This window comes from Syngnathus typhle, linkage group LG12 (assembly GCF_033458585.1).
Source record: "Syngnathus typhle isolate RoL2023-S1 ecotype Sweden linkage group LG12, RoL_Styp_1.0, whole genome shotgun sequence".
In the NCBI taxonomy this organism is placed as follows: Eukaryota; Metazoa; Chordata; class Actinopteri; order Syngnathiformes; family Syngnathidae; genus Syngnathus; species Syngnathus typhle.
This window is the reverse complement of record NC_083749.1, coordinates 12,712,552-12,989,348: the sequence shown is the minus strand read 5'-3', so window position 1 is coordinate 12,989,348 and position 276,797 is coordinate 12,712,552. Positions and strand designations below refer to the sequence as shown.

Genomic DNA, 276,797 nt, shown 5'->3' with positions numbered 1-276,797 from the left:
GAATGATCCCTAAGATTCACATACATTGTTGGTAGTGGTTATGTTATCTTTAAATTTGATTTGTTGAGCTTCTCGCCGTTGTACTGCGTGTGACTCAAAGAAAGAGTGTGTTGGTGTAAGGATCGGACAGTACAGCCATGTGCAGAGCGACCAGACTTTATTGTGAAAGGGAAGGGGATCGATGGAGGCTGTATTCGCTGAGCGTGGGTGGCTGGATGACAGGACTCTTCTTTTCTTTCTCTTCTCTTCTTTCTTTTTCTCTCTGCTCTGATGCAGACACGGACATGCAGAGGCGTAGCCAGGAATTCTTCCAGTAGGGGCGCGCGCCCACAGGAAAAAAAATCGAACATCACCCACGCCGTTCGCTGATCGCTAAAACAACATCCGGGTCCGGGAGGCAAACGGTGAATGGATAACATCGCGCACATAGAATAGCGCAAGCACATTCGCGCAAGACCGAAAGAAAAAAATGGCATGAAAATGAAGATTCGAAAAAGTTCGGTTTTTTTTTCAACCGGGGCGCAGGGAGTCCTAACCCTGGCGCCGCCCCGGCTCGCCCCGGCTTGGCTACGCCTCTGCGGACATGACAAGACAAGCTGACAACTGGAGTTGCGCTGGTCACGCTAATATAGACTTCCTGATGAGCCAGCCAGGTGTTGTGCTAGATTTGGTTCTCCTGTGAGATTTTGTTCCCGCTGCCGCGGGAGCGCGCACGCCTTATTTGGAAAGCGAAAAACCGATGTCGTACGGCGTCGTACGGCGTCAGCACTATGTTGTTTTCAACAAAAACATGAAGAACTCACGTTTGCGTCAGTCAATTTTAATTTTTATAAAGGATTATTCTCATTTGATGTCTTTAAATTCATCCGCGTTCTGCCATTGGAGCGGGGTGCACTCGAACACCAGTCGTACAGACGGAACACTCATTCACTTCACCAAAAAGCAACAATATAATTACCTGAGCTCTTTGCGTAAACCTCGATGCAAAGAAACTCCTCTTTTTGGGTACCGTTACATCCTACAAGGAGTATATATTACAAAAGAGACTTTCGACTTAATTGTGATCATCATTCATCATCATTACTCAGGTATTTTCAAAGCAAATTAATATTGTTGCATTTATTAATTTGCTTTAAAATGACAGCGCAATATAATTAAAAGCTGACACTATAGCAATGTCAAACATGTTCATTTAAGAAAAAGCCACACACGTTTTATGATCAAATCTTTCATAACGAGAATGATTGGAGGGAATTGATTTGAATGAATAATTGAGAAGAAATTTCAGTTCCGAAGGCTCCTTTTGTCCCAAGCAAAGTGACAGGTGGTGGGGAGGGGAGATAAAAATTGTAACAGGAACTCTATAAAAAATGTCAAGCCCTGAGAATTTGTGCCCCCCTCCCATTTTGAGAACAGTGAGTCCTGGACATCGACTGGCTTTTTTTCAATCTTCCTGGGGGTCTGTTCAGGTTGTGTGGCAAATTTGAACAGAATCCCTCATTCCTAAGACAAATTACAGGGGGGAACACATCTTGACGGCGGCCCCGTGAGGATATGTCCCCCCCCCCCCCCCTTATTTTGAGAACGGTGAGTGCTGGACTCCAGCTGATTTTTTTCTGTCTTCCTGGGGGTCAATTCAGGTACTGTGGCAAATTTGAACAGAATCCCTTATTCCTCGGCCAAATTACAGGGGGCCGTGAGGATGTGTCCCCCTCCCTTATTTTGAGAACGGTGAGTGCTGGAGTCCAGCTGTTTTTTTCCTGTCTTCCTGGGGGTCAGTTCAGCTAGTGTGGCAAATTTGAATAGGTTCCCTTATTCCTAGGCCAAATAACAGGGGGGGAACACATCCTCACAGCTGCCCCGTGAGGATATGTTCCCCCCCCCCCTTATTTTGAGAACGGTGAGTGCTGGAGTCCAGCTGGTTTTTTTCTGTCTTCCTGGGCATCAGTTCAGGTTGTGTGGCAAATTTGAACAGAATCCCTTATTCCTAGGCCAAATTACAGGGGGGGGAAAACATCCTCACGGCTGCCCCGTGAGGATATGTTCCCCCTCCTTATTTTGAGAACGGTGAGTGCTGGACTCCAGCTGTTCTTTTCTCTGATGATTTGTGCACTATTACTGCACTTTATCAATTTCTTTGGCCTTATTTTGGTCAAACAACTTTGTTTCTTAATGACATAACATACATCGAAAGTTATAACTTTAAACTTTATTGAGAAATATATGCACACCTGCATAGTAGAGGCCACTGTGGGCTGTTTCTTAGTTTTCCACTAAAGCATTGTTGTTACTTGGGCTTATACAGTAACCTGTGGTGCTGCGTCTGTCTGTGACGTCAGCTGCCCACTCTGCTCACTATAGGCCAGTGCTTCTCAATTATTTTCTGTGATGCCCCCCCCAGGGAGAAAAAAACGTTTCGCGCCCCCCCATGTTACTAACATTAAAGAAAACGAAAAAAATAATAAAAAGAAGGATCAACATACAATATAGAATAACTTTATTAATAACATTGTTTTTTTAGTCCGTAACAGAACAGATTCAAAGTGCATCACTTTTCCTTAAAATAAAAAATAAACTATAATTATTCAAACTATAAACATTCTTGACCAACTGCCATTTCATGCTGAAAAAATACAATAAAATAATCATAAACATACATAATATTAAATTAAATAACAGCAATAAATAATATTCAATTCAAAGTAATTAGCAACATTAACTCAGGAGCACAATATATAAAGCATTTTAACCTACAAAACAAAAATGAATAAAACAATTTGTGCTCAAAATGATGCAGCATGACGGAGACCATATGCACAGCTGCAGGTTGCAGCAGCTCTCCTGCAATGTTTTTTTTTTTTTTCTTGCACTGAGCAATATATTACGCAGCTTTGTATGATACTTACAGTGCTTGCTGATTGACTGAAGTAGCATTCACAAAATGGGATGATTGTTGGCAATATTCAGCCCGTTTTCGCTGAAAAACCTCAAGCATCTTATCAGCATGATTGGGGTGCAATGACTTCATAAGTGCCGCCTTAATTTATTTGACTTCATACTGTCCGCTGCCAACATTGTAAGGCACAGTAAACACACCGGTCTTTCCTCATCTCCCATCGTAGTCATAGTAAAGTGGAGCTTCGTCATATTTCCTTGTCTTCGCTTTCGTGTGAGTCTCAATTCTCTTATCTTCGTCTCTCTCCGCCGTTCTTTTCAACCCTGGTAAATATTTTTCCATGGTGTCCTACTGCACCTTTTATCGCCTGCTCTGTGCTGTGTGTGCGTATGTTCTGTGCGCTCTACACTGCAGATCGACTACCGTAATCTCCGGACTATAAATCGCGTTTTTTTTCATGGGTTTGGGTGGGGGAGGGCGACTTATACTCAGGAGCGACTTATGTATGTTTTTTTTCACACATTTTTACTTGATCATTAACACATCACTTACTTACAAGTTCTTCTTATCGTGGCTACAAGGCAGTTAGTTACAGGCTTGGCTAGATGTGGTCCATTTCTGTAGGACCGTCAATGCTGGTCGTGAGGAGGTTCCTCGTTTCCAAGGTCGACCTTTTCCAGGCATGATGTTGTTTTCTGTTCTGTAGCTTTGTGGCTTGTAGCTTGCAGTTTTCGGCGTAGCTTGTAGCTGTGTTGTAGCTTGTAACTTTGGCTTGTAGTGGTGAACGGATTAGTAGCATCTAGTCGATCTAGTTGATCTCGTCAATACTCCCGGGGCCACGACATGGACGCTCCTTTCCATCCATCCATCCATCTTCTTCCGCTTATCCGGGGTCGGGTCGCGGGGGCAGCAGCTTCAGGAGGGACTCCCAGACTTCCCTCTCCCCAGCCACTTCATCTAGCTCATCCCGGGGGATCCCAAGGCGTTCCCAGGCCAGCTGAGAGACATAGTCTCTCCAGCGCGTCCTGGGTCGTCCCCGGGGTCTCCTACCGGTGGGACATGCCCGGAACACCTCCCCAGGGAGGCGTCCAGGAGGCATCCTGATGATATGCCCGAGCCACCTCATCTGGCTCCTCTCTACGTGGAGGAGCAGCGGCTCTACTCCGAGTCTCTCCCGGATGACCGAACTTCTCACCCTATCTCTAAGGGAGAGCCCGGACATCCTGCGGAGAAAACTCATTTCGGCCGCTTGTATCCGGGATCTCGTTCTTTCGGTCACGACCCATAGCTCGTGACCATAGGTGAGGGTAGGAGCGTAAATCGACCGGTAAATTGAGAGCTTTGCCTTTTGGCTCAGCTCTCTCTTTACCACGACGGACCGGTACAAAGTCCGCATTACTGCCGACGCTGCACCGATCCGCCTGTCGATCTCGCGCTCCATCCTCCCCTCACTCGTGAACAAGACCCCAAGATACTTAAACTCCTCCACTTGGGGCAGGATCTCATCCCCGATCCGGAGAGGGCATTCCACCCTTTTCCGATCGAGGACCATGGACTCGGATTTGGAGGTGCTGACCCTCATCCCGACCGCTTCACACTCGGCTGCGAACCGCTCCAGTGAGAGCTGGAGATCACGGCCTGAAGAAGCCAACAGCACCACGTCGTCTGCAAAAAGCAGAGACGCGATGCTGAGGTCCCCAAACCGGACACCCTCAACGCCTCGGCTGCGCCTAGAAATTCTGTCCATAAAAACTATGAACAGAATCGGTGACAAAGGGCAGCCTTGGCGGAGTCCAACCCTCACTGAGAACGAATCCGACTTACTGCCGGAAATGCGGACCAAACTCTGGCATCGATGATACAGGGACCGAACCGCCCTTATCAGTTGGCTCGGTACCCCGTACTCCCGAAGCACCCCCCAGAGAACCTCCCGAGGGACACGGTCGAACGCCTTCTCCAAGTCCACAAAACACATGTGGACTGGTTGGGCGAACTCCCATGCACCCTCGAGGATCCTGCTGAGGGTGAAGAGCTGGTCCACTGTTCCACGGCCAGGACGAAAGCCACACTGTTCCTCCTGAATCCGAGGTTCGACCTCCCGACGGACCCTCCTCTCCAGCACCCCTGAATAGACCTTCCCAGGGAGGCTGAGGAGTGTAATTCCCCTGTAATTGGAACACACCCTCCGGTCCCCCTTCTTAAAGAGGGGAACCACCACCCCAGTCTGCCAATCCAGAGGCACTGTCCCCGATGTCCACGCGATGCTGTAGAGACGTGTCAGCCATGACAGCCCCACAACATCCAGAGCCCTTAAGAAATCCGGGCGGATCTCATCCACCCCCGGGGCCTTGCCACCGAGGAGTTTTTTAACTACCTCAGTGACTTCAACCCCAGAGATTGGAGAGTCCGCCTCAGAGTCCCCAGGCCCTGCCTCCACAATGGAAGGCGTGTCGGTGGAATTGAGGAGGTCTTCGAAGTATTCTCCCCACCGACACACGACGTCCCTAGTCGAGGTCAGCAGCACGCCATCTCCACTGTAAACAGTGTTGACGTTGCACTGCTTCCCCCTCCTGAGACGCCGGATGGTGGACCAGAATTTCCTCGAAGCCGTCCGGAAGTCATTCTCCATGGCCTCGCCAAACTCCTCCCACGCCCGGGTTTTTGCCTCAGCAACCGCCGAAGCCGCGTTCCGCTTGGCCATCCGGTACCTGTCAGCTGCCTCGGGAGTCCCGCAGGCCAAAACGGCCCGATAGGACTCCTTCTTCAGCTTGACGGCATCCCTTACCGCCGGTGTCCACCAGCGGGTTCGGGGATTGCCGCCACGACAGGCACCAATGACCTTACGGCCGCAGCTCCGGTCGGCCGCCTCAACAATGGAGGCGCGGAACAAGGTCCACTCGGACTCAATGTCCCCCGCCTCCCCCGGGACCTGGGAAAAGTTCTGCCGGAGGTGGGAGTTGAAGCTCTTCCTGACAGGGGATTCCGCCAGACGTTCCCAGCAGACCCTCACAGAACGTTTGGGTCTGCCAGGTCGGACCGGCATCTTCCCCCACCATCGGAGCCAACCCACCACCAGGTGGTGATCAGTTGACAGCTCCGCCCCTCTCTTCGCCCGAGTGTCCAAAACATGCGGCCGCAAATCCGATGACACGACTACAAAGTCGATCATCGAACTGCGGCCTAGGGTGTCCTGGTGCCAAGTGCACACATGGACACCCTTATGTTTGAACATGGTGTTCATTATAGAAAATCCGTGTCGAGCACAGAATTCCAATAATAGAACACCGCTCGGGTTCAGATCGGGGGGGCCGTTCCTCCCAATCACGCCCTTCCAGGTCTCACTGTCATTGCCCACGTGAGCATTGAAGTCACCCAGTAGAACGATGGAGTCCCCAGAAGGAGCGCTCTCCAGCACCTCCTCCAGGGACTCCAAAAAGGGTGGGTACTCTGAACTGCCGTTTGGTGCATAGACACAAACAACAGTCAGGACCCGTCCCCCCACCCGAAGGCGGAGGGAGGCTACCCTCTCGTTCACCGGGGTGAACCCCAATGTGCAGGCGCCCAGCCGGGGGGCAATAAGTATACCCACACCTGCTCGACGCCTCTCACCGTGGGCAACTCCAGAGTGGAAGAGAGTCCAGCCCCTCTCGAGAGGGCTTGAACCGGAACCCAAACTGTGCGTGGAGGCAAGTCCGACTATATCTAGTCGGAACTTTTCTGCCTCGCACACCAGCTCGGGCTCCTTTCCAGCCAGAGAGGTGACATTCCATGTCCCAAGAGCCAGCTTCTGCAGCCGGGGATCAGACCGCCAAGGTCCCTGCCTTTGGCCGCCGCCCAGCTCGCACTGCACCCGACCCCTTTGGCCCCTCCCACAGGTGGTGAGCCCATGGGAAGGGGGACCCACATTTCCTTTTCGGGCTTTGCCCGGCCGGGCCCCATGGGCGCAGGCCCGGCCACCAGACGCTCGCCTTCGAGCCCCGCCTCCAGGCCTGGCTCCAGAGGGGGGCCCCGGTGACCCGCGTCCGGGCGAGGGAAATCTGTTTCCATATCTCTTCTTCATCATAAGGGGCTTTTTGAGCCGTGCTTTGTCTGGCCCCTCACCTAGGACCCGTTTGCCATGGGTGACCCTACCAGGAGCATGAAGCCCCAGACAACATGGCTCCTAGGATCATAGGGGCACGCAAACCCCTCCACCACGACAAGGTGACGACTCATGGACGCTCCTTTCATGACCCCTATTTACAAGTATAGTTGACCACTTCACATGTTATTTTTAATATAGTTGATCACTTCACATGCTTTGATATCTTTATCTTGAACATATCAAAACATGAAAAATAAAGAGAAGAAAACAAATAAATTAACACTTTAAAGCGCCATATCCTCTGGACATGTCCTCTGTCACCAGGATGACATAAAGGACGAGAAATTTGATCGATGGATTTAATGATTTGGAGTGACACAAATGGTTTGATAATATTGTTGTTTATGTGATAGTTATTTAAAATATAGTTTATATATCGTTGTATGGGCTTGTGGAATAATTTGAACTGCGGCGCGGCACACGGCATTGTTGACAAAGGACGATCGATGGATTTAATGAATTGGAGTGACACAGATGGTTTTATAAATGTGTTATTTATGTAATAGTTTTTTTTCAATAACTGAATGTTACGTCAGGCCCGTTCTCAGCTCCTCGTTTGTGTTTGTCACGTTAGCATACCGTATCGTTAAGCCTGTTGTTGCTCGTTCATGTCTGTTCTTGGTGTTGGATTTTGTCGAATAAATTGCCCCCCAAAATGCGACTTATACTCCGGAGCAACTTTTATATGTTTTTTTCACATTTTTGGGCATTTTATGGCTGGTGCGACTTATACTCCGGAGCGACTTATAGTCCGAAAATTACGGTACTCTTTGCGCACACTCTTCCACTCCCACCTACTACCAGTGGATGTCTAATTACCCTTTACTCTAGTACAGCCAAAAGAAAAGCATGTTCCCTGGTGTCACACGCGCCTCCCTTGGTATGAATGAATGAATGAATCTTTATTTCGAAAAGGATTTAAAGAATAAAAACAATAAAAAAAACAACAACAAAAAACAAACAACAAACAATATATATCACTGTTCGAAAAGGAGTAGGAAGAAGCCTAGGCTTATCATATGCTACCCCAGAGGTCACCAACACGGTGCCCGCGGGCACCAGGTCGCCCGTGAGGACCGCATGAGTCGCCCGCAGGACTGTTCTAAAATTAGCTCAAATAGCGGCACTTGTCAGTGAGCTGCATCTATTTATTTTACAGTCAAACCTCGGTTTTCAAACGTCCCGGTTCTCGAACAAATCGGGATTCGAACAAGAAATTCAAGATTTATTTGCTTCGGTAGTCGAACAAAATTCGGAGGTTGAACCTCGCGAGATGAGCCGGGAGGACCGGAGAAAACCCGACCGCGCGGCCCGGATGCCGACTGACTCCGTTGTTATTGTATTTTCATTACTTTGAGGATTGTATTACCTTTTTTCTATGTATAATGCGCAAAATTTAACTAATTTATTGTCCTAAAATCTGTGGTGCGCATTATACATTTTCAACAAATACATCAAATCATGGTACAACAATCTTTTAAGAAAATCTTGTAACGGATGGAGTGTGGAAAGGAGCAGGGCGACCAAGTGCAGCTTGGACCAGGGTTTATTGGAGGAACTCAAAACACAGACTTGGTAAACTAACATAACTCTCTAACAAAACCAACAACAGGACTGACCGACAAAGACGTGGAACAAAAAGACAGGGTGACATTACCAAAGACCGGAACAGAAACCTGTGTTATTGTCAAATATTGTTTGTTTTTTAATCTCCATCGCGGACTGGACGTCATACGGAGGCAGTATCACTGCGCATGCGCGCTATGGATCCGATGCGAATAGTCCTCTTCTTGACTGACAATGAATGTGATAGTTTAATACAATCAACAAATAACAAAATGCGTAGGTAATATTTTATTTCACAACACTTTGCCTTATTCCTTTTGTCTCTGCTGTTCACTTCAAACACGCTCCATACGAACGCAATGCTCTCGTATCAGACGCTTGCTCGATCACCTGCTCGTTTGCTGTCACAATGTACCCTACACAAATCTGAAACATTTGTTGCGGCTCCGAGTCACGATGAGGGGCAAGTTTTGGTTTTCAAGGGTGTTTCTATTCCTCTTCAACTTCTCTCCCATACAGAGCCGCCTTTTTCACATGTCCGCACGTCACTTTCTTCTTTTCATTTCAAACGAACTGATCGCGGTGGTGCCTTTACGGGCAGTTGGAGAAATCAATGCCAACAAAAAAAATACATCCAGCCAAGTTAAGACCATACCAAAGACTATAAAAATGGGACCCATTGCCTCCCTGCTTGGCACTCAGCATTAAGGGTTGGAATTGGGGGGTTAGATCACCAAAGACCAGCTCAGTGGCCTTGTGGTTAGAGTGTCCGCCCTGAGACTGGAAGGTTGTGGGTTCAAACCGCGGCCGGGTCATACCAAAGACTGTAAAGATGGGACCCATTGCCTCCCTGCTTGGCACTCAGCATTAAGGGTTGGAATTGGGGGTTAGAAGGAGTGGAGCTCTTTACAAGCCCTAGGCTTCGTCTCCCTCCTTGCACAGTTATACAGTTGATATAATAATATGTGCTAAACAATAAACTAAACTAAACTAAATGATTCCCGAGCGCGGCGCCGCTGCTGCTCACTGCCCCCCTCTCCCGCAGGGGATGGATCAAAATCACACGGGGATGGGTCAAATGCAGAGGACAAATTTCACCACACCCAAGATGCGTGTGTGACGATCATTGGGACTTAAAAATAAATAAATAAATAAATAAATGAATAAAAAAGAAATTTGGGTGCGTATTATACATGGGTACAGGCTTTTTTCCAGCATCGACATGCCATTTTTAGGGTGCGTATTATACATGGGGGCGCATTATACATGGAAAAAAACGGTAATCCCCTAATCATGCTTCCAAAGAAAGCAAGTGGGAGCAGTAAAGCCATCCTAAAACACAAAGACGCTCCTAAAGCAATGCGACAGTGAGCGCCCGGTTACGTGATCGGACCAAATTAAGCGCCCTGTGCACTGAGATCCACTTAAATTTTGGAAAGTACATCAAGACTTTAAAAATATTTTCTAAATTTCAGCTCTGTCACAATAATGCGACCAGCGTGGTACAGTTGCACGGTCGGCGACGCGCTACGGTTGCGCGTTCGGCGGTGCGCTCTAATATTACTCCTAAAAATCTTATCTCATAAACTTGTTCAATATTGACATTATCTATTGTTACTTGAACCTGTGTTTCTAGTTTACGGTTTCCAAATACCATCAGTTTGGTTTTGTCTACATTCAATGATAATTTATTAATGTCAAACCATATTTTTAGTTTGGACAATTCAATTGTAATGGTCTTCAATAGTATCTTTAAGTTATTACCAGAACAGATGTTGGTGTCGTCCGCAAAAATAATACGTTTAAAGATAGTTGACGCCTTACAAATATCATTTATGTACAGAATAAATAATATCGAGCCCAACACTGACCCCTGTGGGACTCCACAGGTAATATCTAGGCATGATGATACAGTACCCATCTTAACAAACTGTTGTCTGTTAGTAATGCTACTTTTTAACCAGCTCAATACTACACCTCTCATCCCATATCTTCCCATTTTATACAATAATATGTTATGGTCAATGGTATCAAAAGCTTTTTCGAATCAATAAATCATCTTACCGCATATTCCTTATTGTCAGGACAGTTAGTTATTTCTTCTGTCAAATCCATTAGTGCCATAGTTGTTGATCTATTTGTTCTAAATCCATATTGGCTGTCAGTTAACAAGTTGTGTATCTCAGTGAAGCTATCCAGTCTCACAATGAAAAGCTTCTCCAAGATTTTAGAGAATTGACAAATGTAATAGAGAAACAGGGTTATCTCCTGTTTTATACAGTGGGATAACCTTAGCCATTTTCATTTTGCTTTGGAAGGTACTTGTTTTAAAGGACAAATTACAGATGTATGTCAGAGGATTTACCACTCCATCAACAACTTCCTTAATTAAGGCCATATCAACATCATTCCCGTCTGTAGATGTTTTATTTTTGGATGATTTTATAATATCTAAAACTTCTTTCTCATCAACTGCTCTCAAGAACATTGAACTTGGATTAATTTCAATACCATCTCCTACTGCTCTTGCCTGCTCTATCGACGGGTCACTGATACCTTCAGCCAATTTCGGTCCTACATTCATGAAAAATGCATTCAGATCATTTACCGCATCTTCCATATTGTTTATGGTCTTGTCATTATCCATGAAACGTTCAGAATACTTTGTGTTAGCAGCTCCTTTCCGGATAATACTGTTTAAAACCTTCCATATCGCTTTACTTTTATTTATATTTTTTCTATTAACTTGCTGGAGTAATCCTTCTTGCACCTCCTCATAATTTGCGTCATCTTATTTTTATACCTTTTGTACTTAATTTCTGTCTCTATGGTTCTATGCTTTATAAATTATCGATACATAGAATGTATATAAATACATACATACGTACGTACGTACGTACGTACATACATACATACGTACGTACGTACATACATACGTACGTACGTACGTACATACATACATACGTACATACATACATACGTACGTACGTACGTACGTACGTACGTACGTACGTACATACGTACATACGTACATACGTACATACGTACATACGTACATACATACATACATACATACATACATACATACATACATACATACATACACACCATTCAACACCATTGTGCCACAACGTCTCATCGGCAAACTTGACAAGCTGGGCCTCAGTACCTATCTCTGCAACTGGCTACTGGACTTCCTCTGTCAGAGGCCACAGGTGGTACGTGATGGCGACAAGATCTCCGCCAGCATCACGCTGAGCACAGGGGCCCCCCAAGGCTGCGTGCTCAGTCCGCTACTCTTCACCCTCCTGACGCATGACTGCATTGCGACCCACAGCGGCAACCGCATAGTGAAGTTTGCTGACGACACGACTCTGGTGGGTCTCATCACCAAGGGAGACGAGACTCAGTACAGGCTGGAGGTTGACCTTCTGACCACGTGGTGCAGGGACAACAACCTCCTGCTGAACGTCGACAAGACCAAGGAGGTTGTTGTTGACTTCCGGAAGGGTCACACCCAACACCTGCCGCTGACCATCGACGGTGCTGTGGTGGAGAGAGTGAGCAGCGCCAGGTTCCTGGGGGTGCACATCAGTGAGGATCTCTCCTGGTCCACCAACACCGCATCACTGGCGAAGAAGGCCCGGCGCCGCCTGTACTTCCTGCGGAAACTCAGGCGAGCGAGCGCTCCTCCGGCCGTCATGACCACATTTTACCGTGGCACCATTGAGAGCGTCCTCTCCAGCTGTATTGCTGTTTGGGGTGGCGGCTGCACTGACTACAACTTGAAGGCCATGCAGCGCATAGTGAACACGGCTGGTAAGATTATTGGTGCTTCACTCCCCTCCTTGGAAGACATTTACATCTCCCATCTCACCCGCAAGGCGACCACGATTGTGAGTGATGTGAGTCACCCCGCTCACTCTTTGTTTGAGCTTCTGCCCTCTGGGAAGAGGTATAGGAGCCTGCGCTCCCGCACCACCAGACTCAACAACAGCTTCATACTCCCGGCTGTTAGGATCGTGAACTCTCTTCCCCTTTCTGCGTAGCGTCCTGTACTTTTGCGCTACGCTTACTGTCTGCTATATGCACACTGGCTCCGTTTTGCTCCTCTTATTTATTGTGTTATCTATTTATTATTTATTCATCATTCTTATTATTTATTGTTTGTGCCTTCTTGTTTTTATATTGTGTCGTTTACTTGTATGTCTATCGTGTAATATGTCTCGTCACCGTGGGATAGAGAAAACATAATTTCGGTTTCTTTGTGTGTCTTGACATGTGAAGAGATTGACAATAAAGCTGACTTTGACTTTGACTTGACATACATACATACATAAAATCTGCACCCTTCTCGGAGTTAATCCAAGTCTCAGAAATAGCTACAATATTGAACTGCTTCTTAAAATGGTGTAAGTACTCCTTAATATGTTGAAAATTGGCATAAAGGCTTCTGCTATTAAAATGGATAACAGTCCTTGATTTACATTGATTTGGGCATTAAATTGGTCTTCTGTTTAATAACCACAATTGCTGTTTACATTCTTAAAGAAGTTACTATCAGGGTCAATGTTATATTCAAATCCATGCATGTTATGTTCTGTGAGTTCAACTATATCAGAAGAGTCTAATGCCATTTCAGTCTACAGGTCCATAATAGACAGCATTGTTACCTTGTGTAGTTGTCTGATCGTCACTGATACTTGTTCAATTCTTCTATACTTCTGACGACCATCCCTCTGGATTCCTCTGGCGTTCCATTCAGCTTTATATAGGCTTTGCAGTTTGCTGTTGTTAATTTTTATTCTGGTATCATGCAATGTTTATCTCACTAGTAAGCCTAAGTGTGACCGGGTCATGTTCGGGTCAGGTTCGTGTGGGATTGTTTGGGGCTTGGTCCAGGGAGGTAGACTCATTGGCGCCAGACACATCTGGTTTCCATTAACAACTGCTAAAATACGCACCGTGTAGAGTTAGGGAGGCGGACTGCGGGGTCATAGGTCAGCCAACAGCCCCATGTGCTGGCTCCCGCGTAATGCGAAGCACAAGAGTATAAGTTTTAGGGCGAGAGAAGACAAAGGAACTCGACATCTTGGCTAGGGCGCGAGACAATTCTCTCTGACATCGGTTGAATAAAATCTTTCCCCAATCAGCCATGTGTGACTGAAGTTTTCCTTCCCCAAGCCAGCCACTTTTTCATCGTTTTGTTTGGAAGACCAGCTGACCATCGAAGAGAATTCACCACAATTTTTGGCGTCACGAACAGTTCTTTTGGCCTTCGGGGAGCCCTCGCCCGCCTGGGTGCGAGCATCGAGCGTCCGGCCGGCAGGCCTCAGTTTGAGGTGAGAAGCTTTCACTCACAGTGTAGCGATGTGTTCGTGCCTGGTGTGTGTGTGTGTGTGTGTGTGCGAGGATTGAGTGGCTCCTAAGCGGGACAGTTAATGGGCCTAAAAAATGAGAATGTCCAATAAAAATAGAAAAAAGGAAAAAAAGGCAAATAAAAATGGAAAAATAGCATAAAACTTAATGAGGAAAGTGCACAACAGTGTGAGTGACATGTCTGGTGTGAATGATGAATGAGAAAGAAAAATGCCCCGAGAGAGAGGCCACGTGTAACAGGACAGGATATCTGGGACATCGCTGATCGGCTATCACGAGAGATTAATAATAGAAAGTCCCATAAAACCTGGACTTTATTTTGGCGACAGATCCGATGGAGGATGGAAATTTTAGCTGTGTGATTGAGGCAAAAACACAGGTATGATTGAACACTGTTTGCGACAAGAGACGTGCACCACCAAGCCACCGGAGGCACAATTCCCGGGGTCGTGCTGGGACGTTGAGATCACACCCAATGTGGTCGTTGAGATGTTCGGTGGTGGCATTTGTCTCTATAAAGGTCGCACGAAAAAGGGAGGCTTGCTGCAGACCGCGATTGGCAGAGCGGAGGAGTGCGCAGCCTTGGCATCCGTAGCTGTGTGAACGAATGTGGGAGAATTACTGGCTGGGTCTGGGACCAGGGTGCCGAAGAGAATGATGCGCGCAGACCACGTTATTTGAGCACTGATCAGATTAGGAGTTTGTGCGGGTTGCGCGGTTCCCCCGGCTGACTGCTGGCGCGTTAGCCTCTTAGAGAGATACTCTTCGGGCAACTTACCGGGGTGAACTGGTGCGCTGCGGTCGTACCCAAAGTCGACACGGTTCGATTCCGATTGTCGAGGCGCACTGTAATAGCACACACGCCTGTCAAAGTCTGATCAAATTTACGGCTTGCAGCAGACCACAATTGGCAGAGCGGAGGAGTGCGCAGCCGATAGAAATTGGAAAACGTGGACAAAGAGGCCTCAGGGGCTTTAATTTTGGTATACCATGTAAGAAATGTAATTTGTGTGCACACTGAAGTTAAAAATCTGCAGTATAAGGGGAAATGCAAAGCGCTCTTAGGGGAAACAGCGACAAGAAGTGCAAAGGGCATGTTTGTAAGTGCACCTGCGCACGGTAAGAAGCCACAGAATGACCAAACCGTATGGGAGCAGTTAGTAAGAAGCTACATGAGAGATGGATTCGAATCCCTTTGTCTGTGTTCTATGTTCGTGCGTAATGTCTGTAAAGTTTCTGTCAGTTGTCGTCGTTTGTTTGAGCTGTGTGCGCGCTTGGTGTTGGGCGTGCGCGCGCGTGGATGCGTGTGTGCATGTGCAGTTGTGTGCGCGCTCGGTGTGTGTCCGTTTAAGTGCACACGCATGGGAGGAGGAAGACGGCATGAATCAGAGAATGTCCAAGAAAGGAGGGGGCCCGGTGTGCTCCGAGGCGCGGAATGGCGCTATACTGGCAGGGGTGGGGGCCGGCGAGACGCACGGGCCTGGCCAGACCATGGCGTCAACATTGATACGCTGAACCCCCCTTGTCCGGGGGCCCTGTGCCGAGGAGCCCGCAAAGGCGGGGCTGGGTCCCCTCCTGAGAGGTCAATGTCGATGAGAACTGAGACAAGACGAGGGGAGATCAAATGTTGAGGAGCAAAGGGTGCATGACCAACATCGAACGTGCATGATTGAAACTGAAACATCATTGGCACTAATGTTTAACAGTTTGCAAATAGGCGAGAGAGCAGCGTGCTTGCAATACTCACTAAAATACTAATCAAAGTCAGCTTTATTGTCAATCCCTTCATATGTCAAGACACACAAAGAAACCGAAATTCCGTTTCCTCTATCCCACGGTGACGAGACATAGTACACGATAGACATACAAGTAGACAACACAAAATAAAAACAAGAAGGCACAAACAATAAATAATAAATAATGAATAATAAATAAATAAATAATATAATATGAGTGATGAATAAATAATAAACAAATAACCCAATAAATAAGAGGTGTGCATACAGCCAACAGTAAGCATAGTTCGGAATCCTAACAGCCTGGAGTATGAAGCTGTTGGTGAGTCTGGTGGTGCGGGAGCGCAGGCTCCTGTACCTCTTTCCAGAGGGCAGAAGATCAAACAAAGAGTGAGCGGGGTGACTCACATCACTCACAATCGTGGTCGCCTTGCGGGTGAGATGGGAGGTGTAAATGTCCTTCAAGGAGGGGAGTGAAGCACCAATAATCTTACCAGCCGTGTTCACTATGCGCTGCAGGGCCTTCAAGTTGTAGTCAGTGCAGCTGCCACCCCAAACAGCAATACAGCTGGAGAGGACGCTCTCAATGGTGCCGTGGTAAAATGTAGTCATGACGGCCGGAGGAGCGCTCGCTCGTCTGAGTTTCCGCAGGAAGTACAGGCGGCGCTGGGCTTTCTTCGCCAGTGATGCGGTGTTGGTGGACCAGGAGAGATCCTCACTGATGTGCACCCCCAGGAACCTGGCGCTGCTCACTCTCTCCACCACAGCACCGTCGATGGTCAGCGGCAGGTGCTGGGTGTGACCCTTCCGGAAGTCAACAACAATCTCCTTGGTCTTGTCGACGTTCAGCAGGAGATTGTTGTCCCTGCACCACGTCAACCAAGTCTCAGTGAACACGAGCACACAGCAGTCACGCACTGTCCGGTTTGTAGATCTCAGCATGCGATTGTAATCCATTTTGTTGTCCAGCGATCGAACGTTCGCCAGAAGAATGGAAGGCACGGCGAGCTGGGTTGGCCGCCAGCCTGGCCCGGACGCACCCACGCTTGCCCCTCTTCAGCGTCCTCGCACACCGCTTTCGACGCTTCCCAACCGGGGGAGGAATAGCAGACGAGTCCGGCGACGCTTCAGGACGTAGCAGTCCGAGCTCCTTTAATGTCCCCGCATCAAAGTCCAGAACTCGACAAAACTCGCTTTCGCCAATGTCGAGCAGAACCTGCCTGCCGTACTTGTAGCACGACTCAGTACGACGAGACGAACACATAAAACTGCCGGACAAACACTCATTAGACGAACAAAACACCGTTCGGGCGGGACAGAGAGAGGTCGCTGCGCATGCACGCGCCGTCATCTTGGCCATTGTATGTGTACCTGTGGGTCTTAGGAAAACAGTTGGGATGTGGCAGCACTAATTTACGGCAGGACGCCACAAATGTGGCCCGAGACAGATGGAAAGAGGGAGTGAGAGAAGAAAGGGGGGGCTAACTCGTAAATAATGAGGAGATATTGGGAGTAATCTGTTGGTCCTTTCTTTAAGACCCTTTAAATCATTTCCTGGAGTAGATAGGTTAGCAACACGAGAGATTTAGAGGTTGAACAGAAAGACAGTTAAAGGAAAACAGTTTTGATTTTAACTGCAGGCTAACAGGAGCATGAGAAAGGAGAGCTGAGAAGGTGCGATCCAATTTGATCGGGGAGATTGGAAATTCACAGCACCATATTCTAAGTCGCATTTTTGAGCAAGCATGACACAGGTAATGCAGTTTGAGAGATAAAGACATAGATCAGGGCTAGATGTGGAACGCAGACCTCTGAGTTAATTTTGAATAATGTTACTGAAGACATAATGTACTGTCCCATTAAATTGGAACTATAGACAAAACGTAGCTCGACAATAGGATGAGTTGCAGATATAAAGACGAGATCGCTGTTACTAGGAGAATTTGACATTTGGTAAGCAAACGTTACTAGTGAATGGATGGCAGCAGCTACATTTGGAGATAGTCTTACAAGTTTGATGTCCCAGTCTGTCACTCTCAGTGCCAGGATCCCTGAAACTCGATCCCGAGACTCCGCCTGCAGCCGTGGACGACTACAAAACGGTGCCTGGCTTTGAGGCACTTTTGACCTTTCTCAAGGACAAAGAAAGACTGTTGTGCTTGGAGGGGGCAAGTACACTCCGGAGGAAAGACGACATCCTCCGGGACAAGAAAAGACAGTGAGAAGCGGAGGAACTCACAATGTTGAAAATGGACTCATTTGAACAATGGACTAATTCGAGAGTGATGGATGGGTTGGCTCTGAAGCAACAACAAAAGAATACCAACTTGGGAGTGTGAGGTTCTGCAAAAGAAGTGTCCGACGGCCAAATCGCACTCCTTGCTGTGGGGTTGCTAAACTTGGTGGAGCTTGGGTCAAAGTGGACAGGAGCTTCATTGTGCACTGAGTTTGACAGAACTGAGGAGATTTGTTAAAAAATTGAATCATGCGTAGAGCTACAGAGAGAAGCATCATGGTCAGAGATTGGACAGATTTGGATAAAACAAATAGACTAAAACAGTGAGAAACAAGAGCGAGATCTGATATTTTGGCTCGTCAGGCATAAGATGTAGAAATTGAGTTAGATGCATTTTAGAATAGGACATTTGGACTAAAGTGGATTCAGTCAAGAGGAAGCTAGGACGCTCAATGTCTAACCCTGTCCCTAACCCTACTCAAGACGATAGAGGTTTGTTGCACCATAGTGGAGGTTGGGTGGTCAGAAAGTTGGATACTTAAATTTTTGACTTTCACACAATCATGCATAGGAGTCGCAAAAGGCCACAGGTAACAAGATAATGATTGAGATAGGGCTCAATTTCAACTGCACCGACATGGCAAAGTAGAAGCAAGAGAGCTGAGTAAGGGATTATATGCTAAACAGTCCGCTATAGAGTTACCAATAGGAGATTCTATCAAAAGAAGTACTAAGAGGTGGAGGTGAAGATAACAGGAGGACGTAGATATTCGGAGGTTTGATAAGGGCAAACTCCATTGTCGAAGAAAGGATTAGAGCAAGTAGGAACGGGGGTATTTTGGCATTTTAACAGGGATTGACAGCAAGGGAGATTGAGGATAAAAGATCTGGACAGCAATGACGTAAATTACATTAAAAACTGCTCAATCGAGGGAGAGGGCTTGGCGCTCCCTGTGTGGAGGTGCAGCTTTGCAGAAGGGGGTCAGACCGCGCGAGTGAGTGAATGAAAGGAGTGGAAATAGGCGACGACTTAAGGAAGCAGGGAGAGGTGCTGGATGGTGTGACAGGCAGGATTTTTAGGAAGAAAAAAAAAAAGGGGGGAGTGAGACTCGCCAAGAGGGGCAATAAAGAGAAGCAGACTGAGAAACATATTTGAGCAAGACAACAGGAAAAAGGGGGAGAGCCGAATGATGACGTAAAAAGCCAGAGGGAATAGTCTGACCCATCTTTATTGAATTTAATTAGGATGAGTAATAGAGATCGAGTTTGTAGGAGCAATATGAGGGTATGGAGGCTCCCTCAAAACGCGCGTCCCACAGTTAGTCCCTCAGATGGACATATATGACAATTTGCGATGAATCTGATGGGCGAGTTTATGGAAAATTTAATTGGAGATTTTACAATAGGTCATGTTGACGAGTATGTCAGAATGTGAAGAGTTACTATTAGGAGTCAATGTTTGCCTGCACACTAACATACTAACTTTGCTTGGTTTGGAGGGAGAGTTGAGTGATAGAGACGGATGAGTGTGTCTGTGAGTGTGTGGATGGGCGAATGCGCGTGTGATCGTCTATGACGGTGTGTGCGCAGTATGATTGGCCAGAGAGGTCTGAAGTTGGGGCGATGTGTTTGCAATTGAGGATAAAATCCCTCTCACCTGAAGGGGTGGTACAGATCGGAGGGACTGGAACTGGTAAGTGATGAGTTCTGACCGGAACCATGGTTCAATGATCAATCAGGGGCACCATCGACAACAAAACGGTTCGATGGAGAAGGCCCATTTATGTGACATGGTCAGACAAGACAGAACTAGTAGCGAACATTAAGACTTTGGACGATTTGACGTGTGACGACTTTGAGCTCACCCAACGGGGTGACGGACTAGGGGGACGGTGACCAAATGTTTGACGCTTGAGCTTGCTTGCGACATGAGCGAGCTCTGCTTTGTTTTTCTGTGTGACTTGATTTCTTTGCAGCAGCAACGGCCACCAGCCAAGGAGCGGATTGCGCGTTGCTTGCGTAACTTGTTTTCGGTCTTGCAGGTTGTCGATTGCGTTCGTGGAAAGTTTGTGTTGAATTTACAAGAATATGTTAACCCTTGCCCTTTTGGTTTTTATGATGAACTTATCGATGACATGGTTTTCAGGACATGATCCGCGGGCGCCAGGATTCATTTTATTTCATTTTGATACTTGATGTCTGTTTTTGTGTGTACAAATGTCCGCTGTCAGCAGGGCTATAAGCTCACTGACAGGAGTGCGATGATTTTTGTTTGTGTTGCCGAGTGTGTGGTGGACAGTCAAGTTTCAGGGACTTGGGGTGACGGTTCCGGGGCCCAGATGGGAGCTAGAGGTTCCGCATAGGCCTGGCTACAATGAGTGTGGTGATGAGGGGGGACACCTTGCAGGTTCCTTTTGATACGTAATGACACATTGGGTGAATGTGTAAAAAGGGGGAGTGATAAAACAGAAATGGGTGAGTTGGTTGCAATTTGTAATTGTGATATACAAAGTTTTTTTTCCAAATTCACTTGTTTTTAAGCTTTAACAGGACACGCCAGAATTCAACTAGCAGTGATGGAAGGAGCAGAAGAAGCATCTTGAAAGAAAGGGAGTTAACGGGAAACAGCAACCTGGAAGGGATGCGAAGCGTGGTAACAATTTAGTGACAATAAGGTTTAAGGTTTTTCAATGTCAAAGCACGAAGGACAAATCATACAGTGATTAGGGAATGGACAGTGGCACGATACACAACAAAAGTTTGAAAGGTCGTTGAATGTCGGAGGAAGACGGGGCCAGAAACAAGGAATGGGGACATTTCTGAACGCGTGACTGCATTAGAGCTGCTATTACAGGGCAAATGTTTAATTACCGTTTTTTTCCATGTGTAATGCGCAAAATTTAACTAATTTATTGTCCTAAAATCTGGGGTGCGCATTGTACATGGGTACAATTTTTTATTTAAAAAAATAAATAAATTATTTTTTATTTTTTTTGTAAGAGAATCATGGTACAACAATTTTTGAAGAAAATCTTGTCACGGATGGAGTGTGGAAAGGTACAGGGCGACCAAGTGCAGCTTGGACCAGGGTTCATTGGAGGAACTCAAAACACAGACTTGGTAAACTAACATAACTCTCTAACAAAACCAACAACAGGACTGATCGACAAAGACGTGGAACAAAAAGACAGCGTGACATTACCAAAGACAGGAACAGAAACCTGTGTTATTGTCAAATATTGTTTGTTTTTTAATCTCCATCGCGGACTGGACGTCATACGGAGGCAGTATCACTGCGCATGCACGCTATGGATCCGATGCGAATAGTCCTCTTCTTGACTGACAATCAATGTGATAGTTTAATACAATCAGCAAATAACAAAATGCGTATTACAGGTAATATTTTATTTCACAACACTTTGCCTTGTTCCTTTTCTCTCTGCTGTTCACTTCAAACACGCTCCATACGAACGCAATCCTCTCGTATCAGACGCTTGCTCGATCACCTGCTCGTTTGCTGTCACAATGTACCCTACACAAATCTGAAACATTTGTTGCGGCTCCGAGGGGCAAGTTTTGGTTTCCAAGGGTGTTTCTATTCCTCTTCAACTTCTCTCCCATACAGAGCCGCCTTTTTCACATGTCCGCACATCACTTTCCTCTTTTCATTTTAAACGAACTGATCGCGGCGGTGCCTTTACGGGCAGTCGGAGAAATCAACGCCAACACAAAAAAATACATCCACCCTGGTTAAGACCATACCAAATACTATAAAAATGGGACCCATTGCCTCCCTGCTTGGCACTCAGCATTAAGGGTTGGAATTGGGGGTTAGAAGGAGTGGAGCTCTTTACAAGCCCTAGGCCTCGTCTCCCTCCTTGCACAGTTATTGATATAATAATATGTGCTAAACAATAAACTAACTAACTAAAGAAACACGGACTTCAGCAGATCCGCCGCGCTGTGCTTTGTGGAAACGTGGCTTAGTGAACGAACCCCCCACCACGCCGTCGAGCTAGCCGGGTTCAGGCTAACGCGAGCAGATCGCAGCGCGGAGCTCTCCGGAAAATCAAAGGGAGGTGGTCTCTGTTTCTACATTAATGAACGTTGGTGTACTGATGTCACGGTGTTGAAAGAGTTTTGCAGCCCTCTCCTAGAAACACTTTTCATAAACTGCCGGCCGTTCTATTCACCACGGGAGTTCTCCTCGATCGTCATGGCGGCTGTTTACATCCCACCACACGCACGTGCGAGTGAAGCCACGCAGATGCTGGCTGACCAGGTAACAGACATGGAGAAACTTCTACTAAACTCACTAATCATTGTTCTGGGTGATCTTAACAGGGCGAACCTCGCACACGAACTCCCCAGATACAGACAGCACGTAACGTATCCCACCACAGGGGCACAGACTCTGGACCACTGCTACACCGTGATCAAGGATGCATACCACTCTGCGGCTCGTGCAGCTTTAGGACTCTCAGACCACTGTCTAGTTCATCTGATCCCGGCCTACAGGCAGAAACTAAAAACTTCTAAGCCTGTGGTGAGGACTGTGAGGAAGTGGACAGTGGAGTCAAGGCAGGACCTCCAAGCCTGCTTTGACTGCACCGATTGGGGAGCTTTCGAAGCTGCAACTTCAGACTTACATGAACTCACTGACACTGTCACATCATACAGCAGTTTTTGTGAGGATCTGTGTGTGCAGACTAAGACCTTCTGCACGTACAACGACAAACCTTGGTTTACACCAAACCTCAGGAGGCTGCGCAAAGTCAAGGAGGAGGCCTACAGGAGCGGCGACCGCGACCTGTTCAGGCAGACCAGAAACACACTGAACCGAGAGGTCAAGAAACCCAGGAGGTGTTACGGGGAGAACCTGAAGAGACACCTCTCTGACAATCCTGATCCCTCAACGGTGTGGAAAGGTCTGCAGAGCATCACGGGCTACAAGAAACGAACCCCCCGTCCTGTGGAGAGCCCAAGGCTTGCTAACCAGCTAAACAAGTTCTACTGCAGGTTTGATCGGTCCTCCCACACAACGGGACTTCCTGCAGCACAATCTACATACTCACCTCTCCCCGCAACTGCTCTGTCCACACCTCTATCATCGTTGTCACCCACTCTCTCTCTTGCAGAGGCCGCGACCGCACTCCAGGTACGCGAGGAGGAAGTGCGCCAGATGTTCCGGAGACAAAAGACCAGGAAGGCACCGGGCCCAGACGGCGTGTCACCTTCCTGCTTGAAAGTCTGCGCTGAGCAGCTGGTGCCCACCTTTGCACGGATCTTCAACCGTTCTCTGGAGCTGTGTAAGGTGCCCTTGTGCTTCAAGAGCTCCACCATCGTTCCAGTGGCCAAGAAGCCCGCCATCACAGGTCTGAATGACTATAGACCCGTCGCACTGACATCTGTGGTCATGAAATCTTTTGAGAGGTTAGTGCTGAAGGAGGTCACGGGCCCCCTCCTTGACCCCCTCCAGTTTGCCTACCGGTCAGTGGATGATGCGGTCAACATGGGACTGCACTACATCCTGCACCACCTGGACTCCCCAGGAACGTACGCCATGATCCTGTTCGTGGACTTCAGCTCGGCGTTCAACACCATCGCTCCTGACATCCTCCAACAGAAGCTCATCCAGCTTGCGGTGCCTGCCTCCACCTGTCAGTGGATCACCAGCTTCCTGACCAACAGGAGACAGCGTGTGAGGCTGGGGGGCATCACATCTGACACCCGAACCACATATACTGGAGCCCCTCAGGGGTGCGTCCTCTCCCCACTGCTCTTCTCTCTCTACACCAATGATTTCTCCTCAGGTGACTCTTCTGTGAAGCTCCTGAAGTATGCAGACGACACCACTCTCATCGGACTGATCCAGGACGGTGACGAGACTGCGTACAGACAGGAGGTGGAGCGGCTGGTCCATTGGTGCAACCAAAACCATCTGGAGCTGAACCCGCTCAAGACCGTGGAGATGACAGTGGATTTCAGGCGAGACCCTTCACCCCTTTTACCCCTCACTATCCGCAGTAATACTATTCTCTCCACAGACACCTTCAAGATCCTAGGAACCACAATCTCTCGGGACCTGAAATGGACCGGCCACATAGACTCTGTCCGGAAGAAGGCCCAGCAGAGGCTGTACTTCCTGAGACAGCTCAAGAAGTTCAACCTGCCGCGAGAGCTTCTGAAGACCGAACATCTCAACGACCACATTGGGTGTGATCTCAACGTCCCAGCACGACCCCGGGAATTGTGCCTCCGGTGGCTTGGTGGTGCACGTCTCTTGTCGCACACAGTGTTCAATCGTACCTGTGTTTTCGCCTCAATCACACAGCTAAAATTTCCATCCTCCATCGGATCTGTTGCCACAATAAAGTCCACGTTTTATGGGACTTTCTATTATTATTCTCTCGTGACAGCCGATCAGTAATGTCTAAGACATCCTGTCTTGTTTTACGTGCCCTCTCTCGGGGCATTTTCTTTCTCATTCATCATTCACACCAGACATGTCACTCATACCGTTGTGCACATTCCCCACTAAGTCTTATGCTATTTTTTCCATTTTTATTTGCCTTTTTTTCCTTTTTTCTATTTTTATTGGACATTCTCATTTTTTTATTGGGGCTACTCCCCCTTCCAAAATCCACATCTCGGCCCATTAACTTTCCCGCTTAGGAGCCACTCCATCCCCCCCCCCCCTCCACCCCAGGTACGAGCACATTGCAACACTGTGAGTGAAAGCTTCTCACCTCAAACTCAGCCTGCCGGCCGAACGCTCGATACTCGCACCCAGGCGGGCGAGGGCTCCCCGAAGGACAAGAGAACTGTTCGTGACGCCAAAAATTGTGGTGAATTCTCTTCGATGGTCAGCTGGTCTTCCAAACAAAATGGTGAAAAAGTGGCTGGCTTGGGGAAGGAAAACTTCAGTCACACATGGCTGATTGGGGAAAGATTTTATTCAACCGATGTCAGAGAGAAGTGTCTCGCGCCCTAGCCAAGGTGTCGAGTCCCTTTGTCTACTCTCGCCCTAAACCTTATACTCTTGCGCTTCCCTCCACGCGGGAGCGCGCACATGGGGCTGTTGGCTGACCTATGACCCCGCAGCCTGCCTCCCTATCTCTACATGGTGTGTATCTTAGCAGTTGTTAATGGGAGCCAGATGTGTCTGGTGCCAATGAGTCTACCTTCCTGGACCAAGCCCCAAACAATCCCACACGAACCTGACCCGAACATGACCCAGTCACACTTGGGCTTACTAGTGAGATATACATTGCATGATACCAGAATAAAAATACACAACAGACGCTTCCTAGTGTAGATAGGTTAGCAACACGAGAGATTTAGAGGTTCAAAAGAAAGACAACAACATTATTGATTTGGACAATTGCGCTAACAAGAGCTTGTCAATTAGCGGAAGATAAGGAAGTCACTGTATACACAGACAGTCAGTATGCGTTTTCTACTCTGTTCTATTTTGCGAAACAATGGGAGCTCAGAGGGATGACAACATCGACCGGTAAGCCGGTTACCCATGCCTCCTTGTTAAAAGACTTGTTGCAGGCCATTAATTTACCTGCTAAACTAGCTGTGTGTAAATGTGCTGCTCACACCACAGGCACAGATGAAGCCTCAAATGGAAACAGATTAGCAGACAGAATTGCTAAAGAAGCAGCAGCAGGGAAACATGGCCATGAATTTTTTTTAATAGATTCAGAGGACACGCAACTCATAGATAAGACTATACTGACAGATATGCAGGGCAATGCTCCAATGGTGGAAAAACGAATGTGGACGACAAAAGGTGCAATAGTGGATACAGATAATATCCACCGCATCAATGACAAACCTGTTTTACCAAAATCACTTTTTAAGGCAGCAGCAATTGCGACACATGGGCCTTGCCATGTGTCGACAGGAGGGATGAAGTCCATCATACATCAACAATTCACCTTTGGTTTAGATGCTTACTTTAAAAATGTTTGTAAAGCATGTCCTGTTTGTGTGAAACATAATCCACAAGGAAATATGAGACCGAAGAGAGGCTCATTTCCAAAACCGTCTTACTCGTTTCAAATCATGCACATAGATTTTATTGAGCTCACACAAAGTGGACCTCACAAATACTGCTTAGTGATGATTGATGCATTTTCCAAATGGGTGGAAATAGTTCCATCTAAACGAGCAGATGCCTTTACAGTGGCAAAAGCCATCTGCAAAGCCATCATACCGACTCATGGCATCCCCCAAACCATTTACAGTGACAATGGTCCACACTTTGTGAACCAAGTTGTACAGAACATGGCTGTACACCTTGGGATAACATTAAAAAACACTGCTTTTGGCATCCTGCGAGCGCTGGCCTGGTTGAACGAGCAAACTCCACTATCAAAAGCAGGTTGAAAAAATGCATGGAAACAACAGGCAGATCTTGGCCAGAGTGCCTAGACTTAGTGAAGCTCTATATGAGAATTACTCCCACTTCAGAAGGGCTAACACCTTTTGAAATCATCCATGGGAGACCATATCCAGGAGACTGGGTCTACATCAAGGTCGTTAAAAGAAAGAACTGGGTCAGCCCACGGTGGGAGGGACCATTCCAAGTCTTGCTGACTACCCCCACCGCAGTAAAGATCGCTGAACGTTCCAGCTGGATTCACCTCAGCCACTGTAAGTTGCAGAGAGTGCTGGACCCCTAATTCGGAGTGTTGGGGAAGACTAACTTCAAAGGGGTCCTATCGTTTAGGGTAGGTTGGTGAAGAAAACAAGGATCCCCACTCCGCTAGGCGAGGGGATGTCCCGGTGCCTCTGCCATCATAGTAGCAACGGGGCTCCATATGCCAGATGGATCTTCTGCTGCGTTGTGGTTGGAGCATGCTATGGTCTATGGACTCATTTGAACAGACCAAGTGACAATGTTGACCGTGGAAAACGATGGTCACACGATGAAAACTTTGAGGACTAGTCATGGGACCCCAAGAACCCATACAAAACCAACACGTGGTACCGGTACGTCAAGTTCACTGTGAGAGCCCACACACAGGAGGGGTGTTATGTGTGTTCAAAACTCCCCCCTTCCTCCACGCAAGTTCACTTGGAGGCCAGAGCAATGAATGTCACTGAAGCAAAATGTATGGCATCCATGGGAGGAGTTGGATATCAACACCGTGCTGTCAAAGTGAGTGATGACGACCCTTCCCGCCCTGGACTTGCGGAAGGTACCTGTGATCAGCTTTTCTGGACAAATCTCAATGTGACTGTTAAAGGACGAACATTGCCGCAGGTGGCCTACACAGAGCGGCGACCAGGAGTGAACTATACGAGTTACATCCAAGGAAGTAATACACACAAATGCATTGACAGTGACTGCTCTCCAGGAGGAAACTGAATGGGAGCTTTGGACATCGCTGCTGAGTGTCAGGATAGAAGAGCCATTTCATTTGGGGAGGGCTCTCCGACTAACATGTCTGCACCATCGAACGGAACATACTTCATACAGAATGGCTGGTGGCTTTGTGGTCACAAGGTTTACCCGATGCTGCCCGCCAACTGGACAAGAGTGTGTGCGCCAGTGTGGGTGACAGACCACACCTACAGGATACGACATCGTCAGCTGACGACAGCACACAACTCTTCTGGACGTCAACGCAGGGCGGTTGCAACCTTTGACCCTCATGACCCTGTCTGGGGTGCGAATGTTCCAGACGACCATAAAGTATGGTCCGTTGGAGACAAAGTTGTTCATGCGTATTTTCCCTGGGTCAGAGTTGGAAAACATTCACTCTTCATCGAGACACTGAACTATCCTTTTCAATCCTTTGCGAATCTGTCACTACAAGTCAACGATGGACAAAATAGAGAGATTCAGGCTATTAGGCTGATGGTCTTGCAAAACAGGATGGTTCTGGACTTGTTGACGGCAGCACAAGGTGGTGTGTGCCACATCATTGGGACTTCCTGTTGCACATACATTCCGGGAGAAAATGACACACACATCTGCGATGCCATAGCTTCACTGAAGAACTTACAGCAGGCCATGTCGAATGACAAAGTTCCACAACAGTGGGGTTTCTTTTCATGGCTATTCTCTGGCAACTGGCGACAACTGCAGTTGAAAATTGTGTCTCCTGTGCTTGTTGTGCTGGTGTTGTTGTGCTTGTTTACGACCTGTGTTATCCCATGTTTGAAGTCTGCTGTGACGAGGGTTGTCTCTTCTACCGTAGCGCAAGTACATATACAACTTCTTAGTCGTGACGGATGTGATGACCATAATGAAACGCAGATTGCAAAAGTGCTGTTATACTGTGCGTGTTTTACAGAAACTTGATGATTTGACCATCGAAAATGCTTCGCAAGTGATGGATACAATGATGTACTGTTTCTGTGTTTCTCTTTTTCTTTTTTTGTTGATAGCATTCTGGTCGCCTAAGGACCGTGTGAGACTTTTCCTGCATATTAAAATCGGCCAGCAGGTTTTTAGATCACACAATAAGTTTGAACTGGAGTATTGAGGAAAATTCTCATCTTCACTGGAAATTGTTGCTATCATTGTTTGTTGTTTTTGTCATGTTTCACCCTACACGTTCCTCAACCCGTCCGCTGTCATCTCTGGTTTTTATTGATCTTTTTTATTATTGTTTTTCTTATTTTTACTCTTCTTCTTTGTATTTTCTTACATATGTTTGATTGATCGGGTTGACAATCATATGATAAAACAGGAGGGATATGTCAGGGTTTTCCAAACTATCTTGATCGTATGATTATGTTGAAATGTATGTAACCAGTAATAAATAACCTAGCTAGATTAGTTTTATGCTTATGTTGGTGTGTAACCAGTAATAAATAACCTAGCTTGTCCCATCCTACACAACGTCGTAAAACATTCCCTTGCTATGTTTTCACTAGAGGTCAAGGGCTTTCTCTTCTGTATCCAGTCCACGCTCACCCCCACCCTGTTTCTCTTAATAAAAAGGCTCTTGTGGGAGGGCAGATTCAGACGTCATTCGATCATTGCTGTACGCACAGTGACAAATGGACTCTCCGCCTGCAGGTGCCCGAAAAGACTTAATTGTCTCCCATGTGGTTCTTGCAAAATAAGTTGGAGTGAGCTCCACTCTAACAACAATAAGGTTTAAGGTTTTCAATGACAAAGCACAAAGGACAAATCATACAGTGATTAGGGAATAGACAGTGGCACAATACACAACGAAAGTTTGGAAGGTCATTGAATGTCGGAGGGAGATGGGGCCAGAATGAAGGAATGGGGAAATTTCTGAACGTGTGACTGCATTAAAGCTGCTATTACAGGGCAAATGTTTAATTATACATTTTAGGACGAGTAGTTTGCATAACGAATAAGGAAAGGATTTGAGTGGTTGTACCATTTTGGAAAGATTACATGAGCGTTGTTTCAGAATGATGACTGATTTGAACAGTGAGGTGGCTTGAACATAAGGCACATAAATGTACAGATCTAGGGAACTACAGTGTTGTGAGGGGTACCGGTTTGAGAACGCTACGCATCTTTAAACTGAAGAAGGAATTTGGGGGTGAAAAATAGTATTTGGACAGGAAAAAGAGCGGTTGAAGTGACATGACTGACGAGACTTCAGAAAGATGACAGTGTGATTGAGACAGTGACATCTGTGGCAGGAAAGGCTACCAGGAACAGGTAGAATTTACATTGTGACTGGGGGGATCTAGCAAAGCTGTCGGCACGACGAGAAATGAGGGGAATGATTTATAAGTGCTGGAGTGTTTGCTTGTTTGTTTGTTTGTTTGTTTGCTAGCTCAGTGGCCTAGTGGTAGAGTGTCCGCCCTGAGACTGGAAGGTTGTGGGTTCAAACCCCGGCCGGGTCATACCAAAGACTATAAAAATGGGACCCATTGCCTCCCTGCTTGGCACTCAGCATTAAGGGTTGGAATTGGTGGGTTAGATCACCAACTGATTCCCGAGCGCGGCACCGCTGCTGCTCACTGCTCCCCTCTCCCCCAGGGCATGGATTAAAATCACACGGGGATGGGTTAAATGCAGAGGACAAATTTCACCACACCCAGATGTGTGTGTGACGATCATTGGGACTTTAACTTTAACTTTTGTTTCAGGGACCGCGTGGGCCTCTGGAAAAGAGGGGTAGGTGTCGGGAGCCCTCGGGCGTTCTGATGAGATTTCGATGAGACGATTGACACAGGTTTTTCCTCATTGCCCCATCATCGCCAAAGAATTATTCGAGGGGGCCGGTAACACTGGAGCTATTGGGTTCTGTTGCCCCGCCAGCGGTGGCCGACGGGGCTGGAGGGACGTCCGGCCTGGGCTGCTGCCTTTGCCATTATGACTCCACGTGTTTGCACTGTTAACATCACTTGATACAGACAGTAGCTTTAGCTTGTCGTAGGTCGCCTGGCTGCTGACCGGGGGCTTTTCCTCTCCAAATTGAGGGCGTTGTTGATATATTACTGAAGGGGTGTGTGCGGGCGGCGTCAATCGGTTAATGGGGTCGGGGGATTCAATCTTGGTCAAATGTGGTTCCTGAGAGGCCTCAGATTGCTGTCAGGGAGGAATTCGGTATTAAATTAGGTTGAGCTTTCCTAGTTAATGTAACCTTAAGTAGCATGCCCTGAGCATGATTTAGGGTGAGACAAATAGGTCCAAATTGTAGATGAAAACCATAAAATGGTTGGGGGAAGGTTTTTAGATGTACCGATGTCATTTCTTGTCGGGTTGTTGCCGGGGCACTTGTTGTGCCCCGTCAGGGGGGAATGTTGTGAATTTTTATTCTGGTATCATGCAACCATTAACGTTTGTGTCAGCTCTTCTCTTCAGAAAACAATTAGTCAGGGAGAAAAAAACGAGGTACAACTTAAGTCCAAGCTCGAAATTGATTGGTAATGAAATGGACAAACTTTGCAGGACAAAACAACAGCTCTTACTGAAAAACCTCGAAGACTCACCTGATACCAGCCTTCCTATGTGTCTTTTTTTGATTTTATTTTTAGAAGCAACAGGCTCAAACCCATAGGCCACTTTACTTACGCTACACACTTCTTCTTCTTGTTGATTTCTTTTTACGGTGGCGCACAAATTGATTGATTGATTGATTGATTGATTGATTGATTGATTGATTATGTAACTCCCTCTCGTATATAAAAGACAGCTTCGAGTTCTTTTTGTTACTGATCCGTTTATATTGACTTGGCAGACTTATGCAGACCTTGACAGACCTTGACAGACCATGACAGACCGTGAGAACTGTGTAAACAAAAACAAACATATTCAATACTACAACAATGCAGCAAACAAGTGGTTATATTAGCTGTAAGCTACATTGCTACGAATAAACAAGGTATATAAATCAAATGCAACTTCAGCAATGAAACACAAAAACGTCACCCTCATTACCTTATTAGCTGCATATACAGGCGTGAGAGGTGGTTAATAAGGCTTAAGAAACTTATAACTATAACTTGGGTAGTCAACAGCTTAGAGAAACTGGCCTTTTCTAGCGGAGATCTTGCTGGTGGTTCGTCACTGAGACGGGTCCGAGTGAAACGGAACAGAAAAATGTTCCGCCTCATTGATCACCATTAATAGGCATGAACAAAAATACTTTAGGCTGAAATACTGCCTCAGATGCATTTACACTCCCACCAAAAACATATCAACTGTACTGAATATGATTTTATAATTACTACAAATCAACAACTTCGTCTTGGCTTCTTCCAGAATGGTCACCTCATTCTGCACCTGGAGTAAATGACAGAAAGAGGAGAGAAAGAGGAAAAAACTTGAACTTTAGCTTGCTTCTACCAGTGTCACCGTCTTATGGATGGGTCTTTCCAGGTGGACAGGTTTGGAGAAGCGCTTTCCCTTCGCATCAAGGGTGGAGTCATTGATGAGCAACTTGACCTTTCGTACCCTCCCATCCTTTCCTGGGTACACTTCAGTGACCCTTGCCATTTTCCACTGGTTACGCGGTGTAGTATCCTGTTGCAGGAGTACAACATCATCCACCCTTGCATTCCTGCGACTTTTGGTCCACTTCTGTCTCTGCTGGAGGCTCAGGAGGTATTCCTTCTTCCATCTTGTCCAGAAGTGGTTGGCTAGTAGTTGAACTCGACGCCATCTCTTGCAGAGGTACAGATTGACCTTGCCCTTGACTGGTGTCTCCTTGTGACTCTGGAGTAGCGGTATTTCTTGCGAGAAAGCTGCTTCCCGAACCATCTTGATTATGGTCAGCTCAGCTTCTCTCCTTTCCTCCAAACTGGTGGCTTCACAGGACCTTGGCTGGAGACCTTTAACTTCCTTCACATGGCGTTTGAGTCTGGCGATAGCTTTCGCCATTCTGGACCAAACAGAGAACTTGTGCAATCAATTCAGCACCGACCTGACTTCTTTCGCCTGGGTGTCGAGAACCTGGACTTTCTTAAGTTATGGGTCGTCGCTTGCAATCTCTCCCACCTTGACTTCTCCACTTGGTAACTCCTTCTGCCAAAGACGATCTGGGCCTGTGAACCAGTTGGAGGATAGTAGCTGCTCTGCTGCGAGACCTCTTGAGGCGTGGTCGGCTGGATTGTCTTCTTCTGGGACCATTTCTGCATCACCACGGCTAATGGTCTCATCCATGAAGGTCTTGTGGTCTTCGTAATATTGATGATTTCTTTTCATTTTCCTTTCAAGGCACTTCAGGCGTTGAATAGCACAGATCTTGTTATCGGGTAAGTTAAGCCTTTCCCTTTTGAATGGCAGCGGCATTTCATAATGTCTGTCGCTCTTTAACTTGACGCCAGTTTCCATTTCTGATAGGAATTTTAAATCCTCTTGAGAAAGGGAACTGGCCTCTGATGACCTTTCAATGAAATCAGACTCCAGCATCTTCATGACATCTGCAGGTAAGATAACCTTTTTTATCTGTGTTCTATAGACATAGTGAACTTCACTTGTGAGGTCTGATGAGGACGGTAGCCCTGGCATCACTTGCTTCGCTATCACTTGGTGACTCATTCCAATTGCATCTCCATAGTTGATATGGGGGTTACCATATCCCACCACACTCCAGCCCAAGTCTGTTCTCTGTGCAAACGGCTGATGCTCTTCCCCAGGCACCACTTGTCTTGGTATAAGGGCCTGAGCACAGTTGTAGCCGATTAACAGGCCGACATCACAGCTTTGCAGAGGAGCAATCTCATCAGCGATGTGTTCAAGATGAGGCCATGCCTTTGCCGTCTCTGGTGTGGGAATATGGTCTCTGTTTGCAGGAATAAACTCTCTTGAGTACGTCACTGGCAGAGGAATAAGCTTGCCCGAATAAAATCCTCGTACTTGTAGACCAGTCAGTTTCTGGCAGGACATGACTATGTTTCTCGAAGCCAGTGTTGAGAGCTTTAACTGAACTGGTGCACTCTTTGTGTTGAGAGCCTTTACTGCCTCCTCAAGGACAAAGGTTGTGTCACTTTGTGTGTCAAGGAGTGCATACACAAGGACTTCACGATTTGGCTTACTAACAGATGACAGCCACACTGGAATTATTGTGGAAGTATGCGTGTTCACGGTATTCTGTACAACTCTATTTGTTGTTGCCTCATTTGATGGTGTTTCTGCCTCCTCTTGTGGCTGTGCATTTTCCTTCTCTTTGGGCTTGTCACTGTACCTTGATCCACAAGGCTTTGTTGACATTCTTTCTTCCTTGGTGCGATCATCATGAAGGCAAGTTGGATGTCCTTTCTCACAAGTATCACATGTGTTTCTTTCACCACAGTCCTTGGAGCGATGACCAGACTTCAGACAGCCGAAGCACAACTTTCTTTCTTGAACAAACTTGACTCGTTCTAAGATTGTCTTCTGCATGAACCTCCGGCACCTTTGAAGACTGTGTCCGACCTTGTCACAGAAGATACAGTTTGTGGGGACGGCTTGCCCATCTGAGCTGGTTGCAAAGACCTTTGCTCCAGGACCTCTGATCTTTGAGCCCTTCTCCAAAACTCTTTCCGTTGGTTTCAGAGCATGGAGAGATGTAATAGGACTGCATGCAATTTTGGCTTCACACGTGAGGAACTTTACAAATTGACTGAAGCTGGGGAACATGTGAGGTTCTTCTTCTATTTTAATGACCTTTCTGTTCCATCTTGAGGTCAACCAATCTGGTAGTTTGGAGAGTATTTTCTGGTTCTCGTTGCAGTCATTTAGTACTTCAAGACCTCTGATTTGAGACATGGGAGACTCACAGCTGCGCAGGAAGTCAGCAAGTTCTTGAAGCTCCACACTGCCTTTGGAATTTATCTTGGGCCACGAGTCGATCTTGTCTCTGAAAGCCTTGGCGATTAGGAATGGATTGCCATATCGTTCTTCTAGCATTTGCCATGCTGCATAATAGGCGGACTAAGAGCCCAGCAAGAAGTACCGTTTTTTTCCGTGTATAGTGCGCCCCCATGTATAGTACGCACCCCTAAAAATGGCATGCTGATGCTGGAAAAAAGCTTGTACCCATGTATAATACGCACCCAATTTTTATGAATTTTCTTTTTTTTTTTTTTTTTTTTTTTTTTTTTTTAAGTCCCAATGATCGTCACACGCAGGGAGGCAATGGGTCCCATTTTTATAGTCTTTGGTATGGTCTTAACTAGGCTGGATGTAATTTTTTTTGTTGGCGTTGATTTCTCCGACTGCCCGTAAACGCACCACCGCGCTCCGTGCGCATGGAGCGTGTTTGAAGTGAACAGCAGAGAAGAAAGGAACAAGGCAAAGTGTTGTGAAATAAAATATTACCTGTAATATGGATTTAGGTAGAGAACTGAACTCTCGCTCTTTATATAGCTGACGTGTCTTGCTCATCCGTTCTGCGCATCTGTAATGGCGGCCTCCGTATGATATCCGGTTTGCGTGTGTGCGAGAGCGAGAGAGAGCGAGAGAGAGAGCGCGCGAGAGAACGCTCAACCGTAGCGCGCCGCCGACCGCCCAACTGCACCGGGCTGGTCGATTATTGTGACAGAGCCGTCGCTGAAATTTAGAAGATATTTTTAAAGTCCTGATGTACTTTCTAAAATTTAAGTGGACCTCAGTGCGCACTGCGCAGGGAGCTTAATTTGGTGCGGTCGCGCAACCGCAGCGCGCCGGGCGCTCACTGTCGCATTGCTTAAAGAGCGCCTTTGTGTTTTAGGATGAACAGCAGAGACCAAAGGAACAAGGCAAAGTGTTGTGAAATAAAATATTACCTGTAATACGCATTTTGTTATTTGCTGATTGAAACTGCTAATTAAACTGTGAATTGAAACTAATAGGAAGAAAACAACTCTCGCTCTTTATATAGCTGACGTGTCTTGCGCATCCGTTCTGTGCATTTTATTTCACAACACTTTGCCTTTCTTCTCTGCTGTTCACTTCAAACACGCTCCATGCGACCGCAATGCTCTCGTATCAGACGCTTGCTCGATCACCTGCTCGTTTGCTGTCCCGTGCGCGCACGAAGCGCGGTGGTGCGTTTACGGGCAGTCGGAGAAATCAACGCCAACAAAAAAAATTACATCCAGCCTAGTTAAGAACATACCAAAGACTATAAAAATGGGACCCATTGCCTCCCTGCGTGTGTGACGATCATTGGGACTTTAAAAAAAAAAAAAAAAAAAAAAATTAAAAAAAAAATTTTTTTTTTTTTTTTTTTGTACCCATGTATAATGCGCACCCCAGATTTTAGGACAATAAATTAGTTAAATTTTGCGCACTATACACGGAAAAAAACGGTAACTTTCTATGGACCTTTTGGCAGCTCCCCCCACGTACTTGCGAAGATAATATATTTTCTCTTCTGCAGGGATATTCTTTCTGGCAACGAGCGTCTGAAAGGACACCTTCCAGTCATTGAACCTCAGTGGGTCACCATTGAACACTGTGGGTTCAGGTAGAGCAGTGCTTCTCAATTATTTTCTGTTACGCCCCCCCCCCAGCAAGAAGAAAACTATTCGCGCCCCCCCTCCCCACCGTGACTATCCTAACTTGTCTTGTAAGTCGTAAAATGTTGCACTGTCGCAAACGTGACAGAAGTAACAATGAGAGCGCCACTGCCCCCTGCTGTAGTAAACGCGCAATTACACTTTATTCTAGTACTGCCAAAAAAAAAGCCTGTTCCCCAGGGTCACACGCGCCCCCCCAGGAATAGCACCGCGCCCCCCAAGGGGGGCGCGCCCCACTATTTGAGAAGCACTGAGGTAGAGGAATGCGACTCGCACTGATGGATTCTGCAAGTGCTCTGACAAGAGCTGACGTGCTGTCCTCAACTCTGTCCTTTTGCCTTGTTGGAGAACATTGTAATTCTAGTATTGGTGGAGAACGGTTCTGTGGCGAACTAGTTCGAGACTTAATTTCTCTCTTTACAGAGACACGACGATGTAGAAGTTCATTTATTTCTTCATCTGAGCAGTTGCCCTTAGACACGTGACCTGATCCTTCACTCTGGTCGTATACTTGTTGCCGTGCCTTAGCAGCGTTTAGCTTCAGTCGCTCTAGTTCTCGGCGTTTGGCGTCTACCACTCTTTGTCTCTCTAAATTTTCAGCCTCTTGTTTGGCTTTTAACTCAGCAGGTTCAGCTTCCAGTTTCTGAAGCTCCTCAATACGACGTTCTTGTCCCAGCATGACCTCTAAGGCAGCTTCGTTAGCGGCAACCTCAGCAGCTGCACTTTTCCTGCTTGCAGAGGAGGATTTGGTGTTGTGAGAGGTAGTGCTTGTCTCATGTGAGGCTACGGACAGCCTGTCATCGAGTATTTGTTTTTCAGGCCTTTGACCTTTAGCCCTTTCGTCTAGAAGGTCCATCGCTTCCTTGACAATCGTCCCTGTCACTACTTCACAGGTGTCAGCTCTACGACGTGTTTCATTGTCAGGAACATCAATGCGTCTCCACTCATAATACACATCATTCAGCCTCTTAGATGCATTGCATACTTGAGTGATATATTCATTCAGGTGCTCATCTGAGTACCTTCTAGTGTCTCCACGAAGCGCTTGTTTGGCCACTTTGGTTGCATCCTTCCACTTGTCACAGCACACACTGAAACGATGTGCAACTCTTCCTAATTGGTCATCGTGCAGTTCTTGACCCTTTTCTGTCCTGTTGCGGACTCTTTGGCCTAGTCGGGGCTCTTCTGAGGTAGTCGGGTTGCTGACCAATGTGCCATCAGTCACTTGTGGCTGCGAGTCTGCGCCCTGCACACTTTAATGCTTTCTGCCACTCTCAGACATCTTACTTGGTTTATGTTGCTCACTGCTGTCTTCTGAAGCAGTAAGTTCTCACTGTAACTCCCTCTCGTATATAAAAGACAGCTTCGAGTTCCTTTTGTTACTGGTCCGTTTATCTTGACTTGGCAGACTTATACAGACCTTGACAGACCTTGACAGACCATGACAGACCGTGAGAACTGTGTAAACAAAAACAAACATATTCAATACTACAACAATGCAGCAAACAAGTGGTTATATTAGCTGTAAGCTACAATGCTACGAATAAACAAGGTATATAAATCAAATGCAACTTCAGCAATGAAACACAAAACGTCACCCTCATTACCTTATTAGCTGCATATACAGGCGTGAGAGGTGGTTAATAAGGCTTAGGAAACTTATAACTATAACTTGGGTAGTCAACAGCTTAGAGAAACTGGCCCTTTATAGCGGAGATCTTGCTGGTGGTCCGTCACTAAGACGGGTCCGAGTGAAACGAAACAGAAAAATGTTCCGCCTCATTGATCACCATTAATAGGCATGAACAAAAATACTTTAGGCTGAAATACTGCCTCAGATGCAGTTACAGATTGATTGATTGATTGATTGATTGATTGATTGATTGATTGATTGAACTTTATTCATCCCACAGCGGGGAAATTCACTCGTCACAGCAGCGCATATGAATGCAAGAATAATACGAGTGCATGAATAAAACAAGTGCCAGAATTACAAATTAGGGTAAATAACAGACAAGGACAAACAAGTGCTGCTACTAGAGACAAAACACGTTCATTTTATCAGGTTTATGCACGTGTCTGCCCCTAGCGTTTCGAACGAAGCAATACAACATTGCAATCCCATCCAATTACAGACCTGCGTGAAGCTGGCCCCCCACCCCACGCAAAATTTAAGGAAAATAGTCTGTTTCGTTTGTGCTTTCAACATCTGCAATGAGAAAATTGGATTTTTGTCACCTAATGCCAAATCATTTTTCTCTTGCTTTGCCTTGCGCAGGGTGGCCAAATTTGGCAGGTGGCTTGGCTCAGAGTCTCCGAAGTCCATCAGTTTATTTGCCTGTGACGCTCGCCATACAAGTGGTTCCATCCTGCCCTCACAAAGTTCCTTGGCTTCCTGCACACGCATCTGTCCAGATAGAAACCGCTTTGAGCTACCAGTGAGTAGGGAGTCATCACTGTTCTTAATGAAACAGTATTAGTATCAATATTATTGGGCTGTTAATTTCTGGCTCTCCGCCACAATTTATGTTGAGAAGGCCATGACACACTTTGCAGTATCCTCTGATTTTGATATAATTATTTGAGACCAATGGATAGACCTTGGCTCTTCTAAAAACAAATGTGCAAGGAATTTTGACTATTTTCCAGATTTGTTCATTTGTGATGTGGGTCCAGGTGCCAGGCTTCAAAATTGTATATTCTCTTTTTTGGGTTCGACAGTTCTTATCTTTGTATTCAGCCTTTTCCGGAATAAATTCCATCCACTTGTCAAAAGGAATATGAAGCTGAAATGACCGTTCAGGGCCTGATTCCGAGCTTGCTTCACTGCTAGTTCCAGGATCAGTTTCATCATGACTGATTCCCAGAGCTGACCAGATATTGTGTCCGTTTGTTTTTACAAAGGTGTACAGAGCCAGATCTGTCCACACAGTAGCGCTTGGAGTGGCTATGATACAATTTTCAAGTATGGCCTCTCAAATCTTCGGAGATAGTTGTGCATTTGTCGGTTGAAAATGTTGCACATCTTTGGTTTTCGCCACCCTGTTGCGATAAGTCTTACCGGCCTGCAGAGGTCACTTTGCATGGTAATTAGTTGGATAATAAAAAAGGTGGTAGAATTGAGGAGTTATCAGGATGTCAAGTGAAAATTTGTTAGAATAAAATACATGACGGGGGGTTAATGAAGATGCATGATTTTAATAATGAAAAATTGCAATGGCACAAACAAATGGTTAATTAACAAGCCATGGAGCAAGGATTTGACGTCTCTAGAAAATAAATGAGTATTAAATGAATGACAAATTGAATGATTCACTGAACGCCAACTAATTTTTTTGCGGCACAAACAATTGGTACCATTTTGGGTCCATTTGGAGTTAAATGGGGGCTGAGTGACGTCATCGCTATAAATTAAATGTATAATATCTACGAAACCGTAGCAGCACAAACAAAACTTTTTGCTCCACAAACCAGCACAAACGAAGCACAAACGAACAGTACCATTTTGGGTCCATTTGGGGTAAAATGGGGGGCTGGGTGACGTCGTTGCTATAAAATAAATGTGTAATATCTACGGAACCGAAGCAGCACAAACGAAGGTTTTTGCGGCACAAACCAGCACTAACGAAGCACAAACGAACGGTACCATTTTGGGCTCATTTTGAGCAGATAGGGGGCTGGGTGAACTCTGGATGACCTATAAAATCTTTATACAGACCACGTTATTTGAGCACTGATCAGATTAGGAGTTTGTGCGGGTTGCGCGGTTCCCCCGGCTGACTGCTGGCGCGTTAGCCTCTTAGAGAGATACTCTTCGGGCAACTTACCGGGGTGAACTGGTGCGCTGCGGTCGTACCCAAAGTCAACACGGTTCGATTCCGATTGTCGAGGCGCACTGTAATAGCACACACTCCTGTCAAAGTCTGATCAAATTTACGGCTTGCAGCAGACCGCAATTGGAAGAGCGGAGGAGTGCACAGCCGATAGAAATTGGAAAACGTGGAAAAAGAGGCCTCAGGGGGTTTAATATTGGTATACCATGTAAGAATAGTAATTTGTGTGCACACTGAAGTTAAAAATCTGCAGTATAAGGGGAAATGCAAAGCGCTCTTAGGGGAAACAAGGACAAGAAGTGCAAAGGGCATGTTTGTAAGTGCACCTGCGCACGGTAAGAAGCCACAGAATGACCAAACCGCACGGAAGCGGTTAGTAAGAAGCTACATGAGAGATGGATTTGAATCCCTTTGTCTGTGTTCTATGTTTGTGCGTAATGTCTGAATAGTTTCTGTCAGTTGTTGTCGTTCGTCTGAGCTGTGTGCACGCTTGGTGTGTATGAGCTAACCCTAACCCTAACCCTGCCGGTGAGGAGCAAATTGTCCGAAGTTGTGGGGCTGGGGAGCATGGCCACTAATGTGTTCACCGATCACATTGCGCATCAAGTTGAATGGTTCAGGAAGAAAGAGCTGGCTCAAAGGGAACAGGATCAGGAGGTGGTGAGAAGATTGAACCAGGTGCAACTCGCGGACAGTAAAAAGGAGAAAAAGCAGATGGTCATGGGACAAACCCCGCCCCAACAGATCTTATTGCAGCCCCCGCAGCCCGCTGGCCAACCACCGCAGGTGGCCATGGCAGTGCCCGTCAGTCTAGCACCCCAATGGGGGCACAACCAAATGCAGTCCTGGGGCACCAGGGAGTGTGGATGCAGGGGAAAGGCAGGAAAGTCGAAACCTGCAGAGGTCTGACGCGTGCTATAACTGTGGCCAAGTAGGACACTGGGCCTGCTACTGCAGCATGCCCACCAGAGGAGGTTTTGGAGGGGAGTTCAGCCACCATCCCCCAAAACCCCAGGGCCCGGTGAACCCTTTCGGGGGCCCGGAACCTGGATTCTAGAGATGCCCGGTGGGCCCAGAGAGGGGATGTCAGCTGGTAGTGTCAGGTCCGGAACGAGAGCCAACAATAACAGTGAAAGTAAACAATCAACCGTTGACGGCAATGGTTGACAGCGGAGCGGCTTTCACTTGCGTCCGGCCTGAAGACGCTATTCATCTCCCCATGTCCGGTCATTTCGTACGGACAATAGGGTTCGAGGGTATAGAACAGCTGATCCCTTCCACGAGACCAGTCAAGCTCTGCTGGAAAGATCAAACGATAAAGATACCAGTTTTGGTATCGGACCGTACCCCCATTGCCCTCCTAGGAAGAGACGCCCTGTGCAGATTGAACTGCACTATAAAGTGTTCTCCTGATGGTTGTGCGGTCGAGGTCTCACACGACACATGCCATAAGGTGCTGATGTAGTCAAAACTCAGAGAAAGTACGCCTACAGTGTTCTGGATCGGTGACATCAGCAATGACCTGTTGAAGCCTTTCAGGAAATGGGAAAGGTTCATTCATGCCAACACCTCCAAAGCAAGGGTCCCCGAATATCCGTATCACTGCACGCTCCAATACTCCAAAGACTCAACACAGTCCCAAGCGGAACAGTGGTTGCGGCGACAACCCCGCGAAGTGCAACTAAACGGAACCTGCATCATCCTGGGCCCACAGGGAGTGGCCATGAAGATGCACAATGACGGATACCTCAACAAGGAATTCAGAGTCAAGGACAGCGTCCCCCACGTGACCTTGATAGTGTCGGAGGACTGTGGGCAGCAAAATGTGGGAGAGATGATGGTGGAGGCGGAGACACTCCAATTTGTCCCACTAAAGGAGAATGATGCTCTGTGGGTGAGTTATGATAGACGATTTATGAAGATCATGATTTCAGCACAAGGATACGGGCGACCTCAAACGGTGCAGCTGTCGCACGAATCCGTCCTCAGTGTGGCAGCGGACCGTCTGCAAGAGGAGATGCTACAACAGGTGCCTGATTATGTGTGGTCACGCCATAGTACGGACATTGGACTTGTACAGTCAGCACAACCAGTGAGAGTGGATCTTCGACCTGGCTGCAAGCCTCCGTGGAAAACACAGTACCCACTGAAGGAGGAAGCAGTATGGGGGATTGAGACACAGATTGACGGACTGCTTGTGGCAAACGTGTTGACAATTACCCAAACGCCTCTTAGCAACACGCCAATATTGCCGTTGAAAAAGCCAGACAATTCCCACCGGCTGGTACATGATCTTCGGGCGGTGAACGAGGTGGTGGTTGATAGAGTAGCCGATGTACCAGACCCACACACCTTGCTGACACAAATTCCGCCTGACACGGAATGCTTCACGGTGGTGGACTTGTGTGGCGCTTTTTTCAGCGTCCCACTCAGCTGCGAATCGCAAGGACTTTTTGGTTTTACATTCAAGGGTCAGTTCTATCGGTACTAGAGACTTCCGATGGGCTATAAACATAGTGTTTGTGTTCAACAAAGTGCTAAGAGATGATCTTGAAGGGTTGAAACGGCAGGTGCAGAGCACCGTCATTCAATATGTGGATGACATTATTGTCTGTGCATCAGACGTAGAGACGTGTCACAAAGATTCAATCAAATTGTTGCAAATTCTCGCGGAGAAGGGCCACAAGGTGTCACAGAAAAAACTCCAATACTGCAAATTGCAGGTTGACTATTTGGGCCAGAAAATATCGCGCGGATTGAGACATATTTCTGATGGCCATTTGGAGGCTATAAGAACAGCCCCGAAGGCCAGAACTATCAGACAGATGTTGACGTTTCTGGGCATCGCGGGTTATTCGGCCTCCTGGGTGGAGGAATACGCTAAAACAGTGGGGCTTCTGAGAGCCATGATCAAAGACACAGGCAATAATGAACTCCACGCAGTGCTATGTTGGACACAGGATGGCCACATAGCATTCAAAACGATCAAAGCGAGATTGCAGGAGGCTCCGGCTTTGGCTTTACCGGATTATTCAAAGAATTTTGTGTTATTCACGTCCACCTCGGCGGGGGGTAGGTTTGCATGTGCAGTCCTCTGCCAGCCTACAGGGACCGGGTCCGGACCCCAACCTGTAGCCTACTACTCAACATCTTATTCCGAGGTGGAGATGGGACTGCCACCTTGTTATCGAACGATGGTGGGAGTCTATTTGATGTATGATAAAGCCTCCTCCGTCACGATGGGCTATCCTGTGACCATTCTCACTCATCATAGTCTTCAGACTCTTTTGAATCATGGGAAGTACACCTTGACAGAGTCTCGACTCAGAGACTATTACAGGCTCTTGGAGCAAGAGGATTTCACTCTGGCAAGGTGTACTACAGTAAACCCAGCTGACTTTTTGCCAACTTCAGAGGACGGTGAGCCCCATGATTGCGTACACGAGGCGGAAAGGTTTTCCAGATTGCGGTCAGATTTACAAGCCATCCCCCTGGGGGAGGCGGATTTAGAACTCTGGACGGAAGGCTCTTGTTATCGAGTCGGGGAGACTTTGTGCGCGGGCTATGCGGTTATCCAAGCACACGGAGCAGAATTTGTGACAATTAAGGCCGAAGTTATACCGCAGCCGGTGTTAGGGTGTTGCTCACTCTAACTTATTTTGCAAGAACCACACTGGAGTCAAGTTAGTCATTTTAGGCACCTGCAGGCGGAGAGTTCACTCGTCGCTGTGCTCACAGCGATGGTCGAATGAAGTCTGACTCAGGCCTCGTCAGGCGCTTATTTATTGAGAGAAACAAAGTGGGGTTGGAAGTGGGGGTTTGGGAACACACAGGTTGGGGTGAAGACGGTCCCCTGCTGATCAAAGCATAGCAGGGGACCTTTTACGACGTTCTGTAAACAAAGCAACTTTGATTGCTTCCTCTGCAGCTAGTCAATAAGTTGAAATGATCTTAGCACTTTGGTAAACTAATTTTGTCTAGACAGGACAAACTAGTTAAATTATTACAGGTTATATTCCAACATAATCATACGATGAAGATATTCTGCAAACCCTAACATATCCCTCCTGTTTTATCATATGATTATGTCAACCTCGATCAATCAAACGCAAGTAAGAAAATACAATGAAAGCAATAACTTCCAGTGAAGATGAGGCTTTTCCTCAATACTCCAGTCCAAAGTATGTGCAACTCAAAAAACCTGCGGCCAGATTATGTGCAGGAAAAGAGTTACACGGTCCCTCTGCCTTAGGCGACCAGACTGTTATCAATCAAGATAAAAATTGCTCGTGATTGTTCAGCCGTTGGGGGCTTGGCACGCCCACTGGTGGAGGGTGAGCACGATTCTCACCCCCTTCGCAGATCTGCTCCGTCCGGGGAGAATTTGGGAATGTCTGCTGCGTGGTAGTTGTCTTCAGTGGCTCAGGGTGGACTACCTGGCCACCAAGGGGGAAGAGGATTATTCTGCCTCTGTATGTACCGGGGCGGGGACTGTCGATGGCTGGTCTGGTTCCTTGCAGGAACCCTTCACTGGGGCGCACTGGGACAGATGATACCACGATCCTCCTTTGCCGGCCAGCCGGACGGCATGTGAGATGCGCTCCACCAATTTATAGGGTCCAGTCGACGCAGGCTCCGTCCCCCTCCTTCTTGGGAACGTTGGGGTGATCTGGACCTGGATCCGCCACCGAAAGGACAGCAGCACGTCCGGAAAACAGCAAAAAACAGCACCTTTTCTGCAACCTTTGCATTAGTCATTTGAGATGTTTCTTCTGCTCCTCTCATCACTGTTTTGGTTGCCCTGGTTACAGAGGCGTTGCTACACCAAAGGGAGGGAAGATTGTGTCTGTAGCAACGTTGATTAGCTAAGGAATGTAGTGTGGTGCGAACTAGCACTTCATTGTCGGCCCGTGACCCCCGCAGAGTTTGTCCATCTGTTCTCCTCCAGTTGTTGGCCGAGTTGTCGGCGAGTGAGATCAGATAACTTCAATTGCCGCTTTCCTGTGGAACAATGCAACTAGACCTTGGCTAGACTTTATCTACCTAGCAAATTAACACTCAATAACAATAAGTAACTTGTCCTAAACACTAAAACAAATGTTAAATAAATGTAAGGTAACTGGTATGCAGTTCCTTAAACAAACATTGAGTAAATATAGGATAACTTGTACGCAACTACTTCAAAGTGTGTTTAACACTTAACAAAGAAAAACAGTTCTGGTCAACAACAATCTATGAACCAAACCTACAGTTCACTAAAAGGAATGGAGTTTCATTCAACCAAACAAGAACATTTCGCCTATGCAAATAAGCTCTGCTCATTGTTAGTGAAGGCCTCTCACAGAAACAAAAACACACAGATAACATAAGGACAGGAAGGACACATATGGCTGACAGGGATCAAAAGACTTCCTTGTCACTAAAGAGACTCCCCTGTCACTAAAGAGAAAGAACGTAGATAAAAGGAAAGCCATAAACTCGTAAAGACAAGGCCTACAGGTCTGGCAGGCCAAGGCTTCACTTAAATTATTCCAACATTTCCCTCCTGCTTATCACGCATTTGCTAAATTTTTACATTATCAAAAACAACCACTTCACTTGATTTTCAGTTGTCTGATCACAAGTATGCGCACAAATATTTCCACCAAAGAGGATAAATGTTGCGACATCATTATTCGGAAACACACAGATCTGGGAAAAAGTCTGTAAACTCAAGTGCAAAAACTGCATCACCATCATCGTTATCAACATGCTGTCGTTCAGACATTAGGCATACCCGGGCCATCTCGTCGTCCATGGGCGAGATTGCTGTAGTGATAAGACGATTAAACAGAGCACGGAGACATGGAATACAACAACCTCCACACAAGGTGAGTATAGCAGTTATTTAGGACACAAGGGCTTTATACTTCCCAAAAGCAGTCATCCACTTGTTGTGCCCTTTCATCCTCGTGTTGAGGGATTGCAAGTTTGCAATCATCTTCGTCAGGCTCCCATCAGGGGCGGTGTCCTTCTGGATGAAGGTGCAGCATTGTTCCCTGAACATTGCGCAGACCCTTCCTTTCCCAGACAACAACATAACAAGAGCATTGCGGTTCTGGATTGACATTAGGGAAGGCATGGCTAGCTGTTCGTGCACTGCCTCAAGTCCCACTTGTGTCCGTTTGCCCAATTTCTGCATGTTGCAATGGATGTAACCTATCCTATCAACGTTCTTGTTCATCGTCCACCAGCAGCAAATGGAGGACTCCCATCCCGCTTCAATTTGGTCAATTAATTCTTATTAATCAGGAACTCCTCTGGGGACTCTAATTGCATCAATTTCAGTCAGATCATCGTCGCCTCTCAAATTTAAAGACATTATGTTTTTGTTTTTTCCAGCTTTTTCTCAGATCTTGGCATGTCGGTACATATATAATTTTGGTTGACTACAGTCTCTAAAAGCAATGGTTTCTTTTCTTTTTCTTCCATTCAACGGATATTATATAGGACACTTTGTCAAACATTTTCACAATCAGTAAACAAACTATCCACATCCATTTTCGAGATATTGATTCCATTCTTTAACATCTACAGCAGTTGTTGACAAACTATTATTTCTTTACATAACGTTTTTGCCACTGTTAAGGCATTCAGTGTTTATTTTGAAGCCAATTCAATCAATTTTGAGAATGCATCTATTATGACCAGGCATTATAACCCTGTGGATTGTGTTAAGCACATGTTAAACAAGCTCTAAAAAATTTTTCATAAACGTTTTGAATATGAATCAAATTCATATGTTGTATAAAGCTGACTGAACTGCCCTTCCATCCCCCTGTTGAGCCAGGTGGCAACGGCACGTGACAACACCATGGCTCAATACAGCTGCCCATTTGTATCGTGTCCTTTCCTTTCTCAACGCAACAACCCAATCCACCAAACGAATAAAAAAATAAATAAAAAAAATAAACAAAATAACTGCTGGTAAAATAATATAATGGTTAACGGTTGTAGTTCCATAACTTTAACTAACTCAATCGCTCTCTTATTCTCAAATTTTAAATTTAGCTTTGAAATGTCGTTACTTCATAATTGTTCATCAGCCAATTCCAGAAAGCAAGTTCTTTCCATCTCTCAAATTTTGTCTAACCAAGGCTAGGCATTAAAGGAGCGTGGACCAGTTTCTGCCCATAAACAAATTGCTCGCTTTTTTATTTTTCCTTCCTATCTTAACAAAATCGGTTTTGTTTTGCGGTGAAAATCAGATAGACTACAGATAAATAAATTCTTTAGTGCACCTATATTAGCGAATTTCATTCTTTTAACACATAACACAACACACAGACAACACAAAAACAGCAGAGACACAGCTCACAAACAATACCAACAAACAACGCTGCGCAGACGTCATCCTCTATTTTGACGTGTTGGTTATACTTTTTCTTTTTTCTTTCCTCAGTGCCTTTTATCCTTCGTGCAACTATTGTCACACCTTCCCTAGGCATCACCCTGCTTCAATATCACTTGCCACCACGCACTCAGCACACCCCTGGAGTGGGTACGACCCTACTCCGCGCGCAGCCACAGCAAGGGAAGCAAGAGGGGGGGCCCGGCATTTTCATACTGATTTATCCCAGCCTGGCCAGTACTGGGACAATCAATGCCGCCGACCCCCACTCGCGCCAACCCAGCAAACAGCTACCCGCAGAGTCCAGAGCCCCACACCTACATCAGTCTCCCCCACAATCAAATTACAATATCAATCACCACAGGAGCCGGCTCCTACACCCTTTTCACACCACAATACCACACTCCCCCCTCCACAGTCCAGTCTAAGCGGAGACAATGGAAGGCAGGAAGGCACAGGTGAGACACCGAAGGAGCAAGCTCCAGCAGTCCTCCCACTAACCAATTACAACATACAACAAAAGCACAAATCACTTATGTCTGTTTGGGAGGATCACAACAGCCAAACATTACAAATGACAAACCACAAGACACAGGTCTGGGAACCACATCAACGACCGCCAAACGCAAATGCCGGGTCAAGGACCGTTCTTCGTCTGTTCTTTGCAACTCTTGTCAAAAGCAACCTTTATTTTTCTTTCGTTTGTATTTGCTCGGGTTTTTTATTTCCCTTCCTAGCATCTAACTTACTCAAAATAATTCTTCCTTCAAAGTCGCTCAACTACTTGCCCATAGCAGTCTCCAACAACTTCAACCATTCAACCTGTATTTTCCCTTCAGTCGGGCATTCAGTCATCAATGCTCATTTGCATCTCACACACAGTCTCCAAAAAGGAGTCTTTCCATCACATTGGTCCCAATTCATCCAAGCACTCCACACAACATTCACATACCATTTTCAATTCAAGGTTCCTGATAGAACAATCCGCTAATCCCAAAAAAAACTCAATACAATAAAAACGGCTGGCAAATTAATTAAATTAAGTTTTTTCTTTGTTTTCAAATGTAAAGAACTCAATCTCCCAGATTCAGCTTGCATGTAGAAGATCGTATAATCTTACAACACAACCAATCAATAATTTCTATTAAATGTAGCATACAATGTCTCTGTATTAGCATGAGCGGTCAAAAAGGGGGGGGGGGAGCTTGACATATTGAAAATTTGGCTTTTCCTCTGCCTCTTCCTCCACCCTTTGATTGGTATTGTTTTGCACGACGACACGTTCTCGCCAAGTGGCCCCGTTTCCCACAGTTCCAACAGTCCAAATTTGAGCTGGAGTTTGAATTGAATGGCGGCCTGCGGCCTTGTTGGTCTCTAACTCTTCCTCTGCCCTTTTGGGAGCTTGGGAAGAAGATCGTCGTATCTTCATCTAGATCATTACCATCATCTAAATGAAATACATCAGAACATTTGCCTTTCTCAATCGTCACAACGCAAGCAGTGCCTGCTTCCACCAAATGTCTCCTCACCCAGTTGCCGATTTCAGGGCGGAAATTAGTAAGGAGCGCATTTCTAAGATGTTGCTGATAAGCACTCTTAGCTGTATCATCAAATGGGGTGCCACTATGCACCCAGAATTCTTTTCCCAATCTTAATTGAATGGTGGTCTCATCACTTTTTATCTTTCCATTTTTTGTCTCCTGATTCTGTTCTCTTCTCTCTTGCGAAGCTTTCAACCACATTCTAGCACAATTCAACTCTCTCTCTTTCCTTTTCTTTTTCTGTCCCTTTGTCATCCTATCTACACTCTCCTCCAAAACATCAACCACTATCTTCCACACTTCAACTTTCAACTTCCCTTCTACACCATACTTTTTCTTCCACTTCGGCATGTATTGCATACAATTAAGACATTTACTCGTCATGAACTTCTCATCTTCTTCAAGAGCTGGAGATCTACCGTTCTTATTTCCCATCTTAATTTGGTATTTTTGGTTTATACAATTTTTTTATTTCTTTTTTTTTTTTTTTTTTTCTTTGAGGATCCTCAATGCAGGTTTAAATTGACCTTCCACCAAATTCTCTTTGCAGTCAATCTATCCTACCAGTCGCACTCTCAACCACACAAACACCAACGCTTTTTATTTCCAAGTCTATCCAAGATGGGTGTAAAACCCTCCAACACAGCTTGGAAGAACGGACAAAAAAAAGAATCTACGCCCTTCTTCAATTAAGAAAAAGAAGCTCTGTTCCTTTTCTTAGCCCGTTCCTTCCTCTGGGACTTGAACCCAAGCCGTCTCCCGTGCTTTTTATTTCTAGGCCTATCCAAGATGGGTGTAAAACCCTCCAACACAGCTTGGAAGAACGGACAAAAAAAAGAATCTACGCCCTTTTTCAATTAAGAAAAAGAAGCTCTGTTCTTTTTCTTAGCCCGTTCCTTCCGCTGGGACTTGAACCCAAGCTGTTCTTTGGCCGGAAAAACGTACAAAGAAAAATCTACACTCTTCTTTGATTACCAAAAAAGAAGCTCCGTGTTTCTTAGCACGTTCCTTCCACTGGGACTCTAACCCAAGCCAGATCCCTCAGCTTGGAAAAACAGACAAAGAAGAATCTACGCACTTCTTCGATGAACGAAAAAGAAGCTCTGCTTTTCTTAGCCTGTTTCTTCCTCTGGGACTTGAACCCAAGCTGTCTCCCGTGCACCTTTTACGCGTTTCACAACCACACAATTTTTTTTTTTTTAACTTACCTGACCCCTGGTCCGTTGCATTGCGGGAACCCGTCAATCCACCACTGGCAGACGAAGGCAGACCTAAGATGCTGGCCCAGCGAAGAAATTCTCTTCCCAGGACTTTCTTTTCCAGGTCCCCCTAAAGGGCGCTGGCTTGTCGACAATGCAGCACGTCCTCCTCCGTCAGCCAGATGGCGGGTATGAGGGATCCCGGGTTTCGGCACCAAAATGTTAGGGTGTTGCTCACTCTAACTTATTTTGCAAGAACCACACTGGAGTCAAGTTAGTCATTTTAGGCACCTGCAGGCGGAGAGTTCACTCGTCGCTGTGCTCACAGCGATGGTCGAATGAAGTCTGACTCAGGCCTCGTCAGGCGCTTATTTATTGAGAGAAACAAAGTGGGGTTGGAAGTGGGGGTTTGGGAACACACAGGTTGGGGTGAAGACGGTCCCCTGCTGATCAAAGCATAGCAGGGGACCTTTTACGACGTTCTGTAAACAAAGCAACTTTGATTGCTTCCTCTGCAGCTAGTCAATAAGTTGAAATGATCTTAGCACTTTGGTAAACTAATTTTGTCTAGACAGGACAAACTAGTTAAATTATTACAGGTTATATTCCAACATAATCATACGATGAAGATATTCTGCAAACCCTAACAGCCGGCTTCAGCGCAACTTGCTGAATTGGTGGGGTTAACGGAGGCGTGCTTGCTCGCGGAGGGAAAAAGAGTCACAATCTACACAGACTCAGCATACGCGCATAGTTCGGAGCGGTGTGGAGGAATCGGGGGTTTAGAAAGACCAATGGTTCTCCCATACAACATCATGCTCAGATATTGAAGCTGCTAGATGCGATGATGAGGCCTAGCGAGATAGCCATCGCAAAATGTGCTGCCCACAAGTCAGATGCGTCCAGGGTCACACAAGGTAACAGACTGGCAGATGAAGCAGCCAGGGCTATAACAAAGGGTGATCGAACCGGAAAAACCTTGTTGGTCACGCACGAGGTTGACCTTGAGGACAAGGTCACGCTCCGTGACGTGGCCCTGCTGCAAGAGGCAGTTAATCTGATGGACAAACATTTGTGGGTGTCAAGGGGGGCGTGCCAAGACTCAGACGGGGTGTGGAGAAATCACGAGGGTTTGGTGGTGGCCTCGCCAGATTTGTTAGGCCTGCTAATACAAGAGGCACATGGGCTAGCCCAGGGGTGGGCAAACTTTTTGGCTCGCGGGCCACATTGGGTTCTAAAATTTGACTGGGGGGCCGGGCCAGGAGCATTTGGATGGAGTGTTTGGGCCGGATATACTAAAGCATTACATGTAGTGTATGCAAACCTCATAGCACAGTAAGAACACTACAACCCAATTTATTAACTATCTTTCAAATATTAAAATAGCCCTTATCAGTTAATAAGTTTGTCTCAAGCAATATGCAAGACATAGCGTTTACATACTATTTTGCATGATACTGGGAGGAGAAAATGTAAATAGATTAAAATAGCATACGCACTGTGATTTATCAAGATTGCATCTGTTTTTAATAAGTTTCAATCGAAGGTGCAAAGTTAAATAAATCAACATTTATTATCACTTTCAACATTCAAAACATATTATTACACAACGATATACTCAAGCTCAATAAAATCTACTTGTGTTAAACTCCGCAAAATCAAACTCTGCAAACTCGTTTTTCATAACACAGCAGAAAAACTCACCAATTTCAGTGGGAACAGTGCTGTTGGTCTCCATTTTTTGCCAGTGCATCAAAGTCTGGAGTTAGTTTTGTTGTGGCAATTCTCAGGACAGATCTGAGGTGTTGGTCTGTTAACTTGGATCTGTGATGAGCTTTGTTGATTTTCATGACGCTAAACGTCTGCTCACACACGTAGGTCGAGCCAAACAACACCAGCATCTTCTGTGCAGTCTTTCGAAGGTTTGGAAACATGGTCTCGTTAAGTGAAGCATAAAAGTCATCCAGTTTAAGAGACTTGAACTTCTCCTTTGAGACGGAGTCAGACTGAAGATCGATCAGTTCCAATTGCAGCTCCTGCGGTGCTGATTCGGGGTCTTGTGACAGGGGACAGGACACCAGTTGAAGTGACTTGTCAATTTTTTCAAAATCACAGAACCGACGGCAAAATTCTCTGTGCAGGTCGTCCAGTGATTTGCAGTATTTCTTCGCATTGCGGGCGGCCTCTTTCTGCACGGCTAGTGTGGGGAAATGTGCGAAAGATTTGTTTGACATTTGCCTGGAGAATAACCCCAGCTTGGATTTGAAGGCTCTCACATTTGTGTACATGTCGTGCACAAACTGATCTTTCCCCTGTAGCTTCACGTTCAGCTCATTCATGTGTGAAAATATGTCCACAGCAAATGCAAAGTCACAAAGCCAGTTTGTGTCGCTCAGCTCGGGGAATTCGTCGGGTTTTCCCATTAACAACAAAAATGAGTGAATCTCCTCTTTGAGCTCCCAGATTCGTTGAAACACTTTCCCCAAACTTAACCAGCGGACGCGAGAGTGGTAAAGTAGGTCCTGGTGATCCGCATCAGTTTCTTCCAGGAACGTAATGAACTGACGATGATTAAGTCCCCTTGCTCGTATAAAGTTAACAAGTTTTACAACTGGATCCACGACGTGATTAAGCTGCAATACAGACTTACACAGAGACTCCTGATGAATGATGCAGTGAAGAAAAATAACATCCTGGTCAGGGTTTTCTTCTTTCACTTTATCCTGGATTCTTTTCAGCAGCCCGACGTTTTTTCCAGTTAAATTTGGCGATCCATCCGTAGTGACATTAGCAAGTTTACTCCAAGGTAGCTTCATTCTCTCGATGACAGCTGACACCTGTTCATATAAGTCCTCTCCTCGCGTTTTCCCTTTCAGTGATTCCATGCTCAAAAGCTCCTCCGTTATCTCAAAACTGTCGTTAATCCCTCGTATAAAAATTAGGAGCTGAGCAGTGTCTTTTATGTCGTTACTATCATCCAGTGCTAGTGAATATAACTTAAAGGACTCTGCCTTTTTGTTTAACTCGCTCACTATATCTGCGTCAATCAGTTCCACGCGGCGAGTCACTGTCCTGCGTGCTAAACTGATTTTTTCAAACTTGGCTTTGCTTTCCGGACACAAGAGACCTGCTGTCTCTACCATGCACTCTTTCAAAAACTCGCCTTCGGAGAAAGGCTTGCTAGCCTTTGCTAATTTGAATGCCAGCAAATAACTAGCCTTGGTACTTGACTCTTGAATTGTAGTTTTCCTGTGAAAAAAGTTCTGTTGACTATGTAAATTAGCTGCCAACCTTTGAGCAGTAGCCGCCCGTTCTTGTGTTGACTGCTTGCTAGCATAGTTTGTATGCTTCGTGGCAAAGTGACGGCTGATATTGTACTCTTTGAAAACCGCAACAGCTTCTCGGCATATCAGACATACAGCCGTTGATCGGACTTCGGTGAAGAAGTATTTTGTTGTCCACTCCTTATTAAAAACTCGGCATTCACTGTCCACTTTCCTTCTCTTTGGTCCACTCATTTTCACAGAAGGGCTCAAATGGTGACATGAAACGAAGTGAAAATTAAAGTGAAATAAAGAGAAACACGCGACACTCCAACAACGGTCAATGTGTTTTAAGTGCGCCATCTTTTGGGGAACGTGGGTATTGCAGGGAAAGGGGAAAATTAAGGAGGTTTTTACTATAATTTGGACAAGTTCGGCGGGCCGGATTAAAAAGCCCAACGGGCCGTATGTGGCCCGCGGGCCGTAGTTTGCCCACCCCTGGGCTAGCCCATGTGTCAAGGGGGGAGGTGAAGCGGAAAATAACCGCAGAATATGGTTTTTGGGCGCCATATTTGCTCGAACAAATCGATCATGTCATCGGGAAATGTGTAATCTGCTTAAAAAACAACGTGAGGCGAGGGGTAGCTAACCCCACGGGTTACATCCCGACTCCAAACGGCCCCATGAGGGAACTGGTGGTGGATTTTGTCGACATGATCCAATCGGTCGAGGGGAAAAGATACATGTTAGTGGTCGTAGACCGGTTTTCCAGATGGCCGGAGCGTGTCCAACTAAACGAAAATATGCTCAGTCTGTTGCCAAGTTTCTGTGCCGCAAAGTCATCAGCCGATGGGGGCTTCCGGATAGGATTTCGTCGGACAACGGGAAAGAGTTTGTGGATAAAACGGTCAAACTAATTCTTAAAAAATTGGGAATTAAACAGCGGCTAGAGGCCGTATATCACCCACAAAGCCAAGGCATTTGTGAGAAAATGAACGGCGTTCTAAAAAACAGAATTTCCAAAATTTGCCAACATACGGGCTTGAATTGGATAGGTGCCTTGCCATTGGCACTAATGGTATGCAGGTCAAGTGCACTTCGCGACTTGCACTCCTCACAAATTGGTGACCGGGAGACGCATGCCGTCGCCGTGTCTGCGCACCAGTGGCAAAGGCCCAAGCCTGTCAGTTTTGGAGGACGAAATGAGGGCCTATGTCAAACACCTAACCACAATACATGGGAATATTTCCACCTATGTTGTCGACAGGCAAAAACAAGAAGTGCAAGAGAGACTCGAAGCGAACACCAAAGACGCAGTTCAGCCAGGGGACAAAGTGTACGTGAAAGTGTTTCGCCGAAAGTGGTTCAACGAAAGACAGCAGGGGCCATATGATGCGGTGCAAGTCAAAGGCTCACCAACGTGGTACCACCTGACACACTGTGTCAAGGTGCCCAAGAACGAAGAACCCCGAGGAGTGAGTCGCTACTGCGACAACCCAGAACGACTACCAGAACGAGGATCGCCAGAGGACCAACATCGAGAGGTTGAAAGGCACGACCAAGATGTGGATGCTGTTGGGCCTGCCGCTCCTGTGCCTGACGGAGTCAGGGTCAACGCAACCAATGCCCGGGAAGGCCAACAGTTCGACCGCATCGATCTTGGCGACGCACCCACCTCAGCCGGGAGCGACGCCCCACAGTGCGGTGCGACCGAGTCAATTGCGGGCGGACGGGGCCCCCTCGGTGGACAAGGTCGTCCGGCGGAACAAAGCAGCAGACGTCCAGTCCGCTGCAGAGTCCGACCGAAACGTTACGTGGAGCAGTGTTGAAGGGGTGGTGGGAGGCGCCATCACCCTGCCGTGCAGGTGCCCCAAGGAGAAGGGGTCTTAGTGCACACGCACTGCCCAATGGGAGGACAATGCGGGTAGCGTACTTGCAATGGCGGGCCGAACATTTGCGGATGATGTACTGTTTCTGAATACATATAAACGGTTCGAGGTATTGGGGGATTGCGCGTCGTACATAACCAAAATTGGCGGCACTGATTTCGGACAGTATAAATGCACCTGTTTTAAACGGAGAGGGGAAAAGGTGAGCCGCTCGGATGAGCAGGGGAAGGCAATACGCATTAATTTCGTGAAGTTGGCGGAGAAAAAGACAGGTGCTAAAAGGCACCCAGAAAGCTCGATCGCTGGGCTTGCCGAGAAGGGGTTAGCGGTCGCGACCAAGAACGACACCGCGCCCCTGTTAACAAATGACAGTACCGTTGTAACCCAGTCGGGCGTCTCGGGCGCCATTGGGACGACGGTGGAGGCCGAGAGGCCGATGCCTGACGTGGCGAAGCCAACCGACCCAGCGTTCACAGAGTTGGATTGGTCCCCGACGGAGGGGCGAGATAACTTCCGTAGTGTGGCGCGACGAGCGGCTGCATGGAGGGCTTATGGGTTCGAGGCCTCGGCATTACCAGGGGTCGACGAATGGGCGAGAAAAAATATGTGGTACTAACTGACGGCGCATTCAATTAAGTCCTCCAAGGCGGTGAGTGGGCCATGTCTAGTCCGGGTCAAGACGCCTAGTACACTACAGGCGGTTTTTCAGACCGTCCCTGTGCCAGTGTCCGACAACTGTCAGCTCCGGTTGCTGCTTTGGTTGGTGTATGAGCAATTGTGGAAAGCGCCCGAGACCGATGCTCAGGTTAGGAAGGTTTTCAAGTCCACGGGAGAGTGTGAGTGGATAAGTGAACGCCCGTATTTAGATTTGCTCGCCGTGCATGATGATATCCGGGTGGCAGTGCCAGAGTCAATAGAGGTGCCATCGGTAGGGGTGCCCACTTGTTTTTGTTCTAATGTGACGCACAGGGGACTTTGATGGCTCGTTTGTGTATACCTCACTATGCGACCTTGTTGTTTTGCCATATTATTTACTTTATGTTACCTCGTTTGCTTACCCCGTGGCATGTTTACCATACGACATTGCATTTTGAACGATTTGTGTTTGAGGGTCATGGTTCTGTTTGTTGCTGTGTTTGGGGCTCATCCTACGCTTTGTGAAATGTGGTGTGTGCCGGAGCTCCCTTCACCTGGCTCTCGCCAGGTGAGAGGCGTCTCCGGGGGTGTAGAATGGGCCTCCCTCTTTTTCCTCGTCATTAGATTGGTGAGGTTTTTTCGACGGCGGTCCGGCAACTTTTTGGGGCTTCTAACGGGCCACAGCAAACTTTTCCTCTCCAAATTGATGGCGTTGGTGATATACGCCCGAAGGGGGGTGGGCGGACGGCGTCAATCAGTTAATGGGGTTGGGGGGATTCAATCTTGGTCAAATGTGGTTCCTGAGAGGCCTCAGATTGCTGTCAGGGAGGAATTTGATATTAAATTAGGTTTAGCTTTCCTAGTTAATGTAACCTTAAGTAGCATCCCTTGAGCATGGTTTAGGATGAGACAAATAGGTCCAAATTGTAGACGAAAACCATAAAATGGTTGGGGGAAGGTTTTTGGATGTACCGATGTCATTTCTTGTCGAGTTGTTGCCGGGGGTTGTGCCCCGTCAGGAGGGAATGTTGTGAATTTTATTCTGGTATCATGCAATGTTCATCTCACTAGTAAGCCCAAGTGTGACCGGGTCATGTTCGGGTCAGGTTCGTGTGGGATTGTTTGGGGCTTGGTCCAGGAAGGTAGGCTCATTGGCGCCAGACACATCTGGTTTCCATTAACAACTGCTAAGATACGCACCGTGTAGAGTTAGGGAGGCGGACTGCGGGGTCATAGGTCAGCCAACAGCCCCATCTGCGCGCTCCCACGTGGAGCGAAGCGCAAGAGTATAAGTTTTAGGGCGAGAGTAGACAAAGGGACTCGACATCTTGGCTAGGGCGCGAGACACTTCTCTCTGACATATCGTATCAGAAATAACCACACTTTACAGGGATCATTGGTTGTTTAAAACAAAACAATACAAATTATGTACATTATTTATACAATTTATAGCTGGTTTAGGGTTTAATATTTGATATTTGATGGTGGGGACAAGCGGTATAGAAAATGGATGGATGGATTTAATTTGGTCTTAGGTTACAGAAATAACCACACTTCACACGGATCAATGGTTGTTTCGTCATGTCGCGTCCCCAGTTTTGCTGTGTGTAGATTGCCATGGTTTCTGTTCGCGTCGCCCCTCCCTTCCTGTGTGCCCATGATTAGTGTAATCATGCTCACCTGCCTCTTGTTGCCTGTGTTGTATTTAAGCTCTGTTTGTGTACCACTCGCTGTCGGAGCATTGTGCATGCTGTTGCTGCTGTCATGCCATGCCCTTGCCATGCCCTTGCCATGCCCTTGCCATGCCCTTGCCATGCCCTTGCCATGCCCTTGCCATGCCCTTGCCATGCCACGCCCTTGCCACGCCACTCTGTCTGTTTTGTCTCACGTCGCTGTTCGGTTCCTGTTATTGATTTTGGCAGTAAGTTATGTTAGTTGCCGAGTATGTCTTTTGAGTTTGCTGCAATAAACCCTGGTCCAAGCTGCACTTGGTCGCCTCGCTCCATCTCCACCATCCGTCCGTGACAGAATGCTCCGACCACTACAGCGACCAGCGATTGAACCACCTTCCACCACCGGCTCCCACTGCGACGTCCGATCCACGTCGTCCGTCGTCCGAGCATGTTCCAGGGCCATGGCTTGCAGTCTCCATCGGATCTTGCTCCAGCGACGCCGGACTCGCGGTCGCCATCGGAGTTCCTCCCGGCGCCATTGGCTGCGAGAGTCATCGGACTTCGCTGCCGCCATCGTGGCCGCCATCGGAGTGCCTCCCGGCGTCATCAGACTCGCGGTCGCCATCGGAGTGCTTCTGGCGACAGCAGCTTCGCGCCCGCGTTTGTTCTCCACTGCGGCGACGCCGGACCCGCGGCTGCCATCGGAGTCCTCCCGGCGCCATCGGCTGCGAGAGTCATCGGACTTCGCTGCCGCAACGCCGGACCCGCGGCCGCCATCGGAGTGCCTCCCGGCGTCATCAGACTCGCGGTCGCCATCGGGCTCCACCCCAGCGTCGCAGGCCCCTTTGACGTCGCCCGACTTCAAGCCAGCTGCACCGGACCCGTGATCGTCCCACTGCTGCGGCGCGTAGTGGCTCTTGCTGCTGCCACACTCCGCCTTACGAATGCCGCTGATCGCGGTCCGGACTTTCGAGTGCCGCTGATTGCGGTGAGGACTTTTTTGCTGCCCGAGTGCGGGTTTTGCGAGAGTTGCCGCCCGAGTGCGGTTCGGTTCCCTTCGTCGCCGCCCGAGTGCGGTTCGGTTCCCCTAGTTGCCACCCGAGCGCGGTTCTGTCCCCGAGTTGCCGCTGTTTGCGGTTCTGTTTCCCCGAGTTGCTGCCTGTTGCGCGTCAGGCCCCCAGTGTGTGCCGCGAGTGTGGCCCTGGGCCCCTGACCGCCGCTGCGTGCAGTTCTGTTCCCCAAGTTGCTGCTGACTGTGTGGCCCTGGGCCCCTGGACGCCGCAGAGTGCGGTTCTGTGCCCCAAGTTGACGCCCGAGTGCGGTTCTGTGCCCCAATTCTCCGCCCGAGTGCGGTTCTGTGCCCCAAGTCGCCGCCGTTTGCGGTTCCGTTTCCCCGAGTTGCTGCCGATTGCACGTCAGGCCCCCAGTGTGTGCCGCGAGTGTGGCCATGGGCCCCTGACCGCCGCTGCGTGCAGTTCTGTTGCCCCCCGAGTGCGGTTCTGTGCCCCAAGTCGCCGCCCGAGTGCGGTTCTGTGCCCCAAGTCGCCGTCGTGCCCGGTCCAGGCTATTTTAGACCAGTACGGTCGCCGTGGGTTGCCATGGTTTCTGTTCGCGTCGCCCCTCCCTTCCTGTGTCCCCATGATTAGTGTAATCATGCTCACCTGCCTCTTGTTGCCTGTGTTGTATTTAAGTTCTGTTTGTGTACCACTCGCTGTCGGAGCATTGTGCATGCTGTTGCTGCTGTCATGCCACGCCACTCTGTCCGTTTTGTCTCACGTCGCTGTTCGGTTCCTGTTATTGATTTTGGCAGTAAGTTATGTTAGTTGCCGAGTGTCTTTTGAGTTTACTGCAATAAACCCTGGTCCAAGCTGCACTTGGTCGCCTCGCTCCATCTCCACCATCTGCCCGTGACATGTTTAAAAAAGCAATACAACTTCTGTAGATTATTTATACAATTTACAGCTGGTTTAGGGTTTAAAATTTCGTATTTGATGGATTTAATTTTTGTTCGTCTACAGGACTGTCTCAGAAAATTTGAATATTGTGATAAAATTCTTTATTTTCTGTCATGCATTTAAAAAAACAAATGTCATACATTCTGGATTCATTACAAATTACCGTTTTTTTCCGTGAATAATGCGCCCCCATGTATAATACGCACCCTAAAAATGGCATGTTGATGCTGGAAAAAAGCCTGTACCCATGTATAATACGCACCCAGATTTTGACTCCTACTTAAGTCCGTGAACGTAAAATTATTTCAGAAAAAAGATCATCTTTGGGAACAACCGAATGTTCTGCCGGTCAGTATCACTGCGCATGCGCTAGCATACTCAATAGCGAAGAAATGTTTCGGATTTGTGTAGGGTACATTGTGACACCAAACGAGCAGGTGATCTAGCAAGCGTCTGATACGAGAGCATTGTGTTCGTATGGAGTGTGTTTGAAGTGAACAGCAGAGAAGAAAGCACATCTGTAATGGCAGCCTCCGTATGATATCCGGATTTAAAAAAAAAAGAAATAATAATAATTTGAGAATTTTTTTTTTTTACCCATGTATAATGCACACCCCAGATTTTAGGACAATAAATTAGCTAAATTTTGCGCATTATACATGGAAAAAAACGGTAACTGAAATATTGCAAGCCTTTTATTATTTTAATATTGCTGATTATGGCATACAACTTAAGAAAACTCAAATATCCTATCTCAAAATATTAAAATATTTTCTCAGACCAATTAAAAAAATATATTTAAAACAGCAAAACAAAATCAAACATTTGAAAATGTCCATTAATGCACTCAGTACTTGGTTGGGAATCCTATTGCACGGATTACTGCAACCAATGCGGCGCGGCATGGAGGCAATCAGCCTGTGGCATTGCTGAGGTGTTATGGATGCCCAGGATGCTTCAATAGCGGCCTTGAGCTCATTTGCATTGTTGGGTCTGGTGTCTTTCAGCTTCTTCTTCACAATACCCTACAAATTCTCTAATGGGGTTCAGGTAAGTGGAATTGGCAGGCCAATCGATGACAGTAATGCCATTGTCAGTACACCATTTACTGGTGGTTTTGGCACTGTGGGCAGGTGCCAGATCATGCTGGAAAACGAATTCATCATCTCCATAGAGCTTTTGAGCAGACGGAAGCATGTAATGCTCTAAAATCGGCATTTACTCTGGACTTGATGAAACACAATGGACCAACACCAGCAGCTGACATGGCTCCCCAAACCATCGCTGACTGTGGGAACTTCATACTGGATTTCAAGCAACTTGGATTTTGCTCCTCTCCAGCCTTTCTCCAGACTCAGGCGCCTTGACTTCCAAATGAAATACAAAACTTGCTTTTGTCTGAAAAGAGAACTTTGGACCACTCTGCAACTGTCCAGTGCTTCTTTTCCATAGCCCAAGTCAGACGCTTCTTCCGTTGTCTTGAGTTCAGAAGTATGGGAATACGGCTATTGTAGGCCATTTCCCGGGCACGTCTGTGAACAGTGGCTTTCTATACCTGGACTCCAGCTTCAGTCTTCTCTGCGGTCATCTCTCTTGGTTGTGCAGCATTTCCTGCCACATTTCCCCCTTCCAACAGACTTTTGGTGGATGTGCTTTGAAACTGCACTCTGTGAACAGCTTGCTCTTTGAGAAATTTCTTTTTGTCTTACCCTCCTGATGGAGAGTGTCAATGAGGGTGCTCTGGACAGCAGTCAGACCAGCAGTCTTCCTCATACTTGTGATTTAGTTTACCGAACCAAGCTGATTGTTTCTCAAGGCCCTTGCAGGTGTTTCGAGTTAATTAGACCATTCAAGTGATTAGTTGAATACCCTATTAGTATACTTTCTCATGATATTCTAATATTTTGTGATAGGATATTTGAGTTTTCTTAAATTGTATGCCATAATGAGCAATATTAAAATAATAAAAGGCTTGCAATATTTCAGTAGATTTGTAATGAATCTAGAATGTATGATGTTGGATTTTGTCCACAATTTAGGGAGCGAGCTATCTGCGCCTCACGGCAAAAGCCATTGCCAATCACCTGTTATCCAATTTACTCACTGCGTGCTCGTTTGATTTCTTCAGATTTAGGAAAATGCTAAGACACTGAAGCAGAAATTAGACTTACACAGGTTGGTTGAGTTCAATCACAATTTTTGTTAAGAAAGCTCTGTTTTTAGGAAAGTACAATACAGCGCTGGGCCTTTCGTGCGACCATGCTCAAGGGCAGAAAGTCTCCATTCAGAAAAGGCAACATTCATGGTTCTTTGGTCAGCTTATATTCAGTTGCACATGCCACTGAGGGCCAAGTTTGATGGGTGATGAGTCAGGCGGTGTGGCAAGTTCGCAGGAGATTTTGATTCCATAGGACTGGGTGCTGGTTCGGTGAGAGCTGGTTACGTGGGGGTGGGTGCTGAATATGGACGATTCGGTGTGTGTGGGGGCTGTTGTCTTCTATCCCTTCTTTCGGCCTTGGCGATCATCTTTGGCCGGGTTCTTGGCTGTCTCCCTCTGGCACCTGCTGGTTTTATCTCCAAGTGACCTTCCTGTAAACATTCTGCTCCATTCTTGCACATACATTGTCGCACCTAATCCATTCATCATTCTTTCAATTTTGTCATTATGTACGAAATCATGTGAGCTTTTGGCTGCGACATCAACCATCTATTAATGTTCCCTGACTATGCAAGGTTTGTTCTCACCACTTACCATGTTTTTGTTTGTTTGTTCTTTTGATACTCCATGTCTTTGCTTACGTCATTATATTCTTCGTTTAATCATGCTTCCAACCATATCTTTTCTTTGTTAGGCAAAATATTAACCTCTGTGCAGAACGTTCAGTAGTAATCGAAAAGCTGGCGTCTAGCATTAGGCATCATATGACGTTTAATCAAAACACAAGATATAATCAAGTACTGAACATTCTAGACCAGTGGTCCCCAACCACCGGGCCGCGGACCGGTACCGGTCCGTGGGTCACTTGGTACCGGGCCGCCAAGCCGCACAGAAAAAAAATTAAAATTATCGACGATCAATTAATTCAGGTCAAGACACTCATCCCGGTCACGTGACATGTTTCCCCAGTCGAGCCCGCAAAGCTAATATGTGGCGACAGGCTAACTAACCAGTAGGGGTGTAACGATTCATCGATACACATCGATTAATCAATATAATGCTCGACGATTTATTGGCATCGATTCTAAACGTAAACATTGATTTATATCGCCGTGCTCGACCTTGGACATTAGACGCAACTTTATTTTGAAATCCAGTTCATTGTTGCTTGCTTCCTCTTTCTGGGAGCAGTGCGTGCGTGTTGTGTTGTGAGCAGAGCAGGCACGTGAAAGGGGAGTCGACAACTAGTACGCGGCTCCTGGGCTGGTGCTATGGCTAGTGTCCAAAAAGACGAGGAAATTTGCTCCCCTTTAGGCTTCAAGTCATTCGTTTGGAAGCACTTTGGATTCCAAAGAAAAGATAGCTCAACGGACAAGACACGTGCAGTTTGTAAATCCTGCCCTGCGGTGATCAAATATTCAGGGTCCACAAATCTCGCCACACATTTAAAGAAAAAACACGACGTCAAAGTTCAGTGTTAAAATAAGCACTTTGTATACTACAATACTCTTGTAATTTCCTAAATAAAGAGTTTGCAGTACCTTGTTGATTTTGCGTATGAATTGTTATAAATCAGGATATTGTTCTATATTTTTTATTTAAAAGACATATATCGATCGTAGAGCACTATATCGTGATGTATCGTGAATGAATCACAGCAGGCTTTAAGATATCGGCAAATATAGTATCGTGTTTCTTTTTATCGATATGATATTGTATCGTGACAAACCCCGCGATTTACACCCCTACTAACCAGGCAATGAAGGATTCAAAACTGCTTCAACACATGGAGACCAAGCATCCTGCAATAAAAGACAAACCTTAATCACTTCGGGTGTCATTGTCTCCGATTACTTCTAGATGGGACCGGCTTGTTTCTGAGAAACAAACTCAGTGCTCCCACTAATTCAACGTAATGGTGAGTTTTATTTTTGTCATTTGTACTTGTTTTTATGTCAGTTGTATCATTTTATTTCATCATATTTATATATTTATTATAAATGTATTATTTATTTATTTACTTATTTATTTATTTATATAAATGTATTATTTATTTTTATAAATGCCGGTCTGCGAAAATATTTCTGACATGTAACCGGTGCGTGGCAAAAAAAAGGTTGGGGACCACTGTTCTAGACGACCCTGGCCGTGTCCATGATTTAGAAAAAACATCAGGCATGCATTACACAGTTCCTTAAGGGTCATTAAGTTAATTCGGCAATATATAAAAAACATTTGTTATTTCAAAGTGCTCAGAAATATATTTCAGATCATAAAGTTATAAAAACCTTTGTCATTACCATCCATCCATCCATCCATCCATCCATCCATCCATCCATCCATCTTCTTCCGCTTATCCGGGGTCGGGTCGCGGGGGAAGCAGCTTCAGGCGGGACTCCCAGACTTCCCTCTCCCCAGCCACTTCATCTAGCTCATCCCGGGGGATCCCAATGCGTTCCAAGGCCAGCTGAGAGACATAGTCTCTCCAGTGCATCCTGGGTCGTCCCCGGGGTCTCCTACCGGTGGGACATGCCCGGAACACGTCCCCAGGGAGGCGTCCAGGAGGCATCCTGATGAGATGCCCGAGCCACCTCATCTGGCTCCTCTCAACGTGGAGGAGTAGCGACTCTACTCCGAGTCTCTCCCGGATGACCGAACTACTCACCCTATCTCTAAGGGAGAGCCCGGACATTCTGCGGAGAAAACTCTTTTTGGCCGCTTGTATCCAGGATCTCGTTCTTTCGGTCACGACCCATAGCTCGGGACCATAGGGGAGGGTAGGAGCATAAATCGACCGGTAAATTGAGAGCTTTGCCTTTTGGCTCATCTCTCTCTTTACCACGACGGACCGGTACAGAGTCCGCATTACTGCCGACGCTGCACCGACCCGCCTGTCGATCTTGCGCTCCATCCTCCCCTCACTCGTGAACAAGACCCCAAGATACCTAAACTCCTCCACTTGGGGCAGGATCTCATCTCCGATCTGGAGAGGGCATTCCACCCTTTTCCGATCGAGGACCATGGACTCGGATTTGGAGGTGCTGACCTTCCTCCCGACCGCTTCACACTCGGCTGCGAACCGCTCCAGTGAGAGCTGGAGATCACGGCCTGAAGAAGCCAACAGCACCACGTCGTCTGCAAAAAGCAGAGGCGCGATGCTGAGGTCCCCAAACCGGACACCCTCAACGCCTCGGCTGCGCCTAGAAATTCTGTCCATAAAAATTATGAACAGAATCGGTGACAAAGGGTAGCCTTGGTGGAGTCTAACCCTCACTGGGAACGAATCCGACTTACTGCCGGAAATGCGGACCAAACTCTGGCATCGGTGATACAGGGACCGAACGGCCCTTATCAATTGACTCGGTACCCCGTACTCCCGAAGCACCCCCCACAGAACCTCCCGAGGGACACGGTCGAACGCCTTCTCCAAGTCCACAAAACACATGTGGACTGGTTGGACGAACTCCCATGCACCCTCGAGGATCCTACTGAGGGTGAAGAGCTGGTCCACTGTTCCACGGCCAGGACAAGAGCCACACTGTTCCTCCTGAATCCGAGGTTTGACCTCCCGACGGACCCTCCTCTCCAGCACCCCTGAATAGACCTTACCAGGGAGGCTGAGGAGTGTAATTCCCCTGTAATTGGAACACACCCTCCGGTCTCCCTTCTTAACCACCACCCCAGTCTGCCAATCCAGAAGCACTGTCCCCGATGTCCACGCAAGAATTTAGATGTCTATTTTAGGTCCATATATATAGACCTAATTTAGACGTCTATTTTAGGTCTATAAAATAAGCTAAAATTGACATTTATATCAGGTTACAGAAATAACCAATTCATATGTACGGATCAATATCCTTGTTAAACACAAATCCAAACAACTTCTGTACATTATTTATACAACTCACACCTGGTTCAGTCTTTAAAATTTCGAAATATGATCATATTTGATGTTTTTAATTTAGACGTCTATTTTAGATCTATACCGAGACCAATTTTAGACGTCTAAATTAGGTCTATACATGGACCAGACGTCTAATAGACACCTATGGCTGACAGGGAAAGATATCAATGAATCACACATTACATGCATAGGGCTATGCACATTTTCCGCCAAAATTCGTGCGTACGCACGTTAGTTAACAATGGCGAATGAAACTGCGACAGCGAAGAAAGGGCTATATTTGCATGCTCTCTATCAAACAAAACATGGTACGGGTATCTTCGTGCCTCCCCCCCCCCCACACACACACGCACGGACTCTCCCCGGTTAGTGTTTCTGTATGTTTTGTCTTGAATGAAGGTCTTTAAAATAATTCTGACATCCACTCCAATTCAGAAGGTAGCAGTAATCCACTAAAAGTTGTTTGCCAACAAAGAAGAAAAAGACGACGGAGAAGAAAAAGACGACGACGAAGAAGAAGACGACGGTGAAGAAGAAGGTGAATAAAACGACGACGAAGAAGATAATCCTAATATCCGCAACCCCTGTGGGGAGTCCGCTTCCTCGTGCTCGTCGGGACCAATGGCTTTCGCCATGCTAGCCCCGTGGTGACCATCTGCACGTGCCCCGGCTGGGTGGCCAGGACGCTGCTCACACGTTTGCCTGCTTTGTGATGTTTTTACCGATTCACGACCACGGTCCATTGGGTGCCGTTGAACTGGACTGCCTTTACACCTGTCGATGGACCCCGTGGAGGCGATTTTGTGTGTTTTGGGGTGTTCTCTTGTATTGGGGGTGCTGGTTGGCCGCTGTTACTTTTTTTCCTTTGTCTTTTAGCTTTGATGGCTTTTATCTTGAGCATTTTCTGACTTTCTTTGTGGCGCCGTTATGTGGCAGCCTTATGAGAGTTATTGAGTGACGCTCATGCCATCCGTGTGTCTTTTGTATTATTAAGATTAAGATGGCGGCGCCCCAGGCAGCTGCTACGGCTCTCGACGTTCCTTTCCTTTGTTGAGAGCCGTATGCGACGAAATTTCGTTTTGTGTGCGCCAAGTGCTTACAAAATGACAAAGTCTGTCTGTCTAATTAAAATAAAGAGTTGTTGACCCACATGTTTGGAGCCGACCATTCAATGTAAACCTACGTGACTGGAAAGTACCGGATGCGTAGATTCTGTCCCCCCACACACGCGCGCACTGTTCATGTTTCTGTATGTTTTGTCTTGAATGAAGGTCTTTAAATAAATTCTGACATCCACTCCAATTCAGAAGGTAGCAGTAATCCACTAAAAGTTGTTTGCCAACAAAGAAGAAAAAGACGACGAAGAAGAAAAAGACGACGAAGAAGAAGACGACGAAGTAAACGACGACGAAGAAGATAATCATAATAAAAATAAAGAGTCGTCGACCCACATGTTTGGAGACGGCCATTCAATGTAAAACTACGTGACTGGAAAGTACCCGATGCGTAGATTCCGTTCAGAATGGCCTACCACACTTTTCAACAGGAGTATTTACAGATTCCGCTTGTGACGAGGGCATATACTACAGCATGTGTCCTTACAACCGCAGCAGTGGTAAGATAAATACTCCTGACTGTTGGCTTGTCAGAGGTTACAGAGGAAAGATTACATTCACTTCGCTTTATTCGCACTTCATTCCTATAACAGCTATTATCTATAGTATAACTTTTCTGCGTTATCATTCACATATTGTAGGCTAACGCGTGTATAAGAAACGCCACGCACCCTTTGAAGCACAAAACTTGCACCACTTAATGCAAAATATGAATACGAATTTAATTGCACACCCTTTTTCATCTCTACAAATAATTTCTGTTTGCATTCTTGCCTTATTGAGCAATAACATGTAAAAAAAAATTACAGATTTTTTGTAATGTATGATTTCTTTCTTTCTTACTAACTTACTGACTTACAGTGCCTTGCGAAAGTATTCGCCCCCCTTGAACTTTTCAACACTTCGCTACATTTCAGGCTTCAAACATAAAGATATAAAATTTAAATTTTTTGTCAAGAATCAACAAGTGGGACACAATCGTGAAGTGGAACGAAATGTATTGGATAATTTAAACTTTTTTAACAAATAAAAAACTGAAAAGTGGGGCTTGCAATATTATTCGGCCCCCTTGCGCTAATACTTTGTAGCGCCACCTTTTGCTGCAGTTACAGCTGCATGTCGCTTGGGGTATGTCTCTATCAGTTTTGCACATCGAGAGACTGGAATTCTTGCCCATTCTTCCTTGCAAAACAGCTCAAGCTCAGTGAGGTTGGATGGAGAGCGTTTGTGAACAGCAATCTTCAGCTCTTACCACAGATTCTCGATTGGAATCAGGTCTGGACTTTGACTTGGCCATTCTAACACCTGGATACATCTAGTTGTGAACCATTCCATTGTAGATTTGGCTTTATGTTTTGGATCATTGTCCTGTTGGAAGATAAATCTCCGTCCCAGTCTCGGGTCTTTTGCAGACTCCAACAGGTTTCCTTCCAGAATTCAAGATTCAAGAGTTTTTTATTCGCCATGTTTGAGCGTGCCAAACAAGGAATTTGACTTCGATAGAAACACACCCTCTGTTCAACATTTAGGTGACTAACAACATTCAGGACATGTGAATAATGGTAAAAACAGTGTAGACAAATTCAAAAAGGTGTGAGGAGCAGGATGTTATTGCACAGTAATGTCTCTGAGACTCTATGAGTGGTGTGAGTTCATCAGAGCAACAGCCTGGGGGAAGAAGCTGTCTCTGTCTGCTGGTTTTGGCGTACCGAGCTCTATAACGCCGTCCGGAGGGGAGTAGTTCAAACAGACTGCAACCCGGGTGAGAAGGGTCTGTAGAGATGTTCCTTGCCCGATTCCTGGTCCTGGACAGGTACAAGTCTTTGATAGATGGGAGGTTGATTCCAATGATCTTTTCTGCAGTTCTGATTGTCCGTTGTAGTCTGTGCTTGTCTTGTTTGGAGGCCGATCCAAACCAGACAGTGATGGAGGTGCAGAGGACAGACTGGATGATGGCAGTGTAGAAGGTCTTCAGAAGCTCTCGCGGCAGGTTGAACTTCTTGAGCTGTCTCAGGAAGTACAGCCTCTGCTGGGCCTTCTTCCGGACAGAGTCTATGTGGCCGGTCCATTTCAGGTCCCGAGAGATTGTGGTTCCCAGGAACTTGAAGGTGTCTGTGGAAAGAATAGTATTACTGCGGATAGTGAGGGGTAAAAGTGGTGAAGGGTCTCGCCTGAAATCCACTGTCATCTCCACGGTCTTGAGCGGGTTCAGCTCCAGATGGTTTTGACTGCACCAGTGGACCAGCCGCTCCACCTCCTGTCTGTACGCAGTCTCATCACCGTCCTGGATCAGTCCGATGAGAGTGGTGTCGTCTGCATACTTCAGGAGCTTCACAGGAGAGTCACCTGAGGAGAAATCATTGGTGTAGAGGGAGAAGAGCAGTGGGGAGAGGACGCACCCCTGAGGGGCTCCAGTGTTGGTGGTCCGGGTGTCAGATGTGATGCCTCACACGCTGTCTCCTGTTGGTCAGGAAGCTGGTGATCCACTGACAGGTGGAGGCAGGCACCGCAAGCTGGATGAGCTTCTGTTGGAGGATGTCAGGGGCGATGGTGTTGAACGCCGAGCTGAAGTCCACGAACAGGATCCTGGCGTACGTTCCTGGGGTGTCCAGGTGGTGCAGGATGTAGTGCAGTCCCATGTTGACCGCATCATCCACTGACCTGTTTGCCCGGTAGGCAAACTGGAGGGGGTCAAGCAGGGGGCCCGTGACCTCCTTCAGGTGGTTCAGCACTAACCTCTCGAACGATTTCATGACCACAGATGTCAGTGCGACGGGTCTATAGTCATTCAGACCTGTGATGACGGGCTTCTTGGCTACTGGAACGATGGTGGAGCTCTTGAAGCACGAGGGCACCTCACACAGCTCCAGAGAACGGTTGAAGATCCGTGCAAAGGTGGGCGCCAGCTGCTCAGCGCAGACTTTCAAGCAGGCAGGTGACACGCCGTCTGGGCCCGGTGCCTTCCTGGTCTTTTGTCTCCGGAACATCTGGCGCACTTCCTCCTCGTGGACCTGGAGTGCGGGCGCGGCCTCTGCAAGAGAGTGAGTGGGTGACAACGATGATAGAGGTGTGGACAGAGCAGTTGTGGGGAGAGGTGAGTATGTAGATTGTGTTGCAGGAGGTCCCGTTGTGTGGGAGGACCGATCAAACCTGCAGTAGAACTTGTTTAGCTGGTTAGCAAGTCTTGGGCTCTCTACAGGACGGGTGGTTCGTTTCTTGTAGCCCGTGATGCTCTGCAGACCTTTCCACACCGTTGAGGGATCAGGATTGGCAGAGAGGTGTCTCTTCAGGTTCTCCCCGTAACACCTCCTGGCTTTCCTGACCTCTCGGTTCAGCGTGTTTCTGGTCTGCCTGAACAGCTCGCGGTCGCCGCTCCTGTAGGCCTCCTCCTTGACTTTGCGCAGCCTCCTGAGGTTCGGTGTAATCCAAGGTTTGTCGTTGTTGTACGTGCAGAAGGTCTTAGTCTGCACACACAGATCCTCACAAAAACTGATGTATGATGTGACAGTGTCAGTGAGTTCATGCAAGTCTGAAGTTGCAGCTTCGAAAGCTCCCCAATCGGTGCAGTCAAAGCAGGCTTGGAGGTCCTGCCTTGACTCCACTGTCCACTTCCTCACAGTCCTCACCACAGGCTTAGAAGTTTTTAGTTTCTGCCTGTAGGCCGGGATCAGATGAACTAGACAGTGGTCCGATAGTCCTAAAGCTGCACGAGCCGCAGAGTGGTATGCATCCTTGATCACGGTGTAGCAGTGGTCCAGAGTCTGCCCCTCTGGTGGGACACGTTACGTGCTGTCTGTATCTGGGGAGTTCGTGTGCGAGGTTCACCCTGTTAAGATCACCTAGAACAATGATTAGTGAGTTTGGTAGAAGTTTCTCCATGTCTGTTACCTGGTCAGCCAGCATCTGCGTGGCTTCACTCGCACGTGCGTGTGGTGGAATGTAAACAGCCGCCATGACGATCGAGGAGAACTCCCGTGGTGAATAGAACGGCTGGCAGTTTATGAAAAGTGTTTCTAGGAGAGGGCTGCAAAACTCTTTCAACACCGTGACATCAGTACACCAACGTTCATTAATGTAGAAACAGACACCACCTCCCTTTGATTTTCCGGAGAGCTCCGCGCTGCGATCTGCTCGCATTAGCTTGAACCCGGCTAGCTCCACGGCGTGGTGGGGGGTTCGTTTGCTAAGCCACGTTTCCACAAAGCACAGCGCGGCGGATCTGCTGAAGTCCGTGTTCCTTGAAGTGAGGAGCAGCAGTTCATCCATCTTGTTCGCCAGTGAGCGGACATTCGCCAGATGAATTGACGGTAGGGCAGAACGGAACCCTTTCTGCCTCAGCCTTATGAGTGCGCCGGCTCGCTTACCGCGCCGCCGTCGTCGCGCTAGCTTGTACGCTAGCTTGTACAGCACCGCCGCTCCGGCTAGAATCTCCGACAAACAGTCTGAATCGGAGAGAACAGGAGAGAAAGTACCAGAAGAAGTCTGTCCGATGTTTAACAGAGCTTCTCTGGTAAAAGTGATCCGGGATGGACAGCAGAGGACACAGAAAACACACAAAATAAGACAAATAAACAGAGAGCGACTCACCGTGGCTGCCATCCGCGGCGCCATCATATGACGTGCGTGGTCCTGTATTTGGCTCCATCCATCTTTCCATCAATTTTAGCCATCTTCCCTGTCCTTGCTGAAGAAAAGCAGGCCCAAACCATGATGCTGCCACCACCATGTTTGACAGTGGGGATGGTATGTTCAGGGTGATGAGCTGTGTTGCTTTTACGCCAAACATATCGTTTTGCATTGTGGCCAAAAAGTTTGATTTTGGTTTCATCTGACCAGAGCATCTTCTTCCACATGTTTGGTGTCTCCCAGGTGGCTTGTGGCAAACTTTAAACGAGACTTTTTATGGATATCTTTGAGAAATGGCTTTCTTCTTGCCACTCTTCCATAAAGGCCAGATTTGTGCAGTGCACGACTGATTGTTGTCCTATGGACAGTAGGGGTGTAACGATTCGATACACATCGATTAATCAATATAGTGCTCTACGATTTGTTGGCATCGATGCTAAACGTAAACATCGATCTATATCGTCCGTTTTTGACCTTGGACATTAGACGCGACTTTATTTTGAAATCCAGTTCATTGTTGCTTGCTTCCTCTTTCCGGGAGCAGTGCGCGACGTGTTGTGTTGTGAGCAGAGCAGCCACGTGAAAAGGGAGCCGACAACTACGCGGCTCCTGGGCTGGTGCTATGGCTAGTGTCCAAGAAGACGAGGAAATTCGCTCCCCTTTGGGCTTCAAGTCATTTGTTTGGAAGCACTTTGTAATTTCCTAAATAAAGAGTTTGCAGTACTTTGTTGATTTTGCGTATGAATTGTTATAAATCAGGATATTGTTCTATATCGATCGTAGAGCACTATATCGTGATGTATCGTGAATGAATCACAGCAGGGTTTAAGATATCGGCAAATATCGTATTGTGGTTCTTTGTATTGATATGATATCGTGACAAAACCTGTGATTTACACCCCTAATGGACAGACTCTCCCACCTCAGCTGTAGTTATCTGCAGTTCATCCAGAGTGATCATGGGCCTCTTGGCTGCATCTCTGACCAGTCTTCTCCTTGTTTGAGAGGAAAGTTTGGAGGGACGGCCGGGTTTTGGTAGATTTGCAGTGGTCTGATACTCCTTCTATTTCAATATAATTGATTGCACAGTGCTCCTTGAGATGTTTAAAGCCTGGGAAATCTTTTTGCATCCAAATGCGGCTTCACAACAGTATCTCGGACCTGCCTGGTGTGTTCCTTTGTCTTCATGGTTCTCTCTGCGCTTTAAACTGAACCTTGAGACTATCAAAGAGCAGGTGCATTTATACGGAGACTTGATTACACACAGGAGCATTCTATTTATCATCATCAGTCATTTAGGACAACATTGGATCATTCAAAGATCCTCACTGAACTTCTAGAGTGAGTTTGCTGCACTGAAAGTAAAGGGGCCGAATAATATTGCACGCCCCACTTTTCAGTTTTTTATTTGTTAAATAAGTTTAAATTATTCAAGATTCAAGAGTTTTTATTTGCCATGTTTGAGCGTGCCAAACAAGGAATTTAACTTCGGTAAAAACACACCCTCTGTTCAACATTTAGGTGACTAACAACATTCAGGACATGTGAATAATGGCAAAAACAGTGTAGACAAATTCAAAAAGGTGTGAAGAGCAGGATGTTATTGCACAGTAATGTCTCTGAGACTCTATGAGTGGTGTGAGTTCATCAGAGCAACAGCCTGGGGGAAGAAGCTGTCTCTGTGTCTGCTGGTTTTTGCGTACCGAGCTCTATAACGCCGTCCGGAGGGGAGTAGTTCAAACAGACTGCAACCTGGTTAAGAAGGGTCTGTAGAAATGTTCCTTGCCCGATTCCTGGTCCTGGACAGGTACAAGTCTTGGATAGATGGGAGGTTGATTCCAATGATCTTTTCTGCAGTTCTGATTGTCCGTTGTAGTCTGTGCTTGTCTTGTTTGGAGGCCGATCCAAACCAGACAGTGATGGAGGTGCAGAGGACAGACTGGATGATGCCAGTGTAGAAGGTCTTCAGAAGCTCTCGCGGCAGGTTGAACTTCTTGAGCTGTCTCAGGAAGTACAGCCTCTGCTGGGCCTTCTTCCGGACAGAGTCTATGTGGCCGGTCCATTTCAGGTCCCGAGAGATTGTGGTTCCCAGGAACTTGAAGGTGCCTGTGGAGAGAATAGTATTACTGCGGATAGTGAGGGGTAAAAGTGGTGAAGGGTCTCTCCTGAAATCCACTGTCATCTCCACGGTCTTGAGCGGGTTCAGCTCCAGATGGTTTTGACTGCACCAGTGGACCAGCCGCTCCACTTCCTGTCTGTACGCAGTCTCATCACCGTCCTGGATCAGTCCGATGAGAGTGGTGTCGTCTGCATACTTCAGGAGCGTCACAGGAGAGTCACCTGAGGAGAAATCATTGGTGTAGAGAGAGAAGAGTGGGGAGATGACGCAGCCCTGAGGGGCTCCAGTGTTGGTGGTCCGGGTGTCAGATGTGATGCCTCCCAGCCTCACACGCTGTCTCCTGTTGGTCAAGAAGCTGGTGATCCACTGACAGGTGGAGGCAGGCACCGCAAGCTGGATGAGCTTCTGTTGGAGGATTTCAGGGGCGATGGTGTTGAACGCCGAGCTGAAGTCCACGAACAGGATCCTGGCGTATGTTCCTGGGGTGTCCAGGTGGTGCAGGATGTAGTGCAGTCCCATGTTGACCGCATCATCCACTGACCTGTTTGCCCGGTAGGCAAACTGGAGGGGGTCAAGCAGGGGGCCCGTGACCTCCTTCAGGTGGTTCAGTACTAACCTCTCGAACGATTTCATGACCACAGATGTCAGTGTGACGGGTCTATAGTCATTCAAACCTGTGATGGCGTGCTTCTTGGCCACTGGAACAATGGTGGAGCTCTTGAAGCACGAGGGCACCTCACACAGCTCCAGAGAACGGTTGAAGATCCGTGCAAAGGTGGGCGCCAGCTGCTCAGCGCAGACTTTCAAGCAGGAAGGTGACACGCCGTCTGGGCCCGGTGCCTTCCTGGTCTTTTGTCTCCGGAACATCTGGCGCACTTCCTCCTCGCGTACCTGGAGTGCGGGCGCGGCCTCTGCAAGAGAGTGAGTTGGTGACAACGATGATAGAGGTGTGGAGAGAGCAGTTGTGGGGAGAGGTGAGTATGTAGATTGTGCTGCAGGAGGTCCCGTTGTGGGGGAGGACCGATCAAACCTGCAGTAGAACTTGTTTATCCAATCAATTTCGTTCCACTTCACGATTGTGTCCCACTTGTTGTTGATTCTTGAAAAAAAAATTACAATTTTATATCTTTATGTATGAAGCCTGAAATGTGGCGAAATGTTGAAAGGTTCAAGTGGGCCAAATACTTTCGCAAGGCACTGTATCTTATCAGAACATTAAATAAAACATGTTTCAAACATGTAAATACTATATTAATACGTAGTATAAATCTGTAAATTAGATGTCCCGGGGAAGGTTTTGTGCATTCTTTGTCAAAATGTGATAAGATATGGAGGTCGCAGCGCTTCGAACATTAAGGAGCACATAAAAAAAAAAACACACAAAAGTACGTTTTTACTTTTACAAGCATGTGGGTAAAATGATGTTACATGTAAGCTAATGTTAGGCTATTGTCATGATAGATAGATAGATAGATAGATAGATAGATAGGGGTGTAAATCGCGTGTTTTGTCACGATACGATATCATATCGATACCAAGAACCATGATATGATATTTGCCGATATCTTAAAGCCTGCTGTGATTCATTCACGATACATCACGATATAGTGCTCTACGATCGATATAGAACAATATCCTGATTTATAACAATTCATATTTAAAATCAACAAGGTACTGCAAACACTTTATTTTGGAAATTACAAAGTGCTTCCAAACGAATGACTTGAAGCCCAAAGGGGGGTGAATTTCCTCGTCTTCTTGGACACTAGCCATAGCACCAGCCCAGGAGCCGCGTAGTTGTCGGCTCCCCTTTCGCGTGCCTGCTCTGCTCACAACACAACACGCCGCGCACTGCTCCCGGAAAGAGGAAGCAAGCAACAATGAACTGGATTTCAAAATAAAGTCGCGTCTAATGTTCGAGGTCAAAAACGGACGATATAGATTGATGTTTACGTTTAGCATTGATGCCAACCAGGGCTGTGGACTCTGTTCGAACTCGGGGACTCGGACTCTGTCGGACTCTGTCATTTTTGCCGGACTCGGTGCTGATTTTGACCGAGTCCACCGAGTCCGACAATAAAAAAAAGAGGCAAGACGCAGCCAGAGAGTGTCAGGTTACAGTCAGCGCGGTAGGAGTTGGAAGAAGCAGTAAAAACTCCACCAAACTCGTCGTAATGACCCGTGATATATGTTATATCCTTACTATTTTCCAGGTTCTTAGATAGCAAGAATAGGTCGGACAACGACGTGAATGATAACTGCTTTATTCCTTACTCACAGTGCGTTCACAGGGCGTACCACAACAACACAGAATGCCCATCCCACTTCCGAGGTTTTTCTACTACGGAATTTGAGTTAGCCCAAAATACACAACATCTCTTCCCCTCTTACAATGAACGTGCTATATGCATGAACAACATAGTCTTATGCACCTATAACTTGACATCTTCAAGATCTATCAATAACTACCATTAAACAATTTTCATATATGGTCCAGACAATTATGACAATAATATTCCCATGAAACCTTAACTTTGGGTGAGGGTGGACTACCTCGAATTATACCGAATTATAGCGAAAAAACGATGTCGTACGGCGTCGTACGGCGTCAGCACTATGTTGTTTTCAATAAAAACATGAAGAGCTCACGTTTGCGTCAGTCAATTTTAATTTCTATAAAGGATTATTCTCAATTGATGTCTTTAAATTCATCCGCGTTCTGCCATTGAAGCGGGGTGCATTCAAAGACCAGTCGTTCAGACGGAAACGTTTTGTGATCAAATCTTTCATAACGAGAATGATTTGAGTGAATTGATTTGAATGAATAATTGAGAAGAAATTTCAGTTCTGAAGGCTCCTTTTGTCCCAATCAAAGTGACAGTTGGTGGGGAGGGGGGATAAAAATTGTAAAATCAATTCACTCAAATCATTCTCGTTATGAAAGATTTGATCACAAAACGTGTGGCTTTTTCTTAAATGAACACGTTTGACATTGCTATCGTGTCAGCTTTTAATTATATTGCGCTGTCATGTTAAAGCAAATTAATAAATGCAACAATATTAATTTGCTTTGAAAATCCATCCATCCATCCATCCATCCATCCATCCATCCATCCATCCATCCATCTTCTTCCGCTTATCCGGGGTCGGGTTGCGGGGGCAGCAGCTTCAGGAGGGACTCCCAGACTTCCCTCTCCCCAGCCACTTCATCTAGCTCATCCCGGGGGATCCCAAGGCGTTCCCAGGCCAGCTGAGAGACATAGTCTCTCCAGCGCGTCCTGGGTCATCCCCGGGGTCTCCTACCGGTGGGAAATGCCAGGAACACCTCCCCAGGGAGGCGTCCAGGAGGCATCCTGATGAGATGTCCGAGCCACCTCATCTGGCTCCTCTCAACGTGGAGGAGCAGCGACTCTACTACGAGTCTTTCCCGGATGACCGAACTTCTCACCCTATCTCTAAGGGAGAGCCCGGACATCCTGCGGAAAAAACTAATTTCGGCCGCTTGTATCCGGGATCTCGTTCTTTCGGTCACGACCCATAGCTCGTGACCATAGGTGAGGGTAGGAGCGTAAATCGACCGGTAAATTGAGAGCTTTGCCTTTTGGATCAGCTCTCTCTTTACCACGACGGACCGGTACAAAGTCCGCATTACTGCCGACGCTGCACCGATCCGCCTGTCGATCTCGCGCTCCATCCTCCCCTCACTCGTGAACAAGACCCCAAGATACCTAAACTCCTCCACTTGGGGCAGGATCTCATCCGCGATCCGGAGAGGGCATTCCACCCTTTTCCGATCGAGGACCATGGACTCGGATTTGGAGGTGCTGACCCTCATCCCGACCGCTTCACACTCGGCTGCGAACCGCTCCAGTGAGAGCTGGAGATCACGGCCTGAAGAAGCCAACAGCACCACGTCGTCTGCAAATACCTGCTTTGAAAATACCTGAGTAATAAAATAAAATGGATGGATGGATGAATGATGATCACAATTAAGTATAAAGTCTCCATTGTAATATATACTCCTTGTAGCCTGTACCCAAAAAGAGGAGTTTCTTTGCATCGAGGTTTATGCAAAGAGCTCACGTAATTATATTGTTGCGTTTTGGTGAAGTGAATGAGTGTTCCGTCTGTACGACTGGTCTTTGAATGCACCCCGCTTCAATGGCAGAACGCGGATGAATTTAAAGACATCAAATGAGAATATTTTATAAAAATTTAAATTGACTGACGCAAACGTGAGTTCTTCATGTTTTTATTGAAAACAACATAGTGCTGACGCCGTACGACATGGGTTTTTCGCTTTCCAAATAAGGGGTCGTCACTTATTATTTGTGTTTAGATAAATGTCTGAGCTATAATAGTGTAATTAATGATTAAAACTTGAAAGTATCTGTTTATTGCATTCGTTTATATGTTTAATAAAGACAAAGCCATTACAAAACTGTTGTAATTATTTAGATTTTGATCTAAATTAGCCTTGAATAAAGACTAAGCAGTCACATGAACTAACAGAAAAAATGGACAGCCGGACTCGGACTCATGGTCAAGAGGCCGGACTCAGACTCGGTGCAAAAATCCGACCAAGTCCACAGCCCTGATGCCAACAAATCGTAGAGCATTATATCGATTAATCGATGTGTATCGATGAATCGTTACACCCCTGATAGATAGATGTTGCAAAAATTTACCGTATTTTCTAGAGATGCACCGATCCGATATCTGGATCGGATATCGGCCCCGATATCAACAAAATAGATGGATCGGGTATCGGAAAATACAGCCGATCTGTGAGCCGATACTTTCCTTAATCTATTGGGACGCGGGCTACGTCATACGTCAGCAGCACGTGTGCCGCATGCCACGAGAGTTTTCTAAACAAACGCAAACATGGAGCGAACGTTCGCTTCTCTTCCCCGGGTTGCTAAGCGGACGTCAAACCCTGCGCGTTCGCTTCTCTTCGGGTTGCTAATGGGACGTCAAAGGCTGCGCGTTCGCTTCTCTCCCGAATGGGGGGGGGGGGGGGTTTGGAGGCTAATCGGATGTCAAACGCTGCGTGTTCGCTTCTCTTCCGGGGGGGTGTTAATGGGACGTCAAACGCTTTGTGTGGCGGGCTCCATCTAGTGTGGAAACTGAGAAGCTGAGCTCAAGCTTCTTGTGCGGGCCATATTCAATTATGTTTTCAGAATTTGCTGCGGGCCAATAAAAACTGGACCGTTAGTTTGGACACCCCTAATTTAGAGCAAAGAACGGTGTAGTCTGCCTGATGCCATTGCCTTTGGTCTTTTCTGTTCCACATGTAGAGTTATGTAGCTTGTTAAGTCAACCATAATATCGGATCGGTATCGGGTATCGACCGATACGCAAAGCCACGGCATCGGTATCGGTATCGGAACTGAAAAAGTCGGATCGGTGCATCTCTAGTATTTTCCGTCCTATAAGGCGCACCTAAAAACCTAAATTTTTATCAAAAGTCGACAGTTATAGTCCGGTGCGCCTTATATATGGATCAATTGATGAATTTGTTGATCCATACTGGTTGTACACAGTGCTCTGCCAAAATGTTTTAGTACGTTTTAGTACGACTAGTAAATTACAAGATCGCATCGCTTCCCAACATTACGGTAACTGTAGTCAGGGGGCGTCACCAAATAGCTGTTGTACCCGCGAGGCTATTTCATTTCAAAATAGGCAGCTCCGTTAATGTTTCGAGTAAATCTACGGATCGATATGGAAGGGAAACATAGATAAGTAGTACCAATGCGTTAGATCAAACTTTAGTCAGTTCTGATCATTTTATCGGAGCTTGTTTGAGAAACGCGATTGTTTACACTTTGCTGAGGCTCATGGGAGATTGCGAGCTGAGGCTCATAGAAAATTGCGGATGGCTAATGCTATAACGATAGCTGCTATACGCGCGAGGCTATTTCATGTCAAAATAGGCTGCTCTGTTAATGTTTCGAGTAAATCTACGGATCGATATGGAAGGGAAACATAGGTAAGTAGTACCAATGCGTTAGATCGATTTTTAGTCAGTTCCAATCATTTTATAGGAGATCGTTTGAGAAATGCGATTGTTTACAGAGGGCTCGTTGGTTTATTGGCTAGTGGGTGCATACCGCAACCCTAGTCAACCTCAGTTTGTAGCAGTAAAGCTTTTATTTTATGCGCCTTATAGTCCGGTGCGCCTTATATATGGACAAAGTTTCAAAATGGGCCTTTCATTGAAGGTGCGCCTTATAACCCGGTGCGCCTAATAGGGCGCAAAATACGGTAAGTCTTCATCAAAAGGAAAAACTCCAGAATTGATTGTGCCATTATGATGTATTATATTCACCTTGGTAGCCCACCAAGCAGGAATATTTTTTTAACAGAACTGTTGAAATTGAGCGATTAAATGAATGGTTTTGGGGTTGCTATACCGCCAAAATCCAGGAGTTTCCAGGGAGCCTTTCCCCCTGAGCCCCCTCTGGGTCGTTGCCCCTAGGCCCCTGCGGCCCCTAATGGGGGCCTGTGGGCCCTGTGGCCTTCAATATGGGCCTTTGGCCGGGGGCCACTTGCCCCCATTAGGGGCCGCAGGGGCCTAGGGCCTGTGGCCCCTGGATTCCTGCGGCAAGTGAGGGGGGGGGGCACTTCGGCCCCCCACAGTGGGGCATTCGGCCCTCAGACCCCGGCTACTTTTCGCTGTTTTTTTCCATTTGCCGTTCTCATCTCTGGTCTTACATTGGGGGTCTAAACATTATATCCATGCATTTGTGCGCAGTGGTAAGTTAAAGGTTGCTGGTATCAACTGAGTATGTTGCTGTGATCTTGTGCGTCTTTGACACAAAGTGAGTACCGTTTTTTTCCGTGTATAGTGCGCAAAATGTAACGAATTTATTGTCCTAAAATCTGGGGTGCGCATTATACATGGGTACAAAAAATTTTAAATTTTTTTTTTTTTTAACTTTTTTTTTTTTTTTTTTTTTTTAGAAAACAAAACCAACAACAGGACTGACCGACAAAGTCGTGGAACAAAAAGACAGGGTGACATTACCAAAGACAGGAACAGAAAGCAAACAGACATCATGACAGTAACACATGCAATGATCCGACGGTGAGCGAGGGGCAGACAGGACTTAAATACAAAACACGTTACATCGATTGAGGTGACACAGGAAGAGAGGGGCGACGCGAACAGAAACTATGGCAGCCTAGACACATAGCAAAACTGGGGACGAGACGTGACAAATGTCCCTCGAAATGAAACTTGAAATCACCAAGTTTTGGTTTCCAAGGGTGTTTTTATTCCTCTTCAACGTCTCTCCCATACAGAGCCGCCTTTTTCACGTCCGCACGCCTCTTTCCCGTGCGCGCACGGAGCGCGGTGGTGCGTTTATGGGCAGTCGGAGAAATCAACGCCAACAAAAAAAATTACATCCAGCCTAGTTAAGACCATACCAAAGACTATAAAAATGGGACCCATTGCCTCCCTGCGTGTGTGACGATCATTGGGACTTAAAAAAAAAAAAAAAAATAATAATAATAATTCATAAAAAAAAATTCTTAAAAATTGGGTGCGTATTATACATGGGTACAGGCTTTTTTCCAGCATCAGCATGCCATTTTTAGGGTGCGTATTATACATGGGGGCGCACTATACACGAAAAAAAACGGTATATACATTTCATTGTTGCTACTGTCCACTGTTGTGCCGTTTGTCCGATCCCATTTTCCTCCGGCGTGCTCCTCTGAGGTTGCCTCACATAGTACGAGCAGTCATAGTACACATGACTACAGCCGTTACGGAGCGGCACGGCGACTAACGGTCGCCAGCAAATTTATTTTATTGTCTCGATGATTTATGTTTGGTGTGTTGCCGATAGTATTTCATTTATGGTTATTTAGTATAGCAGAACCGTTAGGCGCAGTTAGTTATGTAATGTGTGCCGTCTCCTGGTGTTGTGTGACGTCAGAAGTTGAGCGTCGACCTACGTGCTGTATTTCTGTCTGTTGCAGAACCACACACACCACACCACACCACACTACACACACACACACACACACACACACACGCCCCACACACCCTTCACACGCTTCATACAATAATCACACACATACAAGAATCACATTCACACACCCAAAGACTTACCTATGTACACTACACGCACCTGCTCTCACATCCTTACGACCAAACTGTGCCTATACCCTTTTGCCAGTTTGCCTATATGCCCCTATGAGCTACAGTGCCTGTTACCTTTTTGCCAATATTTCAGTAAAGCAATCAAAACTTAACCACGTCTTCCCTCCTGTGTTCTGACCGACACTCGGGGGGAAAAAGCATAACCATCCGAGCCAACCCCCTATACCATGGGTCCCCAAACTTTTTCCTGTGAGGGCCACATAACGTTTCCCTTCTCTGATGGGGGGCCGGTGTCAGTTTGTAACAGAAAAAGTGTGACGATCGTAGGGGAGCTTAAAAATTTTAGTGTTTTCCAGAAAGCCACACATAACCAAATAACGGTTATTTAATAACCCTTTCCAGGTTCTTTACAGAAAAAAAGTCAGGAAACAAATAATAACACTATTAATGAAATAAATAATAACTAAATAACCCTCTCTGAGTTCTTCACAGAAAAAACAGGAAATAAATAATAACTAAATAACTCTCTCTGGGTTCTTCATAGAAAAAAAAGCCATGGAACATTAACTTTCTGTTGTGCCATGCACAATCTTAACAGATAAAAGTTCAGCTCAGTTATCAGAGCAGAATCACTCTGACACATATGAGCAGTCTCTTAAAGTTATTGTGTTCCTTCCTTATAATCCTTTTGTAGGTTCCAGTAGGCTTGTAGACACCGCTGTCTTTTTTGTTAAAGTTTGCTAGTGCGTCATAGTCTGGAGTAAAATTTGTTGGGGCAATTCTTAGGCGAGATCCGAGGTGTTGGTCCGTTTTCCTCGATCTGTGACGGGTTGATGTTGACGTTCATGTAGCTGAACGTCACGTCGCGTACGTCGAGCCAAATTGGCCACTCTCTTTTAAACGCTCGGCACTGTGTCCACCTTGCTTTTCCTTGGGCGACTCATTTTAATTGAAGGATTCCAGGGGAAGGTTTGTGGGTGGCTTTAGAGCAAAACTGCATCTGAAAGCTCAGCGCGTGAATTACAAGAATGCTGTCGTCACAGCCCACGCTCTAAATTCGTGACTGATACAAATAGAGCGCGAGTGCGCCATGTCCGTACTACTGAGTATGTACACGCACTTGTGAGTGTGCACCGAGCTTTCTGACACGGCTTCCGGTAGTAAATGCGCAGGCGAGCGCTTCCCCATCTACTGGAGAAACGCAGTCATTGCAGGCAAAATGACAAAAAAAAAGTTTAATAATACAATTTGTTCAGGGTTGGCGGGGCGGATTAAACGGTCCCGGGGGCCGTATCAGGCCCGCGGGCCGTAGTTTGGTGACCACTGCCCTATACAGTCCTCAGGCTCCCCAACAATAGTGGTAGCAGTTTGCATTATTTTATTGCAATGTTTTTCCTTATTCAGATTTGCTTCAAGACCACAGTTATACCGTTTTTTCCATGTATAATGCGCGAAATTTAACTAATTTATTGTCCTAAAATCTGGGGTGCGCATTATACATGGGTACAAAAAAACAAAAAAAAACGTTTAAATTTTTTTTTTTAAAATCCGGATATGATACGGAGGCCGCCATTACAGATGCGCTTTCTTCTCTGCTGTTCACGTCAAACACACTCCATACAAACACAATGCTCTCGTATCAGACGCTTGCTCGATCATCTGCTCGTTTGCTGTCACAATGTACCCTACACAAATCCGAAACATTTCTTCGCTATCGAGTTTGCTAGCGCATGCGCAGTGATACTGACCGGCAGAATAACATCCGGTTGTTCCCAAAGATCTTTTTTCTGAAATAATTTTACGTTAACCGACTTAAGTAGGTTGGGTGCGTATTATACATGGGTACAGGCTTTTTTCCAGCATCAACATGCCATTTTTAGGGTGCGTATTATACATGGGGGCGCATTATACATGGAAAAAAACGGTAGTTAGACTTCACTTTATTGGTTAATGCAGTTATTGAAATGTTGTTGTTTTATCACAGTAGATTGGTTTATTTACATTTCAAAAACCAGAAGCCATTCATTTACAAATGTGATTGCACTTAAGTTTACATATTTAAATGTTCATATATTGAAATGTGATAGACAGGTTTTGCATGATTTGAATGAGGCAAAAAACATGCTTTTTCTTTCGAATATATTGTTATAATCATTTGTTTCAGATATATGAATTTTCTGTATAAAAAAAATTATTTGGTGTTCAAAAAGTTTTTTTTTTCAAACTTGAGTCTTGAAAAAGAGTGGGTCGTCCTATAATCAGGGTCGTCTTATATTCGGGCCAATACGGTATGATAAAAATGAGAGGGTGACACTACTTCTTGGTCTTGGAACCAATTATCCGCGATAAATGAGGGATTACTGTAAATGCTTCCACTGTCATCGGCTGCTGGGTTTTAATGACTCTGTGTCGTTATTCAAAATTGAGTTTAATGCTGAATAACAAACTACCATCTCTCCCGCGCATGTATTTTGTGATGTTGCACACAAAGAATACGTCACAGCAAGTAAACAAATTTGGTTTGTCAGTTTAAATGTTTGTGCCAACCCACAGACTGCCAGACTTGTGACATGTAGGCTGTGTGTTACTGACTCTGAGTGTTTGTAGTTATTCAAAACTGAGTTTAATGCTGAGTAACAAACTACCATCTTTCTTGCGCACATATTTTGTAAATGCTTCCAGTGACGTCAGCTGCTGGGGTTTTAATGACTCTTTGTAGTTATTCAAAATTGAGTTTAATGCTAAGTAACAAACTACCATCTCTTTCGCGCGTGTTTTTTGTGATTTTGCACAAAAAGGATACGTCACACTAAGTAAACAAATTTGATTTGTCAGTTCAAATGTTTGTGCCAAGCAGTGGACTGCCAGGTTTGTGACATGTCAACTAGATTCCATATTAACCGATTCCAGCTGTCGCCGTCAGGGAAAAGTCAGTCCAGTCGTGCAGATTCATGGCGAGTTCGATCGGTGACTGATCATCATTGGCCGATATTTATGAAAAGGGCCATGATCAGTATATTTCATCAAAACCCTCCATAGTCAATCATTACGGCCAACTGTGTGCTTACAACAGATGTCAATCATGCATAAAGTCGACTTCTTAATTAACTTTGAGCCAAAGTGCACATCAAAATGGACTTTCACTAACAATGCCCAATACACTACGGTTATATACGATGTCAGTATTTCATACACGTATTTAAGTTACGGTTTGTTGGGGGAAAGAAAACACCGATATAAATGTTAACATATGCAAAATCAATTTTTTTTACCTTTTATATACATTTTAATGTGCACTTCGAGTCTCCAGGATTGAAGAAAAATTTAATCTAATCCCTTCAAGTGCTTCAAAGATACTTTTGCAATCTGTCTGGGGGATATTATTTAATCTGTTCAATTTTATCTATTCCCCATCATCGTATTTTCCGGACAATAAGTCGCAGTTTTTTTAGTTTGGTCGGTGATGCGATTTATATGCTCAGGAGCGACTTATATGTGAAATTAACTACCGTAATTTTCGGACTATAAATCACGTTTTTTTTCCATAGATTTGGTGGGGGGTGATTTACGTGTTTTTTCAAAAATCCCCCCCCCCTCCAAAAAAAAGGGGAACCGCGATATAGCAAGGGATTGCTGTAATTTGAATTTCAAGTAACGTCAGCAGCACGACGCGGCGTGGCGCGGCGGTTGTTTACATAAAGGACAAAGGTTGATCACGGGATGACGAAGGGCCCCACATACTACCGGCATCATTAGCGGCTTTGTTTCTAAGTGACACGGCGGATGAAGAGTTTGAAGGATTTAAGGATTTGGAGTGACACAGAAGGTTTGAAAAACTATTATGGCTTTTACCTACGCCCGGTCCTACTCTACCGAGCTCTCTTTTCGTGGATGGAAGTCGAGGGCCGGCGCTCGGCCGGGTGGCTGTCCGGGGACGGTGGATGGGTCTCGGTCATGGCTTTTACGCACGCCCGGTCCTATTCTATGGAGCTCTCTTCCACTTCCGTGGCTGGAAGTCCACGCCGCCACACGCCTGCAAGTTTGTTTTGTTAAAGAGCCGTTTACCAAACCCACGTCTTTCCTTGAACTTTGTTAACGCTACAATATAGGTATATACTAGATCTGTGCAATAACGACGAGGCTGACGTCAGGGCGCACGCGCGGCGTTGTTGACAAAGGACGAGGAATTTGATCGATGGATTTAATGATTTAGAGTGCACAGATGGTTTGATAATACTATTCCTTATATAATAGTTATTTGATATCTAATTTATATATCGTTATATGGGCCTGTGGAATATTTTGAAGTGGAAGCGCCGTCAGCGGCGCGCACGCATTGTTGACAAGGGACGATCGATGGATTTAATGAATTGGAGTGACACAGATGGTTTTATTAACGTGTTATTTATGTAATAGTTTTTTTAATAACTCTGAATGTTACGTCAGGGCCGTTCTCAGCTCTTCGTTTGTGTTTGTCACGTTAGCATACCTATCGTTTAGCCTGTTGTTGCTCGTTCTTGGAGTTGGATTTTGTCGAATAAATTGACCCCCCAAAATGCGACTTATACTCCGGAGCGACTTATATATGTGTTTTTTTCACTTTTTTGGGCATTTTATGGCTGATGCGACTTGTACTCCGGAACGACTCATAAAATTACGGTAATTATTACTTGATCATGAACACATCACTTACTTACTAGTATTATTATCACTTCAGATGTTATTTTCAGACTAACCGTATAAGAGCGCTCTTGGCCTGTGGAATAGTTAGAACTGGAACTGACGATGAATCTGAATGGAGTTGTTTAATAGTAACACAGAAGAAGAAAATTTCCATGGATTTAATAATTTGGAGTGACACGGAAGGTTCAATAAACTCGTTATTTATTATATAGTCATTTGAAATACAGTTTATATATAATTATATAGGCCTGTGGAATAATTGGAACTGCAACTGACGATGAGTCTGATGTCAGCGCCGCAGCCACTGACTTCCGGAGTCAGCTGAGTTATTTATACACTTATAAACTATTAAATTCATGGAAATCTTCGTCCCTTGTGTCACTACACAGATGTCAAATCGTGCACTTATCTAATGTAAGTGACCGGCTCTCCATTTAAAGCAATGGTTCCCAAACTTTTGCAGGCTGGCGCCCCCTTGGCTCCCCAGTGAATTCCTAGCGCCCCCCCCACACACACACACACAGACACATATGGAAACAAACACCTCTTTCTTGATATTTGGTATGCTGCAATTTGAAAAGAGAAAGGTTAAACACAAATGTGTATTTCACAAATAAAACCCAATTTTAGCCCACTGACTTGTCCTGCGTTCAAGCTTCTGACTTCGGACTGCCGCCCCCCTACCGCCCCCTCTCTTCCTCACCGCCCCCCCAGATCTTTCCACCGCCCCCAGGGGGGCGGTACCGCCCACTTTAGGAACCACTGGTTTAAAGGGTAAAATTCTGTACTTTAGCCCCGCTGCTGTAACGCAGCCTTTAAGGCGAGACGAGAATTTATTTAAGCCGGTACAGAAAGACGATTCGTTCTGAGTCTAACCGCTGTTCAAGTATTCAATCTATTGTTAGATTAATTCCGTCATTTCCGGACGCCAGTCCCTTTAAAAGCAAAAAGTTGAGTAATTACTTGGTCGAGACCCGGGATCAAATTGATCGCGGCCATTTCAGCGCCTCTCTTTCCTATAAGATTTGGGGCTCTTGTTAACCGCTCGGAATAGATTTAGCTATCTTTGTTAAGACCGCGGGGACTCGTTTATTTCCACTAGCGTGCACCCACGTTAGCTGATCTTAAGATAACTATTTGGAACCAGATCTGAGACTCCCTGATGTCAAGGATTAAAGCTGTCTTCACTTTAAAAAGAACTGAACGGTTTACAGTATGACTATGATAGAGAAACAAAAGAGATTTAAAGCATTAAAGATGAAAATACCGTTTTTTTCCGTGTATAGTGCGCAAAATTTAACAAATTTATTGTCCTAAAATCTGGGGTGCGCATTATACATGGGTACAAATTTTTTTATTTATTTTATTTTTTATTTTTTTATTTTTATTTTTTTTTAGAAAACAAAACCAACAACAGGACTGACCGACAAAGTCGTGGAACAAAAAGACAGGGTGACATTACCAAAGACAGGAACAGAAAGCAAACAGACATCATGACAGTAACACATGCAATGATCCGACGGTGAGCGAGGGGCAGACAGGACTTAAATACAAAACACGTTACATCGATTGAGGTGACACAGGAAGAGAGGGGCGACGCGAACAGAAACTATGGCAACCTAGACACATAGCAAAACTGGGGACGAGACATGACAAATGTCCCTCGAAATGAAACTTGAAATCACCAAGTTTTGGTTTCCAAGGGTGTTTTTATTCCTCTTCAACGTCTCTCCCATACAGAGCCGCCTTTTTCATGTCCGCACGCCTCTTTCCCGTGCGCGCACGGAGCGCGGTGGTGCGTTTATAGGCAGTCGGAGAAATCAACGCCAACAAAAAAAAATTACATCCAGCGGGACTTTAAAAAAAAAAAAAAAAAAATCATAAAAAAAAATTCATAAAAATTGGGTGCGTATTATACATGGGTACAGGCTTTTTTCCAGCATCAGCATGCCATTTTTAGGGTGCGTATTACACATGGGGGCGCACTATACACGGAAAAAAACGGTAATCATTAATCGAAATTAAATGAGTATAAAGTAGAAATTTAATGAATAAGCAAGAAAAAGAATTACAAGTCTCAATTGTTCGAACAACCAACAATAATTCCACTCACCAATCTCAATAGAGCAAAAATTATTCGGTCTTGAAGTTCTCTTGATTGAAAATTCAGAAATATAGTAAAAAAAGGGTAAGAGGCTGGAGGTGATCAATTCTCCCTGTTACCAAAAATCCGAATTCCGTTTAAAAGAACAGGCTGGCCTAAAGAAGGGAGATGACGACGCCCTAAAAATGGCTCCTCTCTCCTGCACCGAGGTCTGCATCTCCTAGCCCAGTCAGAGACTAAGAGCCACATTTTTTACCGTGTCATCGCAAAGAGCCACATCATACACATGAGCACACATGAACACCCCCCACGCCCACACACACACAAACACACACACTTACACACACCCCTCTGCTCAGCCAAATTTATTGTGTGACATTATTATGTCACACACCAACATGATAATGACAAATTGACTCCTACAGTACTAAAACCACAGACCAAAGACCACATTTTCAACACGGAACATTGTGTGCATTGTCTCACACAGACAGACTCTCAGTTCAACAAATTCCCCAAACAAAAACATAAGTTTTTTTCACTTACTATGTGTGGCAGGACAAACCATTCGTTTTAGTTTGTCGTTTTCAGGAGACAAGATTTCAATAACTTTTTAGCCCGTGCAATGTTCCAAGTCAGTTGAAATAATGCAAGTGTGACAGTCTCTGAGTGCTTCGTAATTTTTTTGAAAAACTGTACCTACTTTTCTGCCTGACTGTGTCCAAACTTGTGCTTGCGAAATTCAGTCCCTTTTGCAAAGTCCTTATCGATAATGGGATGAAGTGAGCTGAAGTGGCGCTGACCATTTGAAGCTTTTAAATGCGCTAATGACGTCCGACATATCAGGCACAATGGCTTGCCATAGCGTTCAAGAATAAACAACTTTAACTCTGTTAAAAACGTCCTGTGTTCATCGTCATATATTTGTTTAGCTGTGCATTTTTTCCTTGCCATTTTGGCCGGGTAGACCACCCCTGGGTTAGCTAGCGTCTTGTCAGCTTTTCTGGACCTAATGGGCCCTTGTAGTCAGAGTCGCCATTCATTAAAAAGCCAGCAAAACTAATCACTCTGCCCTGTGTTCGTCATTTATTCGTTTAGCTGTGCATTTTTTCCTTGCCAGTTTGAGAGCGAAATTGACACTCCTCAAATGGGTTTGTCCCTCCTCTTTTGCAGGATTTCACTTCACGCGCATGCTCGTTTGACCAAAATACCATATTGAACTCAAGCGAAGCAAATACACACGAAAAATAGACACAAATGTTGATATGAACGTAAAAGAGCCGCATAAACCAGCCAAAGAGCCGCATGCGGTCTTTAACCCTAAAATCTGACTAAGTCCAATTCGAAGCCTCTAGAAATTCATTTTAACGGACCTTGGGTTAATCTCAGAAAGAATGTAATTGTGTTGCCTTTAAGGCTGTAATCTCATCAATAAATAATTTCATATGGTTGCAATGTTGTAAAAATGTTCTAATAAGTTAAGTAATCATTTCAATCTTGTGATAATAGATAATTCATAGTTTAAGTTGAAAAATATTGTTGTGAAGCGCTACTTCCGGTTTCGCCGCGCTACTTCCGCTTTCGCTGAGCCGTCTCCAGGATGTTATCAAGTAGCCATGTTGTGGAATGCGGTCAGACTTACATCTGTTGCCATCTGCTGTGATTCATTAACGAGGCAATGCCGTAAGTCGTGTGTCGTTTTAATCTTAATGTTTACGCTGATATTTTGCTATTATTTTGTTAATTTTATTGGATGAGCGCACTTTATTTTCATGTTCTCATCAGCCATCTGCTGACACTATGTAACGTCTGTTGCAGTTTTCCCCGCTCAGTAAAGAAAATACAAGCTAGTACAGTCTCCTGGGTTCTTTGCTGGTGGTTTAACAACGCGTTTCCTCAAGACGCTATAGTGAAAAGGCAGCATCTGATGTGTCACCGTGGTCAAAATGGCAGCAAGAAATAGATCTGCGACAAGTCAAACCGGCAGCACATGCTCATCCGTAGGAAGCGCTGCTCGTGCCCGAGCTAAAGCAGAAGCAGCAAAGGTGAGAGCGTCGTTTGCAAGTAAAGAAGCAGAGCTAAAAGTGGAAAAAGCTGAAAGTGAACTACAAAAAAATGAAAATTGACACAGCGCTAGAAGTGTTAGCATGGCAAAGAGAAGCTCATGCTGCAGAAACAGAGGCTGAAGTGCTAGAAGATGCAGAGGCAATACAAGATGAACATGAGAGCAGAAATTCTTTATTGGACAGAGTAAAAAGAGAAAGAACAAATTACTATGTGCAATCACAAAGCGAAATTCGACCTCCAATCGTACAAGTATCAGCTACACCAACGCAACACAAGGCCTCAGATAACTCATTAGTAACATGAAATCCATCTGAGGAAGATGTTTTTGAGCCACCACCTGTCAGCATTAGGCCAAAGTTCACGTTCAAGAAGACAGCTTTGCCAATTCAAACCAAACTTGGGACAAAACCAAAAGTAGAACAAACAGAGAACGCTCTTAGTCCACACGCATCCCCATTCATGCCTCATTACAATAATGCAGCGAGCTTACCTCACCCAGCTGACCCGTTTGCCCAATATATGGCACGTCGAGACCTAATCACATCTGGCCTCTATCAATATGACGATAGGCCAGAGAACTTCAGAACATGGTACTCTTCATTCAGTGGTTCTATAGCTGAAGTCCACCTGACACCGACTCAAGAGTTAGATCTCATGACCAAATGGCTGGGAAAGGAATCTAGTAGTCAGGTGAAGCGCATACGCTCAGTACACATCAACAACCCCAGTGCAGCCCTACAGAGAGCATGGGAGAGGCTTTGAGAGTGTTATGCAGCCCTCGAAGTGATCGAAAAGTCACTCTTCCAGCGATTGGATAGCTTTCCAAGATTAACAACAAAGGACTATGTCAAACTGCGCGAACTAGGGGATCTCCTCCAAGAGATTCAAGGAGCCAAGGAAGACGGCTATCTTACTGGTTTGTTGCATCTGGACACTTCACGAGGAATAGGTCCAATAGTCGACAAGCTCCCGTACCCACTCCAAGATAGGTGGATGACTCATGGTTCTAACTACAAACTTTTGTATGTTTATCTGCAAAGAGGCAAAGAAACGCAATGACCCAAGTTTCACCCAACAAAATAGTCAAACGTACATTAAACAAGAAAGATCCAACCCTAAGAGCTTTAACTCACCCAGACCTATCGCTGTGCACAAAACAAACCACCTCCAGAAGTTCTCGGATGACTCCGCCATCGTTGGTCTCATTAACAACGGAGACGAGACGGAGTACCGAGAACTGAATCACAGATTCGGGGACTGGTGCCGGCGGAACCGCCTCCAAATTAACTCTGGGAAAACGAAGGAGCTGGTGGTGGACTTCCGCCGGCGCAAAGTCCCCCCCTCGCCGGTGAACATCCAGGGAACGGACATAGAGATTGTGGACTCTTACAAGTTCCTGGGTGTTCACCTGAACAATAAACTGGACTGGACTGTTAACACTCAGGCCCTATACAAGAAGGGCCAAAGCAGACTCCACCTGCTGCGCAGACTGAGGTCCTTCGGAGTGAGGGACGGCCTCCTGAGGACCTTCTATGACTCTGTGGTGGCGTCCGCCATTTTTTATGGGGTGGTCTGCTGGAGCAGCGGCATCACTGCAGCGGAGAGGAAGAGGCTGGACAAGGTGGTGAAGAAAGCCGGCGCTGTCCTGGGCTGCAGTCTGGACCGGGTGGAGGTGGTGGGGGAGAGGAGGATGGTGGCTAAGCTGTCCTCCATCATGGACAATGTCTTCCACCCCCTTCATGAGACTGTCAGAGCCCTGGAGAGCTCCATCAGCGACCGGCTTCGTCACCCACGATGCACCACCGAGAGGCATCGCAGGTCCTTCCTCCCTGCTGCCATCAGACTGTACAACCAGGCCGACCATCGTAGCTAACGGACAAAATAACATGCAATAACGTGCAATAACCATATGTGCAATCACACTATGTGCAATATCTGTCTACCTCACACTCTTTTACCTGCTTTCTTTGCACTTTTTTTGCACTATTTTTTTATCTAATATTTTTTTATCTCCACTGTATATTGCCAGTATTTTGTATACACTGTCCATATTTTTTTTAATTATATATACCTTCTACTTCTTAAAATCTTTACCCCCTTCCCCGCATGCGTGTGTGTGTGTGTATATGTTAAGTGTACTGCTGCTAACACAGGAGTTTCCCCATTGAGGGAATAATAAAGGATTATCTTATCTTATCTTATCTCTTATCTTAAACATTACAACTACAAATAACGACACAAACAACAACTGCCCACTGCACAGTAAGCCACATCCACTAAAGAAATGCAGGACATTCAGGTACAAATCATTGGAGGAAAGAAAGGCCTTCCTCAAAGAGAGAGGAATATGTTTTAAATGCTGCTCTTCAGACACTCATCTCGCTAAGGACTGTAAATCTACAGTAAAGTGCACTGAATGTGACAGCACACGCCACGACACCGTCATGCATCCAAGCCCTCCACCTCAAAACAAGGCTCCTTCACCTGCTCAAGAGGACGGCGGGGAGGGGGAAAATCAACCCGACAATGTCGACGTAACATCAAGCTGTACTGAGGTGTGTGCCCAAGGTCATTGGGGTCGCTCATGTTCGAAAATATGTCTCGCCAGGGTGTATCCAAAGGGTAAAAAAGACAGTGCAGTTAAAGCTTATGTAATCCTGGATGACCAGAGCCATCGTTCCTTAGCTAGGCCTGAGTTCTTTGAACTTTTTAATATTAAAACTAAGCCTTTCTGCTACAACTTAAGAACATGCTCCGGCCTTGTTGAAACACAGGGCAAGATGGCTGAAGGTTTCCTGATCGAGTTGCTTGATGAATCAGTCATCATCCCATTACCTCCTCTTATTGAATGTCCAGACATTCCCAACAATAGGAGTGAAATCCCAACTCCAAGCGCTGTGCTGCACCAGCCTCATCTTCGTCTCATAGCCAAATGCATTCCTGAGTTAGATCCTCAGGCTGAAATTCTCCTGTTGCTAGGTCGAGACATCTTACGTGCACACAAGGTTAGAGAACAAGTCAATGGGCCTCATCATTCTCCGTTTGCCCAACGCCTAGATTTAGGGTGGGTCGTAGTTGGAGAGGTGTGCCGGGGTAAAGTTCATAAACACACAGTCAACACGTTCAAGACGATGATTCTCGAAAATGGCCGTCCAACAGTTTTCGGACTCTGTGACAACTTTCTGCAACTCACAGCGATGCCACGCACTAAAAGACAGGATAAGGCACCTGAACAAACTCTCGGAAAAACAGTATTCAATCGCACAGAAAACGACAACAAACCAGCTCCATCTATCGAGGACATTCTCTTCTTGGAGATTATGGACAAAGGAATGTATAGAGATGACAAGAATAATTGGGTAGCACCCCTTCCCTTCAAAGAACCTCGCCAACAGATGCCAAACAACAGGGAGCTTGCAGTCAGTCGGTTTTCGTCTCTCAAAAGAAACTTACAGAGAAAACCTCAAATGCAAGAGCAATACGTCGAGTTCATGCAAGGCATTTTCTCCAATGGTCATGCTGAAGTGGCCCCTCCACTGAAACAAGGTGAAGAGTGCTGGTATCTTCCAACTTTCGGGGTTTATCACCCACAAAAGCCCAATAAGATCAGAGTTGTTTTTGATTCCAGTGCCCAGTATTCCGGCGTCTCCCTCAACAGCGTCCTTCTCTCCGGGCCTGATTTGAACAACAGTTTGCTTGGGGTCCTCCTACGATTTTGGAAAGAGGCAGTTGCCATTATGGCAGACATACAGCAAATGTTTCATTGTTTCCTGGTGCGTGATGACCACCGGAACTATCTCCGTTTTCTGTGGCATAAGGACAATGATATAAATAAGGTCATCGAATGAAGGTCCATGTATTTGGAAACTCGCCATCACCTGCAGTAGCCGTTTATGGATTGCGCAAAGCCATCCAGGATGGGGCAAAGGACTATGGCGCTGACACAGTCGAGTTTGTGGAAAGGCATTTTTACGTTGACGATGGCTTGATCTCTGTGCCTTCTCCAGCTGAAGCAATTGACTTGCTCCAAAGAACAAAAGCTGCTCTTGCTGAGTCCAATCTGCGTCTGCACAAGTTTGTCTCTAATTCTCGAGCAGTCACAGAAGCCTTTTGTCCTGACGATTGTGCAACAATCATTAAAGGCCTAGATCTGGAAGGTGAAGAAACTCAGTCACAACGAAGCCTAGGTCTCATTTGGGAAATAATGACAGACACTCTCACCTTCTCAGTGGCCACTGCAATTAAACCATTCACTCGCCGAGGTGTTTTGTCCTCGGTTAATAGCATCTTTGATCCTCTGGGTCTGTTGGCACCTGTCACTATCCAAGGAAGAGCGCTACTCTGTGAACTATCATCAGAGTGTTCAGAATGGGATGCACCTCTTCCGGAGAACAAGCAAAACAAATGGGAAAGTTGGAGAGATTCCCTAAAAGATCTTAAAGAGCTTCACGTCCCAAGAACCTACACATCAACTTCTCTCAGGCAAGCAGAACGCAACGAACTGTATTTATTTTCAGATGCTTCAACCAAAGCAATTGGTGCTGTAGCCTACCTGAAAGCAGTCCAACAAGATGACAAGGTTGAGGTAGGATTCATTATGGGCAAGGCAAGACTTGCTCCTCAATCAGAACCCACTATACCAAGGCTTGAACTGTGCGCCGCCGTCTTGGCAGTCAAGATGGCCGATCTAATTCAGGAGGAGTTAGACCAACAGCTGAATGCAGTTCATTTTTACACAGACAGTAAAGTAGTTCTCGGCTATATCTGCAACGAGTCAAAAAGATTCTACACATACGTCCACAACAGAGTGCAGCGTATTCGTCAGTCCTCCAAGCCAGAACAGTGGCATTATGTGCGCACAGAGGAAAACCCCGCAGATCATGCTTCACGATCACTCACACCATCTCAACTGGCAAAAACAATATGGTTCACCGGACCATCATTCATCTATCGTTCATCTGCAGAAACAAACCAAGCAAGTGGGAAGTTTGAGTTAATTGATCCAGAAAAAGATTGCGAATTAAGGCCACAAGTTAAAACACTGGCGACTAACCTTCAAGTCCTCACATGTAAAAGCTTCCAACGCTTCTCTACCTTCAAGTCATTGGTCAGAGCAATAGCTTTCCTCATTCACATCGCAAAATCATTCAATGGCAGTAATCCAAACAGAGAATGCAAAGGATGCCACAAATGTCACTTACCTCAAACACTGGACGAAATGACTCGCGCTAAACACATCATTCTCAAGGAGACACAACGAGCAACGTTTGGAAAAGAACTGTTGGCTCTTCAAGCTGGAAAACCAATTCCCACACAAAGCCCTCTACAAAAACTCAGCCCAATCCTGGGTAATGGCCTTGTAGTTGTCGGAGGCCGAATCAAGCACTCTGATTTTGAGAACTTTGAAAAGAACCCAATAATCATTCCCAAAAACTCTCACATTTCTCTCCTACTCGCTCGTCACCACCATGAGCAAGTAAAACACCAGGGTCGCCATCTGACAGAAGGCGCAATAAGGGCTGCTGGGCTTTGGCTTATGGTGGCAAAAGACTTGTCAACTCTGTGATCCACAAATGCATTATTTGCCGCAAACTACGTGGAAAACAGGAAGAACAACGCATGGCAGATCTGCCATCTGAATGCCTTAAAATGTGTCCTCCTTTTACTTATGTGGGCCTTGATGTTTTCGGGCCATGGACAATAACTACCAGGCGTACTAGAGGTGGACAAGTCCAAAACAAGCGCTGGGCCATCATGTTTAGCTGCATGAGTTCGAGAGCTGTACATATTGAGGTGATCGAATCCCTGGACACATCCAGCTGTGTAAACGCCCTGAGACGCTTCTTTGCTCTGAGGGGTCCCACCAAAAGTCTTTTATCTGATCGAGGTACAAACTTCAGTGGGGCATCCAAGGAGCTAGGAATGGACAGTACAGTACAACAGTATCTAAGTGACCAAGGGTGCATCTGGGAATTCAATCCACCTCATGCCTCCCACATGGGAGGCGCCTGGGAGCGCATGATTGGTGTGGCTCGAAGAATTCTGGACTCCATGCTGCTTCAAAACAAGGTAGAACTAACTCACGAAGTGTTGTGCACTCTCATGGCGGAAGTTACAGCCATCATAAATGCAAGGCCACTTCTCCCAGTTTCTTCGGATCCAGACAATCCATTCATTCTGTCTCCGTCAATGCTCCTCACACAGAGAACACCACCTCCTGGAGAATTCTAGGAGAAGGACTTGTACACTAAGCAATGGAGGCAAGTTCAGGCTCTTGCCAACCAGTTTTGTACGCGTTGGAGGAGAGAGTACCTGCCCTTACTACAAAGGAGACAAAAATGGACTCAATCTAGAAGAAATCTGCAAGTCGGTGACCTTGTTTTGCTCAAAGACAAGCAGGTCACACGCAACAGCTGGCCTATGGCCCGGGTCACTGCAACATTCCATGAAAAGGACAATCGTGTAAGAAGGGTCGAAGTTAAGGTCAGTGACCAAGGCAACATTAAGACGTTTATGCGACCAGTGACGGAAATCATCCTCCTCCTCCCCAAGGACTGATTCTTTCAAGGTTTAGTTAAGCTTATAGTGCCCCCTACGGGCCAGGCGTGGAGTGTGTTGCCTTTAAGGCTGTAATTTCATCAATAAATAATTTCATATGGTAACAATGTTGTAAAAATGTTCTAATAAGTTAAGTAATCATTTCGATCTTGTAATAATAGATAATTCATAGTTTAAGTTGAAAAATATTGTTGTGAAGCGCTACTTCCGGTTTCGCCGCGCTACTTCCGGTTTCGCTGAGCCGTCTCCAGGATGTTATCAAGTAGCCATGTTGTGGAATGCGGTCAGACTTACATCTGTTGCCATTTGCTGTGATTCATTAACGAGGCAATGCCGTAAGTCGTGTGTCGTTTTAATCTTAATGTTTACGCTGATATTTTGCTATTATTTTGTTAATTTTATTGGATGAGCGCACTTTATTTTCATGCTCTCATCAGCCATTTGCTGACACTATGTAACGTCTGTGTCAGTTTTCCCCGCTCAGTAAAGAAAATTACAAGCTAGTACAGTCTCCTGGGTTCTTTGCTGGTGGTTTAACTACACGTTTCCTCAAGACGCTATAGTAATCTATCTTTGTCTAATCGTTCTCGACCCACGGGCCTGCAGGGGCAAACCCCTGACGGGGAGAGCCCACCGGGCGAGAGAGAGCGCCGCTCTTTGTCAGAACGAACCTTTTATACCAGTTCAGCCCATGGGTCCTATGCTAGCTTGGTCACGTACCAGTTTTTTCCCATGATGTCATCTATTGTCCTCAGATGACCCAAATGCTTCTAGAATAGACTGCACCTGCATCTCGGCCGATCTCAACCGGATTCAACCCGATGACGTGACCATGTTCTCAGGGATGTAACAATTTTCTCAGGGATGCTTCATCCTGTTTCCGACTTCCAAATTTTCCGATGCTCAATTTAGCATGCGATATCCGTCAACTTGTGTCAGCGTGACATTTGCAATCGGCCCTCTCTCTTACTTGTGTTCCATCAATCAGCACTACCCCTTCCCTCGTCCCTCTCAATACATTCATGTGTAAATGGCACATCAATGTTACATACATGTTTGATATTGATTAAACATTGTGACAATAATAACACATACTTTCACAATAGTCAATTTAACACATAATCATAACTATGATTGTGGATTGTCTTGGTTAGCAGATTAATACACTCAAGCAGCTTCAAAACGTATTTTGACAAGCTGGTGACTTCTAGGTCAAGCTCAAGCGTGGGATCGCAGTCTTCCACCAACAGTATCTGTCAAGCCCTTGTGCTTACTCAAATCTTAATACAGGGCTAACCAACCTTCCTCAAACTGAGAGCTACTTCCTGGGTACTGATTAAGGCAAAGGGCTACCAGTTTGACCCACACTTCTGAAATAGCCAATTTGCTAAATTTGGCTTTCACTGTGTGTTATTATTGTCATTGCCAGTTCACATGTAAGTGTGATTTTAACAAGAATAGCAAAAATACAGTCAAACCTTGGTTTTTGACCGCAATCCATTCCAGAAGGTGGTTTGAGAAGCAAATCGGTCGAATTCCAAATCTATTTTGCCCATTACAAATAATGGAAACATTTTTAATCCGTTTCAAGATAAAAAAATAAATACTTTGTCGGATCGCGCAACTGCAGCGGACCGCTGAACACGCAACCGTAGCGCATCGCCCACCGCGCAACTGCACCGCGCTGGTGGCATTATTGTGACAGGGCCGTAGCTGAAATTTAGAAAATATTTTTAAAGTCCTGATGTACTTTCCAAGATTTAAGTGGACCTACTAAGTGCGCAGGGAGCTTAATTTTGTCCGATCGCGCAACTGCAGCGCACCACCGAACGCGCTACTGTTGTAGCGCGTCGCCGACCGTGCAACTGCACCGCGCTGGTCGCATTATTGTGACACAGCCGTCGCTGAAATTTAGAAAATATTTTTAATGTCCTGATGTACTTTCCAAAATTTAAGTGGACCTCAGTGCGCAGGGAGCTTAATTTGGTCCAATCGCACAACCGCAGCGCGCTGGGCGCTCACTGTTGCATTTCTTTAAGAGCGTATTTGTGTTTTGGATGGCTTTACTGCAGAGGGGTTAAACTCTGGTAGGCCAAATTTGGCCCGCAGTGTAATTATATTTTCAAATGAATATTAGAGCTGGCCCGCCGGTATTATAGGGCGGCAGCGCTGTAACACCGCATTCATTGCGTGTACTACAAATCCCATAATGCTCTGCTGTTGCTTTGGCGCTTTTTGCACTTTTAAGTTATATAAGCCTTGCTTGTTCAATATTCATTGTAAAATCAAAACTTCTTTGATTCCATATTAAAAGGTTCGTTTGTTCAACCTTGGCCCGCGGCTTTGTTCAATTTAAAATTTTGGCCCACTGTGAATTTGAGTTTGACACCCCTGTTTTACTGCTTCCCGTTGCTTATTTTGGAGGCATGATTAGGGGTTAATACAAGCCTCAAAGTAACGAAAATACAATAACAACGGAGTCAGTCGGTATCCAGGTCGCACGGTCGGGTTTTCACGGGTCCTCCCGGCTCATCTCGCACGGTTTGACCTACGAATTTTGTTCGACAACCGAAGCAAAAAACTCTTGAATTTTTTGTTCCAATTCCGATTTGTTTGAGAACCAGGACGCTCGAAAACCGATGTTTGACTGTAAAATAAATAGATGCAGCTCACTGACCAGTGCTGCTATTTGAGCTAAACTCTAGTTTTAGAACAGTCCTGTGGGCGACTCATGCGGTCCTCACGGACAACCTGATGCCCGTGGGCATCGTGTTGGTGACCCCTGTCTTAATACATTCATGTGTAAATGAAACATCAGTGCTATGATGCTGCTCAAGTTGCTACTAACTATATAATATGGCAAAGCAGAATAAAATAAACTATATTGCAGCTTACTCTAACTGTGATTATCATGTCTCATTCTCATCACCTAACGATGAGTATGGGCTTCTCTAAGTTAAGTTAAAGTTAAAGTACCAATGATCGTCACACACACACATCTGGGTGTGGTGAAATTTGTCCTCTGCATTTAACCCATCCCCGTGTGATTTTGATCCATCCCTTGGGGGAGAGGGGAGCAGTGAGCAGCAGCGGTGCCGCGCTCGGGAATCATTTGGCGATCTAACCCCCCAATTCCAACCCTTAATGCTGAGTGCCAAGCAGGGAGGCAATGGGTCCCATTCTTATAGTCTTTGGTATGACCCGGCCGGGGTTCGAAACCACAACCTTCCAGTCTCAGGGCGGACACTCTACCACTAGGCCAGGGGTGGGCAAACCTTTTGACTCGCGGGCCGAACTGGGTTCTAAATTTGGACCGGAGGGCCGAACCAAGCAGATGGACGTAGTGTTTGTGTGGAGTAATATAAGTGACCTGTAAAGGTCATTGCATAAAAGTAAAGCATGGATATTCCAAACAAGTTTTTTGAAAACAAATGCATTTATTAACAGCATTAAAAAAAAAAAATGTCACTAAAAAACTGCTATCAGTGATTCTCATAAAATACGACACTGTTATTATGAATAACAGTCTCTATCACTTCAGTGCCTGCAGGTCAAATTAATGAAAGATGTTTATCTTATGAGATCACATCAAACGGCAAACATTCTGACCAAATATATCATCTTGAAGAATCGGTGAAAGCATACATCCAAATGAGGTAATCGAAACGGCAACACGGTGAGGGGTATCTGACAATCAGAGCAGAGTTTTAACTCACAAACACCTGGTAACAGAGGTGAGGAAACGGGAAACACTTCCTTCAAGTAAGCCTTAAGAACTTTACAGGTTAAGTAAGATTAGTCGCAAACAGGTGGTGCATCAATGTCCTTGAGCATCCTGCATTGTTTGAAAATGAGAATGGTCGCTAGTTTCAATCCCTGCTATGTGTACAAATCATATTCAAAATGCATTTTTTTACAACAAACTTGAGAGCCTCCCCTTCATTTTCAGTGGGAACAGTGTTGTTGGTCTCCCTTTTTTGTGAGTGCGTCATAGTCTGGAGTAAAATTTGTTGTGGCAATTCTTAGGAGAGATCCGAGGTGTTGGTCCGTTTACCTCGATCTGTGACGGGTTGATGTTCATGTGGCTGAACGTCACGTCGCGTACGTCGAGCCAAATTGGCCACTCTTTTTTTAAACACTCGGCACTGTGTCCACCTTGCTTTTCCTTGGGCGACTCATTTTAATAGAAGGATTCCAGGGGAAGGTTTGTGGGTGGCTTTAGCGTAAAACTGTATCTGAAAGCTCAGCGCGCGAATTACAAGAATGCTGTCGTCACAGCCCACGCTCTAAATTCGGGACTGATACAAATAGAGCGCGAGTGCGCCATGTCCTTACTACTGAGTACGTACATGCACTTGTGAGTGTGCACCAAGCCGGCGAAACGCAGTCATTGCAGGCAAAATGACCAAAAAAAAAAGTTTAATAATACAATTTATTCAGGGTTGGCGGGCCGGATTAAACGGTCCCGTGGGCCGGATGTGGCCCGCGGGCCGTAGTTTGCCCACCCCTGCACTAGGCCATTGAGCTAGTTAGCAAATTAAAATACTCAAACGGTTTCAAAGTATATTATAGCAAAACAAAATAATATAAAATATTATTCAATATTTAATATAATATTTTATAACATAATCCAAAATTGTGTGTTGCTGTGTTTCAGAACAAGTCTTCATCTACTCGATGAATTTTTAAACTATTAATTTACTATGTTAGGTCAATTTGACTTTGGCACCATCTTCTGGTGAAATTTGGAACGTGAATGGAGGTTGACTGGCTCAACCAACAAACTCCCCTTTGCCAGTTTAACAATAGTTAATTTTGAAGAACTAACTTTTAAGTAACCCTTACTCAGGCCCCCTCCTTCAGGTCTTCCATGTCAAGCTTTGTCACCATCTTCTGGTGAAATTTGGAATTTCATCTGAGCTAATTCGTCTGGGCCAAATCCAATACACATTCATGCACCATCTTGTACCATCCTATCCTCCATGTAACTTGACACAGAAGACGAAGATTTCCATGAATTTAATCATTTGGAGTGACACTGATGGTTTGATAAACTTGTTATTTATGTTATAGTTATTTGAAATATAGTTTATATAGTTATATAGGCCTGTGGAATAATTGGAACCGCAACTGATGATGACTGATGTCAACGCCGCATGTACTTCCGGAGTCAGAAGCGGCGTTGTTTACACAGAGGACGAATACGTCAATGGATTTAATGATTTGGACTGACACGGACGGTTCGATACATTTGTTATTTGTTCTAGTTATTTGTTATATAGGCCTGTGGAATAATTGGAACCACAACTGACGATGACGTCAGCGTTCAGGAATCAGCAGCGGCGTTTACACAGAGGACAGAGGTTTCGATAGATTTCGGGAGTTGGAGTAACACAGATGGTTTGATAAACTTATTTATGTTATAGGTATTTGATGCTACATCAGGCACGTTCTCACTTCCTCGTTTGTGTTTATGTAACGTTAGCATAACGTATCATTTAGCCTGTTGTTGCCTGTTCTTGGTGTTGTCCATCCATCCATCCATCCATCCATCCATCTTCTGTACCGCTTTGTCGCCACTGGGGTCGCTGGCGTGCTGGAGCCTATCTCAGCCGTTATCGGGCAGTAGGCGGGGGACACCCTGAACTGGTTGCCAGCCAATCCCAGGCCACACAGAGACAAACAACCATCCGCACACACTCATACCTAAGGGCAATTTAGAGTGCTCATGCTACCAAGCATGTTTTTCGGACGTAGGAGGAAACCAGAGTGCCCGGAGAAAACCCACGCGGGCACGGGGAGAACATGCAAAATCCACACAGGGAGGGCCGGAAGTGGAATCGAAGCCACCGAACAGTGACTTGTACTCCGGAGTGACTTATAGTCTGGAAAATACGGTACGTATTTTGAACAATTACGTCACAGTCTTTGGAGCGAGACTGCTAAACAAGGTAATGAGTGTGGCCAAACGGCTTCGCATACAGTGCCTTGCGAAAGTATTTGGCCCCCTTGAACCTTTCAACATTTTGCGACATTTCAGGCTTCAAACATAAAGATATAAAAGTTTAATTTTTTGTCAAGAATCAACAACAAGTGGGACACAATCGTGAAGTGGAACAAATTTGATTGGATAATTTAAAAATTTTTAACAAATAAAAAACTGAAAAGTGGGGCGTGCAATATTATTCGTCCCCTTTACTTTCAGTGCAGCAAACTCACTCCAGAAGTTCAGTGAGGAAAAAGATTTCCCAAGCTTTAAACATCTCAAGGAGCACTGTATTATGTTATATTGAAAATGGAAGGAGTATCAGACCATTTGTTCTCATTTGCATTGAAAGAGACCGCACTAACAACTTACTCTCAGATGATTCTTAGAACAGGGGTAAAAGAGAGACCTGTGTTTAGGGCAGTGCTTCTCAAATAGTGGGGTGCGCCCCCCTTGGGGGGCGCCGTGCTATACCTGGGGGGGCGTGTGTGACCCTGGGGAACAGGCTTTTTTTTTTGCAGTACTAGAATAAAGTGTAATTGCGCATCTTCCCAGCAGGGGGCAGTGGCGCTCTCATTGTTACTTCTGTGACGTTTGAGACAGTGCAACATTTTACGACTTACAAGACAAGTTAGGATAGTCACGGTGGGGAGGGGGGGGCGCGAATAGTTTTCTTCTTGCTAAGGGGGGGCGTAACAAAAAATAATTGAGAAGCACTGGTTTAGGGACAGAATTGATAACACTAAGACGGTTTGGTCATGGACCCCAATTTTTTTCGGCACATTTTAAATGGATGATATTGCAGAAATTTTAGTGTGAAAAGACAAGAGGCAGTTTCTACTTTTGTCTACGCAACGCTGTGTTGTTTACTCCTTTTCTCCTTCCATGTTCCTCAATAACGTGGCGCTTCAAAACTCCCGTCAACCCATTGTCCATCTCAAAGAGACCGTAGCAATAACTTAAAGGTTGTACATTATAGCACAATGGAACCAACCCACCGGAAGTAAGCAGGGGCAGGTAAAGACTTCTTATAATTTTTAATATTTATATCGTATTAATTCTCACCCAGAACAATGACATCATTCCCCAAATGCAAACACGTGTATCTTATTACTTGTTTCAAAGTCAAAAGTCAAAGTCAGCTTTATTGTCAATCTCTTCACATGTCAAGACACACAAAGAAACCGAAATTACGTTTTCTCTATCCCACGATGACGAGACATATTACACGATAGACATACAAGTAAACGACACAATATAAAAACAAGAAGGCACAAACAATAAATAATAAGAGTGAAGAATAAATAATAAATAAACAGATAACACAATAAATAAGAGGAGCAAAACGGAGCCAGTGTGCATACAGCAGACAGTAAGCACAGCGCAAAAGTACAGGACGCTGCGCAGAAAGGGGAAGCGAGTTCAGGATCCTAACAGCCGGGAGTATGAAGCTGTTGTTGAGTCTGGTGGTGCGGGAGCGCAGGCTCCTATACCTCCTCCCAGAGGGCAGAAGATCAAACAAAGAGTGAGCGGAGTGACTCACATCACACACAACCGTGGTCGCCTTGTGGGTGAGATGGGAGATGTAAATGTCTTTCAAGGAGGGGAGTGAAGCACCAATAATCTTACCAGCCGTGTTCACTATGCGCTGCAGGGCCTTCAAGTTGTAGTCAGTGCAGCCGCCACCCCAAACAGCAATACAGCTGGAGAGGACGCTCTCAATGGTGCCACGGTAAAACGTAGTCATGACGGCCGGAGTGTTGGTGGACCAGGAGAGATCCTCACTGATGTGCACCCCCAGGAACCTGGTGCTTCTCACTCTCTCCACCACAGCACCGTCGACGGTCAGCGGCAGGTGTTGGGTGTGACCCTTCCGGAAGTCAACAACAATCTCCTTGGTCTTGTCGACGTTCAGCAGGAGGTTGTTGTCCCTGCACCACGTGGTCAGAAGGTCAACCTCCAGCCTGTATTGAGTCTCGTCTCCCTCGGTGATGAGACCCACCAGAGTCGTGTCGTCAGCAAACTTCACTATGCGGTTGTCGCTGTGGGTTGCAGTGCAGTCATGCGTCAGGAGGGTGAAGAGTAGCGGACTGAGCACGCAGCCTTGGGGGGCCCCTGTGCTCAGTGTGATGCTGGCGGAGATTTTGTCGCCAACACGTACCACCTGTGGCAATTTCCCGATACACTAGTATGCATTGTTCTGAATTATTTTCCCCCTTTCCAGGACTTTCTAAATAACGTGCTTTCCGGGATAACGTGATTCCCAAAATCTGCACCCCAAAGTCCGCGTAAAATCAAGGTTTACCTGTATTTAATTGCCTATCCTTAACTGATGAAGGCGTGAGAGATCAAGTCTGAAGTTCATTGATGTCATGTTTTTTTTTTCTTCCAGCAACTGGAGATCATCACACCTTTTCAACTATACTTCAATCCAGATTTGATCCTAAGGAATTACCAAGTGAGTAAGCAAACTTGAGTGTCAATCTTGGTTTAATATCAGGAAACATAAAATGTGGAACTTGCCTCAAATGTTAGTTACTGTCTTTCCGCAGCTAATAAAATGTTGGGTCAGTGTTGTCACAATGCCAAAATTTTTACTTACTTCGATACTATAACTGCATACCTCAATACCGGTACCAAAACAATACCATGGCAAAAACATACTACATCTGTAAAAATCAACGAAATAGTGGCTGACAGCTAAGCATCTTAAAATGTATTTTTTTTGCATTAAAAAAAAATACAATAAAAATGCTCATTTGAATCTTTCACCCCTCCGTGAGTCGTCACCTTACCGTAGTGGAGGGGTTTGCGTGTCCCAATGATCCTAGGAGCCATGTTGTCTGGGGCTTCATGCCCTTGGTAGGGTCACCCATGGTAAAAGGGTCCTAGGTGAGGGACCAGTCAAAGCACGGCTCAAAAAGCCTCTGATGATGAAAAAGATATATGGACTCAGATTTCCCTCGCCCGGACATGGATCACCGGGGCCCCCCTCTGGAGACAGGCCTGGAGGTGGGGCTCGAAGGAGAGCGTCTGGTCGCCGAAAAGGAAACGTTAAAGTTAAAGTCCCAATGATCATCACACACACATATGGGTGTGGTGAAATTTGTCCTCTGCATTTAACCCATCCCCATGTGATTTTGATCCATCCGCCGGGGGAGAGGGGAGCAGTGACCAGCAGCGGTGCCGCACTTGGGAACCATTTGGTGATCTAACCCCCCAATTCCAACCCTTAATGCCGAGTGCCAAGCAGGGAGGTAATGGGTCCCATTTTTAGTCTTTGGTATGACCTGGCCGGGGTTTGAACCCACAACCTTCCAGTCTCAGGGCGGACACTCTACCACTAGGCCACTGAGCTGGTAGTGGGTCCCCCTTTCCATTGGCTCACCACCTGTGGGGTGCATTGTGAGCTGGGCAGCGGCCAAAGGCAGGGACCTTGGCGGTCTGATCCCCGGCTGCAGAAGCTGCCTCTTGGGACATGGAAAGTCACCTTTCTGTTTGGAAAGGAGCCCGAGCTGGTGTGCGAGGCAGAAAGGTTCCTGTGAGTGTCAGTTTCAGTTCAATTTGAATTTCAAAGGTTAGATGTTGTATAGTTCTTGTCACACGCTTATCTTAAAACACTGTATACAGCTGTTGCACATACCCTTTTGAAGGTGGAGGTAGAATGTCCAAAATGGAGCCATGCAGGCCAAGGGAGAGAGGCAATGGCAGGCGGGCAAAGGTGGTAGGCCAAGCAAGGAAAGGGGGGAGGGGGAATGCCAGGCAGGCAAACAGGTGGCACACAGGTACCACCAAATTGTTTGTAATCCAACTAAGGTTTCAACATAAAGGGTTCTAAGAAGTAAACTAAAGTTTGTTTTCTAAATTTCAAGTTCCAAAAATTACAAGCTTGGAGCAGACTAGAAGTAGCTTGAAACGGCCTTTTAGCGGGAAAAAACTACGTCACTACAATCTTCCTTCTTTGTCTAACTGAGACTGACTACCAAGTGGGAGCAGCCTATTTCCCTGATCAGGTGACCAAAGGCTTTGTCAAATAAAAGTCCATGGCCCAAGGCCAGCGAATCTTAAACAAAAATAAGAATTTAAGCTAAGGAAACTAAATTGGCTCCAACATATCCGGCCCCTTATAGCTACCACGTGTGGCTATAACAAAAAATTCACAATTTTCAAAAAATAAACAATGTTAATTTCTTAATTCTAATTTTAAGTTTTACTTCCAATTATACTACAAATTTGTGCAAGTATCAGTGTATGAATGTGGTGCAAATGTAAGTCAAGTCAAAGTCTGCTTTATTGTCAATCCCTTCATATGTCAAGACACACAAAGAAACCGAAATTCCGTTTCCTCTATCCCACGGTGACGAGACATAGTACACGATAGACATACAAGGAGACGACACAAAATAAAAACAAGAAGGCACAAACAATAAATAGTAAATAATAAGCACATGCGCAGTCTTTGTTCAATGTTGGTTGTTGGCTTTTACCAACAGGTAGATCTTGCTGATGGGCCGTAAGAGCTGGTTGGTTCTAGTTTGCAATCTCACAGAACGAACAAGGCCCTTGGAATCTGCTATGGCTTCGATTACTCTTCCAGTCGCCCATGAGCCTCGCGGTGCTGTAGGATCAGCTATCACAACAATTTCCCCCACACCAAAGTTGGGCCTGATGCGGGACCATTTGGATCGTTCTTGCATGAGTGGAACATACTGTGTTTGCTGCCACCGCCTTCAGGCATACAAGTCTTCCTGTTTGAATGTTCCTGGTGGAAGCACGGGCTGGACCTTTAGCTGCAGTAGGTGATTAGGGTCACTGGAAACGGTTGTCAAAGGACCGCTGTTCAGGATGGATTCAACCACATCACTGAGCAAGGCTGCTCTCTCGGACAAGAAAATTTGATCACATTACCCCAATACTAGCCAACTTACATTGGCTCCCGGTCCATTTAAGATGTGACTTCAAGGTTCTTCTATTAACCTATAAATCGCTGCATGGCTTAGCGCCTTCATATCTCGTCGACCTAGTTGTTCCTTATGTTCCGTCTCGTAACCTTCGTTCGCAAAACGCTACCCTTTTAGCGACACCGAGGGCCAAGAAAATGTCTGCAGGCTCTATAGCATTTTCTATTCGGGCTCCAGAGCTTTGGAATGCCCTACCAATGGATATTAGAACTGCTACCTCAGTAGAAACATTTAAGACACGTTTAAAGACACATTTCTATGACATGGCCTTTAACTAACCTGTAGTGGCCGATTCGGCTGGAGTTTGTTTTCTCTCCCTCTCCACCCCCTCCCTCCCCCCTCCCCGGCCGGGGAGGTGGTTAGGTGGCACCCATGCTGACAGCGGCTATCTGGATTCTCGTGGGCCAATTCAGGATGGGGGAACTGCAGCTCAACCTCCTCGAAGACACTGCCAGGACAATTGAGGGCTCCTTCGGCAGCCCTCTGCTATGACATGGACATCCACTTTTTACTTAATTGATTTTCATGTTGTATCATTTGTGCCCTCTCTGCATCCATTTCAACCTAGTGATCCTGAAAGGGGGATCCTTCCATCTGTGGTCCCTTCTCAAGGTTTCTCATTTTCCCCTGCTAGGGGTTTTTAAGTTTTTCCTTGCCCTTTTGGGAGCTTAAGATCAGGGGATGCTTTGAGAATAATTGTCAATTTCTGTCTATGTGAAGCCCTTTGAGACTGCTTGTGATTTAGGGCTATACAAATAAACTTGACTTGACTTGACTTGACTTGTTACTAAACCTTCATCATCCAAAGACTGCTGGTTTGTGATGGAGGATAATATCCTTTTCACCATTCTTATTATCCGCTCCCAGATGCCTCCATGGTGTGCACCGGCTGGAGGATTGAACGTCCACTTGACACGTTTCTGGATAAGACTACGCTCAATTTGATCCATGTTCCTTCGTTTCAGTGCTTCCCCTAGCTCCTTTTCAGCAGAGATGAAATTAGTTCCATTGTCCGACCTTAATTCTTTCACTTGGCCTCTTCTGGCTATGAAGCGCCTAAACGCATTCACGCAAGAGTCTGTATCCATTGAGTGTGCTACTTCCAAATGGACTGCTCTAGTAGTCAGGCAAGTAAATCGCACGCCATAATGTTTTTCCATGCCACGCCCTCTTCTCACCTCTATTGGTCCAAAGTAATCCACTCCAACATGTGAGAATGGAGGGAGGTCAGGATTCAAATGATCAATTGGCAGATCGGCCATCTTTTGTCCACCTGCACGTGCAAAGTTCCGCCTGACACAATTGTTCACAATTTCCCATGCAAGAGAATTTGCACAAGGAATCCAATATTTTTGCCTTAAACTTGCCAAGATGTGATTTCTGCCACAATGGCCAACTTGCTGATGAATGTGTTGAAGCAGAAGCTCTGAAACGTGATGCCTTTTAGGCAAGATAGCTGGATGTTTCGGTACCTCTGGCATAGCCATCCTGCTCAGGCGACCACCAACCCTCAATAAGCCATGGTCAAGGACTGGGTCCAGTCTGAAGATGGAGCTTTTCCAGTTGACATTCCTTCCGTTGTGCAAGCATGCCATCTCCTGTGGAAATCCTTGATTTTGGCAGACCTTCACAATGGCTTCTTCTGCCTCTTCCAGGTCTTGAACAGAGAGTGTCTTAGGGCCAGCCATGTCTGCCTTTAAGGCCCCCTTTCTTTTGAGAACACATTGTGTGAGCAAACTCTTCAGCTTCAGGAACCAGGCAACGGCTCTTGATTGATTGATTGATTGATTGAATATTTATTGATCCCCAGGGGTGGGGAAATTCAGGCCCCAGCAGTATTCATACCACAGAGTGGGTATACAAAAGACACACAGATGGCATGAGCGCAACTCAATAGGCTCTCATAAGGCTGCCACACAACGGCGCCACAAAGAAAGCCAGAAAGTGCTCAAGATAAAAGCCATCAAAGCAAAACAAAGCTAAAAGACAAAGGAAAAAAAATAACTGTGGCCAACCAGCACCCCTCAATACAAGAGAACACCCCAAAACACACAAAATAGCCTCCACGGGGTCCATAGACAGGTGTAACGGCAGTCCAGTTCAACGGCGCCCAATGGACCGTGGTCGTGAATCGGTGAAAAACATCACAAAGCAGGCAACTCTTCTGAGTTTATTCCAAATGGAGAAGTAATTCAGCAACACACTAGTTGGATCATGGTGACTAGCTAACGTGGCATGTACTTGAACTTCTCTTCTCAACTCTGAGTCATCTGGAGGAATAGCAAGGTCGACAGGTACGTTGGGCCAGTGCTAGGTTAAGTCTTTCAAGAATTTGGGACCATTGATCCAGTTGTTGCTTTTCAGAAAGTCTGCAGTGTTTAATCCGCGTGACGCATAGTCTGCTGGGTTCAATTTTCCAGGAATATGTTTCCACTGTGATACATCAGACCTACTTCTGAATGCATTTACATGATTCGCAACGAACGTGTGAAATCGTCTATTGTCATTCTTTATATATTTCAACACAGTCGTACTGTCTGTCCAAAACACGGATGGTTCCAGGTCCATTTTTAATTCATCTACAAGCATCCGTTCTACACGAACTGCTAGCACTGCAGCAGTCAGCTCCAGATGTGGGGTTGTCATAAATTTTCACGGTGCCACTCTTGATTTCCCCATCACAAACTTCACATGTACCTGCTCCTTACTGCTGACCAACCTCAGATACGTCGCCATATCCTACTTCACTTGCATCGCAAAAGTGGTGCAATTCTGCATGTTCAACTTTTCCAAAGTTCTTTGGTTTGAAACTGCGGGTAATGTTGAAGGCTGTGAGAGTCCTAAGGCTATGCAGCCAACGTTTCCAGGATTGTGCACGAGTGTTCGGTATGTCTTCGTCCCAGGTAAGGTTCAGCCCGCAAAGTTCCTGCAGCAGATGTTTTGCTGGAGAAGTCACTGGGGCAAGAAATCCTAGCGGGTCATAGATTGAACTAACCGTGGACAGGATGCCTCGCCTGGTGCATGGTTGTCCAGGTCTAGGTCCAAGTCCTTCACTCCCTTAGCCATTTCGCATTCAGTAATGTGGACCAGGATGTTTCGGCTGTTACTGGACCACTTGGTGAGATTGAAACCTAGTGCTGCGCACAGAGCTTTCAACTCCTTGCACAGTTGAATGGCATCGGTCTCTGTATCCACGGACTTCAGCAAATCATCAACATAAAAGTTGTTGAGGACTGTGTTCACTGCTTCAGCTGAAAAGCTGCCTTTGTTATCCTCCGCTGTCCTCTTTAAGGCATAACTGGCACAACTGGCTGATGATGTTGCTCCGAAGATATGCACTGTCATCCTGTATTCCATGAGAGGCTGAGACGTGTTTCCATCCTCCCACCACAACAAGCGCAAAAGGTCAACATGCTCTGGTGGTATCTTCACCTGATAATACATCTTCTCTACATCTGCCAGTATGCCACATTCCCATGACAGAAACGTAGCAGGACACCAATTAAGGAGTTTGTAAGATTTGGGCCCTTCAAGAGTTCATTGTTGAGAGATGTTCCTTGGTAAGATGCGGACCAATCAAAAACCACTCGCAAGTTTCCTTTTTTGGGATGACGTACTCTATGTACCAGCCTTTGCCATTCTGTATTGACTCTTCCTGTTTGGGTACGAGTTCAGCATGTCCACATTTCAACATGGTGTTCATGAACAATGCGTATTCTTCCCTAAAAATAGTGTTCCTTCCAAACTTGCGCTTCAAAGGCTCAGCCCGGTGCTCTGCCATCATACGGTTGTTGGGTATTCTGGGATGTCCTTTAGATGGCAACGGCAATTGATAGTGTCCATCTTGTACTTTGAGGTGTTCATTATGTTTAGAAATCTCAGATCCTCTTTCTTCCTTTTCATATGCACTCTCTGGAATGTCTAAGTTGAGTTGCTGCACCAGAAGGGCACGTACAATTTCCACAGAAACCCGATTGGTGTAAACATATGGCTTGCCTTGCTTACTCGGACTTGTGTGCTCATCATGGAGGAGACCACTGACAACCCAGCCCAGCAGGGCTTTGGTTGCAAAAGGCCCATTGCCGTTGCTATTAATCACCCTCCATGGCTTCATGTGTTTGGGCACATTTGTTCCAATCAAGAGATTGATGTCAGCATCAATGGTAGGCAGAAATACATCCTTCAAGTGTGGCCATTTCTTCAAATCCTTCTGCTTTGGTATGTGGTCTTTGCTGACTGGAATTTCTTTCTGTATGTAAACATTGGGCAATCCATAGAAAAATTTCCCTTCCAGACTGCTTACTTCTAAGCCGCTGACGACGATGCTATCGGTGGGTTTTTCTTGGCCCATAGTTCGCAAAAGGATCCTGTGATTTCTTCCTCTTGCATTTAGTCGTCGTCGGTGACTCTCAGTGCAAAATGTGGCAGAGCTGCCTGGATCAAGCAATGCATACGTCTGGACAACATGGTTGGACTTACTCAGCTTCACTTGAACGGGTACAATGGCTAATGTGCAGTGATCGTCACTAGATCCAATGCTTCCATTTTCCAGTGAGACCAATCCACTATTTATTGCCATTTCAGATCCACTGGGGTTCCCCTTGTGGTCTGTGATTCCATCAGCTTTCCTTTGAATATGCAGTATGACTGGATGCCTTTTAGAACACACAGAACAAGGCGCCGTTTACAATCTTTGCTCAACTGGCCCTTTACCAAACAGCCAAAACAGACACCTTTTCTCTTCAGTATTTCAACACGTTCTTCATGTGTCTTAGAGAGCAACTCTTTACATGAAGTCAATGAGTGTGTTTCATTACAAATTGCACAACTGCTTGTAACAGGAGACTTGTTATTAGCAGATTGTTGCTTGGGGACATCATTTTTGGCAGAGGCGGAAGTATTTGCCACAGCAGTTACAAAACTACCTTTGCTTTTAAATGGAAGCTTGGGATCTGATGTGGGTTTAGGTTGCAAGAACTTCTTTGTGGAAAGTGGCTGTTGGATGTCACCAAAAAGAGGATCTTGCATGATCCTGGCATGTCTTTCAATAAAGATAGCCAGGTCAAAAAATGTAGCCTTGGTTTGTCTCTGCTCCATGATGTCAAATGCTCTTGACTGCCATCTTTCCCTCAACTTAATAGGAAGCTTTGAGAAAGAAGCCTCAGGTTAGAGGGTAGACTAAGCTCCTCCATATCTTACAGACTTCGAGACAGGTTGCGGCATGCTCGAAGGAAGAGTGCATAACTGTACAATGCCTTTCCGTCTTCTGCCTTAATGGTGCTCCAGTTCATGGCTTTCTCCGTGTACGCATTAGTGAGCTTTATCTTGTCACCATAATGGTACTTCAGCAATCGTTTAGCCTCTGCATACCCATTACCAGCACTCATATGCAAACAGCTTCTCACCAGTTCTTTTGATTGGCCAGAAGTGTTTTGCTCCAGGTAATACAGGCGGTCTTGATTACTTATGGCCTTATTTTCAATTCCATGCACAAATGCTTGGATAAAAGGCCTAAAGTTCAAAGGTTCCCCATCAAAAACAGATATATCCTTAGTGGGAAGCAACGATAACCGCTGTTGCTGCATAAAGAGGTTTGCAATGTCACTTAAACCGCTATTTGTAATTGGCTGTGCAGAGTGTGAGGTTAGATTAGCTGCTGCAGTCATGAGGGCAGGGGTGGCTACGACCACAGTGGGAGCAGAGGTAGCTGCTACTATATTGGGAGTGGAAGCAGCAGCTGTAGGAATGGAAGGGGCTGCTACACCGGCTGTTATGGAGGTGGCAGCTGTAGTCTGAGGTTGCTTAGAAGGTAATTGGTAGGGGAATTAGGTTTGTCTTTGTGCTGAAAGCATGTGCTGTCTTGGGGACAGTATGTATATTTGCATATTCAATTGAAATCTCCGGTTCTATATAAGTTTATTTTACATTTTTTCCATGTGCCTCCAGGTAAGAAGTCATGCTATCCATGGGTTCTGATGGACAAACAGAGCCTCCTTTTATTTCTATTTGTTTTTCATAATTCTCCAAAACTTTCACTTTAGCGTTTGACGCAGCAATGTCAATTTCAATGGCGCTCTGTTCTATTTCACCTTGCAGTTGCATCCTTTGCAGCTCAAGAGCGTGATTTTTCTTAAGCCCAGCAGCACGTTCCAGAAGAGCTGCCTTTTCTGCTTCAACCTTTACACGAGCTGATGCCAGTGATGAGGCCCCTGATTTAGAAGAACTCTCTGACTTTCTGGATGTATTAGAAGCACTGTCCATAGGGGTGATAACAGGTAATGTCTGAGACAGACTGCCTTTGAATGTCTGTGCACTTTCAAGAAAATAAGACTTCTTTTTTGGTTCATACCATTGGACATGATCGTCTTGCCTTTCATAACCAGCCAACATGTCTTGCACCAACACATGAGCTTTGTCAAATTCATCCAGTGCATTAATAAGATCTTTAATGCCTTTGTCCATATCAGCAAGGCTGGCATTATCCATAAACTGCTTTAACTCATTTTGTTTTCTTGTGCAAAAACTCAGTTTTCCCTTTCGGGTTGCAATGTGCTGCCTCAACAGCTGTTCAGCCATGATTTGACCATTAACATCATCTGTGTGAGAATCAGCAACTTCAACTTCAGGTGACTCAGACCGAGACATCTTCAAACAACTTCGAAAATAGTGATGATAACACCGGAAATTCCATTTCAATGCAAGGATGTGTTCCAAAATCCAGTATATTCAAGTGTGTGGCTACACACAATTCAAATAAATCCACATTCCACTGTCAAACAAATCCTATTTCAAGTTGAGTTTCCATGTTTTAAGCACTTCATGATAGTTTTTTACTTAATGTGAGTGTCAGTGTCAGTTCAATTTAAATCTCAAAGGTTAGATCAGGGGTGGGCAAACTACGGCCCGCGGGCCACATACGGCCCGTTGGGCTTTTTAATCCGGCCCGCCGAACTTGTCCAAATTATAGTAAAAACCTCCTTAATTTTCCCCTTTCCCTGCAATACCCACGTTCCCCAAAAGATGGCGCACTTAAAACACATTGACCGTTGTTGGAGTGTCGCGTGTTTCTCTTTATTTCACTTTAATTTTCACTTCGTTTCATGTCACCATTTGAGCCCTTCTGTGAAAATGAGTGGACCAAAGAGAAGGAAAGTGGACAGTGAATGCCGAGTTTTTAATAAGGAGTGGACAACAAAATACTTCTTCACCGAAGTCCGATCAACGGCTGTATGTCTGATATGCCGAGAAGCTGTTGCGGTTTTCAAAGAGTACAATATCAGCCGTCACTTTGCCACGAAGCATACAAACTATGCTAGCAAGCAGTCAACACAAGAACGGGCGGCTACTGCTCAAAGGTTGGCAGCTAATTTACATAGTCAACAGAACTTTTTTCACAGGAAAACTACAATTCAAGAGTCAAGTACCAAGGCTAGTTATTTGCTGGCATTCAAATTAGCAAAGGCTAGCAAGCCTTTCTCCGAAGGCGAGTTTTTGAAAGAGTGCATGGTAGAGACAGCAGGTCTCTTGTGTCCGGAAAGCAAAGCCAAGTTTGAAAAAATCAGTTTAGCACGCAGGACAGTGACTCGCCGCGTGGAACTGATTGACGCAGATATAGTGAGCGAGTTAAACAAAAAGGCAGAGTCCTTTAAGTTATATTCACTAGCACTGGATGATAGTAACGACATAAAAGACACTGCTCAGCTCCTAATTTTTATACGAGGGATTAACGACAGTTTTGAGATAACGGAGGAGCTTTTGAGCATGGAATCACTGAAAGGGAAAACGCGAGGAGAGGACTTATATGAACAGGTGTCAGCTGTCATCGAGAGAATGAAGCTACCTTGGAGTAAACTTGCTAATGTCACTACGGATGGATCGCCAAATTTAACTGGAAAAAACGTCGGGCTGCTGAAAAGAATCCAGGATAAAGTGAAAGAAGAAAACCCTGACCAGGATGTTATTTTTCTTCACTGCATCATTCATCAGGAGTCTCTGTGTAAGTCTGTATTGCAGCTTAATCACGTCGTGGATCCAGTTGTAAAACTTGTTAACTTTATACGAGCAAGGGGACTTAATCATCGTCAGTTCATTACGTTCCTGGAAGAAACTGATGCGGATCACCAGGACCTACTTTACCACTCTCGCGTCCGCTGGTTAAGTTTGGGGAAAGTGTTTCAACGAATCTGGGAGCTCAAAGAGGAGATTCACTCATTTTTGTTGTTAATGGGAAAACCCGACGAATTCCCCGAGCTGAGCGACACAAACTGGCTTTGTGACTTTGCATTTGCTGTGGACATATTTTCACACATGAATGAGCTGAACGTGAAGCTACAGGGGAAAGATCAGTTTGTGCACGACATGTACACAAATGTGAGAGCCTTCAAATCCAAGCTGGGGTTATTCTCCAGGCAAATGTCAAACAAATCTTTCGCACATTTCCCCACACTAGCCGTGCAGAAAGAGGCCGCCCGCAATGCGAAGAAATACTGCAAATCACTGGACGACCTGCACAGAGAATTTTGCCGTCGGTTCTGTGATTTTGAAAAAATTGACAAGTCACTTCAACTGGTGTCCTGTCCCCTGTCACAAGACCCCGAATCAGCACCGCAGGAGCTGCAATTGGAACTGATCGATCTTCAGTCTGACTCCGTCTCAAAGGAGAAGTTCAAGTCTCTTAAACTGGATGACTTTTATGCTTCACTTAACGAGACCATGTTTCCAAACCTTCGAAAGACTGCACAGAAGATGCTGGTGTTGTTTGGCTCGACCTACGTGTGTGAGCAGACGTTTAGCGTCATGAAAATCAACAAAGCTCATCACAGATCCAAGTTAACAGACCAACACCTCAGATCTGTCCTGAGAATTGCCACAACAAAACTAACTCCAGACTTTGATGCACTGGCAAAAAATGGAGACCAACAGCACTGTTCCCACTGAAATTGGTGAGTTTTTCTGCTGTGTTATGAAAAACGAGTTTGCAGAGTTTGATTTTGCGGAGTTTAACACAAGTAGATTTTATTGAGCTTGAGTATATCGTTGTGTAATAATATGTTTTGAATGTTGAAAGTGATAATAAATGTTGATTTATTTAACTTTGCACCTTCGATTGAAACTTATTAAAAACAGATGCAATCTTGATAAATCACAGTGCGTATGCTATTTTAATCTATTTACATTTTCTCCTCCCAGTATCATGCAAAATAGTATGTAAACGCTATGTCTTGCATATTGCTTGAGACAAACTTATTAACTGATAAGGGCTATTTTAATATTTGAAAGATAGTTAATAAATTGGGTTGTAGTGTTCTTACTGTGCTATGAGGTTTGCATACACTACATGTAATGCTTTAGTATATCCGGCCCAAACACTCCATCCAAATGCTCCTGGCCCGGCCCCCCAGTCAAATTTTAGAACCCAATGTGGCCCGCGAGCCAAAAAGTTTGCCCACCCCTGGGTTAGATGTTGTATAGTTCTTGTCAAACGCTTATCTTAAAACACTGTATAGCTGTTGCTCATACCCTTTTGAAGGTGGAGGTAGAATCTCCAAAATGGAGGCATGCAGGCCGCGGGAGAGAGGCAATGGCAGGCAGGCAAAGGCGGTAGGCCAAGCAAGGAAAGGGAGGAGGGGGAATGGCAGGCAGGCAAACAGGTGGCACACAGGTACAAATCCAAATTGTTTGTAATCCAACTAAGGTTTAAACATAAAGGGTTCCAAGAAGTAAACTAAAGTTTGTTTTCTAAATTCCAAGTTTCAAGTTCCAAAAATTACAAGCTTGGAGCAGACTAGAAGTAGCTTGAAACAACTTTTTAGCGGTAAAAAACTATGTTACTACTATCTTCCTTCTTTGTCTAACTGAGACTGACAACCAAGTGGGAGCAGCCTATTTCCCTGATCAGCTGACTGATCAGGTGACCAAAGGCTTTGTCAAATAAAAGTCCATGGCCCAAGGCCAGCGAATCTTAAACAAAAATAAGAATTTAAGCTAAGGAAACTAAATTGGCTCCAACAGTTCCGACTAGACATAGTCGGACTTGCCTCCACACACAGTTTGGGTTCTGGTACAAGCCGTCTCGAGAGGGCCTGGACTCTCTTTCACGTTGTAGTTGCCCACAGTGAGAGGCGTCGAGCAGGTGTGGGTATACTTATTGCCCCCCAGCTGGGCGCCTGCACATTGGGGTTCGCCCCAATGAACAAGAGGGTAGCCTCCCTCCGCCTTTGGGTGGCGGCACGGGTCCTGACTGTTGTTTGTGTCTATGCACCAAACAGCAGCTCAGAGTACCCACCCTTTTTGGAGTCCCATTTAAGAAGTGCTGGAGAGCGCTCCTTCTGGGGACTCCATTCTACTGGGTGACTTCAATGCTCACGTAGGCAATGACAGTGAGACCTGGAAGCGCGTGATTGAGAGGAACTGCCCCCCCTGATCTGAACCCGAGCGGTGTTCTATTGGAATTCTGTGCTCGACATGGATTGTCAATAATGAACATCATGTTCAAGCATAAGGGTGTCCATGTGTGCACTTGGCACCAGGACACCCTAGGCCGCAGTTTGATGATCGACTTTGTAGTCGTGTCATCGGATTTGTGGCCGCATGTTTTGGACACTCGGGTGAAGAGAGGGGCGGAGCTGTCAACCGATCACCACCTGGTGGTGGGTTGGCTCTGATGGTGGGGGAAGATGCCGGTCCGACCTAGCAGGCCCAAACGTACTGTGAGGGTCTGCTGGGAACGTCTGGCAGAATCCCCTGTCAGGAAGATCTTCAACTCCCACCAGAGCTTTCCCCACATCCTGGAGGAGGTGGCGGACATTGAGTCCGAGTGGAACATGTTCCGCGCCTCCCTTGTTGAGGCAGCCGACCGGAGCTGTGGCCGTAAGGTCCTTGGTGCCTGTCGTGGCGGCAATCCCCGAACCCGGTGATAGACACCGGTGGTAAGTGTTTTTGTTCCTTCATTGCTGCACTTTATATATTTATCTTATTTATCTTATCTTATTTCATATTTATATAGAAATGTCACTTTTTATCCAGCCGAAATGTCATTCCTTTGTTGAGAGCCGTATGCAACGTAATTTCGTTTTGTGTGCACTGAGTGTTTACAAAATGACAATAAAGTCTGTCTAAGGGATGCCGTCAAGCTGAAGAAGGAGTCTTATCAGGCCGTTTTGGCCTGAGGGGCTTTGGAGGCTGCTAACAGGTACCGGATGGTCAAGCAGAACGCGGCTTCGGCGGTTGCTGACGCAAAAACCCAGGCATTGGAGGAGTTTGGCGAGGCCATGGAGAGTGACTTCTGGAGGCTTTGAGAAAATTCTGGTCCACCATCTGGCGTCTCAGGAGGGGGAAGCAGTGCACCGTCAACACTGTTTACAGTGGAGATGGCATGCTGCTGACCTCAACTCGGGATGTCATAAGTCAGTGGGGAGAATACTTCGAAGACCTTCTCAATTCCACTTACACGCCTTCCATTGTGGAAGGCCCCAGGGGTGGATGAGATCCGCCCGGAGTTCTTAAAGGCTCTGGATGTTGTGGGGCTGTCATGGCTGACACGCCTCTACAACATTGCGTGGACATCGGGGACAGTGCCTCTGGATTGGCAGACTGGGGTGGTGGTTCCCCTCTTTAAGAAGGGGAACCGGAAGGTGTGTTCCATTTACAGGGGAATCACACTCCTCAGCCTCCCTGGTAAGGTCTATTCAGAGGTGCTGGAGGGGAGGGTCCGTCGGGAGGTTGAACCTTGGATTCAGTGTGACTTTCGTCCTGGCCGTGGAACAGTGGACCAGCTCTACACTCTCGGCAGGATCCTCGAGGCGGCATGGGAGTTCGTTCAACCAGTCCACATGTGTTTTGTGGACTTGGAGAAGGCGTTCGACCGTGTTCCTCGGGAGGTTCTGTGGAGGGTGCTTCGGGAGTACGGGGTGCCGAGCCAACTGATAAGGGGGGTTCGGTCCCTGTATCACCGATTCCAAAGTTTGGTCCGCGTTTCCGGCAGTAAGTCAGAATCGTTCCCAGTGAGGGTTGGACTCCGCCAAGGCTGCCCTTTGTCACCGATTCTGCTCATAATTATTATGGACAGAATTTCTAGGCGCAGTCGAGGCATTGAGGGTGTCCGGTTTGGGGACCTCAGCATAGCGTCTCTGCTTTTTGCAGACGTCGTGGTGCTGTTGACTTCTTCAAGCCGTGATCTCCAGCTCTCACTGGAGCAGTTCGCAGCCGAGTGTGAAACAGTCGGGATGAGGGTCAGCACCTCCAAATTAGAGTCCATGGTCCTCGGTCGGAAAAGTGTGGAATGCCCTCTCCGGATTGGGGATGAGATCCTGCCCCAAGTGGAGGAGCAAGTATCTTGGGGTCTTGTTCACGAGTGAGGGCAGGATGGAGCGTGAGATCGACAGGCGGATCGGTGCAGCGTCTGCAGTAATGCGGACTCTGTACCGGTCCGTCGTGGTGAAGAGAGAGCTGAGCCAAAAGCCAAAGCTCTCAATTTACCGGTCGATTTACGCTCCTACCCTCACCTATGGTCACGATCTATGGGTCGTGACCGAAAGAACGAGATCCCTGATACAAGCGGCCAAAATGAGTTTCCTCTGCAGGGTGTCCGGGCTCTCCCTTAGAGATAAGGTGAGAAGCTCGGTCATCCGGGAGAGACTCTGAGTAGAGGCACTGCTCCTCCACGTTGAGAGGAGCCAGATGAGGGGGCTCATATCAATTCATATCATCAAGGACAAACGATTATTTGGTGTTTACATTCTGAGACGTACATGCGCAACTCGCCCCTGCGTGTGGTGGAGATCCAGGCCATATTTAACAGGCAGTGTTGTGCCTGAACGTGTTCATTGAACAAAAGTTCATATTTTGTACCCGGGCTGTGGACTCTGACTCGGACTCGGGGACTCGGACTCGGTCGGACTCGGTCATTTTTGCCGGACTCGGTGCTGATTTTGACCAAGTCCACCGAGTCCGAAAATACGTTCCATTTTATTTTCATCATGCTGCTGAGAATACTGTCCACAGCCTTGCTTGCTTGTTATGAAGACAAATTTAGTTGTTGCGTGCGCGCCCGCGCCTGCCAGCCTGCGTGCACGTACAAGACCCACAATGCCCCGCGCGCAGCCAAGCTGGAAGAACCAGCCGCGGTTCTCCCCTGCCGCGGGAGAGCGCACACCTTATTTGGAAAGCGAAAAACCAATGTCGTGCGGCGTCAGCACTATGTTGTTTTCAATAAAAACATGAAGAACTCATGTTTGCGTCAGTCAATTTAAATTTTTATAAAGGATTATTCTCATTTGATGTCTTTCAATTTATACGCGTTCTGCCATTGAAGCGGGGTGCATTCAAAGACCATAGTGCTGACGCTGTACGACATCGGTTTTTCGCTTTCCAAATAAGGCGTGCGCGCTACCGCGGCAGGGGGAACAAGATTAGAGTGGTTAGAGTGTCCGCCCTGAGACTGGAAGGTTGTGGGTTCAAACCCCGGCCGGGTCATACCAAAGACTGTAAAAATGGGACCCATTGCCTCCCTGCTTGGTACTCAGCATTAAGGGTTGGAATTGGGGGTTAGAAGGAGTGGAGCTCTTTACAAGCCCTAGGCTTCGTCTCCCTCCTTGCACAGTTATTGATATAAGAATATGTGCTAAACAATAAACTAAAACTAAACTAAAGATCTCACGGGGGAACCAAATCAAGCACAACACCGGGAGCAGCGAGAGAACAATGTTTTGCCTCTAGATTTGGGGGGGAAACGGAGCGTAAGTTATGATCAATGCGGCCACGTTGAGTTGCACTTAGGCTAATGTTTACATTATGTACCAATGTCAAGGACGATTATGTCACCCAGCTTATATCATTGATGTGTTTTGATAGTTGTGGGGTCGTCACTAATTTTTTGTTTAGATAAATGTCTGAGCTATAATGGTGTAATTAATGATTAAAACTTGAAAGTATCTGTTTATTGTATTCGTTTATATGTTTAATAAAGACCAAGCCATCACAACATCACTGTTGTAATTATTTAGATTTTGATCTAAATTAGCCTTGATTAAAGACTAAGCAGTCACATGAATTAACAGAAAAAATGGACAGCCGGACTCGGACTCGGACTCCTGGTCAAGAGGCCGGACTCGGACTCGGTGCAAAAATCCGACCGAGTCCACAGCCCTGTTTTGTACGAACGTGAACTGAACAACACGTCCAACTCGAAGCAAATTGATTGGCGGAGGAAAAGAACTAGAAACTTTTCATCTTTCCAAAGTGTCTGTCGCTATGAGGCAGCCATTAAAGCTATTCACTGCCTCACGAAATGCCTCCAGTGATGCTTGTGAAGGTCTCACCAAATCTTGGATCAACAGCGTCATGTCGTCCTTTAGTGAAATAAGTTTTTTATCCAGTTCAGCAACAAGTGAACTCATGGAGAGAGCATCCGGGGAGACTACTGAAGAGACATTAGCTTCGGAAATACTCGTAGCCATTTTAGCTTGTTTGCTATCATTCAAAGCTATACTGGCCTGAATGTCCGGACAAGTCGATGTGGCGTTTACTTTGGCCTTGGAACCCTTAGAAATAGGGTGAGAAGCTTGATCAACCAGGAGAGAACTCAAAAACGAACAGCTGCTTGTGCATGTTAAAGTCAGTCAGCTTTATTGGCAATCTCTCCACATGTCACAACACACAAAGAGACCGAAATTACGTTTTCTCTATCGCACGGTGACGAGACATATTACACGATAGACATACAAGTAAGCGACACAATATAAAAACAAGAAGGCAAAAATTCAAACAATAAATAGTAAGAGTGATGAATAAATAATAACAAGCATAGCGCAAAAGTACAGGACGCTACGCAGAACGGGGAAGCGAGTTCAGGATCCTAACAGCCTGGGGTATGAAGCTGTTGTTGAGTCTGGTGGTGCGGGAGCGCAGGCTCCTGTACCTCTTCCCAGAGGGGAGAAGATCGAACAAAGAGTGAGCAGGGTGACTCACATCACTCACAATCGCGGTCGCCTTGCGGGTGAGATGGGAGATGTAAATGTCTTTCAAGGAAGGGAGTGAAGCACCAATGATCTTACCAGCCGTCTTCACTATGCGCTGCAGGGCCTTCAAGTTGTAGTCAGTGCAGCTGCCACCCCAAACAGCAATACAGCTGGAGAGGACGCTCTCAATGGTGCCACGGTAAAACGTAGTCATGACGGCCGGAGGAGCGCTCGCCTGAGTTTCCGCAGGAAGTACAGGGCCTTCTTTGCCAGTGATGCGGTGTTGGTGGACCAGGAGAGATCCTCACTGATGTGCACCCCCAGGAACCTGGCGCTCCCCACTCTCTCCACCACAGCATCGTCGATGGTCAGCGGCAGGTGTTGGGTGTGACCCTTCCGGAAGTCAACAACAATCTCCTTGGTCTTGTCGACGTTCAGCAGGAGGTTGTTGTCCCTGCACCACGTGGCCAGAAGGTCAACCTCCAGCCTGTACTGAGTCTTGTCTCCCTTGGCGATGAGACCCACCAGAGTCGTGTCGTCAGCAAACTTCACTACGCGGTTGTCGCTGTAGGTTGCAGCGCAGTCATCCGTCAGGAGGGTGAAGAGCAGCGGACTGAGCACGCAGCCTTGGGGGGCCCCCATGCTCAGCGTGATGCTGGCGGAGATTTTGTCGCCCACACATACCACCTGTGGCCTCTGACAGAGGAAGTCCAGTAGCCAGTTGCAGAGGTAGGTACTGAGGCCCAGCTTGTCAAGTTTGCTGATGAGACGTTGTGGCACAATGGTGTTGAAGGCAGAACTGAAGTCCACAAACAGCAATCTCACATACGAGTCCCTCCTCTCCAGGTGGGTGAGGGCCGAGTGGAGGGCAGAGCAGATGGCATCCTCAGAGGACCGCTTGGCTCGGTACGCAAACTGGAAGGGGTCAATGGTGGGGGGGAGAACGGAATAGATGTGCTCCATGACAAGCCGCTCAAAGCACTTCATGATGATGGGCGTAAGTGCCACGGGGCGGTAGTCATTGAAGCAGGACGGAGCAGGTTTCTTCGGCACAGGTACGATGGTGGCAGCTTTGAAACACAACGGGACGATGGCCTGCTGCAGGGAAGTGTTAAAGATGTCTGTGAAGACATCCGTCAGCTCACCAGCGCAGTCCTTCAGCGCTCGACCCGGGATGTTGTCAGGGCCCGCCGCCTTACGGATGTTGATAGCGGCAAGCGCCCTCCTCACGCTGTTGGCGGAGAGGCACAGGGGCAGCTCGTGTGAAGGGGGAGTGGCCTTCAGCGGGCAAGTGCTGTTCTGACCGTCGAAGCGAGCAAAGAAGCGGTCAAGGTCATTGAGCAGACGGACGTCCCCTTCACAGCTCTGCGGTGCGGGCTTGTAGTCCGTGATGGTCTGAATGCCCTGCCAAAGGCTCCGTGCGTCCCTGCTGTCCTTGAAGTGGGCGGTCATTTTGCAAGAGAACGCCCTCTTTGCTTCCTTGATGCCCCGGGACAGGTCGGCCCTCGCAGTCCTCAAGCCAGCCTCATCCCCCGCTCTAAAGGCTTTGTCCCTGGCCCTCAGCAGCCTGAAGACAGCCCCCGTCAGCCATGGCTTCCGGTTAGCCCGAGTGACGATGGACTTTGAGTGAGTCACATTATCAATGCACTTCCTGATGTAGAAGGAAACAGAGTCAGTATACTCCTCAATGTCTGTCCGATCGTCGCAAGTGGCAGCCCTCCTAAACATGTCCCAGTCAGTAGAGCCAAAGCAGTCACGAAGCGCATCAGAGGAGCCAGATGAGGTGGCTCGGCTATCTGACTAAGATGGTGTGGTGTTACGGGCAGGAGCTCCTGGGGACAACCCCAGACGAGTGAGAGAGGCTATCTTCTGGCTGGCTTGGGAACTTCTTGGGATCCCCCAGGGTGAGCTGAAGAAGAGGAGGCTGGGGAAAGGTCTGGCAGCACCGAACACGGTCAGCAGCAGGCAGGCAGTGAGCTACTTCACTGTGTGGCCAGCTGGGCGACGCGGCTGGGAGGTCCTCCTGGCTGCTTCACCAGCAGTGGCTGGCTAACGCGGTTGGTTGGTGGTGAGTTCTGAGCTGTCTGGCTGCGACACAGAGCCCCATGTTTGGCTGGAAAGAATCTGAAATCGTTCTGCTAATCTTGTCCTTTTAGATGTCGGAAGCCAATCCTGCCCTTGAAGGCATAGGGCAGGGGTGGACAAACTTTTTGGCTTGCGGGCCGTATTGGGTTCTAAATTTTGACCGGGGGGCCGATCCAGGAGCAGATGGATGTAGTGTTTGTGTGAAGTAATATAAATGACATGTAAGGGTCATTACATAAAAGATTTTTACTTTTAGTAGATACTAAAGCATGGATATTAAAAAACAGCTTTTTGAAAACAAATGCATTTATTAACAGCATTAAAAAATATTTCACTAAAAAACTACTATCAGTGATTCTTATTAAATACGACACTGTTATGATGAATAACATTTTCCATCACTTCAGCGCCTACAGGTCAGATTTATGAAATATGTTTATCTAATGAGGCGAAATCACATCCAACGGCAAACATTCTGACTTGAAGAATCAGTGAAAGAATACATCTAAATAAAGTAATAAAGAAATCAATAGTATTGTTGGTTTCCCTTTTTTGCTAGTGCCTCATAGTCTGGAGTAAAATTTGTTGTGGTAATTCTTAGGATAGAGCCGAGGTGTCGGTCCGTTAACCTAGATCTGTGACGGGCTTTGTTGACGTTCATGTGGCTGAACGTCTTCTCACACACGTAGGTCGAGCCAAATTGTCCACTCTTTTTTAACATTCGGCACTCAGTGTGCACCTTTCTTTTCTTCGGGCCACTCATTTTAATGGAAAGATTCCAGGGGAAGGTTTGTGGGTGGCATTAGCGTAAAACTGCATCTGAAAACTCAGCGCGCGAATTACGAGAATATTGACGTCACAGCCGACACTCGACATTCGGCACTGATAGATGAAATTACTACGTACTACTGAGTACTACTTTCATCACAGCAACATCTTCATTACAAATCAAACAGATAAACTTTCTGTTGATTTCTTTGAAGAAATACAGTTTTTTTTCCATGTAAAATATGCAAAATTTAACTAATTTATTGTCCTAAAATCTGGGGTGCGCATTATACATGGGTACTAGGGGTGTAAATCGCGAGTTTTGTCACGATACGATATCATATCGATACAAAGAACTACGATATGATATTTGCCGATATCTTAAAGCCTGCTGCGATTCATTCACGATATATCACGATATAGTGCTCTACGATCGATTTTTTTTTTTTTAAATAAAAAATATAGAACAATCTCCTGATTTATAACAATTCATACGCAAACTCAACAAGGTACTGCAAACTCTTTATTTAGGAAATTACAAGAATATTGTAGTATACAAAGTGCTTATTTTAACACTGAACTTTGATGTCGTGTTTTTTCTTTAAATGTGCGGCGAGATTTGTGCTCCCGGAATATTTGATCACCGCATGGCAGGATTTACAAACTGCACGTGTCTTGTCCATTGAGCCATCTTTTCTTTGGAATCCAAAGTGCTTCCAAACGAATGACTTGAAGCCTAAAGGGGAGCAAATTTCCTCGTCTTTTTGGACACTAGCCATAGCACCAGCCCAGGAGCCGCGTACCAGTTGTCGACTACCCTTTCACGTGCCTGCTCTGCTCACAACACAACGCCGCGCACTGCTCCCTGCTCCCGCAAAGAGGAAGCAAGCAACAAAGTCAAAGTCAAAGTCTGCTTTATTGTCAACGTCTTCACATGCCGAGACACACAAAGAGATCGAAAATACGTTTTCTCTATCCCACGGTGACAAGACATATTACACGATAGACATACAAGTAAACAACGCAATATAAAAAACAAGAAGGCACAAACAATAAATAATAAGAGTAATAATAAATAATAAATAAACAGATAACACAACAAATAAGAGCCAGTGTGCATACAGACAGTAAAAGTACAGGACGCTACGCAGAACGGGGAAGCGAGTTCAGGATCCTAACAGCCTGGAGTATGAAGCTGTTTGAGAGTCTGGTGGTGCGGGAGCGCAGGCTTCTGTACCTCTTCCCAGAGGGCAGAAGCTCGAACAAAGAGTGAGCGGGGTGACTCACATCACTCACAATCGTGGTCCCCTTGGGGGTGAGATGGGAGGTGTAAATGTCCTTCAAGGAGGGGAGCGAAGCACCAATAATCTTACCAGCCGTGTTCACTGTGCGCTGCAGGGCCTTCAAATTGTAGTCAGTTTAGCCGCCACCCCAAACAGCAATACAGCTGGAGAGGATGCTCTCAATGGTGCCGCGGTAAAATGTAGTCATGGCGGCCGGAGGAGCGCTCGCTCGCCTGAGTTTCCGCAGGAAGTACAGGCGGCGCTGGCGCTGGGCTTTCTTTGCCAGTGATGCGGTGTTGGTGGACCAGGAGAGATCCTCACTGATGTGCACCCCCAGGAACTTGGCGCTGCTCACTCTCTCCACCCCAGCACCGTCGATAGTCAGCGGCAGGTGTTGGGTGTGACCCTTCCGGAAGTCCACAACAATCTCCTTGGTCTTGTCGACGTTCAGCAGGAGGTTTTTGTCCCTGCACCACGTGGTCAGAAGGTCAACCTCCAGCCTGTATTGAGTCTTGTCTCCATTGGTGATGAGACCCACCAGAGTCGTGTCGTCAGCAAACTTCACTATACGGTTGTCGCTGTAGGTTGCAGTGCAGTCATGCGTCAGGAGGGTGAAGAGCAGTGGACTGAGCACGCACCCTTGGGGGGCCCCCGTACTCAGCGTGATGCTGGCGGAGATTTTGTCGCCAACACGTACTACCTGTGGCCTCTGACAGAGGAAGTCCAGTATCCAGTTGCAGAGGTAGGTACTGAGGCCCAGCGTGTCAAGTTTGCTGATGAGGCGTTGTGGCACAATGGTGTATTTCTGGATTTCAAAATAAAGTCGCGTTTAATGCCCGAGGTCAAACACGCCGATATAAATCGATGTTTACGTTTAGCATCAATGCCAATAAATCGTAGAGCATTATATCGATTAATCAATGTGTATCGATGAATCGTTACACCCCTAATGGGTACAAAAAAATTACTATTTTTATTATTATTATTTTTTTAAATTATCCAGAGCTCTCTTTCACCTCCGTGGATAGAAGTCGGGGGCCGGCGCTCGGCCGGGTGGCTGTCCGGAGACGGGGGATGGGGCTCGGTCATGGTTTTTACGCACCCCCGGTCCTATTCTATGGATCTCTCTTCCACCTCCGTGGCTGGAAGTCCACGCCGCCAAGCACCTGGAAGTTTGTTTTGGTAAATAAAGAGCCGTTTACCAAACCCACGTCTTTCCTTGTACTTTGTTAACTCTACAATCTAGTTATATACACACACACACAATGCCTTGCGAAAGTATTTGGCCCCCTTGAACCTTTCAACATTTCGCCACATTTCAGGCTTCAAACATAAAGATGTAAAATTTTAATTTTTTTGTCAAGAATCAACAACAAGTGGGACACAATCGTGAAGTGGAACGAAATTTATTGGATAATTTAAACTTTTTTAACAAATAAAAAACTGAAAAGTGAGGCGTGCAATATTATTCGGCCCCTTTGCGCTAATACTTTGTAGCGCCACCTTTTGCTGCAATTACGGCTGCAAGTCGCTTGGGGCATGTCTATCAGTTTTGCACATCGAGAGACTGGAATTCTTGCCCATTCTTCCTTGCAAAACAGCTCGAGTTCAGTGAGGTTGGATGGAGAGCGTTTGTGAACAGCAGTCTTCAGCTCTTTCCACAGATTCTCGATTGGATTCAGGTCTGGACTTTGACTTGGCCATTCTAACACCTGGATACATCTAGTTGTGAACCATTCCATTGTAGATTTGGCCTTATGGTTTGGATCATTGTCCTGTTGGAAGATAAATCTCCATCCCAGTCTCAGGTCTTTTGCAGACTCCAACAGGTTTTCTTCCTGAATGGTCGTGTATTTAGCTCCATTTATCTTTCCATCAATTTTAGCTATCTTCCCTGTCCCTGCTGAAGAAAAGCAGGCCCAAACCATGACGCTGCTACCACCATGTTTGACAGTGGGAATGGTGTGTTCAGGGTGATGAGCTGTGCTGCTTTTACGCCAAACATATCGTTTTGCATTGTGGCCAAAAAGTTCGATTTTGGTTTCATCTGACCAGAGCACCTTCTTCCACATGTTTGGTGTGTCTCCCAGGTGGCTTGTGGCAAACTTTAAACGAGACTTTTTATGGATATCTTTGAGAAATGGCTTTCTTCTTGCCACTCTTCCATAAAGGCCAGATTTGAGCAGTGCACGACTGATTGTTGTCCTATTGACAGACTCTCCCACCTCAGCTGTAATTATCTGCAGTTCATCCAGAGTGATCATGGGCCTCTTGGCTGCATCTATGATCAGTCTTCTCCTTGTTTGAGATGAAAGTTTGGAGGGACGGCCGGGTCTTGGTAGATTTGCAGTGGTCTGATACTCCTTCCATTTCAATATAATTGCTTGCACAGTGCTCCTTGAGATGTTTAAAGCTTGGGAAATCTTTTTGTATCCAAATCCGGCTTTAAACCTCTCCACAACAGTATCTCGGACCTGCCTGGTGTGTTCTTTTGTCTTCATGGTTCTCTCTGCGTTTTAAACAGAACCCTGAGACTATCAAAGAGCAGGTGCATTTATCCGGAGACTTGATTACACACAGGTGCATTCTATTTATCATCATCAGTCATTTAGGACAACATTGGATCATTCGAAGATCCTCACTGAACTTCTGGAGTGAGTTTGCTGCACTGAAAGTAAAGGGGCCGAATAATTCCACTTCATGATTGTGTCCCACTTGTTGATTCTTGACAAAAAAATTAAATTTTATATCTTTATGTTTGAAGCCTGAAATGTGGCGAAATGTTGGAAGGTTCAAGGGGGCCGAATACTTTCGCAAGGCACTGTGTGTGTGTGTGTGTGTGTATATATATATATATATTTTTTAATTTTTTTAAGAAAATCATGGTACAACAATTTTTGAAGAAAATCTTGTCACGGATGGAGTGTGGAAAGGAGCAGGCCGACCAAGTGCAGCTTTGACCAGGGTTTATTGGAGGAACTCAAAACACAGACTTGGTAAACTAACATAACTCTCTAACAAAACCAACAACAGGACTGAATGACAAAGACGTGGAACAAAAAGACAGGATGACATTACCAAAGACAGGAAGAGAAACCTGTGTTATTGTCAAATATTGCTTGTTTTTTAATCTCCATCGCGGACTGGACGTCATACGGAGGCAGTATCACTGCGCATGCGCACTATGGATCCGATGCGAATAGTCCTCTTCTCTTCTTGACTGACAATGAATGTGATAGTTTAATACAATCAGCAAATAACAAAATGCGTATTACAGGTAATATTGTATTTCACAACACTTTGCCTTGTTCCTTTCGTCTCTGCTGTTCACTTCAAACACGCTCCATACGAACGCAATGCTCTCGTATCAGACGCTTGCTCGATCACCTGCTCGTTTGCTGTCACAATGTACCCTACACAAATCTGAAACATTTGTTGTGGCTCCGAGTCACAACGAGGGGCAAGTTTTGGTTTCCAAGGGTGTTTTTATTCCTCTTCAACTTCTCTTCCATACAGACCCGCCTTTTTCACATGTCCGCACGTCACTTTCCTCTCTTTTCATCTGATCGCGGTGGTGCCTTTACAGGCAGTCGGAGAAATCAACACCAACAAAAAAAATACATCCAGCCTAGTTAAGACCATACCAAAGACTATAAAAATGGGACCCATTGCCTCCCTTCTTGGCACTCAGCATTAAGGGTTGGAATTGGGGGGTTAGATCACCAAATGATTCCCGAGCGCGGCGCCGGATCAAAATCACACAGGGATGGGTCAAATGCAGAGGACAAATTTCACCGCACCCAGATGCGTGTGTGACGATCATTGGGACTTAAAAAAAAAAAAAAAAAAAAAAAACATTGGGTGCGTATTATACATGGGTACAGGCTTTTTTCCAGCATCAACATGCCATTTTTAGGGTGCGTATTATACATGGGGGTGCATTATACATGGAAAAGAACGGTATATACATATATATATATATATATATATATATATATATATATATATATATATATATGTATATATGTGTGTGTGTGTGTGTGTGTGTGTAAAAGGTCGCATCACTTTCCGCATTACGGCAACTGTGGTCAGGGGAGTCACCGAAGTAAGCCACTACTGGTTGATTGCATGACGTTAAAAAAAAAAAAAAGAAAGAAAATTGTATAGGCTAAAATCCATCCCATCGCTTGATTGACGTACATGTAAGACTGTTGGGAGGCAATCACAGTGAACCGCACATGCGCAATAGACAGTGACCACACCCCCTCACCGCAGCAGTTTGGCTGCGCATACCCAAACCTGGCACCAAAGCTAACAAGCTCATCAATGCACACGCTCGCTTTTTTCTTTTAAACTACAGAAAGTTTATGACCATCAAAAATGAGTGGGGTTGCTGGACTAAGTAAGAAGCCAAACCGTATCACTTTCATACGGAACGGGAGTTGGACCTTTTTTTACCTCATTGACATTCCCTTTAGCACAGCTCCATCAAGTGGATGCATTCCGCAAACCTAGTCAACCCCAGTTTGATGTAGCTTCTAATCTATGTGCCTTTTAATCCGCCCTATATATGAAAAAAATTCTAAAATAAAAAATTCAATGAAGGTGCACTTTATAATCCAGTGTGCCTTGTAGTGCAGTCAGTCAGTCAGTCAGTCAGTCAGTCAATTATATTATACTGTTTACCAACTCTAAAGACTTGAAAAAATTCTCACTTGAAAAACTTCGCAATGTGTTGTGGGTGCTGCATAATCTCATTTTTCTTCCTTTTTTTTTATAGGTGTGGCGACTAATAACAAACTTTCTTTTTTTTGGTCCGGTTGGCTTCAATTTTCTGTTCAATATGATATTTTTGTATCCTTCTCAATTTTCAGTCCAACTCCATTCAGATGCATAATATCCATTTTCTGAATCATCTTCGCTAAGGGCAAAATGGAGCCTATCCCAGCAAGAGGTAGATACACCTTGAACTGGTCATGAGCCAATCACACATACTTAGTAGGGGTGTAAATCGCGGGTTTTGTCACGATACGATATCATATCGATACAAAGAACTACGATACGATATTTGCCGATATCTTAAAGCCTGCTGTGATTCATTCACGATACATCGCGATATAGTGCTCTCCAATCGATATATTTTATTTTTAATAAAAAATATAGAACAATATCCTGATTTATAACAATTCATACGCAAAATCAACAAGGTACTGCAAACTCTTTATTTAGGAAATAACAAGAGTATTGTAATATACAAAGTGCTTATTTTAACACTGAACTTTGATGTCGTGTTTTTACTTTAAATGTGCGGCGAGATTTGTGCTCCCTGAATATTTGATCACCGCATGGCAGGATTAACAAACTGCACGTGTCTTGTCCGTTGAGCCATCTTTTCTTTGGAATCCAAAGTGCTTCCAAACAAATGACTTGAAGCCTAAAGGAGGGGAGCAAATTTCCTCGTCTTTTTGGACACTAGCCATAGCACCAGCCCAGGAGCCGCGTACTAGTTGTCGACTCCCCTTTCACGTGCCTGCTCTGCTCACAACACAACAACGCCGCGCGCACTGCTCCCGGAAAGAGGAAGCGAGCAACAATGAACTGGATTTCAAAATAAAGTCGCGTCTAATGTCTGAGGTCAAACACGGCGATATAAATCGATGTTTACGTTTAGCATCGATGCCAATAAATCGTAGAGCATTATATCGATTAATCGATGTGTATCGATGAATCGTTACACCCCTAATACTTAGGGTTGGGCATCAATTAGAAGTGAAACCGCAGGCAAAAAGATTAAGAAATAATAATAAGAAGAATAGGCTTATTTTACGTTTTTCAATTTACAATTTTTAAATGAGAAACAGGAGATGGCCCATTCCTGTTCAATGGAGACTGCAACACCGCCTACTTGTAAACAGAAGAAGCATAGCTTATTACACATAAATATCTGAGGCGTGTGTGTATGTGTGTGTGTCTTGAAATGACATGTTTGTGTCAAAAAGAAATGCACGTGACCCATTAACACACATTCCACACTGCACATGGAATTGAATATTTACAAATGATAAGTCATGATAAATGCACACAACAATAAAATACACATGAAATTTGCGTACTATATACAGTATTTGTGGATTTGAAAAACGTGGAAATTACAAATGTGTGTGCATCTGAAAAATGTGAAACTACAGACTGACGAAAAATGAGAAAAGAATAATATGTGCGCTCGACGCGCAATACACACGTCTATTAACTAAGTAGGAAATTTGTGCAATCATCAAGCTCGTGGTCAATTGGCTTACTATGCGTGTTTTAGGAAACAGGAGTACACAGAGTAAACTCAGGAAAGCACGGAGAAACTTAAAAAACATGCAGGAATGCGACGCCTGAGGACTAGAGTTTGACACCCGTGGTACACTGTTTAAAGCACTGTGAAGCTGCGGGAATGAGTGAGAGGAAAACAAAGGCCGAGCGCGTTGTAGCGCATATTTAGTCAATGACATGTACACATAACAGTATATATTTGATCACTTATTGTTTGACATTTTAGGGCAGGGGTCTCAAACTCCAGTCCTCAGGGGCCGCATTCCTACATGTTTTCCCTCGTTAAAACACACCTGATTCAAATGATCAGTTCATCCTCACGTTCTGCAGGAACCTGATAATTGAATCAGGTGTGTTTAACGAGGGAAACTTGGAAAACATGTAGGAATGGGGCCCCGAGGACTGGAATTTGAGACCCCTGTTTTAGGGGAATTGAGCTTCCCTTGCAATCTTAGAGCGATCGCCTCGGTCTTCCACTAATATTGCTCATTTGAAAATTGGGTGGGTTCAAATGAGGAGGCGCTCTGTCTGAGTTCTTTGACACATCTAAAAGTAAAAAAACATCCCTGAAATAAAAGATGCAGGGCGGCTCGGTGGCGCACTGGTTAGCACGTCCACCTCACATTCAGAGGTTGCGCTTCCTGTGTGGAGTTTGCATGTTCTCCCCGTGCCTGCGAGGGTGTTCTCCGGGTACTCCCGTTTCCTCCCACGTCCCAAAAACATGCTTGGTAGTCCGATTGAGCACTTCAAACTGTAGATTGATAGTTGTTTGTCTCTGTGTGCCCTGGGATTGGCTGGCAACCAGTTCAGGGTGTCCACCGCCTGCTGCCCAATGACTTCTGGGATAGGCTCCAGCACGCCCGTGACATCCGTAGGGACAAGCGGTACTGATGGATGGATGGATGGATAAAAGATGAAATTCTGAAAATTTTTTCTGAAACCCAAATATTTACAACAAAAAACTCAGAACCTTACAGTTTACTGTAGGAGACTGTTTAATTTGTATTTGGTGCCAGACTTCAAATTTGAATGTAAACAAAGAATTTTTCTATCACCGGCATTTGGTGTTCTCTCTCTGTGCTGTTGTAAATAGTCTGCCAAATAACAGTTGCACACAAAAAGTGACAATATTCTCTGAAAAGTGTCACGGCCAAAACGCTGAAAACAGTCCAAAATATGTTGACTTGAGACAAAACCAACACAAAATAATTACTACAATTAACGGAGGGAGTAAGTCATCACTCTTATTATTAATTGTTGGTGCCTTCTTGTTTTTATTTTGTGTTGTTTACTTGTATGTATATCGTGTACTATGTCTTGTCACCGTGGGATAGTGGAAACGTAATTTCGATTTCTTTGTGTGTCTTGGCATGTGAAGAGATTGACAATAAAGCAGACTTTGACTTTGATCACCAACTTTGCAATTTTTTTCTGCATTATTTGAGATTGTTAAGAAATGTCATCCACTTCCTTAACAATTTGTTTTTAGATACAGATACTGTCGTATGCTGGAGGAGGGTTCTTTCAGGGGGCGAACAGGTGACTTTGTTTTCATGTTCCTCTTTGGTGGATTTCTGATGACTGTATCCTTTTAATTGAAGTTTGGACGGGCAACCTTTTTCTACAGGCCAATTCAGTTTATTTTACAATAGTAAATGTGCTTATTTTTATTTGTAGCTTGTTTATCTTTATGTTAACCATTAATGACTTTCAAAACGTAATCACTAAGTGGTACTGTATTTCTAAAATAAAGCTCTCATTACCGTATTTTCACGTTCAAAAGGCGCACTGTAATAAAAGGCGCAGTCTCAGTTGTGTGCCATGACTCTGTTTAACACACATAGGGCGCAACGCCTCATAGGGGCGTTTTATATATACAATCCACGCCCACACTTAGCCCTTTAACGTTCTCATGGCGCTCTCAACTATGTCCGCCTTACAACAACACACACACACGAGGCGCGCTGCAAATCCACGCCCACTCTTCCCCCGTAAACGTTCTCATGGCAGCAACAACAACAACAACAACAACAACACACACACACACAAGCATACAAGTGCGTATTTAAAAGTGAAGCGGGAGCAAAACTGAGTTTGGTATTCACGTTTTTATTACTGGTGTTGGTCATCATTAAACCCATCGAAGTCCTCATCCTCTGTTTCCGAGTTGAACAGCAGCGCTAAATCTCCAACTGACATGCCAGGTTCACTTTCTTCACTGTCAGAGTCACTTTCCGTGCCGTGTGGCTCCTCGGATATGATGCCGGCTTTTACGAAAGCTTGAACAACAGTGCCAGCAGACATGTTAGCAAGCTCGGCGATCATTTGCTTCACTTGTTTTTTCACATCAGCTGTGAGATGGGCACGCATAGAGTCACAACAGCGATGGTGATGCGTGTAAAACAACCACCTGGCCCCCTTACATATGTTTGTGTGTATATGTATAGATACTAGGGGTGTAAATCGCGGGTTTTGTCACGATACGATATCATATGGATACAAAGAAGCACGATACGATATTTGACGATATCTTAAAGCCTGCTGTGATTCATTCACGATACATCACGATATAGTGCTCTACGATCGATATTTTTTTTAAATAAAAAATATAGAATATCCTGATTTATAACAATTAATACGCAAAATCAACAAGGTACTGCAAACTCTTTATTTAGGAAATTACAAGAGTATTGTAGTATACAAAGTGCTTATTTTAACACTGAACTTTGATGTCGTGTTTTTTCTTTAAATGTGCGGCGAGATTTGTGCTCCCTGATATTTTGATTTACAAACTGCACGTGTCTTGTCCGTTGAGCCATCTTTTCTTTGGAATCCAAAGTGCTTCCAAACGAATGACTCGAAGCCTAAAGGGGAGCAAAATTTCCTCGTCTTTTTGGACACTAGCCATAGCACCAGCCCAGGACCCGGGTACTAGTTGTCGACTCCCCTTTGACCTGCCTGCTCTGCTCACAACGCAACACCCCGCGCACTGCGCCCGGAAAGAGGAAGCAAGCAACAATGAACTGGATTTCAAAATAAAGTTGCGTCTAATGTCCGAGGTCAAACACAGCAATATAAATCAATGTTTACGTTTAGCATCGATGCCAATAAATTGTAGAGCATTATATCGATTAATCGATGTGTATCGATGAATCGTTACACCCCTAATAGATACCGTATTTTTCTGACTATAAGTCGCGTTTTTTTCCATACTTTGGGTTTGGGGGCGACTTATAAGCAGGAGCGACTTACGTGTGAATTTTTCCACAAATTTTTACTTGATCATTAACACGTTACTTACCGTTTTTTTCCGTGTATAGTGCGCAATATTTTACTAATTTATTGTCCTAAAATCTGGGGTGCGTATTATACATGGGTACAAAGAAAAAAAAATTTAATTTTTCTTTTTTTAAATTTTTTTTTTTTTTTAAATAAAGTCATGGTACAACAAAACCAACAACAGGACTGAACAAAAAGACAGGGTGACATTACCAAAGACAGGAACAGAATGACAGTAACACATGCAATGATCCAACGGTGAGCGAGGGGCAGACAGGACTTAAATACAAAACACGTTACATCGATTGAGGTGACACAGGAAGAGCGGGGTGACACGAACAGAAACTATGGCAACCTAGACACATAGCAAAACTGGGGACGAGACATGACAAATCTCCCCCGAAATAAAACTCACCTTTCTTCTTGTTTGTTGTCAATCGCGCATCGCATTCAGCCATCCTGCCCAACACACTTAGTAAAATTCATAATTGACGACACATCGTTTGATGCGATGGTGCGTGCAATCCTCGATGGTGTGTTATTGTCAAATATTGTTTGTTTTTTAATCTTTTTAATCGCGGACCGGACGTCATACGGAGGCCGCCATTACAGATGCGCAGAACGGTTGCGCAAGACACGTCAGCTATATAAAGAGCGAGAGTTCAGTTCTCCACCTATTAGTTTCAATTCACAGTTTAATTAGCAGTTTCAATCAGCAAATAACAAAATGCGTATTACAGGTAATATTTTATTTCACAACACTTTGCCTTGTTCCTTTCGTCTCTGCTGTTCATTTCAAACACGCTCCATACGACCGCAATGCTCTTGTATCAGACGCTCGCTCGATCACCTGCTAGTTTGCCGTCTGTCACAATGTACCCTACACAAATCCGAAACATTTGTTGCGGCTCCGAGTCACGACGAGGGGCAAGTTTTGGTTTCCAAGGGTGTTTTTATTCCTCTTCAACGTCTCTCCCATACAGAGCCGCCGTGTGCGCACGGAGCGCGGTGGTGCGTTTAGGGGCAGTCGGAGAAATCAACGCCAACAAAAAAAATGACATCCAGCCTAGTTAAGACCATACCAAAGACTTTAAAAATGGGACCCATTGCCTCCCTGCGTGTGTGACGATCTTTGGGACTTAAAAAAAAAAAAAAAAAAATTTAAAAAAAAAAATTAAAAAAAATTCATAAAAATTGGGTGCGTATTATACATGGGTACAAGCTTTTTTCCAGCATCAGCATGCCATTGTTAGGGGTGCGTACTATACATGGGGGCGCACTATACACGGAAAAAAACGGTACTAGTATAGTTGATCACTTCACAGTTGATCAAAGAGCGATCCAGGGCGCTTGTGTGTGTTGGCTCACATGTTGAGCTCTTAATTTGTGAAATAAAGAGCTGGTTATCAAACCCATGTCTTGCCTGGTACTTTGGTAACGCTACAATATAGTTATATACGTAGATCTGTGGAATAATTGGAGCTGCCAACTGAGAACGAGGCTGACGTCAGCGCGCACGTAGGTCCAGAATCGACAGCTGTTTTTTTTTTGTTTTTTTTTGACACAGGATGAATATTCCGGAGGATTTAATGATTTGGAGTGACACGAATGGTTCGTTAAAATTGTTGTTTCTCATACGTTTATTTGATATATCTAGTCTGACGTCAGCGGCTCACGTAGTTCAAGATTCAAGAGTTTTTATTCGCCATGTTTGAGCGTGCCAAACAAGAAATTTGACTTCGGTAAATCACACCCTCTGTTCAACATTTAGGTGGCTAACAACACTCAGGACATGTGAAAAATGGCAAATATTCTCAAACATCCCCTGATCTTAAACTCCCAAAAGGCCAAGGAAAAACTCAAAACTCCAGCTAGGGGAAATGAGAAACCTTGAGAAGAGACCACAGATGGGAAGGTCCCTCTTCCAGGATGACCAGGCTGCAATGGATGCAGAGAGGACACATAGTACAAACAGTGTAGACAAATTCAAAAAAGGTGTGGAGAGCAGGATGTTATTGCACAGTAAGGGTGGTGTGAGTTCATCAGAGCAACAGCCTGGCGGAAGAAGCTGTCTCTGTGTCTGCTGGTTTTGGCGTACCGAGCTCTGTAACGCCGTCCGGAGGGGAGTAGTTCAAACAGACTGCAACCTGGCTGAGAAGGGTCTGTAGAGATGTTCCTTGCACGTTTCCTGGTCCTGGACAGGTAAAAGTCTTGGATAGATGGGAGGTTGATCCCAATTATCTTTTCTGCAGTCCTGATTGTACGTTGCAGTCTGTGCTTGTCTTGTTTGGAGGCCGATCCAAACCAGACAGTGATGGAGGTGCAGAGGACAGACTGGATGATGGCAGTGTAGAAGGTCTTCAGAAGCTCTCGCGGCAGGTTGAACTTCTTGAGCTGTGTCAGGAAGTACAGCCTCTGCTGGGCCTTCTTCCGGACAGACTCTATGTGGCCGGTCCATTTCAGGTCCCGAGAGATTGTGGTTCCCAGGAACTTGAAGGTGTCTGTGGAGAGAATAGTATTACTGCGGATAGTGAGGGGTAAAAGTGGTGAAGGGTCTCACCTGAAATCCACTGTCATCTCCACGGTCTTGAGCGGGTTCAGCTCCAGATGGTTTTGGCTGCACCAGTGGACCAGCCGCTCCACCTCCTGTCTGTACGCAGTCTCATCACCGTCCTGGATCAGTCCGAGGAAAGTTCCGGTGTCAACAGATGTGGGTTTTTTTTTCTTCAAGTGACACTGAAGACGAAGATTCTGATGGATTTATTGATTTGGAGTGACATGGATGGTTTGATAAAATGTTGTTTATATTATTGTTATTTCATACATGGTTTATATATTGTTATATAGGCCTCTAGAAAAATTTGAACTGCAACGCGCCGCTGACGTCGGACTTGTTTACATAAAGGAGGACCAACTCGATCGATGGATTTAATGATTTGGCGTGACACAGTTGGTTTGATAAAGGTGTTATTTATGTTATAGTTATTTGAATAACTGTTATTGTTACATCAGGCCCTTTCTCGGCCCTTTCTCAGCTTCTCGTTTGTGTTTGTCACTTCAGCATACCGTATCGTTTAGCCTGCTGTTGCTCGTTCATGTCTGTTCTTGGTGTTGGATTTTGTCGATTGAATTCCTCCAAAATGCAACTTATACTCCGGAGCGACTTATGTTTTTTTTCCACTTTATTGTGCATTTTATGGCTGATGCGATGTATATTCCGGAGCGACTTTTAGTTAGAAAAATACGGTAATAATGAGACAGAGGACGACAGCGAGTGCTCAAGTGTGTGACTGTATTGAACCGACGCCCGTGCGTCATGACGTAACGCAAAACACAGCAGTATCGCTTGGGTATACCATTGTATGTGGGGGCGGGGGGTTTTCCACTCCCTCTGACACAGTGCTTCTCAAATATTGGGGGGGCGCGGTGCGATACCAAGGAGGGCGCGTGTGACACCAGGGAACATGCTTTTCTTTTGGCTGTACTAGATTAAAGGGTAATTAGACATCTACTGCAGTAAGTGGGAGTGGCGGTATCACTGGAAAAGTGTGTGCAAGGAGTAGTCGCTCTACAGTGTAGAGCGCACGGAACAGACGCACACACAGCACAGAGCAGGTGATAAAAGGTGCAGTGGGACACCATGGAAAAATGTTGAACAGGGTTGAAAAGAACGGCGGAGAGAGACGGAGATAAGAGAATTAAGAGTCACACAAAAGCATAGACGAGGAAATATGACTAAGTGTACGTAGCGCTCGGCTTCAGTGCGACTACGATGGGAGACAAGGAAAGACCGATGTGTTTACTGTGCCTTACAATGTTGGCAGCGGACAGTATGAAGCCAAATAAATTAAGGCGGCACTTATAAAGTCATTGCACCCCAATCATACTGATAAGATGCTTGTGGTTTTTCCAGTGAAAACTGTCTGAATATTGCCAACAATCAACTTTGTGAATGCTACTTCAGTCACTCAGCAAGCACTGTAAGCATCGTATAAAGCAGCGTACCAAATTGCTCAGTGCAAGAAAAAAACAAAACACCATTGCAGAAGAGCTGATACAACCTGAAGCCGTGGATATGGTCTCCGTCATGCTGCATCATTTTGAGCACAAATTGTTTTATTCGTTTTTGATTTGTAGGTTAAAATGTTTTATATATTGTGCTCTGAGTTAAAGTTGCTGATTACTTTGAATTGAATATTATTTATTGCTGTTATTTAATTTAATATTATGTATGTTTATGATTATTCTATTGTATTTTTTTTCAGCATAAAATGGCAGTTGGTCAAGAATGTTGTTAGTTTGAATAATTATAGTTTATTTTTTATTTTAAGGAAAAGTGATGCAATTTGAATCTGTTCTGTTACGGACTAAAAAAACAATGTTATTAATAAAGTTAGTCCATTTTGTAAATTGATCCTTCTTTTTTATTTATTTTTTTGTTTGCTTTAATGTTAATAACATGCGTAATGTTTTCTTCTCCCTAGGGGGGCATCACAGAAAATTATTGAGAAGCACTGCTCTAACATCTCCCCTTTTATAGATGGTACCTTATACATTGCTTTAAGATCCCGCAAAAAATATAAGAAACAAAACTGTGGTGCAGACTAAATTTAAATTCATTCATACTGCAAATCCACGCCCACAATTCTCCCTCTAACGTTCTTATGCCGCTCTTTAATACGTCCGCCTTACAACAACAACACACATAGGGAGCACTGCATGAGAGGGCGCGCTGCACATTTTGAAGAAAATCTAAAACTTTTATCCGCGCCTAATAAACGTGAAAATACGGTATATACCTTACCTAGGATAGCTGTTCCAGATGGCTTCTTAGCTCATCTAGCTTTGAACCCTGCTTTTTATAGTCCGGTGTGCATTATCTATGGATTTTTCTTGATTTTTATGATGTACAAGGATTATATTCAGGTGCGTATTATATTCCAAAAATTACGATACTTGAATACATTACAAAGACAAGATATTTTATCTTCAAACTGATAAACTTTTGCTGTTTGCAAATAATCATTAACTTAGAATTTTATGATTTTACAATGACTAAATGACAATGGTTTCATGTCATTGTATATAAACACAATGTGATTATGCTAATTGCAGTCTTCACACTAACCGTGGTTAAAAAAACAATATATTTTTTCAGCTTCCTCAATATTATTTCAGATATTTGGAACTTTTGTGAGTTTGGTGTTCCTGGGCCAAGCGTTCACAATAATGTTGGTGTACATATGGAGTCGACGAAATCCAAATGTTCGAATGAATTTCTTTGGCCTTTTGAATTTCCAGGCACCCTTCCTGCCTTGGGTGCTGATGGGATTTTCACTTCTGCTGGGCAATTCCATCATTATAGATCTTTTAGGTAAAATATTTATAACAATCATCTTCAATACACTGTGTGGTGAATGATGTCTCTTAATAATTGTCTTTCAATGTCTTTTGCCTTTCTCAGGTATCGCAGTTGGTCATGTATACTTCTTCTTGGAAGACGTCTTCCCTAACCAGCCTGGAGGTGGAAGATGGCTGAAGACTCCATCGATCATGTGAGCTGCTAAAACCTTTACACATTTAAGCACCAGAAATTGTTCTATTTTTGTGGGCACTGACTGCTTCGCACTTTGGGCTTATATCCAAGCCAACAACACACAACCAACGTTGAGTGACTTATCTTCTTTTAAGTTAGTCTTTTGGTGTTTACTGGCGGTTTGCAATTTACAACTCCGGCAACTCGAAACAGGAGCAAATAAGTAAATAGCTCCGATTGGCTATTGTCACAAATGAGACCACCTCCTTCTGCTTTGAGTATGATGGCAGTTTGCAGCTGTAGCCTTGCATTAGAGTAGGGGTGTCCAAACTACGGTCCGCGGTACAGTTTTTATTGGCCCGCAGCAAATTCTGAAAACATAATTGAATATGGCCCGCACAAGAAGCTTGAGCTTCTCAGTTTCCACACTAGATGGAGCCCGCGACACAAAGCGTTTGACGTCCCTATCAGGCCGTCTTGGCCTGTCGGACTCCGAAGGCAGCCAAGCGGAACGCGGCCTCAGCGGTTCCTAACGCAAAAACCCGGGCGTGGGAGTTCGGCGAGGCCGTGGAGAATGACTTCCGGATGGCTTCAAGGAAATTCTGGTCCACCATCCGGCGTCTTAGGAGCGGGAAGCAGCGCACCGTTAACACTGTTTACAGTGGAGACGGTGTGCTGCTGACCTCAACTCGGGACGTCGTGAGTTGGTGGCGAGAATACTACGAAGACCTCAATTTCACCCACACGCCTTCCGTTGCGGAAGCAGTGCCTGGAGAATCTGTGGTGGACTCTCCAATCTCTGGTGTTGAAGTCGCCGAGGTCGTTAAAAAGCTCCTCTGAGGCAAGGCCCCGGGGATGGATGACATCTGCCCGGAGTTGTGAAAGGCTCTGGATGTTGTGGGGTTGTCTTGGCTGACACACCTCTACAACATTGCGTGGACATCAGGGACAGTGCCTCTGGATTGGCAGACTGGGGTGGTCGTCCCCCTTTTTAAGAAGAGGGACCGGAGGGTGTGCTCCAACTACAGAGGAATCACACTCCTCAGCCTCCCTAGTACGGTCTATTCAGGGGTGCTGGAGAGGATGGTTCATCGGGAGGTCAAATCTCGGATTCAGGAGGAGCAGTGTGGTTTTCGTCCTGGCCGTGGACCAGCTCTACACCCTAGGCAGGATGCTCGGGGGTGAATGGGAGTTCGCTCAATCAGTCCACATGTGTTTTGTGGACCTGGAGAAGGCGTTCGACCGTGTCCCTCGGGGAGTTCTGTGGGGGGTGCTTCGGGAGTACAGGGTGCCAAACCAACTGATAAGGGCGGTACAGTCCTTGTACCATCGATGCCAGAGTTTGGTCCGCATTTCCGGCAGTGTGTCGGATATGTTCCCAGTGAGGGTTGTACTCCGCCAAGGCTGCCCTTCTTCACCGATTCTGTTCATAACTTTTACGGACAGAATTTCTAGGCGCTGCCGAAGGCATTGAAGATGTCCGGTTTGGTGACCTCGGTATTGCATCTCTGCTTTTTGCAGACAATGTGGTGCTGTTGGCTTCTTCAAGCCGTGATCTCCAGCTCTCACTGGAACGGTTTGCAGCCGAGTGTGAAGCAGTCGGGCTGAAAGACAACACCTCCAAATCTGAGACCATGGTCCTCCGGCTCAGTGGCATAGTGGTAGAGTGTCCGCCCTGAGACCGGAAGGTTGTGGGTTCAAACCCTGGCCGGGTCATACCAAAGACTATAAAAATGGGACCCATTGCCTCCCTGCTTGGCACTCAGCATTAAGGGTTGGAATTGGGGGGTTAGATCACCAACTGATTCCCGAGCGCGGCACCGCTGCTGCTCACTGCTCCCCTCTCCCCCAGGGGATGGATTAAAATCACACGGGGATGGGTTAAATGCAGAGGACAAATTTCACCACACCCAGGTGTGTGTGTGACGATCATTGGGACTTTAATCTTTAATCTTAATCTCAGTCGGAAAAGGGTGGAATGCCCTCTGCGGATTGGGGATGAGATCCTGCCCCAAGTGAAGGAGTTTATGTATCTTGGCGCCTTGTCCACAAGCGAGGGCAGTATGGAGCATGAGATCGACAAGTGGATCGGTGCAGCGTCTGTTGTGATGCGGACTCTGTACCGGTCCATCGTGGTTAATTTAAATCGATTTTAATTTTAATCGAATTTAAATGGTCGATTTACGCTCCTACCCTCAGCTATGGTCACGATCTATGGGTCGTGACCAAAAGGACAAGATCCTGGATACAAGGGGCTGAAATGAGTTTCCTCTGCAGGGTGTCCGGGCTCTCCTTTAGAGATAGGGTGAGAAGCTCGGTCATCCGGGAGGGACTCGGAGTCAAGCCGCTGCTCCTCCACGTTGAGAGGAGCCAGATGAGGTGGCTCAGGCATCTCATCAGGATGCTTCCTGGATGCCTCCCTGGGGGGTGTTCCGGGCATGTCCCAGTGGCAGGAGACCCTGGGGACGACCCAGGACATGCTGGAGAGACTATGTCTCTTGGCTGGCCTGGGAACGCCTTTGGATCCACGGGGTGAGCTGGACGAAGTGGCTGGGCAGAGGGAAGTCTGGGCATCCCTCCTAAAGCTGATGCCCCTGCGACCCGACCCCGGATAAGCGGCAGATGGATGTGATTAATAAAATAAACTTTGAGTCCAGAATAATGCTTTATATGTACATCTTTATCTCCTAACCTGACCCCACACTACTAGAAAGATGCTGTTTGACACACCTGACGATGATGCCAATTACAATCCATTGCCTGAGGATCGCCCAGGAGGGTTTGCTTGGGGAGAGGGACCACCACATTTTGGAGGTTAACCATAATTTGGTTTTGTTCTGTCAGTATCTTTCAAAAATGTTCCACCAGAGTGATGACGTTGTACTGATAAGATTTTTTGATTCATGGGCGGATAATGCAACAACAACAAAAAGAGAGAGGAATCCAATGATTATTTTTGTTTAGTTTTTCACTGTGGATTTAAATTATCCTAACAATTTTCAATGCCAGTCTCTCTCTGGAAAGTCATGTTTTCTTTTTCTTCTCTGTTAGTAGTGGACAAATGAGGTCATGGTTGCAATTATTTTTACAATAAGGGTTAAGTCAAAAAGCTGAACTGTTTACTAATCTGTTCAACACAGTACATTTCCAACTTAGGGTTGACTGTCTTTGATGCTATCATTTTATTATTTGGTTTTCATTCGCACAGTACTGTGCAATTTGTCATGTCTGTAGTTGTTTTTCTTTTTTAAATTAAATATTACTTGTTGGTTGAACAATGCAAAATCTGGTCATTATAACATCATCGTCACTCTTCATCTATCATATACATTGAAATATGATAGACAATTCTGACTATTGCTCAACCAATGAACACAGAAATAATCACAGGCAGAATCGATTAGCATGCAGCTGCAGTGGGGTGAGGGGTTTAATACTCCATTCCCTTCATGAACACTGGAGCTTTAATTGATATTTATATTTATATATTAAGTTTATAACCGTTAACAACTAGGCTAAACTAGGTCATCAAAATATCACAAAAACATACTCAAGTGCTGAGAAAGTAAACAAAAAACATTTCTGAAATTTGTGTTCAGTAATTATCTTTCTGTATTAACAGCACCTTTTGCCTATAAATTCTGTACTGACCCTCTATTTCCATTATTATTTTTTAAGGAACATGCCTGTAATTGATTGGCCAATTAATTTTAAAAATATATCTAATAAAACAACTTTTTGTGGATGCCATATCATGCTAAATCTTTTTTTTTTTTTTAGCTTTTTAAAATGCTAATTTCTCACCAAAAACACACCCCAAAGTAGTGTTTTCCTCCATTTACTCATTTGGAGCATTTCTCTTCATTCCGTCATTCAGTTGGGTCCTGACTTGTTGGTGTCACCAAAGTGAGGTGGTACCCCTGTCCCTGCCCCTGCAGCTTAAACCCACCCAGTCTCTCAGACCAGATGTCCCTGAAATTTGAGTAAACATAAAGCTGTTGTGATTGTGATGCATCAAATAAATTATAAAATCTTTCCACGTACCTTCTGCTGTGGGCTCAAGTACGAGTTGTTGTTGTGAAAATAATTTTTTTCCGATTGTAATTTTGAGATGCCCTCCTTTGTAAGCAGAATTAAATGGTTCTTGAGTGTACTGACGGATGTTCGTGCACAGGAGAGGTGTTTTAGTGAACTAGGCAGTTAGAAAAAATAGCTACCAAAATAATAAATTAGATCGCCATTGTGTCAAATATAATATATAATCATATACATATATGGCTATACTTACATGTGGAAAGTGGAAAATAGTTTAAATATAAAGTATTGTGATACAGCTTTAAAAGGACATTTGTTGTGAAGGTAGTCCATATTTAACTTTTTTGATTTGCCACAAGCCCAAGCAATACACGCACCCAAAATAGCTCAGTAATTTTCAGTAGTCAGTTTCCACCATTAAGCGTAATGACAATATCAACAGTGCTGGACCCTTGGTTCAAGATGTTGGGATTCTTTAGTGCAGGGATGTCAAACTCATTTTTTTCGCAGGCCGCATTGTAGTCATAGCTTCTTTCAGAGGGGCATTATGACTGTCAACCCAAATATATGTATGAGCACCTCATATTATATACAGTAAGAGCTACAAAAAAAATAACTCATTTTCAAATCAGACGAGTAAACCCTGGTCAAATATTTAAAAAAATATATATTATTAAAAGTGAAGACAATTTACAATTCTAGTAATGACATGAATTTGATGCACAATTTGTCCGTATCTGGCCCCCGGGCCTTGAGTTTGACACCTGTGCTTTAGTGCATCAAAAGCCTGAAAACGAAGTGTGCAACAGAAATGCCACACACTGAGTCGGCACAAATGGAAGACGTCATAGCTGGACCTTCAACTCCATCCACCTGCTCCCAGTTCAGATGACAGCCTGCTGGACAGCAAAGCCAATTCTAATGCTATCATCAAGGACCAAACATACCTATATGAGGTGAACACACCAAGATCACAGGTGGGGGAGGACTGTGTTGCATAATGTTGTCTTTGTACATATCGTCTGTATTCTTTATTCACTTGTTGGCTGCCATAGATTAAGAAATGTGTATTTCACTCCTGCAACAAACTTTTGATTGTTTTCCCAATTACCTTTGGTTCCTTGAAAAAAACGGAGGAACATATAAAATGTGTTCTAATTCCTACACCTTCCACCCCCATCTGGATGTAAATACCCTAAAAAAGATCAGGGTCTGCAATTAAAACACATTTCAATTGTTTCATTTCTTATCTATTGTGGAACTTCACAAAGCGGTGATGCTGAAATTTGTGTGAATATCCTAATATGTATAAACCTGAATGTATACCGTATATTAAGTAAGTAAGTAAGAATTTGGGGTGTTCTCTTTTTTTTTTTTTTTAGATCAAGGAGGATAACTATCGTGTTCAACCACTCCCCTCACTCTACAGCGAACGACAACAGAGCGAATAATCAACCCTCTTTAGGCATACGGATCCACCATGACTAGCACTAAAAAAAAAAACAATAAAAACTTGAACTTAAAAAAACAAGGGCTGGGGTTTTTTTTACTCGGAAGAGCGTCAGAAATATTTGACGCGTCTCACAGTTAATAGTCAGCCTTAGATATTGGTTTATTTATCTTCGATAAAATATGTAGGACAGAAATGATATACTCTACATCAATGTACGATATAATAACAATCGTTTCTCTTTGTGAAAGTCATCTCGCACAGCTTCCGTTGCTTGTCGGTACTGCAGAACTGACGTCACACTTGAGGGGATAAAGACGACGCAAACAGCAGCTGATCATTCTTCGACGACCTTCTGTATCGGACGACTATACCGCTACTTCTTTGTACGCTGTTTAAACAACAGAAAGAGGTAGGGAATATGCTCAGTGAATTTTAGGTTTAGTATTTATTATATTGGATGCAGGTTAACGGCGTACACGAAATATGTCATTCTTAATCTTTACATCCCTCGAGCGCTAGCTTGGCAGCTAACTCAGGCAACCGGTTTCAAGTGGTTCAATATTACTAAAATATTTACTCGGTGTAAATCAGTGAGATCATAAGCAACCGGGTTTAAAGTACCTCTCCACTGTTTAAAGAATAACGTGACACCATTCGACCTGGTATATGAACATCTAAGGTCATATACGTCAAACTCACAATATTGTTTTTGCATCTGTCTGTAATAAGATAAGATTAGCCGTTTTACTGCAATATGTCATGACGTTTTAACCTGTCTGTATGACACGATATAATAATGCAGCGTTTGCACTATACAATTTGGAGCAATTTCATCAAATAATTTAACGTTTGACGTCAAGTTATCCTGAAGAACTTGTGGGTTCGTTGGAACTACTAAGCATGAGCTTGTCGGCCATTTCGTATGGGGAACCGCCCAGCAGAGGTGCAGTGCTACAAATGGCTGAAATCCTGCATTGATGTTCGCTGCTGTTAATGATTGATACATTTTCCCCGCATAAGGCTTCCGAATTGTACCCAAACGGAAATGTGCTAGAAAATAAGTATTAAATGGCGTCGTTGACAGTTTTTTTTCCTCGTACCTTAACCAAAAGGTCCCAAAAGGGCAATTCAAGAGAATGACCACTAGAGGTGGTCAGTGCTTCATCAGAATGTCCATCCATCCATCCCTTTTCTGAACCGCTTAGTCCCCACCGGGGTCGCGGGTGTGCTGGAGCCTATCCCAGCCGTCAACGAGCAGTAGGGCGGGGGCCACCCTGAACCGGTTGCCAGCCAATCGCAGGCCACACAGAGACAAACAACCATTTGCACTCGCATTCACACCTAGGGACAATTTGGAGTGCTCAATCGGCCTACAAAGCATGTTTTTGGAATGTGGGAGGAAACCGGAGTGTCCGGAGAAAATTGCGGGCCCGGGGAGAACATGCAAACTCCACACAGGGAGGGCCGGAGGTGGAATCGAATCCGCACCCTCCTAACTGTGAGGCGGACGTGCTACCCAGTGCACCGCCGAGCCGCCCTCATCAGAATGTACAATTCCTAATTTAGTTGCTTTCATTTTGTCTCGTTTTAAGGTCAAGTTAGTCTAATCCATCTATCAATCCATCTATCCATCCATCCATCCATCTATCCAAGCAAGGGGTCACCAAGTCTGGTCCTCAAGGATGACAATCCAGCTTTTCTTTTTAGATGCACCCCCCTCTGCAACACACATGATTCAAATCAGAATATTACCAGGCTTAATAGAGCTAGCTGATCATTTGAATCAGGTGTGTTGTAGTAGGGCTGCACCGAGAACAGGCTGGATTGGTGCCCTTGAGGACCAGAGTTTGTAACCCCAGATCTAAGCTATCTCTCTAAGCTATCTTGACCTGTACCAAGGCATGTCTATCACCGAATTTTGACTTGACCATAGAAAGCAAAGTCATCAAATTCCAGCGAGAGCCAAGCTTTAACATCTGAAGTAAATTTGATGACTTTGCAAATTCTCTGACAAAGCAAGGGAGATAATGGATGTCTGCGGACTCTGGGGCCAGTGTGGTCAGCAAGTAAATAGCTGCTAAAAACACAAAAAAGCAAGTGAACAAACCCTATGCTCTAGATACAGTTAGAAACAATGGCTATATAAACTAAAACTTGGAGCATGACCCTACACTAATTTTTGCATGGTAGCACTGATGCTACCAACATTTCCAGTTGGTTGCACCAGCACAGGATTTGGTCACACCTTGTTGCATGAATGAGCCAAGTGATCAACCCGCTTATGCACGCACATAATAAGTTCGTTTTCGCGTCTTAACCTAACAATCCTTTTATAGTTTGAGTCTCAATTGGCTGCATGCCTATTAGGGGCGTAACGGCACAGACAACCCACCGTGTGGTCCGTACCTCGGTTTTTGCGCCACCTTTTTGTGCGTACAGAGAATACTTTTTTCTTCCATTGAAATATTGCTTTATTTTGCAGCATGTTTTTTTCCATCTACATAAAATAACAGAATTTACAATTTTACGACACTGAGGGCACCCTGTTTGGAATCACTGTTGTGTGGTCTGTACAGTGTAAAACATGAAACATGCATGTACAAATTTTTGCGTCCTCTTCGAGACAAAATGGAAACAACTGGTGTTAAAGTTCTGGAGACTGCTGAAGACATCCAAGAGCGCCGGCAGCAAGTGCTGGATCGCTACAGGCGCTTCAAAGACCTGTCCATTATGCGGCGTCAGAAGCTGGAAGACTCTTACCGCTTTCAGTTCTTCCGCCGTGATGCAGATGAGCTGGAAAAGTGGATCCAGGAGAAGTTGCAAATTGCCTCTGATGAGAACTACAAGGACTCCTCTAACCTGCAGGTGTGTATTGTTTTTATTACAGCCTTATCGCACTAGTGTTAGGCAAGGCCAGGCAGCTTCATTTAAATAGCGCATTTCATACACAATATTAAAGTCAAATATTTCAAATTATTGACAAACAAAACTAAAGACATTTCAAAACAAAGTATAGGAACAAAAAGTAAATTGCTTAAAAAATTTGCCAAATTGATTTTAAAACTGCTTCATAAGACCTCAATCACTGGGAGGGGGGAAAAAAAAGCATAGTTCTTAACTAGATTTAAAAGCACTCACACTTGGCGCTGACCTCTTGTCTGTTGGCAGCAATTTCAAATTGCATGTAGCCTAACAGCTAAATGCTGTTTTGCCATTGGTTTTATATTCCATTAGAATTTCTTGAATGTGTTCAGAACCTAAACCTCCATTTATAAATCAGTACCAGAATTGACCAAATTTGGTCTGAATGTAGTTTTGGATTTGATGTTTATTTTTCAGCATTTAATAAACTCATTGAATATTTAACATGTGACATCCCAAACACAAATCCAATGTGAAGCTTGTCGATTGAAGGATAGTGTTTTTTTTATTATTATTTTTTTAATAAATACGTACTGGCTGTTGGGAACACAGTGGAATACTTGGTTGTATGAATACAGTTTTTTGTTTTTCAAACCTTAGGGTAAGCTGCAGAAACATCAAGCCTTTGAGGCTGAAGTTCAAGCCAATGCTGGAGCCATAATCAAATTGAATGAGACTGGAAACCTGATGATCAACGAAGGCCATTTTGCCGCTGAGACCATTAGAGTAAGAGCTGATGATGGAATAGCTCTTAGGTATTGTGCATATACACTGTGATCAAAATGGTTTGGGTGAGTCGACTTATTGGGCTGGGATAGTTGTGGTTATTGTGGTGGGTGGGTTTGCGTTCTTGTAATACGTGAATCTTACTCAGTCCTACACGCCTTACCGGACACAACAGAGACCAGTATTTTCAAGTATTAAAATGGCTGACTATCTACTGGTAGGTGTTGAATTGGTGTGAATACAGAATTTCTTTTGAATGCTGTGGATCTTTTGCTCACATTTGGTGAAATTGTCGGTAAAGAGTTAAATGAACTAATTATAGATGTCCTATTTTGTTATTCATCGTTGAATATTTTCGTAATCCTCTTTAAACACTCAACTAGACTCGACTTGAGGAACTCCGACGCCTATGGGATCTTCTGCTTCTGAGAACCAAGGAGAAGGGAATGCATCTGCTGCAGGCCCAAAAACTAGTCCAATACATCCGTGAGTGTGAAGACACCCTGGGCTGGATCAGTGATAAGGTACGTACCATTTCATGAGATGTCTCTTTTAATCGTGGCGGAGTATGTGGTTGTGGCTTTAATTTTCTTTTTTGCTGGTGAAATATTTTTACACAACGAATTGTTTTCCTTCTTAGAAGAACTTGTTGTCGTTCTACTTCAGAACAGCAGACAAGGGTCAGTAGTTAGTTTGAGTCGGGTGATGCGCACCTTGCTTTTTAGTGCTCTGCTGGTTGACCAATCCTGCTTAAATCTAGTCACATTTTCTTGTTGACATTGAGTCAGATGATGCACACCTGGCTTTTTAGTGCTCTGCTGGGTGACCAATCCTGCTTAAGTCTAGGCACAGTTTCTTGTTGAAATTTATGAAAGGACGGTAACTTTGTATGATTTTTTTTTTTTGTCTTTTTTCAAATCAGCCCGAACTCTGCAAGGTGCTTGTTGTTCTTGTAGAATGATTCTTATTCTTTGCATTTATTATTATGTGTTTGAACAATGAACCACATTTTTCAGGGACTAAACATGCACAAAAACTCAACAAACCTTGCATAATTCATCAGACTTGGCGAAAATATTGATATCCCAACAGCCAGGGGTGTAAGGGCTCCGCTTGCAGTTTTTTTTTGTGAAAGTACCAGAATACAATATATAGTTCCATTTCTTTGCTTCATAGGAAGCTATAGCGACATCTGAGGAGCTAGGCCAGGACCTTGAACATGTGGAGCTTCTGCAGAAAAAGTTTGAGGAATTTCAGACAGACTTGGCAGCACATGAGGAACGAGTGAATGAAGTGAACCAGTTGGCAACCAAGCTGAGACAAGAAGATCATCCTGAAGTAGAGCTAATAATTTCCAAGCAGGATGAGGTCAATGCTGCCTGGCAGCGACTAAAGGGCCTGGCCCAGCAAAGACAAGGGAAGCTGTTTGGAGCTGCTGAGGTTCAGCGTTTTAACAGGTAAACAACGATGATCTAGAGCAGGGGTCACCAACTCCGGTCCTCAAGAGCGCGAGTCCAGCCTGTTTTAGGTGCAGCCCTACAACAACACACCTGATTCAAATAATCAGGATCGCTATCAGCCTTAATAGAGCTTGCTGATGAGCTGATCATTTGAATCAGGTGTGTTGTTGTAGGGCTGCACCTAAAACAGGCTGGATTGGCACCCTTGAGGACCGGAGTTGGTGACCCCTGATCTAGAGTCATGTTTGAAACTGTCAGTTTTAATATGAATTCCTATGTGTTTGGTGGTTATGGAGGGCTCTGACTCTCTTTAACCTTTTATTATGAACCTGCTTACTGACTTTGAATAGGGATGTGGATGAGACTATCAGCTGGATTAAGGAAAAGGAGCAACTTATGGCCTCTGATGACTTTGGACGTGATCTGGCCAGTGTACAGGCTCTTCTGCGTAAACATGAGGGTCTAGAGAGAGACCTCGCTGCACTAAAAGATAAGGCAAGAATGTTTAATTCATTGAAATTGGTCAGACAAATATTACTTATTTGTGACTTATTTCTTTGTGTTTTGTGTTTGTCAGGTCAACACACTAGGTGCTGATGCAGAGCATCTGCAGCAAACACATCCCCAAAATGCCTCTCAGATCCACCTAAAGAAAGATGAACTCATCACAAACTGGGAGCGCATTTGCAGTCTGGCTGCTGAGCGTCATGCCCGTCTTAATGATGCGAACAGGTATATTACCACCAGGGCATTGCTGCAATTGTTTGTAGGCAAAGTCAGGCATTAAAGGGACGGTAAATCAAAGATGGTTCAGCTTTCACCAACTAACCTAGTTTTTTTTTTTAAATGAAGAAAATGAAAAAAAGTTAGCATTTTCTATTTTATCCATTCATTTTGCAGGAATAATGAAAAAACAAATGCCTTTAAAAATGCCCAATATTAATGAGGAACAGGGTCACACACTCCTCCCCTCCATGTCTTGGTTGATGATGTCATGGGAGCAAGCAATGACAATTTCCCCATTAGAAATCATTGCCCAGATGATCGGTTAAAATGTCCAATAATCAATTGGCACCAAAATTCACATGGACATCTCTACTTATGACCACTTCAACTTATCACAAGCATTAGCCTCTCCGTGGCTGATTAAAGAACAATAAATGAGCAGCCTCTCTGCAGCTGAAGTGCCCAGTCACATCTCCCTCTATTTCCTTTCACCAGTCACTGACATAGTAAGCGTGATGCATTCTGAGACGCTTTGTAATATATGTATATCTCGTTATATAATCACTTGAAATTAGAAATGGTTCATTTGACTTACATTTACCCTTGAGTAAACATGGGCTACCACCTTGAGTCCACATATGGGGTACCACCTCCGCCGCCTATCTGAAAAGCAGGCGCTTTAAACCACTACACTCAAGCTGAAGGGTTGGTCTCCTTGCTACAAGTCCGGTGCTCCCAATCTTTCCAACAAGTCGACTTCTGGGCTTTGTGACGCGGTCCGGGGCGGGTCTTTTGGCTGAACCACGAGCCGGCTGACACTTTTAGTGTTTTTGTAAATTTCCATCTTTAGAAACTCTGTTTCTTTAAGTTCCCGCTCGCGTTCTACAGTAGACCAAGGGTGTGTTCAATGACCACTCACATGACCACTGGATTTTTTTCAAGGGCAATTGCAGTATTGACAGTACTTTTTAACTACCGTATTTATTGGACTAGAAGTCGCTCCGGAGTACAAGTTGCACCAGCCATAAAATGCGCAATAGAGGAAAAAAAAACACAAGTCGCACCGGAGTTTAAGTCTTTTGGTGGAAGTTTGACAAAATCCAACACCAAGAACACACATGAACCAGCAACAACAGGCTAAACGATACGGTATGCTAACGTGACCTAAACACGAACGAGGAGCTGAGAACGGGCCTGATGTAACATTAACAGTTATTCAAATAACTATAACATAAATAACACCTTTATCAAACCATCTGTGTCACTCCAAATCATTAAATCCATCGATCGTCCTTTAAATTGTGTGTGCGCCGCGCCGCCGAACTCGTCATCAGTTGCAGTTCAAATTATTCCACAGGCCCATATAATGATATATAAAGTACATATCAAATAACTATCATATAAACAGCAATGTTATCAAATCATCTGTGTCACTCCAAATCATTAAATCCATTGAGGATGTGGGTGAGAGGGGGACGTTGATTAAGCTGAAATCTATCATGGACAACCCCTCAATGACACTGTGCGGTCCCTGAGCAGCTCCTTTAGCAGCAGACTATTATACCCACGGTGTAGGAAGGAACAGTTCCACAGGTCCTTCATTCCCTCTGCTGTCAGACTTTACAACATGCGTGGCACCTGATAAAAATTGTTTCGTCTCTACTAGCGGCACTTGTCTTTGTCTGTTATTTATCCTTTTTGAAATTTTGGCACTTGTTTTCTTGCCTCGTATGCGCTGCTGTGACAAGTAAATTTCCCCGCTGTGGGATGAACAAAGTTCTATCATCATCATCAACGATCGAATTCGTCCTTTATGTAAACAACGCCGCGTGTCGTCTTTTGCAGTTCAAATTATTCCACAGGCCCATGTAATTATAAACAACAATTTTATCAAACTATCTCTGTAACTCCACGTCATTAAATCCATCGATCAAATCCTTCGTCCTTTATGTAAACAACGCCGCGTGTGCGCAGCGCCGCTGACGTCGGACTGTTTCGGCGTGGATTTGTTTTTCCAAATTAAAAAAAAAAAAATTGTTCAAAATAAAACTTTTGAATTGAGAAATTATGGCACAAATGTTCACCACTCGTCAGCAGAAGACGGGGAGTGCTCACACAATTGCAGTGCATACAGTTGTACCTTTTTATAAAAAAATTGTTATATTAATGAGTTCTAAAAACACATTTAAGAGTGTTATAACTTGTTGTAGAAAAAATGTTATAACAGTTCTAAAAACATATTTACAGTATGTACACTTGTACCTTGTTATTAAAATTGTTATAATAAAAGCTGTTCTAAAAAGATATTTACAATATCTGTTAAGAATTCTCCATGTTATTTATGTTATTCAGCCGTGCTTTGATTTGAGGTAGGGTGCTTTATTTTGAAGGCCGTTTTCAGATGCTACCATTTCAAATCATTAAATCTCCTGACTCTGAAAGTCAATGAATGGAACTCATTGTCAGTGAGGCTCCAATTATTCCACAGCCATAGTGCGCCCTCATGTGGTTTAAAGTGAAGATAACATGTGAAGTGATCAACTATACTCGTAAGTAAGTAATGTGTTAATGATCAAGTAAAAATCTGTGAAAATTTCACGTAAGTCGCTCCCGAGTATAAATAACCCCACCCAATCTGAAAAGAAAAGCGAGTTACAGTCTGAAAAATACGGTAATTGAACGCCAGCCATTTTCTGAGCAGCCAACCCCTTCGCTGCCAGCTGGGGAATTTTGACCTATGTTTCAAGACCCACAGAATATAGTCTGCTATGATGAGAGAAAAAAAACACAATGGGAAAGATTGGTCTTTCTTCAAAAAAGTTTGTCTCTACCTTTTTCCATTCTTGAGAAATTGGAAGGAGAACATAGGGTGATTTCACCAAAATCACAATTTTCAAACTAAAAAGCTGGAAAAAAAACAGCTTTTTGTGAAATGACTGATGTGAATATTTTTTACTTTAGTAACACCTCAAACGTGTGAAACATTTGCTTCTATAGAAACAACAAAAACACTTTTACATTTATTAGTCTTATTTATCTCCAGGTTGCAACGTTTCACTGCAGACTTCAGAGATCTTACAAGCTGGGTGACAGAGATGAAGGCCCTAATCAATGCTGATGAACTTGCTAATGATGTAGCTGGAGCCGAGGCCCTGCTAGACCGCCATCAAGAGCATAAAGTAAAACACCCTTATTATATATTTGTTTTGAAATATGGTCATGTTTTCTGTTAACGTGTAACAGTGAATTTCAATGTATGCTGACGTAATCTCCTTGTTTCACAGGGAGAGATTGATGCCCATGAAGATAGTTTTAGAGCCACTGATGAAGCTGGTCAGATTTTGCTTAATGCAGGACATTATGCCTGTGAGGAAGTCAAGGAAAAGGTAAGTTATGTACATACATAACTTTATCATTGTCACTGACTGGTATCTCGCATTGAATACCTGAGCCCCTGTGCTTCAAATGGATTTGTATCCATCTCACTTGAATACATTAAGCTCATAGTATTTTGTCAACTGCTACAGCAGGGGTCCCCAAACCTTTTCCTGTGAGGGCCACATAACTTTTCCCTTCTCTGATGGGGGGCCGGTGTCAGTTTGTAACAGAAAAAGTGTGACGATCGTAGGGGAGTTTAAAAAATGTATTGTTTTCCAGAAAGCCACACATAACCAAATAACGGTTATTTAATAACCCTTTCCAGGTTCTTTACAGAAAAAAAGTCAGGAAACAAATAATAACACTATTAATGAAATATATAACTAAATAACCCTCTCTGAGTTCTTCACAGAAAAAACAGGAAATAAATACCGTTTTTTTCCGTGTATAGTGCGCAAAATTTAACTAATTTATTGTCCTAAAATCTGGGGTGCGCATTATACATGGGTACAAAAAAAAAACACGCAGGGAGGCAATGGGTCCCATTTTTATAGTCTTTGGTATGGTCTTAACTAGGCTGGATGTAATTTTTTTTGTTGGCGTTGATTTCTCCGACTGCCCGTAAACGCACCACCGCGCTTCGTGCGCGCACGGGACAGCAAACGAGCAGGTGATCGAGCAAGCGTCTGATACGAGAGCATTGCGGTCGCATGGAGCGTGTTTGAAGTGAACAGCAGAGAAGAAAGGCAAAGTGTTGTGAAATAAAATGCACAGAACGGATGCGCAAGACACGTCAGCTATATAAAGAGCGAGAGTTGTTTTCTTCCTATTAGTTTCAATTCACAGTTTAATTAGCAGTTTCAATCAGCAAATAACAAAATGCGTACCGTTTTTTTCCGTGTATAGTGCGCCCCCATGTATAGTACGCACCCCTAACAATGGCATGCTGATGCTGGAAAAAAGCTTGTACCCATGTATAATACGCACCCAATTTTTATGAATTTTTTTAAAAATTTTTTTTATTTTATTTATTTATTTATTTTTTAAGTCCCAAAGATCGTCTCACACGCAGGGAGGCAATGGGTCCCATTTTTAAAGTCTTTGGTATGGTCTTAACTAGGCTGGATGTCATTTTTTTTGTTGGCGTTGATTTCTCCGACTGCCCCTAAACGCACCACCGCGCTCCGTGCGCACACGGCGGCTCTGTATGGGAGAGACATTGAAGAGGAATAAAAACACCCTTGGAAACCAAAACTTGCCCCTCGTCGTGACTCGGCGCCGCAACAAATGTTTCGGATTTGTGTAGGGTACATTGTGACAGACGGCAAACTAGCAGGTGATCGAGCGAGCGTCTGATACAAGAGCATTGTGGTCGTATGGAGCGTGTTTGAAATGAACAGCAGAGACGAAAGGAACAAGGCAAAGTGTTGTGAAATAAAATATTACCTGTAATACGCATTTTGTTATTTGCTGATTGAAACTGCTAATTAAACTGTGAATTGAAACTAATAGGTGGAGAACTGAACTCTCGCTCTTTATATAGCTGACGTGTCTTGCGCAACCGTTCTGCGCATCTGTAATGGCGGCCTCCGTACGACGTCCGGTCCGCGATGGAGATTAAAAAACAAACAATATTTGACAATAACACACCATCGAGGATTGCACCATCGCATCAAACGATGTGTCGTCAATTATGAATTTTACTAAGTGTGTTGGGCAGGATGGCTGAATGCGATGCGCGATTGACAACAAACAAGAAGAAAGGTGAGTTTTATTTCAGGGGAGATTTGTCATGTCTCGTCCCCAGTTTTGCTATGTGTCTAGGTTGCCATAGTTTCTGTTCGTGTCACCCCGCTCTTCCTGTGTCACCTCAATCGATGTAACGTGTTTTGTATTTAAGTCCTGTCTGCCCCTCGCTCACCGTTGGATCATTGCATGTGTTACTGTCATTCTGTTCCTGTCTTTGGTAATGTCACCCTGTCTTTTTGTTCCACGACTTTGTCGGTCAGTCCTGTTGTTGGTTTTGTTGTACCATGACTTTATTTAAAAAAATAAATAAATAAATAAATAAAAAAAAAAAAATTAAAATTTTTTTTCTTTGTACCCATGTATAATACGCACCCCAGATTTTAGGACAATAAATTAGTAAAATATTGCGCACTATACACGGAAAAAAACGGTATTACAGGTAATATTTTATTTCACAACACTTTGCCTTGTTCCTTTGGTCTCTGCTGTTCATCCTAAAACACAAAGGCGCTCTTTAAGCAATGCGACAGTGAGCGCCCGGCGCGCTGCGGTTGCGCGACCGCACCAAATTAAGCTCCCTGCGCAGTGCGCACTGAGGTCCACTTAAATTTTAGAAAGTACATCAGGACTTTAAAAATATCTTATAAATTTCAGCGACGGCTCTGTCACAATAATCGACCAGCCCGGTGCAGTTGGGCGGTCGGCGGCGCGCTACGGTTGAGCGTTCTCTCGCACGCTCTCTCTCTCGCTCTCTCTCGCTCTCGCACACACGCAAACCGGATATCATACGGAGGCCGCCATTACAGATGCGCAGAACGGATGAGCAAGACACGTCAGCTATATAAAGAGCGAGAGTTCAGTTCTCTACCTAAATCCGTATTACAGGTAATATTTTATTTCACAACACTTTGCCTTGTTCCTTTCTTCTCTGCTGTTCACTTCAAACACGCTCCATGCGCACGGAGCGCGGTGGTGCGTTTACGGGCAGTCGGAGAAATCAACGCCAACAAAAAAATTACATCCAGCCTAGTTAAGACCATACCAAAGACTATAAAAATGGGACCCATTGCCTCCCTGCGTGTGTGACGATCATTGGGACTTAAAAAAAATAAATAAAAAAAATAAAAAATTTTTTTTAAAAAAATTCATAAAAATTGGGTGCGTATTATACATGGGTACAAGCTTTTTTCCAGCATCAGCATGCCATTTTTAGGGGTGCGTACTATACATGGGGGCGCACTATACACGGAAAAAAACGGTAATAATAACTCTCTCTGGGTTATTCATAGAAAAAAAAAGCCATGGAACATTAACTTTCTGTTGTGCCATGCACAATTTTAACAGATAAAAGTTCAGCTCAGTTGTCAGAGCAGAATCTCTGTGACACATATGAGCAGTCTCTTAAAGTTCTTGTGTTCCTTCCTTACAATCCTTTTGTAGGTTCCAGTAGGCTTGTAGACACCGCTGTCTTTTTTGTTAAAGTTTGCTAGTGCGTCATAGTCTGTAGTAAAATTTGTTGTGGCAATTCTTAGGCGAGATCCGAGGTGTTGGTCCGTTTACCTCGATCTGTGACGGGTTGATGTTGACGTTAATGTGGCTGAACGTCACGTCGCGTACGTCGAGCCAAATTGGCCACTCTTTTAAACGCACTGTGTCCACCTTGCTTTTCCTTGGGCGACTCATTTTAATGGAAGGATTCCAGGGCAAGGTTTGTGGGTGGCTTTAGCGCAAAACTGCATCTGAAAGCTCAGCGCGCGAATCACAAGAATGCTGTCGTCACACCCCATGCTCTAAATTCGGGATTGATACAAATAGAGCGCGAGTGGGCTATGTCCGTACTACTGAGTACGTACACACACTTGTGAGTGTGCACCGAGCTTTCTGACACGGCTTCCGGTAGTAAATGCGCAGGCGAGCCCTTCCCCATCTACTGGGGAAACGCGGTTATTGCAGGCAAAATGACCAAAAAAAAAGTTTAATAATACAATTTGTTCAGGGTTGGCGGGCCGGATGAAACGGTCCCGTGGGCCATATGCGGGCCGTAGTTTGGTGACCACTGTGCTACGGAGTTTATATCCCATATATAAACAGCAAGTGCAATCTCAGCATGAACCAAAATTGCGATTTCTTTATCCTCTTTGGATTTTTCTAGTCTCAAGATTGCATTGGCAGCATAATGATTTATGCAGCAAGTATGGACTCAATTTGTAGTCATAGAAAAATATACTACGCTTAAAAACAACTCAGACCACTCAAAATTGTCTAGTGTGATTGTGAGTGTGTTTGTCTATTTGTGCCCTGCTTTTGGCTGGCCACCAGTTCAGGGTGTTGTACCCTGCCGACCACCCTTAGACGGCTGGGATAGGCTGCAGCACTGATTGCCGGGACCCTTGTGAGGATAAGCGGTTCAGAAGATGAAAGTATAAATGAATTTAATGAATGAACTTTTCCCTTAAATCAAATACTTCTGGCACTTCTGGTATACTGCAATGTAGCATATACCTAGGGTCTAGTACAGTTTTTTTTTTTTACTGAAAGAGCCATTTGGAACCGCCCCCCCAATGAAAAGAAAGCACCCGGAGCCACAACCCATTTTGACATCACTATATATATTATGCATGTATGCATAATATATTATGCTTGGTTGATGCTTAATTTCAGATAAAATACCCGGTGTCTATTTGAGTCCTCGTATTTAAGAAATAAAAATCCAAACTTACCCAAACCACCACAAAAAATGCAAACAGCATGCAGTCACCTGTCCTCTTATTTATGAGATAAAAATCCAAACTTATCCAAATATTATCCACCAGCACTGAACAATGCAAACCAAAAAAATGCGCAGTCTGCTTCTGTCCCATTGCGTGTACTGGAGTGTGCAGCCACTTGTCCTCCTGAATTAAAAAAAAATGACTACTTCACTTAATATATAGTTATCACGCTGGTAGTGTGCTGAAAAAGTCAAAGTCAGCTTTATTGTCAATCTCTCCACATGTCACAACACACAAAGAGACCGAAAAAACGCCGGCTGCCAGACGTGAGGGACGCCAGGAATTCGAATGTCGCACATCGGCGGATTTGACGCATATTTTGGGCGGTAAAAATATTAAAAACGTTTAATTTTAATGTTACAAGTTTACCATAATCTTCAAATTCAGAACTATATTTTAAAATGAACAAACTAAAATAAAATTACATTTTTATAAAATACTCATTTTCCAAAGTCACAGGGAGCCACAACAGAAGGATGAAAGAGCCACATGTGGCTCCGGAGCCATGGGTTGCCGACCTATGGTCTAGCAAGTGGACCTAGTGATCTCCACAACATGGCTCGTCACTGTCAAGTTTTTTCCGTACTATTAGCCGGACGTGATTATAAACCACACCAGCTAAAATTAGTAGAACATCTTTTTTTCCATATATAAGCTGTACCAGACTATAAAACGCAGATGTGTTAATGTTTAATTACCATTTGTAAGAGAATATAAACAGAGTATTGTAAAGAGATGGTTCTTTGGCAATGCATACCTTATATTACCATGAAGTTTATTGACAGAAATGAAGAAACTGCAAACATACAAATGTGTTTAAATCTCAGCAACGACCATAATAAACTTAATGTGCAGGGAATACTAGCAACACACTAATAATAAATAAAATGTGACCACTTACAGAGGTAAAGTTGGCAATACGATACAAGCTTCCAGAGAAGTCATGACCCGGAAACAAAATACAATAATCCCTCGTTTATTGCGGATAATTGCTTCCAAGACCATCCGCGACAGGTGAAAGTCTGTGAAGTAGGAACTATATGTTTTAACTAGAAAATGCAATTTCTGGAGAAATTGCATGTGAAGAAGCTGAATAAATATTTGGGGATTGCTATGTTTAAAGTTGGAACGGGTCAATCAGTTCAAAAATGTAGAAGTTAGAAGTGAAAAACGAAATTGAGCAAAATTTTGTGAAATTTTGCGGAAATGTTGAAGTTTTGCGGAAATGTTAAACGTGAAATTTTTGTTGAAAGTCTTCCCCAATGTGATTTGATTGTGCTGAATGATGTGCATTTAAAACCAGAATGACGTGAAATCTTTGTTGAAAGTCTTCCCCAATGTGATTTGATTGTGCTGAATGATGTGAATTTAGAACCAGAATGACGTGAAATGTTGAATGTGCCATTAAGAATGAGGAACAATGTGCTGTAAATTTGTGAAAATGGAAAACTTTTAGAATGAAATGAATGCAAGCACCACTCATGGGAATTGTTTCTGAATGTAATTTGAATGTGCTGAATGTTGTGGAATAGGAAGGCAAAAGATGAACAGTTGAAAGTTAGAACGGGTTGAATCGGTTGAAAAATGTAGAAAAATGAAATTTTGGAGAATTTGGTTGAATTTGGAAATTTTGGTAAGTGGGAAGTTGTGGAATAGGTAGATAAAAGATGAACAGTTGAAAGTTGGAATGGGTTGAATTGGTTGAAAAATGTAGAAATTGGAGTAGAAAAATGAAGTTTGGAGAATTTGGTTGAATTTGGAATTTTTGGTAAGAGGGAAGTTGTGGAATAGGTAGATAAAAGATGAACAGTTGGAATGGGTTGAATCGGTTGAAAAATGTAGAAAAATGAAATTTTGGAGAGTTTGGTTGAATTTCAAATTGTGGGAAGTTGTGGAATAAGTAGGCATGAGATGAACAGTTGAAAGTTGGAATGGTTGAATCAGTTGAAAAATGTAGAAATTAAAGGGGAAAAACAATTTTTTTGAAATTTTAAACGTGAAAATGTGAAATGTTTTAATTTGGCAATTTTGGGAATATCTGGAATCTTTCCAAATGTGATTCGAATGTGCTGAATGATGTTAATTTCAAACTGTAATGACGTGAATGTGAAATGTTGAATGTGTCATTAAGAATGAATGGGGGGAAAATTTGTCATAAATTTGCGAATTTTGCAAAAACGGAAAGTTTTCGGAACAAGAAAAATGGAAGCGCTCATCTCGTGAATATTTGGAATACGTCAAAAGTGGAATGGAGTGAATCGGTTGAATTATAAAAGAAGGACAAACAATTGAGAATAAAATCTAATAATAAAGTGAATGGTGTGGAATAACGTGTGAAGGCCATCGACTTTACACAATAATAACAATAACAATAATAATAAAGTGAATGGTGTAGAATAACGTGTGAAGAGCATCCCCTTCACACAATAAAGTACCGTATTTTCCGCCCTATAAGGCGCACCTAAAAACCTACATTTTTATCAAAAGTCAACAGTGCGCCTTATAGTCCGGTGGGCCTTATATATGGATCAAGTGATTAATTTGTTGATCCGTACTGGTTGGACACAGTGCTCTGCCAAAATGTTTTAGTACGTTTTAGTACGACTAGTAAATTACAAGGTCGCATCGCTTCCCAACATTACGGTAACTGTAGTCGGGGGGCGTCACCGAATAGCTGTTGTACCCGCAAGGCTATTTCATTTCAAAATAGGCTGCTCCGTTAATGTTTCGAGTAAATCTACGGATCGATATGGAAGGGAAACATAGGTAAGTAGTACCAATGCGTTAGATCGAACTTTAGTCAGTTCGGATCATTTTATAGGAGCTCGTTTGAGAGACGCGATTGTTTACACTTTGCTGAGGCTCATGGGAGATTGCGAGCTGAGGCTCATAGAAAATTGCGGATGGCTAATGCTATAACGATAGCTGCTATACGCGCGAGGCTATTTCATGTCAAAATAGGCTGCTCTGTTAATGTTTCGAGTAAATCTACGGATCGATATGGAAGGGAAACATAGGTAAGTAGTACCAATGCGTTAGATCGAACTTTAGTCAGTTCTGATCATTTTATAGGAGCTTGTTTGAGAAATGTGATTGTTTACACTTTGCTGAGGCTCATGGGAGATTGCGAGCTGAGGGTCATGGGTTTTTGCGGATGGCTAATGCTATAACGATAGCTGCTATACGCGCGAGGCGGTTTCATGTCAAAATAGGCTGCTCTGTTCATGTTTCGAGTAAATCTACGGATCGATATGGAAGGGAAACATAGGTACCGTTTTTTTCCGTGTATAGTGCGCAAAATTTAACTAATTTATTGTCCTAAAATCTGGGGTGCGCATTATACATGGGCACAAATTTTTTTTAATTTATTATTTTTTTTAATTATTTTTTTTTAAAGAAAGTCATGGTACAACAAAACCAACAACAGGACTGACCGACAACGTCGTGGAACAAAAAGACAGGGTGACATTACCAAAGACAGGAACAGACATGCAATGATCCGACGGTGAGCGAGGGGCAGACAGGACTTAAATACAAAACACGTTACATCGATTGAGGTGACACAGGGCTCGAAGCTTATTTTTTGCCCAAGTTGCCCTCGGCAAGTTGGAGAAAATTTTACTTGCCCGAAACAAAATTTTACTTGCCCGAATTTTTTTGGAGTGGATTTTTACTTGTCCGACACATTTTTGCAATAAATAAGACAACACTATAAGTTTTGCTTTCATATGTTTTTATTCCATCATATTGTGCCTGCAGCCTGTTTTAATACAGTGTAGAACGTTTGATGCAATTAAACCACACTAGTCTACTGTAGTACCAAAATTCAACCGGAAACAAGCTCTGCTGGTGCGCAGGCGCAGAAGAGCCAGGGACGGGTGAGGGAGCATGCATTTAATTACGAAGCGCTTTGCCGTTATCAATGTATTGCAGACTTACACGAGAAACTAACCGCTCCCTAGAAAACAAAATGTCGGACCAGAAGCGGCAGAAGTTGCGAGAAATTATGCACAAAATCGTCTTTTTACAGCTTGAAAACATGGTATTATGGCAGGGCAAGTTCGGGCAAGTGAGGAAAAATTCTACTTGCCTGTCTGCCATCGCTACTTGCCCCGGGCAATCGGGCAATCGTTAGTTTCGAGCCCTGTGACACAGGAAGAGAGGGGTGACGCGAACAGAAACTATGGCAACCTAGACACATAGCAAAACTGGGGACGAGACATGACAAATCTCCCCCGAAATAAAACTTGAAATCACCTTTCTTCTTGTTTGTTGTCAATTGCGCATTGCATTCAGCCATCCCGCCCAACACACTTAGTAAAATTCATAATTGACGACACATCGTTTGATGCGATGGTGCAATCCTTGATAGTGTGTTATTGTCAAATATTGTTTGTTTTTTAACCTCCATCGCGGACCGGCCGTCATACGGAGGCCACCATTACAGATGCGCAGAACGGATGCGCAAGACACGTCAGCTATATAAAGAGCGAGAGTTGTTTTCTTCCTGTTAGTTTCAATTCACAGTTTAATTAGCAGTTTCCATCAGCAAATAACAAAATGCGTATTACAGGTCGGTCATATTTTATTTCACAACATTTTGCCTTGTTCCTTTCGTCTCTGCTGTTCACTTCAAACACGCTCCATACGACCGCAATGCTCTCGTATCAGTCGCTTGCTCGATCACCTGCTTGTTTGCTGTCTGTCACAATGTACCCTACACAAATCCGAAACATTTGTTGCGGCTCCGAGTCATGACGAGGGGCAAGTTTTGGTTTCCAAGGGTGTTTTTATTCCTCTTCAACGTCTCTCCCATACAGAGCCGCCCTTTTCACGTCCGCACGCCTTTTTCACATGTACGCACGGAGCGCGGTGGTGCCTTCACGGGCACTCGGAGAAATCAACGCCAACAAAAAAAATACATCCAGCCTATTTAAGACCATACCAAAGACTATAAAATGGGACCCATTGCCTCCCTGTGTGTGTGACGATCATTGGGACTTAAAATAAAAAAAAAATAAAAAAATAAAAAAGAAAATAAAATAAAATTGGGTGCGTATTATACACGGGTACAGGCTTTTTTCCAGCATCAACATGCCATTTTTAGGGTGCGTATTATACATGGGGGCGCATTATACACGGGAAAAAACGGTAAGTAGTACCAATGCGTTAGATCGAACTTTAGTCAGTTCTGATCATTTTATAGGAGCTCGTTTAAGGAACGCGATTGTTTACACTTTGCTGAGGCTCATGGGAGATTGCGAGCTGAGGCTCATAGGAAATTGCGGATGGCTAATGCTATAACGAAAGCTGCTATACGCGCGAGGCTATTTCATGTCAAAATAGGCTGCTCTGTTAATGTTTCGAGTAAATCTACGGATCCATATGGAAGGGAAACGTAGGTAAGTAGTACCAATGCGTTAGATTTAACTTTAGTCTGTTGCAATCATTTTATAGGAGATTGTTTGAGAAACGCGATTGTTTACAGAGGGCTCGTTGGTTATTGGCTAGTGGGTGCATACCGCAACCCTAGTCAACCTCCGTTTGTTGCAGTAAAGCTTCTAATTTATGCGCCTTATAGGCCGGTGCACCTTATATATGGACAAAGTTTTAAAATGGGCCGTTCATTGAAGGTGCGCCTTATACCCTAATAAGGCGGAAAATACGGTAAATACCCATGTAGAATGCGCACCACAGATTGTAGGAGAATAAATTAGTTAGATTTTGCGCATTATACATGGGGAAAAAACGGTATTTTGAGAAATTGTTCACTTAACTTGATAAATCTTAAACATATTTTGTATTTTATTTCAAATGTTTACAGCTGGGAATCCTTACTGAAGAGAAGGAGGCTCTGTTGGAATTGTGGGAGCTTCGCAGGCAGCAGTATGAGCAGTGTATGGACCTACAACTATTTTACAGGGATACAGAGCAAGTAGACAACTGGATGAGCAAACAAGAGGTAACCTAACTTAACCCAGCAATCCCTCCCTGCAAGTGTGTGTTTACTTTTACTAGGTGTCTTGGTTTGTGATACAGATCAAGCCTTCTTCCCTTTTTATTCTTATCTGCAGTCGTAGTAATCATAAACTTTAATTGATGTGAAACCTGAAGTAATCTCATCTATTTGCCTTAATAAACCAGTACCCAATCTCTCCATTTCAAAAACCTTAGTGAGTACATTTCTGCCGCTAACAGGATATTGCAAAATGTTTTGTTTTTGTTTTAGCATTAAACAGTACGAAGCATACCAGTCATCTGCTCAGTCAAAAATATTTTGTAATAGATATTAATGGGAATTAAATTGGGCAACCTAATTGATGGAGGTGGCCATAAAGTTTCATCACTGTACCCGGCCACTTAGAAGCATGTGCTGACAAAAAATGTAAATATTGACAAAATACGGTGGCGCCCAAATAGGTAATATTTGCATATACTGTCGTTGAAGATCATTGAAATGCATTTAAAAAATGGTGGGGGTAGTAAGGGGTTGTAAACCGCAAAAGAAATCTTAAAAAAAATCCGATAAAAAAATAAAAGCTGATAAATAACAGATATTTTTTTCCGTTTTCCTTAAAAAATGGGGCTTGGTTACTCTGCAATGTATATCCAAAAATTATACATGGGAAATAAAATGCAAAATATGTTTAAGGTTTATTTATATCCAGTCGCTCTGGAGTACAAGTCGCATCAGCCATAAAATGAAAGCCATGAAAATCGTGAAGTGGAACGAAATTTATTGGATAATTTAAACTTTTTTAACAGATAAAAAAAACTTAAGTGGGGCGTGCAATATTATTCGGCCCCTTTACTTTCAGTGCACCAAACTCACTCCAGAAGTTAAGTGAGGATCTTCGAATGATCCAATGTTGTCCTAAATGACTGATGATGATAAATAGAATGCACCTGTGTGTAATCAAGTCTCCGTATGAATGCACCTGCTCTTTGATAGTCTCAGGGTTCCGTTTAAAGCGCAGAGAGAACCATGAAGACAAAGGAACACACCAGGCAGGTCCGAGATACTGTTGTGGAGAGGTTTAAAGCCGGATTTGGATACAAAAAGATTTCCCAAGCTTTAAACATCTCAAGGAGCACTGTGCAAGCAATTATATTGAAATAAGAGTATCAGACCACTGCAAATCTACCAAGACCCGGTCATCCCTCCAAACTTTCATCTTAAACTAGGAGAAGACTGATCAGAGATGCAGCCAAGAGGCCCATGATCACTCTGGATGAACTGCAGATAACTACAGCTGAGGTGGGAGAGTCTGTCCATAGGACAACAATCAGTTGTGCACTGCACAAATCTGGCCTTTATGGAAGAGTGGCAAGAAGAAAGCCATTTCTCAAAGATATCCATAAAAAGTCTCGTTTAAAGTTTGCCACAAGCCACCTGGGAGACACACCAAACATGTGAAAGAAGGTGCTCTGGTCAGATGAATCCAAAATCGAACGTTTTGGCTACAATGAAAAACGATATGTTTGGCGTAAAAGCAACACAGCTCATCACCCTGAACACACCATCCCCACTGTCAAACATGATGGTGGCACCATCATGGTTTGGGCCTGCTTTTCTTCAGCAGGGACAGGGAAGATGGCTAAAATTGATGGGAAGATGGATGGAGCCAAATACAGGACCATTCTGGAAGAAAACCTGTTTGAGTCTGCAAAAGACCTGAGACTGGGATGGAGATTTATCTTCCAACAGGACAATGATCCAAAACATAAAGCCAAATCTACAATGGAATGGTTCACAAATAGACGTAACCAGGTGTTAGAATGGCCAAGTCAAAGTCCAGACCTGAATCCAATCGAGAATCTTTGGAAAGAGCTGAAGACTGCTGTTCACAAACGCTCTCCACCCAACCACACTGAGCTCAAGCTGTTTTGCAAGGAAGAATGGGCAAGAATTCCAGTCTCTCGATGTGCAAAACTGATAGAGACATACCCCAAGCGACTTGCAGCTGTAATTGCAGCAAAAGGTGGCGCTACAAAGTATTAGCGCAAGGGGGCCGAATAATATTGCACGCCCCACTTTTCAGTTTTTTATTTGTTAAAGTTTAAATTATCCAATAAATTTTGTTCCACTTCACGATTGTGTCCCACTTGTTGATTCTTGACAAAAAATTAAAATGATATCTTTATGTTTGAAGCCTGAAATGTCGCGAAATGTTGAAAGGTTCAAGGGGGCCGAATACCTTCGCAAGGCATTGTGTGTGTATGTGTGTGTGTGTGTGTGTGTATATAACTAGATTGTAGAGTTAACAAAGTACAAGGAAAGACGTGGGTTTGGTAAACGGCTCTTTATTTACCAAAACAAAGTTCCAGGTGTGTGGCGGCGTGGACTTCAGCCACGGAGGTGGAAGAGAGATCCATAGAATAGGACCGGGGGTGCGTAAAAGCCATGACCGAGCCCCATCCCCCGGACAGCCACCCGGCCGAGCGCCGGCCCCCGACTTCTCTCCACGGAGGTGAAAGAGAGCTACGTAGAGTAGGACCGAGCGTGCGTAAAAGCCATGTCCGAGCCCCATCTGCCGTCCCAGGACAGCCATCCGGCCGAGCGCCGGCCCCTGACTTCTATCCACGGAGGTGAAAGAGAGCTCCGTACAATAAGACCGGGTGTGCGTAGAAGCCGTAATAGTTTTTCAAACCTTCTGTGTCACTCCAAATCCTTAAATCCTTCAAACTCTTCGTCCTCCGTGTCACTTAGAAACAAAGCCGCTAATTATATATGCGGGAAATATGGCAGTTGCCGGCTACAGTAACTCAGCGCAGTTGCAGTCATGGAGTTAATATTACAGCTGCTATAATTCTGATTGCTCTCTTCTTTGACAAAGAAGTAAAGTTTCAAATTTAATCAAGTAATGACCAGACAAAACAGTAGTGTATGGTAGTACTGTTATATTTGAGGTAGCCAGTCCTCGGGATGATACCAGATCTAAGGTATTTCCATTCTTATGCGTTGCTGCCTGTACGGCTTGCGTAAAACCAAACGTATCAGTTGAAGTCTGAGACGCCGATGTCATGTCTCATGTCTTTGTAGTCTGTGATCAGTGTTAAGATATTATCGGTCACGTGACCAGAATCAGGAAGTATGGGCATGTTTCAGTACAGTGTTGAAAGAGAACGCTGTTTGTTCTATTCTCTCCTGCAAAACTACTACCTACATTTTGTGTTATACAAGGCATTGTTGTTTCACCCTTTCCTTTATTAAACCTGGAGTCAACCTTCAACCTGGCCTTTAGAGTCTTTATGAGTGAAAGTGGTTGAGCTTACTGTCTTCGGATATTAAACATTTGGAGGGCAGGATAGTGAAACAACGTCTTCATCGCAGAAAGTAACAAAGTTAAACGCCAAACTCAGACTATGGATGGACAAAAAGGTCACTGAAGGCTATAATCTTACAAATCATGTTCTACAAAAGCGTCCTCTGGCAATGCTGCTGCCATGCCGAGGCAGCGAAAGTACTCCTTTCCTTCACAGATAAAGAAAATATTCTGAAAATAGAAAAGGCACAATTAGAGGCACGCATGGAGATGGAAAAGGCACAATTAGTGGCACGCATGGAGAAGCTCTCATTAGAGAAAAACGTGGCTGCGGCTGAGGCCAAAGCAGAGGCTCTAGAAGCAGCGGCTACCATCAACGGTTGTGAGCGAGGTAGCAGGAAGATTCAACTCGATGAGAATCCCTTTAACCCACTAGACTGGACCAGAGAATATGTCGCTCAACAGTCCAAGGAGCGCGGAAAGAATACGCTCCTACCGAAACTGACCCACTAAACATATTATCCAACCCGCCTCCGCACCTTCTCACTCAGGATGACACTAACCAGCTATACACAGAGCCCCCAGCGCCACCACGTGTACTCCCCCAGGATGAGCCTGTTCAGTACTCAGCTGACCTTGGCATCATAACCATTTTGTCAAGACGAGCCTGGACAGCGATTCACAGAGCCAACAATGGCACCACATCTACACTCTCACGACGAGGCAAGATGGCTACATGTAGAGTCTGCATCAGCACCTTGTCTTTCCCCGCAAGGTGACTATTCATATCTACGTGCAAATACCGTGCCAGGTAACTATTACAGCTCCACGGCCCATATCAGAGAATGGTCCGTGCCACCCTCACCTATACATTAGCGAACAGACTACCAGCTCATTGGCCACAACAACATGCCCCTATCACATCTCGTATTCCAAGAGATACACAGGGCCATCAGGGCACATATACAGCTGCACCCAAATACTGGGGTCCATCACGTCCTACCGTGCCCAACTACATACCCCAAAGCAACCAGCACGACCAATCAGGTATCAACGACGTTGTCAGATATTTCGCCCGTCGCGAGCTGGTCACTACAAGTATGACTCCATTCAACAAGCCTGCAAGCTACAGAGCTTGGCGACTGTCTCACTCCCAGCGAGGAAATGGATCTACTGGTCAAGTGGCTCGGGAAAGTGTCGGGAGAGCATGCAAAGCGTATCAGGGATGTCAATGCCAATCACCCCCAACGAGGACTCCAGATGACATGGGACAGACTGGATGCATGCCACGGAGCCCCTGATGTAGTCGAAGAGGCTCTCTTCCAACGCATCAACAATTTCCCAAAAATCACCAACAAAGACTGTGCAAAGCTCCATGAGCTCAGTGACCTCTTGATGGAATTAAGAGCAGCCAAGGCAGACGGAACCCTTCCAGGCGTTCAGTACCTAGACACAGCCAGAGCAATAAGTCCCCTGGTTCAAAGGCTGCCCTTTAGCCTGCAAGAAAAGTGGCGGACAAACGGATTCAGCTACAAACAACGTCATGGAGTTTCATTCCCCCCCTTTGGAATTTTCGTGGACTTCATCTTCCATTAGGCTAAAATCATGATTGCTTCAAGGCCATTCGCCAAGCCAGAGCGTTCCTGAAAGAGCACAGAATCTGTTTTAAATGTTGCACGTCTACTAAGCACATGGCCCAGGACTGTAAGTATACAGCCACATGTATTGAATGCGGGAGTGAGAAACATAACTCTGCACTTCACCCTGGACCAGTATCGCAGACCAAGGAGCCGGCCCCTACTACAGAGCATGGCGGGGAGCTAGCCCCTACAGCTCCTTCGGAGGTCACAAGCAATTGCACCGATGTCTGCGGTGGCGATCAGAGCAACAGATAATGCTCTAAAATCTAACTTGTCAGGATCTACCCTGTCAACCATCGTGAGAAAGCGACAAAGGCCTACGCAATCATCGATGAACACAGCAACAGATCATTGGCTCGTTCCGAGTTCTTCGACACCTTCAATGTCCAAGGACCCCATTCTCCATACTCTCTCCGCACATGCTCTGGAGTGACAGAAACCATGGGGAGAAGAGCTCCGGGCTACCAAATCGAATCCAAGTTAGGCTTCTCCTACCAAGTCTTGTAGAATGCGATGACATCCCAAACAACAGATCGAAGATACCAACTCCTAATGCTTCATCCAACCACCCTCACCTGAAATCAATCGCTCATCTCATCCCAGAACTTGAACAGAGCACTCCCATAATGCTTCTCCTAGGGCGAGACATCATCAAGGCCCATAAAGTCCGCAAGCAGGTGAACGGTCCAAGAGATGCTCCATTCGCCCAGAAACTCGACCTTGGATGGGTGATCATCGGAAATGTGTGTTTGGGACGGGTTCACAAGCCTGACACCATAAATGCCCTGTATACCAGGACTACAGAGCAGAAACGCCCCTCCATCTTCGAACCCTACCCGAACGTCTTTCAAGTGAAAGAGAGGTAGTCAATTCCAAGGCACCGATCATCCTAAGCTACAGTCGACAGAGAAACTTACCTGCAACGGAGAAACCGACCAGCTGGGTTCTACAATGTTTCAACAAACAAAGGATCGATCTAACGATGTGTGTGTGTGTGTGTGTATGTGTGTAAATGTGTGTGTGTGTGTGTGTGTATATATATATAGTAAACAATAAAAAAAAAATACAAGTGACTCAATGGGTGCTCAATCTTTAGTATGTGGGGATCCACCGTAGAAGAGAAATCATGCCCCGCCCCCATTAAGTTGACCATGCGTGATCTGAAAATGATGTAAAACTGATGTTTTCCGTTTTCTACTCTGTATCTTGAATGTTTAGGCTTTTCTCTTGAATGAAGATCTTGGTGACTCCCTGGATAGTGTAGAAGCACTGCTTAAGAAGCACGAAGACTTTGAAAAGTCTCTCAGTGCTCAAGAAGAGAAGATTACTGTAAGTTCACACATTTTTTCAAAAGGAAATATTCATAATAAAGTGTTCATTTACAGCAGGGGTGTCCAAACTACGGCCCGCGCGCCAACTGCGGCCCGCGGTCCCGTTTTTATTGGCCCTCCTTGCAAAAGGTTTGGACACCCCTTATTTACAGTAGGCATACAGTATGATTTTTCCCATCCTTGCAGAGCACAGATCTAATTTTCAGGTTCAAAACTTGCTGGCCCACAATTTTAAAATCTTGCTGTGTAAACCAGGCTTTACTTATAAAGCTTTTGTGACGCAAATCCTGGAAGTTTTCAGACACGCACTTGTTGATAATTATTTTAATTATTCTGTTTTACGCTCTTTCTACATCCTAAGGCTTTAGATGAATTTGCAACAAAACTTATCCAGAACAACCATTATGCTTGTGAAGATGTGGCAACCCGCAGAGATGCGGTGAGGACAATATTTATTTTCATCTTTTTTTTTTTTTTTTTTTTTTAATAGTTGATATGACGACAATGATTTGACTTTGTCTGAATATTTTAGCTTCTCAGTCGTCGAAATGCCCTGCACGGGCGAGCTCAGTCTCGACGTTCTGCTTTGGAGGATTCTTTCCATCTACAACAATTTTTCAGGGATTCTGATGAGCTGAAGAGCTGGATCAATGAGAAAATGAAGACAGCTAGTGATGAAGCTTACAAGGTAACAACTGAAAGTTGACTTTAAATTTCAAGCAGGAAGCGTTGTTAATGGTGACTAATGGTGAGAATAGAAATAGGATGTACAGCTAAAACAAGTTTACATATACTATTAAAAAAAACATACTTTTTTCATGACTGTTTAACATGTAATCAGACTACCGTAATTTTCGGACTAAAAGTCGCTCCGGAGTACAAGTCGCATCAGCCATAAAATGCCCCAAAAAGTGAAAAAAAACCATATATGTCGCTCCGGAGTATAAGTTGCATTTTGGGGGGCAGTTTACCGTTTTTTTCCATGTATAATGCGCAAAATTTAACTAATTTATTGTCCTAAAATCTGGGGTGCGCATTATACGTGGGTACAAAAAAATAGATTCTTTTTTTTTTTTAAATCCGGATATCCTACGGAGGCCGCCATTACAGATGCGCTTTCTTCTCTGCTGTTCACTTCAAACGCGCTCCATACGAACACAATGCTCTCGTATCAGACGCTTGCTAGATCACCTGCTCGTTTACTGTCACAATGTACCCTACACAAATCCGAAACATTTCTTCGCTATTGAGTATGCTAGCGCATGCCCAGTGATACTGACCGGCAGAATAACATCCGATTGTTCTCAAAGATGATCTTTTTTCTGAAATAATTTTACGTTCACGGACTTAAGTAGGAGTCAACATTTGGGTGCGTATTATACATGGGTACAGGCTTTTTTCCAGCATCAACATGCCATTTTTAGGGTGCGTATTATACATGGGGGCGCATTATACATGGAAAAAAACGGTATTCGACAAAATCCAACACCAAGAACAGACATGAACGAGCAACAACAGGCTAAACGATAGGTATGCTAACGTGACACAAAGAGCTGAGAACAAGCCTGACGTAACAATCAGAGTTATTAAAAAAATACTATTACATAAATAACACGTTTATAAAACCATCTGTGTCACTCCAATTCATTAAATCCATCGATCGTCCTTTGTCAACAATGGGTGCGCGCCGCTGTTGGCGCTTGAACTTCAAAATATTCCACAGGCCCATATAATGATATATAAATTAGATATCAAATAATTATTACCGTTTTTTTCCACGTATAATGCGCAAAATTTAACTAATTTATTGTCCTAAAATCTGAAGTGCGCATTATACATAGGTACAAAAAAACAAAAACCTTTTTTTATTTATTTTATTTTATTTTTTTTAAGAAAATCATGGTACAAACAACAATTTTTGAAGAAAATCTTGTCACGGATAGTTCTTTACAACGTCACTTTCCTCTCTTTTCATTTTAACCTAACTGATCGCCGTGGTGCCTTTCTGGGGAGTCGGAGAAATCAACGCCAACAAAAGTCAAGTTTATTTATTTCAAAGAAAATACATCCAGCATAGTTAAGAAATCACCAGAAAGATCACCATGACAATTGTGAATAATAAATAAATAATTATTATATATATTATTATTATAATAATAATAAATAATTGCGATAAATAGCTGGAACATCACTCAAATATTGGTGATCCCGTTGAGAGTCTCACATATTTCTTTGCTATTGAGTTTGCTACTGCATGCGCAGTGATACTGACCGGCAGAATAACATCCGGTTGTTCCCAAAGATGAAATAATTTGATTTTTTTCTGAAATAATTTTACGTTTACGGACTTAAGTAACTCGGCCGGGTCATACCAAAGACTCTAAAAATGGGACCCATTGCCTCCCTGCTTGACACTCAGCATTAAGTGTTGGAATTGGGGGGCTAGATCACCAAATGATTCCCGAGCGCGGCGCCGCTGCTGCTCACTGCTTCCCTCTCCCCCAGGGGATGGATCAAAATCACACGGGGATGGGTCAAATGCAGAGGACAAATTTCACCACACCCAGATGCGTGTGTGACGATCATTGGGACTTTAAAAAAAAAAAAAGAAAAAATTTGGGTGCGTATTATACATGGGTACAGGCTTTTTTCCAGCATCGACATGCCATTTTTAGGGTGCGTATTATACATGGGGGCGCATTATACATGGAAAAAAACGGTATATAAGCAATAATATTATCAAACCATCTGTGCACGCTAAATCATTAAATCTATCGATCAAATTCCTCGTCCTTTGTCAACAACGCCGCGCGTGGGCCCTGACGTCAGCCGCGTCGTTATTCCACAGACGTAGTATATAACTACATTGTAGCGTTAACAAAGTACAAGGAAAGACGTGGGTTTGGTAAACTGCTCTTTATTTAACAAAACAAACTTCCAGGCGTGTGGCGGCGTGGACTTCCAGCCCCGGAAGTGGAAGAGAGCTCCATAGAATAGGACCGGTCGCGCGTAAAAGCCATGACCGAGCCCCATCCACCGTCCCACGACAGCCACCCGGCCGAGCGCCGGCCCCCGACGCCTATCCACGGAGGTGAAAGGGAGCTCCGTAGAGTAGGACCGGGCGTGCGTAAAAGCCAGTCACTCCAAATCCTTAAATCTTTCAAAGTCTTCTTCCTCCGTGTCACTTAGAAACAAAGCCGCTAATGATGCTGGTAGTACGTGGGGCCCTTTGTCATCCCGTGACGAATCTTTGTCCTTTTTGTAAACAACCGCCGCACCACGCCGCGTTGCGCTGCTGACGTCACTGGAAATTCAAATTACAGTAATCCCTTGCTACATCGCGGTTCGTTTATCGCGGGTTTTTTGGGGGGGAAAATTTTTGAAAAAAAACACAAGTCGCTCCTTATTATAAGTCGCCCCCCCCCACCCATACTATGAGAAAAAAACGCGACTTATAGTCCGAAAATGACGGTAAACCTTTCCTGTTTTAGGTCAGACTGGGTGATCACATGAGCACAAAATAGGCTTCTAGAAAAGGGTGCCATTCACAATGGCGCCACAAAAGAAGTTCAGCAGGCGATTCGCAGATAACTGTGCGAGCCAATGGATCGTGGTTTAAAATTGTTAAAACATCACAAAACAGGCACATTTGTGAGCAGGGTTCTGGGCAGATGCAGATAGTGTGCCTTGTCACCACGGGGCAGACATGGTGAAGGTCGCCCACATTCAGGTTCCGTCGAGCATGAGGGAGCAGATGTCGGCCACATGCAGGTTCCGACGAGCACGAGGGAGCGGATGTCTCACACGGGTCGCTGCTGCAAGGCCAAGGCGTGGGAGCCGGACCCGGTCAGCACAGGCTTGATGACCAGGACGGCTGTCACTGAGTTATGGCGGTCCTGACCGATGCGTGCAGCTATCCAGGTTGCGGCCGATCTGCTGAATGAACAGCCAAACCTGGGATGGCCCCCGACCGTGGCCACACATCTTTGCAGGCCAACGCCACATCACAGACAGAAAGAAACAGAGGAAAGAACAAAAACAGGAGAAAAAAATTATGGGGGGCTGCCACACACGACGACACTATTAAAAATAAAATCTGCAGGTTGAAGCTCCCAAGTCCCTGCTCCAACTCAAGTTTGAGATTTTGTGTGGCACCAACACTATACACAATTTGAGCAAGTTTCATTAAAAAAAATCTGCTTGAATAAAATGTGGTGGTGATGGAATGAAAAGACCGCAAATAGAAATTATTTTGAAAACTAGTCTGATTTCATATCTGAGTGAAGAAATACATTTTTGTCTGGTGTTTGAAAACTTGTGGTTTCAACTGTCTACTGTCTTCTGTCGCCATGGTTTTGTCTGACAGGATCCCTCAAACCTACAAGGCAAGGTGCAGAAACACCAGGCTTTTGAAGCAGAGCTATCAGCTAACCAGAGCCGCATTGATGCTTTGCAAAAGTCCGGCCAAGCATTGCTTGATGGGAAACATTACGCATCCTCTGAGGTAGACTGTCGTATGAAAGAGGTCAGCTCGCAGTGGAAGAAACTGCTGGAAGCCACCGAGCTGAAAGGTATCACCTGAATACCTCTCAGTGCTAAGAAGTGCAACAACCAATAAACTAGTATTGTATCAATGATACATTTTTCGTGTCTTAGGTATCAAGCTCCGCGAGGCCAACCAACAACAGCAGTTTAACAGGAATGTAGAGGACATTGAGCTCTGGCTGTATGAGGTTGAGGGTCACTTGACCTCAGAGGACTATGGGAAAGACCTTACCAGTGTTCAGAACCTACAGAAGAAACATGCACTTTTAGAGGCGGATGTAACTGCACACCAGGTTTGTAGTAATCACTAGATAACTGTCATATGGGTATTTCATGCTACGTCTTATGTTGTTTAACAGTAAGCATTCATACAGACTAATTTTTCAGGATCGAATTGATGGAATAATAATCCAGGCTCGACAGTTTCAAGAGGCTGGACACTTTGATGCTGACAACATTCAGAAGAAACAGGATGCTGTAGGCATTCGTTACCAATCCCTCCGTGAGCCAATGGCTGCACGCAAACAGAAATTGGCAGATTCTCTTCGTCTCCAACAACTTTTTAGAGATGTTGAAGATGAGGAGACTTGGATACGTGAGAAAGAGCCCATTGCTGCCTCTTCAAACCGAGGTAAAACTACTCAGCTATTGCATTTTATCACTCAAAATAAGCAAGATGGCAGTTGCAATAGGGATTTTGATAGAAACCCTACTGACTTTACATTAGGGATGCATGGAATTAATATTTTGGGCCAAAAAAGTTCAATTAAAGCCATAATCTTTCCAATGGGGAAATTGTGATCTCTTTCTTTCATGACATATTCAGGCTGATTGTTAAATCAAGCGGACTCCACCCAAAAAGTAGGTGTCAGTAAGTGTACTGCCGTTTTGTTCGAAAATACCATTAAGTCTCTTCTAAGTCTTTTTTTCAGGGGGGAATTGTAGCACTGACATCATTTAATACAGTTCAATCATGTACAGTGGGGCAAAAATGTATTTAGTCAGCCGCCAACTGTGCGAGTTCTCCCACTTAAAAGATGAGATGCCTGTAATTGTCATCATAGGTGACAGCGGTCAAACGTTTTCTGTAAGTCTTCACAAGGTTTTCACACTCTGTTGCTGGTATTTTGGCCCACTCCTCCATGCAGGTCTCCTCTAGAGCAGTGATGTTTTGGGGCTGTCGCTGGGCAACACGTACTTTCAACTCCCTCCAAAGATCTTCTATGGGGTTGAGATCTGTGAGATCTGGAGACTGGCTAGGCCACTCCAAGATCTTGAAATGCTTCTTACGAAGCCACTCCTTTGTTGCTCGGGCGATGTGCTTGGGATCATTGTCATGCGGAAAGATCCAGCCACGTTTAATCTTCAATGCCTTTGCTGATGGGAGGTTTCCACTCAAAATCTCACGATACATGGCCCATGTGATGGTTTTGACCCTACGGGGTGAGATCTTGCGTGGCGCCCCAGATCGAGGGAGATAATCAGTACTCTTGTATGGCTTACATTTTCTAACAATTGCTCCCACAGTTGATTTATTCACTCCAAGCTGCTTACCTATTGCGAATTCAGTCTTCCCAACTCGGTGCAGGTCGACAATTTTGTTTCTGGTGTCTTTTGACAGCTCTTTGGTCTTGACCATTGTGGAGTTTGGAGTGTGACTGAGGTTCTAGACACGTGTCTTTTATACTGACGAGTTCAAACATGCGCCACTAATACCGGTAACAAGTGGAGGACAGAGGAGCCTCTAAAACAGGGGTCTCAAACTCCAGTCCTCGGGGGCCGCGTTCCGACATGTTTCCCTCGTTAAACAAACCTGATTCAATTATCAGGCTCCTGCAGAACGTGAGGATGAATTGATCATTTGAATCAGGTGTGTTTAACGAGGGAAACATGTAGGAATGCGGCCCCCGAGGACTGGAGTTTGAGACCCCTGCTCTAAAAGGAGATGTTACAGGTCTGTGAGCACCAGAAATCTTGCATGTTTGTAGGTGACCAAATACTTATTTTACAGAGGAATTTACCAATTAATTTATTAAAAATCCTACCATGTGAGTTCCTGGATTCTTTCCCCCATTCTGGCTCTCATACTTGAAGTTCACATGATGAAAATTACAGGCATCTCTCAGCTTGTGAGTGGGAGAACTTCCACAATTGGTGGGTGGCTAAATCCCCCAAAGTAAGTGCCAATGTTGGGCCCTCGCGTTAACAAAAACAGTGATGGATGTTAGTGCTATTTTCTTTTCATGCCAACAGGTGGAACACGCGTGCCTTTGTTTTGTGCAGAAATTCACTGCTGCACTTTTCCAACCCACTATACATTAGTGCAGGGGTGTCCAAACTACGGCCCGCGGGCCAACAAAGAAGTAGTACTGGGCAGGCAAACGAGTTAGCGGAAAGATGCTAATTCGCGATCATGCTAACACGCGCAAACGGACCTCTAAAGGAAATTAAACGAACATTTGGAGCAATACTACATTGTCCTAAAGCAGGGATCACCAACCTTTCTTAAACCGAGAGCTACTTCCTGGGTATTTTTCCCATTACAAATAATGGAAAAATGTTAAATCCGTTTCAAGACAAAAAATAACCCCGCCTTTTTTAAGCATTTTTTCATTTCCGCATATTTGTCCGATCACGCAACTGTAGCGCACCGCCTAACGCGCAACCGTAGCGCGTCGCCCACCGCGCAACTGCACCGCGCTGGTCGCATTATTGTGACAGAGCAGTCGCTGAAAATTTGAAAATATTTTTGAAGTCCTGATGTATTTTCCAAAATTTAAGTGGACCTAAGTGCGCTGGGAGCTTAATTTTGTCCGATCGCGCAACCGCAGCGCGCCGGGCGCTCACTGTCGCATTGCTTTAAGAGCATCTTTGTGTTTTAGGATGGCTTTACTACTCCCACTTGCTTTCTTTGAAGGCATGATTAGGGGTTCATACAATCCTCAAAGTAACGAAAATACAATGACAACGGAGTCAGTAGGCATCCGGGGCGCCCGGTCGGGTTTTCTCGGGTCCTCCCGGCCCGGCTCATCTTGCGAGGTTCGACCTCCGAATTTTGTTTGACAACCGAAGCAAAGAAATCTAGAATTTTTTGTTCAAATTCCGGTTTGTTCGAGAACCAGGACGTTCGTAAACCGAGGTTTGACTGTAAAATAAATAGATGCAGCTCACTGACAAGTGCCGCTATTTGAGCTAATTTTAGAACAGTCCTGCGGGCGACTCATGCGGTCCTCACGGGCGACCTGGTGCCCACGGGCACCGTGTTGATGACCCCTGTCCTAAAGGTTAGACACGTGATCATTCATTTCTCTTGTTAGGCGATACACTTAGATCGCCAATGACTCCTGTACCACTGTAACCGACATATGTACAAGAACGTAAAAAAGGAAGTGGTATCGCCTGAAAACGGCCTTCAAAATAAATCACCCTACCTCAAATCAAAGCATGGCTGAATAACAAATAACATGGAGAATTCTTCTTATTTTGTCACTTGGAAAATAAAGACACTTGTGACAATGAAATTTGTTTTATAACAGTGTGTATTTGCATGACATTTTTGTAGTTAATGCCAGAAAAAACTATTGGCCCCGGGCCCCTTCACTTTATCAAATCTGGCCCTCCTTGCAAAAAGTTTGGACACCCCTGCATTAGTGGCATCTTCAATACGGGAAACTCAGTTTCTGTAGCACTTACAGACGTCACAAAAGTATCATCATCATCGGCGGTCACTCGGAACGAGTATGACGGTCTTCTTTTCAGGGTCGTCTACTTGTGGGTCCGCAGGTGGGCGTAGAGGCCGATCCGGGATCCACATATTTTTGTGCAGTGTGGGCAGGGGAAAGTGGTGGTGGGTTGTGGTCGTGCTGGAGCCAGTTTTTGTCTTTCCTTTCGGAGTTGTCGTTTGGTTTCTGCGACACGGCGGAGTTCCTTTTCGTGATGTGCTGCACCTTCTTGCACCGCTGCTCTCCAGCAGTTCCTGTTCAAGGCGATGCGCTCCCAGTCCCGAGATGTTATTTGGAATTTCTTGAGATTGGTCTTGAGGTTGTCCTTAAAACGTTTCTTTTGCCCGCCCGGGGCTCGCGGACCTCTCTCCAGCTGGGAGTATAACATCTGTTTGGGGAGGCGGGTGTCAGCCATGCGGATGAGATGTCCTGTCCATCGGAGTTGGTGCTGCATTATTAAGGTGGTGATGCTCGGTATCCTGGCTTCCTCCAGAACGCTGATGTTTGTGCGTCTGTCCTCCCATTTGATCCGGAGTATTTTCCTCAAGGTTCTCTGGTGGTGTTGTTCAAGAGCTCTTAGGTGCCTGCTGTAGGTTGTCCATGACTCTGCCCCGTAAAGTAAGGTGGGGAGAACCACAGCTTTGTAAACCAGGAGCTTGGTGTCAACCCGGAGGTCTCGGTCTTCGAAGACTCTTTTCCGGAGTCTGGCATACGCTCCACTGGCACAGCTCAGGCGATGGTTGACCTCGGAGTCAATGTCCGCTTTGGAGGAGAGAAAACAGCCGAGGTAGGGGAAATGGTGAACATATTCAAGTGCAGTGTTGTCCACATTTATGATGGGCGGAGTAGATGGCTGGTTGGGTGGGGGTTGATGTAGCACCTGGGTCTTCTTGATGTTCACGGTCAGACCCAGGGCTCTGTATGCCTTAGCAAAGGAGTTCAGGATGCCCTGGAGGTCTTCTGCAGAGTGTGCTGCTATGGCATTATCGTCTGCATACTGGAGCTCCACGACCGTGGTGGTTCTGATCTTGGTTTTGGCTTTGAACCTGTTAAGGTTGAAGAGCCTGCCATCAGTCCTGTACCATATTGGGATTCCGTGTGGTAGTTCTTTGTTGATGAGGTAGAGTATGGCGGCAATGAAGACAGAGAACAGGGTGGGTGCAATAATGCATCCCTGTTTGACCCCTGTCTCTACAGTGAAAGGCTCAGTCAAGGAGCTGTTATTGAGCACTGTAGCTGTCATTCCGTCATGTAATAAACGCAGTATTCTGACGTATTTGTCCGGGCAACCATACCTCAGAAGGATGCTCCATAGGGCCTGGCGATCCACCGTGTCAAAGGCTTTTGTAAGGTCTATGAAAGCCATGAACAAAGGCTGTTTATGCTCACGGCATTTCTCCTGGAGTTGGCGTGCTGTAAAGATCATGTCTGCAGTGCCTCTAGATGGGCGAAAACCGCACTGCGATTCTGGGAGAATTTCCTCAGACAGTGGCAGTAGGCGATTGGCAAGAACACGAGCAAGTACTTTGCCAACTGTTGAAAGGAGCGAGATGCCCCTATAGTTTCCGCAATCCGCTTTGTCCCCTTTCTTGAAAATGGTCACTATCAGAGCATCCCTGTGCTCCGAGGGGAGTACTTCTTTTTCCCAGACCTTCAGAAAGAGGGAATGGAGGTGGCGCTGGAGCTCTAGTCCACCTTCCTTTAGGACCTCAGCTGGGATCCCATCTGGCCCAGAGGCCTTGTTGTTCTTCAGGCTCCTGATGGCATCTTGGACCTCTACTAAAGTGGGAGGTTCACCCATGTCTTCCCTGATGGGACTCTGAGGGATGTGACTGAGGAAATCTGACTGAGTTGTGCTGTCACGGTTGAGGAGTTCCTGAAAGTGCTCTCTCCACCGGTTGTTTATGGACTCATTGTCCTTCAACAGCTCCTGCCCGTCTTTAGAGCGTAGGGGGTTTTGGCCGCGATGGCTTGGGCCGTAGACAGCCTTAGTAGCGCTGAAAAAGCCTCTGGTGTCACCAGAGTCTGCCAAACTCTGGATTTCCAGTGCCCTTTCTGTCCACCAGGAGTTTTTAATCTGTCTCACCCGGCTCTGGACGTCAGCCTTGGCTTTGGAGTGGGCCTGTCTCTTTGCTGTGCAGGTGATGTCATTTTGCCAGACACGAAAGGTTTCCCTTTTCTTGGAGATGAGCTGTTCTATCTCTGTCACAAAAGTATAATCAAGGTCTGACTGAAGGTTTTTTCCCAGGCAAAGATTTAATTGGTGTCCAGAACCTACTGAAGAAACACCAGGCTCTCCAGGCCGAGATCACTGGTCATGAGCCTCGTATAAAAGCGGTTACCTTGAAAGGAGAGGCCATGGTGGAAGAAGGTACTCATGTTCCGGTTTTGTTAAGTATTGTAGATTGTGTGATTTACAGTCCTCTTCATCTATATTCATGTTGGTACTTAGGACACTTTGCAGGTGAAGAAGTGAAAGTTAAACTCTCTGAGCTGCATGGACGCTGGGACATTCTGAAGGGTAAAGCCTCTCAGAGAAGACAGGATCTTGAGGACTCTCTACAGGCCCAACAATACTTTGCTGATGCCAATGAAGCAGAGTCTTGGATGTGGGAGAAAGAACCCATTGTGGGAAGTACAGATTATGGCAAAGATGAAGACTCCGCTGAGGTCTGTAAATGCAGTTGGGTGGGGCTAGGATCGTCGTAATTATGTTGTTCACTTTAGTGGTTCTTTATATATTCTTAATTTTTTAAACTGTCTTTACAGGCTCTTCTAAAAAAACACGAAGCCCTGATGTCTGACTTGAGTGCTTACGGAAGTAGCATCAAAGCACTAAATGAACAGGCAACGTCTTGCAGGGTAAAAATACAGTAACGCCTAGTCTGCACAAGTGTGTATGCGTGTCCTGAAGTAGCGTTGGTTAGGAAGTATCATTATGGATGACTTTGATATTTTGTTTTATATTCAGTCCAAATGTGTTTTGTGACATTTGAATGAGCAGCAGCAAGTGGCACCGACTGATGATGAGACTGGAAAGGAACTTGTCCTGGCCCTCTATGATTACCAGGAGAAGAGCCCACGTGAAGTAACTATGAAGAAAGGTGATATTCTCACCCTTCTAAACAGCACCAATAAGGTAAATATAAGATGTATTAACTATAATAATAGAATAACAATTGGCCAAAAACTAATGCTGTGGAGGCTATATAGCCCTGGTCATGTTGTGGTACTGGTACATTCCGGTACTGTCACATTGAAATTGGAGTTTATTATTTTTTTAAATAACGACAATAAATCTCTTAAATGAGAGGGTTTTTTTTTGTCAGGCCCGATTATGTGTGCGAAGTGGGGCTAAACAATTTTAGGAAAAGATTGAATTGCAATTGTAATGACAATTTGGGAATTTTGTTTGAATTCTCAATTGTCTTTGTCAGATCACGTTTCAGGGGAATATTCAGTATGTAGAGTAACATTACATTCGACCTCAAACATTACCCTAATGAACCACAGTCACTATAGAGGTTGTGTGTGGGAGGCAGTAATTTTAAATGTTTTATAAAATGGTCCAAAACCTATTGTGGCTTACTGAAATTGTGCAATAGTGTGTGTATTTAAAAATACAATAGCAGAAACTGTCCAAAAACCGACAAGCTCAATGGATGCAAGAATTATGAAGATCCTTTAAAATAAGGGGGGTGGTCGTATATTAAAATGTAATCTCACCTATAATGATGTTTTTGATTGAAATAGGTTTTGATTTCAGTAAATATTACCCATTTATGCTTCTAGTTCAACAAGAGTCTTTATATATTTTTTTTGTTCTTTACGATAATCAAATGTTTTGAAACTTGTGTGTCAGTTTTTATGTACCGTACTTTCCGCATCGTAAGGCACACTTGAAAGCCTTTAATTTTCTCAAAAACCGAAAGTGTGCCTTTTAATAAGGTGCACCTTTTGTGTGGACAAGGCACAATTAGAGGTTTCTGCAAAACCAGGATCATTACAGACGAGCAAAACATGAAACAATGACGAGAGGAAACTTGGCATGTTTAATGGCGAACTTGCCCAACTGTTTAATTCGGATGCAGAATATGAGGACCTGGATGTATTTCAAAGAGTCAAAGTCAAAGTCTGCTTTATTGTCAACATCTTCACATGCCGAGACACACAAAGAGATCGAAATTACGTTTTCCCTATCCCACGGTGACAAGACATATTACACGATAGACATACTATATATTTTATATATATATTTGCGTATAGCGTGAGGAGAGGACACTTGCTGCTATCAACACCCGTAAGGCAGCAGGCCCAGACAACATTCCAGGTCGAGCGCTTAAGGACTGCGCTGAGGAGCTTAAGGGTGACCACAGATATCTTTAACACTTCCTGCAGCAAGCCGTCGTCCCATCATGTTTCAAGGCTGCCACCATCATACCTGTGCCGTAAAAAACTGCCCCATCCTGCTTCAATGACTACCGTCCCGTGACACAGACACCCATCATCATGAAGTGCTTTGAGCGGCTTGTCATGACACACATCAGATCCATTCTCCCACCCTTGACCCCTTCCAGTTTGTATACCGAGCCAAACGGTCCTCTGAGGATGCAATCTGCTCTGCCCTCCACTCAGCCCTCACCCACCTGGAAAAAAGGGACTCGTATGTGAGATTGCTGTTTGTGGACTTCAGTTCTGCTTTCAACACCATTGTACCACAACGACTCATCAGCAAACTTGACAAACTGGGACTCAGTACCTACCTCTGCAACTGACGACTGGACTTCCTCTGTCAGAGGCCTCATTTAGTACATGTTGGCGACAATATCTCAAGCAGCATCACGCTGAGCACGGGTTCCCTCTAAGGCTGCGTGCTCCAGGCTGCTTTTCACCCTGCTGACGCATGACTGCACTGCAACTTACAGCAACAACCGCATAGTGAAATTTGCTGATGACACGACTCTGGTGGGTCTCATCATCAAGGGTGACGAGACTCAATACAGGTTGGAGGTCGACCTTCTGACCACGTGGTTCAGGGACAACAACCTCCTGCTGAACGTCAGCAAGACCAAGGAGATTGTTGTTGACTTCCGAAAGGGTCACACCCAACACCTGCCACTGACTATTGACGGTGCAGAGAGTGAGCAGCACCACATTCCTTGGGGTGCACATCAGTGAAGACCTCTCCTGGACCACCAACACTGCATCGCTGGCGAAGAAAGCTCAGCGCCGCCTGTACCGTATTTTCCGGACTATAAAGCGCACCGGACTATAAGGCGCACCTTCAATGAATGGCCCATTTTAAAACTTAATCCCTATATAAGGCGCACCATTGATGCATCATGTCAGATTTTTAATCCAATTCAAATCATTCTCCATTTTATATTTTTTATTTTCAACTTCAGATGCAACAAATTACTTTATAATCACAAAATAGTGATCCATAGTCTTTTTGATTCATGATTCATAGTTTTCCGCGGGCCACTTATGCTTGATTTCATGGCACAATGCTTTGGGCCAGTTTAAATTTAGGAATTCGGTCCATTTATAAGGCACACTGGAGTATAAGGCGCATTGTCGGCTTTTGAGAAAATTTTAGGTTTTTAGGTGCGCCTTATAGTCCGGAAAATACGGTACTTCCTGCGGAAACTCAGGCGAGCAAGTGCTCCACCAGCCATCATGACCACATTCTACCAAGGCACCATTGAGAGCATCCTCTCCAGCTGTGTCGCTGTGTGGGGTGGAAGCTGAAGTCAAATTCATTGTTTGCCATGCCCAAACATGGCAAATAAAAATTCTTGAATCATCTTATTTTTACTTTTTGTATTGTTTACTTGAATGTGTTATGTCTTGTCACCGTGGGATAGTAGGAAACGCAATTTCGATCTCTTTGTATGTCTTGACATGTGAAGAAATTTACAATAAAGCAGACTTTGACTTTGTATGACTGGGGTGTCCAAACCTTTTGCAAGGAGGGCCAGATTTGATAAAGTGAAGGGGCCCAGGCGGCAATAGTTTTTTCGGACATTTTTTAACTACAAGAATTTCATGCAAATACAGTTATAAAATCAATTTTATTGTCACAATTGTCTTTATTTGTCAAATGACAAACTATCCAAATATAAGCCACTCAGGCAGAACAACTCTAAAAACACAAATTCTACCTTTCATTCATATCTGAAGTCAGATAAGATTAAACAAACTGTATGAAGTACCTTAAATTTACATGAGTTTAAAATTATTTTGCCTCATGAACATTTTAAACAGGAGTTATAAGTAATGCAAAGTTATTATTAAAACTTAAAACAAGTGAATTTTGGTCTTAACATGGCCACTTCGTAATATTTAATATTAAGTAATATTTACTTTTGATTTAATTTTGACTCACAGCCCCGTGTGAAGAATCGCTGTTGTGATGCCAGTTCAGCTTGGAGCTGCTTCACTATCAGCGCGGTCACTCCCTGTTAGCTTGTCGTATGGGTTGTTTAGTCTGATAGTGTCTCTTGAGGTTGAAATCCTTAAACAAGCCAACCGCCTCTTTACAAATTAGACAAACACAATTTCCTCGCTTTTCAGTGAAGTATTGTAATTCACATCTCTCTCGAAAGCGACGGCCCTCAATGTCAACTTTCCTCATTTTCTTTGCAGCCGCCATGGCAGAAATGAGCGGAAAGGGGTTCGCAGCACAGATACAGACTGATATTATTAAAGTGGGGCTGCCACCTTTTGGCAAAAGGAGGAATTATAGTTTCAAGTTTTATGATTTTTTTTTATTCAGTTTAACTGTCTTATCGATTAACAATAATATGAGTACAGTACATGGTTAAATAGTAAAATGTAAAACTGAATTCGTACAACTGAATTCACTTTATTTTGTTTTGTTTTTTACTGTTATTCATGACATGCATGCGCCCCATGATGCGGTGCACCCTATGTGTGGATCAAATACAGAATAGCCCCCGAAATTAAGTCTGCACCTTAACCCAAAGGCCCTCATGGTGCGGAAAATATGGTCGGAAAAAAACTGTAATTGGGAGGTCTGTTCAGTAACCTTAAACTTATACCATCATTGTTGATGACTTGAAAATTATGATGACGTTTGTATTGATTATTTAGGCAAATCAGAGTAAAATATAGTTTGCATTATCATTTGAAATACGATGTAAACCCTTGCGACTCAAGCTTGTCAGGGTTTAATAAATACATGTATTTATTTTTTGTCCCATAGGACTGGTGGAAAGTAGAGGTGAATGACCGCCAGGGATTTGTTCCAGCTGCCTATGTGAAGAAGCTGGATCCCAATCAGTCCTCTTCTCGAGAAAACCTGGATGAACATGGAAGCATTGGACTTCGGCAAGAACAAATTGAGAATCAGTAAGACCAAATATAGTAACATATTGATGCCTTTTCCGTTTTAGTACTTTGTCACACCTGACGTCCTTTTCTGTCTCTAACAACCTAATCTTTGTACTGGTATTGGTCAGACTAATCACCAAAGAAGCCTGCAGCGTGTCTATACGCATGAAACAGGTTGAAGAGCTGTGAGTAGGAACGAATTGAATAGTCACACCCTCTGTGTTCAGTGTTACATTTTTATCATACCTGTTAGAGATGGGCATTCAACCAATTTATTTTTTGGCAGTGACCTTAAATTAATGACCAGCACAACTACTGGTTAAATTGTTAGTCGTGTTGCTCAATGGACCACCGTGACTTGAATCAGTGAGGTGTTGTTGAGCCCAAATGGGTGTAAATTTGCATTCGGGGCGGGCGGGGGAACTGGCCTTGTACATATTTCCCGGAATATGAAGAAAAACGTTACTAAATTGTAATTGCAAAACACTTGTGTAGCACTTCATTTACACCGTTTGTTGCCCAAAACGTTTGAAAAAGCCAGACATTTAATGATTTGAAAATGTATTATTTTAAAAATGTATTACCGTATTTTCCGCCCTATTAGGCGCACCGGGGTATAAGGCGCACCTTCAATGAACGGCCCATTTTAACACTTTGTCCATATATAAGGTGCACCGGCCTATAAGGCGCATAAAATAGAAGCTTTACTGCAACAAACTGAGGTTGACTAGGGTTGCTTTATGCACCCACTAGCCAATAACCAACGAGCCCTCTGTAAACAATCGCGTTTCTCAAACGATCTCCTATGAAATGATTGGAACTGACTAAAGTTCAATCTAACGCATTGGTACTACTTACCTATGTTTCCCTTCCATATCGATCCGTAGATTTACTCGAAACATTAACAGAGCAGCCTATTTTGACATGAAATAGCCTCGCGCGTATAGCAGCTATCGTTATAGCATTAGCCATCCGCAAAAACCCATGACCCTCAGCTCGCAATCTCCCATGAGCCTCAGCAAAGTGTAAACAATTGCGTCCCTCAAACGATCTCCTATAAAATGATCAGAACTGACTAAAGTTCGATCTAACGCATTGGTACTACTTACCTATGTTTCCCTTCCATATTGATCCGTAGATTTACTCGAAACATTAACAGAGCAGCCTATTTTGACATGAAATAGCCTCGCGCGTATAGCAGCTATCGTTATAGCATTAGCCATCCGCAAAAACCCATGACCCTCAGCTCGCAATCTCCCATGAGCCTCAGCAAAGTGTAAACAATTGCGTCCCTCAAACGATCTCCTATAAAATGATCAGAACTGACTAAAGTTCGATCTAACGCATTGGTACTACTTACCTATGTTTCCCTTCCATATTGATCCGTAGATTTACTCGAAACATTAACAGAGCAGCCTATTTTGACATGAAATAGCCTCGCGCGTTTAGCAGCTATCGTTATAGCATTAGCCATCCGCAAAAACCCATGACCCTCAGCTCGCAATCTCCCATGAGCCTCAGCAAAGTGTAAACAATCGCGTCTCTCAAACGAGCTCCTATAAAATGATCCGAACTGACTAAAGTTCGATCTAACGCATTGGTACTACTTACCTATGTTTCCCTTCCATATCGATCCGTAGATTTACTCGAAACATTAACAGAGCAGCCTATTTTGACATGAAATAGCCTCGCGCGTATGGCAGCTATCGTTATAGCATTAGCCATCCGCAAAAACCCATGACCCTCAGCTCGCAATCTCCCATAAGCCTCAGCAAAGTGTAAACAATCGCGTCTCTCAAACGAGCTCCTATAAAATGATCAGAACTGACTAAAGTTTGATCTAACGCATTGGTACTACTTACCTATGTTTCCCTTCCATATCGATCCGTAGATTTACTCAAAACATTAACGGAGCAGCCTATTTTGAAATGAAATAGCCTCGCGGGTACAACAGCTATTCGGTGACGCCCCCTGACTACAGTTACCGTAATGCTGGGAAGCAATGCGACCTTGTAATTTACTAGTCGTACTAAAACGTACTTAAACATTTTGGCAGAGCACTGTGTACAACCAGTATGGATCAACAAATTCATCACTTGATCCATATATAAGGCGCACCGGACTATAAGGCGCACTGTTGACTTTTGATAAAAATTTAGGTTTTTAGGTGCGCCTTTTAGGGCGGAAAATACGGTAATATAATCAGTAGACAAATTACTGCTGTTAATCTCACATTGCATGCTGATCAACTGTCAAATCTGGGTTGGGTATTATTGCAAGGGTTGGTGTTGCAAAGTAGAGATAAATAAGGAACAAAGAGGAAGGCAAAGAACAAGACCATGCAACAATGTAACAACTTGTGTTTGTGTTGTCCTCGTTGTTGTTAGAAGGAAGCAGGATTTCCTGAGCCTGCAAAATTATAAATCGATATCCGATATGCCACGCCCAATCAGACGAGGGAATGTATTGACTGTGCTTTGTTTGCGTGTGCACGTGTGTGTGTGCGCACCAGTGACGTGCGGTGAGGTTCATGACTGGGGAGTTTTACCCCCGGGTAAAATTTGTCCGACACCCAACCGTGTCACAAAAAAGGTTGGGGAACCCTGCTCTAGAGTGGCTTCTTCATTATTTAATTTGAACTATTTTAATTAAAATCTCATATCAGCACCCTTCACACATAAAAACACTCAATAAAGCACATGGAATCAAAAACTTGTTTTCAATTGTGTGTACCACTCCGTTTGAAGTCCCGTTGTCCGAATCAAACCTTTTAACTCCGGAGTTGCTCTTCCTTTATTGATGACCTCCTGCTTCGACCGAAAATCCATACTTGAAAATCGTTTGGATATGTAATCCTCCATTGTACAACGAAATATAAAAATGAAAAAAAAATAAACCGAATATAAAATGAAATAAATGGACAATTGCTCCTCAGTTGTTCACTGTCAGTTTGAACTGGAGATCACTTATTCTACAGGTGGGCGCATGAAGCATCCCGAGATCACTCGCACCCCCTGTGTTGTTGCCTCCGTAAAGTCTCTTTTTAAAGCCGTTTTATTAATCTAAAGAAACACGACGTTACAGATGACGAAAAACACTAGATATTCAATATATCATCTTAACTACGGAAATGAGTTAACATAGCCACAGTGTTTGAACACTTAAACAGCGACATAGAGACAGACAGCAGTTCCTTCTAACTGGAGAGCCTGTCAGCTTAGGCAGCCGTGTGATTACGCAATCCTCAGAGGAGGCAAGGCAGGAAGTTGGCTCTTCCGAGCAAATCGTCTTCGGTTTTAAAATAACTATAAAACTTTAGCGGTTTTGGTTCAAAATGATACAAAACTACTGAAATTAAAAGGAGAATGACTTTATAATAAAAACAATTGAATTTGTTTTTCCCGTTTTCATGATGGCAAGGAGGCGTGGCCTCCCTTGCCTCATCTGACCGCACGTCCCTGGTGTGCACGTGTGTCGAGTGTGTGTGTGTGCGCACGTGTGAATATACGTGCACGCCTGCAAGTGTGCGTGTCCCAGGCCTACCTGCTGTACATATATTACTAATTTGATGAATGTCCCAGCCCTACCTGAGTATCTTAGCTTAGATATTCTTGAATTGTATTGCAGTAAACAGCAAATTGTAAATTGGATTTACAGTAAACTAAGTGAATTGCCCATCTCTAAGACTTAAACAGCCCATTCTGTAATCATTATTTGGTTGTTGTTGGTCTTGTGCCATACATTTTATTTCCCTCAGTTTGGTTACTAAGCAAAGTACAGTGGAGCCTCGGTTTTCGAACGTCCCGGTTCTTGAACAAAACGGTATTCGAACAAAAAATTTGAGATTTTTTTGCTTCGGATGCCGGACAAAATGTTGTCTAACCTCGCGAGATCAGCCGAGAGGACCCGCATGCCAACTGACTCGTTCGTCCAACTCTGAGGATTGCATCAACTCTAGGGATGTAAATCGCGGGTTTTGTCACGATACGATATAATATCGATACAAAGAACTACGATACGATATTTGCCGATATCTTAAAGCCTGCTGCGATTCATTCATGATATATCGCGATAAAGTGCTCTACGATCGTTTTTATTTTTGTATTTTTTTTTTTTTATAAAAAATATAGAACAATAACCTGATTTATAACAATTCATACGCAAAATCAACAAGGTACTGCAAACTCTTTATTTAGGAGATTACAAGAGTGTTGTAGTATACAAAGTGCTTATTTTAACACTGAACTTTGATGTTGTGTTTTTTCTTTAAATGTGCGGCGAGATTTGTGCTCCCTGAATATTTGATCACCGCATGGCAGGATTTACAAACTGCACATGTCTTGTCCGTTGAGCCATCTTTTCTTTGGAATCCAAAGTGCTTCCAAACGAATGACTTGAAGCCTAAAGGGGAGCAAATTTCCTCGTCTTTTTGGACACTAGCCATAGCACCAGCCCAGGAGCTGCGTACTAGTTGTCGACTCCCCTTTCACGTGCCTGCTCTGCTCACAACACAACAACGCCGCGGCGCGCACTGCTCTCGGAAAGAGGAAGCGAGCAACAATGAACTGGATTTCAAAATAAAGTCGCGTCTAATGTCCGAGGTCAAACACGGCGATATTAATCGATGTTTACGTTTAGCATCGATGCCAATAAATCGTAGAGCATTATATCGATGTATCGATGTATCGTTACACCCCTAATCAACTCTAATCCTTCCTCCAAAGGAAGCAAGTGGGAGCAGTAAAGCCATCCTAAAACACAAAGATGCTGTAAAAAGCAATGCGACACTGAGCGCCCTTTCTAAATACTAAATACTCTGTCACAATAATGCGACCAGCGTGGTGCAGTTGCGCGGTCGGCGGTGCGCTACGGTTGCGCGATCGGACAAAATTAAGCTCCCTGCGCACTGATGTCCACTTAAATTTTGGAAAGTACATCAGGACTTTAAAAATATTTTCTAATTTCAGCAACGGCTCTGTCACAATAATGCGACCAGCGCGGTGCAGTTGCGCGGTCGGCGACGCGCTACGGTTGGACGTTCAGCAGTGCGCTGCAGTTGCGCGATCGGACAAAAATGCGCAAATTATTTTTCCATTATTTGTAATAGGAAAACATGACTCGGAATTCGAACGATTCACTTGTCGAACAGCCTTCTGGAACAGATTGTGGTCGAAAACCGAGGCTCCACTGTATACATTACTGCAGACTTCTTTCTGCAAATGGTTTTGAATCTTATGTAGACAACCAGAAATATTTGAATTTTCCTTCTTGCCCGTCCTCTAGATCAACCTGGTAAAGATTAGGGCTACACTGGAATATTTTTAGAATAGGTTATTCTGGTCAAAATTAGTGCTGACACTTTGGAATATTTTTAGAATAGATTATTCTGTCGATTGTTTTATCAATTAAAACTCAGTTTTTAGTCTGAGATTTTTGTAAAAATCTGTCAGTGTAAACCCAGTATAACTTGACAAAAACTGATGACAGTCTAGTTTTAAACTTCACTCTTCAATTCTATTTTAGCCAAATCTAATCTGCACCTTTTACCGGAAATTCTGGACTATAAACCGCACCAGCTAGAATCAGGGGAAAACCCTGTTTTGTTCATCTATAAAACGCACTGGACTATAAGCCGCAGGTGTTTTAATGTTTAATTTCCATATACCGTAATTTTCGGACTATAAGTCGCACCGGAGTATAAGTCGCACCAGCCATAAAATGCCCAAAAAAGTGAAAAGAAACATATAAATCGCTCCGGAGTAAAAGTCGCATTTTGGGGGGCAATTTATTCAACAAAATCCAACACCAAGAACAGTCATGAACGAGCAACAACAGGCTAAACGATAGGTATGCTAACGTGACAAACACAAACTAAGAGCTGAGAACGGCCCTGACGTAAAATTCAGAGTTATTCAAAAAACTATTACATAAATAACACGTTAATAAAACCATCTGCGTCAGTCCAATTCATTAAATCCATCAATCGTCCTTTGTCAACAATGCGTGCGCGCCGCTGACGGCTCTTGCACTTCAAAATATTCCACAGGCCCATATAACGATATATAAATTATATATCAAATAACTACAGTTTTTTTCCAAGAATAATGCGCCCCCATGTATAATACGCACCCTAAAAATGGCATGTTGATGCTGGAAAAAAGCCTGTACCCATGTATAATACGCACCCAAATTTTGACTCCTACTTAAGTCGGTTAACGTAAAATTATTTCAGAAAAAAGATCATCTTTGGGAACAACCGGATGTGGTTCTGCCGGTCAGTATCACTGCGCATGCGCTAGCAAACTCGATAGCGAAGAAATGTTTCGGATTTGTGTAGGGTACATTGTGACAGCAAACAAGCAGATGATCGAGCAAGCGTCTGATACGAGAGCACTCCGTATCATATCCGGATATAAAAAAAAAAAAAAAAAGATTTATTTATTTTTGTACCCATGTATAATGCACACCCCAGATTTTAGGACAATAAATTAGTTAAATTTTGAGCATTATACATGGAAAAAAACGGTATTATATGAGCAATAATGTTATCAAACCATCTGTGACATCTAAATCATTAAATCCATCGATCAAATTTCTCGTCCTTTGTCAACATCGCCGCGCGTGCGCCCTGACGTCAGCCTCGTCGTTATTCCACGGATCTACTATATAACTATATTGTAGCGTTAACAAAGTTCAAGGAAAGACGTGGGTTTGGTAAACGTCTCTTTATTTAACAAAACAAACTTACAGGCGTGTGGCGGCGTGTGGCGGCGTGTGGCGGCGTGGACTTCCAGCCACGGAAGTGGAAGAGAGCTCCATAGAATAGGACCGGGCGTGCGTAAAAGCCATGACCGAGACCCATCCACCGTCCTCGGACAGCCACCCGGCTGAGTGCCGGCCCTCTACTTCCATCCACGGAGGTGAAAGACAGCTCGGTAGAGTAGGACCGGGCGTGCGTAAAAGCATTGTCCAAGCCCCATCCACCGTCTCTGGACAGCCACCCGGCCGAGCGCCGGCGCCCGACTTCAATCCACGGAAGTGAAAGAGAGCTCCGTCGAGTCGATCTTTGTCCTTTATGTAAACAACCGCCGCGCTGCTGACGCGACGTTGCGCTGCTGTCACTCGACGGAGCTCTCTTTCAAAGCTTGTTTAAAAAGTAGCGGCTATAGTCCAGAAAATACAGTAGTCGTAGTAATACATCATTACAGACATGGAAGGCGTTTCAGACATGGAAAATGCACTTGTTATCTACAACATATTTTACCAGCCATGTTATAAATCCTCACACAACCATTTAAATAGTCTCCAAACTGACAAAGCCCCTACCATAACAGATAATCTTGAATGTACCAATGAGAACATGTTCATTTTATTTTCCACTTAGTAGCAGTAACACTACACGTATTTCAGAAGTGATTATAATCACTTTTGAAATAACAGTTGAGAAAGCAGATCTCCAAAAAGCTTGTTAAAAAAAACAAAGCATTTGTTGACATCGGCGTGAAATCCGCTCTTTGCGAGGACAAAAAGGGTCCATTAATGTGCCCTATTATCTTTTGCCCACTCAAACAACTGTTGGTTTGAATGAGAACAATGCATCGCCACACATGGCCAACGCATCTTGCAGAATAACCGAATAATAGCAGTTAAGTAAATAACTCAATAGCAGAATAAACAATGCAGTACAATGGTGGACAGACTCTACTGATTCCAACATGGTACTGTGCATTAAACGGTATCGAGGCGGATTACCGTTTTTTTCCGTGTATAGTGCGCCCCCATGTATAATACGCACCCTAAAAATGGCATGCTGATGCTGGAAAAAAGCCTGTACCCATGTATAATACGCACCCAATTTTTATGAATTATTTTTATTTTATTTTATTTTTTTTTAAGTCCCAATGATCGTCACACACGCAGGGAGGCAATGGGTCCCATTTTTATAGTCTTTGGTATGGCCTTAACTAGGCTGGATGTCATTTTTTTTGTTGGCGTTGATTTCTCCGACTGCCCGTAAACGCACCACCGCGCTCCGTGCGCGCACGGGACAGCAAACGAGCAGGTGATCGAGCAAGCGTCTGATACGAGAGCATTGCGGTCGCATGGAGCGTGTTTGAAGTGAACAGCAGAGAAGAAAGGAACAAGGCAAAGGGTTGTGAAATAAAATATTACCTGTAATACGGATTTAGGTAGAGAACTGAACTCTCGCTCTTTATATAGCTGACGTGTCTTGCGCATCCGTTCTGCGCATCTGTAATGGCGGCCTCCGTATGATATCCGGTTTGCGTGTGTGCGCGTGTGCGTGTGTGCGCGTGTGTGCGAGAGAGAACGCTCAACCGTAGCGCGCCGCCGACCGCCCAACTGCACCGCGCTGGTCGATTATTGTGACAGAGCCGTCGCTGAAATTTAGAAGATATTTTTAAAGTCCTGATGTACTTTCTAAAATTTAAGTGGACCTCAGAGCGCACTGCGCAGGGAGCTTAATTTGGTGCGGTCGCGCAACCGCAGCGCGCCGGGCGCTCACTGTCGCATTGCTTAAAGAGCGCCTTTGTGTTTTAGGATGAACAGCAGAGACCAAAGGAACAAGGCAAAGTGTTGTGAAATAAAATATTACCTGTAATACGCATTTTGTTATTTGCTGATTGAAACTGCCAATTAAACTGTGAATTGAAACTAATAGGAAGAAAACAACTGTCGCTCTTTATATAGCTGACGTGTCTTGCGCATCCGTTCTGTGCATTTTATTTCACAACACTTTGCCTTGTTCCTTTCTTCTCTGCTGTTCACTTCAAACACGCTCCATGCGACCGCAATGCTCTTGTATCAGACGCTTGCTCGATCACCTACTCGTTTGCTGTCCCGTGCGCGCACGGAGCGCGGTGGTGCGTTTACGGGCAGTCGGAGAAATCAATGCCAACAAAAAAAATTACATCCAGCCTAGTTAAGACCATACCAAAGACTATAAAAATGGGACCCATTGCCTCCCTGCGTGTGTGACGATCATTGGGACTTAAAGAAAAAAAAAAATTTTAAAAAAAAAATAAATAAATAAAAAAAGTTTTTTGTACCCATGTATAATGCGCACCCCAGATTTTAGGACAATAAATTAGTTTAAATTTTGCGCACTATACATGGAAAAAAACGGTATTTTGGGAAATACAAGGCTAAACACAAAACTGGGTGCACCAGATTGACCAAACTTTACATCATTGCTCCCTTTCCCCAACAGAGTTCTCAAAGTGAGACCTCCAGAGGTACACTTCAAAGTGCATTACAAATTAATGTATTATTACCATTGTAATAATATTGCTGTACCGACCAACTATCAAAAAGTCCAATTAAATATTTTTTCACGCGTGAATGTGATTATGAATGACAAACGTATTTATTAGTTTCAAGAACAAATTTTTTATCCTCTCAATTTACAATTCTCTCTCGGTCGTCCTCAGACAAGCTTCCATCGTAGAAGCTATACATTGCGCATTAATAATGACTGTGGGGTGCAGCTCCTTACAGCATCCCCAATCCAACCCTTAATGCCGAGTGTCAAGCAGGGAGGCATCTGGTTCCATTTTATAGTGTTTTGGTATGACTCGGCCGGGGATGGAACCCACGACCTCCCAGTCTCAGGGCGGACACTCATACCATAAGGCCACTGAGCTGATGACAATTAATTAATTGATTAATTAATTAATTCCGTTACCCCGGAAAAGCACCTCATTTGTAACTGAGTGTGCGGTTTGAGGATTGACTTGAGTTTTCTCTTTTGTGATCCCGCTACAAGTGCGCCCACGAGCGCACTAATAATCGACAACTCTTAAAGCTCTTACTTGAGGTACTTAACTAATTAATTAATTAATTAATTAATGTGTTTTCAGTTCATTTGTTTATAGTTCTTCATTTTTATGTTCACCCAGCATGTTATTTTCAAGTGAAATATTTTATAGTAATTTTAAAATGTTAAAAACAATTTCTACAGAAAGGTTCTTCTAATCCTTTCTTTCCTGCAGATATGGAACACTATTAGATCTTGGGGAGAAACGCAAGAACATGTTGGAGAAAAGCTGCAAGAAGTTTATGCTGTTTCGGGAAGCAAATGAACTTCAGCAGTGGATCAATGAGAAGGAGAGTGCACTTACAAATGAAGAGGTGGGCTCAGACCTGGAGCAGGTGGAGGTCCTACAGAAGAAGTTTGATGATTTCCAGAAGGTATTGTTACTTTACTGTTCATAACAGATCAACACCGAAAATAAATTAAAATACTCAGGGATGAACTTCCGCTGATCCGCGGATTTCCGTATTTTTTTCCGTCGGGAGTATCATTTTCGTGAATCGTGTAGATCCGTTGAATATTTTTTTATATGGGGGGGGCGGCTGGCAGCAGTATTGTGACAACAGCCGCCTTATTTTCGGCAGCATTTTGGCGCTACTTTCATCACATCATTTGCCTACTCATTTGGCTAATTAGTAAAAGTTTTAGCCAGCATGGCGAACGTTTTAGAGAAAAAAGACGAGGATCGTGCCAGGGAAATAGACAAGTCGAACGGGATCAGGAATTGCTTCAGATGGGCATGGCTCGAGAGCAGCATCATCTTACAACACGGAACACAAAGACGCTCTTAAAGCAGCGCGACAATGAGCGCCCGGCGCGCTGTGGTTGCGCGACCGGACTAAATTAAGCTCCCTGCGCACTGAGGTCCACTTAAATTTTGGAAAGTGCATCAGGACTTCATTTTCTAAATTTCAGCAACAGCTCTTGTCACAATAATGCGATCAACGCGGTGCAGTTGCGCGGTCGGCAACGCGCTGCGTTTGCGTGTTCGGCGGTGCGCTACAGTTGCGTGATCGGACAAAATTAAGCTCCCTGCGCACTTAGGTCCACTTAAATTTTGGAAAGTACATCGGGAGTTTAAAAATATTTTCCAAATTTCAGCGACGGCTCTGTCACAATAATGTAACCAGTGCGGTGCAGTTACGCGGTCGGCGACGTGCTACGGTTGCGCGTTCGACGGTGCGCTGCACTTGCGCGATCGGACAAAAATGCGCAAATGAAAAAATGCTTGAACACTTGGAACAGATTCAAATTGTTCCATTATTTGTAATGGGAAAAATAGATTCGGAATTCAACCGATTCGCTTCTCGAACCGCCTTCTGGAACGGTCAAAAACCGAGGCTTGACTGTATTATATTCACCTTGGTAGCCCACCAAGCAGGAATACTTTTTTTAATAAAACTGTTGAAATTAATGGTTTTGGGGTTGCCATACTGCCAAAATCCAGGAGTTTCCAGGGAGCTTTTCCCCCTTAGCCCCCTCCGGGGTGTTGCCCCTGGCCCCCTGCGGCCCCCAAAGGGGGCTTGTGGGCCCTGTGGCCCCCAATATGGGCCTGTGGCCCCTGCAATCCCCAATGGGGGCCTGCGGCCCCTGGCCCCCTGGGGCAAGTGTGTGTGTGTGTGTGTGTGTGTGTAGTTAGTTAGTTAGTTTAGTTTATTGTTTAGCACATATTATATCAATAACTGTGCAAGGAGGGAGACGAAGCCTAGGGCTTGTAAAGACCTCAACTCCTTCTAACCCCCAATTCCAACCCTTAATGCTGAGTGCCAAGCAGGGAGGCAATGGGTCCCATTTTTAAAGTCTTTGGTATGACCCGGCCGCGGTTTGAACCCACAACCTTCCAGTCTCAGGGCGGACACTCTAACCACTAGGCCACTGAGCTGGTTTGTAGGGGGGGTCACAGGCCTTCGGCCCCCCCCAGTGGGGCATTCATTTGCCGTTCTCTTCCCTGAATACTAAAGTACAGTGGAGCCTCGGTTTTCGACCACAATCCGTTCCAGAAGGCTGTTCGAGAAGTGAATCATTCGAATTCCGAATCATGTTTTCCCATTACAAATAATGGAAACAAATTTAATCCGTTCCAAGCAAAAAAAAACATATTTTTTAAGCATTTTTTCATTTGCGCATTTTTGTCCAATCGCGCAAGTGCAGCGCACCGCCGAACGCGCAACCGTAGCACGTCGCCGACCGCGCAACCACACCGCGCTGGTCGCATTATTGTGACAGAACCGTCGCTGACATTTAGAAAATATTTTTAATGTCCTTATGTACCTTCGAAAATTTAAGTGGACCTCAGTGCGCAGGGAGCTTAATTTGGTCCGATCGCACAACCGCAGCGCGTCGGGCGCTCACTGTCTCATTGCTTTAAGAGCGTCTTTGTGTTTTAGGATGGCTTTACTGCTCCCACTTGCTTCCTTTGGAGGCATGATTAGAGTTGATGCAATTCTCAGAGTAACGAGAATGTAATAACGAACGGACTCTCGAAATTTCTTCCGACATCCGAAGCAAAAAAATCTAGAAATTTATGTTCGAATATCGATTTGTTCGAGAACCGGGATGTTCGAAAACCGAGGCTCCACTGTACTTAATAAAAATTGTTTTACTAAGCAAGTTTACATTTTTTAAGTTTAACGTTAAACCGTAAACAATTTTGACGAAGGAGCTTTTGATTTGATTGCAGATTACTGATTTCGGTATACCATCTTAGCGCATGTTGTCTAGCACAAGGGTCGGCAACCTTTTATACTCAAAGAGCCATTTGGGACCGCCCCCCAATGAAAAGAAAGCACCCGGAGCCACAACCCATTTTGACATCATTACATACCGTGATTTTCCATGTAAAATACGCCCCCGTGCATAATACGCACCCTAGAAATGGCGTGTTGATGCTGGAAAAAAAGCCTGTACCCATGTGTAATACGCACACCAATTTTGACTCTTAAGTCCGTAAACGTAAAATTATTTCAGAAAAAAGAGCATCTTTGGGAACAACCGGATGTTATTCTACCGGTCAGTATCACTGCGCATGCGCTAGCAAACTCGATAGCGAAGAAATGTTTCAGATTTGTGTAGGGTACATTGTGACAGCAAATGAGCAGGTGATCGAGCAAGCGCCTGATACAAGAGCATTGTGTTTGTATGGAGCGTGTTTGACGTGAACAGCAGAGAAGAAAGGAACAAGGCAAAGTGTTGTGAAATAAAATATCACCTGTAATACGCATTTTGTTATTTGCTGATTGAAACTCCTAATTAAACTGTGAATTGAAACTAACACGTAGAGAACTGAACTCTCGCTCTTTATATAGCTGACGTGTCTTGCGCATCCGTTCTGCGCATACTGTCATGGCGGCCTCCGTATGATATCCGGTCTGCGATGGAGATTAAAAAACAAACCATATTTGTCAATAACACACCATCAAGGATTGCACCATCGCATCAAACGATGTGTCGTAAATTATGAATTTTACTGACTAAGTGTGTTGGGCAGGATGGCTGAATGCGATGCGCGATTGACAACAAACATAGGTAGAGAACTGCACTCTCGCTCTTTATATAGTCAAAGTCTGCTTTATTGTCAATCTCTTCACATGGCAAAACAATCAAAGAAACCGAAATTACGTTTCCACTAACCCACGGTGACGAGACATAGTACACGATATACATACAAGTAAACACAAAATAAAAACAAGAAGGCACAAACAATGAATAATAAGAGTGATGAATAAATAATAAATAAACAAATAACACAATAAATAAGAGGAGCAAAACTGAGCAAGTGTGCATACAGCAGACAGTCAGAACATAGCGCAAAAGTACAGGACGCTACGCAGAAGGGGGGAAGAAAGTTCAGGATCCTAACAGCCTGGAGTATGAAGCTGTTGTTGAGTCTGGTGGTGCGGGAGCGCAGGCTCCTGTACCTCTTACCAGAGGGCAGAAGATCGAAGAAAGAGTGAGCGGGGTGACTTACATCACTCACAATCGTGGTCGCCTTGCAGGTGAGATGGGAGGTGTAAATGTCTTTCAAGGAGGGTAGTGAAGTACCAATAATCTTACCAGCCGTGTTCACTATGCGCTGCAGGGCCTTCATGTTGTAGTCAGTGCAGCTACCACCCCAAACAGCAATACAACTGGAGAGGATGCTCTCAATGGTGCCACGGTAAAATGTAGTCATGACGGCCGGAGGAGCGCTCGCTCGCCTGAGTTTCCGCAGGAAGTACAGGCGGCGCTGGGCCTTCTTCGCCAGTGATGCGGTGTTGGTGGACCAAGAGAGATCCTCACTGATGTGCACCCCCAGGAACCTGGTGCTGCTCACTTTCTCCACCACAGCACCGTCGATGGTCAGCGGCAGGTGTTGGGTGTGACCCGTAAGTCAACAACAATCTCCTTGGTCTTAATGACGTTCAGCAGGAGGTTGTTGCCCCTGCACCACGTGGTCAGAAGGTCAACCTCCAACCTGTATTGAGTCTCGGAGTCGTGTCGTCAGCAAACTTCACTATGCGGTTGTCGCTGTAGGTTGCAGTGCAGTCATGCGTCAGCAGGGTGAAGAGCAGCGGACTGAGCACGCAGCTGACGTGTCTTGCGCATCCGTTCTGCGCATCGGATCCATTGTGCGCATGCGCAGTGATACTGCCTCCGTATGATATCCGGTCTGCGATGGAGAGTAAAAAACAAACAATATTTGACAATAACACACCATCAAGGATTGCATCATCGCATCAAACGATGTGTCGTCAATTATGAATTTTACTGACTAAGTGTGTTGGGCAGGATGGCTGAATGCGATGCGCGATTGACAAACAAGAAGAAAGGTGTGATTTCAAGTTTTATTTCGAGGGAGGTTTTCTTCAAAAATTGTTGTATCAATGCATAATGCGCACCCCAGATTTTAGGACAATCAATTAGTTAAATGTTGCGCATTATGCATGGGAAATCATGGTATATTATGCATGTATATATTATGCTATGTACAAAAAACTATTGCATTTATGAAAATGAAATCAACGAACTGCTGCAGAGAACACAGAATTTTATTTCTGCATGTAACAAAAAGCATTTTATACTTGGTTGATGCTTAATTTCAAATAAAATACCCGGTGTCTATTTGAGTCCTCGTATTTAAGAAATAAAAATCCAAACTTACCCAACCCACTGAACAAAAAATGCAAACAGCCTGCAGTCACCTGTCCTCTTATGTATGAGCTAAAAATCCAAACTTATCCAAATTTTATCCACCAGCACTGAACGAACAATGCAAACCAAAAAAATGCTTCTGTCCCATCTCGGGTACTGGAGTGTGCAGCCAGTTGTCCTCCTGAATAAAAAAAAAAAAGGACTACCGTTTTTTTCCGTGTATAGTGCGCAAAATTTAACTAATTTATTGTCCTAAAATTTAGGGTGTGCATTATACATGGGTAAAATTTTTTTTTTTTTTTTTAATTTTTTTTTTTTTTTTTTAAAGAAAGTCATGGTACAACAAAACCAACAGGACTGACCGACAAAGTCGTGGAACAAAAAGACAGGGTGACATTACCAAAGACAGGAACAGAAACCAAACAGACATCATGACAGTAACACATGCAATGATCCGACGGTGAGCGAGGGGCAGACAGGACTTAAATACAAAACACGTTACATCGATTGAGGTGACACAGGAAGAGAGGGGCGACGCGAACAGAAACTATGGCAACCTAGACACATAGCAAAACTGGGGACAAGACATGACAAATCTCCCTCGAAATAAAACTTGAAATCACCTTTCTTCTTGTTTGTTGTCAATCGCGCATCGCATTCAGCCATCCTGCCCAACACACTTAGTAAAATTCATAATTGACGACACATCGTTTGATGCGATGGTGCAATCCTTGATGGTGTGTTATTGTCAAATATTGTTTGTTTTTTAATCTCCATCGCGGACCGGACCTCATACGGAGGCCGCCATTACAGATGCGCAGAACGGATGCGCAAGACACGTCAGCTATATGAAGAGCGAGAGTTCAGTTCTCCACCTATTAGTTTCAATTCACAGTTTAATTTGCAGTTTCAATCAGCAAATAACAAAATGCGTATTACAGGTAATATTTTATTTCACAACACTTTGCCTTGTTCCTTTCGTCTCTGCTGTTCACTTCAAACACGCTCCATTCGACCGCAATGCTCTCGTATCAGACGCTTGCTCGATCACCTGCTCGTTTGCTGTCTGTCACAATGTACCCTACACAAATCCGAAACATTTGTTGCGGCTCCCGAGTCACGATGAGGGGCAAGTTTTGGTTTCCAAGGGTGTTTTTATTCTTCTTCAACGTCTCTCCCATACAGAGCCGCCTTTTTCACGTCCGCACGCCTTTTTCTCATGTGCGCACGGAGCGCGGTGGTGCGTTTACGGGCAGTCGGAGAAAAAATCATAAAAATTGGGTGCGTATTATACATGGGTACAGGCTTTTTTCCAGCATCAGCATGCCATTTTTAGGGTGCGTATTATACATGGGGGCGCACTATACACGGGAAAAAACGGTACTTCACTTAATATATAGTTATCACGCTGGTAGTGTGCTCGGAAAACGCCGGCTGCCAGACGTGAGGGAGGCCAGGAATTCTAATGTCGCACATCGGCGGACGTGACTCATATTTCGGGCGGTAAAAATATTGAAAACGCTTAATTTTAATAGTACAAGTTTACCATAATCTTAAAATTCAGAATTATATTTTAAAATGAACAAACAAAAATAAAATTACATTTTTATAAAATACTCATTATTTTCCAAAGTCACAGGGAGCCACAACAGAAGGATGAAAGAGCCAGATGTGGCTCCGGAGCCATGGGTTGCTGACCTATGGTCTGGCAGTATGTTAGTCTTCCAGGAATCTGCAGAGAAAAAGTGTTAATTCTGCAGAGAACATTCCTGATTCTGTGCAGGGTGAATTTATATTCCGTGGCTTGAAAGTGGATTTTTCGTGGGCATTGAGAAAAAAAAAGACCTAAAATGACCCATCATAAAGGAGATTATAGTCCATATCTTTTACAATTCAGGCTTTTTTGTTTTGTGTCTTTCCAGGACCTTAAGGCCAATGAGTCCCGTCTGAGGGACATCAATAGGGTGGCCTCTGAGCTAGAATCTGAAGGCCTAATGACTGAGGAAATACCTGTGGTTCAAGTTCAGGTAAATTGCAGCTCCCTCTCTGATGTTGGGTCAACTTTGCTCCTCTGTGTCTTTTAATATTTAGAGCATGCTTTTCATTTGCAGCAACAAGAAACATTTGGTGCAATGTCTGGCAAAGTTGTAAGCAAATCAACACTTGAATTCTGTATTTTGCTTGATATTTAAGAACCAATGACTGCAACAGTAAAACGTTTCTTTAACACACCCATGTCTTATGCTTTAATATAGAATGAAGCTGATTCAAAAACTGCATCTCCATGGAAGGTAAATATCCACAGTGGAGGCAGCGCTTAACTAATTAATTAGACATTTTTCAAAGCCGAGTGCTTCATTGTCAGCCAACCAAAAACACTGGGGTCTGATGAAAAGGTGGTGAAAACCCCTTTAAAAAAAAAAAAAAGAAAAAAAAGAAATTCATGTCAAGCAGAGCATTGATTTTGACATTGCTTTTTGTGACTCCTCAAACTGTAAAACAAGACAAAGGCTTTCTACAAATAACATTTCTCACTGATCACAGTTGTACTGGCTTGGTCTCGACCAGTGTTGAGCAAAAATTCTGAATCCGTCCTGTCCGAGACCATGATGAGACAAAAAAAAGGCTTCATTTTATTTTTCCCTGTTTTAAGACAATGTGGTAACGATTTTTATTTGCCTTACTAGTTGCTGCAAGCGCTTCCACCTTCCCCACAGTTTCTCAGCTGAGACGTATCCTTGTTAGTTATAGTTAATACTTTACCACTGCAAAAGGGAACGTCACATCATGTATTGGGACAACTCAAGCATCATTGATCAGAAGACCATACAAACAAAAAATGGATCAAAGAGGCAATATAAATAAGAAAACAGCATTGACACACAACAGGAACGAAATAACTATAACTACACTATCACACACTTTTTGCAAATACCACAAGGCGACAGAGGATGTCACATGATCTGCTACATCCAGAAACATCAGATAATAAAAAGGACACGTCTCGGCTCTCAGCCGAGAGCCGTGGCCGAGTACAATGAAACTAGTAAGGGAAATAGAAAACGTTACCACATTGTCCTAAAAAAGGGCGGAAAAACCTTAGCTACCAAATCCTGGAAGGAGTACCTTGAAATGGTGATGTGAATTGGCACCACTGTGATGTAACAGTAGCAGGGAATGCAGAAATAAGATTTACTTGATTGTTTAATTTCAGACTAGATGTATGGGCAGACCCAGCAGAGTTTATACAAGCCTATTGCATTTTCTAAAATGTTCTGTTTTGATCACAACCCAATTTTACAATGACCCAAGATTCACTGCTGTTGTTGGACACTTGCTTTAATATCCAAGATTTCAATATACCATGGTCCTTAGTGAATGCTATCAGCATGATCGTGCCAAAAAGTTGTCACTTGAAAATGTATCAAAACTATAGAAGAAAATTGGCAAGAAAGCTATGTAGTTTACACAAAATATCTGAGCCCAGTTTATAAAAAAATATTTGAGTCAGTGTGGTATGGTTTCCCTAACAATGTCCTCTAATTGCCTCTTTTCTGTTTCTGCAATGCATTGTTTTTTCCATAGAACATACGCTTGGCTGTTCAAACAACGGCTAACTTTAATACAATCAAGGTAAGAATTTCTTCCTTGATAACATTACGCCTTCTCACCATGTTGTCTTAAATCCTCAGGCCTTGTTCAACTTTATACCGTATTTTCCGGGCTATAAGTCTCGGTTTTTTTCATAGTTTGGGTGGGGGGGCGACTTATACTCAGGAGCGACTTGTATGTGAAATTATTCACAAATTTTCAAAATTAAAAAAAAAAACGCGATGTAGCAGTTTAGATTACTGTAATTTAAACTGCAACTGACGTCAGCGGCGCGGCGCACACGCGGTGTTTACATAAAGCACAAAGGATTTGATCACGGGATTTATTGACTTGGAGTGACAGATTGTTTGATAAAATTGTTGTTTATAATTATATGGGCCTGTGGAATAATTTCAACTGCAACTGACGACAAGTCCGACGTCAGCGGCGCAGCGCACGCGTGGCGCTGTTTACATAAAAGACGAAGGTTTTGATTGATGGATTTAATTATTTGGAGTGACACAGATGGTTTGATAATATTGTTGTTTATATAATAGGAATTTGATATATACTTTATATATCGTTATAGGGGCATGTGTAATAATTTGAACTGCAACTGATGAGTGCGACGTCAGCGGCACAGCGCACACGCGGCGTTTATTCCATAAAGAACGATCGATGGATTTAATGATTTGCAGTGACACACATGGTTTGATAATATTGTTGTTTATATAATAGTTACTTGATATATAATTTATATATCGTTATATGGGCCTGTGGAATAATTTGAACTGCAACTGACGAGTCCGGCGGCGCGGCACACACGCGCCATTGTTTACATAAAGGACGATCGATGGATTTAATGATTTGGGGTGACACAGATGGTTTGATAAAGGTGTTGTTTATGTTATAATTATTTGGATAACTGTTAATGTTACGTAAGGCCTGTTCTCAGCTCTTCGTTTGTGTTTGTCACGTTAGCATACCGTATCGTGTAGCCTGTCGTTCATGTCTGTTATTGGTGTTGGATTTTGTTGAATTAATTTCCCCCAAAACGCAATTTATACTCCGGTGCGACTTATATATGACTTTTAGTCCGAAAAATACGGTAATTATTTCAAGTTTTAGCCACAACACGTCTGGAATTTTAGCCATTATATTAGAGTTCGGTTGTACTTTATTCTACTGTTTAACCATGTACTCTACTGTACTCTCATTATTGTGAATCGATATTCTTACGCAAACCAGCTCAGCTCAGTGTCCTAGTGGTAGAGTGTCCGCCCTGAGACTGGAACGTTGTGGGTTCAAAACCCGGCCGGGTCATACCAAAGACTATAAAAATGGGACCCATTGCCTCCCTGCTTGGCAATCAGCATTAAGGGTTGGAATTGGGGGATTACATCGCCAAATGATTCCCGAGCGCGGCACCGCTGCTGCTCCCCTCTCCCCCAGGGGATGGATCGAAATCACACGGGGATGGATTAAATGCAGAGGAGAAGTTTCACCACACCCAGATGTGTGTGTGACAATCATTGGGACTTTAACTTTAAATCCGTCAGTCCTCATCTTCTGTGTCCAAATTAAACAGTTGGGCAAGTTCACCTTTAAACATGCCAAGTTCCCTCTCATCATTGTCTTGTCGTCACGTTGCTCTTCTGCAATGATCCTGGCTTTCCAGAAAGCTCTAATTGTGCCTCGTAAGCATGTCTCTTTGTCTATGCCATTTTAGAGGGTCCTAATGCTGTTTCCTTTGCACAAACGATAGTGTTTATTTATCAATGGTGGCGGAGGTACATACTCCACATCGGTGGTCCCCAACCTTTTTTGCGCCACGGACCGGTTACATGTCAAATATTTTCGCGGACCAGCCTTTATATAAATAATACATTTATATAAATAAATAAATAAATAAATGAATAAATAATACATTTATAATAAATATATAAATACGATAAAATAAAATGATACGACTGGCATGAAGACAAGTATAAACCACATAAAAATAAAACTCACCATTACGTTGAATTAGTGGGAGCACTGAGCTTGTTTCTCAGAAACGAGCAGTGTTACAGGTTAACTTGCTCCCATGTTATCTTGCTCCCCGTCTCCAGTTGCGCTCGTTAGGCTAAAACGTTGTGCGCAATCTTGTGTTTCGTGACTGCAGATTCATCACAAGCGATATGGATCTTGCCTGACTGCAAAATTGTTCCACTTCATGATTGTGTCCCACTTGTTGTTGATTCTTGAAAAAAAATTAAACTTTTATATCTTTGTTTGAAGCCTGAAATGTCGCGAAATGTTGAAAGGTTCAAGGGGGCCGAATACTTTCGCAAGGCACTGTATGTTTTTAGAAGTCTTTTATTATTATAACAATTTTTATATTAATAGGTACAAGTGTACGCACTGCAAATTGTGTGGGCACTCCCTGCCTTCTGCTGGCGTGAGGGCAACTTTTGTGCCACAATTCCCCAAATTAAAAGTTTTATTTTGAATTTTAATTTTCTTTTAATTTGGAAAAATAAATCTGCGATGTAGTGAAACTGCAATAAACCAACCGCCATATCTATATATGTATATTAGGGGTGTAACGATTCATCGATACACATCGATTAATCGATATAATGCTCTACGATTTATTGGCATCGATGCTAAACGTAAACATCGATTTATATCGCCGTGTTTGACCTCAGACATTAGACGCGACTTTATTTTGAAATCCAGTTCATTGTTGCTTGCTTTCTCTTTCCGGGAGCAGTGCGCGCCGCGGCGTTGTTGTGTTGTGAGCAGAGCAGGCACGTGAAAGGGGAGTCGACAACTAGTACGCGGCTCCTGGGCTGAAGCTATGGCTATTGTCCAAAAAGACGAGGAGATTTGCTCCCCTTTAGGCTTCAAGTCATTCGTTTGGAAGCACTTTGGATTCCAAAGAAAAGATGGCTCAACGGGCAAGACACGTGCAGTTTGTAAATCCTGCCATGCGGTGATCAAATATTCAGGGAGCACAAATCTCGCCGCACATTTAAAGAAAAAACACGACATCAAAGTTCAGTGTTAAAATAAGCACTTTGTATACCTCAATACTCTCGTAATTTCCTAAATAAAGAGTTTGCAGTACCTTGTTGATTTTGCGTATGAATTGTTATAAATCAGGATATTGTTCTATATTTTTTATTTAAAAAAAAAAAAATCGATTGTAGAGTACTATATCGTGAATGAATCGCAGCAGGCTTTAAGATATCGGCAAATATTGTATCGTAGTTCTTTGTATCGATATGATATTGTATCGTGACAAAACCCGCGATTTACACCCCTAATGTATATATATTCCTCTCTCCCTCCCTCTCTGACTCTATCTCGCAAGATAGCTATCTACTTATTTATGTTCATTGACTCATGCTGTGGTTTTGGAGCGTATATTTTTTATTTTGATCATTATGCTTCTGTTAACTGTGATAACTATCTGGGATATGGAATTCTCATTGATTTTCATCCCTATTTTACTGCCCAGAGTGATTCACCCTTGTGCAAACATTTATCCCTCTACCTCTTCTTCTAATAGGTTAAATAGAAATACCGTATTTTCCGCCCTATTAGGCGCACCGGGGTATAAGGCGCACCTTCAATGAACGGCCCATTTTAAAACTTTGTCCATATATAAGGCGCACCGGCCTATAAGGCGCATAAAATAGAAGCTTTACTGCAACAAACTGAGGTTGACTAGGGTTGCGGTATGCACCCACTAGCCAATAACCAACGAGCCCTCTGTAAACAATCGCGTTTCTCAAACGATCTCCTATAAAATGATTGGAACTGACTAAAGTTCAATCTAACGCATTGGTACTACTTACCTATGTTCTCCTTCCATATCGATCCGTAGATTTACTCGAAACATGAACACAGCAGCCTATTTTGACATGAAATAGCCTCGCGCGTATAGCAGCTATCGTTATAGCATTAGCCATCCGCAAAAACCCATGACCCTCAGCTCGCAATCTCCCATGAGCCTCAGCAAAGTGTAAACAATCGCGTCTCTCAAACGAGCTCCTATAAAATGATCAGAACTGACTAAAGTTCGATCTAACGCATTGGTACTACTTACCTATGTTTCCCTTCCATATCGATCCGTAGATTTACTCTAAACATTAACAGAGCGGCCTATTTTGACATGAAATAACCTCGCGCGTATAGCAGCTATCGTTATAGCATTAGCCATCCGCAAAAACCCATGACACTGAGCTCGCAATCTCCCATGAGCCTCAGCAAAGTATAAACAATCGCGTCTCTCAAACGAGCTCTTATAAAATGATCAGAACTGACTAAAGTTCGATCTAACGCATTGGTACTACTTACCTATGTTTCCCTTCCATATCGATCCGTAGATTTACTTGAAACATTAACAGAGCGGCCTATTTTGACATGAAATAGCCTCGCGCGTATAGCAGCTATCGTTATAGCATTAGCCATCCGCAAAAACCCATGACACTCAGCTCGCAATCTCCCATGAGCCTCAGCAAAGTATAAACAATCGCGTCTCTCAAACGAGCTCCTATAAAATGATCAGAACTGACTAAAGTTCGATCTAACGCATTGGTACTACTTACCTATTTTTCCCTTCCATATCGATCCGTAGATTTACTCGAAACATGAACAGAGCGGCCTATTTTGACATGAAATAGCCTCGCGCGTATAGCAGCTATCGTTATAGCATTAGCCATCCGCAAAAAACCATGACCCTCAGGTCGCAATCTCCCATGAGCCTCAGCAAAGTGTAAACAATCGCGTCTCTCAAACGAGCTCCTATAAAATGATTAGAACTCACTAAAGTTCGATCTAACGCATTGGTACTACTTACCTATGTTTCCCTTCCATATCGATCCGTAGATTTACTCGAAACATTAACAGAGCAGCCTATTTTGACATGAAATAGCCTCGCACGTATAGCAGCTATGGTTATAGCATTAGCCATCCGCAAAAACCCATGACCCTCAGCTCTCAATCTCCCATGAGCCTTAGCAAAGTGTAAACAATCGCGTCTCTCAAACGAGCTCCTATAAAATGATCAGAACTGACTAAAGTTCGATCTAACGCATTGGTACTACTTACCTATGCTTCCCTTCCATATCGATCCGTAGATTTACTCGAAACATTAACGGAGCAGCCTATTTTGAAATGAAATAGCCTCGCGGGTACAACAGCTATTCGGTGACGCCCCCTGACTACAGTTACCGTAATGCTGGGAAGCGATGCGACCTTGTAATTTACTAGTCGTACTAAAACATTTTGGCAGAGCACTGTGTACAACCAGTATGGATCAACAAATTCATCACTTGATCCATATATAAGGCGCATCGGACTATAAGGCGCACTGTTGACTTTTGATAAAAATCTAGGTTTTTGGTGCGCCTTTTAGGGCGGAAAATACGGTATGTTCCATCTCAAGTGAGTATTATTCAGAAAAATAGCAGTTAAAAATCAATGGTTCTTAACCTTATTGGAGATACCGAACTCCACCGGTTTCATATGCGCTTTCACCGAACCCCTATTTAGTGAAAAAATTTTTTTTTGCAAATTCAAGACATCAATGTTTATTACTGGTGCACTAAATGAGCCATGCATGAACATCACCTTGTTCAAAGAATATAACCAACACAATGCATGAACTCAAAAAAAATTACATACCTGCAAATCTGTGTGATTTCTGCTGTTGCCATTGCAAGACCAGTTCAGATATGCGTCGTGAACAATTTACAGAATAAGTCACGTGTGTTCGGCCCTTCGCATTGGAGGCTCTGCTTAATCCTGAGACCGAATCACCGAACCCCTAGGGTTCGATCGACCCTAGGTTAAGAACCACTGCTCTTAATGTTACTGCTTAATTCTTCAAGTCTAAAGGTTTTGAAGAAAACGTTATTCTCGCCCACCTGATACGGCTAAATGCACCAATTTGCCAGGAAGGATTTGTAAGTGGTTCATAATTTTATTCATTTGAAATTACAGGAATTGAATAACCACTGGAAATCACTACAGCAGTTGGCTGAAGAAAGGAGCAACGTGTTGGGTAGTGCGCATGAAGTGCAGCGATTCCACAGGTGAGAACTGTGATTTTGATCGAGATATTGCATATGAATTTGTTGATTAAAGAGTATAATTTCCTATTTAGACACGATGATGAACATAGACTTTAACCTTTGCTATTTACTAGCGGTATTTTATTCTAACCAGTATAAAAGTGGATCTGGGAAAAAGTACTTCAAATTATTCTCTAAATCAGGGGTGTCAAACTCAAATTCAGTGGGCCAAAATTTTAAATTGAACAAAGCCGCGGGCCAATGTTGAACAAATGAACCTTTTAATATGGAATCAAACAAGCTTTGATTTTACAATGAACATTGAACAAGCAAAGCTTATATAACTTAAAAGTGCAGGCGTGCAAAATCAAGTTGATAATAACACGAATAATACTAATAATAACAATAATAGTAATAATAATAATAAAACATATCAATGGCATATTAAATAAAATTTAAATAAACATTGAATGGCTCCTTTCTGTTTGCAGCCTTCTGAGGTAAATGTCAAAATTAGCTTCTTCCACAGGCTAATAAATATGAAAATAAAATAACATAACAACTATGAATAAATCAACCATTCAGGCCTTGGAGTAGCAAGAAAAAGTGCATAGAAAATGTATTTACTGCTCATTTTGCGACACACTGATCTACTCTGATGCGGCCAAGCCAGATACCAGGCATCTTTTCTTGGATGCCAGTTCATCAATGTCGGGGGCTTAGGGTTTGAGTTGAGGAAACCGTCATTATCGAACAAAGGTGTTCGTCGGTCAGACGTTTGCTCTGAGAAGTTTTCGTCATCTTCATTGAGGAAAAAAAGTTGCTCACATAGATAAGTGCTACCAAACATGGAGAGCAATTGAGCAACTTCAGTGCGAAGCTGAGGCATTGTCAGGGATGAACTGTGGAAACTGTGCGGCCCCAACAGCATCAAACTTTGACTTCAGCGTTTCATCACACTGGAGTTCAATCAGCTCCATTTGGAGGTTGGTTGGTGCTTTTTCCACATCAACTGCGAAGGGATTACTAAGCAGTTCAAATCTAAGTTTCTGGACATCAAAGGAGCACACTGAGTTTTTCAGCAAACTGTGCGCACACGGCGATAGAGATCTGCGTTTTTATGGTTTGGCAGCGGGGGAAATGGAAAGTTTGCTTGTCGCATCTGATTCTCCCACGAGCACATCTTCATTTTAAAAGCTCTCAGTGACGCATACATATCTGTGATGATGCTTCCCCGCCCCTGCAGCTGCAGGTTCAGCACATCGAGGTGGCTTGAGATGTCACACAGAAGCTCACACAGAAACTTTTGCTCCCGGAGCTCTGCTGTGTCCTTCCCTTTGCTTTCCAGAAACTGGCATATTTCTTAACGCAGTTCGAAAAATCTGTTCAGCACTTTTTTGCGGCTTAGCCATCTCACCTCTCTGTGATACGGCACATCTGTGTATTCTGAATAGCCAATAGTATCGAATCTAGGCAGCGCCTTCTTGAAAATGTCAGGTGCATTCTGGGAAAAAATTAACACGGATTCTACTTATATAGGCATGAGGCGGAGTCATGAACGGACGTATGGGCGCCAAAGCAACAGCAGAGCATTATGGGATTTGTAGTACAAGCGATGAATGCGGTGTTAGAGTGCTGCCGGCGTATAATACCGGCGGGCCAGCTCTAATATTAATTTGAAATTGCCTCGCGGGCCAAATATAATTACACTGCGGGCCAAATTTGGCCCCCGGGCCAGAGTTTGACACCTATGCTCTAAATAATTAGCATTTTATTTGTCATCATTCTTTTCTATTTACCCATCAATCTCCATTTACCAGCTCTGTGGCCTTGTGGTATGAGTGTCCGCCCTGAGACTGGGAGGTCGTGGGTTCGATCCCCGGGCGAGTCGTACCAAAAGACTATAAAATGGAACCCGATGCCTCCCTGCTTGACACTCAGCATTAAGGGTTGGATTGGGGATGCTGTGAGGAGCTGCGCCGCACAGTCATTATTAGCAATGTATAGCTTCTACTATGGAAGCTCGTCTGAGGACGACCTAACTAATCAATCTCTCTGCATGACTTGTATGTTTGCCTCTTATGTGGGTAGGGTGCGAAATTGACGATTATTATTGAATTACTATTTTATTATTTTATTAGGCCTTCACCTTCACACTTGTTATTCTACACCATTAACTTTATTCTTCTATTTTATTCCTTGCACTTTTTTTTACATGCTACTACTTCTACATACCGTAATTTTCGTACTATAAGTCGCGTTTTTTTTCATAGTTTGGGTGGGGGGGCAACTTATACTCAGGAGCGACTTATATACATATATATGTTTTTTTTTCCCTTTTTGGGCCATTTTATGGCTGATGCGACTTATACTCCGGTGCGACTAATAGTCCAAAAATTACGGTACTTCAATCGATTCACCCAATTCCAATTTCAACATATTCCAAATATTCACGCGAGGGGCTCTTGCATATTTTCTTCATTCCAAAAATGTTCCATTTTCGCAAAATTTTCCCTATTCATTCTTAATGGCCCATTCAACATTTCACATTTACATTGTTCCCATTTGAAATTCACATCATTCATTCTGTAGCATTCCCCAAGTATTTATTCAGCTTCTTCGCCTTCACACGCAATTTCTCCAGAAATTGCAAATTCTAGTTTTTAATTTGCACCTTAGATACAAATGAATCTACAAGTCTTCATTTATTGAACAGATCAATATCTTAGCGGTTACACTACAGTGCCTTGCGAAAGTATTCGGCCCCCTTGAACCTCTCAACATTTCGCCACATTTCAGGCTTCAAACAAACACATAAGATTTTAATTTTTTGTCAAGAATCAACAAGTGGGACACAATCGTGAAGTGGAACGAAATTTATTGGATAATCTAAACATTTTTAATAAATAAAAAACTGAAAAGTGGGGCGTGCAATATTCGGCCCCCCTTGCGCTAATACTTTGTAGCGCCACCTTTTGCTCCAATTACAGCTGCAAGTCGCTTGAGGTATGTCTCTTATCAGTTTTGAACATCGAGAGACTGAAATTCTTGCCCATTCTTCCTTGCAAAACAGCTCGAGCTCAGTGAGGTTGGTTGGAGAGCGTTTGTGAACAGCAGTCTTCAGCTCTTTCCACAGATTCTCGATTGGATTCAGGTCTAGACTTTGACTTGGCCATTCTAACACCTGGATACGTCTATTTGTGAACCATTCCATTGTAGATTTGGCTTTATGTTTTGGATCATTGCCCTGTTGGAAGATAAATCTCCATCCCAGTCTCAGGTCTTTTGCAGACTCCAACAGGTTTTCTTCCAGAATGGTCCTGTATTTGGCTCCATCCATCTTTCCATCAATTTTAGCCATCTTCCCTGTCCCTGCTGAAGAAAAGCAAGCCCAAACCATGATGCTGCCACCACCATGTTTGACAGTGGGGATGGTGTGTTCAGGGTGATGAGCTGTGTTGCTTTTACGCCAAACATATCGTTTTGCATTGTGGCCAAAAGGTTCGATTTTGGTTTCATCTGACCAGAGCACCTTCTTCCACATGATTGGTGTCTCCCAGGTGGCTTGTGGTAAACTTTAAGCGAGATTTTTTATGGATATCTTTGAGAAATAGTTTTCTTCTTGCCACTCTTCAATAAAGGCCAGATTTGTGCAGTGCACGACTGATTGTTGTCCTATGGACAGACTCTCCCACCTCAGCTGTAGTTATCTGCAGTTCATCCAGAGTGATCATGGGCCTCTTGGCTGCATCTCTGATCAGTCTTCTCCTTGTTTGAGATGAAAGTTTGGAGGGACGGTCGTGTCTTGGTAGATTTGCAGTGGTCTGATACTCCTTCCATTTCAATATAATTGCTTGCACAGTGCTCCTTGAGATGTTTAAAGCTTGGGAAATCTTTTTGTATCCAAATCCGGCTTTAAACTTCTCCACAACAGTATCTCGGACCTGCCTGGTGTGTTCCTTTGTCTTCATGGTTCTCTCACCGCTTTAAACAGAACCCTGAGACTATCAAAGAGCTGGTGCATTTATACGGAGACTTGATTACACACAGGAGCATTCTATTTATCATCAGTCATTTAGGACAACATTGGATCATTCAAAGATCCTCACTGAGCTTCTGGAATGAGTTTGCTGCACTGAAAGTAAAGGGGCCGAATAATATTGCACGCCCCACTTTTCAGTTTTTTATTTGTTAAAAGGTTTAAATTATCCAATCAATTTCGTTCCACTTCACGATTGTGTCCCACTTGTTGATTCTTGACAAAAAATTAAAATTTTATATCTTTATGTTTGAAGCCTGAAATGTGGAAATGTTGAAAGGTTCAAGGGGGCCGAATACTTTCGCAAGGCACTGTATTGATGAGATGCTTTGTAATGTCTTGTATTGGTTTTTCAACAGAGATGCTGATGAAACTAAAGAATGGATTGAGGAAAAAAACCAGGCTCTCAACACAGACAACTACGGTCACGATTTGGCGAGTGTTCAAGCTTTGCAGCGCAAGCATGAAGGCTTTGAGAGAGACTTGGCAGCCTTGGGTGACAAGGTTAGTTCGTCATTAAGAATATTTTAACCATTTTGTAAAGAAAATTGTAAACATTTTCCAAATCTGTCAAGTATATAGGTAAAATCGTCATCAGATTTATGACCTCGCACGGAACAAAAGTGCGTGTGAATATGTTCGTGAATCAGGCTTAATTGTAAATGATTCCTCATGACTTTGATTCTGGTATTTTCCAAACGTGGCGCCTCACCACATCAAACAGTGATTTATTGTGAGTGATCCTCAAAGAATGCTCCTTTTTGGGTCGGTCCTAGAGTTGGAAGCGAGCTGTTTTGTACAATTGTTGACACTTATTGACTGTCGTGACCTGACGCAAGAAAGCAAAAAAGTCAATTTCCGTGTGCTCACCCCCATGGTTACGTGAAACACATTAGTTTGGCACAAATTAGCACGTTCAGTACCTGCGTGAATTTGCATTGATTTAACAGCACATGTAATCACATTGTAAAAATAGTTAAATTCATGTTCAATTTGACCCAAGGGTATCTGTTTAATGCATCAATATTATTTGGGATTATTTAATCTATATATTGAACATGCAACGATTAATTAATTTACTGACCAGTAATCGTTTATCAAATTAATCAGTAGTTATGAATTTTTGGGTTTCCTCCGGGCACTCCGGTTTCCTCACACATCCCAAAAACATGCTTGATAGGCCGATTGTGCACTCCAAATTGCCCCTAGGTGTGAGTGCAAGTGCGAATGGTTGTTCGTCTCTGTGTGCCCTGTGATCGGCTGGCAACCGGTAAGTGCGAATGGTTGTTCGTCTCTGTGTGCCCTGTGATCGGCTGGCAACCGGTTCAGGGCTAGGGTCGCCTACTGCTCGATGACTGCTGGGATAGGCTCCAGCATGCCCGCGACTCCCGTGGGGACAAGCGGTATAGAAAATGGTCTGTATGGAGAATGGTCTGTTGTCTTCTATATGGACTAAGCAATGCACCCTTTCCACAGTCAGTGTGAATTAGGCGTAAGGCTCTTCCTTCTTTTATTTCACAGGTGAACTCCCTTGGAGAGACAGCGCAACGTCTAATACAGTCCCACCCAGAAGCAGTGGATGACATTCAGGAGAAGTGTACTGAGCTCAACACTGCCTGGAGCAGCCTAGTGGGACGCGCTGACCAGCGAAAAGACAAACTTGGAAATTCACATGATCTGCAACGCTTTTTATCTGATTTCAGGTGAGAAGAGCATTTTCTTTGTGTGTAATCGAAGTCTTTTGTGTTTTACTTTATCTTTATTGATGAACTCCAGCTTAAAAAAAACAAAAAACAAACAGAAAATCGCAAACATAACATTCAAAAAGCAAAACAAACAAACTTTTCAACATACAAATCAAAGCAATTGTGATTTTAAAGTGTCTACTTAGGAACCAATTTACCGCTTTTTTTTTTGCTCCGTCTCTGAGCTCTGCCACGATCGTGTACATCTGCTTGTGTGAGTTGCGTACCAGATTTAGAGACTTGTACACGTGCAATGTTTATTAGGGTTGACGTCTGCGGGTCAGTTCGTCGGATGATTGGGCGACGAGCCCTTGTCCGACCACAATCTTGTTGGTCGAGCAATCAATGATGTCAGTTTTGACTTTGGATTAAAACACTATGCGTAAGGAAGGGGCAGAAAGGCTGTAAAATCAGTTAACATTTAAAAGAAGATGACAGGATTGCGGCGCGTGCACACACAGCGGCCTCTCACTGTCCCGCCCGTACGGTGTTTTGTTCGTTTAATGAGTGTTGTCCGACAGTTTTATGTGTTCGTCTCGTCGTACTGAGTTGTGCTTCAAGTACAGCCAGCAGGTTCTGCTCGACATTGGCGACAGTGAGTTTTGTGGCGTTCTGGACTTTGATGCGGAGACATTAAAGGAGCTCACTGTGCCGTCCTGTAATGTCGCCGGGCTCGTCTGCTATTCCTCCCCCGGATGGAAAGCGTTGGAAGCGGTGTGCGAGGAGGCAGAAGAGGGGCAAGCGCGGAGGCGTCCGGGCTAGGCTGGCGGCCAACCCAGCTCGCCCGGCCACCGTGCCTTCCATTCTTCTGGCGAATGTTCGATCGCTGGACAACAAAGTGGATTACATTTGCCTGCTGAGATCTACGAACCGGACAGTGTGTAACTGTGTCCTCGTGTTCACTGAGACTTGGTTGACTGTCAACATTCCGGACTCTGCTGTACATCTGGAGCGGCTAGCGTGCTATCGAGCTGAGCGGGCCATTGTAAAAGGGGGAAAAACGCGAGGAGGTGGAATATGCGTCTACATCCGTGACGAATGGTGCCGGGACTCTGTAGTGGTATGCAAGCACTGCTCGCAACTGAACTTTCTCCCTCCTTCTGCGTAGCGTCCTGTACTTTTGTGATTCTGACTGTATGCTGTATGTGCTTTCTTGTTTTTATTTGTTTGTGTTTACTTGTATGTATATTGTGTACTATGTCTTGTCACCGTGGGATAGTGGGAACGTAATTTCAATTTCTTTGTGAATGTGAAGAAATTGACAATAAAGCAGACTTTGACTTTGAAATATGATTGAACAAATCTGATGTTTCTTTTCTTAAGTATAAGAATCAAAAACTCAGAAATTAGATCATTCACACCCCCGTTTTTTACTTCACAATTTTGAACTCTGCAATCGACAGGAAAAGACTAGGGTTACCAAAATTTTGACTTCGATACTATACCTGCATAAAGTACCTCAATATCTCTACCAAAACGGTACATCGACAAAACCTTAAAAATCAGCAAAGGTTGCAGGAATAAAACTGACAGTCTTTTGAGTTGATGGAAATTTGACCTTGTTCTTGAAGTGATAATTTTCTGAAGTTCTATTGCACTCTTTATATGCAGAGACCTCATGTCCTGGATTAATGGTATCCGTGGACTTGTTTCTTCTGAAGAGTTAGCCAAGGATGTGACTGGAGCTGAAGCTCTTCTTGAAAGGCATCAGGTGAATTAAACGTGATTGATTTTGTAAAGATTTCTTCAACGTAAAATGTTCCTTATTTTTGTCCCTTTGCTTCTCTTTATTTTTCTAGGAACATCGCACGGAGATAGATGCTCGTATTGGTACTTTCCAGGCCTTTGAGCAATTTGGACAGCAGCTGCTAGTGCAAGGCCATTACGCAAGTCCCGAGATCAAACAAAGACTCGAGGCTTTAGACTTGGAACGAGCTGACTTGGAAAAGGCCTGGGTACAGCGTCGCATGATGCTGGACCAGTGCCTGGAGTTCCAGGTAAATGTTGAAAAAGATTGCTTGTTTATGAAATAAACACTTCTGTCACCACTACCGGCAGTTTAGTCTACATCATTTATTGACGATTTTCTGCATTTGACTTGCAGCTCTTTAGCAGGGACTGTGAACAAGCTGAGAACTGGATGGCAGCTCGTGAAGCCTTCCTTGCAAGCGATGACAAGGGAGACTCCCTTGATAGTGTTGAGGCACTAATCAAAAAGCATGAAGACTTTGATAAAGCTATTAATGTGCAGGTGAACTTTCACACATTTTGCAACCTTTTTCAATGATTGTCTTTTGTCCTGTAAATCTGAAATTGTCTGGATCCACAGGAAGAGAAAATTGCTGCTCTCCAATCGTTTGCCAATCAACTAATTGGAGCTGACCATTACGCCAAACCTGAGATTTTCATTCGACGCAATGAAGTTCTTGACAGGTTGTACACCTTTAAAAAAAAAAAAAAGATACTGCTACTTCTACTACTACTACTAGGGGTGTAACGATTCATCGATACACATCGATTAATCGATATAATGCTCTACGATTTATTGGCATCGATGCTAAACGTAAACATCGATTTATATCGCCGTGTTTGACCTTGGACATTAGACGCGACTATTTTGAAATCCAGTTCATTGTTGCTCGCTTCCTCTTTTCTGGAGCAGTGCGCGCGGCGTTGTTGTGTTGTGAGCAGAGCAGGCACGTGAAAAGGGAGTCGACAACTAGTACGTGGCTCCTGGGCTGGTGCTATGGCTAGTGTCCAAAAAGACTAGGAAATTTGCTCCCCTTTAGGCTTCAAGTCATTCGTTTGGAAGCACTTTGGATTCCAAAGAAAAGATGGCTCAACGGACAAAACACGTGCAGTTTGTAAATCCTGCCATGCGGTGATCAAATATTCAGGGACCACAAATCTCGCCGCACATTTAAAGAAAAAACACATCAAAGTTCAGTGTTAAAATAAGCACTTTGTATACTACAATACTCTTGTAATTTCCTAAATAAAGAGTTTGCAGTACCTTGTTGATTTTGCGTATGAATTAGGGGTGTAACGATTCATTGATATACATCGATTAATCGATATAATGCTCTACGATTTATTGGCATCGATGCTAAACGTAAACATCGATTTATATCGCCGTGTTTGACCTTGGACATTAGACGCGACTTTATTTTGAAATCCAGTTCATTGTTGCTTGCTTCCTCTTTCCGGGAGCAGTGGCGCGGCGGCGTGTTATGTTGTGTTGTGAGCAGAGCAGGCACGTGAAAGGGGAGTCGACAACTAGTACGCGGCTCCTGGGCTGGTGCTATGGCTAGTGTCCAAAAAGACGAGAAAATTTGCTCCCCTTTAGGCTTCAAGTCATTCGTTTGGAAGCACTTTGGATTCCAAAGAAAAGATGACTCAACGGACAAGACACGTGCAGTTTGTAAATCCTGCCATGCGGTGATCAAATATTCAGGGAGCACAAATCTCGCCGCACATTTAAAGAAACAACACGACATCAAAGTTCAGTGTTAAAATAAGCACTTTGTATACTACAATACTCTTGTAATTTCCTAAATAGTTTGCAGTACCTTGTTGATTTTGCGTATGAATTGTTGTAAATCAGGATATTCTATATTTTTTATTTAAAAAAAAAAATATCGATCGTAGAGCACTATATCGTGATATATCGTGAATGAATCGCAGCAGGCTTTAAGATATCTGCAAATATCGTATCGTAGTTCTTTGTATCGATATGATATCGTATCGTGACAAAACCCGCGATTTACACCGCTAGTATGAATTGTTATAAATCAGGATATTGTCCTATATTTTTTATTAAAAAATATATATATCGATCGTAGAGCACTATATCGCGATATATCGTGAATGAATCGCAGAAGGCTTTAAGATATCGGCAAATATTGTATCGTAGTTCTTTGTATCGATATGATATCGTATTGTGACAAAACCCGCGATTTACACCCCTAACTACTACCACTACTACTAATATATTGAATTTATATTGCGCTTTTCTACAGTATACTTAAAGCACTCAGTAGATGCATTACTTGTACGCTCAAACATTCAAACTTTGGTGCTGGTAAACATGACTAGACACAGCTCGGATATGATTTCAGATCAGAAAAAAAAATCAATGTAAATAGATGTTACTTTGTAAACATGTTTCCCATTACATAAAAAGAAAAATCAGCTTAGAATACCAATTATGGCTGTCTAGGTTTTGGGAACACAACTCTAAGTGAATTATAAGGAAGGCTGTCTTATTTTTTATCTGGACAGTGATTGATAAAGACCTCAAAGTACATTTAAGGTTCATCCTCTTCCTTTAGGATAAAGAGTTGACTTGCAAACTAGCCTATGTCTACAGCGTTGAGAGAAAATAAGAAATGACAGCAAAGAATCAGACGTTGAACTGCTTGCTGTTGCCATAATTGCCAGCCAGACACTTGTTGCTTGTAGCTAGCAGCCAGCAGTGCCGTGTGAAAGCACAAGACAAACTAAAAAAAAAAAAACAATTCCAAACTCTAAAGAACTGATACTTTGAAAGGTGGCGTCGACTGAAGACCCAGATGATCGAAAAGCGTTCAAAGCTAGGTGAATCGCAAACCCTGCAGCAGTTCAGCCGAGATGTGGATGAAATAGAAGCTTGGATCAGTGAGAAACTGCAAACTGCGACTGATGAATCCTATAAGGACCCTACCAACATTCAGGTAAATTTTTAACCCCCCTACTGACACCGTTTACTTAATTGGTTATCAAATACAGTGAGATTTGAAAATATTCACAGTGTTTCACTTTATCCATGTTATGTTACAGCCTCATTCCAAAATAGCAAAATTACCCCTCCCCTCAAAGTTCTACGCACACCAGCCAATGCTCACCTCGAGCAGTGGTCCCCAACCTTTTTTGCTCTACGGACCAGCTACGCGGCAGAAATATTTTTGCGGACCGGCCTTTATATACCGTTTTTTTCCATGTATAATGCGCCCCCTAAAAATGGCATGTTGATGCTGAAAAAAAGCCTGTACCCATGTGTAATACGCACCCAAATTTTGACTCCTACTTAAGTCCGTAAACGTAAAATTATTTCAAAATAAAGATCATCTTTGGGAACAACCGGATGTTAGTCTGCCGGTCAGTATCACTGCGCATGCGCTAGCAAACGCAATAGCGAAGACATGCATAATAACAAATATAAACCACATAAAAAATAAAACTCACCATTACGTTGAATTATTGGGAGCACCGAGCTTGTTTCTCAGAAACGAGCCGGTCCCATCTAGGCGTAATCAGAGACAATGACACCCGAAGTGGTTAAGGTTTGTCTTTTAATGCAGGATGCTTGGTCTCCATGTGCTAAAGCAGTTTGAAGGCTTCATTGCCTCGTTAGCTAACCTGGCGCCACATATGCCGAGTGCGCTTGGCGCGTCAGAGTCACCTGTGTCAATAAATCCATATTTTAAGTAGGACTCCAGAAATCCATTGAACACAAACGACAAATAACTTTCATTCATTTAACAACGCGACCGAAATCCTGTCGTCTCAATCGTAAATCCAAAATATCTCCAGAACGACCGACCCGAATGTGGCTGGGGGTGCTGTTTGTTCGTATTTGTCCGTGATTGGTGTCATCTTGCGTATGAGGTTATGCTGCATTCAGGTGCTCCTCGTAGTTATGATGAGTGCGGCCAAACCGAGGTTCAGGATAACAGAACGAGTAGTTGAACCAAAGTACTTTCAACTTTGAATTTCCAGTACGGTTCAAAACCGTTACTCTCCTAATATCTGTACCTTTTGTTGTAAGTGACCGAATAATTACCAATTCTCATGTTGTCCTGAATTTTCTCTAAAACATTTAAGTGTGACAAAAATAAGGAAAGGGACACAACACTATTTTCTTTCATAGATGTCAAATTGTATTTTATCATACATAATTCATCATTTGTCTATTCATAGCCAAACACACTCTCCTATCTGACATTCTCTCCTAATGTCTTTTGCTTTCTTTATAGCTATCCAAGCTTCTGGTAAGTGTGAGTACTACTGTTAGTTCTGTTAGTTTACTAACCGCCATCTTCCTTTGTTCACATCATGTATAATAATAAACATAAACTCTTGTGCCAGATTTTTATAGAAATGTAGAAAAAGTAGCTTTTAGCGCGCACGTGCGTGCGTGCGTGCTGTCTGTCTGTGTTCATAGCAGTTTTGTACACTTGGGCTCACATTTTTATATGTATAATTTTAGTAGACATATTGTATTTTTCGGACTATAAGCGTTTTTTTTTCATAGTTTGGGTGGGGTGGCGACTTGTACTCTGGAGCGACTTGTATGTGAAATTTTTCACAAATTTTTACTTGATCAACCATTACTTACTAGTATAGTTAATGACTTCACATGTTATTTTCACTTTAAACCACATGAGGGCGCACTATGGCTGTGGAATAATTGTAGCCTCACTGACAATAAGTTCCATTCACTGACTTTCGGTGTCAGGAGATTTAATGATTTGGAGTGACACAGATAGTTCGATAAACTTATTTATGTTATAGTTATTTGACATATAGTTTATTTAGAGTAGCAACATGTATGTTGTTAGACTTCAGTAGTTAACAATTTTCTAGCGAGGCCGCGAAGGAAGCGGGGGGGGGGGGGTGTTTAGAGCGATCCAGGGCGCTTGCGTGTGTTGGCTCGTATGTTGAGCTCTTGTTTTGTGAAATAAAGAGCTGGTTAGCACACCCACGTTTTGCCTGGTACTTTAACGCTACAATATAGTTATATACGTAGTCCTGTGGAATAATTGGAGCCGCAACTGACGACGAGGCTGACGTCAGCGGCACACGTAGGTTTGGAATCAACAGCTATTTTTTGGGGGGGGGTTTGACACAGAGGATGAATATTCCGAGGGATTTAATGATTTGGAGTGGCACGGATGGTTTGTTAAAATTGTTGTTCATATTACATTTACTTGATATATCTAGTCTGACGTCAGCACCGCACGTAGTTCCGGTGTCAACAGCTGTATGTGTGGTATTTGTTTTGATACAGAAGATGAATATTCCAATGGATTTAATTATTTAGAGTGTCACGGATGGTTCGTTAAAATTGTTCTTTAAATTACATTTATTTGATATATCTGGTCTGACATCAGCGGCGCACTTGGTTCCTTCCGGCGTCAACAGCTGTGTTTTTTTTAAGTGACACAAGACGAAGGATTTAAAGATTTGGTGTGACATGGATGGTTCGATAAAATTGTTGTTTATATTATTGTTATTTGATATATAGTTGATGTATCGTTATCGGCCTGTGGAAAAATTTGAACTGCAACTGACGACGAGTCCGACGTCAGCGGCGTGCCGAACAAGCGGCGTGCCGCACAAGCGGCGTGCCGCACAAGCGGCGTGCCGCACAAGCGGCGTGCCGCACAAGCGGCGTGCCGCACAAGCGGCGTTGTTTACAGAAAAGACGACAAATTCGATCGATGGATTTGATGATTTGGAGTGACACAGATGGTTTGATAAATGTGTTATTTATGTTATAGTTATTTGAATAATGTTTTGAATAATGTTAATGTTACATCAGGCCGTTCTCAGCTCCTCGTTTGTGTTTATGTCACGTTAGCATACCGTGTTGTTAGCCTATTGTTGCTGGTTCATGTCTGTTCTTGGTGTTGGATTTTGTCAAATATATTTCCCCCAAAATGCGAGTTAAACTCTGGTGCAACTTACTATATATGTTTTTTTCCGCTATATTGTGCATTTTATGGCTGATGGGACTTGTACTCCAGAGCGACTTTTAGTCCGAAAAATACGATACCCACTCATAAAAAGTTGTTGATATTCTTACCTTTGGGTGAAACTTCTAAATCTAAAATGCACTATAATCTTTCCAGTCAAATTTAATCTGAATTCAATGTTTCTGTGTTTTTTGGATTACTCGCTGTTCTCTGACAAGAGCTGAAGAACATAAAGCACGTGTTTCGAACAATCCATGATCCATTTATTGCTTTATTTAGAATAGTTTTTATAAACAGTCATCTTCACAGAGAAAAGACTGCACCAAACAGTTCAGGCCCCATTCAGAGGCTTTAAACAGCATATTTCCGGGTGGAAGTAACCACTGATCTTACGTCATTGTGTTATCAGCAGGTTCCACGGGGATACAAAGAGACCATTCGGTCGATGTTGGAGAACATCAAATTCTGCAAAAGTCATGAGAAACTGAATAGTAACCAATGTCTTTCAAAAGTTTAGGTCAAATTCACCCTTAAAAAATACATTTTAATTTCATACGAAATTTCACTCGTACACCAAATGTCCAACTTTTTGTGAGTACTTTGTGACCAAATATCCTATATTGATATTAATAATTTTTCCATTGACAAGATGTTATGGATATTAGGTAGCTACACATGCATACCTGACATGCACCTTCCCCCCCAATGACTGTAGAGTAAACATCAGAAGCACCAAGCATTTGAGGCGGAGCTTCATGCCAATGCTGACCGAATCCGTGGGGTCATAGATACTGGTGACACACTCATCCAGAGAGGTGCCTGTGCTGGCAGTGAGGATGCAGTCAAGGTATTTATTACTGTCTGTGTGCTTTCATCTAAATTGTGTTATATAATGGAACATTATGTATTGTTACCGTCTTGGCACTTTAAATAAAATGTTCGTTAGCCCCCCAGTGGGGTAATTTGTATTTTTACGACAGCACTAGTGGTTACAGGAAACAAAAAACAAATAAGCATAGTGCGTAACTAGAATTTGCAATTTCTGGAGAAATTGCATGTGAAGGAGCAAAAGCTTGATAAATACTTGGGAAATGCTACAGAATGATGTTTAAAGTTGGAATGGATTGAATCGATCAAATAATGTTGGAATTAGAAGGGGAAAACAAAATTTTGTAAAATTTGGCATGAATATTAAAGTTGAAAATTTGGAATTTTTGGTAAGTGGGGAGTTGTGGAATAGGTAGGCATACGATGAATAGTTAAAAGTTGGAACAGGTTGAATCGGTGGAAAAATTGAGAAATTAGAAGGGAAAAACAAAATCTTGCGGAATCTTGCGTGAATTTTGAAAATGAAAATGTGATTTTTTTTAATTGTGTGAAGTTTTGGACTAGGTAGGCATAAGATGAACAGTTTGAAGTTAGAACGGGTTGAATTAGTTGTAAAATGTAGAAATTAGAAGGGAAAAAGCAAATTTTTCAAAATGCTGCGCAAATTTTCCAAAAATGTGAAATTTATGAAATGTGGCAATTTTGAGAATGTTGACAATCCTCTCCAATGTGATTTGAATGAGCTGAATGATGTAAATTTCAAACGGGAACGATGTAAATGTGAAATGTTAATGTGCCATTAAGAATGAATGAGGGTAATTTTGCCTTAAATTTGCGAATTTTGCGAAAACAGAATATTTTGAGAATGGGAAAAATGCAAGCACCCTTTGCATGAATATTAGGAATACGTCAAAAGTGGAATGAAGTGAATCGGATGAATTTTGTGGAAGTAGTAGCAGAACAAAAATGTGAGGAAAATAAAACAGAAGAAGAATATAGTGAATGGTGTAGAATAACATAAGTGTAAAAGCCTTCGCCTTCACACTAATAACTATAGAGCACTGGGTTTTTATAGTAGCGCTTTTCTGTAATATACTCAAAGCGCTCACAAGTGGATGCATTATTTATATGTTCGCACAGTCTCACTCTGGTGGTGGTAACTAGAGACATACCTCTTGATGTTTTAGGTTATTTGAGAGAATTTGTATGCGGTTTATTTGATTGTGCATCCAAGGTTTGGATTCGCTCATTATCATCTGATCCTTAAAAAACAAGGTTGTTCAAAAAGTGTGACAAGGCTATCCCTAATTAAGATATTTGTTTATGTCTGCATTTTATGTTGTCAGTCAGCAGTCTTCAAAAAGCTTTTTTTCTCTTTAGGTACGCCTTGGTGCCTTGGATGAGCAATGGCAGTTCCTTGTCAACAAATCTGCTGAAAAGAGCCAAAAACTCAAAGAAGCCAATAAACAACAGAACTTTAACACAGGCATCAAGGACTTCGACTTCTGGCTCTCTGAGGTGATTACCTCCATACCATAGGCTGTAGAAACGCTTTTACAGATTAGAAAATGACTGACACATTGTGCTTTTTAGGTCGAAACACTTCTTGCTTCAGAGGACTATGGGAAAGATCTGGCCTCAGTCAACAACCTGCTGAAAAAACACCAGTTGTTGGAGGCTGATATTTCTGCTCATGAGGTTGGTTGTTGCATAGACAAGCAGGCATGGACATGTAGTAAATAAAGTGCAATAGATGATTACAAACTCTAGATGTACAATATAGGTTCATCATTAACGCTTTGAATGCCAAACATTTTCAGAAAAAATAACCCCTAAAATCCCAGCCGATTTTGAGCATTAACTCATTTTGTAAGGCCTGCAGAATATTGTCTGCTATGGCTATATGTATACACTGGTGCTACCAAATGAAAGATTGGACCTTCTTTAATTTGAAAAAGAAAGTGTGATTTTAACTTATACCGTTCTTTAGTTATCACCATTTGAAAATAGCTGGGTTTCACTCAAATCAGCAATCTCAGACAAAACTAGAATTTTGCAATTTCTGGAGAAATTGCGTGTGAAGGCGAAATGTATGAATAACTTCTTCGGGGAATGCTGCCGAACGATGTGGAAACGTGTTGAATTACTTGAGAAATGTAGAATATTTGGAGAATTTGTGGTGAATTTCAAAATAAAAGATGTGAAGTTTTTGGTAAATTGTGGAATAGGTAGAAAAATGATGAACAGTTGAAAGTTGGAATGGGCTGAATCGGTTGAAAAATGTAGAAATGAGAAGGGGAAAAGGAATTGGGCGTGAATTTCAAAATAAAAGATGTGAATTTTTTGGTAAGTGGGAAGTTGTGGAATAGGTAGAAAAATGATGAACAGTTGAAAGTTGGAATGGGTTGAATCGGTTGAAAAATGTAGAAATGAGAAGGGAAAAGGGAATTGGGCGTGAATTTCAAAATAAAAGATGTGAATTTTTTGGTAAGTGGGAAGTTGTGGAATAAGTAGAAAAATGATGAACAGTTGAAAGTTGGAATGGGTTGAATCGGTTGAAAAATGTAGAAATGAGAAGGGAAAAAGGAATTGGGTGTGAATTTCAAAATAAAAGATGTGAAGTTTTTGGTAAGTGGGAAGTTGTGGAATAGGTAGAAAAATGATGAACAGTTGAAAGTTGGAATGGGTTGAATCGGTTGAAAAATGTAGAAATGAGAAGGGAAAAAGGAATTGGGAATGAATTTCAAAATAAAAGATGTGAAGTATTTGGTAGGTTGTGGAATAGGTAGAAAAATGAACGGTTGAAAGTTGGAATGGGTTGAATCGGTCGAAAAATGTAGAAATTAGAGTAGAAAAAGGAAATTTTAGAGAATTTTGGTTGAATTTCAAAATAAAAGATGTGAAGTTTTTGGTAAGTGGGAAGTTGTGGAATAGGTAGGCAAAAGATGAATAGTTGAAAGTTGGAACGAGTTGAATCGGTGGAAAAATGTAGAAGTTAGAAGTGAAAAAGGAAATTTTATGAAATTTTGCAAAATTTTATGCAAATTTTATAAGTGAAAACGTGAAAATTTTGAATTTGGCAAGTTTGGGAATGTCCCCAATGTGATTTGAATGTGTTGAATCATGTGAATTTGAAACTGGAACAACGTAAATGTGAAATGTTGAGTCTGCCATTAAGAATGAATGGGGCAAAAATCGCCATAAATTTGTGAATTATGCGAAAACGGAAAATTTTTGGAATGAGAAAAATGTGAGCACCCATGCCATGAATCTTTGGAATAAGTGAAAAGTGGAATGGAGTGAATCGGTTGAAGTATGTGGAACTAGTTAAGCGCCAAAGAAAGCTAACGGAAAGCTAGCGCAAAATGTTGTAGAATAACAATAGTGTGAAGGTCTTCACCTTCACACTATAGTGTGAAGGTCTTCACCTTCACACTAATAATAAAGTAAATGGAGTAGAATAACATATGTGTGAAGGCCTTCGCCTTCACACAATAAGGAGGGAATTAGGTTTTTGTGTAAGATATTTTCTGCACAATTGCAAATCTGACAGTAATATTTTTTGGTTTATTGACATCTCAAACAGCTCAACAGCCCTTCCCTTCTATAAAACATGAAAAAAAAATGTTTTCGATGGCAAAAACATGTATTAACATATTTGATAACGTGCGCAAACAGCAACGTTTTCACATTTGAGATTCAAAGAGTTTTTTTATTCGCCATGTTTTAGCGTGCCAAACAAGGAATTTGTCTTTAGTAAATTTGATAACAAATTTTGGGCTATTTACAGAGATATTTGTGTTGGTGCTCAAAATGCGTGTCCGTGTGTTGCTATTTTGAAGGGATGTATTCGTGCGTCACTGTATCCTGCATCAGAATACTCGTCAGATGCCAGCGATTTATTCGACCTGTGGCACAAAGCACACACGGAGTAAGACTGATAGTGGCTTGTGATGCGGACTTCCGTGTCTGTCGTGTACTCACTCGTCTCCTCTAAATTCGCTCCATCGTTTTGCTCTACTACTATCACGAAGAGCAATAGTTTGCTCGATTGTAAGCTACTTGAAAGCCGATCGCTTCCGTTTCGCCATTTTCTCTCACTCTCTGACTTCTAGAAAAAAAACCTCACCATTAATGAGGCTTCTGGGGCTGGATTGTTTTGCTGATAGCTTTGTAGTCTGGTTGCTATCCGGTGAGGTTAAGCTTCATGCAGGCGTTGAGGCTCATCAGTCATAATGGCCCAATTGTGAACGGTTCTTGCTGACAGAGGCGACCACGATTGTGTGTGATGCGAGTCACCCCGCTCACTCTTTGTTCGAGCTTCTGCCCTCTGGGAAGAGGTACAGAAGCCTGCGCTCCCGCACCTCCAGACTCTCAAACAGCTTCATACTCCAGGCTGTTAGGATCCTGAACTCGCTCCCCCGTTCTGCGTAGCGTCCTGTACTTTTACTGTCTGAACTGTCTGAATGCACACTGGCTCTTATTATTTGTTATTACTCTTATTTATTGTTTGTGCCTTTTTGTTTATGATGTTTTTTACTTTTGCGCTATGCTTGCTGGCTCCGTTATTTATTGTGTTATCTGTTTATTTATTATTTATTCATCACTCTTACTATTGATTGTTTGAATTTTTGCCTCCTTGTTTTTATATTGTGTCGCGTACATGTATGTCTATCGTGTTATGTGTCTCGTCACCGTGGGATAGAGTAAAACGTAATTTCGGTCTCTTTGTGTGTTGTGACATGTGGAGAGATTGACAATAAAGCTGACTTTGACTTTGACTTTTATCCGTTTGAGTATCTTTTTCTTTATCCGTGAAGTCGTCAAAAAGTTCATTAGCCACATCAAGCATAAATGTTTTGAAATACTCGCCATCCGTGAATGGCTTTCCGTTCCTCACAATTGCTAATACGCCAGCAAAACTAGCTGAATTAAAGTCACCTTGTCTGGGCCATACACGGAGTTACTGTTGACTAGCTTGGACCTTCCTCTAGAGCTCTTCACACGCTTTCTTTCTGCTGTCCCCAGCTGGGTATTTGGTCGCAAGTGTAGCATGTCGTGTCTCAAAGTGGCGCTTGATTGTGGAGCGTTTCATTGATGCAATTTTGTCATTGCATATGAGGCACGTAGCAGAGCCTCCTCTCTCTACAAATGCAAATTCTACGGTCCACTCACTCAGAAATGTTCGGTAATCGTCATCTTTTTATCTCTTCGCCATCTTTCTTGCTTGGCTGGCACACACCAGCTAGCTAGCTGACATTTTAAATAAAGCAGACGGAACTTTACCTCTCACGACCACGTATTGTTCAATAAAAATCACTTTTTTATTTTTATATTTTTTGTCTGACCTGTACACCGAAGGGCAGCTGGGATTGGCTGATAGGACGGAACTGTGGATTTCAGCGGTAGAAAACAGATGGGATGGATTGTAAACGTGATCATATTTTATATTTTGAAAGCCAATTTAACATTTTGATTTCAGTGGGTCTATTTTTACTTTGATAATATAACAAAATTATTTATGACTTCAATTATATAAACAAATGTCAGATTTGTCCGCGAGCCATACACAGTCACCAAAAGAGCCATAGGTTCCCGACCCTTGCTCTATAGACTTGATTTTAAGTGGAGAGGTGGCCGGGAGTCTTACATACCCATTAATAAAATAAAAGTAAGTTGACGGGAATACTCGATGGGATCCTGCGTCATTATAGTCAATGATGAGTATTCTTGCATACAAAGAATTAAAGTGACCTGTAACATGTAGAACTTTAAAGAAAAAAGGGAGAGGGTAATTAGCTACCGTATTCTCTGCACCATAAGGCGCACTTAACAGCCTATAATTTTCTCTAGAAATTCAGAAATTTTAACAAGGTGCACCTTTTGTGTGGACCAAATTCTCAAATCTGTTAAGTTGTTTTGTGTGGCTTCTGCCACACAGAGACGTAATATACTAGCGTAATATGTAGACTCGATGAACCAATCAGAGAACATTACGTTTTACGTACGTAATATTTGGCAACACGTATTATTTGGATCAAGCACCATACCATTAGTGAGACCGGTCAGAAACGAGTAACTAGACTTGTCTACTACCTCAGTAGAAAGTGTGTCACTGTTTGCTGTAGCACTATTAAAACTGTGACGCTCTAGTCCAGCGGTGGCCAACCCGCGGCTCGCGAGCCGCATGCGGCTCTTTGGCTGGTTTCATGCGGCTCTTTTACGTTCATATCAACATTTGTGTTTATTTTTTGTGCGTATTTGCTTTGCTTGAGTTTAATATGGTATTTTGGTCAAACGCACATGCGCGTGAGGTGAAATCCCGCAAAGGAGGAGGGACAAACCCATTTGAGGAGTGTCAATTTCGCTCTCAAAATGGCAAGGAAAAAATGCACAGCTAAACGAATATATGACGATGAACACAGGGCAGAGCGATTGGTTTTGCTGGCTTTTTAATGAATGGCCACTGTGACTACGAGGGCCCATTAGCTCCAGAAAAGCTGACAAGACGCTAAGCGAGGGGTGGGCAACCCGGTCAAAATGGCAAGGAAAAAATGCACAGCTAAACGAATATATGACGATGACCACAGGACGTTTTTAACAAAGTTAAAGTTGTTTTTTGTTGAACGTAATGGCAAGCCATTCTGCCTGATATGTCGGACGTCATTAGCGCATTTAAAAGCTTCAAATGTTCAGCGCCACTTCAGCTCACTTAATGCCAATATCGATAAGGACTTTGCAAAAGGGACTGAATTTGAAGTTTGGACACTTTGAAAAGTCAGGCAGAAAAATAGGTACAGTTTTTCAAAAAAATTACGAAGCACTCAGAGACTGTCACACTTGTTTGTTTCAACTGGCTTGGAACATTGCACAGGCTAAAAAGCAATCCAATGAAGTGGAGTTCGTTAAAATATGCCTCAGTGACGTTATTGAAATCTTGTCTCCAGAAAACGACAAACTAAAACAAATGGTCTGTCCCGCCACACATAGTAAGTGAAAAAAACCTATGTTTTTGTTTGTGGAATTTGTTGAACTGAGAGTTTGTCTGTGTGAGACAATGCACACAATGTTCATTGTTGAAAATGTGGTCTTTGATCTGTGGTTTTAGTACTGTAGGAGTCAATTTGTCATTATCAGGTTGGTGCGTGACATAAAGTCAAAGTCTGCTTTATTGTCGATCTCTTCACATGTCAAGACACACCAAGAAACCGAAATTACGTTTCCTCTATCCCACGGTGACGAGACACAGCACACGATAGACATACAAGTAAACGACACAAAATAAAAACAACAAGGCACAAACAATAAATAATAAGAGTGATGAATAAATAATAAATAAACAAATAACCCAATAACTAAGAGGAGAAAAAACGGAGCAAGTGTGCATACAGCAGACAGTAAGCATGGCGCAAAAGTACAGGACACTACGTAGAAAGGGGGAGAGTTCAGGATCCTAATAGCCTGGAGTATGAAGCTGTTGGTGAGTCTGGTGGTGCGGGAGCGCAGGCTCCTGTACCTCATCCCAGAGGGCAGAAGATCGAACAAAGAGTGAGCGGGGTGACTTACATCACTCACAATCGCGGTCGCCTTGCGGGTGAGAGGAGGTGTAAATGTCCTTCACGGAGCGGAGTGAAGCACCAATAATCTTACCAGTCGTGTTCACTATGCGCTGCAGGGCCTTCAAGTTGTAGTCAGTGCAGCTGCCACCCCAAACAGCAATACAGCTGGAGAGGATGCTCTCAATGGTGCCACGGTTAAACATAGTCATGACGGCCGGAGGAGCGCTCGCTCGCCAGAGTTTCCGCAGGAAGTACAGGTGGCGCTGGGCCTTCTTCGCCAATGATGCGGTGTTGGTGGACCAGGAGAGATCCTCACTGATGTGCACCCCCAGGAACCTGGCACCGACCACAGCACCGTCGATGGTCAGAGGCAGGTGTTGGGTGTGACCCTTCCGGAAGTCAACAACAATCTCCTTGGTCTTGTCGACGTTCAGCTGGAGGTTGTTGTCCCTGCACCACGTGGTCAGAAGGTCGACCTCCAACCTGTATTGAGTCTCGTCTCCCTTGGTGATGAGACCCACCAGAGTCGTGTCGTCAGCAAACAGTCATGAGTCAGTAGGGTGAAGAGCAGCGGACTGACCACACAGCCTTGGGGGCCCCTGTGCTCAGCGTGATGCTGGCGGAGATTTTGTCGCCAACACGTACCACCTGTGGCCTCTGACAGAGGAAGTCCAGTAGCCAGTTGCAGAGGTAGGTACCGAGGCCCAGCTTGTCGAGTTTGCAGATGAGACGTTGTGGCACAATGGTGTTGAAGGCAGAACTGAAGTCCACAAACAGCAATCTCACATACGAGTCCCTGCTCCCCAGGTGGGTGAGGGCCGAGTGGAGGGCAGAGCAGATGGCATCCTCAGTGGACCGTTTGGCTCGGTACGCAAACTGGAAGGGGTCTATGGTGGGGGGGAGAACGGATCGGATGTGCTCCACGACAAGCCATTCAAAGCACTTCATGATGATGAGCCTCAGTGCCACGGGGCGGTAGTCATTGAAGCAGGACGGAGCAGGTTTCTTCGGCACAGGTACGATGGTGGCAGCTTTGAAACACGAGGGGACGATGGCCTGCTGCAGGGAAATGTTAAAGATGTCCGTGAACACACCCGTCAGCTCCCCAGCGCAGTCCTTCAGCGCTCGACCCGGGATGTTGGCAGGGCCCGCCGCCTTACGGATGTTGATAGCGGCAGGCGCCCTCCTCACGCTGTCGGCAGAGAGGCACAGGGGCTGCTCGTGTGAAGGGAGAGTGGCCTTCAGCGGGCAAGTGCTGTTCTGAGCGTCGAAGCGAGCAAAGAAGCGGTTAAGATCATTTAGCAGACGGACGTCGCCTTCGCAGCTCTGCGGCGCGGGCTTGTAGTCCGTGATGGTCTGAATGCCCTGCCAAAGGCTCCATGCGTCCCTGCTGTCCTTGAAGTGGGCGGTAATTTTGCAAGAGAACGCCCTCTTCGCTTCTTTGATGACCCGGGACAGGTCGGCCCTCGCAGTCCTCAAGCCAGTCTCATCCCCCCCTCTAAATGCTTTGTCCCTGGCCCTCAGCAGCCTGAAAACAGCCCCTGTCAGCCATGGCTTCCGGTTAGCCCGAGTGACGATGGATTTTGAGAGAGTCACATCATCAATGCACTTCCTGATGTAGGAGGAAACAGATCGTCGCAAGTGGCAGCCCTCCTAAACTTGTCCCAGTCAGTAGAGCCAAAGCAGTCACGAAGCGCATCAGAGGCACCCTCAGGCCACACCCGTACCCGCTTGCGAACCGGTCTGGATGTTCTCACCATTTGTCTGCATGCGGGCAAAAGCATAACAGTGATATGGTCAGAAAGTCCAAGATGGGGGGGGGGGGGCGTCTTTGAAAGCTCCTTTATGCGAAGAGTAGACCAGGTCCAGGGAGCTGTCGCCATGCGTAGGAAAATTAACATGCTGGTGAAGCCTCGGAAAAACAGACTTCAGGTTAGCATGATTAAAATCCCCAGCGAAGATGGTGAAACCGTCAGGGTGCGCTGTCTGTTGTTTACTGACAGCTTGGTACAGTTCACTAAGAGCCGCGATCCTGTCGCCTTCGACGTTGGAAGGCGGGATGTATACCGCGACTAGCAGAATCGCGGTAAATTTCCTTGGCAGGTAAAAAGGACGGCACTTAATGATCACGAACTCCGCCAGTGGCGAGCAGTGCTTGCATACCACTACAGAGTCCCGGCACCAATTGTCACGGATGTAGACGCATATTCCACCTCCTCGAGATTTTCCCCCTATAATACCGTTTTTTTCCGTGTATAGTGCGCAAAATTTAACTAATTTATTGTCCTAAAATCTGGGGTGCGCATTATACATGGGTACAAAAAAATTTTTAATTTTTTTTTTTTTTTTTTTAAGTCCCAATGATCGTCACACACGCAGGGAGGCAATGGGTCCCATTTTTATAGTCTTTGGTATGGTCTTAACTAGGCTGGATGTAATTTTTTTTGTTGGCATTGATTTCTCCGACTGCCCGTAAACGCACCACCGCGCTCCGTGCGCGCACGGGACAGCAAACGAGCAGGTGATCGAGCAAGCGTCTGATACAAGAGCATTGCGGTCGCATGGAGCGTGTTTGAAGTGAACAGCAGAGAAGAAAGGAACAAGGCAAAGTGTTGTGAAATAAAATATTACCTGTAATACGGATTTAGGTAGAGAACTGAACTCTCGCTCTTTATATAGCTGACGTGTCTTGCGCATCCGTTCTGCGCATCTGTAATGGCGGCCTCCGTATGATATCCGGTTTGCGTGTGCGCGTGTGTGCGAGAGCGAGAGAGAGCGAGAAAGTGCGAGAGAGAACGCTCAACCGTAGCGCGCCGCCGAACTGCACCAAGTTTTGGTTTCCAAGGGTGTTTTTATTCCTCTTCAACGTCTCTCCCATACAGAGCCGCCTTTTTCACGTCCGCACGCCTCTTTCCCGTGCGCGCACGGAGCGCGGTGGTGCGTTTACGGGCAGTCGGAGAAATCAACGCCAACAAAAGAAATTACATCCAGCCTAGTTAAGACCATACCAAAGACTATAAAAATGGGACCCATTGCCTCCCTGCGTGTGTGACGATCATTGGGACTTAAAAAAAAAAAAAAAAAAAAAAAAAAATTTTTAAAAATTCATAAAAATTGGGTGCGTATTATACATGGGTACAGGCTTTTTTCCAGCATCAGCATGCCATTTTTAGGGTGCGTATTATACATGGGGGCGCACTATACACGGAAAAAAACGGTAATAATGTCACACAATAAATTTGGCTGAGCAGAGAGGTGTGTGTGCGCGTGAGTGCGCGCGTGCGTGTGTGTTCATGTGTGCTCATGTGTATGATGTGGCTCTTTGCGATGACAGTATAAAATGTGGCTCTTAGTCTCTGACTGGTTGGCCACCCCTGCTCTAGTCTATACAAAGAGCTATATTGTGCCGATACCAGAATTTCAGTAGATGATACAAATACCTGTGATTTTCCACGATTCTCGACACTAATTGGTAATAGGATATACCGTATTTTTCGCACCAAAAGGCGCACCCTCAATGAATTTTTTATTTTAGAAATTACCGTTTTTTTCCGTGTATAGTGCGCCCCCATGTATAATACGCACCCTAAAAATGGCATGCTGATGCTGGAAAAAAGCCTGTACCCATGTATAATACGCACCCAATTTTTATGAATTTTAAAAGATTTTTTTTTTTATTTTATTTTTTTTTTAAGTCCCAATGATCGTCACACACGCAGGGAGGCAACGGGTCCCATTTTTATAGTCTTTGGTATGGTCTTAACTAGGCTGGATGTAATTTTTTTTGTTGGCGTTGATTTCTCCGACTGCCCGTAAACGCACCACCGCGCTCCGTGCGCGCACGGGAAAGACGCGTGCGGACGTGAAAAAGGCGGCTCTGTATGGGAGAGACGTTGAAGAGGAATAAAAACACCCTTGGAAACCAAAACTTGCCCCTCGTCGTGACTCGGAGCCGCAACAAATGTTTCGGATTTGTGTAGGGTACATTGTGACAAACAGCAAACGAGCAGGCGATCGAGCAAGCGTCTGATACGAGAGCATTGCGGTCGCATGGAGCGTGTTTGAAGTGAACAGCAGAGAAGAAAGGAACAAGGCAAAGTGTTGTGAAATAAAATGCACAGAACGGCTGCGCAAGACACGTCAGCTATATAAAGAGCGAGAGTTGTTTTCTTCCTATTAGTTTCAATTCACAGTTTAATTAGCAGTTTCAATCAGCAAATAACAAAATGCGTATTACAGGTAATATTTTATTTCACAACACTACCTTGTTCCTTTGGTCTCTGCTGTTCATCCTAAAACACTCTTTCCCGTGCGCGCACGGAGCGCGGTGGTGCGTTTACGGGCAGTCGGAGAAATCAACGCCAACAAAAAAAAATTACATCCAGCCTAGTTAAGACCATACCAAAGACTATAAAAATGGGACCCATTGCCTCCCTGCGTGTGTGACGATCATTGGGACTTTAAAAAAAAAAAAAAAAAAAAAAATTTTTTTTGTACCCATGTATAATGCGCACCCCAGATTTTAGGACAATAAATTAGTTAAATTTTGCGCACTATACACGGAAAAAAACGGTATTTCATATATAGGGCGCACCGGATTAAAAGGCACATAAAATAGAAGCTATAGTGCAACAAACTGAGGTTGACTAGGGTTGCGGTATGCATCCACTAGCCAATAACCTATGAGCCCTCTGTAAACAATCGCGTTTCTCAAACAATCTCCTATAAAATGATCAGAACTGACTAAAGTTCGATCTAACACTGGTACTGCTTACCTATGTTTCCCTTCCATATCAATCCGAAAATTTACTCAAAACATTAACAGAGCAGCCTATTTTGACATGAAATAGCCTTGTGCGTATACCAGCTATTATTATAGCCTTAGCCACCCGCAAACTCCCATGAGCCTCAGCTCGCAGACCCCCGTGAGCCTCAGCAAAGTGTAAACAATCGCGTTTCTCAAACGATCTCCTATAAAATGATCGGAACTGACTAAAGTTCGATCTAACACATTGGTACTGCTTACCTATGTTTCCCTTCCATATAAATCCGCAAATTTACTCGAAACATTAACGGAGCAGCCTATTTTGAAATGAAATAGCCTTGCGGGTACAACAGCTATTCGGTGACGCCCCCTGACTACAGTTGCCGTAATGTTGGGAAGCGATGCGACCTTGTGATATACTAGTCGTACTAAAACGTACTGAAACATTTTGGCAGAGCACTGTGTACAACCAGTATTTAATAGGGGTGTAAATCGCGGGTTTTGTCACGATACGATATATCGATATAAAGAACTTCGATACGATATTTGCCGATATCTTAAAGCCTGCTGCGATTCAATCACGATATATCGCGATATAGTGCTCTACGATCGATTTTTTTTTTTTTTTTTTTTTTTTTAAATAAAAAATATAGAACAATATCCTGATTTATAACAATTCATACGCAAAATCAACAAGGTACTGCAAACTCTTTATTTAGGAAATGACAAGAGTATTGTAGTATACAAATTGCTTACTTTAACACTTAACTTTGATGTCGTGTTTTTTCTTTAAATGTGCGGCGAGATTTGTGCTCCCTGAATATTTGATCACCGCATGGCAGGATTTACAAACTGCACGTGTCTTGTCCGTTGAGCCATCTTTTCTTTGGAATCCAAAGTGCTTCCAAACGAATGACTTGAAGCCTAAAGGGGAGCAAATTTCCTCGTCTTTTTGGACACTAGCCATAGCACCTGCCCAGGAGCCGCGTACTAGTTGTCGACTCCCCTTTCACGTGCCTGCTCTGCTCACAACACAACAACGCCGCGCACTGCTCCCTGCTCCCGGAAGAGGAAGCAAGCAACAATGAACTGGATTTCAAAATAAAGTCGCGTCTAATGTCCGAGGTCAAACACGGCGATATAAATCGATGTTTACCTTTAGCATCGATGCCAATAAATCGTAGAGCATAATATCGATTAATCGATGTGTATCGATGTATCGTTACACCCCTAGTATTTAAGTATATAATTGATCTATATATAAGGCGCGCTGCATGATAAGGCACACTGTGGTTTTTTTGAGTAAAATGTAAGTTTTTAACTGCGCCTAATAGTGCGGAAAATACGGTATTTAATTGATTTTTTTATCCAAACAATTAATGATTTATAAAGGATAATCATGAAATGTAACGAGGCTGCCCAAACCTTTGCACGCCACTGTAAATAAAAATGTTTTTCTCCAGTTTTTAGACTCCAGGACACGTACAGTGAAAGTGAAAAGTTGTAGTTTTGGTTTGTAGTTGAATTTTGATAGACCATTCCAGTAAATCAATATAAAATGTTCAGGTTTTTCAGTATTTTTAATTCAAGGTCTTGTACACGCCTAATGTCGATCTCTTCTCAGGATCGTCTGAAGGATCTGAATGGGCAGGCTGACAGTCTGATGGTCAGCAATGCATTTGATACCTCTCAAGTGAAGGACAAGCGTGGTGCAGTCAATGGTCGTTTCATCAAAATACAGAACATGGCAGCCAGCCGCCATGGAAAACTCAACGAGTCTCACCGCCTGCATCAGTTCTTCAGAGACCTGGATGATGAAGAGTCTTGGATCAAGTAAGAGTGCCCACTTTTCACTTCAGTTGAGTTTTTTTTGTACCCCAATTCTACAAAACACGGGTAGATCACTTGAATATTATTTAAACCCATTTACGTTTCGTGTTTATATAAGGACTTTTTATCTAAGCATTAGCCTGAAAAGTTATTTTCAGGAATCAGAATCTTCCGTGGATCCGCCGATTTCCGTGTTTTTTTTCCGTCGGGAGTATCATTTTCGTGGATCGTGTAGATCTGTTGAGAAAATTGCCAGCAGTATTGCGACTACAGCCGCCTTATTTTGGGCAGCATTTTGGCGCTACTTTCATCACATAATTTGCCTACTCATTTGCCTAATTTGCAAATGTTTTAGCCAGCATGGCGAACGTTTTAGAGAAAAAAGATGTGGATCGTGCCAGGGAAGTAGACAAGTCGAACGGGATCAGGAACTGCTTCAGATGGGCATGGCTCGAGAGCAGCGTCATCTTCCAACTCGGAACACAAAGATGCTCTTAAAGCAATGCGACAGTGAGCGCCCAGCGCGCTGCAGTTGCGCGATCGGACTAAATTAAGCTCCGTGCGGACTGAGGTCAATTTACCCTAATTTTCGGACTATAAGTCGCACCCATAGTTTGGGTGGGGGGGGCGACTTATACTCAGGAGCGACTTATATATGTTTTTTTCCACAAATTTGTACTTGATCATTAACACATCACTTACTTACAAGTATAGTTGACCACTTCACATGTTATTTTTAGCTCCTCGTTTGTGTTTGTCACGTTAGCATACTGTATCGTTTAGCCTGTTGTTGCTCGTTCATCTCTGTTCTTGGTGTTGGATTTTGTCGAATAAATCGCCCCCCAAAATGCGACTTATACTCCGGAGGGACTTATATATGTTTTCTTTTCACATTTTTGGGCATTTTATGGCTGGTGCGACTTATAGTCCGGAGCGATTTATAGTCCGAAATTTACGGTAAATTTTGGAAAGTACATCAGGACTTTAAAAATATTTTCTCAATTTCAGCGACGGCTCTGTCACAATAATGCCATTAGCGCGGTGCAGTTGCGCGGTCGGCTGCCGTTGCGCGATCAGACAAAAATTAGCAAATGAAAAAATGCTTAAAAAAGTCTTAGAACGGATTTAAAAAAAAATCCATTATTTGTAATGTGAAAAATAGATTCGGGATTCGACCGATTCGCTTCTCAAACCGCCTTCTGGAACGGATTGTGGTCGAAAACCGAGGCTTGACTTATTATATTCACCTTGGTAGCCCACCAAGCAGGAATATTTTTTTAAAACTGTTGAAATTGAGTGAATTAAAATTGATGAAATTAATGATTTTGGGGTTGCTGTACTGCCAAAATCCAGGAGTTTCCAGGGAGCTTGGCATTTCCCCTGGCCCCCTGCGGCACCCAATGCGGGCCTGTAGGCCCTGTGGCCCCTGCAACCCCCAATAGGGGCCTGTGGCCCCTGGCCTACTGCTGCCCCCATTGGGGGGAGCTGCGGCCCCTGGCCCCCTGCGGCAAGTATGCCCCCCCCAATGAGGGGCCAAAGCATGCGGACCCCGGCTACTTTTCAGTGTTTTTTTTTTTCATTTGCCGTTCTCATCCCTGTATTTTAAAAAAGCCATCAAGTCAGGCTGCTACGCAAACGCACACCAATTCAAAGTAATTCTGATAATATGCTTACCTTTTCCATAATATGCTTTTGTGATGTCACTTGGAATTACTTGCAGTACCTATCAACCCATGTATAGCAGGAAACAACATTCCATGGGGTGACTAAAATAAGGAGGGGATATTAAATAATACCCATTAAACTCCGCAAACATGCCATGTCAGAAAAGCACTGTTATGACCTCGGTTAGGACCTAACATCTCTCTGGGTATTGAGTAATTGTTGCTTTACGGTAAATCACTTTTTATTTCGATACTTATAGAGGTCTATTTTTTTTTTTTAAATAAGTTGAAATGTGAACCGTTTTAATCAAGTCAAATTGCTGTTTTAGGTTGTTTTTTTATTTGAAGATAACGTTGCATTGGCTCAGTGTATTAATATCCAAACCTTATATAGAGAGAAGAAATTGCTTGTAAGTTCAGAAGACTATGGCCGAGACTTGACTGGAGTGCAAAATCTGAGGAAGAAACATAAGAGGCTTGAGGCTGAACTGGGAGCCCATGAGCCAGCCATTAAGGTAAGCAATATATGATGTATAAAGCCTAAGTAAAAATAGAATTCAGTGATTTGAAAATCCTTTTCAACCTATATTTAATCAAATACACTACAATGACCAGACTTAATGGGATGATTAATTGTGCAAAAAGTTAATATATTTTCTGTAGTGAATTTGATCACTTTATTTTTCATGTACAATTAACACCTTTAAAAACTTAATTTTGCCACTTGCAGTAGACTGAAAATGATATCTGATGTGATGAGGGCTCAGGTTACAATCACGGCTCACCCAACGTTCACGCGCTGAAAATAATGACGTTATCCATCCACTTCATTAAAGATAAAATATGAACTTTTTACTGCTGAAAGTTGTATTGTTGAGGAGGCTATTTTGCTGAATTGTTAGGATGTATACAGTGTACAGGATGGCCTATTGGTCAGAATACAGGATGCAATGGATTGATGGATTGGGTATCTTTACTCAAGGTTTAGATGGTAATTCCAGATTTACAGGTGCACAGATTGATGCTCGATAATAAATAACGCATAATGGATATCAGAAATCCGATAACAGATGTCCTACAACCGAAATCTGATAACAGATGTCCTACAACCAAAATCCAATTACAGATGTCCTGCAACAGAGTTTTTTGGTCATGAATTCCGCCGAACTTGCCTAATTTAACGTGTCTAGCGAACTTGTAAACAACCACTTGTGAACCCGCTCTCTTCCTGATTTAACTGCACATGCACAGCGTCATAACACACGTAACACAGTCACATGATTTGAGGCTTGGCAATAGAAGGCATTCTACAAAAAAATGTAACACTCACCACAGCGCAATAATATAATTTCTTAGAGGCTTTTATACAAGTATCCCATGATATTCAAACTGTAAATAGAGCCAGCTGTAGCTAGCACATCTGTCATTAACCTACAGCTAAGCCTAACGACCCTACTGTATGCAGAGGGGATCTTAAATCTCAAATGATGCATCACTACCATCTACTGGCAGTTATGACGCATTATGACTTTTGGAGCAGTTGAAATATATAAGAAAATGCCGTCAGACCATTCTCTACCTCTTCAAATAATTCAAAAAGAGAATAAATTCGGAAGCTTGTTCTTGATTTTCATGAACAATTTTAATAATTCTTGGCATTTAGAGTTAACATCTGGTATTATTTCATTCATATTTGGTTAATACAAGTTGTTCAGCTAGTTACCAATGTCATTTGGACACCCATTCTTAACCACATCTGCATTCTCTAGTCTGTGCTGGATACTGGAAAGAAGCTGTCTGATGACAACACCATTGGTCAGGAGGAGATACAGCAGAGACTGTCTCAGTTTGTAGATCACTGGAAAGAACTAAAAGACCTATCTGGAGCGAGGTAAAAGTACAAATATGTTCAATTGCACACATGCAAGTACACAATGTACACAAACGTGTTCTACATCCTAGGGGTCAGAGGCTGGAGGAATCGTTAGATTACCAACAATTTGTGGCAAACGTGGAAGAAGAAGAAGCATGGATTAACGAGAAATTAAATTTGGTTGGGGGTGAAGACTATGGAGACACGCTGGCTGCTGTGCAGGTGTTTTTCTAATTCACATTGTCAAAATGTATAAGTGAAAGATATGTTTTTGAAGTGTCATGATGTGTCATTATTAGGGATTGCTTAAAAAACATGAAGCATTTGAGACAGACTTCACTGTGCACAGAGACAGAGTCAGCGATGTTTGTACTAATGGAGAAGATCTCATTAAGAAGGTAGTATTTGTTAAATGTCCAGTAAAGCAAGCTGCATTTTAAAACTGCTTTTAATTCGGATGCTCTTGTTTTCAACAGAACAACCATCACGTGGACAGTATCACTTGCAAGATGTCAGCTCTCCAAGGCAAAGTATCAGAGCTTGATAGGGCAGCTGCTCAGAGGAAGGCAAAGCTGGATGAGAACTCTGCCTTTCTGCAGTTCAACTGGAAGGCCGATGTGGTGGAGTCTTGGATTGGTAGGGAAGAAATACTTGATTATCACCTGGGTCATTGTTTTAATTTTTTTTTTTAGTATCTTTCCTGCAGAAACATAACCGGGTGTTTCAAACATGGAGGCCAGCCCATAGCAATAGTGGGCAATTTATTTCTACAGGGGGCCGCCATATGATAAATCTAAAATGTGTTGATAGCGCTTGGCTCCTTGACCACTACCCCCCTCCCCACTCCCCGCATTATGTTTTAAAATTACAGTATCTTCTGCACTACATGGCACACTGGATTATTAGGCGCACCGTCATTGAATTTTTTTTTTTAGAAAATATTTCATATATAGGGCACACCGGATTAAAAGGCGCATAGAATAGAAGCTACTGCATCAAATCGGCGTTGATGAGGGTTGTGTTCCGCATCCATTAGATGGAGCGCTGCTAAAGGGAATGTCAACCCAGTCAATGAGGTAAAAAAGTCCAACTCCCATTCCGTATAAAAGTGATACGGTTTGGCTTCTTACTTAGTTAGTTAGTTAGTTTATTGTTTAGCACATATTATATCAATAACTGTGCAAGGAGGGAGACGAAGCCTAGGGCTTGTAAAGAGCTCCACTCCTTCTAACCCCCAATTCCAACCCTTAATGCTGAGTGCCAAGCAGGGAGGCAATGGGTCCCATTTTTACAGTCTTTGGTATGACACGGCCGGGGTTTGAACCCACAACCTTCCAGTCTCAGGGCAGACACTCTAACCACTAGCACACTGAGCTGGTTACTTGGTCCAGCAACCCCACTCATTTTTGATGGTCATAAACTTTCTTTAGTTTAAAAGAAAAAACATGTGCGTGCGTTGATGTGTAATGCATTGATTAGCTTATTAGCTTTGGTGCCGGGCTTGTGTATGCACAGCCGATCTTGCTACGGTGAGGGGGTGTGGTTCACTGTGATTGCCTCTCGATAGGCTTACCTGTATGTCAATCAAGCGATGGAATGGATTCTAGCATATAGAATTTTTTTTGTTGTTTTTAAATGTCGCGACAGGCTTACCTGTATGTCAATCAAGCAATGGGATGAAAGTGGTACAGTTTGGCTTCTTACTTGGTCCAGCAACCCCACTAATTTTTGATGGTCATGAACTTTCTTTAGTTTAAAAGAAAAAAGCGAGTGCGTGCATTGATGCGTTGATTAGCTTGTTAGCGTAAGTGCTGTGCTTGTGTATGCACAGCCAAACCTGCTGCGGGGGTGGGGGTGGGGTTCACTGTGATTGCCTCCCGACAGGCTAACCTGTATGTCAATCAAGCAATGGGATAAAAGTGATTCAGGTTAAAAGGCGCAGACTCAACTGCTTGAGCTTTTCTGTACTTATTCTACACACAGAGTGCACCGCATTATTGGTGCATACATACCATAACTTACGGTAAACAGGGAAGAAAAAGTCACGGAAGAAAGACTGAGTTCGGTCGGATGACTTCAGTTGTACTTTATTCTACTATTTAACCATGTACTGTCCTGTACTCACATGATTGTTAATCGATATTCCTGCGCAAACTTACCAAAATCCTCATCTTCTGTATCCGAATCAAACAGTTGGGCAAGTTCCCTCTTGTCATCGGATTCAAACTCGTCACGTTGCTCTTCGCCAATAATCCCAGCTTTCCAGGAATCTTGAATTGTGCCTTGTAAGCATGTCTCTGTCGATCCCATTTGAGAGAGTTTATTTATCAAAGTGGCGGGGGGACGCATTACATATTACTCTGATCGGTTTCCTGCCCTGATCTACGTAAATGTAATGTCCTCTGATTGGTTCAAAGTAAAACATCCTCCATCGCGTCAACAAAACAATGGAAGAGACAAATATCGGCAAAGAGAAACAGTCGCTATTGTTTTGAGTGAGCAAAGTGACAATACAGTCAAAGTAAAAAAAAAAAAAAAAAAAAGTCAGTCTGCTTTTTTGTCAATTTCTTCACATGCCAAGAGACACAGAGATCGAAATAACGTTCCCACTATCCCACGGTGACAAGACATAGTACACAATATACACAAAAAAAATAAAAACAAGAAGGCACAAACAATGAATAAATAAGAGTGATGAATAAATAACAAATAACACAATAAATAAGAGGAGCAAAAATGGTGCAAGTGTGCATACAGCAGACAGTCTGAATATAGCGCAAAAGTACAGGACGCTACGCAAAAGGGGGGGGAGAGTTCAGGATCCTAACAGCCTGGAGAATTAAGCTGTCTGTGAGTCTGGTGGTACGGGAGCGCAGGCTCTGTACCTCTTCCCAGAGGGCAGAAGATCGAACAAAGAGTGAGCAGGGTGACTCACATCACTCACAATCGTGGGCGCCTTGCAGGTGAGATGGGAGGTGTAAATGTCCTTCAGGGAGGGGAGTGAAGCACCAATAATCTTACAAGCCGTGCTCACTATGCGCTGCAGGGCCTTCATGTTGTATTCAGTGCAGCTACCACCCCAGACAGCGATACAACTGGAGAGGGCGCTCTCAATGGTGCCACGGTAGAATGTAGTCATGACGGCCGGAGAAGCACTTGCTCGCCTGAGTTTCCGCAGGAAGTACAGGCGGCGCTGAGCTTTCTTTGCCAGTGACCAGGTCCAGGAAGCTGTCACCACGTGTTGGAAAATTAACATGCTGGTGAAGCCTCGGAAAAACAGACTTCAGGTTAGCATGATTAAAGTCCCCAGCGAAGATGGTGAAACAGTCAGGGTGCGGCGTCTGTTGTTCACTGACAGCCTGGTACAGTTCACTAAGAGCCGCAATCCTGTCGTCCGCGATGTTGGAAGGCGGGATGTATACCGCGACTTGCAGAATCGCAGTAAATTCCCTCGGCAGGTAAAAAGGACGGCACTTTTTACCTGATCACAAACTCCGCCAGTGGCGATCAGTGCTTGCATACCACTACAGAGTCCCGGCACCGTTTGTCACGGATGTAGACCTCCTCGCGATTTTCCCCCTCTTACAATGGCACGATCCGCCCGATAGCACGCTAGTCGCTCCAGATGCACAGCAGAGTCCGGAATGTTGACAGTCAACCAAGTCTCAGTGAGCACGAGCACACAGCAGTTACGCACTGTCCGGTTTGTAGATCTCAGCAGGCGAATGTAATCCATTTTGTTGTCCAGCGATCGAACATTCGCCAGAAGAATGGAAGGCACGGCCGGGCGAGCTGGATTGGCCGCCAAGCCTGGCCCGGACGCCCCCGCTCTCGCCCCTCTTCAGCCTCCTCGCACACCGCTTCCGACGCTTCAGGACGGAGCAGACCGAGTGCCTTTAATGTCCCCGCTTCAAAGTCCAGATCGCCACAAGACTCGCTTTCGCCGATGTCGAGCAGAACCAGCCCGCTGTACTTGTAGCACAACCCGGTGTGACGAGACAAACATACAAAACTGTCGGACAAACCCACATTAAACGACAAAACAAAACACCGTTCGGGACAGAGAGAGGCCGCTGCGTGTGCACGCGCCGCCATCTTACAGTGTTACTTGTTCGCCACTCGAGGGCGTGGATATATTGCAAGTCAGTGTGTTTTTCAAAGTCAAAGTCTGCTTTATTGTCAACTTCCTCACATGCCAAGAAAGTGAAATTACGTTCTCACTATCCCACGGTGATAAGACTTAGTACACAATATACATACAAGTAAACAACACACACAAAAAAAAAAAACAAGAAGGCACACACAATGAATAAATGAGAGTGATGAATAAATAAACAAATAACAATAAATAAGAGGAGCAAAAATGGAGCAAGTGTGTATACAGCAGACAGTCAAAATATAGCGCAAAAGTACAGGACGCTACGCAGAAGGGGGGAGAGAGTTCAGGATCCTAACAGCCTGGAGTATGAAGCTGTTGGTGGGTCTGCTGGTGCGGGAGCGCAGGCTCCTGTACCTCTTCCCAGAGGGCAGAAGATCAAACAAAGAGTGAGCGGGGTGACTCACATCACTCACAATCGTGGTCGCCTTGCGGGTGAGATGGGAGGTGTCCTTCGGGGAGGGGAGTGAAGCACCAATAATCTTACCAGCCATGTTAACTATCCGCTGCAGGGCCTTCATGTTGTATTCAGTGTAGCTACCACCCCAAACAGCGATACAACTGGAGAGGACGCTCTCAATGGTGCCACGGTAGAATGTAGTCATGACGGCCAGAGGAGCACTTGCTCGCCTGAGTTTCTGCAGGAAGTACAGGCGGCGCTGAGCTTTCTTCGCCAGTAATGCGGTGTTGGTGCGTATTATACATGGGTACAGGCTTTTTTCCAGCATCAACATGCCATTTTTAGGGTGCGTATTATACATGGGAAAAAACTGTAATTTTCTTCGCTTCTCATGTGGAATTCTTTCCCATTCTTGCTTGATGAACCGCTTCAGTTGTTCAACAGTCCGGGGTCTTCCCTATCGTATTTTACGCTTCATAATGCGCCACACATTTTCAATGGGAGACAGGTCTGGACTGCAAGAACCTGGACTCTTTTACTTCAAAGCCACACTGTTGTAACACGTGCAGAATGTGACTTGGCATTTATCTTGCTGAAATAAGCAGCGGCGTCCATGAAAAAGATGTCGCTTGGATGGCAGCATATGTTGCTCCGATATCTGTATGTACTTTTCAGCATTTATGTTGCCTTCACAGAAATGTAAGTCACCCATGCCATGGGAACTAATCCACCCACATACCATTACAGATGCTGGCTTTTGAACTTTACGTTGATAACAGTCCGGATTGTCCGCTTCCTCCTTGGTCCGGAGGACACGACGTCTAGTGTTTCCAAAAACTATTTGAAATGTAGACTCATCAAACCACAAAACACTTTTCCGTTGTGCATCAGTCCATTTTACATGAGCTCGGGCCCAGAGAACCCGGCGGGGTTTCTGGATGTTGTTCATAAATGGCTTTTGCTGGTAGAGTTTTAACCCGCACTTACTGATGTAGTGACGAACTGTATTTGCTGACAGTGGTTTTCTGAAGTTTTCCTGAGCCCATTTGGTGATATCCTTTACACCAGGGGTGGGCAAACATTTTGAGCTCGCGAGCTACTTTTGAAATGACCAAGTCACAAAGATCTACCCACTAAAATATATATATATATATATATATATATATATATATATATATATATATATATATATATATATATATATATATATATATATATATATATATATATATATATATATATATATAAAATTCCCCCTCTCACCCTCCGCGGGTGGTCTCCCACTCCAAGCTCGGGTCCTCTACCAGAGGCCTGGGAGCTTGAGGGTTCTGCGCAGTATTTTGGCTGTTCCTAGCACTGCACTCTTCTGGACTGAGATGTCTGATGTTGTTCCTGGAATCTGCTGTAGCCACTCCTCCAGTTTGGGGGTCACTGCCCCAAGTGCTCAATGACCACGGGCACCACCGAGGCCTTCACTTTCCAGGCCTTCTCAAGCTCTTCTTTGAGGCCCTGGTATTTCTCTAGCTTCTCAAGTTCTTTTTTCCTGATGTTGCCATCGCTGGGTATTGCTACATCCACTACAACGGCCTTCTTCTGCTGTTTGTCCACCACCACAATGTCCGGTTGGTTCGCCATCACCATCTTGTCAGTCTGGATCTGGAAGTCCCACAGGATCTTGGCTCGCCCGTTCTCTGCCACCTTAGGGGGTGCTTCCCACTTTGAACTTGGGGCTTCCAGTCCATACTCTGCACAGATGTTCCTGTACACTATGCCAGCCACTTGGTTATGACGTTCCATGTATGCTTTCCCTGCTAGCATCTTACACCCTGCTGTTATGTGCTGGACTGTCTCAGGGGCCTCTTTGCACAGCCTACACCTTGGGTCTTGTCTGGTGTGGTAGATCTTGGCCTCTATTGCTCTGGTGTTCAGAGCCTGTTCCTGTGCAGCCATGATGAGTGCCTCTGTGCTGTCCTTCAGTCCAGCTTTTTCCAGCCATTGGTAGGATTTCTTGATGTCAGCCACTTCACTTATCTGCCGATGGTACATCCCATGTAGGGGTTTGTCCTCCCATGATGGTGTCTCTAGCCACTCTTCCTCTGTTTGCCATTGTCTGAGACATTCACTGAGCACGTCATCCGTTCGGGCCTTTTCCTTGATGTACTCATGGATCTTGGCTGTTTCATCCCGAACAGTGGCTCTCACACTCAGTAGTCCTCGGCCTCCTTCTTTACGGCTAGTGTACAGTCTCAGGGTGCTGGACTTAGGGTGGAACCCTCCGTGCATGGTTAGGAGCTTCCGTGTCTTGATAGCTCAGTAGGATAGTCGCCAGACTATCAACCAGCGGGACCCGGGTTCGAGACCTGGTCGGGGCGGAGCCATACCATCATCCAGTGTGGGTCTGTGGGCAAGACCCTTGACGATATCGCCTACCTCATAAACATGGTGAGAGAGAAAGAATCAAATGAGATGCCGGCTCAGACGTCGCCCGGTCAAACAAGGTCTGCGTCAGGCGTTGGGGGACCAGAACGCCTAGATGAAAAGTGGGCTACTGGAACAAGGCGGAAATGGGCGAGATGTGAGAACCTAACACTGTTGGAGTGCTACTACTCCAGTAAACCAAGTCAGAGGGGGTACATGAAGAGAATGTGGGAGCAATGGATATATATATATGTCATTGTGAAAAAAAAGTCCTACTCCCATTCCCTATGAAAGTGATACTTCTTACTATGGCCAGCTGCCCCACTCATTTTCATACCCTTTCTTAAGTTTAAGAGAAAAAATTGGGTTCTGACAATTGGAGGGAACTCGCGAGCTAGCGTGTATGTGTTGTGTTGTGTTGTTAGCGCTGTTGTTTGTACACGCGTCAAGTGCGGAGAAAAATTAAAAAATAAATAAATAATAATAATAATATCACGCGATCGACCAATAGCTGCTTGGCGGTCGATCGCGATCGATGTATTGTGCACCCCTCCTTTACACACGTCGGTTTGTAGGGCAGTGCCGTCTGAGGCATTGAAGGTCACGGTCATTCAGTGTTGGTTTCCGGCTGTGGCGCTTACGTACGTGCAGTGATTTCACCAGATTCTCGGAACCTTTTGTTGATATTATGGACCGTAGATGTTGAAATCCCTAAATTCGTTGCGATTTTGCGTTGAGAAATGTTGTTCTTAAACTGTTCAACTGTTTTCTCACGCAGTTCTGGACAAAGTGGTGAACCTTGCCCCATCCTTGCTCGTGAATGACTGAGCATGTTTGGGGAGGCTCCTTTTATACACCCAATCATGGTACCCACCTGTTCCCAATTAGCCTGATCACATGTGGGATGTTCCAAATAGGTGTTTGATGAGCTTTTCTCAGCTTCCTCAGTATTTTTTGCCACCTTTCCCAACTTCTACTGGACGTGTTGCAGGCATGAAATTCTAAGTTAATCATTATTTGGCAAAAAACAATTAAGTTTATCAGTTTGAACATTAAATATGTTGTCTTTGTAGTGTATTCAATTGAATATGGGTTGAGAAGGACTTTCAAATCGTTGTGTTTTGTTTTAATTTACATTTTACACAATTTCCCAACTTCAACCGAATCAGGTTTGTATATGGCCTGTACATAGTGCCCATGGAACATGTCAGCCAATGAAATAGAATGAAGTACATTTTTACTTTTGGTTTCCCTACTACCAACATGGTCCGGTTAAAACTGTGGCCACTTTTATGACGTTGATGTACACCTTGGCTTGTGAACTTCAAGCATGTGATATTTGTTTATTTATTCAGGAGAGAAAGAGAACAGCCTTAAAACTGATGATTATGGCAGAGACCTGTCTTCTGTACAGACTCTACTCACCAAACAGGTACTTGTACCTTTCATGTACATCTGCACTGTTTCCTTCTCTGTCTGATTTGTTCTGTGTTGATCTTTAGGAGACATTTGATGCTGGACTTCAAGCATTCCAGCAGGAGGGCATTACCAATATCACAGCTCTGAAAGACCAGTTGTTGGCTGCCAAGCATGTCCAAGCAAAAGCCATTGAAGCCCGTCATGCTGCTTTAATGAAGCGTTGGAACCAATTGCTGTCCAACTCGGAGGCTCGCAAGATGAAGCTTCTGGAGTCTCAAGAGCATTTTCGAAAGGTAAAGAGACCGCCAGAGGTTGTGTGTAGTTGGATTGTTTTTGTGGGAGAATTTGTTGTTTGTCTGTTTGATGTGTTGAGTGGTCATGGCTCTTTTTTTTGTTTGTTCCCACTCAGGTTGAGGACTTGTTTCTGACATTTGCCAAAAAGGCATCAGCGTTTAACAGTTGGTTTGAGAATGCAGAGGAGGATCTGACAGACCCAGTGAGGTGCAATTCTCTGGATGAGATTCGTGCACTGCGTGAAGCCCATGAGGCCTTCCGCTCCTCACTGACCTCAGCCCAGACAGATTTCAACCAGCTTGCTGAACTGGACCTGCAGATCAAGAATTACCAGGTGGTGTCCAACCCCTACACCTGGTTTACAATGGAGGCTTTAGAAGAAACTTGGAGAAACCTGCAGAAGATAATCAAGGTATTATAAATTATTATAAATGTAAATTTAGTTACATGTAGATCATTCAATAATTTTTTTCCCTTCTCTTCTTTGGGGGGTGCTAATCGGACGTCAAACGCTGCGCGTTCGCTTCTCTTCGGGGGGGGTGCTAATCGGACGTCAAACGCTGCGCGTTCGCTTCTCTTCCTTTGGGGTTAATGGGACGTCAAACGCTGCGCTCAAGAGCTCAAGCTTCTTGTGCGGGCCATATTCAATTATGTTTTCAGAATTTGCTGCGGGCCAATAAAAACTGCGGCCCGCGGGCCGTAGTTTGGACACCCCTAATTTAGATTGATATTGCACTTTTCTATAGTCACAGCACTCACCGTGCATGCACTATCTATACGAATTTCACACTCTGGCGGTGGTGGTAAACTGCATAAGTAGCCACAGCTGCCTTGGGGCAGATTGCTGGCAGAACTTAAATATACCGTTTTTTTCCGTGTATAGTGCGCCCCCATGTATAATACGCACCCTAAAAATGGCATGCTGATGCTGGAAAAAAGCCTGTACCCATGTATAATACGCACCCAATTTTTATGAATTTTTTTTATGAATTTTATTTTATTTTATTTTTTTAAGTCCCAATGATCGTCACACACGCAGGGAGGCAATGGGTCCCATTTTTATAGTCTTTGGTATGGTCTTAACTAGGCTGGATGTAATTTTTTTTGTTGGCGTTGATTTCTCCGACTGCCCATAAACGCACCACCGCGCTCCGTGCGCGCACGGGAAAGAGGCGTGCGGACGTGAAAAAGGCGGCTCTGTATGGGAGAGACGTTGAAGAGGAATAAAAACACCCTTGGAAACCAAAACTTGGTGATTTCAAGTTTCATTTCGAGGGACATTTGTCACGTCTCGTCCCCAGTTTTGCTATGTGTCTAGGTTGCCATAGTTTCTGTTCGCGTCGCCCCTCTCTTCCTGTGTCACCTCAATCGATGTAACGTGTTTTATATTTAAGTCCTGTCTGCCCCTCGCTCACCGTCGGATCATTGCATGTGTTACTGTCATGATGTCTGTTTGCTTTCTGTTCCTGTCTTTGGTAATGTCACCCTGTCTTTTTGTTCCACGACTTTGTCGGTCAGTCCTGTTGTTGGTTTTGTTTTCTAAAAAAAAAAAAAAAAAAAAAATTTAAATTTTTTTGTACCCATGTATAATGCGCACCCCAGATTTTAGGACAATAAATTAGTTAAATTTTGCGCACTATACACGGAAAAAAACGGTAATTCCTTGGCACAAAGGTGGCACCAAAGCTGTTTTTACATTAAACCAGGCTTTGGCCTGAGCACAAAAACGGCTCGTATATGGTTTGTTGTGAATTTAGCGATGGATCTTCCCACCGTCAACAAATATTCAGATTTAAAAAATGTTGAGATTAAACTTGGGTTTTTCTGCATGTTATTCAGTTTACATTTAATAAATAGTGAATTATTTGTCAAATTTGTCAAAATTAACAGGCTTTTTTAGCCTTGTTTTTTTACAAACCCGATATAAAAACACTCATTATGTTAGCTTTCTGTTATCATAAAATAAGGAGCGAGAACTGGAACTGCAGAAAGAGCAGCGAAGACAGGAGGAGAACGACAAGTTGCGTCAAGAGTTTGCGCAGCATGCAAATGCTTTCCACCAATGGCTGCAGGAGACCAGGTAAAATAATTTTTGAGCAATTCATTTTTTCTTAATATTGTGACTTGTGTTCTTTGTTTTAATCTGAATGGAACACGTTATCAGCAAAATGACGAGATTTGTCAAAAATGACTTTCTGTCAAAAATGTCCGGTTGGAATGACAATTTCAACCCGAGTACGCCAAGAGTTTTGAAAATTGAGTGATGGCTCCAGACAAATTTTAGCTTTTTTGTTGGGGGACAAGGGTGTGTTTTTTAAGGAACATTTTTATGTGTTATATATGTAGAAAATCTCAACCAAAGTGCCAGAGTCAAATGGTATCACTTGGTTATTTCTCAACATTTTCGTCAAACCTTTAATGTCTTCTCTTTCTCAAAAATAACCACTAATGGCTTGGCCATGGTGGACAAGATGTCATTGTTTTTGTCAATGGGATGTGGTGGTGGAAGCTGTCATGTGGTTTGACTGGCCCTGCTGGAGAGAGAAACACATTTTCCTGAAATGACCGATGGCCATCAAGCCCCCGTTTGCATGTACAGCACCATAAAAGAAAATAAGGCTGACAAATAATGTGCTAAAATATGCAACTTCATTATCAATGCCCATTTACTGCACCTACTATTGCATATTTTGTTCATTTATCATCTCCCACTTTCTCTATCTCCCTGCTACAACTCGATGGAATCCTCACTGTTTGCTTGGGATTACAATGCATATCAGAACATATCTTCTGGATGGGTAAATATATAAATTATTTTTTTTTTAAATGAAATTGTCATATGGTTGTGGGAAAAAAGTCTCAACCCTTTTATATACACTGCTCAAAAAATTAAAGGAACAGTTTTTTATCAGGGTATGGCATGAATTCAATTAGACTTTTCTGATAAGGTTTTGGTCAGGTACGTGGCAGAGGGGGTTGTTAATCAGTTTCAACTGCATTGGTGTTGATGGAATTCAAGAGTTTTTATTCGCTATGTTTGAGCGTGCCAAACAAGGAATTTGACTTCGGTAAAAACACACCCTCTGTTTCACATTTAGGTGATTAACAACATTCAGGACATGTGAATAATGGCAAAAACAGTGTAGACAAATTCAAAAAGGTGTGAAGAGCAGGATGTTATTGAACAGTAATGTCTCTGAGACTCTGAGTGGTGTGAGTTCATCAGAGCAACAGCCTGGGGGAAGAAGCTGTCTGTGTCTGCTGGTTTTGGCGTACCGAGCTCTATAACGCCGTCCGGAGGGGAGTAGTTCAAACAGACTGCAACCTGGGTAAGAAGGGTCTGTAGAGATGTTCCTTGCCCGATTCCTGGTCCTGGACAGGTACAAGTCTTGGATAGATAGGAGGTTGGTTCCAATTATCTTTTCTGCAGTTCTGATTGTCCGTTGTAGTCTGTGCTTGTCTTGTTTGGAGGCCGATCCAAACCAGACAGTGATGGAGGTGCAGAGGACAGACTGGATGATGGCAGTGTAGAAGGTCTTCAGAAGCTCTCGCGGCAGGTTGAACTTCTTGAGCTGTCTCAGGAAGTACAGCCTTTGCTGGGCCTTCTTCCGGACAGAGTCTATGTGGCCGGTCCATTTCAGGTCCCGAGAGATTGTGGTTCCCAGGAACTTGAAGGTGTCTGTGGAGAGAATAGTATTACTGCGGATAGTGAGGGGTAAAAGTGGTGAAGGGTCTCGCCTGAAATCCACTATCATCTCCACGGTCTTGAGCGGGTTCAGCTCTAGATGGTTTTGACTGCACCAGAGGACCAGCCGCTCCACCTCCTGTCTGTACGCAGTCTCATCACCGTCCTGGATCAGTCCGATGAGAGTGGTGTCGTCTGCATACTTCAGGAGCTTCACAGGAGAGTCACCTGAGGAGAAATCATTGGTGTAGAGAGAGAAGAGCAGTGGGGAGAGGACGCATCCCTGAGGGGCTCCAGTGTTGGTGGTCCGGCTGTCAGATGTGATGCCCCCCAGCCTCACACGCTGTCTCCTGTTGGTCAGGAGGCTGGTGATCCACTGACAGGTGGAGGCAGGCACCGCGAGCTGGATGAGCTTCTGTTGGAGGATGTCAGGGGCGATGGTGTTGAACGCCGAGCTGAAGTCCACGAACAGGATCCTGTCGTACGTTCCTGGGGTGTCCAGGTGGTGCAGGATGTAGTGGTCCCATGTTGACCGCATCATCCACTGACCTGTTTGCCCGGTAGGCAAACTGGAGGGGGTCAAGCAGGGGGCCCGTGACCTCCTTCAGGTGGTTCAGCACTAACCTCTCGAACAATTTCATGACCACAGATGTCAGTGCGACGGGTCTATAGTCATTCAAACCTGTGATGGCGGGCTTCTTGGCCACTGGAACGATGGTGGAGCTCTTGAAGCACGAGGGCACCTCACACAGCTCCACAGAACGGTTGAAGATCCGTGCAAAGCCAGCTGCTCAGCGCAGACTTTCAAGCAGGAAGGTGACACGCCGTCTGGGCCCGGTACCTTCCTGGTCTTTTGTCTCCGGAACATCTGGCGCACTTCCTCCTCGCGGACCTGGAGTGCGGGCGCGGCCTCTGCAAGAGAGTGAGTGGGTGACAACGATGATAGAGGTGTGGACAGAGCAGTTGTGGGGAGAGATGAGTATGTAGATTGTGCTGCAGGAGGTCCCGTTGTGTGGGAGGACCGATCAAACCTGCAGTAGAATTTGTTTAGCTGGTTAGCAAGCCTTGGGCTCTCTACAGGACGGGGGGTTCGTTTCTTGTAGCCCGTGATGCTCTGCAGACCTTTCCACACAGTTGAGGGATCAGGATTGGCAGGGAGGTGTCTCTTCAGGTTCTCCCCGTAACACCTCCTGGCTTTCCTGACCTCTCGGTTCAGTGTGTTTCTGGTCTGGCTGAACAGCTCGCGGTCGCCGCTCCTGTAGGCCTCCTCCTTGACTTTGCGCAGCCTCCTGAGGTTCGGTGTAAACCAAGGTTTGTCGTTGTTGTACGTGCAGAAGGTCTTAGTCTGCACACACAGATCCTCACAAAAACTGATGTATGTGTCAGTGAGTTCATGCAAGTCTGAAGTTGCAGCTTCGAAAGCTTCCCAATCGGTGCAGTCAAAGCAGGCTAACAACAGGTGCACCAGAGAGGCAACAACGAGATGGTCCCCAAAACAGGACTGATTTTGCAGGTGGAGCCCATTTCAAGTTCCTCCCTCTTGATCTTTTTTAACTGTTTTTCTACAAGTGTTGGCTTTAGCTAGAGTCATTATCACGACTGGGAGCATGAGGCGATTTCTTAATCCTCCTGAAGTTGCGCAGAATGTCCAACTCCTCCAGGATGGCACATCCATGCGTGCTGTTGCAAGAAGATTTGATGTGTCTCCCAGTACAATCTCCAGAGCATGGAGGAGATTCCAGGGGACAGGCAGTTACTCTATGAGAGCTGGACAGGGCTGTAGACAGCCCTCATTCCATCAGCAGGACCGATATCTGCTGCTTTGTGGAAGGAGGAAGAGGTTGAGCACTGCCCGAGCCGTACAGAATGACCTCCAGCAGGCTACTGGTGTGAATGTCTCTGCCCAAACAGTCAGAAACAGACTTCACGAGGGTGGCCTCAGGGCACGACGTCCTGTATGTAGTGTTTCCTGTGCTCATTGCTCAACACCGTGGAGCTCGATTGGCATTTGCCATAGAACACCAGAATTGGCAAGTCCGCCACTGGCACCCTGTGCTTTTTACAGATGAGAGCAGGTTTACCCTGAGCACCTGTGATAGACGTGAAAGGGTCTGGAGAAGCCAAGGAGAGCGCTATGCTGCCTGCAACATCATTCAGCATGACCGGTTTGGTGGTGGGTCAGTGATGGTCTGAGGAGGCATTTCCATGGAGGGACGAACAGACCTCTACAGGCTAGAGAACGGTAGTCTGACTGCTAACAGGTATCAGGATGAAATCCTTGCACCCATGGTCAGTGCAGTAGGTCCTGGGTTCCTCCTGATCCACAACAATGCCCGGCCTATTGTGGCAAGAGTATGCAGACAGTATCTGGAGGAGGAAGGAATTGACACAAATGAATGGTCCTCACGATCACCTGATCTAAACCCGATAGAACACCTCTGGGACATAATGTTTCGGTCCATCATACGCCACCAGGTTGCTCCTCAGACTTTACAGGAGCTTATTGATGCCCTAAGACAGATCTGGGAGGACATCTCACAAGACACCATCCGTAGTCTCATTAGGAGCATGCCGCGACGTTGTCAAGCATGCATACAAGCTCGTGGGGGCCACACAAGATATTGAAAATAATTTTGATTTGCATAAATTGAATTTAGGCAAAAAGGATGAGCCTGCCATATCATTTTTTCACTTAGATTTTTGGGGTGTCTGTATCCCCCCCCCCCCAAAAGAAAAACACCATTGAAATCTGATGTGTTTTCAAAGTGTTCCTTTAATTTTTTTGAGCAGTGTATATTTGAAACATGAAATGTGGCAAAAGTTCAATGGGGAGTTATAGTTTTCTGAGGCATGGTATTGTTTACCGTTTTTTTCCGTGTATAGTGCGCCCCCATGTATAATACGCACCCTAAAAATGGCATGCTGATGCTGGAAAAAAGCCTGTACCCATGTATAATACGCACCCAATTTTTATGAATTTTTTTTATGAAATTATTTTTTTTTTTTTTCTTTTTTTAAGTCCCAATGATCGTCACACACGCAGGGAGGCAATGGGTCCCATTTTTATAGTCTTTGGTATGGTCTTAACTAGGCTGTATGTAATTTTTTTTGTTGCCGTTGATTTCTCCGACTGCCCATAAACGCACCACCGCGCTCCGTGCGCGCACGGGAAAGAGGCGTGCGGACGTGAAAAAGGCGGCTCTGTATGGGAGAGACGTTGAAAAGGAATAAAAACACCCTTGGAAACCAAAACTTGGTGATTTCAAGTTTCATTTCGAGGGACATTTGTCACGTCTCGTCCCCAGTTTTGCTATGTGTCTAGTTTGCCATAGTTTCTGTTCGCGTCGCCCCTCTCTTCCTGTGTCACCTCAATCGATGTAACGTGTTTTGTATTTAAGTCCTGTCTGCCCCTCGCTCAACGACGGATCATTGCATGTGTTACTGTCATGATGTCTGTTTGCTTTCTGTTCCTGTCTTTGGTAATGTCACCCTGTCTTTTTGTTCCACGACTTTGTCGGTCAGTCCTGTTGTTGGTTTTGTTTTCTAAAAAAAAAAAAAAAAAAAATTTAAAAAAAAAAAAATTAAAATTTTTTGTACCCATGTATAATGCGCACCCCAGATTTTAGGACAATAAATTCGTTAAATTTTGCGCACTATACACGGAAAAAAACGGTATCTATGAAGATTTTTGTTTTTCTTCATTTGATAAACATAGCATGTCAGATTATCAGGTGTTTTAACTTTTTCTAAGCGATATCTATGAAGCAAAAAACGTGTCATGTCAGATTACCTTAATTGACTCTTGATTTGTGTTTAAATTCAATTAGGCACCTGGATTGTATGTTGAAGTCTGAAAAGGAGGTTGTTAAAAAATGTGAAATTACTGCACCTTCTTTTCCTTACTTTTGTGAATGCATTTTTTGTGTTAGGTCATGTATGGTGGAAGAGTCAGGTACTCTTGAATCTCAGCTAGAGGCCACTAAGGTAAACATTATATTCAATTAATCATGTCAAATTCCTATTGCTTGGAAGACACATTATGCATTAATAGTGCAAAACAAATCAAATGTATAAGAAATGCAGGAAAGTGTGTATATAAATCAATCAGAAGTGTCATTCACAGTCAGAGTTGTCGTAAACCCACCCCTCTGATATGTTGGACGTGTGCTCAGGATCATTTTGTAAAGGATGACGTTTGAAGTCAAGAGTGCTTCCGGAACAGGTTTTTAATCCAGAATGATTCTGTATATTACTGCATTCATCTTTCAGTCATGCCTGACGAAGTTGCTGCCACCACTAGACTGAAGGGGTGGCAGTATCGTCAGGTTCTATGGAGTGGTTTCTGGGTAGCTAGTATTTCCTCTGCCTTGGCTCCATAATCATCATAACGCATTCATTGCATTTGAAGAGATTATACAACATAATTTATTGCAAATTATTTTCTGGACGCCCAGCAGCTCCTCCTCCACGTACTACACAAACAGTCACTATTATGAGCTGCTTTTTGGGGCATAGACACAAACAACAGTCAGGACTCATCCCCCCCACCCAAAGGCAGTGGGTGGGTTCTTTCATCCACCAGACTGAACCCCGCCAGCGTCAAATGGCTGGGTGGGGTGGGCGGGATAATTTGATCCACACATGTTCAGGTTCGTTCTCTCCAGAGAGACAGCTTTAAAGTGGAAGATCATTCAATCTCTCAAGAAAGCTGCTTTTTGAGTCCAAGCCATGTTAGAAGGCGAATGTGACTATGTGGAGGTCAGAACCGTTCAAGAAGGCCTTTTGACTGCCTCATGCCTTGAGCCATGATGGGCCCACTTTCATCCACTCACACAGCACATGATCTGCTTGGCCCTGACTTCAGGTGTGGAGCCCATGGGAAAGGACAACGGAGATGACCTGTACTCGAGTGAGGGAAAACGAGTTCCTATATTAGCCTGAAGGTTGAGCTGTAATTTGTCTGGACTCTCGAATGGGACTCCTTTGTCCTGAGTGATGCTTCCCAGATATAAAGTCTGACAACTTAGCTTCTAGGATTGAGACACCCATACCGCTTCACCGTGTTAATTTTGTGGGTCAATTTCCATTCTGTGTACATGCTAAATAAGGCACCAGAACATACGCATTCGTGTCAAATGTGTGCTTAATGAAAAACCTCTACTAAGTAGAGTCTACTTTGTGCGTGCGTGTGTGCGCGTGTGTGCGCATGTGTGTGTGTGTGTGTGCGTGCGTGCGTGCGTGCGTGCGTGTGTGTGCGCGTGCGTGCGTGCGTGCGTGTACCGTTTATGTAGCGTAAACACCAGGAAATTCGAGCCATGCGCAGCCAGCTAAAGAAGATTGAAGACTTGGGTGCAGCTATGGAGGAAGCCTTGATCTTGGACAACAAGTACACAGAGCACAGCACAGTGGGTCTGGCTCAGCAATGGGATCAGCTAGACCAGCTGGGAATGAGGATGCAGCATAACCTGGAGCAACAGATACAAGCAAGGTACAATACAACACGATATTTAACAATGCAGGGGTTCCTTGGTTTATGACGTCCTCAGGTTAGGCTGTTTTGTGTTTACTACAAACGTCTCATTTATTATTTTTTATAGTATTCATATTTTTTCGTATTTCATCACATATATAAAGCCTTTTTTTGGCCTCAGCGGTTTTGCATCGTAAGCATCGTAAAGGTGTCCTAAGATTCGTAACGCGCAAGGGAATTAGATTTAAAGCCTTTTTTCGACCTAAGCGGTTTTGTATCGTAAGCATCGTAAAGACGTCCTAAGATGTGTAACGCGTGTGGTGCGTGCAGCCAAATAATACACCGCGAGAGAGGCAGAGGAAGACAGCGTTACTCACATGGTATACGCCATTTTGGACGGTTGCGTCCTCTCTCTCTTGCAACGCGCCTTTCAGTCTGCAAGCCAACCACAGGAATTGTTTTCTCTATTTTTATTACTGTACTGTTTCATTTCATTACTGTTTCGACTTATACCGAAATTCGGTTTACATCGCCCGCGTAGGAACAAATCGACGTTGAAAACCGAGGACCCCCTGTATTTTAATTTTCTGGCTACTAGCTTACCCCTGTATACTTCCAGGAACACTACTGGGGTGACCGAGGAGGCACTAAAGGAGTTCAGCATGATGTTTAAGTATGTAGGTTTGACTTGAGCTGAAGTTATCTGGATTCCCCAGCTAACCACGCATTCTTATCTACACTTGTCTTTAAGACACTTTGACAAGGAGAAGTCTGGACGTCTAAACCACCAGGAGTTCAAGTCATGCCTGCGTTCACTAGGTTATGACCTACCCATGGTTGAAGAGGGTGAACCTGATCCTGAATTTGAGGCAATACTCGACACTGTAGATCCAAACAGGTCTGTCACTTGTTAGAGATTTTACGTGCATCTTGAGCAGCCCTCTCTCTGAACATGGGATTTCTCAAGTGTTTTTGCCTTTGATTTGTTGATCCAATTACAGCACTGTTTCGAAGACGGCATTGTAGTCTTGTAGACCCAATCAAACTTTGCTAAGTTGTGTGGTATTGCACATTACACCTCATTGTGTTGAGCTCGAAGGGTTGCAAAAAAATTGTCGTCAATATTTGCTTAGAAAACTATTCATACTAATGCAATTATTTTGTTGTTTGGCTATTTCAATATATTGCAATTCTAAGAATTAACATTTTTAACCATTAACTGTGAGGGATTTATGATTGCAGGGATGGTAATGTGTCATTACAAGAGTATATGGCCTTCATGATAAGCCGTGAGACAGAAAATGTTAAATCCAGTGAAGAGATTGAGAGCGCCTTCCGAGCTCTAAGCACTGAGAACAAACCCTACGTTACTAAAGAAGAGCTCTACCAGGTCAGATGTTTTGATCACTCTTTTGACAGCCTTGTGTGTGTAAACTGCCTCCAAGCTTTAATATACTTTTATTCCATCTTTTCAGAACCTGACCAAGGAGCAGGCAGACTATTGTCTCTCGCATATGAAGCCCTACCTTGATAATAAGGGCCGTGAGCTGCCATCATCATTTGACTTTGTTGAATTCACCCGCTCTCTCTTTGTGAACTAATCCGTTGCTTGGTAACCAACTATATACCACAACTCTCAACAAAAATATTGATGAAACTGCATGGCTGACATTAGGAATGATCATTATCTACTGTGTGTGTGTGCATCTCTCTCTATCCTCAATGGCTCCTAATACTAGTCTGTCTCCATTTCAGTTTAATTATTGTAAGTGTAACAGCTTCACGACAGAGTGCTTTCAATAAATGTTGGTTTACAGCTGGAAATATTTGTGTAAAGAATTCAATTATCAGAAAAGGTTTAATGTTGCATTTCAGCAGACACTTTACAATGCTAAATCCATGAATGTGTTCTAGCGGTCGGTCAATAACCAGAGGTTGTCACCAAGTGAGGATGGCAAAGCAGCGTGATCTGTAAATTAGGATGCACTGAATTTCAAAATTAAAAACCAGGTCACTACAGTTGATATGAAATTCCATCCATCCATCCATCTTCTGTTCAGCCAGGTTCGGGTCGCGGGGGCAGCAGCTTTAAGAGGGACTCCCTGACTTCCCTCTCCCCAGCCACTTCATCCAGCTCATCCCGGGGGATCCCAAGATGTTCCCAGGCCAGCTGAGAGACATAGAATCTCCAGCGCGTCCTGGGTCGTCAACGGGGTCTCCTACCGGTGGGACATGCCCGGAACAGAGATGCCCGAGCCACCTTATCTGGCTTCTCTCACCGTGGAGGAGCAGCGACTCTACTCAGAGTCTCTCCCGGATGACCGAGCTTCTCACCCTATCTCTAAGGGAAAGCCCAGAAATCCTGCGGAGGAAACTCATTTCGGCCGCTTGTATCCGGGATCTCGTTCTTTCGGTTACGACCCATAGCTCGTGACCATAGGTGAGGGTAGGAGCGTAAATTGACCGGTAAATTGAGAGCTTTGCCTTTTGGCTCAGCTCTCTCTTTACCACGACAGACCAATACAGAGTCCGCATTACTGCCGACGCTGCACCGATCCGCCTGTCGATCTCGCGCTCCGTCATCCCCTCACTCGTGAACAAGACCCCGAGATACTTGAACTGCTCCACTTGGGGCAGTATCTCATCCCCGATCAAGAGAGGGCATTCAGCACTTCCGACCGAGGACCATGGACTCAGATTTGGAGGTGCTGACCCTCATCCCAACCGCCTCACACTCTGCTGCGAACCGCTCCAGTGAGGGCTGGAGATCACGGCTTGAAGAAGCCAACAACACCGCGTCGTCTGCAAAAAACAGAGCGCGATGTTGAGGTCCCCAAACCGTACACCCTCAACGCCTCGGCTGCGCCTAGAAATTCTGTCCATTACAATGATGAACAGAATCGGTGACAAAGGGCAGCCTTGGCGGAGTCCAACCCTCACTGGGAACGAATCCAACTTACTGCCGGAAATGCACACCAAACTCTGGCATCGGTTATACAGAGACGGAACCGCCCTTATCGGTTCGCTCGGCATCCCGTACTCCCGAAGCACCCTCCACAGAACTTCCCAAGGGACATGGTTGAACGCCTTCTCCAAGTCCACAAAACACATGTGGACTGGTTGAGCGGACTCCCATGACCCCTCTAGGATCCTGCCGAGGGTGTAGAGCTGGTCCACTGTTCCACGGCCAGGACAAAAGCCACACTGCTCCTCCTGTATCCGAGGTTCGACACCCCGACGGACCCTCCTCTCCAGCACCCCTGAATAGACCTTACCAGGGAGGCTGAGGAGTGTGATTCCCCTGTAATTGGAACACATCCTCCGGTCCCCCTTCTTAAAGAGGGGAACCTGCCAATCCAGAGGCACCTTCCCCGATGTCCACGCAATGTTGTAGAGGCGTGTCAGCCATGACAGCCCCACAACATCCAGAGCCTTTAAGAACTCCGGGCGGATCTCATCTACCCCTGGGGCCTTGCCACCGAGGAGTTTTTTAACTACCTCAGTGACTTCGACCCCAGAGATTGGAGAGTCCGCCTCAGAGTCTCCAAGCCCTACCTCCACAATTGGAAGGCGTGTCAGTTGAATTGAGGAGGTCTTCAAAGTATTCTCCCCACCGACTCACGATCTCCCGAGTCGAGGTCAGCAGCACGCCATCTCCACTGTACACAGTGTTGACGGTGCACTGCTTCCCCCTCCTGAGACGCCAGATGGTGGACGAGAATTTCCTCGAAGCCGTCCGGAAGTCATTCTCCATGGCCTCGCTAAACTCCTCTCACTCCCGGGTTTTTTGCCCCAGCAACGGCCGAAGCCGCGTTCCGCTTGGCCATCCCGGTACCTGTGCCGCAGGCCAAAACAGCCTGATAGGACTCCTTCTTCAGCTTGATGGCATCCCTTACCGCCGGTGTCCACCAGCGGGTTCGGGGATTGCCGCCACAACAGGCGCCAACGACCTTATGGTCACAGCTCTAGTCGGCTGCCTCAACAATGGAGGCGCGGAACATGGTCCACTCGGACTCAATGTCCCGCCGCCTCCCCCGGGACGTGGGAAAAGCTCTGCCGGAGGTGGGAGTTGAAGCTCTTCCTGACAGGGGATTCTGCCAGATGTTCCCAGCAGACCCTCAGAGCGTTTGGGTCCAACCCACCACCAGGTGGTGATTAGTTGACAGCTCCGCCCCTCTCTCCACCCGAGTGTCCAGAACATGCGGCCGCAAATCCGATGACACGACTACAAAGTTGATCATCGAACTGCGGCCTAGAGTCTCCTGGTGCCAAGTGCACACATGGACACCCTTATGCTTGAACATGATGTTCATTATTGAATACCCGTATCCAGCACAGAATTCCAATAATAGAACACCACTCTGGTTCAGATCGGGGGGGCCGTTCCTCCCAATCACGCCCTTCCAGGTCTCACTGTCAATGCCCACGTGAGCATTGAAGTCACCCAGTAGAACGATGGAGTCCCCAGAAGGAGCGCTCTCCAGCACTTCCTCCAGGGACTCCAAAAAGGGTGGGTACGCTGAGCTGCCGTTTGGTGCATAGACACAAACAACAGTCAGGACCCGTCCCCCCACCCGAAGGCGGAGGGAGGCTACCCTCTCGTTCACCGGGGTGAACCCCAATGTGCAGGCGCCCAGCTGGGGGGGCAATAAGTATACCCACACCTGCTTGATGCCTCTCACCGTGGGCGACTCCAGATTGGAAGAGAGTCCAGCCCCTCTTGAGAGGGCTTGTACTGGAACCCAAACTGTGTGTGGAGGCAAGTCCGACTATATCTAGTCGGAACATTTCTGTCTCGCACACCAGGTCGGGCTCTTTTCCAGCCAGAGCGGGGACATTCCATGTCCCAAGAGCCAGCTTCTGCAGCCGGAGATCAGACCGCCAAGGTCCCTGCCTTTGGCCGCCGCCCAGCTCACAATGCACCCGACCCCTTTGGCCCCCTCCATAGATGGTGAGCCCATGGAAAAGGAGACCCACGTTTCCTTTTCGGGCTAACCCGGCCGGGCCTCATGGGCGAAGGCCCGGCCACCAGACGCTCACCTTCGAGGCCCACCTCCGGGCCTGGCTCCAGAGGGGGGCCCCAGTAACCCGCGTCCGGGCGAGGGAAATCTTAGTCCATATTTCTTTTTCGTCATAAAGGGCTTTTTGAGCCGTGCTTTGTCTGGCTCCTCACCTAGGACCCTTTTGCCCTGGCTGACCCTACCAGGGGCATGAAGCCCCAGACAACATGGCTCCGAGGATCATTGGGACACGCAAACCCCTCCACCATGGTAAGGTGACGACTTACGAATATGAAATTCCAATATATATTAATTTCTCACCACAAATTATAACAAATTGCTAATAAATCTGATGACTGCTGGTTGTGTATTTCAACTGTGGATTTTTTATCTTTATTTTTACTTACTATCTTGTTTAAATATTTTCCTAATTTACGGCACATTTTATAAGAACTGGTGCGTAAGGCCCCAGTGTACCTTTTTTAGTTTTTAACTGATATTTTTGTTTTATTTTAATTAAAGCTGTCAAGCGATTTACGTATTTAATTGCGATGCGGACATTTTTTATTGAATTGGTTTCAATTAATAAAAAGTCACGCAGCCCCTCAAAAGTGCGATCTAAGAATTCAAAATATAAAAAATATAACATGCATATGAAATGTAAACAAGGATTCAGTCTGTAGCGCAACATAACATTTTTAAAGTTTGTTTTGAACTTAGCAATATAATGGGCTTGTTTCACCATATTAAGCATGTTTCTGATTTCTCATGAAAGAATGAACAGACCACTCACCATGATACTTTTATCTAAATTGCATTTTAAATCTCTGCATAACAAGCCAAGACTGTCACCAGTGTAGGGTGATTGATGTTTATTTCCAGTCTCGGAAGATCTCGTGAGTTGTTGTAATTTTTCTACCGCAACAGTGCATTAAGAGTACAAATTTTATTATCGTTTTTTTTCATGTATAATGCGCCCTCATGTATAATACGCACCCTAAAAATGGCGTGTTGATGCTGGAAAAAAGCCTGTACCCATGTATAATACGCACCCAATATATATATATATATATATATATATATATATATATATATATATATATATATATATATATATATATATATATATATATATATAAAATATTTTTTTTTTTTTTTTTTTCAAGTCCCGCTGATCGTCACACACGCATCTGGGTGTGGTGAAATTTGTCCTCTGCATTTGACCCATCCTCGTGTGATTTTGATCCATCCCCTGGGGGAGAGGGAAGCATTGAGCAGCAGCGGCGCCACGCTCGGGAATCATTTGGTGATCTAACCCCCCAATTCCAACCCTTAATGCTGAGTGCCAAGCAGGGAGGCAATGGGTCCCATTTTTATAGTCTTTGGTATTACCCGGCCGGGTTACTTAAGTCAAAGTCTGCTTTATTGTCAACATCTTCACATGCCGAGACACACAGAGATCAAAATTACGTTTTCCCTATCCCACGGTGACAAAACATATTACACGATAGACATACAAGTAAACGACGCAATATAAAAAACAAGAAGGCACAAACAATAAATAATAAGAGTAACAATAAATAATAAATAAATAGATAGCACAACGAATAAAAGCCAGTGTGCATACAGACAGTAAAAGTACAGAACGCTACGCAGAACGGGGAAGCGAGTTCAGGATCCTGACAGCCTGGAGTATGAAGCTGTTTGAGAGTCTGGTGGTGCGGGAGCGCAGGCTTCTGTACCTCTTCCCAGAGGGCAGAAGCTCGAACAAAGAGTGAGCGGGGTGACTCACATCACTCACAATCGTGGTCGCCTTGCAGGTGAGATGGGAGGTGTAAATGTCCTTCAAGGAGGGGAGCGAAGCACCAATAATCTTACCAGCCGTATTCACTATGTGCTGCAGGGCCTTCAAGTTGTAGTCAGTGCAGCCGCCACCCCAAACAGCAATACAGCTGGAGAGGACGCTCTCAATGGTGCCGCGGTAAAATGTAGTCATGACGGCCGGAGGGGCGCTCGCTCGCCTGAGTTTCCGCAGGAACTTGGCGCTGCTCACTCTCTCCACCACAGCACCGCCGATGGTCAGCGGCAGGTGTTGGGTGTGACCCTTCCGGAAGTCCACAACAATCTCCTTGGTCTTGTCGACGTTCAGCAGGAGGTTGTTGTCCCTGCACCACGTGGTCAGAAGGTCAACCTCCAGCCTGTATTGAGTCTCGTCTCCCTTGGTGATGAGACCCACCAGAGTCGTGTCGTCAGCAAACTTCACTATACGGTTGTCGCCGTAGGTTGCAGTGCAGTCATGCGTCAGGAGGGTGAAGAGCAGCGGACTGAGCACACAGCCTTGGGGGGCCCCCGTGCTCAGCGTGATGCTGGCGGTGATTTTGTCGCCAACACGTACTACCTGTGGCCTCTGACAGAGGAAGTCCAGTAGCCAGTTGCAGAGGTAGGTACTGAGGCCCAGCGTGTCAAGTTTGCTGCTGAGGCGTTGTGGCACAATGGTGTTGAAGGCAGAACTGAAGTCCACAAACAGCAATCTCACGTACGAGTCCCTTCTCTCCAGGTGGGTGAGGGCCGAGTGGAGGTCCATAAACGTAAAATTATTTCAGAAAAAAGATCATCTTTGGGAACAACCGGATGTTATTCTGCCGGTCAGTATCACTGCGCATGCAGCAGCAAACTCGATAAAGAAGAAATATGTGAGACTCTCAACGGGATCACCAATATATGAGTGATGTTCCAGTTATTTATCACAATTATTTATTATTATAATATATATAATTATTTATTTATTATTCACAATTGTCATGGTGATCTTTCTGGTGATTTCCTAACTAGGCTGGATGTATTTTTTTTGTTGGCGTTGATTTCTCCGACTGCTCATAAAGGCACCACCGCGATCAGTTAGGTTAAAATGAAAAGAGAGAAAAGTGACGAGCGGACATGTGAAAAAGGCGGCTCTGTGTGGGAGAGAAGTTGAAGAGGAATAAAAACACCCTTGGAAACCAAAACTTACCCCTCGTCGTGACTCGGAGCCGCAACAAATGTTTTGGATTTGTGTAGGGTACATTGTGACAGCAAACGAGCAGGTGATCGAGCAAGCGTCTGATACGAGAGCATTGTGTTCGTATGGAGCGTGTTTGAAGTGAACAGCAGAGAAGAAAGGAACAAGGTAAAGTGTTGTGAAATAAAATATTACCTGTAATACGCATTTAGGTAGAGAACTGAACTCTTGCTCTTTATATAGCTGACATGTCAAAAAAAAAAAAATTTCCCATGTATAATGCGCACCCCAGATTTAAGGACAATAAATTAGTTAAATTTTGCGCATTATACATGGAAAATGAGCATACACACAGACAGACAGACACACAGACAGACACACACAGACAGACACACACACACAGACACACACAGACAGACACACACAGACAGACACACACAGACAGACACACACAGACAGACACACACAGACAGACACACACAGACAGATACACACACAGACAGATACACAGACAGACAGATACACAGACAGACAGATACACAGACAGACACACACACAGACAGACACACAGACAGACACACACACACACACAGACACACACAGACACACACAGACACACACAGACACACACAGACACACACAGACACACACAGACACACACAGACACACACAGACAGACACAGACAGACACAGACAGACACAGACACACACAGACACACACAGACACACACAGACACACACAGACACACACAGACACACACAGACACACACAGACACACACAGACACACACAGACACACACACAGAGCGCGAGAGCGAGCGAGAATCCAAGTCTCCTATTGAAGCATATACTCACAAACGTATTGATTCTGTGAGTCAAAACGCACTTTGAGAACTATTTCATTGAAAGTCATGGAATCTGACTCAAGTAGAGAGGTCTGTAGTCATGGTTGCTCATGTAAGTAATCTTGAATATGTCATGGGTTAAAAGAATCAATTGAGAAAATCAGTAAATGGTAAGACACTTTCTCCAAGCGGTATGACATGTTTTGCTGTCCACCATCTGGTTTCGGCTCGTCAAAAATCAGCATGACTTTCATAAACAAGACACATATTAGGTTTGTGTGGTATTAAGAAGGCTACTGAAAAGAAGTTGTGTGAGCGGGAGCGAGAGGGATAAACATCAGACCCGACAAAAACGACGACAAAAGAGAGGAAGAGAGTAGATCAGATTATTCAGATAGGTTAATAATTGATTAAATAGATCAAATAAACAGTATCATGACCATGAAAGAACCCTTAACTCCCGTGAGAAGTTAAGGCAGTGCTGTACAGCGGGTGGACGGGAAAGTCTTTGATGGACAGCATCCTGGCCAAAACCCGCTGTTCTGCCAGAGAACATGAGATGAGCCTTAATCTGGTTTCGGCTCAGTGCTTGATCAGGCAGCTCCGTGCCAACAACAGAATCTGGCTTCCTCACTAGTTTGTCCACGCGGAAGGCATCCCTCTTCTTGACAAAACACAAACTCCAGCCGTGTCGGCCACCACAGGTTAATTAAAGGCCATGGCATAAAAATGTCTTTAATCGTGTCTTAAATGTTTCTACTGAGGTAGCAGTTCTGATATCAATCGGTAGGGCATTCCAGAAAATAAAAACAGAAAAAAAGTAATGCTCTACATCCCCGATATTATCAAGAAAATGCCATTTGCAAAAAATAAAAAGAATAAAAAGCATGCACGGATAAACAAGACTGTCTCAGAAAATTTGAATATTGTGATGATGAAAAAACCAAAAACGTCATACATTCTGGATCCATTATTAATCAACTGAAATATTGCAGGCCTTTTATTATTTTGATATTGCTGATTATGGCATACATCTTCAGAAAACTCAAATATCCTATCTCAAAATATTAGAATATCATGAATAAGTATACTAGTAGGGTATTCAACTAATCACTTGAATCGTCCAATTAACTCGAAACACCTGCAAAGGCTTCCTGAGCCTTGAAAAACACTCAGCTTGGTTCAGTAAAGTAAATCACAAGTATGGGGAAGACTGCTGATCTGACCGCTGTCTAGAGGACCATCATTGACACCCTCCATCAGGAGGATAAGACACAAAAAGAAATTTCTCAAAGAGCAAGCTGTTCAAAGCACATCCACAAAACATCTGTTGGTAGGGGGAAATGTGGCAGGAAACGCTGCACAACCAAGAGAGATGACCGCAGCCTTAACAGCATTGTGAAGAAGAGTCTCTTCCAGAATTTGGGGGCGCTTCAAAGACAGTGGACTGAAGCTGGAGTCCTTGTATCAAAAGCCACTGTTCACAGACGTGTTTGGGAAATGGGCTACAATAGCCGTATTCCCATGGTCAAGCCACTTCTGAACTCAAGACAACGGAAGAAGCGTCTGACTTGAGCTATGGAAAAGAAGCACTGGACCAAAATCCTCTTTTCAGACGAAAGCAAGTGTCAGGTTTATTTCGCTGACTGAATAAGTGAATAGAAGAGCAACAGCAAACAAACCACAAGTGAGACAGAAATATTAAGTCTTTTCTCGCGAGGAGTGCAGTACAGATAGCTTGAGACAATCTCTACACACACTAAAAATCTGTAGGCACTCCCGCTCTTTTTATTTGGATTTGCCCTACCCACATTGTGAGACACGAGCCACCAAGGGGAGGAGGAAGGCATGTGGGCTTCGTCTCGTAAGCAAAAAACCACTAGGTGTTTACATACTGATAAGAACATCTGGGAAGAGGAGTTTGAGTGGACTGGATACAGGAGAAAAAACCTTTGACCTCTAGTTAAAAGATAGCAAGGGAAGTTTTACGACATTGTGTAGGATGCAACAAGCTAAGTTATTTATTACTGGTTATATACATTCCAACCTAATCCTACGATTAAGATAGTTAGGAAAACCCTGACTTTAATGGTCACTTGGAGGTTCATCTGGGGTGCAGGACAGCAATGAGGCATGTTGTCTAACAAAGTGGTCTTTGTTAGAAAGAAACTGTCCTTCTGTGGTACATCATAAAAACAGTAAGGCCAAACAGCAAGCATATATTGCAGTAATATTGCAGTAAGGCATTGATTAGAGAACGCATGATAACATATATATACATTTTTCTAACAGCAAGGTTTGTATTTCATTTGGAAGTCAAGGCGCCAGACTCTGAAGAAAAGGCTGGAGAGGAGCAAAATCCTAGTTGCTTGAAATCCAGTGTGAAGTTCCCACTAACCGCTAACCAGGCTACGGAAGCGGCTGTTCAAACCACCGCTCCCTAGCCTGTTTCTTACCAACGCCAGGTCTCTTGCTAACAAGATGGATGAACTAAGGCTACAGATGTCTGCAAACCAGACCGTGAAGGACTGCTGCATGGTACTAATCACCGAAACCTGGCTTCATCCACTCATACCGGACTCTGCTATTGAGCTAGCAGGCTACACCACACAGCGCCATGACAGGACTGAGAACTCCGGCATCTCTGTATGTACGTCAATAACAACTGGTGTACTAATATGGTGACTGTAGACAGTCACTGCTGCCCGGACCTGGAGTATGTGACTATTAAATGCAGGCCCTTTTACCTCCCTCGTGAATTTACCGTAGTCATGACGACTGTTGTTTACATACGTCCGGATGCTAATGCTAAGCTAGCTATTGGACTATTACATGGCAGTATTAGCAGCCAGCTGAGCAGTTATCCTGACGCAGTCCACATCATGGCAGGGGACTTTAATCATGTAGATTTGAAAGCAGCACTCCCTAGTTTCCACCAGCATGTTAAATGTGCCACTAGAGGAGTTAACACTCTGGACAAGGTCTACTCCAACATTAAGCTAGGCTACAGGGCAAAACAGCTACCTCACCTGGGCCAGTCTGACCATATGTCACTGCTATTAATCCCGGCATATACCACCATCAGGAGATCAGCTCCTGTCATCACTAAAACTGTTAAAACCTGGCCTGATGACGCCTCTCAGCAGTTGCAGGACTGCTTCTGTTGGGAAAAATATACTTTTTATCATTGGATTCTATGTATCTACTTATGTGTGGAAGATTCTCCGCAACATGTGATAGTTTGGCCTCGTGATAATGTCTTGGGAGAAGATGGCTGGCTAAGGAGCTCATGTGTGGAGTCACGAGCCGCGCTATACAATGAGCCCATAGTTAGCTATCCATGTACATATCATGAGGTTGTCATGGGATGGCTGAAGCAGACAAACGTCTTATTTAAGTAGAAGTCATGAGAACTCCAACAGAGGTATCCATCCCATGAGCACTAAGACTACGTCTTTTGTCTAGCTAAAGTCATGGGACGACCATACCGCTTCTGTCCTAATAGTATCGCTGTTGCGCGGTGGTCATGAGATGTAATTGTGGAATGTCCTTCCCGTCTAAAGAAGCTATGCATTCATGTACATGTACACTTGCCCCTTTGTTTGTTCCTCAATAAAAGGCACGACCAAACTGAAGGAAGGGCGCAGATTCCAACGACACTCGCTGTGTCTGGGATTGAGCCCATCTGCAGATGATCGTTCGCCAAAAAGAGATATCCTGCCTCTGTGAGATTCTTTTCAGAAAAATGTTGTGAACCCAACAGCTTCGACAGGACTAACTGGGACATCTTCGAACACCGGGACTTGAACGTGTTCACAGACAGTGTTCTGTGTTATATCAAAGCACTGCACAGACACTGTCACAGTGGACAAACCTATACGGATATACCCCAACCAGAAGCCCTGGATGACCCGGGAGGTCCTTCGGCTGCTGGAGGAGAGGGACTTCCACATAATACTTGTAGGTGGATTAAAAGCTTCCTGACGCGTCGCAGCCAGAGGGTGAGAGTGGGCCATCACACATCCACACCTCTCAGTCTTGGTACCGGCTCCCCTCAGGGCTGCGTACTGAGCCCACTGCTTTACACGCTCTACACACATGCATGCACCCCCGCCCACCACAGCAACATCATTGTGAAATTTGCGGATGAGACAACTGTGGTGGGACTCATCTGAAAGGGGGATGAGTCTGCCTACAGGGACGAAGTGGTCCGGCTATCGGAGTGGTGCGGAGAGAACAATCTGCTCCTAAACACGGCTAAAACCCAAGAACTGGTCATTGATTTTAGGAGGAAAAATAAAACGGACATTCCACCACTTATCAACGGGGTTTGTGTGGACAGGGTGTCCACATCGAGGAGGACTTCACCTGGGGCGTGAACACCTCTGAGCTGCTCAAAAAGGCCCAGCAGAGACTCTACTTCTTAAGGGTGCTGAGGAGACACAGCATTACACAAAGACTGCTGGTGTC

At 44.3% G+C, this 276,797-nt stretch overlaps 3 protein-coding genes across 10 annotated transcripts; all 3 read left to right on the top strand.

The window, feature by feature from the left end:
* Positions 1-16,482: 16,482 nt before the first annotated feature.
* Positions 16,483-24,631, top strand: LOC133163843 (uncharacterized). Of its 3 annotated transcripts, XR_009716454.1 has the most exons (4): positions 16,483-22,976; positions 23,096-23,332; positions 23,437-23,658; positions 23,771-24,631. XR_009716454.1 is itself a non-coding variant. In XM_061294099.1 (2 exons), exons 1-2 carry the CDS (start codon positions 22,174-22,176, stop codon positions 23,457-23,459), a joined length of 1,182 nt encoding a protein of 393 aa, XP_061150083.1. In that variant the 5' UTR covers positions 16,483-22,173; the 3' UTR covers positions 23,460-23,687. The 3 variants fall into 3 exon arrangements, 1 of the variants encoding a protein (XP_061150083.1); XR_009716453.1 differs by having other exon boundaries at positions 16,483-23,332; XM_061294099.1 differs by lacking the exon at positions 23,771-24,631 and having other exon boundaries at positions 16,483-23,332; positions 23,437-23,687.
* Positions 24,632-66,720: 42,089 nt separating this feature from the next.
* Positions 66,721-145,190, top strand: derl2 (derlin 2). Of its 3 annotated transcripts, none has more exons than XM_061292614.1 (7): positions 66,721-66,953; positions 105,108-105,173; positions 131,550-131,623; positions 134,580-134,673; positions 141,548-141,743; positions 141,834-141,924; positions 144,616-145,190. In XM_061292614.1, exons 1-7 carry the CDS (start codon positions 66,861-66,863, stop codon positions 144,722-144,724), a joined length of 723 nt encoding a protein of 240 aa, XP_061148598.1. In that variant the 5' UTR covers positions 66,721-66,860; the 3' UTR covers positions 144,725-145,190. The 3 variants fall into 3 exon arrangements, with proteins under 3 accessions (XP_061148598.1, XP_061148599.1, XP_061148602.1); XM_061292615.1 differs by lacking the exon at positions 144,616-145,190 and adding an exon at positions 143,427-143,475; XM_061292618.1 differs by lacking the exons at positions 131,550-131,623; positions 134,580-134,673 and having other exon boundaries at positions 141,671-141,743.
* A 2,454-nt stretch (positions 145,191-147,644) lies between these two features.
* On the top strand, positions 147,645-265,308 carry sptan1 (spectrin alpha, non-erythrocytic 1). 4 transcript variants are annotated; one of them, XM_061292610.1, is made up of 55 exons: positions 147,645-147,802; positions 150,017-150,258; positions 150,916-151,041; positions 151,425-151,565; positions 152,218-152,498; positions 152,852-152,996; positions 153,079-153,233; positions 156,271-156,406; positions 156,512-156,613; positions 166,950-167,087; positions 173,250-173,360; positions 173,724-173,801; positions 173,895-174,050; positions 177,729-177,933; positions 178,019-178,200; positions 178,295-178,538; positions 183,878-184,000; positions 184,082-184,299; positions 184,399-184,491; positions 184,634-184,768; positions 188,858-189,003; positions 198,996-199,194; positions 205,870-205,974; positions 206,059-206,094; positions 206,203-206,238; positions 207,533-207,580; positions 213,533-213,624; positions 218,002-218,146; positions 219,164-219,345; positions 220,999-221,098; positions 221,187-221,384; positions 221,492-221,638; positions 221,717-221,820; positions 223,937-224,099; positions 225,402-225,422; positions 227,839-227,970; positions 229,332-229,469; positions 229,545-229,649; positions 241,900-242,108; positions 244,164-244,284; positions 245,539-245,660; positions 245,732-245,864; positions 245,942-246,040; positions 246,119-246,278; positions 253,972-254,048; positions 254,119-254,328; positions 254,445-254,741; positions 256,297-256,409; positions 257,110-257,127; positions 261,944-261,998; positions 263,306-263,502; positions 264,104-264,157; positions 264,236-264,382; positions 264,727-264,874; positions 264,960-265,308. In XM_061292610.1, exons 2-55 carry the CDS (start codon positions 150,022-150,024, stop codon positions 265,083-265,085), a joined length of 7,389 nt encoding a protein of 2,462 aa, XP_061148594.1. In that variant the 5' UTR covers positions 147,645-147,802; positions 150,017-150,021; the 3' UTR covers positions 265,086-265,308. The 4 variants fall into 4 exon arrangements, with proteins under 4 accessions (XP_061148594.1, XP_061148596.1, XP_061148595.1 ...); XM_061292612.1 differs by lacking the exon at positions 206,059-206,094; XM_061292611.1 differs by lacking the exon at positions 225,402-225,422.
* The last annotated feature ends 11,489 nt before the right edge of the window (positions 265,309-276,797 follow it).

What these genes read in the sequence shown, in the direction of transcription:
- LOC133163843 (XM_061294099.1), top strand. Translation starts at nt 22,174, where the DNA reads ATGGCGGCTGTTTACATCCCACCACACGCACGTGCGAGTGAAGCCACG. An exon ending in CAAGAAGCCCGCCATCACAG is followed by an intron (nt 23,333 to 23,436) that starts GTCTGAATGACT and finishes GACCCCCTCCAG; the next exon opens with TTTGCCTACCGGTCAGTGGA.
- derl2 (XM_061292614.1), top strand. Translation starts at nt 66,861, where the DNA reads ATGGCCTACCACACTTTTCAACAGGAGTATTTACAGATTCCGCTTGTG. An exon ending in TCCTTACAACCGCAGCAGTG is followed by an intron (nt 66,954 to 105,107) that starts GTAAGATAAATA and finishes TTTTTCTTCCAG; the next exon opens with CAACTGGAGATCATCACACC. An exon ending in TTGGTGGATTTCTGATGACT is followed by an intron (nt 134,674 to 141,547) that starts GTATCCTTTTAA and finishes ATATTATTTCAG; the next exon opens with ATATTTGGAACTTTTGTGAG.
- sptan1 (XM_061292610.1), top strand. Translation starts at nt 150,022, where the DNA reads ATGGAAACAACTGGTGTTAAAGTTCTGGAGACTGCTGAAGACATCCAA. An exon ending in AGTTTGATGATTTCCAGAAG is followed by an intron (nt 199,195 to 205,869) that starts GTATTGTTACTT and finishes GTGTCTTTCCAG; the next exon opens with GACCTTAAGGCCAATGAGTC. An exon ending in ACCAGTGCCTGGAGTTCCAG is followed by an intron (nt 221,385 to 221,491) that starts GTAAATGTTGAA and finishes TTTGACTTGCAG; the next exon opens with CTCTTTAGCAGGGACTGTGA.